This window comes from Pseudophryne corroboree, chromosome 6 (assembly GCF_028390025.1).
Source record: "Pseudophryne corroboree isolate aPseCor3 chromosome 6, aPseCor3.hap2, whole genome shotgun sequence".
NCBI classification, from domain to species: Eukaryota; Metazoa; Chordata; class Amphibia; order Anura; family Myobatrachidae; genus Pseudophryne; species Pseudophryne corroboree.
The window spans coordinates 404537814-404826171 of NC_086449.1; the positions used below are offsets into that span (position 1 = coordinate 404537814).

Here is a 288358-nt window from a genome sequence, read left to right on the forward strand (position 1 = left end):
GGAGGGCAGAGAACCTAAGAAGTGCCGGATTTGTAGGAATTGAAAGGGATTAAGTGAGTGCGAGGGGGTCGTCTGTTGGAGGTCAGGTAGGGACAACCATTGACCCTGATCGGCAAAATCAGTCAGGAATTTGAAGCCCAGCGTTATCCATGTACGGAATCTCGTAGTCGAGAATCCGGGAGGAAACATAAGGTTCTGCCAGATAGGGGTCAAGGGTGAGGGGGTAGTGGTAAGACCCATCCTCAGAGAGTGGGAGTCCCAAATTTTAAGGTTAAATTTAATAGTGGGGAGGAGGTTGGGGGTCGGGAGGTAGAGGGCAGACCCCATAAGGGGGTCAGGTCCGAAAGGTTGACGTGGGCTGCTTCGATATCCAACCAGGATACGGACCCCAGAGGAGCATAAGAGGTGATAATTTGGGAGAGATGGGAGGCTAAGTAATAGAGTTTGATATCAGGAAGACCTCTACCGCCATCGGGGGTTGGCCGTTTCAGGGTATTGCCCGCTATGCGGGGGGGGGTCTGTGGTTCCAGATAAAGCGCACGAGGGCTCGTTGGGTTGTATGAAGAAAGGAGGCCGGGACTGCCACCGGGAGGGTCTGAAAAAGGTAGAGCCATTTGGGGACTATGTTCATTTTAACTGCTATGATCCTGCCCATCCACGAAATGAAAAGACTGTTCCAGGACGTCAGGTCAGCGAGTGTTTTGGTGAGGAGGGGTGGAAAGTTTTCCCGGAAGAGAGAATCATAGCGGGAGGTCAAGTAAATCCCCAGATATTTGATCTTTGTAGGCTGCCATTTAAAATTGAAGTTGGCGCGAAGGGATTCAGCTTCTCGGTGGGGGACATGGAGCAGCATAGCCTCGGACTTGGAATAGTTAATATTGTAGCCTGATACAAGGCTATAAGAATGGAGGACTGAGAATAGATTTGGGAGCGAGATAAGGGGCTGGGTCAAGGAAAGTAGAACGTTGTCTGCGAAGAGGGAGATTTTAGGGTCGGTACGGCCTACCGGTATACCATGTATACCTTGATGAGTTCTAATTTGAGAGGCGAGCGGCTCAATAACAAGGGCGAATATCAACGGTGATAGAGGGCATCCCTGTCGCGTACCATTCGATATGTGGACCGGGGCAGACGGGACACCATTGATTAAGACTGTGGCGGGGGGGTGGAGTATAGTGCCAGGACAACAGTGAGGAAATCACCCGACAAGCCATAGGCCTCCAGGGCGGCTCTCAAAAAACTCCAGGAGATCCGGTCGAAAGCTTTTTCAGCATCCAAGGAGAGCATGATACCGGGGATCCCCTGGAGTTCGAGATGTGTATCAAATCGATAGCTCGTCTTGTGTTATCCCTCGCCTGGCGGCCCGGAATAAACCCCACTTGGTCGTAGTGGACAAGGGAAGGGAGATATGGGTTGAGGCGATTGGCTAGGATTTTAGCAAAAATTTTGAGGTCGAGGTTCAGGAGGGATATAGTGCGGTAGCTAGCGCAGTTAAGGGCGTCCTTGCCTTCCTTAAGGATCACCACAATTCTGGCCTCTAACATCTCAGGAGGAAAAGAGTCACCATGGATAATCTTATTAAACAGGGATTGGAGGTGGGGGGAGAGAAGATCGGAGAATTTTTTGTAGTAAAGAGCTGTGAACCCATCTGGGCCAGGAGATGTACCGATCTTTTGCATGAGTATAGTCTGGGCAATTTCTTCCACCGAGATCTCACTGTTAAGATGGTCAATGGCGTCTTGAGGCAATCTAGGCAGGTTAGAGGCTGAGAGAAAGTGAGAGACCAGGTCAGAGTGGGACGGGGAGGAGGGACCAGACGGGGAGGGTGGCAGATTCTACAAGTCAGCATAGTAGGATTGAAAGGCAGCCCTAATGGCGGTAGGGTCATGAACTAACTGATTGAGAGGGTCTCTTATAGAACTAATATTAGTTTTGGCTCTTGCGGAGCGGAGTCGTGCCGCCAGGATCTTGTCCGCCTTATATCCCTTCTCATAAAAAGACTGGCGAAGCCATTTGAGACGTTTAGCTACCCGTCTGGAGAGAAGGAGATCGAGTTCCGCTTTAACAGTACGGAGTTCAGACAAGATAGCCTGGTCGGAGGACGCCTTGTGCTGGGTCTCAAGGGTGTGGAGTTTCATAGAGAGTCTGTTAAACTGGGTGAGAGACTGTTTCTTGGCTTTCAAAGCTAGGCTGATGATGTACCGACGAAGGACTGCCTTGTGTGCCAGCCAGAGAGTGGACCTGGAAATGTCGGGGGAGTCGTTCAGGGTAAAATAGTCGAAAGCTTATCCCGAAGATGGGAGCGTATCTCCGGGTTGTGAAGGAGGGAGTCGTTGAGGCGCCAAGTCATGGGGCGGGGGCAAGAGAGCAGGCCCAAGAGGTTGCAAGAGATAGGGGCATGGTCAGACCAGATCAATGGGTGTATATGGGCTGCGTGGAGAGTCAAGGCAAGTTCATGGCTGAGCAGGACCATATCGATGCGGGAGTATGAATTATGAGGAGCAGAATAGAAGGTGTAGTCACACGCTGAAGGATCTTCTATCCTCCAAGAGTCATAGAGAAGCTGGGATCGCATGAGACGGAGGAGGGATTTAGAGCGGAGAGAGTCCGACAGGGAAGCAGAAGGCAGAGAGGGAGTGCGGTCTATATTTGGATTTAAAACAGAGTTAAAATCCCCGGCCAGTATGAGGTCGCCTTGCCGGACTTGAGTAAGGAGAGTATCTAGTTTTGCAAAGAACAACTCTTGTCGTTGGTTAGGGGCATAGATGTTAGCTAAAGTGCATAATTTGTTGTTAAGTTTCCCCACCAACACAAGAAACCGGCCATCCTTATCAGCGTGGGAATCTAGAAGTTCAAAGGTGAGGTGACGGGCAAATAAGATCGCGACCCCCCGTTTTTTGGCCGAATGGTCACAGGCGTGGAAAGAATCAGGGTACGGTTTACATTGTAGCGTAGGGTGGGAGTTATGTAGGTAATGAGTCTCCTGGAGGAAGACCAGGTCGCCCCTATAGAGTTTAAGGGAGGCAAAGAGCTTACCTCTCTTTTGAGGGCTATTCAGGCCCTTTACATTAAAAGAGAGTACCCGGAGACCCATGGGCAAGCAGCAAAGAGATAGGCAGAATAGAGAGAGCGTAGAGTTCTGAAAGTAGGGTAAGAGAAAAGAGAAATAGATGATAGGGATACAAAGCATAAGATAGCGTGGTCAGAAAGGAGGGAGGAAGGAAAGGAAACCGGAAGGGAGGGGAGGGTAGTTGGTCGTCCGGCGGTAGAGGCCAGGACCGGTGGTGCTGACAATGGGAAGGGGTACTAGGTGTCGGGAGGGCACCTTGGTCAGCAAGGGGGCTCGAAGCCCTAAGGGGGCGCAGCACGGCATCAAGACGATGCATCACTAACCACGCAGCAATGGGTAAGAGGCAGACCCCCCTGGAGGGACCTGAAGGGAAAACCTGGAGAGAAGACAGGAATGAGGAACAGGTGGAGCGCCAGCTCCAGAGAGAAATCGAAGAAGAAAAGAAAGAGAACAAAAAAACAAAACAAAGTATCACACTGTAACAAGGGATAACATCATAATGATTGAGAACCGACTAAGGGGTCGGGAAGTTAGAACATGGGAGATCTAAAGGTAAACAGCTCCCCGGCTAGGGAGTACGACCAGGAAAGGTCGACACAAATATAGGTATGGTACTTCAACTCAGAAAGCTAGAAGTCCATCAGGGAACCGGAGGTGGAGCCGGAGAGGCCGAAGATGCTGGAACCGTGACCCACTCCGAACGGGGGGGGTTGCGGGGGGGATTGGGGGGGCGGAGGTGGGTTCCACTGTGTCCGTGGAGGCAAGCTTGAAGCAGAAAGGTCCTGTTCGTCGGTGTGGATACCCAGCTTGGAAAGCAGCGATTGAGCCTCGGGTGGGTTTCTGGCTGTGAGTAGCTTCCCTTGATGCCAAACCAGGATACGGAATGGGAAGCCCCAGTGGTACTTAATATTGTGCTGGGAGAGCAGGGAAGTGATGGGCTTAAAGTCCCTATGTTTGGCTAGGGTGAGCGGGGATAAGTCCTGGAAGATCTGCAGGGAGACATTTTGGAAGGTCACAGACCCCATTCTCCGGGCTTCTCTCAAAACGGACTCTTTCGCAGTGAAGTAGTGCATTCGAAGAATGACGTCCCTGGGCTGGGAAGAGTCTTGGGAGCGGGATCGGAGGGCTCAGGTGCTCGGTCCAGGAGAAGATGGTCTTCGGGGGTGTCAGGTGACAGGTGGGTAAAGAGGCGTTTAAGCTAAAGATCAAGATGGGCCGCTTCAACTTCTTCAGGAATAAACCGGATCCTGAGATTATTTCTCCTTGCCCTCATGCTCCTCCCGCAGTTGGGTAACATCTTGGCAGAGTTGATGGAAGTCGGTCTCGACCGATTGTTGTAACGTCACCACCTCTTGCACTCGCCGCTCGAGTTGATCTGTTCTAGAGCCAATTTCGGCGATATCAGACTTCAGGGAGTGGAGAGCCTGGACAGAGGTCTTGACATCCCGCACCTCTTTAAGGAGGGAGAGAAAGTCCCTGCGGGTAAGGGGTGTGAGATCGTCGTCATCAGGATCGGAGTCGGAGGGACCATGGAGGTGTTCAGGAGCATTGGACCTGTTCTTGGCTGGAGTGCTCTTTTTAGTAAGGAATGGTGGGAGGTCAGATCCCTGCGATTTTTTGCCACCTCTGGGCATCTTACACAGATGAGAAGGGGGGTAGATGTCAGAGAGGGGGTAGAGAAGGCGCTCCAGCAAACTGGCTCAGGGCCAGGGGGGGTAAGGTGGGGTTACTAGAGAGATGTCATGATGCGGCCAGCAGGGCAGTGTGCCTGGGACAGGGCCGGGGAGCTTCGGCGGATAGAAAGGCCCACGTGGTCCCGGAGCAGAGTCAGACAATCCGAGGGCACAGAAGATGAGCTGGTGTATTGTGTATATCCGCCCCTATCCAGGGTCTGCTGGGGAAGGCCCGGCCACGGACCAGCCAGTGACCGGGGCAGTACCAAGCTTGGGTGGCGGGTTAGGGGTGTCTGGCCCCAGCAGTAAAAAGGGCCGTCACAGGAGCCGGGAGAAGCAGGGGCCCACAGGGGGGGGCAGGAGTGTGCGGAGCCAGAGATAGTGCAAAGGCCCTGGGGCTAGTTGAAATGCGGGCTCCGGAGGGCCACAGCCGGGGTGCTGAGGAGACACAGGCTGCCGGGGGGATGGGGATGGAAACGTTGGGCTGCGGCAGCTGAGGGCCCACGTGGAGAGGTTAGGGAAGGAGGGTAGGGATGTGCAGGCTGCTAGCAAGTAGATAGGGGAAGGCTGGTGGTACCTGCACAGAGCCTCAGTAGTCTGTGGCTATATATGCTGCTCGTCAGTGTCCCCCGTCACAGCCGCACGTCGCTCCCGGCTCCAACCTCAGAGCGTGCGGCGTCGGGCCCCGGCTTCCGGAAACAGAAGAGGCCGGAGGTCTGTAGTGCAGTGGGTGGTGTTCTCCGGGCGGGTGAGGAGGCCAAGGATGACCAGGGGATCCCGGAGGACTCGGACGGCAGACGGGGATCCAGCGGCCGAAGTGAGCACCTCCGCACCGGAACCGGAAGTAGGAGCCGTATCCCGGTGTCTGCAGGCAGGAGAGGCTCCGGCTTCACCCCAACCCGCAGGCCGCAACCCGCAAAGACACAGGAGGTGTCTGCCGGCTCCGTGCACCACACAGGTCGGAGCAGGGGGACCCCAACAGGGAGGGTGGTGGGTCGTGGGACACCCCAGGGGTGCAGAAAGGGCAAATATATGAAACCCGGCCAGGAGCTCCAGCTCCACACCACGTCCTGTCGGCTCAGCAGCCAGGCCACGCCCCCCCCTACATTACTTTTTTTTTTAATACAGAAGGAAAATACAATATTTATCCCTTAAAAAAAAGAAAGATCCAGAACTGGTAACTTCTTATAGACCAATTATACTTCTTAATCAAGACTATAAGAACGGTAATAATAATTATAATGTGCATACATTTTTGCCATAATTTTACTTACAACAACACAATTTGGATATACCAAGAAAAGACACTCAGTACAAAGTGGCAATAGCACTAGCAAACCAATAGCAAAGAATGGCAACAGCATCAGTAGTAGCAGAAAAAAATGATCAATTGAAATCTCAGTACCCAATATTAGTGAGTCTAGATACAGAAAAAGCTTTTGATTCAATATTATGGCCTCACTTAGAAGCAGTTTTTATAAAAGAGCTTTTGGAATGGAATTGAATAATATAATTAAGTTTCTATATAAAACATGTCGCTCATCATTGCAGATTAATGGAGTAAAAGGGGGTACTGTCACTTTGCAAAGAGGTACGAGACAAGGTTGTCCGGGTGGTCTTCAGTATGCCGACTGTCGGGATCCCGGTACACAGTATACCGGCGCTGGAATCCCGACAGCCGGCATACCGACAGATTTTCTCCCTCATGGGGGTCCGCGACCCCCCTGGAGGGAGACGCGCCACCGTGCCCACAGCGTGGCGAGCGCAGCAAGCCCGCAAGGGGCTCATTTGCTCTCGCCACGCTGTCGGTATGCCGGCGGTTGGGCTCCCGGTGCCGGTATGCTGGTCGCCGCGAGCCCAGCCGCCAGCATACCATACTACACCTGGTTGTCCTCTATCTGCCATATTATTTAATTTAGCTTTAGATCCTTTATTATGTATATTACAAAATCTTCAATCATTTTAAGGTATAGTTCTAGGAGGAGAAATAATAAAAGTTGACTTTCTCTTAAACATAACGGTACCTCAGAGGTCTTTACCTCAGATTTTCAAAGTACTGCAAGATTACTGTAAAATCTCTGGATTTGTAGTTAATCCAGAAAAGTCCTTGGCACTTTCACCTGGGAGCCGAGGTGAAACCAAGATGGAGCAGTTTATTCCCATTGACATGGATGAAAAAAATCTCTACCATATCTGGGTATACAAATTCCAAGATATATAGATGAATTATATTCAATTAATATGAATCCGATAATAAATAAAGTGAAATTAGAAGTTAAGAGCTGGTCTAAATTACCATTATCATTTCAAGGAAAAGCGAATCTATTGAAGATAAGTTTTCCAAGATTATTATATCCTCTTCAACAACTACCTATAGTATTAACCCAAAAAGATTAAAATGAATTAATCAAATATGTAGGGAGTTTAATTGGCATAAAAAAGACCTAAAGTCAGTCAACAAAAAATGCAACAGACTCGAGAAAATGGAGGAATCTTAAAATTATATGAGATTGGATTCATATGTCCAACATTTATACGAATAAAAACATCAATCTTTCTTATTTGGAAGAGGGCTGATACCCTTTTTACATATGTATAAATCTGATCTCTCTTATTCTATACTAAATAACCCTTTGCTTATGGCAGCATGGACAACATGGAAGGCAGTAAGGAAAAATGGGAGCTGAATAAATACTACTTATTATTTCTTTCTTTGATTCAAAATGGAGAATTGCAAAAAGGACAAGCTATATATCCATTCTCCTCATGGAGAAGTAAAGGTATTACTACTCTGAGAGATATGGTCAATTTAGAAGGGAGATAATGCCTCAAACCAATGGAAAAATAGGAAAATATAATATCACCATGACCCATATTGTTGCAATACATCAAGTAATACATTATGTTCAGGAAATAATAAGAAAATTTTCATCAAAGGATTCGTCCAATCCTCTGGATAAATTATTGAGCAAACCTCCCCCTTCCCATAAAATAATATCAAATCACTATAAATGTTTAAACATTCTGATAAATTATGATTAAATGCATATGGCTATCTGTCGTTGGAAAGAACACTTTCTGCATTTAACAACTCAACAGCATTTGCGCTCCTTGAATTATTCATCCTCCATATTAAGATCTATCTCATTTCATGAGATGTTATTAAACATAACTCATAGGAGTTATTTATCGCCAAAGCAATGTTTTAAAATTGGTATAGTATAGTGTAGTGATGCCTGCGCCAAATGTGGGCGAAATCAGGCTTCACTCTATCTTTGCATATGGGATTGTCCATGGATTCAAAACTTTTGGAAAATGGTAGCCATTTTTGGAACAACAGAGAAATCACTTAGATTTGCAAAGGGGAGTAAACGCCTATTATTAATTATTTCAGCAATAGCCAGAAAAAGTATACTGCAATGCTGTATAGGTGATAGTCCACCTACGTTGAATTTTATTTATATTAAAATTATATGGTACATTGCAGATGGACTGGGTGGAAGCCTCTCTACATTATGAAAAACCAGTGAACACATTTTTTTTGAAACATGAACAAGCTTTATTAACTACAGTATATGCCTCTTAAAATTCAAAATATATTACACATATGTTTCCAAGCCACATCTTGGTATAAAACACAGATAGTGTTGGAAGATCCACCTATAATAATATCCGTTTCTGAACCTTGCTTCAATGGGGTGGGTATGGGGAGGGAGGGGGGGGGAGGGAAGGATGAAAAACAGGGAGAAAACAATAGAATCACATTTAAGCACAGGTAAGAAAAAGAAGAGAAGATGGAGCACAGAAATAGGCACAACTATGTATTAATAAGTAAATAAAAACGAAGGGGAGGAAACACTTAATCAATAATATTCAAAATCACAATTATTAAAACAGAAGGAATGGAAGGGGGAGAGGGTCGGAGATGGGGGGAAGAGAAAAAGAGGGGGGGGGGAATGATCACACGTGCTGTTGGAAGAAGAATCGACAGCACTTATTATTAATCACAAACTTTACACATTTATAGAATAATTTTATAACAAAAAACATGGGAGGAAGGCAGGGAGATAAGAAAAGAAACGGAGTGGCAAATAGTTGGAGATAGGCAGAGAAAAGTCAAGGAGGGGAAGGAATGGGGGCAGGGGATGAAGATGGGGAGAGAATGAGTGGAAAGGAGAATTAAACACTTATTTTTCCCATTTTTTTTAGTCTATATTGGTATATATGATGAATGAGAACACGAGAGATTGGAGAGAATTGCAAAAATAGATATGATCTGTAAACTTTTTTTAACAAATAATTTTTTGTAATGCAAATTATTGAAGAATTGTATTGTAATGTTTGTATAGTGATACAATTTAATAAAGATAATTAAGTGAAAGCTTGTAAGGCTACCTTGGCAATCCCAGCTCTTAAGGACTCCTCAGGAAATCTTCAATATAGTCCCTCTAAAATCAACTCCATTTTACTAGATTACTATTCTTTTTTATACAATCTTCAGGATCATGATTCCCCCCCAATCTTCTCCCATCTCTTTACCTGACTGTTTGTCTTTGTGCGCTTTACCTCAGGTCAGTCCCTCCACTTTTGAGACACTTAATCTTCCTGTGACTGAGGTGGAGGTTTCTCAAGCTCTGAAGTCACAGAAATCCTACAAGGCACCTGGCCCAGATTGCTTCCCTTTTTCCTACTATAAAACATTTCAAAACTCGCTAGTCCCCCCACATTACTCACTCCTTTAATCAAATCCTAGAGGGCAATTTCTTCCCCACAGACACCTCTCGGGCCAAAGTAACGATTATTCCGAAACCAGGTTAAGATCCCCAATTGGTTACAAATTATCAGCTGATATCCCTCTTAAACACTGTACTTAAACTCTTTGCCAAAATTTTGGCAAATAGATTAAACCACATCTTTCTCTCTCTTATCCATCCAGACCAGGTGGGCTTTCTACCCTCCTGTCAAGCCATTCATAACACAAGACACACAGTAGACCTCATCCACCATGTAAACTCACAAGACTAATTAGTCCTCGCAGGACTAATTGGATCTCAACTAAATTAACCCTAACGTGAATGTGTGTGTGTGTGTGTGTGTACATGTGGTAGGGAATATAGATTGTAAGCTCCACTGGGGCAGGGACTGATGTGAATGGCCAAATATTTTCTGTAAAGTGCTGCGGAATATGTGTGCACTATATAAATAACTGCTAATAAATAAATAATAACTCCATTAGGCTTCCCTCCCTTCTCCTTGATGCCGAAAAGGCTTTTGATAGGGTCTCATGGCCTTTCATGCTAAACCCTCTCCTCAGTTTTGGTTTTGGCAGTAAATTTCTTCAGACCATTAAAGCCCTTTACCATAACCCTTCAACTTCAGTTCCTGCAGGGGGGGCTTCTCTTGGAGTCCTTTCCCATATCCAGTATCACAGGCATGGATGTCTCTTCTCCCTGCTCATTTTTGCCCTAATCATTGAACCCTTAGCCTGCAGGATCCGAGCAAATCCAGATATTTCTGTCATCTTGGTTGATGTCTCCTCTTATAAATGCTCTCTTTTCACAGATTATGTCCTCCTTTCACTCACTAATCCCCTGATTTCTCTTCCACATTTATTTCAAGAACTTTCCGTCTATGTTGAACTATCCGGTTATAATAAACCCCTCCGTATTCTAAAGTCCTCCCTTGCTCTCCTTCGCCTTGACTTCACTTTCACCTGCTGAACAGATTCCATTAAATATCTAGGTATCCACCTTTCAAAATCTTATGACACTTTATACAAAGCTAATTACCCTCCTCTGTTTAGAGTGATAGAACAAGATATTTCCTGTTGGCGATCTTTATTTCTTGGATTGGTCACATTAATGCGATTAAAATAAATATCCTCCTCAAACTTCTGTACCTTTTCCAGACTCTCCATATGGCAGTTCCACCCCCTCCACCACACACACTCTCCCCCCCACACAGATTCCCTCTTCTCTCCAGTCGCTGTATGGTAAATTCATCTGGGACAACAGAAAACCCGGATTGCGCAGAGACATTCTTTTCAAGAGCACTACAAGTGGAGGTCTTGATCTCTTATCGCTAGCTAAATATTTCCAAGCCTTTAGATTGAGGCAACTAGTCACTTGACACTCCCCCAAAGGTACCAAGAAATAGGTTGATCTTGAATCTGCACTTAGAAAGGTCCCTTCAGTTACAGACCTTTAATGGGCTCCCTAGGAAAACCAGACTTCCCTCAGATACACTTACTTTGTCCATGTGTACCTCTCTCGATTCTAAGCTCGCCCTCTCTAATCATCACCTGAAACACCCATATGTTTCATCCCTTGTTTCCATCAAGGAAAATTCCTATAAAGTAAACAATCGCTGGTAACTTGTGCCAGAGTGTTTACACCATATGTACCCTGATACTACTAACCTTTGCTGACAACAATGTGGCCAAGTTGGATCCTTTTTCCACATCTAGTGGACATGTCCTTCCATCAACCCCTTTTGGTCAATGGTCCAATCTATTATTTCCTCTATAGTAACCCTTGATACCCCCCTTACTCCAGCCTTGCTGCTGTGTGCCCCGGTATACCAGCTTTTCAAATACAAAAACAAATTAACGATGCACATTTCTTGTGCTGCTAAATATCAGATCGCTAGATCCTGGAAGCAACCACACTGCCCGACCCATCACCAGTTCCTCAACTGCATCTGCTTTGTAACCAAAATGGAATATATAACAAGTCTCCAAAAACACATGCTGGACAAGTTAACTGCAGTATGGTCATCATGGTATGAGTCTCAAGGTTTGACCCTTCCTAGATTTCCATAACCATGAGCTTCTAGCCCCCATCATACCCTCCTGATCTGTTTCTTACCTCCCTTTCTTATCTTTATAGCTCTTCTTTTTGTCTCCCTCAGCTCGCTTACCCTTTTATGAAGTCTTATTTTATATATATTTTCCCATTCTCACCTTTAATTTTAATTTACCTCCCCACCCTTTCTTTTTCTTCTTCTTCTCTTCTTTTTCTTCTTCTTAACTAGCCTTGCCTGTGGTCCCATCCCCTCCACCTACCTGGTCTTCTGAGGATTATTTACAATAAATTGTATGCGGCTACCGTATGTATTGTGACCATCTAATTATCTCTTTTTTATGTTATCTTCCCTAAGTGTCTGCTATGTCACATGACTCCCACTCTACCTTCTCTCTTATTATTTTATTTATCACTTTTAATTTTATGTTTATACCTAGATAAATTTTTATTGCTGACACGCTCCTCCCTGCTATGTTTCCTTATTTAGCATGTTAGTTTCTGATTATAAATAGGATGTTCATGGTTGATACTGTTATGTACTCTTATTTCATAAACAATCCTCTGTTAACTTCTGTCTGATATTTTTTTCTGATTTCTCAATAAAACTATATGATGATAAAAAAAATATTAAAGAGCCTTTCACAACAATTACATCACAAAAGATCATTTATTTTCAAGGCCCTCATACAGAGTTGAATGCAGCTGCTGCGTTTGCACACAAGCATCGCATTCAGAGGGCCTGCATGGTAAATTGACAGTTGATGGGAGTCTGGGGGTGTCAACGTGGTATTGGGAGGGAGGAGATCAGGAAATGCAGGCATGACATGGCTGTATTTGGGGTCAGCCTATGACATTGCCTTCATTCCTGCGTGTGAAACACAGCGGCAGTGCCCATGCCTACGCAGTCAGGAAGCCAATTAACCTACTAGTATTTTTTTTTTTTGGGTGCTGGGATTGTGGGAAATTACTGGAGTACCTGACTGAAAAAAAAAACACTGCAAGTCACTCATGCAGCAAATTACAGCTGCAGAATCACATATGCAGAAGGTAACACATGAAGCATTACCAGGGGTGGATAGGACCACTAGGATAATGGGACAGTTCCCACTGGGCTGGGCTCTGTGCCCCCTTGGTGAATTGCCACAACTCATGGTTCCCCCCACGCTGGGCCAGTTCACATGCCCGGCAATGGGGACATTTATGGGGACTGTGAAGACCTGTCACAGACTTCCCCTTCTGGCACTGGCAGCTGCTGTAATAACTTTTTTTTTAAAGTATTGCTGTGCATGGCGTTATGCCATGCCACACTGCTGACAGGCAGAGGAACCACAGTGCAAAAAGGAGCAGAAGTAAGAGACAGAATAAGGCAAGTGAGCTGGAGCCAGAGGAATACAGGGGGCTAGAGAGATACTGCGGAACTGGAGAGACAAAAAGTGATGGGAGAGACACTGGGGAGCTGGAAAGACAGAAGGTGTCTGGAGCTGGAGAGACACACTATTTCTCCAGCCACCTCCCCCTCCAGTGACTCTCAAGCCCAACAGTATGTCTCCAGTATCATTGTGTCTCTCCAGCTAACCCCACCCCCCAATCCCCAAGGTTTCCCCAGCCTCCCAAAAACACTGAGTGGCCCTAGAAACTGGAGTCTGGAGTTAGAGAGACAAAAAAAGGCTGTTTAGAGGCTGGGGGGATATAGAGACAAAAGGGAGCTGTAGAGAGCCTGGGGGGGGGGGGGGGGGGCTGTAGCTGGAGAAACACTGGGGGGTGGAGATACAGAAAGGGTCTGGAGAGGCACTGGGGAGCTAGAGAGACACAAGGGGTCTGGAGTTGGAGAGACAGGGGAAGAAGGCTGACGATACATGAGGGATGAGGCTGAAGAGAACTGGGGGAAGTGGCTGGAAATTATTCACACAACTGGCAGGATTAGAAGGAAAAGGCAGGGAGGATCAAATATTTCAGAGATTGCCCATTGGAGATAAACCACTATATACTGTAAGTAAGGAAGACTCAAGCTGAATGTCCTGTACCTGCTGAGAATCCAGGAATGGGTCAGAATCATCACAGCCCTATCCACAGACCCTTCCCCCTCAGAAGACGTGCCCACATTAGGACACAAAAATGTAAAAACAATGAGTCTCAAGGTGCACTTATCCTCTATGCAGCATCCTGCATAAAAGGACCACTATAATATATAATACATTAAAACCATCAAAATATAGGAATGGCTCTTGATTAAGGACCTAATTCAGATCTGATCATAGATGTGATAAATTTAGCACATCTACAATCAGTTTCTCTGACAAGCAGGGGGACGCGCAGCACAGGGCTAGTCCGCCCCGCATGTCAGTCCCTACATTCTTTCCGCCCCCCTGGAAGGGTACAAAAGCATTGCACAGCGGCTATGCTTTTGCACCAGCTGAGTAGCTCCCTGCCAGCGCAGCTCCTGTGCACTGGCAGGTGGTTACCTGCCAAGTCCTGGATTGCAGCGGCTGTGGGTAACATCACACAGCTACCGTGGCCCACCCCTGCAACGGTCCGAACTCGCCTGCATTGTCTGGACCACGCCCCGCCAACAGCGTTCTAAATCCATTAGCATGCCCCATTCCACCCCGTGACTGCAGAGGCGATCGCAGCCCTGAGATGCTTTTAGCATCTCACTGGGCTCCCGGGGTGTGCACACGCACAAAGGAATTCAGACTGTAATCCAATCTGAATTACCCCCTAAATTCCAAGCGGAAAATTCACTATATCTCTTGGAAAAGTTCTTGTTACTCCGGACTTCTTGAACAGTTATTATGAGTCCTCCAGTCTTATATGAGTTCTGCTCCTAGTGGTTTCAGACAGTAATGAATACTGAATAAAAATATCAGAAAACACGATTCATAGTGTAGTCTGTATATAATAAATGCCTTCTCATATAGACACAACAACAGAGAAGAACCAGCCTCATTTGATCATCTAGGAAAATGGAATAGTGAGTTTAAATATATATATAAAGAGGTTATAGAAGACTTCACACATGCGGAGATATAGCTTAGGAACATCCGTCCCTTTGGTCATCTGCTTGCTATACATATTTCTTTGGTACCTAATCCAATACAATCCAGAAATCCTCCAATTTTATGTGCAGAATTACACAGAATAAATATATTTTATAAGACCTAAACAGTCAGCATATAGCATAAAATATAGAAAGACACCTTCTCACAAACACAGGTGTAATAGGCAACAATCAAAAGCATTAAAATGAATCCGGGTACAAACCCTTAAATGATGTTGCAAGGAGACACCTGTGGTAATAGCGACATCTATAGCCCACTGTATCAATGTGTTCCAACTAGATAACTAGTCTTTTTCAAGGACTCTCAGTGTAATCTGCTTTGGGAAACAAGTACTATCAAACTTGTCACATTGATGATGATATTGGTTCTACTTTGGTGAAGACTGCATGATTCTCACATTTTGGACCCATGTATTGCAGGGTCACTAGCTTCTGTTCCCCTCTCTTCCCCACATTGCTATGTGGGGCACCTTATATTCTTTCCTCCTTGCTATTCGTCCTGTCTCACCCCTTTTATTATTTCCATTCTTCCCATCTCGCCCTATTTTTCCCATCTCACCCTACTCCTCCCCCCCTTTTTTCCTATCTCTCGCTATTCCTCCAGTCTAACCCTATTTCTTCAATTTCTCCCATCTCCCTCTATTCTTCCCCCTATTCCTCCTCCTTTCCCCTTCCTGTAACTGTTTCTGTGCTTTTCTTACATCATTATTCGTTGCCTTTTTATTTTTGGTCCTCCACTCCATCTCTCCTCTGCATTTCCATTTCTCATTGTGGTTGTTGAGGGTAGTGAGCCTGCACGCCAATTCGTTAACTGTTGGGGCCACCTTTTCCAAGCTAACAGAACAAATCATAAAATTTTCTCTAAATAAATTACTCCCCTGCAGTGCTTTTCTATCAAAACCTCTGTGGATCAAAATCTTGGGATGCAGGGTGTCTAATTTAAATATAAGAAGGATTCTAGTAGATGCAACTTTCCTCCTCCCTTGGTCTCCTGATAGACATCTCATGAAAAAGAGACCCTCAGGATTCTCACAATAACACTGGAAAAATGCTATACAAATATGAGTTTGCAATTTGTGCATGATGTTTCTTCCATTTTCTCAGAACCTTGATTTGATAAATTTGGTTATTGTAAACTGTAATAACAAATTCTAATAAAATAATATTTATATAAAATAAGATAGAACATAGACAGTGAGATATCAAGTTAATCACTATTTAAGTTAAAATTCCCCATTTAAACCTGCTAGCACCATTTTTATTGTATAGTTCCACTTCATCTCAGACTGTTATAACCATTTTTAAATCTCTTGTTTCCATGAATTAAAAACGTTTGTATTTCCCAAAAATGTATTATATCTAATGCTGAACATTTGTTATTGGTTTTAAAATGGGCTTAACATGTATGATTTACCATAACTTTTGGATGCCACACTTACCGTAAACTGCAATAGATAAATCTAATTTTTGGAGTTGCAAACGATGAACTGATTAATTGTATATTGTTTTACTTATACGCAAATTTCTTTACATTTATTAGATGCCAATTTAAGTATCTATAAATATAGGGCCGGATGTAATGATGCCTAAGTTTGGCCACCGTGCGGGATGCTGGCCAAACTCAAACTTTTTTAATGGGACAATGACTTACGAGGCATGGTTTTAAAAAAAACTTCCAAGTTCAGCTGGAATCCTGCACGGCCACCATACTCGGGCATCATTACATCTGGCCCATAGTATGGAAATTCAGTGGGGTCTTTTAGTAATAACCTCCAATTATTTTTAGAATATTCTCCAACCCTTTAAAATGGGGTTTATATTCAGTAATGAATGCAGACTGAAATTGATTGGATTGAGATACATTATTTTTTTGATCCCTGTCTATACTGTCATTTGTTCCTGTGTCTTTTTCTATGTTCCCTTTTAAATAACCTTTTTCTTTGAGTTCAAGATTTTCAGAACTATTTCTCTTAAGCAGTGATCTGTACCATTAGGATACCCTGAAGCCAATTTTGGTGATAGTGGCTTTCCCTGCTTATATACGAATTTGAGTCAGTGGGTTTTCTATAGCTCTTAGCCTCAATCTAGCTGGTTATTTAATATACTATAAATGGTTAGGTCTAAAAGGACTATTTAACTCTTGTACAGATTATTTTGATGTTAAAATCATTAGCATTTAATTTTCTACAAAACTAATCTAGAAGCCTTTCTTCTCCCTTCAACATTAACAATATGTCATCAACATATCTGCACCAACAGACCAGTTTTGCCCCAATGGGTTATTCCCCCATATGGTTAAATTTTCTCAATATTTCATGAACATATTGCCATAACTGGCAGCAAACTTGGTTCCTCTGGCTGACCCCTCTTCTTGTAAAAAAAAAAAAATTACTATGAAGAATAAATTAAATACTCTCCAAAATAAAACTCTTAAGATCCTGTTTTATGACACTTTTCTTTAAAAAAATAAGATTCTGCTTCTAACCCCTTGCTAGAGTCAATCACTATATAAGTAGTTCCTATGTTGCCACTGACTAAAACTGACGTAAATTTCTTTAAGTAAATCTTATTTTTTTGCAACAAGAGGATACAAAAAAGATCAATATAAAACAGTAAGTTAGATATAAGGCTATTGGTGCCTGATATTGTGGATCTATTTGGAGGGTGAACGAGGTCCTTAAGTCTTTTTTGGGAGTATATAGATTGTAGGAATACAGGTTTTTTTATGTTTGACATCTAATTCTTTTATTTCCCCTTTTCCCAAAGCTTTAGTAGTGTGTTCTAACAGTTTTGTCTTTGTTGTGGAATATGTTGGGGTTTTTTATCCTTAAAAGCTTTCTTATCATTAAGTTTCTTACTGATTTCTGCAGTATTATCCTCCTTATACATAAGAACAACCCATACCCCTTATTAGTCAGATTAGTGTTATTTTGCTTAACATTTCTTTTAGTTCATTCACTTCTACCTTGTTAAAGAAAAGATGCAGCTTCCTCTCATATGAGTAAGATATAAGGAAGATACATTTCTAAATGTAGGATTACTAGTTGGATTGGTGTTTTCCATCACTATCATTATTTTACAGGGTTTTTTTCTAAATAATCTTCCTGAGGTATTTTTGAATGTCACGGAGTACAGCAAAAGAGTTTTCCTCACTGCTTGTTGCAAACTTCAAACCTTTTTGTATAACTTTCCAAAAGATTCTGACAACATCCTATTACTTAACCACTTAGCTGACAATGTTTTTCGCTTCAAAACCGTTTATAACATTGTTTTTATTATTTAATATAGTTTAAAAAGGATTTAAAAAAATATTTAGCTATTATATTATGCACATCTGCAGAACGGATCATTTTATCAAAAAGTGGGTGACACAGTGGGGTGGCGCAGGCGTATGTGATCTGACTATGCCAGTTAAGTGGTTAAATTGAAAATGTAAAGAAATTTGTGTAAAAAGAAAAATATACAATTCATCAATTCATCACTTACAAATACAAAAATGTGATTTGTCTATTGCAGTGTAAGTGTGGTCTACACTATATAGGAAGAACATATAGAGCCTTAAGGATAAGACTGGCTGAACATAATTATAACATCCAAAAATGTTCAGTCTATTTTAAAACCAATTACAAATATTCAGGATTTGATCAAATCAATTTTTGGTGAAAATAACAAATAACTAATTCATGGAGATCAAGAAATACAATAGAACATTCCGAGATGAAATGGATCCAGAGATTAAAAAAGTTGGTGTCAGCAGGTTTAAATGGGGAATTTGAACATAAATGTTTTTTACACTAGCGTGCAAAAGTCTTTGGCCAAGGAAAATAATTGTTAATAAAAGACACAATGTACTTAAATAAAGAAAATATTTATTTATAATGTTTCACATGAAATTGTAAGTAAACATTATGAAATTTATTTAGAATTTTAGTATAATAAATTTCAGACTACATTTGTCTTTCATCAATGTGTTCTCCTATGGCATGTATCACTACTCCATATAATTTGAGCATTCAAGATACCAACTTTTCTAAAGTTTCAGAAGTTATACCATTCTAGGCCTCGTTCTGGCATTTCCATAAGTTTCTGGTATTTATTGGAGCCAATACAAAAACTTTTCTGTCTAATTCATCCCAGAGTTTCTCAATGGGATTGAGAACAGGTGACTGAGGAAGCCATATCATAATTTGTAAAACTTGCTGCTTTTCTTTACTTTTAAAATAATTGATACATAGTTTAGATGTTTGCTTAGGGTCATTACCTTGTTGCATGATGAACCCCTTTCCAATATTTTGACTTCCACTTGGTACAGCATGATGTACTGAAATACTGTGGTATTGTTTCTTATCCATAGGTAATGTTATATGAACTAATTCTCCAACCTTTCCTCTACCAAAACCACATGAATCCATTACATGACCACCAATGTCCAATACCGGTGTTCTTTGGCCCATCAAAGGTGTTTTACTTTATTTACAGATCTCAACAATGATTTTTTGCAAGCTATGCGATCATTTTAGACCTACATTACACAGGCTACTTTTAAATATATCAACTGATACTGGAGTTTGTCTAATTTTATAGATTTCTTCTTTGATTGCAATTGCTAGGAGTCTTCGGTTTTGCATACTCATTACCTTTTTAATGTACACCTGGGTCATACTGAACATTTTTTAGTTATGTTTGTACCTGTTTCTTTGTCTTAAGCTAATGTATACATTACACTATACCGTGGAAATTAACATTTTTTATAGCAATAGGTCAATGAGTAATAACAATATATTTTATATAAAAAATATAATTGAATAAAATGAATTACCATACAGTACATACCAGATTTATTAATGACCAGCTCTAAGTCACATACTTTAGCATATCAATAAACTCTTGGGACTGCAATAACAATTAAATACGCCTGTGTTTACAAATAATATGGTAAATTAAGTATAATACATTTGAAGTAAAGTCCTAAAGTATAATTTCTAATCATGATAATGAATTCAGGGAGCAATTAAAGTTAATATTCATTAAGACAGAGCAATATAAGTAAACATAATCATTGGTCAAAGACCCTAGTTGTACCTTGATATCTCAATGTCTATGTTTTATCTTATTTCATATAATTAGCATTTTTTATTAGATTATTTCATTATAATTTATTAAAACTTTGTCTTTTTTTTTGGGGGGGGGGGACGACACTGTTGATTACATTGATGCTTTAATGAAATGGATTATATAATACTCATGAGGCTTATCCATATACACATGCAGGATTTATGGTGGAATGCATGCAATGTATTATGTAATTCATAAGGAAGTAAAGGTGTAAGTGAACTTGAATTAAAAAATGTAACAGTATTACTATAGGTATAGAAGAGATAGCAGAAACTGGACTCTACACCTACTTTTAATAAAGAGGTCCGCAGGAAACACATCAAGTGCCATAGGAGGAATTAGTGCCCGGGACCTTCTTCCTATTTGACATGATTCCTTTACCTGTCAATCTGGGAGGCATCCTTAATAGACTTTGGGGGAGATGTACTAAGCAGTCATAAAAGTGGAGAAGTGAGCCAGTGGCAAGCAATCAGCATTGACGTAACATTTATAATTTGCATACTATAAAGGTATACAGAGCAGCTGATTGGTTTCCATGGGTGACTTCTCCACTGACTCACTTCTCCACTTTTATCACTGCTTAGTATATGTCCCCCTTTAACCTGTAAAGTGATTATATGCTGTATTATGCTGCACTAATATTTTATGTGTGTACTGTTATGTTATTTTTAATAATTTATTTATTGGGTGGTACAGTTACACCTAAAATACAAAAACATGGGAAGTAAAAAAGAACAGTACATCCAGGCAAAAGCATAAACATAGTGTCACACTGGACATCCCAGACAGAGACCCCCGTACTTACCCGTCCAGCCATTGCTGCTAATCCGACGTGCTGTCCCTGAGCTCTGGAAGAGCAAGGGTCCATGCTGCAGCAGTGATTTGCATCCTTGGTGCTATATAGCTCTGTTATTTTGGTTAATACCATTCCGATATTATCATCCATTGGCACCAGTCCGATAATACCACCCATTGGTTCTAGCCCAATAATACTATCCATCAGTTCCAGTCCGATAATACCATCCATTGGTTCCAGCCCAATAATACCATCTTTCAGTTCCAGCCCGATAATACCAATTATCAGTTCCAGCCTGATTATACCATCCATCAGTTCCAGACCAATAATAACATCCATTGTTCCAGTCTGATAATCACAAACATCGGTTCCAGTCAGACAACACCAACCACTGGCTTGAGAACAATAATATCGATTACTCATGGTCTCTCTTCATAAGTCTCAGTTATCTAGTGCTAGCTTTGGGAGACCCAGACAGGGGGTCGCGACTTGCCTGTCGTGCGCCGCAAAGCCCACACCTTCTTGTGGGGGTCCCTGGTGAATACCACCAGCGGGTTAGACTCTGTGCTCCTGTTGGGGGTCTTTGCCAACCACCCAGAGGTAGTTTCAATTCTCGTTACACTCCATTCACCTCTGACCTCCTGACTTCTGTTCTGGAATCCCAGTTGTCTCTCATCTACTTTGATGCACAGGAATTATATAAGACCGCCTCGCTTCCAACACTCCACCAGTCCATCTCCACAAGGGCCCGATGCTGGGTCGGAGACATCTACATCTCAGAATCTGACACATAGACATCAAAAGCATCAGGACTATAGAACTGACAATTCAAAATAGGATGTAACTTCAATAACATATGAAAAGTCAGACAAACATGTACCAATTTTGCAATAGAAATAGGCAAAAGAGGCAGAGTGACTCCCCAAACACTTGCTCCTGAGGCGGCTGGTGACTGACATCACAACTGGGCAGGCACAAGTATATGCCCACCCAGTTGTGACATCAATCACAACACATCGGGCCAACGATCGGTAAGTATGTATGCACTTACTGATCATCAGATAGATCAGCATATCGGCATAGTGTGTACCCAGCATTAGAAACTAGCTAAGAGTATGCAATTATTTAGACCCAGGACAGTTTCTGAACGATATGACTCCCAGTGCAATAATTTAAAATGTCCTCCTCCCATATAGTTTAAGAATGTATCATACCTTCCAACCTTTGTGAAGCACAGAATAGTCCTTTGTGCACAAAGAATGCTCATGCACTGCAAAATTGCAAAATGGGGCGTGGTTTGCACCTTACACCCCCCACACATTGGCCACCACAGGAAAAAAAACACACACACATTGACCCACACAGGAGAAAATAAAATATATTAACCCCAATAGAACCCCCCCCCCCCCCCCCCAATAACATTGGCCCCCACAGAAAAAAAAAGACAACACATTGGTACCCACAATAAAAAAATAAAATCCACATTTGGGGGCTGTATGGATAGTGTGATGGTTAGTATTAATGTCTCGTAACACCTGGGTTTAATTATCACCCTCGCCATATCTGTTTGGAGTTTGTATATTCTCCCTGTGCTTGCATGGAGTTTCCTCCAGGTACTCCGGTTTCCTCCCACAATCCAAAAATATGCTGGTAGGTTGACTGGATTCCAACAAAGATTAACCCTAGAGTGTAGGTGTGTGTATGTACATAGACAGACTAGATGGGCAAAGTGAGTCTTATCTGCCATCAAATTCTGTTTCTATGTTTCACTAGTTGCCCCAGCTCCCTACAGAAGGATTAGAAAGGACAGCAGCAGATGTCCAAGGGGCGCAGCAAAATACTGGAGCATGAAGGACCCACAGGGGAACAGATTCATTGCGGCCCACAAAGGAGTGTGGACAGTCAATAGAAAGGGTGTGGCCAAAAAGAGTGGGAAAAATATTGGTATAATCTATGACACTTGTATATACTAAAATATAACACTATAAAACTCAAGTTCAGATGCTGCATATATAACTATATATGAAAACCTGCACACATAATTAATAAAGAACTTCCTAGAGTAGCAATGAATACAGTAAATGTGCAAAACTGCTGACACTACCACTGATATCACCTCCATCACTTCATTTTGCCACCCTATAGTGCCCCCCAACATTATGCCACACTGTAGTGCATTCACATTATCCACGCTATAGTGCACCCCAAATTATGCCACACTGCAGTGCCCACACATTATACCACACTGTATTGCATCCACATTATGCCACACTGTAGTGCCCACACATTATACTGCATCCATATTATCCCACACTGTATTGCCCACACATTATACCACACTAGTGCATCCACCTTATACCACACTGTAGCCTGAATTCCCGGAAGCCCAGTCCGACCCTGATATGGCAGAAGCACACCTGCAGAGAAAGTTCAGCAGAACAATAAGGAATTGGATCAGCAGACAACGATGGAACCTGTGCAGCCAATGGTCTCAAGGTTAGTACATGTCTGTATGAAATGTATACGGGTTTATTCTTAATTAGATCTTACACTGTATGTATATGACACCTCAGTCTCCGCACTGCCCCCACCACCACCGCCCTCCACTCTGTCAGGTCCCTCTCCCTCACTGCTTTTCTGACCTCTCCCAGGCCACTCTGCAGTCGCCCACCCCACACCAACACTCTGGGGGAATGCCGCATAAGATTTCATAGCTTGTCCACCCCTAGAAACGTCCCTGTTCAAACCTCTTATGTGCTTGATGGACGGTGTTAGCTGCAAGGATGATTAAGAATAGAGCATATAAGTATACCAGTCAGATTTTTTTTTTTCCTTTAATGAATCAGATTTATCCTGAGTTGCCCATTCTCAAAAATAGCCTATATGCCACTGTCAAAATTGAGGTCCCGGATAAATTCTGTATGGGGAAACAAAAGAAATGCAGAAGCCTGTCTGGCTGACATATGTTCTCTGTGATATTATTTGACCTTCACAGGAATTAACGATAATTGCAAACAAGTTTGGTTAATGATCCAGTATTTTAATGCATAACAGGCCCTCCATAGTTCTAGTCCCATTTAATAAACTTCAATGAATGTCCAATCTTTGTCACATTTGTCTGTTACTCTCAAAGAACGGCATCTTAGGCACCTGCGACAACAAGCTTTCTATGGTATATATCAACAATAACCTGAAGACACTTTATAGAGTTTGTGAATCTTCCATTTATAGATGATTTCCTTAATAATGTAGGAGCTGGAAGGATCTACGTTCCTGATAAAAATTTTTTACACGATCTTAGTATTGCGATGCACAGATTGTATATTTATGCTACAAGCTTTGCATCCAAAATACATTCCAGCTGGGTGAGTCATTCATTTAAAAGCTATCAGCCCAGATTAACAACAGGCACCAATGAAGAGGAATGTTTTTGATTACTCTTGAACCAATACACATGGCAGTCATGTTTCTAAAAATGTATCTCAGAAACAATGACCAATGCTGATAAAAATCTTATAACTAAGAACATATGGATTCAAACTGGGGCATAAACCCCTATAAAAAGAAAGACATGGAATTTCATATTAACAATTACATGAGTCTGTTTAATAAGAAATGACTCAATGCCTCATTCTAGTAATTTAGTAATCACTGGGGGCTCTGTCAGGAGTCACCTACTGTACTGTATCTGCTTCAGGCATGGCTAAGGTTTGGCCTCAGGCATGTCAAAGGTTTGGCAGTCTTGCCCGATGTACATTATGGGGTGATCAGCTTAATTGCTGGGCTACTGGAACAGGCTTTCTGAGTGGTACCAAGCTTAAAACATCAGAATATCCAAATGAATTTGAAAACAATCACAGGGGCATATACAGGAATTGTATACAGAGGCATGATTCCACAATTACATTTTGAAAAATGCCTTCTCCACTTATCAGTGCATTATAAAATCCGTTTGTCCCGATTCATTAAAATTTTTTTTGCTATGGCAGCTGAGTTATAATCAGCTCCCCTTCCATACAGGCTGGCAGCACTAAGAGGCCCATTTATCGTTGTGTAGTATTTTTGCAAAGATGGGCTTAATTCAGACCTGATCGCTGCTGTGCATTTTCGCACAGCAGCCGATCAGGTCTAAACTGCGCAGCTGTTTCAGCTCTGCAATTGCCTCTGCCTGACTGACAGGCAGAGGCTGTCGCTGGGTGGGAGGGGGCGGGCCGGCGGCATTTGGTTGCAGTTTAGGGGGGCGCGGTCCGGTCAACGCAGACGTGCCCAGACCGTTGGGGGACCGCAGCGGCTGCGTGACGTCACATGCAGCCGCTGCGACCCTCACAGCAACAAGTAGCTCCTGCCAGCACGCAGGAGCTGTGCTAGCAAGGAGCTACTCCTAAAGTACAGAAGCATCGCCGCTGTGCGATGCTTTTGTACTTGTGCGGGAGGGGAGGGCCTGACATGCGGGGCGGACTAGCCCTGTGCTGTGTGTCCCCCTCGCATGTCTGTGTGACTGATCGTAGATGTGCTAAATTTAGCACATCTACGATCAGGTCTGAATTAGGCCCTGTGTCCCCGAAAACACCCGTTTTTGGGGATGGGGTTTAGCAGCAAATATTAAGTATCCCCTTCAAATGTAAGAAGGAGGGACTGCAGCAGTTATCTCCGGTACCTGCTGTGATCCCTCCATTGCCACCCGCAGTCGCATCCCCCATAGCTTTTTATGGGGGATGCCATTCTGCCAGATTTACCAATATGAGGAATGTGATGCACTCCAGATATTGGCCCTCGCAGATACCTCCAGATGGCGGTAGCCCATTACACATCGTGACTGTAGACAGCAGAGGGTTCCCCCGGAAATGAAATTACTTTCTGTTCAGCGCGGTCAGACCCCCCGGCAGCCCTTCCAGCACATCTTAGGGATGGGCTTCATTTGGAGCCCCTGTACCTGCATGTGCTGGATAATACTGTACATCCAGCCGATAGGATCGCATATTGCAATGAGATCCTGGCCAGTACGGTCCCGCCCAGATCACATTCAATATGTGATCCATGATAAATGGGCCACTAAGACTCTTCTTACTATGCAGTCAACTGGAGACACCAGACTTGGGGTTCCAATTCAGTAGTCTATAAAAATAATATAATAGAAAATATATCAAAACATTAAAAAAGTTAAAATATATGTTTTAATATATTTATCTTAAGATAAACTGTTTTTATTTAAATAATAAAGCTTTTCTTTCCTGTATTGAGCCTATTGTCAATCTGAGATGGTGATAGATGAACATTGGCAGTTTTTATACCACTACAGTCCTTATTAAATAGGCCTCCCTATACTTTACACGGTATATTCTTCGTAGGAAAAAAAACTGTGTTCCCTAATGCACACCGAGTGAATAATATTACTATATAATAATAGTCAGATAATACGGAGATCTTAGTTGCGTATATCTGCAGATATAGGGTTAAGCCCCCAGGCCGATCGACAAGGCTTCTCCGTCACTGGGGGTCCCTAATACTAGGTATGGGCCTGGGGTGTAGGACCCCACAATGTCGGCACAGGCCGGCCACCCCAGGTCAGCACACAGGTGAAAATTAATAGGGGTTAATAAGAAGCACAGAAGTGCTATGTAAGTGGTGTGATTAAAATAATATATACAAAGTGATAGGAAAAATAATAAGTGTTAATAAAGTGTTAGGGTGTGCCGACCTGCAGCAGCCCACCCATACCGACACAGGGGCCACTGCACCCCACACCCACCCCATAAATAATTACATATATATATCTGGGTTAAATTCCCAGTGTAAGGCCACATGGTAAAAGGGGAAGCCAGGGGTATCCCCAGGTAAGCTGGCTCTCAGATGCTGTAGGTGCCATTACCATGTGGCCTTACACTGGGAATTTAACCCAGATATATATATGTAATTATTTATGGGGTGGGTGTGGGGTGCAGTGGCCCCTGTGTCGGTATGGGTGGGCTGCTGCAGGTCGGCACACCCTAACACTTTATTAACACTTATTATTTTTCCTATCACTTTGTATATATTATTTTAATCACACCACTTACATAGCACTTCTGTGCTTCTTATTAACCCCTATTAATTTTCACCTGTGTGCTGACCTGGGGTGGCCGGCCTGTGCCGACATTGTGGGGTCCTACACCCCAGGCCCATACCTAGTATTAGGGACCCCCAGTGACGGAGAAGCCTTGTCGATCGGCCTGGGGGCTTAACCCTATATCTGCAGATATACGCAACTAAGATCTCCGTATTATCTGACTATTATTATATAGTAATATTATTCACTCGGTGTGCATTAGGGAACACAGTTTTTTTTCCTACACAGAATTACCCCTCCCCTTTTAGCACCTGAGTGACATTACAATCTGATTGAGCAGCTTTCCACCTTGTGTACGGTATATTCTTCTCCAGAGAGACCCAGCAAATAACATTACACTTGCCCTGTATGTAGTAAAAATTCAGGGGTGCCGTTGTTAAAAAATAAAAACACACTGCTGTATGCTGTAAAATATATGGGTGCTGCTGGCCTTGTATGTTGTAAAAATTCAGAGGTGCAGTTGTTAAAAAATAAAAGCACACTGCTCTTGTATGCTGTAAAATAGAGGGGTGCTGCTGTTCAAATAACATTACACTAGCCCTGTATGTTGTAAAAATTCAGGGGTGCGGTGAAAATCAATGTACACTGGACCTGTCTTGTATGCTGTAATTATTCTAGGGTGCCGTGAGAAATCAATGTACACTGGCCCTGTCTTGTATGTTCTAATAATTCTAGGGTGCAGTGAAAAGCAATGTACACTGGACCTGTCTTGTATGCTGTAATTATTCTAGGCTGCAGTGAAAATCAATGTACACTGGCCTGTCTTGTATGCTGTAATCCTTCTAGGGTAGAGTGAAAATGAATGTACACTGGCCCTATCTGTATGCTGTAATTATTCTAGGGTGCAGTGAAAATCAATGTACACTGTCTTGTATGCTGTACAATTACAGGGGTATTGTGAAAATACAAGAGTGCTGGCACTATCTGCGGTTGCAATGTCTAGGCCTAACCTTCACAACACTGCATGGGAAGAGGAGGCTCCTACTACCATTTGCACACCCCCTGCAAGTGCTGGTAAAAGCACAGCCAGTCCAGTTGCTAATATTGAGATTGAGGATGAGGAGGATATGGGTGTAGCTGGCGCTGCAGAGTGAGTTGACAATGAGTATTCTGATGGTGATGTGGTTTATTTGAATAAGGCACCAGTGAAGACAGTTGTTGGCCATGGGATGAAAAAGTCCATTGTCATGCATGAGCAAAATACCAAAAAAGTCACCTCTTCAGTGTGGAATTATTTCTCCTCAAATCCGGACAACAGGTGTCAAGGCATCTGTTGCCTTTGTCAATCCATAATAAGTAGGGGTAAGGACGGGAACCACCTAGGAACATCCTCCCTTATACGTCACCTGCAGCATATTCATCACAAGTCATTGTCAAGGTCAGAAACTTTGGGTAATAGCGTAAGCAGTCCACTGACACCTAAATGATGTGGTTTGAATATTATTTCTCTGTGAGGATGAGGATGTAAACACTGAAGGGGGGGGGAGGGAATCTGAGGATGAGGGCGACATATTTCCACTGTAGAGCCAGTTTGTGCAAGGAGAGATTAATTGCTTCTTTTTTGGTGGGGGCCCAAACAAAGCAATCATTTCAGCCACAGTCGTGTGGCAGACCCTGTCGCTGAAATGATTGGTTTGATAAAGTGTGCATGTCCTGTTTATACTACATAAGGGTGGGTGGGAGGGTCAAAGGACAATTCCATCTTGCACCTCTCTTTTTTTCTTTGCATTATGTGTCGCTTAGCTTAGTCATCCAGCTACCTCGTTGCACCTCTTTGTTTCACCTTTGCATTATGTGCTGTTTGGGTCCTATTTTTTAAATCTCCCATCCTGTCTAACACTGCAGTGCCACTCCTTGATGGGCCAGGTGTTTATGCCGCCCACTTGTGTTGCTTAGCTTAGTCATCCAGCTACCTCATTGCACCTCTTTTATTCTTTGCATTATGTGCTCTTTGGGGATTAGTTTTTAGAAATTGCCATCCTGTCTGACACTGCAGTGCCACTCCTAGATGGGCTAGGTGTTTGTGCTGCCAACTTGTGTTGCTTAACTTAGTCATCCAGCAACCTCGTTGCACCTCTTTTTTCTTTGCATTATGTGCTCTTTGGGGCCTAGTTTTTAAAACTGCCATCCTGTCTGACACTGCAGTGTCACTCCTAGATGGGCCAGGTGTTTGAGCCACCCACTTGGTTCGCTTAGCTTAGTCATCCAGCGACCTTGTGCACCTCTTTTTTTTCTTTGCATTATGTGCTCTTTGGGTCCTAGTTTTTAAAATGGACATCCTGTCTGACACTGCAGTGTCACTCCTAGATGGGCCAGGTGTTTGTGCCACCCACTTGTGTCGCTTAGCTTAGTCATCCAGCGACCTCGGTGCACCTCTTTTTTAATTTGCATTATGTGCTCTTTGGGGCCTAGTTTTTAAAACTGACATCCTGTCTGACACTCCTAGATGGGCCACGTGCCACTCCTAGATGGGTAACTCCTAGATGGGCCACGTGTTTGTGCCACCCACTTGTGTCGCTTAGCTTAGTCATCCAGCTACCTCTGTGCAACCTTTTGGCCTAAAAACAATATTGTGAGGTGTGAGGTGTTCAGAATAGACTGGAAATGAGTGTAAATGAATGTTATTTAGGTAAATAATACGTAGGATCAAATTACGCCCAAATTCTGTGATTTTAGCTGTTTTTATGGGTTTTTTTTTTACAAAAATCATCCAGATCCAAAAGCAAAACCAAAAGCAAAACCTGAAAGGGTAATTTTTGGCACAACCAATCCAGATCTAAAACATGAGCAGGTATCCAGATCCAAAACCAAAGCACAAAACCCAAAAAGCGTCCACTGCACATCTCTTCTAGACAGGCAGAGAAAAGCCCTGTTTTGTGGAAAACACGGCTTTCTCTGCTTTGTACAAATCACAGAGCGGGATACCGTGAAGAAGTTCCTGAGTTCTCCAGTGGCACCCCCACTCTGTGGCTGAATTGCATCAACATACTTTAGTATGCTGAATGCGATTTATGACGGAATGGAAAGGCCAGCTTTCTGCTTCTCCAGTGTCTTCAGATTCACTATCTCAGGATGGCGCAGTCTGAATATGTGTGCGAAACGAGCAGGGAAGCTTCCTTGCTCAATGCCCAGTACCCGATGCTAGCTCTACCCCTTAAAAAACTCCCATGCTCAGAATGCACCTGCCAGCTGACTCCACTCTTCGCAGAGGTCACCAGAGCTGAAGGTGGGATCACCGGAGCCGTAGATACCGGATCACATAGTCGGAAGGGTATGTATACATAAATAGCTACCTATCAAAGCTATATATCGCAGCAAAGGGATGCGAACTATAGTGATAAGTATCAATTCACTTTATTTTTCTACATGAATAGACCACATACTCAGTAGCACAAAGTCTGTAGGTGAAAGTAAATTGATTATAGATGTGATTACTTTACTTCCCAGTGATTTTTATTACTATATTTAAGCGAATAAAGGATACTTATTGCTGCGATTTGCAGTGATAAAAATTCTAAATATTCAGGAGCTTTCTGCATTTTATAATAGGCCACCCCCAAACCATTAGAATATTAACATGTCATAAACCCTATACACATAGATGTAAAACCCTACACTAATGCCAGGCACAAAGCCTTACACATAAGTTGAAATCCAACATGGGGAGAATGGGGGTGGGGGTGTACCAGATGGCAAACATCTCTGGTTATGACACTGGCCAACTGATCATTGTCTTGGTTCTTTTAATTATGTGTTACCAGGCCAAAGATATTCAGCTTTTTTTTTTTTTTTTAAGCCCGAGGTGTGTGGCTTCATCACCCAGTGAACAGTGCAAAACCGTGCTGGGAACGTAGGACTTTGGACCCTCTCCAAAAGAAGAAAGGCCCCATTACTCCCCAACCCTGCAGAGCCAAAAGGCCTACTGAGGGGAAAAAAAGGTCTTCGTGCTCTCCCTTGCCGAAGCGCAGAGGGACCCCTTGAATCCCCAACCCCTGGAGCCAAAAGGCCCCTTAGGGGGCAAGGGTCTTTAGACTTCCCTCCGCCTCACGGCTCGGGCTCATCCCTTTCTCCCCAGGGTTGGCCGTAGCTTTCCCCTGCAGAACAAAAAACCTTCAGCCCTCCCCAAAATGAGAGGGCCTCGGCAAAAAGGGGAGAGGCCCATAAGGGTCTCACCTAAACCCCACGAAAACGTGACTCGCACACAAAAAACATATAAAAGGTGTGGTGGAGTGCAAAAAAGTGCAAACACACGTGAAAAATAAATAAATAAGCCCCTGCCAGAAGGCCTCACAACCAGAAATACACCAAACTGGAATTAGAGACAGGAGAACATCTGAAGCAAGGAGACATGATAGCATCTCTCTTTCAGCTGGGAGAGACTGAGTCATGACCAGTGTGAGCTGTAATTGTTTCTTGTAGTATAATTGCTTCCTGACAGTCTATAAACTAACGCTGTCCAGCTACATATTTTGGAATTGTTCCAATTTTAATAATTGGTAACTTGTCTTAAAACCGTCATTATTCCCAAAGCTGTCTATATAGAAGTGAAGGGGACAAAGTCCAGATAATATATTTGGTTTGTGTTCATCCACTAGAGTAGACTGACATGAAACAGGATATGATCAGTACCTAAATTACAAATTCTAACTCTTTATATCTTAGAAATGTTAAATGTCATTATTGTGTCAGCCTTTTATAGTAATGCTAATGATTACAACAATATAGCAATCAAACAAACCAATAAGTTATCTGCATAACAGTTATATAAGTCAATTAATACAGAATATATTTATCTCAAGATAAACTGTTTTTATTTAAATAATAAAGCTTATTTCATTCCTGCACTGAGCCTATTGTCATTCTGAGATGGCAATAGGAGAACATTGGCAGATTTGAACGATCCTTGTTAATTTAACCTATTCTAAGTAACTTTCTAGAATAGGCGGCGGGGCGGGGGGGAGGGATAGGGGGAGGTAAGTGTCTTCACTCTCTGATGTCACCTGGCCCCATAGCCCTGCATGCTGATATTGTCCATATTGACTTGCAGGTATAAACGAGCCGACACCAACGCTGCACACATTGGCAAGTGTGTAGGGCCCTTTACTCTGGAACAGGTTTGCAGGGCCCAAGGCAAAAATATTTGCCCTTTGTAAAAAAAAAAAAATCTTGCTTACAGTATGCAGTACATGGGTTACATTCATCAACTAGCAAAACAAAACAAATCTCTTACAATGTTACATATACATGGTGCACAGGGAATTGGAAAGTGATAGGCGCAAAACACATATAAATGAGTCCTTACATCTGATATAGATGAATGTAAGAGAGTCTCCTTGTAATCCCTTTAGAGAGTGTTTGTAGATGTCCTCTGTAACGTCCTCCAAAGTGTAGTCTCTTATCTCAAGACAAAAAGCAAATCATAGGGCAGACCAATTTGGAAAGGACGGGACAACAAATTTATTTCACAGAACACTCACAGTAGGTAAAAGAATACAAGGCATAATACCACACGCAAAGGTGGGTATCAAGGTGCTGACAGCTGGAAAACGAATTACCCTCCCAAGAGGAAACACTGGAGAGTCCGGACTTCTACAGCGTATTGGAAGGAAAAAAGGTCATCCAAGGAAAACAGCTCCACTTCTCCACACCTGGTACCACTAGCTTGACGCGTTTCGGACACTGTGGTCCTTCATCAGAAGCATAGTGGTAGTCTCTTAGAGGGGCATATTTATACCCCTAAACATCCTGTATAATTAGCCACACAAATGTTTTATTTCCCCGCCAAAACGCGGCGTTTCCAGCTGCGCCGGAAGTAGTCACCCCCGGAAGCAGAAGTGCGTGTGCGTTCCAGCGGCGAAGACAGGAAGTAGTTTGTGCGTTCCATCTCCGGGAATAAGGCGGAACTTGATGTTATCAGTCAAATACTCTGATTTCTTGTCCTCCAATCATATCAAAGCATAAACCAAAAACGTCCATATATGTTCATCATAAAAATAAATAAAAACAAACTATTAAAATTCAAAAGGGATAAGAAGAATATAATTCCAGATAAAAAAATAGCAGCAAGTAACTCCATATTTTACAGCAATAAAGGATTATAAAAACATTATAAAAACCACTTCAACTCAAATTCGCCATTAAGTCCTCCTGGAGTCAGTGTTTTTAAAGTATGAATCCACTTCATTTCTGCCCTCGCCAATCTTACATCATCATCTTTGTTTTTCCAAGATGGCAGAATGGCTTGTATTCCCCAGAAGGACTTAATGGCCCCTGGGTTAGAGTTATGGGCTTTCTTGAAGTGGGCTGATACTGTGTGGGTTTCAAGTCCCTTTTTAATATTATAAGTGTGTTCAGCTAGACGAACTTTCAGGTTTCTACTGGTTTTACCAATGTAAACCAGCCCACACTTACATTCTAACCCATACACAACATTTTTCGTGTTGCACGTAAGGAATTCTTTAATCGGATAAGTAACATTTTTCACACAAAAATCCTTGATTTTACTCGGTCCCTTAACCAATCTACACATAGTGCATAAGCCACATCTATGGAACCCCAACGTTCTAACACTAGATCTTTTGACATCATCTAAAGTGCTTCTAACAAGTTTATCCTTAAGGCTGGGGGCACGTCTGTAGATAAAAACAGGTTTGTCCGGTAGTTTATCCCCTATTATTGGATCTTGTTTTAAAATCTTCCAATTAATTGGAACACACTTATAATATTATTATAGCTGAACACACTTATAATATTTGAAAGGGACTTGAAACCCACACAGTATCAGCCCACTTCAAGAAAGCCCATAACTCTAACTCAGGGGCCATTAAGTCCTTCTGGGGAATACAAGCCATCCTGCCATCTTGGAAAAACAAAGATGATGATGTAAGATTGGCGAGGGCAGAAATGAAGTGGATTCATACTTTAAAAACACTGACTCCAGGAGGACTTAATGGCGAATTTGAGTTGAAGTGGTTTTTATAATGTTTTTATAATCCTTTATTGCTGTAAAATATGGAGTTACTTGCTGCTATTTTTTTATCTGGAATTATATTCTTCTTATCCCTTTTGAATTTTAACAGTTTGTGTTTATTTATTTTTATGATGAACATATATGGACGTTTTTGGTTTATGCTTTGATATGATTGGAGGACAAGAAATCAGAGTATTTGACTGATACCATCAAGTTCCGCCTAATTCCCGGAGATGGAACGCACAAACTACTTCCTGTCTTCGCCGCTGGAACGCACAAGCACTTCCGCTTCCGGGGGCGACGACTTCCGGTCGCGGCTGGAAACGCCGCGTTTTGGCGGGGAAATAAGACATTTGTGTGGCTAATTATACAGGATGTTTAGGGGTATAAATATGCCCCTCTAAGAGACTACCACTATGCTTCTGATGAAGGACCACAGTGTCCGAAACGCGTCAAGCTAGTGGTACCAGGTGTGGAGAAGTGTAGCTGTCTTCCTTGGATGACCTTTTTTCGTTCCGATACGCTGTAGAAGTCCGGACTCTCCAGTGTTTCCTCTTGGGAGGGTAATTCGTTTTCCAGCTGTCAGCACCTTGATACCCACCTTTGCGTGTGGTTTTATGCCTTGTATTCTTTTACCTACTGTGAGTGTTCTGTGAAATAAATTTGTTGTCCCGTCCTTTCCAAATTGGTCTGCCCTATGATTTGCTTTTTGTCTTGAGATAAGAGACTACACTTTAGAGGACGTTACAGAGGACATCTACAAACACTCTCTAAAGGGATTACAAGGGGACTCTCTTACATTCATCTATATCAGATGTAAGGACTCATTTATATGTGTTTTGCGCCTATCACTTTCCAATTCCCTGTGCACCAATTATTTGTGAAAGGTTCCAGTGTTAGTGGTCGGCTGCACACACATTATTGGCAGCGCATGGTGTTTAATTTGTTTTTTTCAATGTTACATATACAGACTGAGGGCCTAATTCAAAGATTGATGCAGCCGTTGCATTTGCTTGCAGTGGCCACGTTCATAGGGTCTGCGCACATGCACCGGCCATAGTGCGCTTTCACGACCCTTCACATACCTTCCAACTTTTGGATTCCCCGAAGCAGGACCTGCGCTGCCTAAGGTGCAACCACGGATGAAAAAAGGGTGGGGTCTCATAAGAAGGAGCGGAGCATCAAGAAAAGGGGTGGGGCTTCACAGAACGAGCCCCTTTTTAGTCATTTTGGGGGCGTGCCCAGCGCTCCTCGAGAAGCTGGGCAGCCCCCGGCTCACCACCCAGCTCTGTTTAGATGCTGTGCGCATGCGCACGGCATCTCTTCAGTGATCACCTGCTGCTTTGCAAAGCAGCTGTGATCACTGGCTCTCCCAAATGCCCCCTGCCAGCGATACACTGCGTCCCGCGGGCGGGACAGCGGGTAAATGTCCAAATAGCGGGACGGTCCTGCTGAAATCAGGACAGTTGGGAGGTTTGCCTTCACCATGTGATCACATCCCGGAAGGATGCAATCGCATGATGATTGACGGGCATCCAGAAGGATGCAATCGCATGCTTATTGACGGGTGTCTGAGGGCAGCGATTCGGCATTGGGGAGGAGGAGACTGGGAAACGCAGGCGTGTCATGGCTGTTATCGGGGCTGCCCAATGACGTCGTCTGCGTTTCCTGCGATAGGCAGGAAGTATATGGCCGCACAATTTGCTGCAAGAGCAAAATCTGTGACAACTCTGAATAGCCCCCTAAGTCCATTGATTAACTTAGGTCTTAAAATGCCCTTCTTTGGCTCTTAAAAAATATATAGATATTCATTTTTCAATGAAGGGAGATTATTGCAATACCATTACATCATTTGAACAACACTGCAGAGAACAGGGGCTGCCAGGGGAAAGGGATATGTGCACCTCTACAAGTCCTGCCCCTCATCACGCTGCGCACAGCCTGTTGCCCATTGCAGTGTGAATGCATTGCCTTTACCCTGACACAAAGCACACAGCATGGAGTGCTGCTATCTCACAATACTACAGGAGGGATACAGAGCCTGTGTGACACACTCTGGGCTCAGCAATGGTAGGGCCCTCTGAGCTGCTATGCCAGTATTCCTCACATGTATTTATATGTCTGTATTTTCCAACTTTAACCCTCAGAAGAAGGAACAAAAAATAAGATTTTAAACCTACCGGTAAATCTTTTTCTCGTAGTCCGTAGAGGATGCTGGGACTCCGTAAGGACCATGGGATAGACGGTCTCCGCAGGAGACATGGGCACTTTAAGAAAGACTTTGACTCTGGGTGTGCACTGGCTCCTCCTTCTATGCCCCTCCTCCAGACCTCAGTTAGAGAAACTGTGCCCAGAGGAGACGGACAGTACAAGGAAAGGATTTTTGTAATCCAAGGGCAAGATTCATACCAGCCACACCAATCACACCGTATAACTTGTGATATACTACCCAGTTAACAGTATGAAAAACAACATAGCATCAGTCCAAGACCGTTGAGACTATAACATAACCCTTATGTAAGCAATAACTATATACAAGTCTTGCAGAAGTAGTCCGACTTGGGACGGGCGCCCAGCATCCTCTACGGACTACGAGAAAAAGATTTACCGGTAGGTTTAAAATCTTATTTTCTCTTATGTCCTAGAGGATGCTGGGACTCCGTAAGAACCATGGGGATTATACCAAAGCTCCCAAACGGGCAGGAGAGTGCGGATGACTCTGCAGCACCGATTGAGCAAACAGGAGGTCATCCTCAGCCAGGGTATCAAACTTATAGACCTTTGCAAAGGTGTTTGACCCCGACCAAGTAGCAGCTCGGCACAGCTGTAGTGCCGAGACCCCTCGGGCAGCCGCCCAAGAAGAGCCCACCTTCCTGGAATGGGCCTTAACCGATTTTGGTAGCGGCAATCCTGCCGTAGATTGTGCCTGCTGAATCATGTTACAGATCCAGCGAGCAATAGTCTGCTTTGAAGCAGGGCCGCCAACCTTGTTGGCTGCATACAGGACAAACAGTGCTTCTGTTTTTCTGATCCTAGCCGTTCTGGCGACGTAAATTTTCAAAGCCCTGACCACATCAAGGGACTCTGAATCCTCCAAGTCACATGTAGCCACAGGCACGACAATAGGTTGGTTCATATGAAAGGATGAGACCACCTTAGGCAGGAATTGAGGACGGGTCCGCAATTCCGCTCTATCCATATGGAAAACCAGATAGGGACTTTTATGTGATAAGGCCGCCAATTCCGAAACTCGCCTAGCCGAAGCCAAGGCTAACAACATGACCACCTTCCAGGTGAGATATTTCAACTCCACGGTCTTAAGTGGTTCAAACCAATGTGACTTAAGGAAACTTAACACCACGTTAAGGTCCCAAGGCGCCACCGGAGGTACAAAAGGAGGCTGAATATGCAGTACTCCCTTCACAAAAGTCTGTACTTCAGGTAATGAGGCCAATTCCTTTTGAAAGAAAATGGATAAGGCCGAAATCTGAACTTTTAATGGAGCCTAATTTTAGGCCAAAATTCACTCCAGTTTGTAGGAAGTGAAGAAAACGGCCCAGGTGGAATTCTTCCGTAGGAGCATTCCTGGCCTCACACCAAGAAACATATTTTCTCCATATTCGGTGATAATGTTTAGATGTCACGTCCTCCCTAGCCTTTATTAGCGTAGGATTGACCTCATCCGGAATACCTTTTTCCGCTAGGATTCGGCGTTCAACCGCCATGCCGTCAAACGCAGCCGTGGTAAGTCTTGGAACAGACAGGGACCTTGTTGTAACAAGTCCTGCCTTAGAGGAAGAGGCCACGGATCTTCTGTGAGCATTTCTTGCAGATCCGGATACCAGGTCCTTCGTGGCCCATCTGGAACAATGAGAATTGTTCTCACTCCTCTTTTTCTTATTATCCTCAACACCTTGGGTATGAGAGGAAGAAGAGGAAACACATATAGCGACTGAAACACCCACGGTGTCACTAGGGCGTCCACAGCTACCGCCTGAGGGTCTCTTGACCTGGCGCAATACCTTTGTAGCTTTTTGTTGAGACGGGATGCCATCATGTCTATTTGGGGTAGTCCCCACCGACTTGCAATCTGCGCGAAGACTTCCTGATGAAGTCTCCACTCTCCCGGATGCAGATCGTGTCTGCTGAGGAAGTCTGCTTCCCAGTTGTCCACTCCCGGAATGAACACTGCTGACAGAGCGCTTACATGATTCTCCGCCCAGCGAAGAACTCTGGTGGCTTCCGCCATTGCCACTGTGCTCCTTGTGCCGCCTTGGCGGTTTACATGAGCTACTGCGGTGATGTTGTCTGACTGGATCAGAACTGGTCGATTGCGAAGTAAGATCTCCGCTTGACGTAGGGCGTTGTATATGGCCCTTAGTTCCAGGATGTTGATGTGAAGACAAGTCTCTTGACTTGACCAAAGTCTTTGGAAATTTTTTCCCTGTGTGACCGCTCCCCAACCTCGGAGGCTCGCGTCCGTGGTCACCAGGATCCAGTCCTGAATGCCGAACCTGCGGCCCTCTAGAAGGTGAGCACTGTTTAGCCACCACAGGAGAGATACTCTGGCCCTGGGGGACAGGGTGATCCGCTGATGCAATTGCAGATACGACCCGGGCCATTTGTCCAATAGGTCCAATTGGAAGGCCCTTGCATGGAATCTGCCGTATGGAATGGCTTTGTATGTTGCCACCATCTTTCCCAGAACTTGAGTGCAATGATGTACTGACACCTGTTTTGGTTTCAACAAGTTCATGACTAGAGTCATGAGTTCCTGCGCTTTTTCCTTCGGAAGAAAAACCCTTTTCTGGTCTGTGTCCAGAATCATGCCCAAGAAGGGCAGACGAGTTGTAGGATTCAGCTGCGACTTTGGAATATTGAGAATCCAGCCGTGTCGCTGTAACACATTCAGTGAAAGTGATACGCTGCTCAGCAACTTCTCCCGTGATCTCGCTTTTATGAGGAGATCGTCCAAGTACTGGATAATTGTGACACCCTGCTTGCACCATCATTTCCGCCATTACCTTGGTGAAAATTCTCGGGCCGTGGAAAGCCCAAACGGCAACGTCTGAAATTGGTAATGACAATCCTGTACCGCAAATCTCAGGTACGCCTGATGAGGAGGATATATGGGGACATGCAGGTATGCATCCTTAATGTCCAGAGATACCAAAAAATCTCCCCCTTCTAGGCTGGCGATGACCGCCCTGAGTGATTCCATCTTGAACTTGAACCGTTTAAAGTAAAGGTTCAGGGATTTTAAATTTAAAATGGGTCTGACCGAACCGTCCGGTTTCGGAACCACAAACAGAGTTGAGTAGTACCCCTGCCCTCTTTGAAGCAGGGGAACCTCTACCACCACTTGTTGCAGACACAATTTGTGAATCGCATGTAACACTATCTCCCTTTCCAGGGGTTTTCGGTAGGGCCGATTTGAAAAACCCGGCGAGGAGGCACTTCTTCGAATTCCAGCCTGTAACCCTGGGAAACAATTTCTATTACCCATGAATCCACCTGTGAGTGGACCCAGACGTGGCTGAACAGTTGAAGACGTGCCCCCACAGGAGCGGACTCCCTCAGGGGAGCCCCAGCGTCATGCGGTGGATTTTGCAGAGGCCGGGGAGGACTTCTGTTCCTGGGAACTAGCTGTGTTGTGCAGCTTTTTCCCTCTGCCCTTACCTCTGGCAAGAAAGGACGATCCACGTGCTCTCTTGCTTTTATTGGAACGAAAGGACTGCATTTGATAATGAGGTGCTTTCTTAGATTGTGAGGGAATATATGGCAAAAAATTTGATTTACCTGCTGTAGCCGTGGAGACGAGATCTGAACAATTCCTCACCCTTGTAAGGCAACAACTCCATATGCCTCTTTTAGTCGGCATCACCTGTCCATTGCATGTTCCACAGGACACGTCTAGCAGAAATCGACATAGCGTTGACTCTAGAACCCAGTAGACTACCGTCTCTTTGGGCATGTCTTATATATATATATATATATATATATAAGACAACATCTTTTACATAGAAATATATATTTATATATATATATATATATATATATATATAAGACAACATCTTTTACATATAAATATATATATATATATATATATATATATATATATACATACATACATACATACTAGGGACCATAACATGGTATCCTTATCTAGGGTTTCAATCTCCGCTGATAAGGTATCGGTCTATGCTGCTACAGCGCTATAAACCCATGCCGACACAATCGCCGGTCTGAGTAGTGTACCAGAATGTGTGTAAATGGACTTCAAAGTACTTTTACTGCACGCTATCTGCAGGATCCCTGAGGATAGCTGTAAAGTCAGCGCTACCTTTTTGGGTAAACGTGTCAATGCCTTGTACACCCTAGGGGAAGATTCCCATCGTATCCTGGCCCCATTAGGGAAAGGATACTCCCTGAGAATTCTTTTTGGGACGCTGCAGCTTCTTGTCTGGAGATTCCCGCTCTTTTTCTTCATGAGAGGAGGGCCTTGACATAGACGAACTACTGATATTCTGGTGGGGGCAATACAGGATTTGGAGGAATTAATAGATGAACACAATTCATCTAATAGTCCCGTTAAGTTCACCATGAATCATAACAAAGATGAGATCTGCTTCTTGGATATCTGTATCAGACTAAGGGAGGGGATAGTGCACACCAGTCTTTACAAAAAGCCAACAGACCAAAACACGGTACTCAGACATGACAGCTTCCATCCCGTAGCCACCATAACAGGACTACCATACTCGCAATTCTCGAGAGTATGTAGGACCTGTGATGACGAACAGGTACTGACCTGACAATTAGATGAAATGGAATTGAGACTAAGTGACAGAGGCTACCCACAGCAATTGTTACGGAGAGCCAGGAAAAAAGCATTAGGTCATAAACGGGAGGATTTGCTTAGGCCCCGCACTGGCAAGGACATGACCAACGTAATCCCATGGGTCAGCGAGTTTGATGTGAAAAGCGAATCCATGAAAAAAAGCATGAGGTCTTTGTGGCCGATTGTCTCCACAGATCCTGAGTTGCAAATGTTTAAACACAAACGCATTTTACCAAGCTATGCGAGGGGGAGAAGCCTTAAGAGCATTTTAGTAAAAACTGATATGGCCAAGTTTAAAGACAACCCCAAAAATTTCATGACAAGAAAGAACGGTTGCTTTAAGTGTACCGGATGTACAACGTGTTCACATATGTCACCCGCTGATTTCATCTCACACCCCTATTCGGGTAAGAAATTCCCCATTAGATGGCCCCTCACGTGTACTACAAAATGTGTGGTCTATGTGATAATTTGTCCCTGCGGTAGGCTTTATGTGGGAAAGACAGAGTGCCAATTTAAAATCAGGATGGCCCAACATAGGTAGGCCATCAGAAGTGCACTTCTGACGGGAAGAGGCGACCAGCCGGTGGCTCGCCATTTCCTGGAAGCCAAACACACCATGGCAACTCTAAAACATCGGATTATAGACCATGTCCCGAAATCATTGAGGGGGGGCAACAGGGGAAAACAACTGTTACAGCTGGAGTCCAGATGGATTCACAAACTGAAAACCCTTAGACCAGGTGGGTTCAATGATAACTTGGGGCTGATAAACTTCCTATAGTGATCCTCTATAGATAGAGGAGGGTAAGAAAAAGTTTGGTTATATCGCCAGTTTTAAGGGAGCAATTGTTCAAACCCTGTATAGATAATTAAGTTATAGAGTAAATAGGTGGCCGGGTATGTACAGAATATAAAGGATTGGTATAAGAACCCAGTCGCAAAGCATGATTAAAGAAAGAGATCATGATCAAAGTTACAGAATTAATAAAAGGCGACGAGTGAGCACGGAGTCAGGTCATAGTTTTATAATTTTTTGGAGGTGGTAGGACCAGATTTTGCCAACGGGCCCCGATATAATATGGTAGAGCACGGGGTGATCACTAGTTGAAGCAGTTAAGAGCTTATGGTCACAGAAATAACATAAACAACACACTTCGGAACTCTTGCACAGATTCCGATTTTACAGTAAAGGAGTAAGCAAATATTTTAGGGTTTTCCATTTTTATGTATAAGTTTTATATTTGATAGTCACATACTGAAATGTTTTAGGTCGTTCACTTTAAATAAGTGTGTTGGAGATCGAATATGTAATGTTGATTACACAGTTTTTTTGCACATGAAAAGTTTGTCACAAGATATGGTTTTTTTTCATGCTAACCCGCAGTCTGATTGTTTACAGCGTCGTCATGACCACCCGCCTGGCAACCAAGATGGCAGTTCCGCGTCACAGGATGTGCGCGGGATGCCAGACAGGAAGCCAGAGCAGCATGGCCAGCGGCGTTTGCAGAGGGACAGCGCGATGGGGGGTGAGTGTGACCTATTTAAACACTGTCACTTGTTATGTTTGGTTATCCTGATGAAGGGGACGGGGGTCCCCGAAACATTGATGTACCACCACTAATACACATTTTTGATATTTGAAAAGTCACTGAGTGCCGCCTCTTATTGAGCTACATATGTTAGGCCAGCTGGCCTGTGGAGGGCACCGGCGCAAGATTATCCTGCAACGGATTGTGTGAGTGCCGGGGTTTTGGAATATACATATGTATATATATATATATATATATATATATATACTAGGGACAATAACATGGTATCCTTATCTAGGGTTTCAATCTCCGCTGATAAGGTATCTGTCTACGCTGCTACAGCGCTATAAACCCATGCCGACACAATCGCCGGTCTGAGTAGTGTACCAGAATGTGTGTAAATGGACTTCAAAGTACTTTTACTGCACGCTATCTGCAGGATCCCATCGTATCCTGGCCCCATTAGGGAAAGGATACTCCCTGAGAATTCTTTTTGGGAAGCTGCAGCTTCTTGTCTGGAGATTCCCGCGCTTTTTCTTCATGAGAGGAGGGAAATTTACCTCAGCTTTCTTCCCCTTAAACATGTGTACCCTCGTGTCAGGGACAGATGAGTCATCAGTGATATGCAAAACATCTTTTATTACAATAATCATATATTGAATACTTTTCTGCCAGTTTTGGCTGTACTTTGCATTATTGTAGTCGACACTGGAGTCAGACTCTGTGTCGATATCAGTGTCTATTATTTTGGATAGTGAGCGTTGTGAGACTCTGAAGGTCTCTGTGACATAGGGACAGACATGGGTAGATTCCCTGTTTGTTCTCTAATCTTTTGTGTAATAAAGTCATGTTAGCACTTAATTTCACATATCCAATCAGGCGTCGGCGTTGTCGACGGAGACACCACACACACACATTTGCTCCATCTCCTCCTTAGGAGAGCCTTTTACCTCAGACATGTCGACACACACATACCGACACACCACACACTCAGGGAATGCTCTTCTGAAGACAGTTCCCCCACAAGGCCCTTTGGAGAGACAGAGAGAGAGTATGCCAGCACACACCCCAGCGCAATATGACCCAGGAAAAACACAGCAATTTAATGTTTACCCCGTAGCGCTGTTATTATTATCTGCGCCGAATTATGTGCCCCCCCCCCTTCTTTAAAACCCACTCTTCTACCGTGGTATAAGCAGGGGAGAGTCCGGGGAGCTTCCTCTCAGCGGTGCTGTGGAGAAAAACACGGCGCTGGTGAGTGCTGAGGGAGAAGCCCCGCCCCCTCGGCGGCGGGCTTCAGTCCTGCTAAAAGTGCAAAATTGGTGGGGGCTCATGCATATATACAGTGTCCAGCTGTATATATGCTCTCTTTTGCCAAATAAGAGGTTTATATTGCTGCCCAGGGCGCCCCCCCCCCCCTGCGCCCTGCACCCTTACAGTGACTGCCGTTTGTGAAGTGTATGGGAGCAATGGCGCACAGCTGCAGTGCTGTGCGTTACCTCAGTGAAGATCAATTAAGTCTTCTGCCGCCTCTGAAGATCTTTTCCTCTCATACTCACCCGGCTTCTATCTTCCGGCTCTGTGAGGAGGACGGTGGCGCGGCTCCGGGACGAACTCCAGGGTGAGACCTGTGCTCTGACTCCCTCTGGAGTTAATGGTGTCCAGTAGCCTAAGAAACAGAGCCCTGAAACTCAGAGAAGTGGGTCTGTTTCTCTCTCCTCAGTCCCTCGATGCAGGGAGTCTGTTGCCAGCAGGCTCCCTGAAAATAAAAAACCTAACAAAAATGCTTTCTTACAGGAAACTCAGGAGAGCTCCTGAAATGCACCCAGCTCCTCTGGGCACAGTATCAAATTGAGGTCTGGAGGAGGGGCATAGAGGGAGGAGCCAGTGCACACCCAGAGTCAGAGACGGATTGGGAGATAAAAGTGGCCCTGGAAAAATTTCTAGAAGTGGCCTTGTGGGCGGCACCAAATCAACTGTAGGCGGGACCAATAACAAAGTAGGCGGGATTACTGCTTTAAAATGTAATGTAGGCGGAGTTACACCAACAAAAGGCAGAGCAGGTCATAGTAGCTAAACCTAACACATTAAAAAGTGTATATGGTATTGTGTTGTAGCAGAAGTAGTTAAGAAATTAAAACTAGGGTGACATTTAATCCTGCGCACACTCACTAAATACATTTTAAAGCAATTATAGCTACTTCATGGTATACTTTATTACAGTGGTTCTCAAACTCGGTCCTCAGGACCACAAACAGCTCACGTTATGCAGATAATCATGCATGTGAACAGGTACAGATGGAGCCTTCCTCATCTTGGCTTCTCTGCTGTGCCTAGGTGCACCATATTTTATTAGCATAAGCCTTTCATCTAGTGTTCTCAGCTGCAATACAATACAGAGAGAACAATACAGCGAGGGATTAAGTCATTACAGCAGGGGAATAACTCCAACTGCCCTGGCTCAATCCTGTTAAAGGCATAGATGAGGAGGGCTCCATCTGTATATTCATTACTCACTAAGTAAACACATTTCAAAAGATGAACAGGTGGAGCTAATTATTTCACTTGTGACTCTGCGAGGAGACCTGGAAAAGATGCACTGTTTGTTGTCCTGAGGACAGAGTTTGACAACCTGTGCCCTAGGGTACCATGATAGAAAGTTTGGGAACCACTGTGTTAAGGCATTTTAAAGCGAGAGAGAGACAGTCCTGATGTATAGATGGCTATACCAGCCGGGATGATTAATAGGTAACCTTTGCTGGTATCTTCTCTGCGGTGTTAGGCTTCCCTCTCCCACATTTCTGGTACGGTGTGCAGTGGTGATGGTACAGCTCCTGCTGCATTTGCTCTGCCTAACTCTGCTGCATGTTTCCTATGGAGCGCACAGTGGCTTCTTCCGGCGCTCGGGGTCTCCGCAGTCTTAATTTGCTTTTAATAATGTTGTGTACTTAATTTGCGGACCATTATTAGGTGCTGCATTACTAAAACATTATTAGGCGCTGCAGTCCTTGGTCCACTTCGAGACCCGGTACAGTTGTCTCTTTCAACCCCCATGTTGCCGGGCCTAAAAATAGATCATCCCCTCCTTTAGAAGTAAATAACTCCCCTCTCTTCAGACAGATCATCTCCTTTAGCGTAGAACAGTCCCCTAGCACAGAATAACAAGTTAGATCATCTCCGCTACAGAATATCCCTAATCATTGCAACCCTACACACACACACACACACACACACACACACACACACACACACACGTCAATGCCAGCCTACATACACACACACATTGGTTGAAGTGGAAATTTTGAAGTGGAGGTATGAAAAAGTGAAGGTTGCAATTATGCGCCCCTTCGGAAAAGGGGACGTCCTTTAGTGTAGTTTACCACACCATATACCCCTTATACACATTATGCACCCCATAATACTATCATTATGCACCTTATACTATCTAGTACTGGTGCACCTTTCACATTATACCACACAGAATGAGCCGAAATTCACATTATGCCACACAGAATGAGCCGAAATTCACATTATAGCACATGATATGAGCCAAAAATTCACATTATAGCACATGGCAAGAGCCAAAATTCACATTATATCACACAGAATGAGCCGAAATTCACATTATAGCACATGATATGAGCCAAAAATTCACATTATAGCACACGGTATGAGCAGAAATTCACATTATAGCATACAGTATGAGTAGAAATTCACATTACACCAAACGGTATGAGCCGAAATTCAAATATGCTACGTGGTATGATCCACAATTCAGGGACAGGGAGAGTGACAGCAGGGACATAGGGACAGGGAGAGTGACAGAGAGGCAGTGACAGAGACAGTGACAGAGAGTGGCAACAAGGACAGTGACAGAGAGAGTGACAGCAGGGACAGGAAGAGTGACAGGGACATAGGGAAGCAGGGTAAGAGTACATGAGCAGCGAAGGGGGGTGTAGTCTGCGGTGGTGCGGAGTTGTAGACCCTGGGAAGTGGAGGAGTACGTGGGTGGCGGCTGTGAGGAGGACATGGGCAGCGGCGGTGGTGTGCAGGTTGTGGCCGGAGGCGGCGGTGAGCAGGATGTGGCCAGAGGCGGTAAGGGGAATGGCAAGCTGCAAGCGGTGCCGGCGTGCATGATCACGTCATGAGGAGTGAAGTACATTGACCGGCTTCCTGGCTGAGAGACTGTCAGTAAGGGCCTGGCAGCGGCGGAGTCTTCCAGCAGGGGTGGAGGGGGTAGGGTGATGTTTGAGTCAGCAGGGGGGAGGGATGCGATTATAACTGTGCCGCAGCGGATGGAATCTTCTTGTAGGCGGGGGTGTATGATTTTGAGTCGGCGGGGGTGCGATCGTAACTGTAGTGCCTGGTGCCGGACAGCAAAGAGAGCACTGCAGTTATGATCGCACCCCCGCCGACTCAAAATCACACACCCCCGCCGAGAAAAAAGATTCCATCCACCGCGGCACAGTTACGATCACACCCAACCACCCCCAGCAGGTGCGAGTGCGCCGCGGCCGGGTCCATGCTGTCTGACAGCGTGGAATGCAACATGAGGGATAGGTCACATTGTAGGAATGCTGCTACAACCACCTTGTGGTTTACATTACACAATGCATACATTTAATAAGACTCCCAGATATATTACACCTCACACCTCATACTCCCAGACATATTGCACCTCACACTTTCAAATATTATATAACACCTCATACCCACAAACATATGACATCTCATACCCCCATACATAATATTACACCTCATAATCCCAGACATAATTGTACACCTCACACCCGAAAACAACACTTTACACCTCATACCTCCAGACGTAACATTACACCCCATACCTCATATCTAGAATATATCTCTCCTGACAGCGGCCGCAGCGCTCACAATCAGCCTGGTGATGTGGAGGGGTGGCGGGCTGGCTCTCCTGATAGGCCACTTGAATCTAGCATCAACCCTCCTGATAGCGGCCGCAGCTCCCACAGGCAGCCTGGTGATGCGAAGCGGAGGGGAGGGGGTGGAGAAGGGCGGGCCGGCTCTCCTGATAGCGGCCAGTGGCCACGTCTCTCACAAGGAGCAGGGTGATGCGAAGGGGGGGGGGGGGGGGGGCGGTCCGGCTCTCGTGATAGCGGCCAGCGGCCGCGGCGCTCAGAATGTAGAAGCAGGTGAAGGGGGCGGGGCCATAGAGGGCAGGTGGCCGTGCGCTCCAATCGGCCCACCGGGATATTCCCCGGTAGCGGCCGTTGCCAATCCGGGCCTGCCCAGAGTCAAAGTCTTTCTTAAAGTGCCCATGTCTCCTGCGGAGCCCGTCTATCCCCATGGTCCTTACGGAGTCCCAGCATCCTCTAGGACGTTAGAGAAAGTTTTATTAGTTAGTAAATTTTGGATTCTTCAATATTTTTGTCTCAAGGCAGTTGCGTTGGGTGACTGGGCCTAAATCCTGGCTGGGCGCAGAATAACTGAGGAAATGTGCCACATTACTTGTGGTACCCCACAGCAACACAGACCTGCTGACTAGGTTATCCTTTCATGTGCCACTACACATTCTGGTAGCATATTCAGCATTCAGGTAAGCAATATACATATTTATATATGAAAGTCTATTCTGGAGAATATTATACATAGGAGATCACAATTGTGATGGTTAGTATATGCAGCGAAGCCCATTCTGGTAAGTAATACATCCACTGGTGCTCCCATTTTTGTGTCTGCCATACCATTTGTTCACCCAACATTGCTGGTTGCAGGAACCTCTAAAACTGTCCATACACTAGACCAACTTTCATCCAGCTAGTTGGTTGGAATGAAAATCTGGTAATGTATGGAAATAAATGATAATCAGCAATTTGCTCCCAAACAGTGTCAGCTGCACCACAGACTACTTTGTACAGGGAGGGACCGCTAAGCACATATAAACATACATGTGTAAATGTATGTAATATATGTGCCGGCATGTGTCCGGGATTGGCAGTGTTGCTGTATATCACAGCCATTATGCAGAACCCGGGACTCGGCATTAGACTTCCCTCTCCCAAGCCCGCCCTCAGACTCATGAGACACTAGCCAATGAGAGTCTAGGGGCGGGATTACTAGGAAGCCTAATGCCAAGTCCCTGGTTGTGCACGACGGCTGTGCTATACAGCGCTGCTGCTGATCCCGGACCCATGCCAGCACATATATTACATACATCTACACATGTACTGTATGTTTATATGTGCTTAGCAGTCCTCTCCCCCTCCTCCTTCCCCTGCACAAGGTAGTCAGCCACCACTGTTTGGGATCAAATTGCTGATTGTCATTTGTACTCATACATTACCAGATTTTTATTCCAACCAACCAAGTAGTTGGATGAAAGTTGGTGTAGTGTATGGCCAGCTTAATAAGGAGCATGTACCCACTGAAGCACTAACTAGGGCTTTATGCCTTCATAAAGAGCATATCTCAAGTATCACTGTCTGGAGAAATGCTAACAATATTCTGACACCCTAGTGCCTATGTATGCCTATAAAGGTAGGTCCATAACTAGGTGTGTACCAGCAGTGCCTGGCAAACAGCGCATATGCACTGTGGGCGCAGAACCGCCAACAGAACCTGTGTGTGCTGCAAAGTGTTGCCGCACTAGGTAGCTGTAGCACCCTTCTACTTGTTATAGTGTTCGATAGAATTTTAGCTGGGTAACGTGGCAGCTATCACTCACTGGGGTGTCTCTCCCGGGTTCCAGCTCTGTTGTTGCAGTACCGAAACCTGTCACCTGCCCGCACGGTGTGTCCCTCCCGAACAGCATGTACCGGAAGGTAAACACACACACACACACACACACACACACACACACACACACACACACACACACACACACTGTATCAGGGGCTCTACCTGTTATAATGTGGGCTCTACCTGGCATAATGTGCGTCAGGGGCTCTACATGGCATAATGTGGGCTCTACCTGGCATAATGTGATTCAGGGGCTCTAACTGGCATAATGTGTATTGGGGCTCTATCTGGCAGAATGTGGGCTCAACTTGGCATAATGTGGACTCTACCTGGCATAATGTGTATCAGGGGTTCTACCTGGCAAAACGTAGGCTCTACCTGGCATAATATGTATTAGGGGCTCTACTCTGGTGTAATTTGTGTAAAGGGTACTACTGTATGGTGTAATGTAAATAACTACTGAGCCGTGTAATGTGAATTGGTACTATTCGGTGGCCATGCCCCTTCCCCATAAAACCATATGCCTCTATATTTTGGGCACACAATGTTCCTATTTTAAATATGGTGGGAGAGGGGGCATTAATTCTTTTTCTGGCACAGGGCACCAAAATGTCTAGTTATGGCACTGTATAAAGGGGATACATTCAATTTGCCAGCTGTCGGGATCCTGGCAGTCAGGATACAGATGCCGGAATCCCGACAGCCGACAATGCTGCCAGCCAGAATCCCGGCAAAACAGGACTATTCCCACTTGTGAGTGTCCACGACACCCATAGAGTGGGAATAGATCCTGTGGCAAGCGCAGCGATCCACCAAGCCCGCAGCATGGTGAGTGCAGCAAGCCAGCAAGGGGACTCTTTGCACTTGCCATGCTGCTGGCATTCTGGCAGGCAGGATGCTGCTGTCAGGATATGGACAGCCGGCATCCCGCTCGACAGTATATCATACTGAATCTGTACAGGCAACATCCTTATAAGAAATGTACAGATTGTACGATCTTAGATCTCTATTAAAAACAAATGTGGCTGCAATCATGGCCAATAAACTTAGCAAAGCTTTTCTTGAAACATTGTCTCATGTATAATGTGTAACATTTTCAGGAGCAGGAGTGTGCTGGGAAATCACTGCTTGTTCCAGTAATTACAGTAGATGCATTTAGCTATTTTCTTCAGGGTAGTTTTTTCTTCCCTACTTTTATTGGACAATGCAACATTTTTAAGGAACTCCAGACATGTAAGAGACAGTTATCTCACTTCACATGAATGATTCTTTTGTGAGCTTCTAAATTTCTTCTAACGCCTCTCTTGCAAGATGAATATGAATTGGCTGGTCACTTAAACCTAGAAAGGGTTAACGGACACTCAGTATATCCTCATTAATTGCAGCTGTTTAGAAGTGTGCACATGACATCTACTGTATATCTCTTCTTGCTGCTGCTTAGTCTTAAAAACTTTAATATAACAACTATAATCTGGTCGAAAAAGATATTTAACTCCACTTTTTTCTGCTGTGATTGAATCAGGCAGTCTTTGGACCATACAGTATGTGTTTCCTAATCTGTCATAACTTGTCACACCATCCTTAAGGCCCATACACACTAGCTGCTTTTGAGCTCAAAGTAGCTTACTTTTGGCAGTTTGAGCTACTTTGAACTTAAACTTGGCCAGTGTGTATGGCCGGGCGATAAGTGGTGAACGCTGCTGTGCGCTCCCGCATCATCACCAGCTGCCGCCGTTCGTTGGGCTGTTTTAACAGCCCAGTGAACCCCTTTCCACAGTTTCCTACTGTGGAAAGTGGTTCACCCCCGTGAACATCGCTGGGCACAGGGAAAATAGCTCAGTGTGTATGTACCTTTACATTCACCAATATAAATTAGATGTAACATTATACATTCATTTCTATACATTAATATGATAATTTATATAGCACCTCCAATTTACACAGTGCCGTACATAGAATATTTGTCATTCACACTGGCATCATTGGAGTTTACAGATTTTAGGGGCAGATGTATTAAGCCTGGAGAAGTGATAAAGTGGAAGGTGATAATGCATGGTTTGATTCCCACCATGACCCTCACTGTGTAACGCTTGTATTTTCTCCCTGTACTTGCGTGGCTCTCCTCCGGGTACTCCGGTTTCCTCCCACAGTCCAAAAATATACTGGTAGGTTAATTGGTTCCCAATAAATTTAACGTGTGTGTGTGTGTGTGTGTGTGTGTGTGTGTGTGTGTGTGTGTGTGTGTGTGTGTACACATGGGTAGACTAGATGGGCCAAGTGGTTCTTATCTGCCATCAAATTCTATGTTTCTAATTCAAGAGCACAGTGTGGAACCTAATCCCAAGTGCAGAGGTGGGGAACCTTTAGCCCTCCAGCTGTTATTGAACTACATATACTAGCATGCCCTGAAACAGTTTTGCTATTTGGCCATGCTAAAACTATTGCAAGGCATGCTGGGATGAGTAGAGCAACAACAGCTGGAGGGCCTAAGGTTCCCCATCCTAGCCCTTGAGGAAGAGCGGGCCCCAGGCAGTGGGGCCACCCCGGGAGTTTTCCATGTACTCCCATGGGCACCAGTCCAGCTCGGTGGTTGTGCGTGACAATAAGAGAACAAGTAGGATAATAAAAAAATATATATACTCATTATATTTAATTTAATTAGCCAGAAAAAGAAAACCAAGAGTTCATAATAAAAGGGTCAATGGAAAAGGATTTTCTAAAGAATCTTTATCCTCCTGACTTGGATTAATAATGAGATTACTGTGCAGTGTACCTAAACTCATTTCCTCTGCAGTTTTACTTTTTATAATTTTTTGGTTGAAAAACTTCTTATTGGATTTCAAAATATTCGTGGGGTAATGGAGGAACAGCATGAGTATACTTATCATAACAATGACAAATATAGACTGTTTTACTTTATGACACGCTTGAGTAAATTTACTAAGTGCAAACCATGTTGCACTGCAGGTGGGGCAGATATAACATGTGCAGAGAGAGTTAGATTTGGGTGTGGTGAGTTCAAACTGAAATCTAAATTGCAGTGTAAAAATAAAGCAGCCAGTATTTACCCTGCACAGAAACAATATAACCCACCCAAATCTAACTCTATCTGCACGTTATACAGTATCTGCCCCCCCCCCCCCCCCCCTGCAGTGCACATGGTTTTGCCTATTAGCTAACAAATTTGCTGCTGAGATCAGATCTGAATCAGGCCCTTGGTTATTTATGTTTGAGTGATGCCTGAAGCTTTAGAGCAAAAAATAGAAAATACCTGTGTACAAATTGTGTATATGAGAATGCTCTCTACACCGCTAGACGCACAGCATGATTACAACATGAAAGGCCAGCCCATACAAGGAACCAAAGGCAACAACTTGGAGCATCTAGTAATAGAAAAATATCACTGAAGTTGATGGAAAATAAAAACAAATAGGGATTTGAAGAAAGTGGGAAGTACTCACTTATATGGCTGGCAATCGTGGTTTATGGGTAAAGTCCATCGCTGAGCAATTTGTATCTGGTGGGACAGGGCACGTTGAGTGGTCTGTGTTTTTACAGGGTCTATTTTATGTGGCGTATGTACTGTAATTGATCTTTTCAAAAGATAAAAAATATTATGTTTGACATCCAAATGTTATTGAACTTCATTATATTTATTAGTAAATACTGCGTCTGATTACTTTTATCTTGTAGAGGGGTCAAGTGAGAACAAAATGAGAACAAAAACGTGGCAAATAAAAATATCCCAAAATATATTTTTAGTACCATTTAGCGTTTGCCGGTATTTTCTCATTGTTTGTCAGAACGTAAGAAGGTATGAGGTGGTAGTATGAATATTGCCAACAGTGTAGTCAGCTGTCGCACAATACCCTGGTGAAGCAATGTCTCTGTATAGTAAGCATCTTTGTCTCCATTTCCCCATATATATTAAACATTTAATGGCCAACCATATAATCACATAATACAGAACACACACATATATATATATATATATATATATGGAGTTGGAGGTGACAAGGTCATGGGTATATATATATATATATATATATATATATATATATAATATACCCATGACATTCTCATCTCCGATTCCATGAATTGCCTAGCCATTACTGTGTCAAAGTCAGAAAAATATCACGATGCACACTGCCATATTTGCACCTCATATGTGTCCCTGCTGCGCATGCGTGCGCTCTCCCGTGCGTGCGCATACTCGCTGTTGCGGGCACCCGCGGGCGCACGGTATGCGCATTTACGGTAGAGATTGTATGCGTCTAGCGGGCGACTCTTTCGTTACATATTTCTACTATGTAATGTATTTTGTAGATCATGGTCCCTTTGATAGATTCTGAAAGTTTGGTTAATGTAGAATGTTCATGAACAGAGAAATCCCCCTTTGTTTGATACGAAGGGTCAGACAGGAGTAATACTGTGGTGTTTAGTATCTATCGGAAGAGTATTTAATTAGCAATATTCCGGTGTTGGTTTGAAGCGGATTAATCGCTCGTGCGAATAGTTATGGACATAAGAAGTTTATGTCCATTTACTATTATTTGCACTTACTTATCCATGCGGCGGGAAACCCAGTTCCCCACCCACCTGAGCAGTTGGGAATCGTCACAGCCCACCTGTATGAATCAACCTATGACCTTTTGTTATGATGCGAGGAGGAATTCCTGTGTCCAATGAACAATGAGATTGTAGGGACCATTGAATTGTATTGTGTGTGGGGCATAAATAGACAAGCCGATCACATCCAGCTCACTCTTCAACGGTTATCATTGCTGAAAATCGGGAGCTGGATGTCCAGAGGCGCATGCGATCGTTCCCCTTGTGCGTAAGTTTTCTCCGCAATCATATTGTCTTTCTTGTTGTTATGGGCCATATCTCTCTCTCTCTCTCTTCTCCTCTTTCTCTCTTATTCTCTTAAACGTAATAGTATTGTATTGTATTTCCTGTGTAGTTATCTGGTTAGGTAGTCTATGTTATATTGTAGTGTATGACTTGTATTGTATTAATTCTTTTGCAAGTATAACATTCATAATATATATATTAGGCGTTGGACCCTAAGCACGGTATCTGTGTATTTCTTATAGTGTTAAGTATTCACAGAGCGTCGGTGACGCTCAAACAGCTTTTAAGTTAATAAGGTTACACTGTGTTGCATCTACACCCTATCTCTACACTAAGGTTTTACAGCATATTACATTGTTTATGGTTTAGATTTAAAGGTTTAACATTGTGAGCGTCTGCGCCGCTGGTGATCTCCTCGTGGTCTCGAGCGTTCGCATCGCTATAGCAAACCATTACGTTAGTCAACAACCTATAGTGTGCCTGCCTGTGATCTCTTGGCCGTGAGCGAACGTGACGCTTGAGCGTCTCGACCTCGGCTAAGCGATTGCTACGCAACGTGCGTACCCTTACGGTACTCCATACGTCAATAGCGTACAGTGTTCTTAGACCTCTTAAAGGGTTTTTAAATAAGATAAATATTTAGCTTTATCAACTGATACCTGGACTTCCGCCTCTGACACTTCTCCCGTACAGTTCGTCATGATGGTGGTGTTGGGGTCCTTCTATCCTCAGGTTGTTCCTACCAGCTCATACCCTCAGAACCATACCTTACATTCTCTACATTTGAGGTTCATGCTTTACGTCTCTTCCAACCTGTTTGATTTGAGTAGCTGACATATACTGTCCCAATGGCCATCTCTCCAAATTTCTTGACAAGTTTGCTTCCTGGCTCCCTCACTTCCTCTTTTCAGACCTTTCCTCTCTCATCTTAGGTGACTTCTATATCCCTATCATTATCCCCACAAAACCCTTTTCCTCTAAATTCCTGACATCCTCATATGGGCTCTTCCAATGGACCTCCTCACCCTCCCATGTGATTGGGCACTCACTTGACTGGTTTTCACTCACCATTCTGACAAGTCTTCTTTTAAATTATCATGCTTTCCTCCACTGAATTCTAGGGCTACCATCACTAAGCGTCACATTGAGGCTATAGACACTATATCCTTATACTCCCTGCTCGACTCACATCTCTCCCCTATTCTCTCTCTCCCCTGCCCTGAACAAACCACTTCCCTAAACAATGCCTCACTTACGTATTCCCTGGACTCTGTAGCTCCAGCGATTACTACTCACCCTCACGGATCCACACCTCAACCCTGGCATTCCAAATTCACCAGATATTTGCAAAAGTGTTCACAAACAGCCGAGCAACAGTGGAGGAAATCACGTTCCAAGGCAGAATTACTCCATTTTAAATGTATGCTCTTGTGTTAAGGTGTTACCCTCTCCCTCTCTAAACAGTCATAGTTTAAGAACCTAATTTTCTCTCAGTCCTTAAACCCCCAGCGTCTCCTCACCATGTTCAACTCCCTCCTATGATCACCCCCGCCCCACTTTCTGCCCCACTTCTAGGAAATCACTGTAACTTACCATTTTGTATGCAGATACAGCAACGTTTGCACACAGAATATAGTCATGCCGCACATTATTTTAATCAACATAAGCTGCTTGTGTGTCCTATTCACATCGTTTTGTGAATTAGATGCATTTTAATGGAAAAAGTCACACGTAAAGACGCTCAGCATTACCAAGTCACACCATGGCATGGCATGACGAGAAGGGCTGTTTAACATGCTAGGTGTAAATGGACACATCTGTACACCACTTGGTACTTCACCATTCTACTAAATGAATTTTCTATGTGGATACAGTAATCAATCAATCATTCTAGCTGAGACTTCTCGGTTACCAAACAAAGTGAATATATCTGTATAAAATTTCTCAGCTCAGGCAATATTGTTTTTTACTTTTTGTACCTCTGGGATATAAACGTAAGCTCATACCAGGACATCTCCTTCTGATTAGCAGCACAACCACATAGTTGACTCGTTTGAAGCTACACCCTATATAGATTCTCATTAAGGAACATTCGTTTTCATGCCAGACAGTTGCACTTTGTAAAGTTACTATGGACATTGGGCCTAATTCATTATGGATCGCTATTGAGGCTGAGATAGCGATGTTCACAAATCTGCTATTGCTAAAATTCGTATGTGAAAAGCCGCCCAGAAAGGATAAAAGACGCCCACCGATGCATTCACAAATCTGCGTAGACATTAGCAGATTCGCAATTCATATGCAAAAAAAGGACACCATCGACATTTGCGGACGACTCAAATCAATGAGAATGCAGGCGCAGTGGGCACCATGTTTTTGAACGCAGCGTTCGCATACGCAAGGTGTCGCATTTTACCCTTCGTGCATTATGCAGATAATCGCTCACTGTGTGCAAACTTCCATTTGCAGTTGGTAATTGTGACATCATTAATTGTAATATATGGATAATGAGACTCACCTGGTAACATACTACTAACATTAACAGGGATTTATCTGAAAGTACAAAACCAATTATAAAGGTTTTAATCAAAATTCCACACATTTACATGTTCCTAAATGTTAACAATTGAAGAGGAGTTGATCAATTGAGTCTAGTTTAGGACTAATGCAGTAAAATACTTGTCCTCTGTGTAGACCGTTAATTATAGTGACTACCTTGAAACTAACATTGATAATTGCTTCTCATTTCATTCTAACTACTCTCCTGAACAATTACATGAAGAGTCCAATATTGTCCAACCTATTTATATTCTGGTCCATAAATATGTGGTTGAATAAACAGACACAGAGGTTGTGTGTATACATCTCTCTACACTACTTGTGTATACTGTATATGATTTTTTTTTTCAGGAAAATCTATAAATAAGTGACTACAAGTAGTTGGTATACATAGCCAGTTCTGGTGGGTAATTCTTCAAAGAAGAGTTACTCTATGATGACTCCAAAGATAGATAAATTAATAATATATCCAATATGAATGAATATAGAACCTTGCTGGAATATGGGTATGTATTTTGGCATCCAAACCTTATACAGGTTGAGTATCCCATATCCAAATATTCCGAAATACGGAATATTCCGAAATACGGACTTTTTTGCGTGAGAGTGAGATAGTGAAACCTTTGTTTTCTGATGGCTCAATGTACACAAACTTTGTTTAATACACACAGTTATTAAAAATATTGTATTAAATGACCTTCAGGCTGTGTATATAAGGTGTATATGAAACATAAATGAATTGTGCAAATGTACACACACTTTGTTCAATGCACAAACTTACAAAAAATATTGGCTAAAATTACCTTCCAGCTATGTGTATAAGTTGTATATGTAACATAAATGCATTCTGTGCTTAGATTTAGGTCCCATCACCATGATATCTCATTATGGTATGCAATTATTCCAAAATACGGAAAAATCTGATATCCAAAATACCTCTGGTCCCAAGCATTTTGGATAAGGGATACTCAACCTGTATAATTATTTTTTTTAACTAAATTTTTTTATTTTGTTAAACTTTTTCTAGTACCCTAAAAACAAAAGGCAAAATGCACAATATACCATGCCATCCTCAGTTTCTATCCTGGCATGAAATTATGCATATTTAATTGTCTCCACTTGTGTCCAATACGATAATGTGCAAAAATCAGTGGTTCCCGAACACGGCGATCAAGGCAATCCAACAGTTCAGGTTTTAGGGATATCCCTGCTTGTACACAGATGGTATAATGAAACTGAGGCACTAATTAAGTCACCTGTGCCAAAGCATGGATATTCTTAAAACCTGGACTGTTGGGGTGCCGTGAAGGCTGCATTTGGGAACCACTGGCTTATATAGTTAGTAACATTGCTGTGCAAAACTGGCGGTCACTCTGCAATAATTGTTTCATTGAGTAGGATAATGCTGAAACATGCCAACAGTAAATACATATGTAATAAATATATAAGAGATTAGCTGTTACCTTCGGCTTCACCCACCCTGAAGCTGCAACTGTTGATATTTTTAAATTTGATCAGTAGTACAGATTGGCAGTGGCCACGCCTCCACCCAGCATGCGCCCCTCCACACACAGATTAGCACTAGTTATGCCTTTCCCCACCACTAGCCTTGACGCCGCGCACACAATTAGGTTTTCTTATTTTGTACTTACCCCCCTTGAGTTGCAATAATATATAGACTATCTTATCCCTGATACTGTATATACCAAATTGAGTGAAGGTTTTATCAAAATCGCTAAACTAGTTTTCAAAGTAACCCAGTGCAAAACAAATAAAAATTCTAAGTGGCTAAATCTCCTAAAAAGTTTACAATTATAAAATGACAATATATATATATATATATATATATATATATATATATATATATATATATGTTGTTGCTAGAATCATTCTAACTAGTTTAAGATTCAATAAGAATTTGCTGGTACCCCTTTTACACCGATCTTTTGATCCGGGTAATTGCTGGGTCTACCCAGGTCACACATGGTGCAAAGGGGTCCTTGAAAAGTAAGCCCTAAAGTTTTTGTTATAACTTTTAAAGTAATTGATGTAATTTAGTGAAAATTGACAAGAAACATGAGGAAGTCATAGCAAGCAGTGATGGCTCCATAGGTGGGGTTGCAGCACAGTCCAAAATTTAAACAGGGGAGCCACACCAACTGCCAGTGAGTCTGGCTGCGGATGTTTTGCAGCGTTTGGGATGGTAGCTGGTGTTGCTCTCCTCCCTAGTCAGTAGGTGTTCCTGCTTCTGACAGTGGTGTTGTATAATGTGGCATCCACATTTAACGTGTCTATGTGTTACAGTATGTGCTGATATGAACCAGTACACAGTTGAAGAACGCGTACTTATTGTCAAGACTAACTGAGTTGATACAGACATGCCAAAGACAATTTATTGAGCAGTTTGGAGGCTGGAAACCTGTCCTTACACCACTGGATTTCTTCCTATGGAACATCTTAATAGGGAACTTGTACCACAACAAGCCACGGATTCTCATGGCACAGAGAGAAAACATTCAGCAGGAAACGGAGACTGTGACTTCCGATATGTTGGTTAAAACCATCCATAACATGGAGCGAAACGTTCAAGCTTGCCTGCATGCCAATGGTGAACAAAACTAGCTTTGACTTCATCATGTTTCGCATAGACCAAGGTATGTACGTGTCAAATTTCACTAAATTACATCAATTACTTTAAAAGTTATAAGAAAACTCTGGGGCCAATAGCAAGTTAAACACACTGTATAAGACATTAAATTCAGCTATCAAATGTTGTATGTTCAATTTAAATGATTAATGTTCTTTAAAAGATTTTTTTTTATATATATCCAACAGCGAAAATTACTGAGTTTGAATGTGAATTTCAAGTTCACCATGCAAACACGTTAATACTATTCAATACAACCATCACAACTCAAACGTAGTAAAACTTCCTTGAACATTGGTCACATGTGTCAAAACGTGACAAAATTCTAAACTTAGAGCCAATTATACAAAGTGGTTCGAGAATAATTTTCAAACAAGTCTGAACATCTCTAATACTTTAAAGTCTTCTAATAGGTCCTCAATGTAAAAATGTTTCAACCTTTTATTCTCAGACATGCTAATCAGTCAGCTGCTAAGTGCACTGCCAGAAATTCTATGAAAGGAATCCAAGCTAATATAAGTATTATCTTTATTAATGTAAAATACAATAAAACAGTGCAAAGAAGAAAAGAAATATATAAAAAAAACATACACGTTAAAAAAGACAGACAACAGTATTTTACTGTACATTACATTTTTAGAAATAAAAATGTATTAGCACGAGCCTAAACCAGCAATCTTCATGTGTCTGAGCAGTAATCCTAGGTAAAATAACAATGACAAGGATAAATACATATGTAATGTAAATATGTTTTATAGTAAATTGTTTTAAATAAGATCTTTCTGCCACTGTGGCTTCATTCGAGGTACCACTCATCATCATCAGCACACCCACACTACTTCTCCCAACGTGGACAACTGGACAAATGGGAGTGCTAAGTGTTAATAGTGATGCTCAGATGACAAAGCAGATGCCCTATCCAATCAGCTCCTGAGCTACAGAATGACAATGTTCTTTATCTGGTTCTATGTGACCCTGTGTAAAAGTACAAATAGAATTCCCCCCCACGCCAAAAGATAAACTAGATGAGACATGCCATAATGATGATGTCTCGCATTTAAATAAACACTTCTTCATGGAATCCACGCAATAGAATATGACAGATCTAGAGAAACAAATGTTGTGGCCTCTCAATCAATATAGTATTCAGCTTAGCTGCCCTTCTTACCTTTATCGCTGCATCAGAAGCACAGCTTTATTAAAAAGCATGTGGTAGGTTAACGGAGTACATTTTGGATGGTTGCACAGTATTGTTCTTTTCCTGGTTATGAGCTTTTTTCTGCCCCCTTTTATATCTTAAGGAGCAGAATCAGAGTCGCACGCTGCTGTAACTGCTTTAGCACCTACTGACATCGCCACGTTTATGCTAAAGCTAGTAATAGCCTTCTTTGTGCCTCTTTAGAGGGAGGCACTAGATACCGTGCCTTGCTAAAGTATTCACCCCCTTGGCTTTTTACCTATTTTGTTACATTACAACCTGTAATTTATTTATTTTTTATCTGAATTTTATGTGATGAATCTGCACAAAATAGTCTAATGCTGCTTTCACATCGCAAAACCTGCTTTTGAAATGGTATTTGAAACGGTTCTTAAAACGGGTCTGAGCAGTTAAACCCCCTTCACATCGCATGTTGTAACCAGTAAATTACCATTTCATTACCGTTTTGGTACCTTTCACACTGAACCCGTTTCACCCATAGAAAACAGTGGTTGTCATTATAAATGGACTTTTCTGGCCCACACATTATTAATAATTATTAATTAATTCATTATTAATAATTTGGATAGTCGTACGATGGAACCCAGCAGCTTGAAGCATATCTATTTATATTAGATGGGATTAGGTACTTGGTTTGTCTTTTTTGGAGGCACAGGTATTATTTATATATTTTTTAAAATATTTTTTTTTTTTTTTTTAGATGGAATGGTAAAATACAGAAAAAAAATGGCGTGGGGTCCCCCCTCCAAAGCATAACCAGCCTCGGGCTCTTCGAGCTGGTCCTGGTTCTAAAAATGCGGGAAAAAAATGGACAGGGGATCCCCCGTATTTTTAAAACCAGCACCGGGCTCTGCGCCTGGTGCTGGTGCAAAAAATACGGGGGACAAAAAGAGTAGGGGTCCCCCGTATTTTTTACACCAGCATCGGGCTCCACTAGCTGGATAGATAATGCCACAGCCGGGGGTCACTTTTATACAGTGCCCTGCGGCCGTGGCATTAAATATCCAACTAGTCACCCCTGGCCGGGGTACCCTGGGGGAGTGGGGACCCCTTCAATCAAGGGGTCCCCCCCCCAGCCACCCAAGGGCCAGGGGTGAAGCCCGAGGCTGTCCCCCCCATCCATTGGCTGCGGATGGGAGGCTGATAGCCTTGAGTAAAATGACAGAATATTGTTTTTTCCAATAGTACTACAAGTCCCAGCAAGCCTCCCCCGCAAGCTGGTACTTGGAGAACCACAAGTACCAGCATGCGGGAGAAAACCGGGCCCGCTGGTACCTGTAGTACTACTGAAAAAAAAATACCCAAATAAAAACAGGAGACACACACCGTGACAAGTACAACTTTATTACACACTGCCGACACACACATACTTACCTATGTTCACACGCCGACATCGGTCCTCTTCTCCAAGTAGAATCCACGGATACCTGAAAATAAAAGATAAATATACTCACCTCATCCATGGTCCAGAGATAAATCCTCGTACTTGTCAAAAAAAGAAAACGAACACCCGACCAGCGGACTGAAAAGGGTCCCATGTTGACACATGGGACCCCTTTCCCCGAATGCAGAGAGACCCCCCCCCCCCCCCGTGACTGCTGTCACTGAAAGGTCTCGTAAGCCAATCAGCGAGCGCAACGTCCTTGCACTCTGCTGATTGGCTCTGTGCGCGTCTGAGCTGTCAGCGCATCGCACAGCTCCCTCCATTATATTCAATGGTGGGAACTTTGCGGGTAGCGGTGGGGTCACCCGCCGGTCAGCGGCTGACCGCGGGTAACCCCACCGCTGACGGCAAAGTTCCCACCATTGCAAGTAATGGAGGCAGCTGTGCGATGCGCTGTCTGAGCTTAGACGCGCACAGCCAATAAGGTGAGCGCCACGGAGTAGTTCCTGATTGGCTGAAGGGACCTCAGTGACAGGAGTCACGTGATGTCCCGGCATTCGTGGAAAGGGGTCTCATGTGTCAACATGGGACCCCTTTCAGTCCGCTGGTTCGGGTGTTCGTGTTTTTTTTTTTGCCAAGTACGAGGATTATCTCTGGACGTGGATTTATCTCTGGACACTGGCAGGTAAGTATAATTTTTTTCACAGGTACCCTCGGATCGTCGGAGACTGTGGCAGTCGGCGTGTCAACATAGGTAAGTATGTGTGTGTCGGCAGTGTGTAATAAAGTTGTACTTGTCAAGGTGTGTGTCTCCTGTTTTTATTTGGGTATTTTTTTTCCCAGTAGTACTACAGGTACCAGTGGGCCCGGTTTTCTCCCGCATGCTGGTACTTGTGGTCCTCCAAGTACCAGCTTGCGGGGGAGGCTTGCTGGGACTTGTAGTACTATTGGAAAATACAATATTCTGTCATTTTACTCAAGGCTATCAGCCTCCCATCCGCAGCCAATGGATGGGGGGGGACAGCCTCGGGCTTCACCCCTGGCCCTTGGGTGGCTGGGGGGGGGGACCCCTTGATTGAAGGGGTCCCCACTCCCCCAGGGTACCCCGGCCAGGGGTGACTAGTTGGATATTTAATGCCACGGCCGCAGGGCACTGTATAAAAGTGACCCCCGGCTGTGGCATTATCTGTCCAGCTAGTGGAGCCCGATGCTGGTGTAAAAAATACGGGGACCCCTACTCTTTTTGTCCCCCGTATTTTTTGCACCAGCACCAGGCGCAGAGCCCGGTGCTGGTTTTAAAAATACGGGGGATCCCCTGTCCATTTTTCCCCCGCATTTTTAGAACCAGGACCAGCTCGAAGAGCCCGAGGCTGGTTATGCTTTGGAGGGGGGACCCCACGCCATTTTTTTCCGTGTTTTTCCCGTCTAAACGTTTATAAAGCCACTCTCACATGTGTCTCCTGTGTTTTCCAAGCTGTTTCCTGGTTGTGGCTGCTGACATCACACATGGAGACAGCCTATGACCTGCTGGGGCTTGCAAATACCGTTTCAGACCCTTTCACACTGCACAGTGAAATGGGACTGAAACGGGTAGGACCCTTCTTTTTTACCGTTTCAAAATACCTGTATTTTGAAAACGGTAAATTGAAGGGGACCCTTTCACATCGCAGCTTGACCCGTTTAGGAAGCCAGTTAAAACGGCAAAATACCGGGTACAAGCTGCGGTGTGAAAGGGGTATAAGATGGTGAAGTGAAATGAGAAAGATGTATATAAAAATAATTTTTATAAATAAAAATCTGAAAATTGTCATGTATATATGTATTCACCCCCTTTGCTATGAAGCCCCTCAAAAGTTCTGGTGCAACCAATTACCTTCAGAAGTCACATAATTAGTGAAATTCAGTCCACCTGTGTGCAATCTAATACGCGCATTTACCCGTGTTTTTTGCAAGTGGAAAAGGGTAAACCCGGATCGAGTGACCCGTGAATCCTACCCGGCTATCTACCTGGGTAGGACACGGGAATGATCCGGGTAGGGTTGTAGTGTAAACGGGAGCCGTATCGATGCGACACGGCTCCCGTTTACACTGTATGGAAGGGCGGCGCTGGGAGATCACGATCTCCCTGCGCCGCGTCACTAGAAGCGTCACCAACCCGGCATATGCCGGGTTGTGACTGATGATGGGAAAGGGGCCGAGCACGGGTCGCAGCAGGGGGCAGCTCCCGTGTCAGGCTCCCGGCTGCGACCCGTGCTCGTAGGTGGAAAAGGGGTATTAGTGTCACATGATCTGTCAGTATAAACACACCTTTTCTGAAAGGCCACAGAGGCTGCAACACCACTAAGCAAGAGGTATCACACCATGAAGAACAAGGAGCTCTCCAAACAAGTCAGGGACAAAGTTGTTGAGAAGTACAAGTCAGGGTTGAGTTATAAAAAAATATCCAAATCTTTGCTGATCCCCGGAGCACCATCAAATCCATCACCTTCAAATGGAAAGAACATGGTACCACAACAAACCTGCCAAGAGAGGGCCGGCCACCAAAACTCACAGACTGGGCAAGGAGGGTATTAATCAGGGAGGCAGCACAGAGACCAAAGGTAACCCTGAAGGAGCTGCAGAGTTCCACAGCAGAAACTGGTGTATCTGCGCATGTGACCACAATAAGCCATACACTCCATAGAGCTGGGCTTTATGGAAGAGTGGCCAGAAAAAGCAATACTTAGTGTTAAAAATTAAGAAGGCACGTTTTGAGTTTGCCAAAAGGCATGTGGACGACTCCCCAAATGTATGGAGGAAGGTGCTCTGGTCAGATGAGACTAAAATTTAACTTTTTGTCCACCAAGGAAAACGCTATGTCTGGTGCAAACCCAACACATCCCATCACCCCAAAAACACCATCCCCAAAGTGAAACATGGTGGTGGCAGCATCATGCTGTGGGGATGTTTTTCAGCAGCAGGGACTGGGAAACTGTTTCGAGTTGAGGGAAAGATGGATGGTACTAAATACAGAGATATTCTTGAGCAAAACCTGTTTGTCTGCCTGTGATTTGAGACTGGGATGGAGGTTCACCTTCCAGCAGGACAATGACCCGAAGCATACTGCTAAAGCAACACTCGAGTGGTTTAAGGGGAAACATTTAAATGTGTTGGAATGGCCTAGTCAAAGCCCAGATCTCAATCCAGTTGAGAATCTGTGGTCAGACTTGAAGATTGCTGTTCACAAGCGGAAACCATCTAACATGAAGGAGCTGGAGCAGTTTTGCCTTGAGGAATGGGCAAAAATTGCATGCACGATGTGGCAAGCTTATAGACTTATCCAAAGCGACTTGCAGCTGTATTTTCCGCAAAAGGTGGCTCTACAAAGTACTGACTTTAAGGAGGGAATAGTTATGCACGCTGAAGATTTCTGTTATTTTGTCCTATTTGTTGTTTGCTTCACAATAGAGAAAAAAAAACATCTTCAAAGTTGTAGGCATGTTCTGTGAATGAAATGATGCAAACCTTCAAACAATCCATTTTAATTCCAGGTTGTGAGGCAACAAAACATGAAAAATATGGGGAAAGCACCCTTTAAAAGCACGGCTCATAATCCAGTATATTATACCTTACTCTTACCAAGTAGCCATATGACAACATTCTATTCCTTTTTTAGTTGATGGGTTTCCTAGCTAAGGGGGTATCCAATTGTCAACGATCTGCTTTCAGATGATGAAAACAGACGGATTTCACGATTAATGATTGATGGTCATTATCGCTGTATCTTATTACAGGCCATTTTCATCGTCCAAAAACGGACCCAAGAAGGGGAGAAAACACATGGGACGGGGATAAATCATCAATCCCATGTGTTATTGCGGGTCCGCTGGCCCGCTTATCGCGGATTATACACAATTCACGATAAGTGCCGGCATCAGGGGGAGGAGTGTGCTGCATCGGGGCCAGGGACGGACTGGGGCCACAACTTGGCGCTGGCATCTGCGGCTTAGCACTGGAGGTGTGCACAGTAGAGGGGGCGCACGGGGGCGTGCCACGATTCAGAGGCACACCCCCATTTTTATTAAAATGCACACTATGTGTGGGGAGCGGAAGCACCCAGACACAACACACAGGGCGTGCCACGAGTCAGGGAGGCATGGACTCGCGGCATGCCCCCCTATTTCTAAGAAACAGGCATGGCGCAGGGGGGAACAGAGTGGTGAAGGCATGAAGACAAACAGAGAGGCAGGGGAGGGAAGGCACAAATAGAAAGCCGGTAGCTGCACTGCACACAGGCTTCCCGGCTCTCTGTGTGACCAGACTGGCCCTCCAGCCCATCGGCCCATCTGGCATTTGCCAGAAGTGCCAGATGGGTAGTCTGGCCCTGATTGGGGCTAATAGGATAGCCCTCAGCAATAAAATTACCTGCGGAATGTAAGAAAGAAGACTGAATAATTTTGTCCATAGCCTTCTCTTATCATAGGGGAAGTGACGGTCATGAGTCAGATATGTGCAGAGGGAGCTAATGGCTTTTACTGTGGGAAGCTGTAGCTAAGTAACTTTAAGCAGTGGGACACCGTTAACTGTCAAATGCTAGGTCCAATATAACATTACACTTGTCTAAAATACACGGATCAAGATATCTATTGGACATGTAATGAGTTTTACATATGCAGGATAATCAAAAACTCAGCTACAAACTATAGTAACCATTATCCATGCGATATAAAATCTGTAACTCCATCATTCTCTGTAGCTGAAAAATACAAATAAAACAACTCTAGTAGCTATTTAAGCATATTATTGGAGATGCCCAGCAACTCCCATACAGGCCAACGGTTCCGGTATGAATGGTCGACCATGTTATGGTCGACAGTCATTAGGTCGACCACTATTGGTCGACATTGACATGGTCGACATGGACACATGGTCGACACATGAAAGGTCGACACATTAAAAGGTCGACATGAGTTTTTTAACTTTTTTTGGTGTCGTTTTTTGCGTAAAGTGACTGGGAACCCCAATTAGTGCACCGCGTCCCCTTGCATGGCTCGCTTCGCTCGCCATGCTTCGGGCATGGTGCCTTCGCTCCGCTACCGCTTCGCTCGGCACAGATTACCGTTCCAATCGTAGTCCACGTGGATCGTTAAGTATGGAAAAGTTCCCCAAAAGAAATTAAAAAAAAAAAAAACTCATGTCGACCTTTTCATGTGTCGACCTTTCACGTGTTGCCCATGTGTCCATGTCGACCATGTCAATGTCGACCAATAGTGGTCGACCTAATGACTGTCGACCATAACATGGTCGACCATGTGAACGGATACCCAGGCCAACATGTATCAAGTAATCAGAAATTATCTGAAGAACATTCTAAATGACTAGAAAGATCACAGTGAGTAACTTGTCTAAAAACTCTGTAATGTAATGCAAATCTATATAGTAGTTTAAGAAAACATCCAAAACTTATAAATGCATTTATTAAAAGGCCTCAAACTTTTTTTCTACTTCGTACCACTGCACCAGAGTTACCAGGAAGAAACCTGGGAGGTAGCAGCCAGCCAGAAATGCTTTATGTCAGTGGTCCTCAAACTGTGTGCCTAGGACCCCTGGGGTGCCTCAGGACACTTGCAGGGGTGCCTTGGATTGGTGGTCCAGGACCAATTCAAATTATTTATGGTCAATGTAATAGACAAAACCAGTGCTGGTGGCTGCCAGTCATAACTTATGTGGACAAACTGAAGCAAATCTTGTCCCTCACCATGAATGACATTTAAACACAATTTACTTCATTTAATATTTCTTTCTATGGCGCTGTGATTCAAAAAAGATTGGGAACAACTGCTTTATGTCAAAAGCATATACATGTCTAATATAAACGGTGTTAACAATAAAAAAAAATCAATTGTTCCAAAGATACATTTTTGTTACTTGACAAATCCAGCCCACAAAGCAAATTTACAAATATTTTGGGCAGTCTCTCTCTAATATGTAATACGCGTGTGGTGACTTACAGCTTAAGGTAAGTTGAATGAGAATTTTTTTGCTTGAAAGAATTTATATGTGTGATCTGTCCTGCCACAGAAGAGAGTTTCTCATTAAGTTTCCTATTTATCATTTCCACATTTCTGGTATTCTTTTTTGCTTGCCGTAAAGACTTTTTGACTTTTTTAACGCGGTCTCGCAGCTGTTTGTTACGCTTCTCAAGGGATGCGACTTTCTGCTGAAGTTTCTTCACCCTGTCCTCTTCTTCAAATAATGCACTCTGTACAGAGGAGCACATCAGCTGTGGACAGAAAAACACTGCATTAATGTGTTATATCCTGCAGAACCACAGCAAAATGACAGCTTAATCAGACTATAAGTTAAAGCTTCATAGAAACATAGAATTTGATGGCAGATAAGAACAACTTGGCCCATCTAGTCTGCCCCTTTTTTACCATAATTTTTACCTCAAACCTTATTTGATCCTTATTTCTGTCATGAGCCACCGCTGTGGCTCATTCCTGTCTGTGTAACTGCAGCCTGTCTCCTGTATGTGTGGTCTGAGCAGATTCACTTGTGAGATAATTAGGCCATTACCTTGTGTCAATCTGGTGTTCCTACTGCAGTTAATCAGTATTCATGAGGCTTGTTCTTTTCCAGCCGTCCTGATTGGGGCTTGCTTCCTTATTACCCAGCTTGCCCTTCATCTGAGGCCGTTGATAGCTTTTTGTTACTGTGTCCAGTCCCTGTCCTATGGTGGTATCTTGATCCTGTGCAGTTGGTGCTATTACATTACTTGTGATACCCAGTCCAGTTTGAATTCTGTGTACTCTGTCCTGCCAGTATCCTGAGTTCCTGGCTGTGTATGGGAGACCTAGCCTGGAAGTACATTCAGACAGCTCCAGCCTTACCTTGTCTTGTTTTGTTTGCTTTGTCATGCCTTGCTTGGAATCCAGGGGTCTCTTGCAGCTAAGTAATCTTGTTATCTGTACCTTGATCTTGATCTGCCTTGTTCCTTATTCTTTGTTTGCACTCAGTTGCTTATACCACCCTATGCATTGTTGCATTCACATACAGTTTGTGTTTAGTTGCTAATACCATCTTGTGCATTGTTGCATTCATATACAGTCTATGTTTAGTTGCTAATACCATCTTGTGCATTGTTGCATTTACATATAGTTTATACTCAGTTGCTAATACCACCCTGTGCATTGTTGCACTCACATACATTCTGTTACTTATCCCAGCTTGTGAATTGGCCAGCTTAATCAAGGTAGTATTCAGTGACTGTCTCTCTGCACCTGTGTGTTACTCTTGTCCAGCCTCCTATAGTCGCCTTGTCCATCCATAAGTCCTGGGGGCATCTGAGTACTAGGTGGACCTAATTCACCCTGGAAAGGCGGCTGCTAAAGGTGAAGTCTAGCACTACAGGAGGCTAAAAGACTGCTGAGCAAGTGTAATCACGTGAGCACCAGTTTGCACTACCTGGTTGCCTTAGTAACACAGTCATTACAGTTGTTTCACATATCAGGCCAACCCACTATAGCCATCTCATAGCCAGACTGCTGCCCAGGTATCTACTCCGAATCATAACAATTTCTTTGTAAGAATATCTTTATGTCTATCCCATGCATGTTTAAATTGCTCTACTGTCTTAGTCTCTACCACCTCTGATAGGAGGCTATTCCATTTGTCGACTACCCTCTCTGTAAAGTAATTTTTCCTCAGATTTCCCCTGAACCTATTTCCCTCCAGTTTCAGTGCATTTCCTGGTGTTCTAATACTTCATTTGAAGAATGTTTCCCTCCTGAACTTTGTTAAAACCCTTGATATATTTGAAAGTTTCTATCATGTCCCCCTTGTCTGCTCCAAACTATACATATTAAGATTTTTTAGTCTTTGTGATATAGGCCATGCACCATTTTAGTTGCCCTTCTTTGTACAGTCTATAATATATTAATATACTTCTGAAGATATGGCCTCCAGAATTGAACACAGTATTCTAGATGAGGCAGTTCCAATGACCTATAAAGTGGCATTATGACTTCTTTCTTTCTGCTGCTGATTCCTCTCTCAATGCAACCAAGCATCTGAGTAGCCTCCCTCATTGCTTTGTTACATTGCTTACCTGCATTTAAGTCACCTGAAATAGTAACTCCTAGATCCTTTTCCTCCTCCAAAGTTTCCAATATAGTGCCATTAATACTATATTTGGTCTTTGGATTTTTGTGACCCAAGTGTATGATTTTGCATTTTTTGGCATTAAACTGTAATTTCCATGCTACTGACTCTAGTCTACCTAGATCCTCAGTCATTTGTTTTACCCCTCCTGGTGTGTCTACCCTGTTGCATACCTTTGTGTCATCTGCAAAAAAGGTATACTTTCCCTTTAATGCCATCTGCAATGTCACCAATAAAGATATTAAAAAAGCACTGGTCCAAGTACAGATCCCTGTTGTACTCCACTAGTGACATTTCCCTCCTGTGAATGCACTCCATTTACTACAACTCTCTGTATTCTATCTTGCAACCAAGATATTATCCATTCAACCATCTTAGTATCCAATACCAAGCTTTCGAGCTTATATAGCAGTCTGCGATGTGGGACAGTGTCAAAAGCCTTATTAAAGTCTAGATAAGCTATATCTACAGCTTCACCTTTATCTATTACTTTAGTCACACAGACAAAAAAAGTCAAGGTTTGTTTGACATGATCTCCCCACAGTGAATTTATGCTGTTTGAGATCCTGTATATTGCTGGATTTGAGATAATATACGACTCTTTCTTTTAAGAGTGTTTCCATCAATTTCCCTACTACTGATGTAAGGATTTCTGGTCGGTAGTTGCTTGCCTCTTCCTTGCTTCCACTTTTGTGCAGTGGGACTACATTCACTCTTTTCCAGTCCTCGGAATTACTCCTGTAGCTAGTGACTGGTTGAACTGGATGAACAACTCTGGTTATAAACTAATGTTCAATTCCACCACCAAGTCACCTTAGTATACACAGTGAGTATTCTCTAAGGCAAGTCTAACAAAAGAACTTTGCAAAGGAAATATAATGGAATGCAAACCTTTTGGTTTTAAAGTGTTTATTTTTTTTGGCAATTAAAAAAATGGTGAATATATTAAAGGTAAAATCTCCAGTAAACCGCAGTTTTTAAACCAGACTTGCCCTAACTAGCCATCTCTAAATTTTCAGTGTTCTGAATATAATATATTGCATGTAATAAGCTGCAAGCTCACAAATCGCTGGCAAACACACTGGAAAATAAAGCCAAACGGAGATAGCTTTAGCCAGTAAGACCGCTAACACTACATGCAGTCTGAGCTATTTGCCCAGCAAGAACATAACAAATAGCCACCTTAAACATATGTATTTAATTATCAATAACTAACAATTTATCATTTATTTAGATTAACAAATGTAAGATTCTAATATTTGCTTCAAATTGCTAAAATTGTAAATATTGCTTATAATTTAGTTAAAGTATGAATAGAACAATAATATACAGTTGAGATGCAGGTCAATCCAAATGGTAAAAAGTATGGAAACCATACACTATACCCCTTCCATCAGTACAACTGTATCAGGCATTTGTTGGGTAATGAATTATTTAGATGTCACACATACTGTAGTGTTGGTCTGAGTGCAGAGTTAAGATGGGGCAGTTCTACACTTGGCACAACAAAGATTTTCAAAGGGATTCTGGGCTTCCAGCAAGCTGTGGGGCACCCACAACACAGATTAACACAGATTCTGTGGACCAGTAAGGACACACATCTGCTCTCCTTCGGGACACAGCAGCTCCCCCACCTCCAAAACACACAGTCATCACACACACACACACACACACACACACACACACACACACACACACACACACACACACACACACACGTGTAAGCTCATCAGTCCCCACACAGCTCTTGCCTAGTCTGGGGGTAGAGGACACCACTAGCCGCTACCAGCAGCTGTCCGGAGGCATGGCATGGCCTGCGTGGGGTGTGGGAGGGGCAAGCACAGGAGCCCGCCCCTCCACCGGTTCACAGTATATATAAGGCAGCCGGGCCGATTATCTGCCTCCTCGCCCGCATCATCTGCAGCCCCTTGCGCTGACCCCTCCTCCTACCAGTCACTGCACTGCTCACCCCACACAGGGTCTCACCCCTTCCTGCAGGACTGATTCACCTACTCCCCCCGCCAGCAAAAACTTAAATATTTTATGGCTGACCATGTCCCATTGTCTTTCAGAGGGGGAGACAATGGAAAAGAATCCAAATGGATCATAACACTTGGTACTACTAATCCGGGAGGTCTTATTGATAAGGTCAACTGGAAAAGTATATAATGAATGTATGTTTATACATGATCTGTAACATTAATGACGTCAGTTAGATATATATCTGTACAATTTATTTGATGTCTAGGTGTCCTGCATTCCAATTTACTACCTCATTCTGCTATTCACTGTTTTTAATGTTTTCATATATTTTGATAATTGCTGTATCATTGGTTTGTGTTCTGTGCCCCCAGGTCCCCGTTTGTGTTGGTGGCTGTAACATTGTTCCCGGTGCTGTAGAACGCACTCTATTGGTTTCCGATGCGGGGGTGCCTGCGTTATCCGGAAGCGCGATGGCGGCATTCTCTACACGGGGGTCCGGGGGGACGCAGCCGAGAATTGGACCTGCACATGGAGGATGGAGGTATGTCATGTCCCACAATATATGTGTTTCATGTGTCGTCATGTTTTTATTGCAGAGCTTTGCATTTTGTTGAAATTTGTCCCTCCTGATTTCCTGTAGCCAGGTTCTGATGTCATTAGTCCTGCCCTCATCCTGTCCTCAGCTCTGTGTGTGTCTGCCATTTTAGATTCTAACCAGCTCTGGTAAATCATCATCTTTTCAACTACTGCTGTTTTGTGCATAACTACAAGAATATCAGCTTGAAATAAACCCTCATCTGGATTCTTCACACGTGCCTCTGGAGTTGAGTTGACACTATCTGATAAAGGTCTCTCGGTGTGAGTACTGGTTAATGTAGACATATACCTAGAGTAACTGTCTGAAGAACACTACACTTACAGCCTAGTTATTGAGTCAGAATAGTGAAAAGATGGTTGATAAAAACTACCAGTAAGCCAGTTGCAGCTTCTGCAGATACAAATACATAACAAGCTTGCCTGTAGTGTAACAGGAAATCAGTGTTTGCATCTATAGCACAGCTCATTATAGCATAACCAGCTACAAACTTACTCTAGCTTTATTCAGATCCATTTTCCTGTGTACTATCATGGCTGAAGGAAATACAGTTCCAGCTATTCAGGATGAGCAATGTCTACAATCAGAACAAGGAGAAGTTATGGATCTCAACCTGCAGTCTTAACGCCCTGCTAAGCCTACATGGAAGGTAAAAGAGAATCTTGAAGGTAGGAAACATGAGCTTTCTTCCACTGTTCTAAACTTATGGCAAAAATTTCAAAGTCATATGTCCACCATTTTTCAGCCTGTTTGTGATGTGTCACCGCTAGAGGGTGCACTAGGACAGCTTTGTTCAGTATATGAACTTTATAAAGTGTCAAGTAAGGAATATATAAGCATTTTGAAGAAACTCAATAGCCAGGATTCTTTAGAAGAACTGCAAAACTTTAATTGTCTTAATTTGGATCGAGACAGTCTACTGCATGAGGTTACGTCTAAGACAGCAGCCAGAATTGCACAATTATTGGAAACATCATCACGCATTTTTGTGTCCACCAGGCGTTCAAAACGATCATATAAGTCACGAAGCTCAAAATATTCCATGCTCAGCGAACAACTTATAAATGCACGTGCAGAAGCAGAAACTGCTAAAATACAAGCCGATTTTGCACAACGGAAAGCAGAAATGGAATCTAAAGCAGCACGTGAAAGAGCAGAAATGGAATCTAAAGCAGCACGTGAAAGAGCAGAAATGGAAGCTCTAGAGAAACAAAGTGAGTATCCCACAGCAATGGTAAGGTTAAAGGTTTTGGAACAAGCCGGCAGTGGAAGTGAAAGGGACAGCATCAGTTCAAGTGAAGTGGATGTGGAGGATCCTCTTAAGCGCACAAGAAACTACATCCTAAGTCAAAACAGTGAACCCCTGATTGCTGCAAACATTCTTGACAGTGCGGAAATCCTTCCAGGGGACATCCTTCCAGAGCAAAAAGACTCCGGTCCCTATGCAACACGCCACATCCAAGGTCAGTACAATGCACAATCACTTGGTCATCCTGACCCATTTTCACACACCACAGTGCACCAAGGCCCAACACCTCAACAAACCCAATATACAAATGCCTGGTCACAACCCAATATGCCAGTAAGTCACCAAATCCCTGGCAACCACACAGTTCCACATACAGACTTTAAACCAGCTCTTAGGGCGGTGCATAGGCATTCAACCTATCTCCCTAGGTCTCTTACCCAGAACACCACAAATAATATGAACAGCACTACACAGCCAGCAATTCTTTACCCAAAGTCAGAGAAAACAGACACGTCAGACTTTGCAAGATTCATGGTTCGTCGTGAACTTATTAAGACCAGCCACACTAGGTTTGATGACCAGCCTGATAACTACAGAGGTTGGAAATGTGCCTTCAAATCCACAACTAATAACCTTGGTATTACTGCTGCTGAAGAACTAGATCTGCTGATCACGTGGCTGGGCCCACAGTCTACAGAACGTGTCAAGAGACTCAGATCTGTCCATATTGATAATCCTGCGGCAGGCCTCATTGCTGCTTGGGAAAGGTTAGAACGAAGCTTTGGAAGTCCTGAAGCCATAGAGAATGCTCTGTTCAAATGGCTGCGGGATTTTCCAAAAATATCCGGCAAGGACAATGAGAAATTCCAAGAACTCAGTGACCTACTATTTGAACTCCAGCTGGCCAAAATGGACGCTCACTTACCTGGGCTCAGTTACCTGGACACAGCTCATGGGGTAAACCCAATAGTTTCCAAGTTGCCATACGGTATTCAAGAAAGGTGGACTACACTTGGGTCAAAATATAAAAGAGAAAATCGAGTCTCCTTTCCCCCCTTTTCTTACTTCTGTGAGTTTGTCAAGAACATTGCAGAATCCAAGAATGACCCAAGCTTATCCTACAGTGAGTCAAGTCATCCTGGTTCACCTACCCCCAAGTTTGACAGCCCACGCTCTAACTACAAGAACCACAGAGGTCCAGTATCAGTGAAAAAGACTGAAATCCTTCCCACACCAGCATCAGCTCTAGTCAAGAGCAACCAAGGTGATAGGATCGAAAACCCCAACCGCATGTGTCCCATTCATAAGAAGCCACATCCCCTCAAGAAATGCATCGGTTTCAGAAAGAAACCCCTCCAGGAACGCAAGGAACTTCTAAAGAAATTTGGGGTATGTTTCAGATGTTGTGCTTCTACTGAACATTTTGCTAAGGACTTTAAAACTGTTATTAAGTGCATAAAGTGTGGCTGTGAGAACCACATGCAGGCACTGCACCCATCTCAAGCCAATACTACACCCCCAGCACATTTCCCCTCTGCACCAAGGCATGGCGGGGAGAATGCAGATCAAACAGCAAATCCTACCACTGTATCTTCTTCATGCACTAGAGTCTGTGGGGAAGATCTCCGGGACAAGTCTTGTGCAAAGATATGTCTAGTCAAAGTACACCCCAAGGGACAGCCAGAAAAGACTTTAAGGTTGTACACCATCTTGGACGACCAGAGCAACCAATCACTCGCAAGATCAGAACTCTTTGATCTGTTAAACTTAAAGGGAGATGCTTACCCTTACACCTTGGGTAACTGTAGTGGAATTACAGAGGAATCTGGAAGAAGAGCCAGTGGACTGGTTGTAGCTTCTCTCAAGGACAATCTTGAGATACCCTTACCCACACTTGTTGAATGTAATGAGATACCATCCAACGAAGAGGAGATTCCTACAACAGAGATCGCTCTTCATCACACTCACCTAAGGCCTATATCCAATGAAATACCAACCCTTGACAAAAATGCAAAGATCTTACTCCTGCTTCGTAGAGACATTCTCAGGGTACATAAAGTACGTCAACACATCAATGGACCAAATGATGCTCCATTTGCCCAATGTCTTGATCTAGGCTGGGTTATCATAGGCAATGTCTGTATAGACAAGATGAAGACGCCTACCAAGATTTCCTCATTCAAGACAAACATCTTGCTTAATGGTCGCAGCACCTGTTTTCAGCCATGCCCACATCATTACTAGGTGAAAGAGAAGCTGGGCAGCAGTAATTCGCAGCATAGCCATCAAGATAACATGAACATGGTCCTGTCTTGGGACAACAGTCTCGGATCGACAGTGTTCAATTCAACAAGTGAGGACAACAAGTTAGCATCTGCGAGAGAAGATAAGAATTTCTCAAGATAATGGACAAAGATTTCACTCAAGACGATTCCAACAGCTGGGTAGCACCTTTACCCTTCCGCTTTCCAAGAGTTAAACTACCTAACAATCTACAGCAAGCAGTTGCTAGATTTTCCTCTTTAAAACGAACTCTAAAGAGGAAACCAGAGATGGAAAAACATTTTGTGGATTTCATGCAAAACATATTTGACAGAGATCACGCAGAACCCGCACCACCAGTAAAGGAAGAAGAATAATGCTGGTACCTTCCATACTTTGGCATGTATCACCCATGGAAACCCAATCAAATTAGAGTGGTTTTTTATTCTAGCGCTCAGTATGATGACGTCTCCCTCAACAATCTGCTCCTTACTGGGCCAAACCTAAACAACAGCCTCATAGGAGTGCTAATTTGCTTTAGAGAAGAGCCTGTGGCAGTAGTAGCTGACATCCAGCAAATGTTCCATTGCTTCATAGTCAGGGAAGATAATCGGAACTACCTGAGGTTCCTGTGGCACAAAGACAACAATGTCAATAATGAAGTCATAGATTACCGGATGAAGGTACATGTATTTGGCAACAGCCCTTCTCCTGCTGTAGCAATCTATGGACTCAGGAGAACAGCCCAGGAAGGTGAGAAGAACTATGGATCTGACGCTCGTCATTTTGTTGAAAAGAACTTCTATGTTGATGACGGACTTAAATCCCTACCAACAAGTGAAGAGGCAATCGATCTCCTCACCAGAACACAAGAAATGCTTTCTGTAGCAAACCTTAGGCTCCACAAGATTATCTCCAACAGCCAGAAAGTAATGGAAGCATTTCCTTCTGATGATCATGCCACCAACTTGAAAGATCTTAATCTTGTTTTTGATGTTCCTCCCATACAACGCAGCCTAGGCTTGCTCTGGGACATTAAACAAGACATATTTACATTCCAAGTATCAAGCTATGACAAACCTTTCACCAAATGAGGAGTTTTATCTGTCATAAACAGTATCTATGATCCTCTTGGATTTATAGCTCCAGTCACCATTCATGGCAAGATGTTGCTGAGACAGTTAACCAAGGTGAACTTAGACTGGGACACTCCATTACCTATTGAGCAACAACAAAGTTGGGAGACGTGGAAGAAGTCGTTGAAGATATTAGAACAACTCCAAATACCACGTTGTTACACTCCCAGCTCCCTTTCAGCTGCCACCAGGAGAGAAATCCACATTTTCTCAGATGCATCGATGGAAGCCATAGCCGCAGTAGCCTACCTGAGGATCTTTGAAACCAACAACAAACTACACTGTGGATTTGTCCTGGGTAAAGCCAAATTAACCCCAAAACCTGCACACTCTGTACCAAGACTCGAGCTTTGTGCAGCTGTGCTAGCAGTAGAAATTGCTGAAGTTATAAAGGATGAACTGGACGTTCCAATTGATTCATTTGCATTCTACACAAATAGCAAAGTCGTGCTTGGTTATATACACAACCAAACAAAACAATTCTATGTTTACATCAGCAACAGAGTGGAGCGCATCAGAAGTTTCTCCACTCCTGAGCACTGGCATCACATCACCACTAGCCTTAATCCAGCTGATCGTGGATCAAGACCTTCAGCCACAAGACTTCGACTGAACTTATTTCTTGTTATCATTGTTTATTGTTACAGGTTTTCTCTTTGGTCTTACAGGTCGCAAGATTAGTTCTGGACTTCATCTAAGGACATTACTATAATGTTTGATTTATCGTGAAATCTAAAGATTTCAGACGGGGAGTGTCATGTCCCACGATATATGTGTTTCATGTGTTGTCATGTTTTTTATTGCAGAGCTTTGCATTTTGTTGAAATTTGTCCCTCCTGATTTCCTGTAGCCAGGTTCTGATGTCATTAGTCCTGCCCTCATCCTGTCCTCAGCTCTCTGCCATTTTAGATTCTAACCAGCTCTGGTAAATCATCATCTTTTCAACTACTGCTGTTTTGTGCATAACTACAAGAATATCAGCTTGAAATAAACCCTCAGCTGGATTCTTCACACATGCCTCAGAAGTTGAGTTGACATTATCTGATAAGGTCTCTCGGTGTGGGTACTGGTTAATGTAGACATATACCTAGAGTAACTGTCTGAAGAACACTACACTTACAGCCTAGTTATTGAGTCAGAATAAGGTACATAATGGGGTAAGTGTTTAATTATTCTGTTTGTCTGTGGTCCCGAGGAAGGGACAGATGCTCTGAAAACGTTTGATCCAATATACCATGTTACTGTGAATACAGTTATTTTTTTCATCACTAGCCTCGGAGTGCCATCTATTCTTTAGAGATATATTTTATACATACATACATACATACATACACACACAGGTTTATATATCATGTACATAAATATATTCATAAAGTCTTCATATAGTTAACAGACTTAGCTGATGCTGCCCGTCCATTAAGCATGTCTTTCAAATTAACGTGAAGGGATAAATGAACCATACCATGTTTTTCTGCTGGAAGTATTTGAGTGGTTCAGTGGCTCCTGCCAGAAACTACATGCAGAGAAAGGTTAAGTACAGACTTCTGGTGAGGTTAATCATTAGGTAATTTCATCAAAGAGGAGGCATGATTTGTTTGGAATTCACACTGTTAAGAGATTCCCAAATATACCATTCCAAATACAAAAACATAAAATAAAAAAAATATAATGCTAACAATTTCCTGAATTGCTAAAACTTCTATAACTTCTCCAGTACAGCTCTAAACAAGAAAACAAATACCTTTTTATGCGTTTTTGAAAAGGTTAGTTACACTTTAACAACTGAATTAGCTGTTTGAAGAACTAAAAAAACCCAGAAACGAATAAACTCAGGCCTCATACAGGAGATGTAGGGGGTCATTCCGACCCGATCGCTTGCTGTAGTTTCTCGCAGCGCAGCGATCGGGTCGGAAGTGCGCATGTGCTGGCGCTGCAGTGCGCCGGCGCATGGCAGCCGTCGGTGCCTAGCGATCACCTCTGAGACAGAGGCGGTCGCTGGGCGGGAGGGGGCTGGACGGCGGCGTTAAGCCGCCGTTTAGGGGGTGTGGTCTGGCCAATGCAGGCGTGGCTGGACCATTGGGCGGGCGGTCCGCGGCGGCTGCGTGATGTCACACGCAGACGCTGCGGGCCGGGGAGCGACGAGTAGCTCCCGGCCAGCACGCTAAAGCTGCACTGGTCGGGAGCTACTCTGGAAGTGCAAAAGCATCACCGCTGTGCGATGCCTTTGCACTTCTGCGGGGGAAGGGTGCACTGACATGCGGGGTGGAGTAGCCCTGTGCTGGACGTCCCCCCGCATGTCAGTGTGAATGATCGTAGCATGACCCCCGTAGAATGATGTAAATATATATTTTTTTTAAAAAGCATGGATAAGTTTCAAAAGATATCTTCAAAAATATATATAAAAAAATAATACCCAGGATGCTTGGGACTGGCGCTAACATTAGGCAGCTGTCTATAGTGCAGAAGTGAGCCTGCCATAAAACATAAAAATGAAACGAGACCTCCCTATATTACTTAATGTTGGTGGTAACTGTGGATTTTATAAGCCACTGTCCCACACTTGCTTTTAACCTGGTCTGGACGTTCCACTTCTCTGTCACTGAGAACTATGAAGCAGGAAGGAAGACAGGCAGCAGCCCCTCCCTTCCCAGCCAGTGAGCCAGAAGAGCTCCGCCAACCAGAGGAGATCAGTGTGGAGTTAAAGATCAAAGCACTTGGACCCTCGCTGAAAGGTAGTGCTACGTCACAATATCCATCAGTTAGGCTGAGAGTAGGTGCCATTCACTGTTTAAACTATCAGGCATCAGTATACTTGACCAAATAGTATGAATGTATTTTCTACAGTTGGCAAAGACGGAGGCGTCACTAGGGGGCGACACCAAAATGTCAGCTCATCCTCAGTGACTGGTGCTGCACTGTGGCATTATCGTGCAGCATCCAGCTGTCAATGAGGATGAGCTGGCAGAAGGGTCGGATTAAGGCTAGTGGGGGCACCAGGGAAACAAAGGTGTGGGGGCACCCACTAATAAAAGTGACTCTATACCCCGAAGAAGAGAGTATGATGGGAGAGACAACGAGTGTGTCAGGGAAACAGAAAGAGGGGGGGAGGAAGGGAGAGAGAGGGGGGAGAGAGGGAGAAGGAGAGAGAGAAGGTATCAGGGAGAGAAGAGAGAGGGTGTTAGAGGGAGAAAAGGGGTGTCAGCGAAAGAGACAGGGTGTCAGAGAGATCGAGAGTGTCAGGGAATTAGAGAGAGCAGAGAGTGAAAGAGAGAGAGGGTGTCTGGGAGAGAGGGAATGGAAAGCTAAAGAAAGAGCACAGGAAAGATGGGAGAGAGAGAGAGAAAAGGAGAAGGTGATGGAGAAAGAAAGGGATGAGATAGGATGTCAGAGAGAGAGAGAGAGAGAGAGAGAGAGAGAGAGAGAGAGAGGGTGTCCGGGAGAAAGGGTGTCAGAGAGAGAGAGAGAGAGAGAGAGAGAGAGAGAGAGAGAGAGAGAGAGAGAGAGAGAGAGAGAGGGTGTCAGGGAGAGAGGGGTAGCTAGTAGGAGATGGGGGTGCCACAGACAGAGAGAGCCTGTCAGGGAGAGAGACAGAGGGCAGCCCAGGAGATAGAGAAAGAGAGAGAAGGATGCCGGGGGAGCAAGAGAGAGGGTGTCAAGAAGAGAGTGAGAGAATGTGTTAGGGAGAGAAAGAGGATGAGACAGAGGAAGAGTGAGAGGAGCAAGAGAGGGAGAGAGTGGGCAGATAGAGGGATTGGAAGGGACACTACCTATTACAGCCTGGCTAGGCTGCAACAATCGGCACAGCTCTGATGGGGATGGGCACTTCACTGCATTAGGCCCCACCCCGTTCCCACACCCTGAATAGACTACAGCACAGGTTTCTGATGGGAGCGTGTGGTTTACGGCATTAGGTCCAAATCGCGGTACTGCAGTGACCTGCTGCCGGGGCTCAAGAGTAGGCAAGGTAGGGTAGAGTCAGCCGGAGCAATATTTTCCAAAGTGTGGGGACCCTCCAATGTGTTGTGGCCGCTGGACGACTGTCTCATCTGCCTATAATCCGGCCCTGGCTGGCAGTGCAGGAAGAGTCTCTGGGAGCTGCACAGCATCTCCGGGAATGCTGGACACACCCACGGAGCAAAAAAAATTGGGGGCATCACAACACCATGCCTCCTACCCTCAAGAACACACCCCTTTTTTGGGCATGCACAGTTGTTGCTTTGGTGCCGCAGGTGTCACTGACCCCAGTGAGGCTACTTGGCAAAGACATGACAGTCATTCCATTTAGCAGGATGCAGAGCAGACACCTTATCTTCATCTCTTTATTATTTTTGTTCAACACTGCAGGTTTCTTCATAATGGAACTAGGTTGGAATTAAGGGGTCTATGTACTAAGCTTTGAACAGAGATAAAGTTCCAGCCAATCAGCTTCTAACTGCATGCTACTGGCTGTGTTTGAAGAATGACAATTAGGAGCTGGTTGGTTGGTACAGTACTTTATCTCCGTCCACTTTATCTCTTACCAAGGCTTAGTACATAGGGGGTAATTCAGACCTGATCGTAGCAGCACATTTGTTAGCAGGTTGGGCAAAACCATGTGCACTGCAGGGTGGGCAGATATAACATGTGCAGAGGAAGTTAGATTTGGGTGGGGTGAGTTCAAACTGAAATCTAAATTGCAGTGTAAAATTAAAGAAGGCAGTATTTACGCTGCACAGAAACATAATAACCCACCCAAATCTAACTCTCTCTGAAAATGTTATATCTGCCACACCATTACATTTCCCTGGTGGGCCCTGCCCTAGTCCAACACTGAGAACTGTACATCTAAACAGTGGCGGATCCAGGGGGGGGATCAGTGGCGTAACTAGAAATTTTTCTCCCCCAAGCCAAAAAATTCTTCGGCGCCCCCCCCCCCCTTCATGCTCCATAATTGGGAGCAAGAAAGGGATAAATATGCGCGCGCCAAAAAAGGGGTGTGGTTTTGTTGGAGTGAGCGTGGTTTCGCATAAAGGGGCGTGGCATTGCAGGAAAAGACTACCTTATACCCCAGTTTTGCAACCTGCACGCCCATACGTTGGCCACCACAGGAAAGAAAAATAATCCTGATTCATGCCCCTTACATTATTTGTCATTTTTCCTCCTTATAGTAATGCCCAGTATACATTATGCCACATACTGCAATGGCCCTTAGACATTATGCCGCACACAATAATGCACGACACAATATGCACACACCGTAATGCCCCAGACACATTATGCCACACACCGTAATGCCCCAGACACATTATGCCACACACCGTAATGCCTGTGACACATTATGACAGGAATCGCAATGCCCGTTATACATTATGCTACACACTGCAATGCCCCTGATACATTATAGCACATACAATGTCTGTGACACATTATGACACACACCGCAATGTCCGTGGTACATTATGCCACACACTGCAATGCCCGATACATTATAGCACATACAATGCCTGTGACACATTATGCCACACACTGCAATGACCTTGAGACATTATACCACAATGCCCGTGATATAGTATACCATACACCGTAATGCCTGTGACACATACCGCAATGCCCTGCCCGTTATACCCTATGCCACACATCGCAATGCCCGTTATGTATTATGCCACACTGCAATGACCCTGAGACATTATACCACATACCACAATGCCCGTGATATAGTAAACCACACACCGTAATGCCTGACACATTATGACACACACCACAATGTCCGTAATACATTATGCCACACACTGCAATGACCCTGAGACATTATACCACATATCACAATGCCCGCGATATAGTATACCATACACCGTAATGCCTGTGACACATTATGACACACACCGCAATGTCCGTGATACATTATGCCACACACCGTAATGCCCATTACACATTAAGTCCTACAGTAAGGCTTCTAATTACTTTTCAATTACCTGCTCGTTGTCAGGGGTTTCATGCACTGGGTGTCATGCTCGTTGCCAGGGGTTTCATGCTCTTGGTTCCATGCACGGTGCCAGGGGTTTTCATGCTCAGGGTGTCATGCTCGTTGCCAGGGGTTTCATGCACTGGGTGTCATGCTCGTTGCCAGGTGTTTCAGGCACTGGGTGTCATGCTCGTTGCCAGGTGTTTCATGCACTGGGTGTCATGCTCGTTGCTAGGAGGTAGTCCTTGTTGCTAGGGCTGTGCTCCCAGTGCCACATATGTCCCCAGTGCCAGATATTCCCCCACGGTGCCAGGTACTTACATGCCCCAGTGCCAAATATAGTCGTCCCCCCCATGTGCCAGGTACACATATACCCCCCCAGTGCCACATATGCCCCCAGTGCCAGATATGCCCCCAGTGCCATATATTCCCCCCCAGTGCCAAATATGCCCCCAGTGCCATATATGCCCCCAGTGCCAGATATTCCCCCCCAGTGCCAGATATTCCCCTCGTGCCATATATGCCCACAGTGCCAGATATTCCCCCCCAGTGCCAGATATTCCCCCCGTGCCATATATGCCCCCAGTGCCAGATATCCCCCCCAGTGCCATATATGCCCCCAGTGCCATATATGCCCCCCCAGTACCATATATGCCCCCCCAGTACCATATATGCCCCAGTGACAGATATCCCCCCCCCAGTGCCATATATGCCCCCAGTGCCAGATATTCCCCCCCAGTGCCAGATATGACCCCAGTGCCAGATATTCCCCCCAGTGCCAGAAATGCCCCAGTGCCAGATATTCCTCCCTCCTCCTCCCCCCCCCCGTGCCATATATGCCCCCACTGCCAGATATCTACCCCCCCCCCCCCCCGCCGTCGCTTTTTGGAGGGACACGGAGGGCACAGCTCGTCTCTCCTGTGTCCCTCCTGCTGCATCATCTCCGGCGGCCGCGGGTCTAATAGGGGGAAGTGCCGGTTCGTGAGCCAATTAGAGCTCACGGACGGCACTTCACCCTATTAGACCCGCGGCCGCCGGAGATGATGCAGCAGGAGGGACACAGGGAGGCGCGCTGTGCCTCCGTGTCCCTCCAACAAGCGGCGGAGGGAAGGAGACTGCAGACTGACATGCGGACGCTCGTCCGCATGTCAGTCTGCTGTAAATCAGTGGCGCCCCCGCAGCCCCTCGCCCCCAAGCCACCGCGAGGACTGCGGGGGCAGTAGTTACGCCACTGGGGGGATCATTTGTGGCCTCTGTCCCCTCCCGGCGCCGCACAGGGAGATGGCGGGCGCCCGCTGAGATTGTGTTACCAGCAGGCGCCCGTCTCTCTGCACAGCGGCAGCCGGAGGCAGGAGCTCAGTACTGAGCTCCGGCTTTCGGCGCTGTCACTGTGCGGCGTGCGCTATGGGAGAGACGTCAGTCATGACGTCTCCCTCATAGTGTTGAGGAGCGGACGCCAAGAGGAGGACTGCAGTGGTCTGGAAGCGGGAACGGGGCTCAGTAAGTATGATGTTTTTTTCTTCCTTAGTGCAGCGGGGGCATCTACTGGGGGCAAACTATGGGGGGACATTACTACTGGGGGGGCATCAACAAGGGGCATTACTACTGGAGGGGCATTACTACTAGGGGTATTATTACTGGGGGGCATCTACTGGGGGCATTACTATTGAGGGGTCATCTATTGGGGGCATTACTACTGAGGGCAGCTACTGGGGGACATTTTTACTGGGGGCCATCTACTGGGGGCCATCTACTGGGGGCAATACTACTGGGGGTCATCTATTGGGGGCAAACTCCTAGGGGGCATTACTACTGGGGGCAAAATACTGGAGGACATTATTACTGGGGGGCATCTACTGGGGGCAAACTGCTGGGGGGCATCTACTGGGGGCAAACTACTGGGGGACATTATTACTGGGGGCCAACTACAAAGGGGCTAACTACTGGGAGCATACTACAGGAGGGCATTACTACTGGCGGCGTAACTACAGGGGCATTACTACTGGCGGCTTAACTACAGGGGCATTACTACTTGGGGGCTAAACTACAGGGGGCCAAACTACTGGGGGCATAACTACAAGGGCCAAACTACTGGGGGATAACTACAGGGGCCAAACTACTGGGGGCTAAACTACAAGGGGGGCTAAACTACAATGGGGACATAACTACAGGGGCTAAACTACAATGGGGACATAACTACAGGGGCTAAACTACAATGGGGCAAACTACAGGGGGGCATTACTACTGGTGGCTAAACTACAAGCAGGCAAACTACTGGGGGCATTACCACTGGGAGGCTAAACTAAAGGGGGTGGGGGTAAACTACTGGGGTCATAACTGCAGGGGCATTACCACTGGGGGAATAACTACTAGGGCACTAAATGACTGGGGCATTACTACAGGCAACATGGGCATTGCATAAGGGGCACCACTACTATGGGGTCTATATAAGGGGCACTACCAGTACAGTGGACATTGCATAATGAGCGCTACAACTGTGCACATTGTATAAGAAGCGCCACCTCACATGCACCGAAGCCGCACGCAAATGTACTTGCACCTTCCATGGTGCCCCCCCTATCATTTTCTTCTGGATCCGCCCCTGCATCTAAACATGTCACACAAGATAGTGACTAGGGCCCTCATTCCGAGTTGTTCGCTCGCTAGCTGCTTTTAGCAGCTTTGCACACGCTAAGCCGCCGCCTACTGGGAGTGAATCTTAGCTTATCAAAATTGCGAACGAAAGATTAGCAAAATTGCGAATAGACACTTCTTAGCAGTTTCTGAGTAGCTCCACACTTACTCGGCATCTGCGATCAGTTCAGTGCTTGTCGTTCCTGGTTTGACGTCACAAACACACCCAGCGTTCGCCCAGACACTCCTCTGTTTCTCCAAACACTCCCGCGTTTTTCCCAGAAACGGTAGCGTTTTTTCGCACACACCCATAAAACGGCCAGTTTCCGCCCAGAAACACCCACTTCCTGTCAATCACATTACGATCACCAGAACGAAGAAAAAAACTCGTAATGCCGTGAGTAAAATACCTAACTGCATAGCAAATTTACTTGGCGCAGTCGCACTGCGGGCATTGTGCATGCGCATTAGCGACAAATCGCTCCGTTGCGAGAAAAAAAAATAACGAGCGAACAACTCTGAATGACCCCCTAGGTTGCCTTGGTCTACTACAATCCCACTATAAAGGTTTAATGAACATTTGGTGGCATTAGATAAACTGTTCTTTCCTCTGAAATTCTACCTCATAGATGCCAGAAAATACAAATAGTGAAAACTGCATCGCATAGGCAGAAGAAACTGCACTGATCACGTATTTGTGCAGTACAAATAGGCAACAAAAAAAAGAACATGAGACATTTCCAATGACAAAAAAATATTCCAGAGACAATTTTTTAAAAGCTGGCATTGCCACTGGAAATTGCAGACATTTGGCAACAATGTGATTTCCAAGTAAAATAAATAAATGTTACATTATTATTTTTCTAACGCTCCAGTTTGTTTACATTTATACTGTTTGGAGATAATATCAATGTGTAATAAATCATTATGGCAGGCTGAGTGCACACATGTCATTTTTACTGATGTAACACATCATAAACAAAACATGTCACATGTCAGATGACTATTTTGAGAACACAATGGGCCAACAATATACAGTGGCGCCGAGAAGGGGGGGGGGGGAGAGAGGGTACAAATTACCCGGGCCCAGGACTGATGGAGGGGCCCCCCAGGTCCCCTTACCTGGTAGCAGCAGCTGCAGCTTTTCTCCTCAGCCCAGCACATGCTGCTGTGTACTGGGCTGCAGTGTGGCCATGGAGGTGCTTAAAATGCTATTTTTTTCAGTATTATTTTTTAAGGGTACCTAACCTTACCTTCTGTGATTAGGAAACGCCCCTTGAAAAGTACCTGGGCCCAGCCCGGCTCTCGACTGCCCTGACAATATATGGTAAGACACATGGCAAACAATACACAGTGCATTGTAAAGACGATACTAGTATCATCAGGTTGAGCTGTACATTTTTGCTTAGTCAAAGAAAATCACACGCGAGTCAAATTAACCCAAGTGGCTATTTTAGAACGGCAAAGTTTATTTTTTAATAGATTTGAATACTTTGGCAATGTCTTTTTTCCACTTTCCTGGGTGTGGATCGGAGACATTCTGGACACACAACGTACTGGCAGAACACAATTCAATTATGTTCTGCACAGAGAAATATCAGTTTTCAGCAAAACCAAGAGAGCTTATAGAGCTTCTGTATAAAAGCATCATTAAAATGGAGTGAAATTATTATGAATATGGTACAATGGTATTATTCTCTAAGAATATTTTAGAGAAGAGAAAAAGCTGTCTCATAATCTAATTTGACCATACAATATCTCAAAACGAAAAAGTCCCCCTTTCCTGCTAAGCTGCCCTCTTCTTTATCTTATATATAGGATGGTCCAAAAGTCTCCATACACAAAAAAATAAAATAAAATAAAAATTCATACATAGGGAAATGTAACACTTTTTAAACAAAATATAACTTTGTGTACCCACTAAGCTCACTTGATTTTTACATGCTGTGGTGATCCCGCAAAGCCATAGAGTACCAAGGAAAGATACGAAACATAAATCACTTAAAAGAAAGCATTCAAAATGTATATTTGCTCATACTGTAACACCTGATGTATTCATAAGAGTTCACTGTGAATGGGAGAGTGACAACCCAATGTACTCTCAAATTAATGGCTGAATATTTTTTGTTAATTTAATTTCCCCAATGAATGGAATTATCTGTATTGATATACCCCACTGGCTTAGTAGCTATGTAACACAACAAATTCCAACTAGCATATTAGCGTGTACTGTTTTTGGCATTTATAGTTGTCTAGTAAATTGTAATTTAGATTCTGTTTGTATGAGGAAGCCTGCCAATATACATGTGGTTATTATTTAGAAATGTAAAAACTTCAGGACCTGGATACAGTTGAGTCAGGCCCCAGAATTGGGCCCCTTAAGCTCTGGGCCCCATAGTAATGGTACACCCTACATCCATTATAGCTATGCCCATATATAATCCTATATAATAAAAGTCTAACACTGCTCCACACCTCTAAGGGGGGGAGGATATTCTACTTGCTGTTATTCTAAATAATTTGTACAGTGTATCAAGTTTTGATGTCTGTAAAGCGACTCTTGAGTCCTGCGGAATAAGAAAAAATAAAAATAAAAATAATAATAATAATAATTATATATATATATATATATATATATATATATACATACATATACACACACACACACACACACACACACACACACACACACACACACACACACATTGTACATATATACATACACTGCTCAAAGAAATAAAGGGAACACTTAAACAACACAATGTAACTCCAAGTCAATCACACTTCTGTGAAATCAAACTGTCCACTTAGGAAGCAACACTGATTGACAATCAATTTCACATGCTGTTGTGAAAATGGAATAGACAACAGGTGGAAATTATAGGCAATTAGCAAGACACCCCCAAAGGAGTTGTTCTGCAGGTGGTGACAACAGACCACTTCTCAGCTCCTATGCTTTCTGGCTGATGTTTTGGTCACTTTTGAAAGCTGGCAGTGCTTTCACTCTAGTGGTAGCATGAGACGGAGTCTACAACCCACACAAGTGGCTCAGGTAGCGCAGCTCATCCAGGATGGCACATCAATGCGAGCTGTGGCAAGAAGATTTGCTGCGTCTGTCAGCGTAGTGTCCAGAGCATGGAGGCGCTACCAGGAGACAGGCCAGTACATCAGGAGACGTGGAGGAGGCAGTAGGAGGGCAACAACCCAGCAGCAGGACCGCTACCTCCGCCTTTGTGCATGGAGGAACAGGAGGAGCACTGCCAGAGCCCTGCAAAATGACCTCCAGCAAGCCGCAAATGTGCATGTGTCTACTCAAACTTTCAGAAACAGACTCCATGAGGGTGGTATGAGGGCCCGACGTCCACAGGTGGGGGTTGTGCTTACAGCCCAACACCGAGCAGGACGTTTGGCATTTGCCAGAGAACACCAAGATTGGCAAATTGGCCACTGGCGCCCTGTGCTCTTCACAGATGAAAGCAGGTCCTCACTGAGCACATGTGACAGACGTGTCAGAGTCTGGAGACGCCAAGGAGAACGTTCTGCTGCCTGCAACATCCTCCAGCATGACCGGTTTGGCAGTGGGTCAGTAATGGTGTGGAGTGGCATTTCTTTGGGGGGCCGCACAGCCCTCCCTCCGTGTGCTCACCAGAGGTAGCCTGACTGCCATTAGGTACAGAGATGAGATCCTCAGACCCCTTGTGAGACCATATGCTGGTGCGCTTAGCCCTGGGTTCCTCCTAATGCAAGACAATGCTAGACCTCATGTGGCTGGAGTGTGTCAGCAGTTCCTGCAAGACGAAGGCATTGATGCTATGGACTGGCCCGCCCGTTCCCCAGTCCAATTGAGCACATCTGGGACATCATGTCTCTCTCCATCCACCAACGCCACATTGCACCACAGACTGTCCAGGAGTTGGCGGATGCTTTAGTCCAGGTCTGGGAGGAGATCCCTCAGGAGACCATCCGCCACCTCATCAGGAGCATGCCCAGGCGTTGTAGGGAGGTCACACAGGCACGTGGAGGCCACACACACTACTGAGCCTCATTTTGACTTGTTTTAATGGCATTACATCAAAGTTGGATCAGCCTGTAGTGTGTTTTTCCACTTCAATTTTGAGTGTGACTCCAAATCCAGACCTCCATGGGTTAATAAATTTGATTTCCATTGATCATTTTTGTGTGATTTTGTTGTCAGCACATTCAACTATGTAAAGAACAAAGTATTTAATAAGAATATTTCATTCATTCAGATCTAGGATGTGTTATTTTAGTGTTCCCTTTATTTTTTTGATCAGTGTATATATATAATAAGATTTTACTTACCGGTGAATCTATTTCTCGTAGTCCGTAGTGGATGCTGGGGACTCCGTAAGGACCATGGGGAATAGATGGGCTCCGCAGGAGACAGGGCACTTTAAGAAAGAATTTGGATACTGGTGTGCTCTGGCTCCTCCCTCTATGTCCCTCCTCCAGACCTCAGTTAGAGAAACTGTGCCCGCAAGAGCTGACAGTACAAGGAAAGGATTTTGGAATCCAGTGCAAGACTCATACCAGTCACACCAATCACACCGTATAACTCGTGATAAACTTACCCAGTTAACAGTATGAACAACAACAGAGCATCAGATCAACCCTGATGCAACCAACATAACCCTTATTTAAGCAATAACTATTTACAAGTATTGCAGAAGAAGTCCGCACTTGGGACGGGCGCCCAGCATCCACTACGGACTACGAGAAATAGATTTACCGGTAAGTAAAATCTTATTTTCTCTAACGTCCTAGTGGATGCTGGGGACTCCGTAAGGACCATGGGGATTATACCAAAGCTCCCAAACGGGCGGGAGAGTGCGGATGACTCTGCAGCACCGAATGAGCAAACACAAGGTCCTCCTCAGCCAGGGTATCAAACTTGTAGAACTTTGCAAAAGTGTTTGAACCTGACCAAGCAGCCGCTCGGCAAAGCTGTAAAACCGAGACCCCTCGGGCAGCCGCCCAAGAAGAGCCCACCTTCCTTGTGGATTGGGCGTTAACTGATCTAGGCAGCGGCAACCCAGCCGCAGAATGAGCCTGCTGAATCGTGTTACAGATCCAGCGAGCAATCGTTTGCTTTGAAGCAGGCGCCCCAAGCTTGTTGGAAGCATACAGGATAAACAAAGATTCTGTTTTCCTGACCCTAGCCGTTCTGGCTACATAAACCTTCAAAGCCCTGACCACATCTAGTAACTCGGAATCCTCCAAGTCACGAGTAGCCACAGGCACCACAATAGGTTGGTTCATATGAAAGGATGACACCACTTTTTGCAGAAATTGTGGATGGGTCCGCAATTCTGCCCTGTCCATATGGAAAACCAGATAGGGGCTTTTATGCGACAAAGCCGCTAATTCTGACACACGTCTAGCTGAAGCCAAGGCTAATAGCATGACCACCTTCCACGTGAGAAATTTTAACTCCACGGTTTTGAGTGGCTCAAACCAGTGTGACTTCAGGAAACTCAACACCACGTTAAGATCCCAAGGTGCCACTGGAGGCACAAAAGGGGGCTGAATATGTAGCACTCTCTTTACAAACGTCTGAACTTCAGGAAGAGAAGCCAGTTCTTTTTGAAAGAAAATGGATAGAGACGAAATCTGGACCTTAATGGAACCCAATTTCAGGCCCAAAGTCACTCCCGACTGTATGAAGTGAAGGAAACGGCCCAGCTGGAATTCCTCCGTAGGGGCATTCCTGGCCTCACACCATGCAACATATTTTCGCCATATACAGTGATAATGTTTAGCCGTCACGTCCTTCCTAGCCTTTATCAGCGTAGGAATAACCTCATCCGGAATGCCTTTTTCTGCTAGGATCCGGCGTTCAACCGCCATGCCGTCAAACGCAGCCGCGGTAAGTCTTGGAACAGACAGGGCCCCTGTTGCAACAAGTCCTGTCTTAGAGGCAGAGGCCATGGGTCCTCTGTGAGCATTTCTTGCAGATCCGGATACCAAGTCCTTCTTGGCCAATCCGGAACAATGAGTATTGTTCTCACTGTTCTTTTTCTTATGATTCTCAGCACCTTTGGTATGAGTGGAAGAGGAGGAAATACATAAATCGACTGGAACACCCACGGTGTCACTAGTGCGTCTACAGCTATCGCCTGGGGGTCTCTTGACCTGGCGCAATATCTCTGTAGCTTTTTGTTGAGGTGGGATGCCATCATGTCCACCTGTGGCAGTTCCCACCGCCTTGCAATCTGCGTGAAGGCTTCTTGATGTAGTCCCCACTCTCCCGGGTGGAGGTCGTGCCTGCTGAGGAAGTCTGCTTTCCAGTTGTCCACTCCCGGAATGAACACTGCTGACAGTGCTCTTACATGATTCTCCGCCCAGTGAAGAATTCTGGTGGCTTCTACCATCGCCACCCTGCTCCTTGTGCTGCCTTGGCGGTTTACATGAGCCACTGCGGTGATATTGTCTGACTGAATCAGAACCGGTTGGTCGCGAAGCAGGGACTCCGCTTGACGTAGGGCGTTGTATATGGCCCTTAGTTCCAGGATGTTGATGTGAAGGCAAGTCTCCTGACTTGACCACAGCCCTTGGAAATCTCTTCTCTGTGTGACTGCCCCCCACCCTCGGAGGCTTGCATCAGTGGTCACCAGGACCCAGTCCTGAATGCCGAATCTGCGACCTTCGAGAAGGTGAGCACTCTGCAGCCACCACAGGAGAGACACCCTGGCCCTGGGGGATAGGGTGATTAACCAATGCATCTGAAGATGTGATCCGGACCACTTGTCCAGTAAGTCCCATTGGAAGGTCCTCGCATGGAACTTGCCGAAGGGAATGGCCTCGTATAATGCCACCATCCTTCCCAGGACTCGAGTGCAGTGATGCACTGACACCTGTTTTGGTTTTAATAGATTCCTGACCAGTGTCACGAGCTCCTGAGCTATCTCTATCGGGAGATAAACCCTTTTCTGGTCTGTGTCTAGGATCATGTCTAGGAGAGGCAGATGAGCTGTAGGAACCAACTGCGACTTTGGAATATATAGAATCCAGCCGTGTTGCCGTTACACTTCCAGAGAAAGTGATACGCTGTTCAGCCACTGCTCTCTTGATCTCGCTTTTATGAGATCGTCCAAGTACGTGATAATAGTGACACCTTGCTTCCGCAGGAGCACCATCATTTCCGCCATTACCTTGGGGAACATTCTCGGGGCCGTGGAGAGACCAAACGGCAACGTCTGAAATTGGTAATGACAATCCCGTACCGCAATTCTGAGGTACGCCTGATGAGGTGGATAAATGGGGACATGAAGGTATGCATCCTTTATGTCCCGAGTCACCATAAAATCTCCCCCTTTCAGGCTTGCAATGACCGCTCTTAGCGATTCCATCTTGAACTTGAACCTTTTCAGGTATATGTTCAGGGATTTTAAATTCAATATGGGTCTGACCGAACTGTCCGGTTTCGGGACTACCACATGGTCGAATAATAACCCCCCTCCTTGTTGAAGGAGGGGAACCTTGACCACCACCTGTTGAAGATACAATTTGTGAATTGCAGTTAACACTGTTTCCCTCTCGTGGGGGGAAGCCGGCAGGGCCGTCGGTGAGGGGGCATCTTCTCAAAGTCCAGCTTGTATCCCTGAGACACAATATCTATTGCCCAGGGATCTAACAGGGAGTGAACCCACTTGTGGCTGAACTTACGAAGGCGTGCCCCCACCGGGCCTGTGGAGCCCCAGCGACATGCGGTGGATTTTTGTAGAGGCCGGGGAGGACTTCTGTTCCTGGGAACTAGCTGTGTTGTGTAGCTTCTTTCCTCTGCCCCGCCTCTGGCAAGAAAGGACGCACCTCAGACTTTCTTGTTTCTTTCTTCGAAAGGCTGCATTTGATAATGTCGTGCTTTCCTAGGCTGTGTAGGAATATAAGGCAAAATATCAGTATTACCAGCTATAGCTGTGGAGACCAGGTCCGAGAACCCTTCTCCACACAATCCTCAGCCTTCCATATGCCTCTTAAGTCGGCATCATCTGTCCATTGCATATTCTACAGGACACGTCAAGCAGAAATCGACATAACTTTGACTCTAGGACCCAGTAAACTCATGTCTCTTTGGGCATGTTTTATATATATATATATATATATATATATATATATATATATCTTAAGACAGCATCTTTAATATATATATCTCTATATATACACATATATATATCTACATACTAGGGTCTCAGTCTCTGCTGATAAGGTACCTGTCCACACTGCCACAGCGCTATAAACCCATGCCGACACAATCGCCGGTCTGAGCAGTGTACCAGAATGTGCACGCTATCTGCAGGATCCCTGAGAATAGCTGTTACGTCAGGGCTACCTTTTGGGCAAACGTGACACCCTAGGGGAAGATTCCCATCCTATCCTGGCCCTAGTGGGGAAACGATACTGCCTGAGAATTCTTTGTGGGAAACTGCAGTCTCTTGTCTGGAGATTCCCGCTCTTTTTCATCATGAGAGGAGGGAAATTTACCTCAGCTTTCTTCCCCTTAAACATGTGTACCCTTGTGTCAGGGACAGATGAGTCATCAGTGATATGCAAATCATCTTTTATTACAATAATCATATATTGAATACTTTTCTGCCATTTTGGCTGTAACTGCATTATCGTAGTCGACACTGGAGTCAACCTCCGTGTCGATATCAGTGTTTATTATTTTGGATAGTGAGCATTGAGTAACTCTGAAGGTCTCCGCGACATAGGGACAGACATGGGTAGATTTCCTGTCTGTTCTCTAATCTTTTGTGCAATAAATTCACCTTAGCACTTAATTACACATATCCAAACAGGTGTCGGCGTTGTCGACGGAGACACCCTCACACACATATTTGCTCTATCTCCTCCTTAGGGGAGCCTTTTACCTCAGACATGTCGACACACACACGTACCGACACACCACACACTCAGGGAATGCTCATCTGAAGACAATTCCCCCATAAGGCCCTTTGGAGAGACAGAGAGAGAGTATGCCAGCACACACCCCAGCGCTATTAACCCAGGAAAAACACAGTAACTTAATGTTAACCCAGTAGCTGCTGTTTATATTGATTTTTGTGCCTAATTATGTGCCCCCCCTCTCTTTTTACCCTCTTCTACCGTGTAACTGCAGGGGAGAGACTGGGGAGCTTCCTCTCAGCGGTGCTGTGGAGAAAAAACATGGCGCTGGTGAGTGCTGAGGAAGAAGCCCCGCCCCCTCGACGGCGGGCTTCTGTCTCGCTTTCATGTACAATTTTGGCGGGGGCTCATACATATATACAGTGCCCAACTGTATATTATGCAAACTTTTGCCAAAGAGGTCTCTAATTGCTGCCCAGGGCGCCCCCCCCCTGCACCCTACAGTGACCGGAGTATGTGGGTTTAATGTGGGAGCACTGCAGCTGTGCGCTACCTCAGTGAAGACTGGAGTCTTCTGCCGCCGATTTTGAAGTCTTCTTGCTTCTTTCACCGGCTTCTGTCTACCGGCTCTGCGAGGGGGACGGCGGCGCGGCTCCGGGATCGGACGACAAAGGGTGAGATCCTGTGTACGATCCCTCTGGAGCTAATGGTGTCCAGTAGCCTAAGAAGCAGGACCTATCTTCAGTGAGTAGGGCTGCTTCTCTCCCCTCAGTCCCACGCTGCAGAGAGTCTGTTGCCAGCAGATCTCTCTGAAAATAAAAAAACCTAACAAAATACTTTCTTATAGCAAGCTCAGGAGAGCTCACTAAGTAGCACCCAGCTCGTCCGGGCACAGATTCAAACTGAGGTCTGGAGGAGGGACATAGAGGGAGGAGCCAGAGCACACCAGTATCCAAATTCTTTCTTAAAGTGCCCTGTCTCCTGCGGAGCCCGTCTATTCCCCATGGTCCTTATGGAGTCCCCAGCATCCACTAGGACGTTAGAGAAATATATATATATATATATATATATATATATATATGTGGAACAATAGAGGATAGCGCCTAAGTACACCCGGTAGGACACTTAAATAAGTAAAAATATCTAAATTATTAAGTATCCTTTTTAGTAGAATATAACACACCTCATATGTGAATGAGTGGCAGCTCTCACACAGTATAAGAATAAAGATTAAAAAATGAAGTAAATAAGAGCGCCTAATAGTGTTAATGTGGAAATTTATATATAAAAGATAACTTAGCTCATTAAAACTTTCCGCCTGATGATTCTCAGAAGTAAAACATATAAAAGAGAGATAAAAACAACATAGTGTGTACTGTTTTCAAACGTTTTTCAAAGATACAAGCATTAGGAACTTTGCTGGTTCCAATAATTTGATGTAGTTGTAACAGTGAAACAGTAACAATTTATTAAACAACAATCCTGTCACAACCACAGGTGGCAGGTAAAAACAATTAAAAAACAGCTCGTCTGATCATAAATGTAGGTAGCGCACGTACAGAATTAAATATTAGGATTGAAATTAAAAACAGCTTATCTGTCCGCAAATGGGAAGTCCAAGGGGTAAGCATCAAGTCCCTGTCCCAACGCGTTTCGTCCTAGCATGAGGACTTCATCCCCTTGCAAAGTTCCTAATGCTTGTATCTTTGAAAAACGTTTGAAAACAGTACACACTATGTTGTTTTTATCTCTCTTTTATATGTTTTACTTCTGAGAATCATCAGGCGGAAAGTTTTAATGAGCTAAGTTATCTTTTATATATAAATTACCACATTAACACTACTAGGCGCTCTTATTTACTTCATTTTTTAATATATATATATATATATATATATATATATATATTATAGAAAAAGAGGAAAAATGGCGCCCAAGGGGTTTACAAATACCCTTATACAAAGACTATTGCTTAACAGGATTTGCAATCAATATTTATACAGGTTTTTAAAACACATAACGGACTGTACTTTTCATAAAAATTTATTAAAACAATTATACAGAAACATGAAGTATATCCATCATTATTACATGTACATTATGATGTAGTTTCTCCTACAGAAATCCATCAATGGGATATGGAGGAAAGAAGGCAACCTTTCTGTTGTATCCTTATTCTTCCTCATTAAATATTCTGAGATAACATCAACAAGAAATACATTAACCCAACGCGTTTCGTCTAGAAACTAGACTTCATCAGGGGTGCGTCTTAGATAATAATGTCTATCCAAAAGAGTGATAGGCCTAGATCATTGGCCGAATAGGTTCATACGTGGGCTTCCAAACATCAATGAGGCGTGAAATAAGGGCATAAAGTCAGCCTCGTGAATCTGGTAACTCAGATTACGAAGAGCTCAAAAGGGAAGCATTCGTATGAAAAAAAGAGGAATCGGTAACTTCATGCACACATGGAGGACCTCAGAAGTAACAATACAGGTGAAAAATGCAGAAATCTATACAGAGTCCTTATGGTATCCTATGGATATGATAGCTTCCAAATAGTGATCAGCAGTGAGCCAGTGATCATGCAATCTATCTATATATCTATATCTATATCTATATATATATATATATATATATATACACACACATACACACACACACACATATATATATACATATATACATATACACACACACACATACATATACATATGTATATATTTATATTTATATAATTATTAATTCAAGTGTGTTGAATTAATAATATAGTGTTTGTATGAAAAAAAAGTCTTTAATTAAACAGGATTTTAATAACGTACTGGTAAATCCTTTTCTCGTACTCCGTAGATGATGCTGGGGTCCCACATTAGTACCATGGGGTATAGACGGGTCCCTTGGGAGCCATGGGCACTTTAAGAGTTTAATAGTGTGGGCTGGCCCCTCCCTCTATGCTCCTCCTACCAGACTCAGTCTAGAAACTGTGCCCAAAGAGACAGACATACTTCGAGAGAGGGAAATACACAGATAGTGGCGAGATTCACACCAGCTCACACATAACAGAAATCCAAGCTAACCAGCTTGAAACAAGGCAGCAACAGCTGAACAACAGTACTTAACCAAGTAACATTGCAGTACTTAACCAAGTAACAAGGCAGTACTGAACCAAGTAACAACTACAGGAAAACGAAGCACTGGGCGGGCGCCCAGCATCCTCTACGGACTACGAGAAAAGGATTTACCGGTAGGTAATTAAAATCCTATTTTCTCTTACGTCCTAGAGGATGCTGGGGTCCACATTCGTACCATGGGGATGTACCAAAGCACCCAGTACGGGAGGGAGAGTGCTGAGGTTCCTGCAGAACAGATTGACCAAACTTTAGGTCCTCAGAGGCCAAAGTATCGAACTTGTAGAACTTATGCTGGATAGTACACCTGATCCAGCGAGAAATCGTCTGCTTAGAAGCAGGACACCCAATCTTGTTGGGATCATAAAGGACAAACAGAGCATCCGACTTTCTGTGACGAGAAGTTCTCTTCACATAAATCTTCAAAGCTCTCACAACATCCAAGGACTTTGAGGTAATTGAGGAGTCAGTAGCCACTGGCACCACAATAGGTTGGTTGATATGAAAAGCAGACACAACCTTCGGATGAAATTGCTGACACGTCCTGAGCTCAGCTCTATCTTCATGGAAAATCAAGTAGGGGCTCTAGCAGATGCCAATGCCAATAGTTTGACCACCTTCCAAGTAAGAAACTTGACCTCAACCTCCTGTAAAGGCTCGAACCAATCCGACTGCAGGAACTGCAGTACCACGTTAAGATCCCAAGATCCCAAGGTGCCGTAGGAGGCACAAAGGGAGGATGGATGTGTAGAACCCCTTTCAAGAAAGTCTGAACCTCAGGGAGGACAGCCAATTGTTTCTGGAAGAAAATGGATAAGGCCAAAATCTGGACTTTTATGGAGCCCAGGCGTAGGCCCACATCCACTCCTGCTTGCAGGAAGAGGAGAAACCGTCCAAGTTGAAACTCCACCGTAGGAAACTTCTTGGATTCACACCAAGACACGTACTTTTTCCAAATCCTTTCCTAGCCTGTATCAGGGTAGGAATAATTTTGTTCGGAATGCCCTTCCGAGCTAAGATCTGACGTTCAACCTCCATGCCGTCAAACGTAGCCGCGGTAAGTCTTGATAAGTGAACAGCCCCTGTTGCAGAAGGCCCTCTCGAAGAGGAAGAGGCCTCGGATCTTCCAGCAGTAACTCCAGAAGATCCGCGTACCAAGCCTGTCTTGGCCAGTCCAGAGCAATAAGGATCGCCTGAACTCTTGTTCTCTTTATCAGTTTGAGAATCCTTGGGATGAATGGAAGTGGAGGGAACACATACACTGACTTGAACACCCATGGAGTTACCAGGGCGTCCACTGCCACTGCCTGTGGGTCCCTCGACCTGGTACAGTACCTCCGAAGCTTCTTGTTGAGGCGGGAGGCCATCATGTCTATTTGAGGTATGCCCCAAAGACTTGTCACCTCTGAAGCTTCTTGTTGAGGCGGGAGGCCATCATGTCTATTTGAGGTACGCCCCAAAGACTTGTCACCTCTGCAAACACCTCTGGGTGTAGGCACCTCTCTCCCATATGGAGATTGTGTCTGCTGAGGAAGTGTGCTCCCCAGTTGTCCACTCCCGGAATGAAGATTGCTGACAGCGCCACCACGCGCTTTTCCGCCCATATTTGTTACCTCTGACATTGCAACTCTGCTCTTTTTTCCGCCTTGTTGGTTTATGTAGGCCACTGTCGTTACATTGTCTGACTGAACCTGAATGGCCTGATCTTTTAGAAGATGTGCCACTTGTAGAAGACCGTTGTACACGGCCCTTAGTTCAAGAATGTTTATCGGAAGGATGGATTCCAGACTTAACCACCTTCCTTGGAAGTTTTCCCCTTGGGTGACTGCTCCCCAACCTTTAAGACTTGCATCCGTGCTTAGGAGGATCCAATTCCGAATCCCGAAACTGCGGCCCTCTAGGAGGTCAGAAGTTTGCAGCCACCAGAGGAGTGATAGTCTGGCTTCCGGTGACAGACGTATTCTCTGGTGCATGTGAAGCTGAGATCCCGACCATTTGTCCAGGAGATCCAGTTGGAAAGATCGTTCATAAAATCTTTCATGCTGTAGAGCTTCGTAGGAGGCAACCATCTTCCCCAGAAGGTGAATGCACTGATGAACCGATACCCGGGCTGGCTTCAGGACATCCCGGACCATTGTTTGTATCACCAACGCCTACTCTTCCGGCAGAAACACCCTCTGAACTTCCTTGTCGAGGATCATCCCCAGGAAGGACAGCCTCCTTGTCAGCTCCAAGTGCGACTTTGGAATGTTCAGTATCCATCCATGATCCCGGAGCAGCTGAGTTGAGAGAGCAATACTCTGTAACATCTTCTTCCTGGAAGATGCTTTTATTAGTAGATTGTTCGAATGTGGAATTATGTTCACACCCTGCTTGCGGAGGAGTAGCATCATCTCCGCGATTACCTTGGTGAACACTCTTGGTGCCGTGGAGAGGCCAAACGGCAGCGCTTGGAACTGATAGTGACAGTCCAGCAGTGCTAATCGGAGATAAGCCTGGTGAGGTGGCCAGGTCGGGATGTGAAGGTAGACATCCTTGATATCCAGAGATACCAGGAATTCCCCCTCCTCCAGACCTGAGATCACTGCTCTCAGAGATTCCATCTTGAATTTGAATTCCCTCAAGTAGGGGTTCAGTGACTTTAGATTTAATATCGGTCTTACCGAACCGTTTCGGTACCACAAACAGGTTTGAGTAATAACCCTTGTGTTGCAGGTGAGGTGGAACTGGGACAATGACATTTGACCTTAATAACTTTTGAATGGCTTCCTGTAGGATAGCACTTCCTGTCAGCGAAGCTGGCAAGCCTGATTTGAAGAATTTGTGAGGTGGGAGTTCTTGAAACTCCAGTCTGTACCCCTGGGTAACAATATCCTGTACCCAGGGATCCAGGCATGAGAACGCCCAAACATGACTGAAATTTCGTAGCCATGCTCCCACCTGCCCGATCTCCAGGCTGGGAGGTCCACCGTCATGCCGAGGATTTTGAGAAAACCGAACCAGGTTTCTGATCCTGGGAACTTGCGGGTGCAGGTTTTCTGGATTTCCCCCAACCACCTCTAAAGAAAGTGGAGGGGGATTTGGACTTTTTAACTTTAGCAGTCCGAAAGGACTGTATTGCAGATGTAGGATATGATTTCCTAGTCGGTGGTGCAGCAGAGGGAAGAAAAGTTGACTGACCCGCAGTTGCCGTGGAGATCCACACATCGAACTCTTCCCCAAACAGGGCCTAACCTGTGAAGGGTAGGTTCTCCACACTCTTCTTGGATTCCGCATCTGCAGACCATTGGTGCAGCCAGAGTCCTTTGCGTACCGAGACAGCCATGGAAGAAGCCCCCGCGTTCAGATATCCAATGTCTTTCATGGCTTCCACGATGAAACCTGCAGTATCCTGTATGTGACGTAAAAACAATTCAATGTCACTTCTATCCATAGAATCTAACTCCTCTAGTAAAGTGCCTGACCACTTTACTATGGCCTTAGAAATCCATGCACAAGCAATAGTGGGTCTTAAAGCTACGCCATTTGCTGTGTGTAAAGATTTGAGTGTAGTCTCAATCTTGCGGTTGGCCGGCTCTTTTAAAGAGGTGGATCCAGGGACTGGCAAAACCACTTTTTTAGACTACCTAGAAACAGAAGCGTCTACTACCGGCGGGTTTTTCCACTTTTTCCTATTATCCTCAGGTAAAGGAAAAGCAATGAGAACCCTTTTAGGGATCTGGAACTTTTTCTCTGGGTTTTCCCAGGATTTTTCAAACAATGCGTTTAATTCCTTAGACGCAGGGAATGTAAGGGAGGATTTGTTATTGTCAGTAAAGTAAGCCTCCTCTACTTGCTCAGGTACCTTATCAGTAATATGTAAAATGTCCCTAATAGCCTCAATCATGAGTTACACCCCCTTAGCAAGGGATGCCTCCCCCCCCCCCCCCATTATATCCACCTCACCGTCTCCTGTATCAGAGTCGGTATCCGCGTCGACTTGCATTATTTGGGCAAGAGTACGCTTTTTAGGATATATATCAGGGGTTTTGGATGAGGTAGCGGGAGCTACAAAACCTCTACAGATCTTTACAAAACCTGTGTCTCAGTCTCATTATGAGCTATCCTAGATGAAATCTGGGATATCATTCCCTTAAGAGAAGCCCTTAAGAGAAGCCACTCATGGGGGTTCAGATTCAGAAGGCTGAGACAGTACATTGCATTCTTGATACACGGAATAGACTCTTCTGGAGAGGACACACACTCTGCAGCACAAGATACAGATGTCCCTAGACATGGTAATGTGAGATATATAACACACACACACACACACACACACACACACACACACACACACACACACACACACAGGAAAATGTCAGACACAGTTTCCCCCAAGTACCTTCAGAGAGACACAGTATTAGGAGCCAGCACATACAGCGCCCCAGTAGGCAGTTATTATGATAATTGCCTGGCGCTGACTGAGTAACCTTAATAGATTAAACAGTGAATAACAGTGAATAACACTCCCCCCCTTCTATAACACCCTGGTACCGCAGAGGATGACTGGAGTTAAGTGGAGGGCAGCGCTCCCTGTCAGCGTCTCTGTAGTGTGATCTGCAGGGAGAAAATGGCGCTGGTGAGTGCTGGATCCGCTCTGAGGAGAAGCTCCGCCCCCTGTAATGGCGCATCTTCCCACATTTATTATTTTAAACTGGCCTGAGGTGTGTTTGTTGCTAACAGTGGGATTAGCGCCTGTTAGCTCAGATGACCAGTGTTAGGGTATTGCGCTGGCCCAGTGCGCCCCTCACAGCGCCGCACAACTGTACCTCTGAGCGCTCCGGAGCGCAGCATCAGTGCTGCGCTCCCACCCTTGTGCCGCCATTCCCGCCCGGTGAGCGGGGTGCCGGTGTCATACTCACCACCGCATCTTCTGGCTCTGTTAGGGGGTGGCGGCAGTGCTGCGGGAGCGAGCAGTCGCCTCGGGGGCTTGTGATCATCACCCTCAGGAGCTCAGTGCAGATAGGAGCCATTAACCTAATGGGTTGGATCCTACTCCCCCCCTCCACCCCCAAGTCCCACGTAGCAGGGAAGCTGTTGCCAGCAGCCTCCTTGTACCTAACAGCTCTCCTAGCTGTGACCAGCTCCAGCGGGCACATTTTCTAAACTGAGTTTGGTAGGAGGGGCATAGAGGGAGGAGCAAGCCCACACTATTAAACTCTTAAAGTGCCCATGGCTCCCAAGGGACCCATCTATACCCCATGGTAGTGATGTGGACCCCAGCATCCTCTAGGACGTAAGAGAAATTGGGGGGGGGGGGTGTTCAATTGTTCATGATAAATTTTAACGTGAAAAAAATAACAACAAACGCTGTAATTTTGTGTCTTTACCTGTAGTTCCGCATTTGGCTATTCAATTATACCCATTTTTTTCGTGCTGAAATATTCTCATTTTCTTGCAAAACCACATAGGTTCCAGGATGGAAAAAACAGGGTTGATTAGGGCTGGTTTTCATGTAATTTTTTTTAATGTGACTAATAACTGCGGATAATTGATTATCACCCTAAATCTTAAATTGCACTATGAGTTTGCAGATTGGCACGGTTGTAATTTAGGAACTCAGCATGGAACGTTGCAGCGTTCGCATTCTGATGCCTTGTGAAGTGTGCAGACGCGCACAAGCTGAACTGCGCGTCTGCACAATGTGAGATGTGACGACATCCACATCTGCGAATGCCTCTGCCTGATTGACAGGCAGAGGTGTTCACGGGGCGGGAGGTGGCGTCGAGATGGCATTTTACGGGGCGGCGTGTCTGGACCGTTTAAGGGGCAGGCCTCAGTTGCTGCGACCCAAAACATGCCGGGTAGCACCTAGGCAGGGCCGGCTCAGAGTCTTTTTGCGCCCCGGGCGGCCATAGGGGGCGTGGCTTCATACAGGGGGCGTGGTCAGTTACGCCCCCTGTACAGTAGTAGCGGCGCTAAAATGATGTGCGGTGCGCGATGACGTCATCACGCACCGCACAGCAAGGTCCTCTCCACGAAGGAAAACTAGACGCTACGCGTCTAGTTCCCTTCGTGGAGAGGACCTTTGCTGTGCGCGATGACGTCAACACGCACCGCGCATCATTACAGAAAAGGTCCTCTCCATGTGTCTAGTTTCCCTTCACAGCGGGACAGCGGGCAGCGGGACAGCGGGCAGCGGGGGGCACAGCAGCAGCGGATCTTGCCGTGGTGCGGCGCCCTCCGGATGGCGCCGGCACCCTCCGAAAGGCGGCGCCCCGGGCAAAAGTCCTGCTTGCCCGTGGCAAGATCCGCTACTGCACCTGGGCTGCGTAGGCAGAGGGTTTTCTTAAACATGCAAAAGCACTGCCACCATGCGATGCTTTCGCATGTGTGCGGGGGAGGTGGAATTGTCCTGTGCTGGGCGTCCCCCGCATGTCAGTGTAATGGATCGTAGATGTGCGATTTTTCGCACATAGACAATCCATGCTGAATTAGGTCCTTGGACTGTACATTGACAATCTGCTCAGAGACACTCACATACCACTACACAAGTCCCAACTAACAGTGCTACCAGCTATTATGCTTTTAGTGGCCTGAACCCAGTGGGAGAAACTATGGAAGAGGGTCATTAACTGCACATACTTGCATCAGATATGATTCTGTATGTTAGCGGTTCTAGCTGTACTCGGATCTGATAACCTATCATCTGTACAAATAATTAGGACAATAGTTCTGCTACAAATAGAACTATTGACTTTGCTAAGCTTTTCTGGAGGAGTGAAGCTTATATTATTTTTCTAGCTAGATAAAACAGAGGAAGCTAAAAATATGGGGTTATTGTGACTTTGGGAGTTAACCCTCGGTCCTTCAAAATAAACTTGTGAAGCTAGACTTGTGAGCACTGCACGTTTATTTTGAAATTGTTCTACTATAGTTTATTAATTCTATAGGGGATGTAGTCAAAAGGTTGACAATTATAGTGTTGACATTGTTAAAATGTTGACAGGCAATGAATGTTGACATGTGAGATGTCGGTACTGTCAGAATGTCGAGATTAGAGTTAGGCTGATAGCGGGAGGTTTATTCTGCCAGGTGGATGTTAAGTTGTGTACACACGGTGCGATATATCCTTGCGATTTTGACTATATATTCAAAATCGCAAGTAAAGTTAGCGCAAATCGCGCCATGTGTACACAGCTTGCGATACAGATGCGCGGCCCCGCGGGCCGGTGTCGCAAGAAGTGGTAGACCGCGCAGGCAAGTCAATTTTGACTATCTAGTACAAAGTATAGTCAAAATCGGCCATAGCCAAAATCGCACATAGCCAAAGTCGCAAGCACACATAGACAATATCGCATATTATTATTATTATTACATTTTATTTATAGGGCGCCACAAGTGTTTCGCAGCGCCGTACAAAGGACAGTACAGGGAGACAAAACTTAGCATAACAGTAAATAAATAACAAAAATGGAGTGCAGGTAACAAAGAGCAACACAATTCTCAAAACATAATACAGCTTAGATGCAAGTAGCGAAGGAGTAATCATTGTACTACTTGGGGCTGGCGGCCATAGATAGAGATGAGCCTTAACCAGCAGGACAGAAAGCAGGTAAAGATGGTCGCTGAGTGAAATGTGTCAAGAAGAGGGTTTAGACAAGAGGAAAGAGGGCCCTGCTCTGAAGAGCTAACAATCTAGTGGGGAGGGGCAACAGACAGATGACATGAGGTGCAAGCAGGTAGAAGCCTGATGGTGGTATGCGAGCAAAGCAGAGATGTCCAAGGCATGGGGCAGGGGGATGGAGGAGCAGCCAAAATAGTCAAAATCGCACATAAATCAGTATCACACCGTATGTTTGCACCTTTAGAGTTAGGCATCTGGGGGAGAAGGGAAGGGATTGGGGATAGGGGAGAAAAACTCACCGGAAAGCTGTAGGCAGGGGCGGATCCAGAAGAAAATGATAGGAGGGGCACCATGGAAGGGGCAAGTACATTTGAGTGCGGCTTCGGTGCATGTGAGGTGGCGCTTCTTATACAGTGCCCACAGTTGTAGCGCTCATTATGCAATGTCCACTGTACTGGTAGTGCCCCTTATATAGACCCCATAGTAGTGGTGCCCCTTATGCAATGCCCGTATTGCCCCCAGCAGTAATGTTGCCTGTAGTAATGCCCCCAGTCATTTAGCGCCCTAGTAGTTATGCCCCCAGTGGTAATGCCCCTGCAGTTATGACCCCAGTAGTTTACCCCCCCCCCCCTTTAGTTTAGCCTCCCAGTGGTAATGCCCCCAGTAGTTTGCCTGGTTGTAGTTTAGCCACCAGTAGTAATGCCCCCCTGTAGTTTGCCCCATTGTAGTTTAGCCCCTGTAGTTATGCCCCCCTTGTAGTTTAGCCCCCAGTAGTAATGCCCCCAGTAGTTTGGCCCCTGTAGTTATGCCCCCCTGTAGTTTAGCCCCCAAATAGTAATGCCCCTGTAGTTACGCCACCAGTAGTAATGCCCCTGTAGTTACGCCGCCAGTGGTAATGCCCTCCTGTAGTTTGCCCCCAGTAGTTAGCCCCTTTGTAGTTGGCCCCCAGTAATAATGTCCCCCAGTAGTGTGCCCCCAGTAGATGCCCCCCAGTAATAATGTCCCCCAGTAGTAATGCCCCTAATAGATGACCCCCCAGTAGTAATGCCCCCAGTAGATGCCCCCCAGTAATAATGTCCTCCAGTAGTTTGCCCCCAGTAGTAATGCCCCCCCAGTAGTAATGCCCCTTTTTGATGCCCCCCAGTAGTAATGCCCCCAGTAGTAATGCCCCTTGTTGATGCCCCCCAGTAGTAATGCCCCCAGTAGATGCCCCCCAGTAATAATGCCCCCAGTAGTTTGCCCCCAGTAGTAATGCCCCCCCAGTAGTAATGCCCCTTGTTGATGCCCCCCAGTAGTAATGACCCTTGTTGATGCCCCCAGTAGTAATGCCTCCCCCCCACCCGGTAGTAATGTCCCTTGCTGATGCCCCTCAGTAGTAATGTACCCCCCGTAGTTTGCCCCCAGTAGATGCCCCCGCTGCACTGAGGAAGAGAAAACAGAACATACTTACCATGCCCCGTTCCCGCTTCCAGACCGCTGCAGTCCTCCTCCTCCCTGGGCGTCCGCTCCTCAGTCAGTACTATGAGAGAGACGTCATCACTGACGTCTCTCCCATAGCGCACGCCGCACAGTGACAGCGCCGGAAGCCGGAGCTCAGTACTGAGCTCCTGCCTCCGGCTGCCGCTGTACAGGGAGACGGGCGCCCGCTGGTAACACAATCTCAGCGGGCGCCCGTCATCTCCCTGTGCGGCGCCGGCGCTGGGGGGGACGGAGGCCACAAATGACAGGGGGGGGCACGGGCCCGAGTGCCCCCCCCCTGGATCCGCCACTGGCTGTAAGAACACAGCTCTGATGCGTAAGTCACAGTCACATGACCGATGGGACCCACAAGCCGCTGTAGGCTGAAAGGAGCAGGTAAGTCACTGCTGGGTCACCAGGGATGATGTGTTGGCATTCTAACATGTCATTATTTGATCACTATCTACATGGTCATCGTCAACATAATAACCATGTTGACATGATGACTGTATATAACATATATACTACACCCACTTTAATAGTTAATATAATCTATATAATACCCAGGGACTAGTCTTTGCAATTTGATTTTGTTTGCTATAGCAGCATTGTTAAATGTGGGTCACTTTGTGGATAAGCACCAGCATAAACCACACAAATCCAGAATAGCTGTCCTGGGTATATTATTGTGGGGACAATATCGACAAGAGTTGTAACAGCAGCTAAGAACCCAGATGATTTTGTTAATATCCAGATAATCATTAATATGCATGTTTCTGGCTACAAAAAAATCACAGTATATGATGTGTACGTTTCAGAGAACTGCACCAACATATGTTTAGTTTTGATAGACATTTACCATAAGTAGCACAAGGATTATGTGTAGATTAAAATGGGTGTGGTATAGGAGATCTACAGTGTCTAGGTAGACAGTCGTAGGCAGACCTCATATGATCATCATGCATTAGGTTACCAAGGTCAAAAGGCAGACAATAAGGTTGACAGGTACAAAAGGTCAACAGGTCGACATGACAATGGTCATCACAGAAATGGTCGACACTAGTTTTTGTTTTACTTTTTTAGGTGTCATGTTGTATGTTTCATCAGATGTGAGCACAATCAGTGATAACGTGACAGGTTACTATTCCCAATCATAATCCAAGTGAATAGTAAATCAAGCAAATGTTGGGAAAACATGTAACCTCACAAAAAAACGGTGTCAACCATTGTCATGTTGACCTTTTGAACCGTTCGACCTTGTGAACCATTAAAACAGCATGTGCTGTAATGTAAATCAGGTTTACACTGTACAGTAAATGCCAGTACTTCTTTTTACTAACATTTTATGTTTAAAGGAATTCATCAGATGCTTGGACTATCCAATCATCTCTAAATCACGGGTGATCTGAGAAATGTAGCTACAAATGGCTGTAGTCAGTCAGGTTTTCTTTTTTTAGTGACTGAAGTGGTGATAGAGAAAATATATATGAATTGGAATATGTATTAATATATATTTTGCTCTGTTTTTGTAGCAGTACCTAATGTTACACACTCTGGTGAACTAGGTAGCAGGCACTTATTTATGTTCTTTTTCAATCTTTGAATTTGAGTGTATCTGAGAGACACTGGTTCTTGTGTGATGTTTTCTATAATAACACTTATCATTAGGAAAGTTGTAATATTGTATATCCCGCAGCGTTAAAAGTGAGAATAAGCAGAACTCAGTGGCCATACTGACTGGCAGCACTATGTGAACTCCCCATTTGATTCTGTCACCCGCATGAGAGACCAGAGCCCTCCATTGCCTGCTTATTATCTAATTCCTCAGATGCCTGCCTCTGGTTTCACGGGTCATGGCCTATCTCCTTGTAAATACTAGCTCCCTCTACTCCCACAGCTTAACCGTGGGAGTTGGACCTTCAGACCCACACTGGGCTGCGGCTTCTGGCCCATGGTCTCACCCTTTTCCCTGCAGGATGGTGGAACAAGTTTCTCATCTGCTCCAGTCCCTGGGAGTTCCGTAAACCAATGATGAGCATCACTCCATGTTGGCGTTAGGTGTTCGAGCTCTGCTCACTCCCCCCTGCTGCACAGTTGTCTGGCACATCGATAATTAAACTGTCTGACTGCTGCGATGGGCTCTGCATTTTTCCACTTCACAATAGGCTTAGGCTTTCGCAACTTTCCCGTACACCCCCATTTACAGCTTGTGCATACAGTATATCCCTTTCACCCAATTGTCTGTCCTACATTGCAGGGTGATCATATCATACAGCCCATTAAGAACCTTTGCAATCTGGTGGACCATTATGCAATAATAAGAATTTACTCACCGGTAATTCTATTTCTCGTAGTCCGTAGTGGATGCTGGGTACTCCGTAAGGACCATGGGGAATAGACGGTCTCCTGCGGAGCCCGTCTATTCCCCATGGTCCTTACGGAGTACCCAGCATCCACTAGGACGTCAGAGAAAGGTCTTTCTATCCTTGTGTATCAATGCCTATTTCCCTATAGATTGTAAGCTTGTGAGCAGGGCCCTCCTACCTCTATGTCTGTCTGTTTTTGCCCAGTTTTGTTCTACTACTGTTGTTCTAATTGTAAAGCGCAACAGATTATGCTGAGCTATATACAGTAAGAAACTGTTGCTCATGCTGTTCTCTGGACAACTTTGTGCTGTCTACATTTATTGCCTACATATTGTACAGTTTCTCCTTGAAACTAGCTAAACTGCCATCTCCAGTCCCACTCTCTGACTGCAACTACTTTTTCTTCACCTACTGATCGTAATCTCACCATACAGCTGAGTATAGAACATTTATTAATTTTCTCCAGGATGCTTTCTCTTTTTTTCTATAACATTGTTATACAGTAAATTACATACAGACAGGGGGAGGAGACGGGCAGTGCTTATGTCATAGTATATTTACAAGTACTCTCAAATGAAGTCGGTTTATACTTTTGTTCATATTTTCTTATCACACAGTTACGGGCTCGCCATCTTTTTCTGCTAGCCTATTCGAGGTTGCTTGCCTTGTTCCACCATAACTAAGGGTAAGATATGAAACTCCAAAGGCCTCCAGCCTCTATGGTAGTTTCTTAAACTCCATATACTGAGCCCAGAAGCTAGTCACAAGAGGGAGTGCGAGAGTGATCTCGGGCCATCCAAGGAGAAGAAATATTGTGATAAAATCAGAGACGTGATAGCTTCTAGCTCCATATTGCCCATTGATATTAGCTGCTAGTCATGGTGAGTAATTGAATAGCCCCCGGGGACTTAGCAGCTAGTCGCAGAGAGTAATTGAATAGCTTCCGTTGAAAATAACTGAATGGCTCCTGAATACTTTGCATCTAGTTGTGGATAGTAAATGAATAGCTCCCGGGCGCTTTGCAGCTAGTCACGGTGAGTAATTGAATAACTTCCAGGCACTTAGCAGCTAGTCATGGAGCATAACTGAATACCTCCTGAATACTTTGCATCTAGTTGTGTATAGTAACTAAATAGCTCCCAGGCTAGTCACAGAAAGTAATTGAATAGCTCCCGGGCACTTAGCAGCTAGTTGCAGAAAGTAATTGACTAGCTCCCGGGCACTTAGTCACAGAGAATACTTGAATAGCTCCCAGGAACTTAGCAAGTAGCTTATTTACTGAGAGTACTTGAATAGCTTCCCAAGGCACTTAGCTACTCAGGGTCGGCTCCAGGCCTACTAGCACCCCGAGCAAGAACATTTCAAAGCGCGTGCGCTCCTGGGAAAGTGGGCGTGGCCTTGCAACTTCATATTACCAAACTATAAATAAATATCTTTTCACACCCCCTCTACACTCACAATTAGCAGACTTACACATAATAGCCACAGTAGTGTTCCTTACACATAATGTCTTGAGTATAGTGCCAGATACACATAATGACCACAGTAGTGCAGTCCCAGATACACATAATGACCCCAGTAATGCAGTGCCAATAGACACGGCATGCCCCCCAGCAGTGCCAATAAACATAGCATGCCCCCCAGCAGTGCCAGATAGACACGGCATGCCCCCCAGCCGTGCCAGATAGACACGGCATGCCCCCCAGCAGTGCCAGATAGACACGGCATGCCCCCCAGCAGTGCAAGATAGACACGGCAATGCCCCCCAGCACTGCCAGATAGACACAACATGCCCCCCAGCACTGCCAGATAGACACGACATGCCCCCCAGCACTGCCAGATAGACACAACATGCCCCCCAGCACTGCCAGATAGACACGACATGCCCCCCAGCACTGCCAGATAGACACAACATGCCCCCCAGCACTGCCAGATAGACACGACATGCACCCCAGCACTGCCAGATAGACACGACATGCACCCCAGCACTGCCAGATAGACACGACATGCACCCCAGCATGGCCAGATAGACACAACATACACCCCAGCACTGCCAGATAGACAGCATGCACCCCAGCACTGCCAGATACACATCATATGCCCGCCAGCAGTGCCAGATACACATGATATGCCCGGCAGAAGTGCCAGATACACACGATATGCCTCCCAGATACACATGATATGCCCCCAGATACAGATATGCCCCACAGTGCCAGATACATATATGCCCCACACAGTGCCAGATATGCCCCCAGTGCCAGATACACATGTCCCCACAGTGCCAGATATGCCCCCAGTGCCAGATACACATGTCCCCCCAGTGCCAGATATGCCCCCAGTACCAGATACACATATCCCCATAATGCCAGATATGCCCCCAATGCCAGATACACATCCCCCCAGTGCCAGATATGCCCCCAATGCCAGATACACATGTCCCCACAGTGCCAAATATGCCCCCAGTGCCAGATACACATGTCCCCCCAGTGCCAAATATGCCCCCAGTGCCAGATACACATATCCCCATAGTGCCAGATATGCCCCCAATGCCAGATACACATGTCCCCCCAGTACAAGATATGACCCCAATGCCAGATACACATGTCCCCACACTGCCAGATATGCCCCCTGTGACAGACATGTCCCCAGTGCCATATACACATGCCCCTATAGTGCCAGATATGCCCCCAGTGCCAGACATGTCCCCAGTGCCAGATACACACATCATTACACCGTGCCAGATACCTCCCCCCCCATGCTGCTCACCGCATGTCTGTTGTTGTGAAGGGCGGGGAGGCTGAGGCTGCTGCTCTTTAGTTGAGGACAGAGAGGAGAGCTCAGCGTGCGCCTCTCCTAGCCCTCAGTCTCCGGCAGCCGCGGCGGTGTGTAGCTCCAACTAGGCGCCGGTCCGCAAGCCAATCAGGAGCCTCAGCTGCCGGACTGCGAGCTCTGATTGGCTCATGGGCTGGCACCGGTTCACGGGAAGGGGGGTTTACACAGGGCTGTGCATGCAGTGCACGTCTCTGCTAGGAGACGGACACTGCAGTGCTGCTGCTGTAGGGACGGTTCCAGGTTCCAATATGGCAGCCAGAGCTAGCGCCGCTCATAAAGTGCGGCACCCTGTTTGGCCGCTCTATTGGAACGTGCCTGGAGCTGTGCATGCAGTGCACGGCTCTGCTAGGATACGGACACTGCAGTGCTGCTGCTGTAGGGACGGTTCTAGGCTCCAATATGGCGGCCAGAGAAAGCGGCGCTCATAAAGTGCGGCACCCTGTTCGGCCGCTCTTGGAACGTGCCTGGAGCCGGCCCTGTAGCTACTAGTCACAGTGAGTAACTGAATAGCTCCGGGGCACTTAGCATCTAGTCGCAGAGAGTAATTGAAAAGCTCCCATGCACTTAGCAGCTGGTTGTGGAGAGTTAATAAATAGCTCCAAGGCACTAACTTAGCAGCTAGCCACAGAGAGTAATTAAACAGCTTCCAGGCACTTAGCAGCTAGTCAGCGTGAGTAACTGAATAGCCCCCAGGTATTTAGCAGCTAGTCGCAGAGAGTAAGTGAATAGCTCCCATGCACTTAGCAGCTAGTTGTGGATAGTTACTAAATAGCTCCAAGGCACTTAGCAGCTAGACACGGTGAGTAATTGAATAGCTCCCAGGCACTTAGCAAGCAGCTTAGTCACAGAGAGTACTTGAAAAGCTGCAAGGCACTTAGCAGCTAGACACGGTGAGTAATTGAATAGCTCCCAGGCACTTAGCAAGCAGCTTAGTCACAGAGAGTACTTGAAAAGCTGCAAGGCACTTACTTAGCTGTTAGTCATGGTGAGAAATTGAATAGCCCCCGGGCACTTAGCAGCTAGTCGTAGAGAGTAATTGAATAGCTCCCAGGCGCTTAGCAGCTAGTCACGAAAAGTAAATAAGGCGTAGAGAGTAACTGAATAGGTCCCAGACACTTAGCAGCTACTTGCAGAAAGTAATTGAATAGCTCCCAGGCACTTAACAGCTAGTCACGGAGTTTCTGAGCACTTAGCAGCTAGTTGTGGAGAATAACGGAATATCTCCTGAGTACTTAGCAGCTAGTTGTGGAGAGTAACTGAATAGCTCCCATGAACTTTGCAAGCAGCTTAGACAGAGAGTACTTGAATAGCTTCCAGGCACTTAACAGCTAGTTTCGGAGCTACCTAGCATCTAGTTGTGGATAATAATACAGGTTGAGTATCCCATATCCAAATATTCCGAAATACGGAATATTCCAAATACAGACTTTTTTGGGTGAGAGTGAGATAGTGAAACCTTTGTTTTTTGATGGCTCAATGTACACAAACTTTGTTTAATACACAAAGTTATTAATAATATTGTATTAAATGACCTTCAGGCTGTGTATATAAGGTGTATATGAAACATAAATGAAATGTGTGAATGTAGACACACTTTGTTTAATGCACAAAGTTATAAAAAATATTGGCTAAAATTACCTTCAGGCTGTGTGTGTTAGGGTGTATATGTAACATAAATGCATTCTGTGCTTAGATTTAAGTCCCATCATCATAAGATCTCATTATGGTATGCAATTATTCCAAAATACGGAAAAATCCGATATCCAAAATACCTCTGGTCCCAAGCATTTTGGATAAGGGATACTCAACCTGTACCTCTTTACACCGTCTGAAATATCCCATGATTTTGCACGTGAAAAATCCCAGGACTTTAGGTGGTGTAAAAGGGTCCTTCTCCTAAACCCCGGGTCCATTTTCCCGGGAATTCAACCCGGCTTGCAAGCAGGGTTGTATACGGGTAAGACCCGGGGTAAAATGCGGTGTAAATCAGTAAACAGGGTCATCCGACATGGCACCCATTTACAGCATGGCAGACCTCCCATACTGCAGAGTCCGGCGGGCGGCTGGAAGGCTGGGGGTCATGGCACACGCTGTCTATGCAGACAGCAGCACTGTGCTGGTTGCCATGCAGCGGCTGAGCCTGGGGACACAGCACATGCTGTCTATGCAGAGAGCAGTGCCGTGTCTGGTGCCTGGAAGCGACGGAGGATGGGGGCAGCACAGCAGCTTCCAGATTGCTGAACTTGCCCACAGCGTGACGCTCCAGAGCACCGTTCTGCAGGGTTTCCAGGCGCTTGGAGATGACGTCATCTCTAAGCACCGGCCCACAAGGCACTGCACCCGTGTGCCGATCCAGCAATATCCCGGATCAGCACCACGGTATAAAAGTGGGGAGTCCTGGGTCTGATCCGGCTTGGAACTGTGGTCCAAGTCATGGGTCAGACTCGGGAATTTGGTGTAAAAGGGGTATAACTGAATAGCTCCCAGGAACTTAACAGCTAGTCGTGGAGAGTAAATGAATAGCTCCTGGACACTTACAAGCTACTCGTGGAGAGTCACTGAATAGCTCCTAGGCACTTAGCAGCTAATCACAGAGAGTTACTGAATAGCTCACACTTAGCAGCTTGTCACAGAAAGTACCTGAGCGAGATATTTTGAAGCGCCCCCTACCCCCTAATGTGAGCACGCTCCTGGGAAAGTGGCCATGGCCTTGCTATAAATATAACTATAAATATATTTTCACCCCTCCTCAACACACACATAATAAGCAGTCTTACACATAATGCCAACAATAGGTTTCCTTACATATAATGTCCCCAGATGCCACAGTGCCAGATACACATAATGACCCCAGTAGTGTAGTGCCAGATACACATACTACACGCCCCCAATAGTGTAGTGCCAGAAACACGTGCCCCCAATAGTGCCAGATACACATATGCCCCAATAGTGCCACATAGACATATGCCCCCAATAGTGCAGTGTCAGATGCACATATGCCCCCAATAGTGCCAGATACACATATGCCCCCAGTACTGCGGGTGCAGATACACATATGCCCCCAGCAGTGCCAGATACACATACAGTTGTGCTCATAAGTTTACATACCCTAGCAGAATTTGTGATTTTCTGGCCATTTGTCAGAGAATATGAATGATAACTCACAAACTTTTCTTTCACTCATGGTTAGTGGTTGGGTGAAGCCATTTATTGTCAAACAACTGTGTTTACTCTTTTTAAATCATAATGACAACAGAAACTACCCAAATGACCCTGATCAAAAGTTTACATACCCCAGTTCTTAATACCGTGTATTACCCCATTTAACATCAATGACAGCTTGAAGTATTTTGTAGTAGTTGTGGATGAGGCTCTTTATTTTCTCAGATGGTAGAGCTGCCCATTCTTCTTGGCAAAAAGCCTCCAGTTCCTGTAAATTCTTGGGCTGTCTTGCATGAACTGCACATTTGAGATCTCCCCAGAGTGGCTCAATGATATTGAGGTCAGGAGACTGAGATGGCCACTCCAGAACCTTCACTTTATTCTGCTGTAGCCAATGACAGGTCGACTTGGCCTTGTGTTTTGGATCATTGTCATGTTGGAACGTCGAAGTACGTCCCATGCGCAGCTTCTGGGATGATGGATGCAAATTTTCCTCAAGTATTTTCTGATAACATGCTGCATTCATCTTGCCATCAATTTTGACCAACTTTGTAGCTCACACATCCCCAAAACATCAGCGATCCACCTCCGTGTTTCACAGTAGGAATGGTGTACCTTTCATCATAGGCCTTGTTGACTCCTCTCCAATGTAACGTTTATGGCTGTGGCCAAAAAGTTCAATTTTGGTCTCATCACTCCAAATGACTTTGTTCCAGAAGTTTTGAGGCTTGTCTCTGTGCTGCTTGGAGTATTGTAAGCGGGATGCTTTGTGGCATTTGCGTAGTAATGGCTTTCTTCTGGCGACTCGACCATGCAGCCCATTTTTCTTCAAATGCCTCTTTATTGTGCATCTTGAAACAACCACACCACTTTTTTTTCCCAGAGTCATGTATTTCAGCTGAAGTTATTTGTGGATTTTTCTTTGAAACCCGAACAATTTTTCCGGCAGTTGTGGCTGAATTTTTTGTTGGTCTACCTGACCGTGATGTGGTTTCCACAGAATCCCTCATTTTCCACTTCTTAATTAGAGTTTGGCATTCTCAATTGCTTGGATATCTTTTTATATCCCTTTCCAGTTTTATACAGTTCAACTACCTTTTCCCGCAGATCCTTTGACAATTCTTTTGCTTTCCCCATGACTCAGAATCCAGACACGTCAGTACAGCACTGGATGAAAGATGCAAGGGTCTTTCAGGAGTCCAGAAACTCACTGGCCTTTCACACACACACACACACACTGATTACAAGCAAACAGATCACAGGTGAGGATGGTTACCTTTAGTAGCCATTCAAACCCGTTTGTGTCAACTTGTGTGAATGTTATCAGGCCAAAATTTCCAGGGTATGTAAACTTTTGATCAGGGTCATTTGGGTAGTTTCTGTTGTCATTATGATTTAAAAAGAGTAAACACAGTTGTTTGACAATAAATGGCTTCACCTAACCACTAACCATGAGTGAAAGAAAAGTTTGTGAGTTATCATTCATATTCTCTGTCAAATGGCCATAAAATCACAAATTCTGCTAGGGTATGTAAACTTATGAGCACAACTGTATGCCCCCAGCAGTGCCAGATACATATATGCCCCCATTAGTGCAATGCCAGATACACATAATATGCCTCCACAGTGCAATGCCAGATACACATAATATGCCCCCACAGTGCAATGCCAGATACACATAACATGCCCCAAGCAGTGCCAGATACACATGTGCCCCAGTAGTGCAATGTCAGATACACATGTCAAAGTCGAAAAATATCATAATGCATATGCCTTGTACTAACCCCATGCACATGGCCGCTGCTCGTGCACTCAGTCCGCCATGCGTGCACATATCCGCAATTTGCGTAGGATCGCTCCGGCGATCATGCGCATGATATGGGTATTTACGGCGGAGTTTGTGAGCGTGTAGCGTGTTATTAGAACATTGCATATTTAACCCAAATAGCGTATATTGTAGATATAGTTCCCTTAGACCATGTCAGCGAGTATTATTAGTTTAAACAGTTCCTGGACAGAGAAATTCCTCTTTGCATGATAGGAAGGGTCAGATAAAGGTTGGAAGGTGATGTCTAGTATCCAGCTGTAGGGTATTTTGAGGGTAACATTCCGGTGTTAGTTAGAGAAAGATCGCTTGCTCCTGCGTATAGTTATGTACAAAAGTAGATTATGAACATTAACTGTATTTACTGTAAATTACATATGCAGCGGGAATCCAGAGGATACCACCCACAAGAGCAGTTGGAAAAGACATCGCCTACCTTTTCAAATCCACCTATGACCTTTGCTGTAATGTGGAGACATATCTATGTGTCTAATGAACAATGAGATTACAGTGTCCATTGTATTGTGTATGCATGTTGTGTATAAAAGGACCATTGTTGCCTGGCCGGTCAGAAGACTCTAAACGCTATCTGTATGACCAGCGGAGGGCCGAGCTCTGGTTGCGCTTGCGAAACATTCTCACGTATGTATATTCTCTGTAGCCATTATTCTGTTTAGATTTACTTGTTAGCCTGTAGTGTATAAATTGTATTGTTTTACCTTTTTGGAATCAATCCACGGAGGCCTTAGAAACCTGTGGTTTCAACTACAAACGGTGTTGTGTTTTCACTTTCCTGCCTGGGCTTTAAAGTAGATTAACCTGTTTAAGGTGTATAAGCATTGCTAAGGTATACGCACTGCGGATACTTTGTATCGCCAGCGCTACTTAAGGTTTAAAGGTATAACATCATTGCAGTACTTTACTGTTAAAGGTTTAAAGTGTAAGCATTTCATTACATTATATAATTAACAAGGTTTAAAAGGTTATCAATTGTGTGTGCGCTAGCTGTGTGTACTCCGTACACTCAGCGCAGCGTGCGTATGCCAAGAGCGTACCACGTGCAGGACTCTGTACGCAAATAGCGTACAAAGTGCGTAGCACGTGCACGTAGTCTAGCGGCCATAGCGGCTCAACGGTAATAGTGTACAAAAGTGTTAGGGTCTCCTGCCCTGTGCTGCCACGTCGTCATGGCAACCGGGAGACAAGTGCTAGCAGAGTAACCTGAGCGCAGCTGATACTCCGGTTCGGGTCTTTTGCTGTGCAGTGGTTACAGGCTCTGTGCACGGTAGGGGATCCGGTGCTGGTTTTTGTGCTCACAGTCTGTGAGGTCTGAGTGGGGCGTGGACAGCACCTGCTTTATAAGGCCTCTTCTTAGGGTAAGCAGATGCTGCTGAATCTTTGTTGGTTAGTCAGTTCCTGAAAGTTAGCCAGTACTGTGTAGCTTTGTATTTGTTTGTTGCTTACTGCAAATAGGCCTGGGGATTTGGTATTACACTCTGCCAATCCAGACCTAGCAGTAAGACTGGAGTCAGTCGTTTAGCTTGCTGGGGTTCTGTTACTACTCTGTGAACTTAGCAAGTTTGCGGCTGTATTCTAAGACTTGCCTGTCTAATCCTGTCTCACTGTGCTAGGTGTCAGGGGTCAGTTTAGTGGCAGTAAGCTGAACCTGTGCACTGCAAGTGAGAATTAGGATTGTGGAGACTCTCCTTGTGTCTATCATTCCATCTCTGACCAAGGAGTTTACTGCCACACCCGTTGGTAACCCTTTAGGGTTTTGCTGTTGCCCTTAGCAACAGCATTTCGGGTTCTCTACGTATTAAAACACAACATCTTGCTTTTCTCATCTGAGCATTACTAATACAAGGGAGACACCCAGTTCCTTAGCCTCTGGGCTTCTCTGTTCACTTTGTGTGTATTTTGTTACCCTATCACCTTCTGTGTACGTTATGTCATATACCCCAGTCTGTCTGTGAGTCCATTTGTTTTGCATAACAGTTCAAACACCAGTACATTCCTGCAGGCACTGGTGTGCATAACATATTCAGCAGCCTAATACTCCTGTTGAAATTTTGTGGGAATATGGAGCATACCCCTCAAAATACGTTGCAACAGGTGGTCGATCAGGTGCAGGTCCTGACTCGACAATTTAATGATTTGTCCATTAAAATGCACACCTCCCAGGCTGCTGGCGGAGCTCCCGCAGCAGCAGCACCTGCAGGGGTTAAGGAGCCGAAAGTAAATCTCCCGGATCGTTTTTCTGGAGATCGCTCGCAGTTCTTTTGTTTCAAGGAGAGCTGCAAGCTATACTTCCGGCTTAGGCCTCAGTCTTCTGGGTCGGAGATTCAGCGGGTGGGCATAGTGATTTCCTTGCTACAAGGAGACCCACAGGTCTGGGCATATGGGTTGCAGCCTGACTGTCCGTCGCTTAAAAGTGTTGATGCTTTTTTTACGGCACTGGGCATGTTGTATGATGACCCTGACAAGACGGCCTCAGCCGAGGCTCAGATTTCGATCCTTAAGCAAGGGCGAAGGCCAGTTGAGGTTTACTGTACGGAGTTTCGGAGGTTGGCCCATGATACCCAGTGGAATGACCCAGCCCTGAGACACCAGTACCGAAGAGGTCTTTCTAACCAGATAAAGGACCAACTGGTACAATATCCCTTGCCTGATAGCTTGGATCAGCTCATGCAGTTATCCATCCGGGTGGATAGACGGCTGAGAGAGCGTAGGCTTGAAAGGGAGACTGAGATTTCCTTCCTTCCCAAGGGAACCTCAGACTCTGAGGAATTTTCCGAGGAGCCTATGCAGATTGGGGCTACCCGCCTCTCCTCGCGTGAGAAGACGCGGAGGAGACAGCAGGGGTTGTGTTTGTACTGTGGGAATAAAGGTCATGTGGTAGTATCATGCCCAGAAAAGCCGGAAAACTTCAGGGCCTGAGGGTGATGGGAAATATCCTGTCAGGCCAGAAGTCAGAATTTCCCAAGAAGACTTTTATCATTCCGGTGACCTTGAAGATCCTCGGTCAAACTGTCAAGACTGAGGCCTTTGTGGACAGTGGGGCCGACGGGGTTTTTATGGACCGCCAATTCGCCCTGAAACACTCTGTTCCCTTAGTACCCTTGGCATCGGAAATTGAGATTTGTGGGTTAAACGGGGAACCATTATCCCAAGGTAAAATTACCTCTTGCACTAGCCAGATTTCTTTGTTTATTGGAGCCACACACTCTGAAAAATTGTCCTTTTATGTGACTGTCTGTACTTTTGCCCCATTGGTGTTGGGGTTACCCTGGTTAAGGGCCCACAATCCTCAATTTGACTGGGTCTCTGGGGAGATTCTTAGTTGGGGTACTGATTGTTTCAGGAGTTGCTTGAGCCTTCCAGTCAGGCTCTCGCAGCTAAGTTTGCCAGGATTGCCAGGGTGTTATGCAGATTTTGCGGACGTGTTCTCCAAAAAAGTTGCAGAGGTACTACCTCCCCATCGCCCCTATGACTGTGCCATTGATTTGTTGCCAAATGCTAAGCTTCCCAAGAGCAGGTTGTACTCCCTGTCACGTCCTGAGACTCAGGCTATGGCAGAGTACATTCAGGAGAACTTGGCTAAGGGATTTATCAGACCTTCACAGTCTCCAGTTGGGTCGGGGTTCTTCTTCGTGGGTAAAAAGGACGGTTCGTTGCGACCCTGCATCGACTTCAGGGAATTGAACCGTATCACGATTAAAAACTCATACCCACTGCCTCTCATTTCGGTCTTGTTTGACCAGCTTCGTACTGCCACCATTTTTTCTAAGATTGACCTACGCGGTGCGTACAATCTAATCCGAATAAGAGAGGGGGATGAATGGAAGACTGCCTTTAATACCCACTCAGGGCATTATGAATATTTGGTGATGCCTTTTGGGCTCTGTAATGCCCCGGCAGTCTTCCAGGATTTCATGAATGATGTGCTCAGGGAATATTTGGATAGATTCTTAGTTGTATACTTAGATGACATCCTAATCTTCTCCCATTCCCTGGAGGAACATCGGAAGCATGTACGCTTAGTCCTCCAGAAACTCAGAGACCACCGGCTTGGGGCGAAGCTGGAGAAGTGCGAATTTGAAGTTCAGCAAATCGCATTTCTAGGATATATTATCTCCCCAGAAGGTTTCCAAATGGAGGGTTCCAAGGTACAGGCAGTCCTGGATTGGGTGCAGCCCACTAGTTTGAAGGCGCTTCAGCGTTTCCTGGGCTTTGCGAATTTTTATAGACGATTTATCGCTGGATTTTCGTCTATAGTGGCGCCCTTGGTGGCACTCACTAAGAAAGGGGCGGATGTTGCTCACTGGTCTTGTGAGGCTAAAGCGGCTTTTGCCCGTCTCAAAAGGGCATTTGTTTCGGCCAAGGTGCTGCGACACCCAGATCCAGAGCGTCCTTTTGTGGTGGAGGTGGATGCCTCTGAGATGGGTATTGGGGCAGTGCTTTCTCAGATGGGAGTGTCTGATAATCGCCTTCATCCCTGTGCTTACTTTTCCCGTAAATTTTCGCCTGCCGAGATGAATTATGACGTGGGTAACCGGGAATTGTTGGCTATTAAGGATGCACTCGAGGAGTGGAGACACTGGCTTGAGGGGGCTAAGTTTGTGGTCTCAATTCTCACTGACCATAAGAATCTGGCATATTTAGAGTCAGCGAAGCGTCTCAATGCCAGGCAGGCACGATGGGCTTTGTTTTTTGCTCGCTTTAATTTTTTGATAACATATCGCCCTGGGTCAAAAAACATCAAGGCTGATGCGCTCTCGCGGAGTTTTGCTCCAATCCAGGAGACCACCGAGGAGCCGTTGCCCATTGTTTCCCCATCATGTATTAAAGTGGGCATTACCCAGGACCTCTTATCATTAGTCCTTAGAGCACAGGAGCAGGCTCCTCCAGACCTTCCGGTAGGTCTTTTGTTTGTGCCTCCTAGGTTAAGACAGCGAGTGTTCCTGGAATTCCAGGCCAAGAAGTCGGCAGGTCACCCGGGTATTGCCAGAACTCGGGAGTTGCTATCTAGGGCGGTGTGGTGGCCCTCGGTGGCTAAGGATGTGGATCAGTGGGTTCGGGCATGTGACATCTGTGCCCGAAATAAGACTCCTAGAGGGGTTCCTGTTGGCCCATTACATCCACTCTCTATCCCATCTAAGCCATGGACCCACATTTCAATGGATTTTGTGGTGGACTTGCCCAAATCCTCGGGGATGACAGCCATCTGGGTTGTCGTTGACAGGTTTTCGAAGATGGCGCACTTCGTTCCACTGGTTGGGCTGCCATCGGCCAGACGCCTGTCTGAATTATTTATGCTGCATGTTGTGCGTCTCCACGGGTTGCCACTTGATGTGGTCTCTGACCGCGGATCCCAGTTTGTAGCCAAATTCTGGAGGGCATTTTGTTCCGATCTCCAGATTTCTGTCAGCTTGTCGTCAGGCTACCATCCGCAGTCTAATGGGCAGACTGAAAGGGTGAACCAGTCCTTGGAGCAGTTCCTCAGGTGTTATGTCTCCAAGTGTCAGACTGACTGGGTTGCTCATCTGTCCATGGCGGAGTTTGCCTATAACAACGCGGCTCACTCTGCTACAGGGATCTCTCCCTTCCTTTGTGTGTATGGGCATCATCCTAAGGCCAATTCTTTTGACCCCCTGGACTCCACGCCTGGTGGTTCCTCTGTGGTTTCGGTCCTTAGAGGTATTTGGCGGAAAGTGAAGAAAGCCCTTGTGTCTGTGTCATTAGTGACCAAAAGGGTTTTTGATAAGCGGAAAAGACCCTGCAGCTTCAAATTAGGAGACTTTGTCTGGTTGTCTACCAAGAATTTGAAGTTGAGACAGCCATCTCATAAGTTAGGCCCCCGGTTCATCGGCCCTTATAAGATCACCAGGGTTATCAATCCGGTGGCATTTCAGTTAGATCTGCCCCGTTCTTTGGGTATCAATAAAACATTTCATTGTTCCCTTTTAAAACGGGCGATTAGTAATCCTTCTTCCAGTGGAAGACCTTCCCCTCTTCTGATACGTGGCCAGAGGGAGTTTGTTGTTGAAAGGATTCTTGACTCCAAGGTGGTTCGGGGTCGGCTGTCATTTTTGGTGCACTGGAAGGGGTATGGCCCGGAGGAGCGGTCGTGGGTGCGCAGTTGTGATCTTCATGCCCCCAGACTGATACGCTCTTTCTTCTCGCAGTTCCCCGATAAACCCGGTGGTAGGGGTTCTTTGACCCCTCGTCAGAGGGGGGGTACTGTTAGGGTCTCCTGCCCTGTGCTGCCACATCGTCATGGCAACCGGGAGACAAGTGCTAGCAGAGTAACCTGAGCGCAGCTGATACTCCGGTTCGGGTCTTTTGCTGTGCAGTGGTTACAGGCTCTGTGCACGGTAGGGGATCCGGTGCTGGTTTTTGTGCTCACAGTCTGAGGTCTGAGTGGGGCGTGGACAGCACCTGCTTTATAAGGCCTCTTCTTAGGGTAAGCAGATGCTGCTGAATCTTTGTTGGTTAGTCAGTTCCTGAAAGTTAGCCAGTACTGTGTAGCTTTGTATTTGTTTGTTGCTTACTGCAAATAGGCCTGGGGATTTGGTATTACACTCTGCCAATCCAGACCTAGCAGTAAGACTGGAGTCAGTCGTTTAGCTTGCTGGGGTTCTGTTACTACTCTGTGAACTTAGCAAGTTTGCGGCTGTATTCTAAGACTTGCCTGTCTAATCCTGTCTCACTGTGCTAGGTGTCAGGGGTCAGTTTAGTGGCAGTAAGCTGAACCTGTGCACTGCAAGTGAGAATTAGGATTGTGGAGACTCTCCTTGTGTCTATCATTCCATCTCTGACCAAGGAGTTTACTGCCACACCCGTTGGTAACCCTTTAGGGTTTTGCTGTTGCCCTTAGCAACAGCATTTCGGGTTCTCTACGTATTAAAACACAACATCTTGCTTTTCTCATCTGAGCATTACTAATACAAGGGAGACACCCAGTTCCTTAGCCTCTGGGCTTCTCTGTTCACTTTGTGTGTATTTTGTTACCCTATCACCTTCTGTGTACGTTATGTCATATACCCCAGTCTGTCTGTGAGTCCATTTGTTTTGCATAACAGTTCAAACACCAGTACATTCCTGCAGGCACTGGTGTGCATAACAAAAAGATAATATCGACATTATCAATTAAGGGCTTGTCCGGTTCCTTCTCATACCCGAAGCCTAGCAGAGTTTTCGCAGACTTTATCTATCAGCAAAGGGCGGAGAAGTATCCCCTGTACACCTTCTCTTGGTCGGGGGATACAATAAGTGCTGATTAGATGAGCGTCTGCCCTGCATGGTTTGAAGGGATGCTGGAGGGACCCGTAAGGTAAGAACGCAAAAGCTATTTTTCTTTTTAAAATCTGTAAATTTCTGTTTTGGCGCCAAATGCGCACGCAACACACGCACACACCTGTATTTTGTACTTTGCATATCTACTCACATGATTGCCATAATTACTGATTACTAGATTTATTTTGACCTGTACTGGAAAATTTGTTGCTATTTAGTTAACATATAGAGTTAATAGTTAAAGAAGTAAGTGTAAGACGCACACACAGCCTGGCCTAGTTGTAAAGGTTTATACAGTAGAAACTGTGGTGTGTTAAGTAAGCGATTATAGTTAAATATCGCCTACATTTATAGAAGTGTGGGATTTGTAGTACTGCGGATGTACGGCCTTTGTACACGTGTGTTAGGCGCCGGGGTTCGCATGTCAGCGCGGCCCGGCGCCTAGCAACTAGGGACGCCGTGCGCGTTCAGCCGCCGGCTCCCTAGCAACGCTAGACACCGGGCGCGCTGAGCCGCATGGACCCTAGCAACGGGGACGCCACGGGCGGACCGCGTTCCCCGTTGCAGGGCCTAATTAACAAGCACGCACACTTGTCCTCTGGCCGTGCAGCAAGGTAGCTGCACGGCATTTATTCCCAATCAGGCTCTAAGCAGCTTATTGGAGGACTCTCTGTTAAATACCTTCCCAGTACTTCTCACAGACGCCGGTAATAGCTTCCTGCATGCTGCTTTGGTTTGTTGAGAGTCTGTTCCAGTCCTGCTGTATCCGGTCATTCCTGTCCTCAGAAGTCCTGTATTCGGGAGTTGTCATCTCATCCCAGGAAGTCGTTTGGTCCCCAGTTGTCCTGACTGATCACCTTTGTATATCGAGTGGTGTTCCGTGAGTTGTGGCTCTGCCGTGTGTTGCGGTTCAGCCGCTTTATCTTTATATTTTCTGTTTTTGGAGCATTTGCGGAGGGTTCCGCTTCCACAAGTCCTCTCTGGAACTCGGCGGTGCTGGGTAGGAGAAGTGGACAAGTGGATATTTTGGTTGTCCTTTTCCCTGGCGGTGTTTCCGCACATATTCTAGTTTTAAGTTAGCTTGTAGCTCCTGGCCTAGTTGTTTAGTCAGAGGGCCCCTTGTTATCACCCTGTCTCGGATTTCCCTTTGTCTCTCATTAAGACCTGGGGGGGCATCGGAGTTGGGCAGACATAATCCACCCTTCAAATGCGGCTGCCATGGGCTCAAGCAACCATAGTCTCGCAGGGGATTTCCAACAGCACGGGTGAGACAACGGAGTTAGGGCGCCAGGGGCTATTTTCCATTCCCGCTCCCTTCCCCAGCATTTAGTTCCAGTGCTCCGGTCCTCGCAAAAGATCTCCTCAGACCAGAGCGCTGGAATCATAACATTATTACCGGCCATACCAAAAAATTTAAATTAAACAGGGCTTTAATTTTTTCCTCTCATTCAGTTTTTGTTAAAAATTTTTGGCCTCATGAATCCGACAGGTTTAGGGCCAAACCCTGGCCAGCTCTTAGTCAATCAGATTCAAGAATTTACTCAGATGGTTCAGGATCTTTCTCTTCGGGTGAGGTCGCAGGAAGATCTTTTGCGAGCCTCCCCAAAGGTAGTCCCTGAACCAAAGATGCATTTGCCTGACCGTTTTTCTGGCGATAGAAAATAATTTTTTCGTTTTAAAGAATCCTGTAAACTTTATTTCCGTTTAAGACCACCTTCCTCTGGTTCTGAATCTCAGCGGGTTGGGATTATTATTTCTTTACTCCAGGGGGATCCTCAGACCTGGGCGTTCGGTTTAAGGGCAGAATATCCTGCGTTGTTGTCAGTAGACGCTTTTTTTAAGTCTTTAGGGCTTTTGTATGATGACCCAGATAGAGAGGCGTCCGCTGAAAGTCAGCTGCGCGCTCTCAAACAAGGAAGAAATCCTGCAGAGGTTTATTGTACTGAGTTTCGCCGTTGGTCGAACGACTGTGGCTGGAATGACCCAGCCCTGCGCAGTCAGTTTCGCCTCGGCTTATCAGAGTCTATTAAAGACAGTCTCCTCCAGTACCCCGCTCCTGAGACTCTCGATAAACTCATGGAGCTTTCTATTAAGATTGATCGTCGTCTCAGAGAGCGGAGGGCTGAAAGAGGAACACCTGTAAGGTCAAGTCCTTGTGTTTATTCCATTCCAGAAGACGTAGAGGAGCCCATGCAGATGGGTCTCTCCCGGCTGTCTCCTGAGGAAAGGGCCAGAAGGCAAAATTCCGGTCTTTGTTTGTACTGTGGTGGTAAGGGACATTTTGCTCGTAACTGTCCGAACAAGTCGGGAAACGCTTTGACCAGGTGAATTGTGAGGGGGTTCACCTAGGTCTGCAGCTTATCTCCTCGAATAACTCTCTTTTAGTCCCAGTTAAGGTTTCCTTTGGCAGCCTCAGTTCTTTGGTGTCGGCTTTTGTTGACAGTGGAGCTGCAGGAAACTTTATGGATTTAACTTGGGCTAAGGCCTTAGGCATTCCTCAGTTACCATTGGGTAGGTGTGTCACCATGCATGGCTTAGATGGGAGTCCGCTTTCCAACGGGGTTATTACTCACCGTACACCTCCCGTAGTACTTACAGTAGGAGCTTTACATTCCGAAAAGATCGAGTTCTATCTAACACATTGCCCAGCAGTTCCAGTTGTTCTGGGTCACCCTTGGCTGGCCTTTCATAATCCCACCATTGATTGGCGGTCCGGGGAGATTTCACAATGGGGTACTTTTTGTGCTAAGGAATGTATTTCGTTTCCAGTTAGAGTAGCAGCTATCATTCCAGAACTCATTCCTGTGGAATACCAGGAGTTTGCCGATGTATTCTCCAAAGGCAATGCGGACATTCTGCCTCCCCATCGGCCTTATGATTGTGCTATTTAGCTAATCCCTGGTGCCGCATTGCCAAAGGGGAGATTATATGCATTGTCCGGGCCAGAAACTTCGGCTATGAATGACTATGTTCAGGAGAGCTTACAGAAAGGTTTTATTAGACCATCAAAATCCCCTTTAAGTGCTGTTTTTTTCTTTGTGGAGAAAAAGGATGGCTCGCTTAGACCATGCATAGATTTTAGAGCCTTGAATAAAATCTCAGTCAAAAACACCTATCCTTTGCCGTAGATTTCTGTACTCTTTGATCAGTTACGTTCTGCTGTGATTTTTTCTAAAATTGACCTGAGAGGAGCTTACAACCTCATCCGAATTAAATCTGGAGATGAGTGGAAGACGGCTTTCAGCACTCAGTCGGGTCACTACGAACACCTGGTGATGCCGTTCGGCCTGTCTAATGCTCCAGCAGTTTTTCAAGACCTCATTAACGATGTGCTCCGTGACTTCCTAGGGAAATTTGTGGTCGTTTATTTAGACGACATCTTGATTTTTTCTGAATCGATGGAACAACATATCACCCAGGTGCGTCTGGTTCTTCAAAAGTTACGTGAGAATCATTTATATGCCAAGCTGGAGAAGTGTGAATTTCACGTCACGAAAGTATCTTTTTTAGGGTACATAATTTCCCCTCAGGGATTTTCCATGGAACCTAAGAAGCTTCAAGCCATCCTTAATTGGGCGCAACCCACCAATTTAAAAGCAATTCAGCGCTTTTTAGGGTTTGCGAATTATTATAGGAGGTTCATTCATTCTTTTTCTGACCTGGTTGCTCCCATTGTGGCTCTGACAAAGAAAGGAGCGGATCCTACCAACTGGTCGCATGAAGCTGAGTTGTCCTTCCGGGCTCTGAAGCAAGCCTTTGTCTCAGCTCCAGTCCTCCGACATCCTAATCCGGAATTGCCCTTTGTTGTGGAGGTTGATGCCTCAGAGGTTGGAGTGGGGGCTGTCCTTTCTCAAAAGGATCCGGTGTCTTTGGACTTACATCCTTGTGCCTTTATGTCCAGGAGGTTCTCCTCCGCTGAATCCAATTATGACGTTGGTAATCGGGAGTTACTGGTGGTAAAGTGGGCTTTTGAGGAGTGGAGGCATTGGCTGGAAGGAGCAAAGCATACTATTTCGGTATTGACTGACCATAAGAACCTGCAATACATTGAATCAGCTAAACGGCTTAATGCCCGGCAGGCACGTTGGGCATTATTTTTTACTCGTTTCAAATTTATAATCACTTTCAGGCCTGGTTCCAAGAATACTAAAGCTGATGCCCTGTCACATAGTTTTCTTCCGGTTCACAATAACAATCCTGTTGTTACCCCAATACTTCCATCTTCGGTCATCCGGGCAGGCCTCACACAGGATTTATTTACCCAGTTAAACCAGCTTCAACACCAAGCTCCTAGATTTACTCCTGCTGGTCGTCTTTACGTTCCTGAATTTTTGAGAGCTACTGTTTTAACTGAATTCCATGACAACAAGGTTTCAGGGCATCCGGGAATCACTAAGACTTTGGAGTTAGTCTCTCGCTCAGTATGGTGGCCTAGTATGTCTAAAGACGTTAGGGAATTTGTTTTTTCATGTCAGGTTTGTGCACAGCATAAGGTTCCCCGTTCCTTGCCTATCGGGCAACTTATGCCCTTAAGTGTCCCTCTCAGGCCATGGTCTCATATTTCCATGGATTTTGTGGTTGACCTTCCCCTTTCAGCCGGATTCCGAGTCATATGGGTGGTAGTGGACCGTTTTAGTAAAATGGCTCATTTTATTGCTCTTCCCCGATTGCCTTCTGCTCAAGGGTTGGCAGTTTTGTTCCTCCGCCATGTGTTTAGGCTTCATGGGTTACCCACTGATATTGTTTCTGATCGGGGTCCACAATTCATCGCACAATTCTGGAGATGTTTTTGTGCTTCATTAAAGATGAAACTGTCATTAACATCCGGTTATCACCCACAATCCAACGGGCAAACCGAACGAGTTAACCAGTCATTAAAACAATATCTGCGCTTGTATTCAGCCAAACTCCAGAATGATTGGTCCGAGTTTCTTCCTTTGGCTGAATTTGCTTACAATAATTCCTGTCATTCCTCCACTAAAGAGTCTCCATTCTTTTCAGTTTTTGGTTTTCACCCCAGAGCTAATTATTTTTTTCATCATTCTCCAGTCTCCTCGCTGGCATTGACCTCCCATCTCAGAGCAATTTGGAAAAAAGTGCACCTTGCTCTCAGAAAAGCGGCCTTTCGAGAAAAGAAATTTTCTGACAGGCTCCGACGTCCTTGCACTTTTAAGGTGGGAGACAAGGTGTGGTTGTCAACTCGCAACATCAGGCTTCGACAATCCTCAGCTAGACTGGGACCCAAATTTATTGGACCATTTCTTATTATTAAAAGAGTCAACCCAGTTGCCTTTCGGCTACGTTTACCAAGATCTCTCAAGATTGGAAATACGTTTCATTGTTCCCTGTTGAAACAATACGTTTCTTCCAGTAGATTTCCTCGGAGGATCTCTCAAGGTAGATCTCCAGTGGATGTACAGGGACAACAGGAGTTCTTGGTAGAGAAAGTTCTTGATTCCAAATTGTCCCGGGGTCGGCTTTATTTTTTAGTTCACTGGAAAGGCTATGGTCCGGAGGAAAGGTCTTGGGTCCTAGATAAGGATCTTCATGCCCCTAGGCTCAAGAGGGCATTTTTTCGGGAATTTCCTTAAAAGCCTGGCTTTAGGGGTTCCTTGACCCCTCCTCAAGGGGGGGGTACTGTTAGGCGCCGGGGTCCGCATGGCCCGGCGCCTAGCAACTAGGGACGCCGTGCGCGTTCAGCCGCCGGCTCCCTAGCAATGCTAGACGCCGGGCGCGCTGAGCCGCACGGACCCTAGCAATGGGGACGCCACGGGCGGACCGCGTTCCCCGTTGCAGGGCCTAATTAACAAGCACACACACTTGTCCTCTGGCCGTGCAGCAAGGCAGCTGCACGGCATTTATTCCCAATCAGGCTCTAAGCAGCTGATTGGAGGACTCTCTGTTAAATACCTTCCCAGTACTTCTCACAGACGCCGGTAATAGCTTCCTGCATGCTGCTTTGGTTTGTTGAGAGTCTGTTCCAGTCCTGCTGTATACGGTCATTCCTGTCCTCAGAAGTCCTGTATTCGGGAGTTGTCATCTCATCCCAGGAAGTCGTTTGGTCCCCAGTTGTCCTGACTGATCACCTTTGTATATCGAGTGATGTTCCGTGAGTTGCGGCTCTGCCGTGTGTTGCGGTTCAGCCGCTTTATCTTTATATTTTCTGTTTTTGGAGCATTTGCGGAGGGTTCCGCTTCCACAAGTCCTCTCTGGAACTCGGCGGTGCTGGGTAGGAGAAGTGGACAAGTGGATATTTTGGTTGTCCTTTCCCTTGTTATCACCCTGTCTCGGATTTCCCTTTGTCTCTCATTAAGACCTGGGGGGGCATCGGTGTTGGGCAGACATAATCCGCCCTTCAAACGCGGCTGCCATGGGCTCAAGCAACCATAGTCTCGCAGGGGATTTCCGACAGCACGGGTGAGACAACGGAGTTAGGGCGCCAGGGGCTATTTTCCATTCCTGCTCCCTTCCCCAGCATTTCGTTCCAGTGCTCCGGTCCTCGCAAAAGATCTCCTCAGACCAGAGTGCTGGAATCATAATTACTGATTACTAGATTTATTTTGACCTGTACTGGAAAATTTGTTGCTATTTAGTTAACATATAGAGTTAATAGTTAAAGAAGTAAGTGTAAGACGCACACACAGCCTGGCCTAGTTGTAAAGGTTTATACAGTAGAAACTGTGGTGTGTTAAGTAAGCGATTATAGTTAAATATCGCCTACATTTATAGAAGTGTGGGATTTGTAGTACTGCGGATGTACGGCCTTTGTACACGTGTGTTAGGCGCCGGGGTTCGCATGTCAGCGCGGCCCGGCGCCTAGCAACTAGGGACGCCGTGCGCGTTCAGCCGCCGGCTCCCTAGCAACGCTAGACACCGGGCGCGCTGAGCCGCATGGACCCTAGCAACGGGGACGCCACGGGCGGACCGCGTTCCCCGTTGCAGGGCCTAATTAACAAGCACGCACACTTGTCCTCTGGCCGTGCAGCAAGGTAGCTGCACGGCATTTATTCCCAATCAGGCTCTAAGCAGCTTATTGGAGGACTCTCTGTTAAATACCTTCCCAGTACTTCTCACAGACGCCGGTAATAGCTTCCTGCATGCTGCTTTGGTTTGTTGAGAGTCTGTTCCAGTCCTGCTGTATCCGGTCATTCCTGTCCTCAGAAGTCCTGTATTCGGGAGTTGTCATCTCATCCCAGGAAGTCGTTTGGTCCCCAGTTGTCCTGACTGATCACCTTTGTATATCGAGTGGTGTTCCGTGAGTTGTGGCTCTGCCGTGTGTTGCGGTTCAGCCGCTTTATCTTTATATTTTCTGTTTTTGGAGCATTTGCGGAGGGTTCCGCTTCCACAAGTCCTCTCTGGAACTCGGCGGTGCTGGGTAGGAGAAGTGGACAAGTGGATATTTTGGTTGTCCTTTTCCCTGGCGGTGTTTCCGCACATATTCTAGTTTTAAGTTAGCTTGTAGCTCCTGGCCTAGTTGTTTAGTCAGAGGGCCCCTTGTTATCACCCTGTCTCGGATTTCCCTTTGTCTCTCATTAAGACCTGGGGGGGCATCGGAGTTGGGCAGACATAATCCACCCTTCAAATGCGGCTGCCATGGGCTCAAGCAACCATAGTCTCGCAGGGGATTTCCAACAGCACGGGTGAGACAACGGAGTTAGGGCGCCAGGGGCTATTTTCCATTCCCGCTCCCTTCCCCAGCATTTAGTTCCAGTGCTCCGGTCCTCGCAAAAGATCTCCTCAGACCAGAGCGCTGGAATCATAACATTATTACCGGCCATACCAAAAAATTTAAATTAAACAGGGCTTTAATTTTTTCCTCTCATTCAGTTTTTGTTAAAATTTTTTGGCCTCATGAATCCGACAGGTTTAGGGCCAAACCCTGGCCAGCTCTTAGTCAATCAGATTCAAGAATTTACTCAGATGGTTCAGGATCTTTCTCTTCGGGTGAGGTCGCAGGAAGATCTTTTGCGAGCCTCCCCAAAGGTAGTCCCTGAACCAAAGATGCATTTGCCTGACCGTTTTTCTGGCGATAGAAAATAATTTTTTCGTTTTAAAGAATCCTGTAAACTTTATTTCCGTTTAAGACCACCTTCCTCTGGTTCTGAATCTCAGCGGGTTGGGATTATTATTTCTTTACTCCAGGGGGATCCTCAGACCTGGGCGTTCGGTTTAAGGGCAGAATATCCTGCGTTGTTGTCAGTAGACGCTTTTTTTAAGTCTTTAGGGCTTTTGTATGATGACCCAGATAGAGAGGCGTCCGCTGAAAGTCAGCTGCGCGCTCTCAAACAAGGAAGAAATCCTGCAGAGGTTTATTGTACTGAGTTTCGCCGTTGGTCGAACGACTGTGGCTGGAATGACCCAGCCCTGCGCAGTCAGTTTCGCCTCGGCTTATCAGAGTCTATTAAAGACAGTCTCCTCCAGTACCCCGCTCCTGAGACTCTCGATAAACTCATGGAGCTTTCTATTAAGATTGATCGTCGTCTCAGAGAGCGGAGGGCTGAAAGAGGAACACCTGTAAGGTCAAGTCCTTGTGTTTATTCCATTCCAGAAGACGTAGAGGAGCCCATGCAGATGGGTCTCTCCCGGCTGTCTCCTGAGGAAAGGGCCAGAAGGCAAAATTCCGGTCTTTGTTTGTACTGTGGTGGTAAGGGACATTTTGCTCGTAACTGTCCGAACAAGTCGGGAAACGCTTTGACCAGGTGAATTGTGAGGGGGTTCACCTAGGTCTGCAGCTTATCTCCTCGAATAACTCTCTTTTAGTCCCAGTTAAGGTTTCCTTTGGCAGCCTCAGTTCTTTGGTGTCGGCTTTTGTTGACAGTGGAGCTGCAGGAAACTTTATGGATTTAACTTGGGCTAAGGCCTTAGGCATTCCTCAGTTACCATTGGGTAGGTGTGTCACCATGCATGGCTTAGATGGGAGTCCGCTTTCCAACGGGGTTATTACTCACCGTACACCTCCCGTAGTACTTACAGTAGGAGCTTTACATTCCGAAAAGATCGAGTTCTATCTAACACATTGCCCAGCAGTTCCAGTTGTTCTGGGTCACCCTTGGCTGGCCTTTCATAATCCCACCATTGATTGGCGGTCCGGGGAGATTTCACAATGGGGTACTTTTTGTGCTAAGGAATGTATTTCGTTTCCAGTTAGAGTAGCAGCTATCATTCCAGAACTCATTCCTGTGGAATACCAGGAGTTTGCCGATGTATTCTCCAAAGGCAATGCGGACATTCTGCCTCCCCATCGGCCTTATGATTGTGCTATTTAGCTAATCCCTGGTGCCGCATTGCCAAAGGGGAGATTATATGCATTGTCCGGGCCAGAAACTTCGGCTATGAATGACTATGTTCAGGAGAGCTTACAGAAAGGTTTTATTAGACCATCAAAATCCCCTTTAAGTGCTGTTTTTTTCTTTGTGGAGAAAAAGGATGGCTCGCTTAGACCATGCATAGATTTTAGAGCCTTGAATAAAATCTCAGTCAAAAACACCTATCCTTTGCCGTAGATTTCTGTACTCTTTGATCAGTTACGTTCTGCTGTGATTTTTTCTAAAATTGACCTGAGAGGAGCTTACAACCTCATCCGAATTAAATCTGGAGATGAGTGGAAGACGGCTTTCAGCACTCAGTCGGGTCACTACGAACACCTGGTGATGCCGTTCGGCCTGTCTAATGCTCCAGCAGTTTTTCAAGACCTCATTAACGATGTGCTCCGTGACTTCCTAGGGAAATTTGTGGTCGTTTATTTAGACGACATCTTGATTTTTTCTGAATCGATGGAACAACATATCACCCAGGTGCGTCTGGTTCTTCAAAAGTTACGTGAGAATCATTTATATGCCAAGCTGGAGAAGTGTGAATTTCACGTCACGAAAGTATCTTTTTTAGGGTACATAATTTCCCCTCAGGGATTTTCCATGGAACCTAAGAAGCTTCAAGCCATCCTTAATTGGGCGCAACCCACCAATTTAAAAGCAATTCAGCGCTTTTTAGGGTTTGCGAATTATTATAGGAGGTTCATTCATTCTTTTTCTGACCTGGTTGCTCCCATTGTGGCTCTGACAAAGAAAGGAGCGGATCCTACCAACTGGTCGCATGAAGCTGAGTTGTCCTTCCGGGCTCTGAAGCAAGCCTTTGTCTCAGCTCCAGTCCTCCGACATCCTAATCCGGAATTGCCCTTTGTTGTGGAGGTTGATGCCTCAGAGGTTGGAGTGGGGGCTGTCCTTTCTCAAAAGGATCCGGTGTCTTTGGACTTACATCCTTGTGCCTTTATGTCCAGGAGGTTCTCCTCCGCTGAATCCAATTATGACGTTGGTAATCGGGAGTTACTGGTGGTAAAGTGGGCTTTTGAGGAGTGGAGGCATTGGCTGGAAGGAGCAAAGCATACTATTTCGGTATTGACTGACCATAAGAACCTGCAATACATTGAATCAGCTAAACGGCTTAATGCCCGGCAGGCACGTTGGGCATTATTTTTTACTCGTTTCAAATTTATAATCACTTTCAGGCCTGGTTCCAAGAATACTAAAGCTGATGCCCTGTCACATAGTTTTCTTCCGGTTCACAATAACAATCCTGTTGTTACCCCAATACTTCCATCTTCGGTCATCCGGGCAGGCCTCACACAGGATTTATTTACCCAGTTAAACCAGCTTCAACACCAAGCTCCTAGATTTACTCCTGCTGGTCGTCTTTACGTTCCTGAATTTTTGAGAGCTACTGTTTTAACTGAATTCCATGACAACAAGGTTTCAGGGCATCCGGGAATCACTAAGACTTTGGAGTTAGTCTCTCGCTCAGTATGGTGGCCTAGTATGTCTAAAGACGTTAGGGAATTTGTTTTTTCATGTCAGGTTTGTGCACAGCATAAGGTTCCCCGTTCCTTGCCTATCGGGCAACTTATGCCCTTAAGTGTCCCTCTCAGGCCATGGTCTCATATTTCCATGGATTTTGTGGTTGACCTTCCCCTTTCAGCCGGATTCCGAGTCATATGGGTGGTAGTGGACCGTTTTAGTAAAATGGCTCATTTTATTGCTCTTCCCCGATTGCCTTCTGCTCAAGGGTTGGCAGTTTTGTTCCTCCGCCATGTGTTTAGGCTTCATGGGTTACCCACTGATATTGTTTCTGATCGGGGTCCACAATTCATCGCACAATTCTGGAGATGTTTTTGTGCTTCATTAAAGATGAAACTGTCATTAACATCCGGTTATCACCCACAATCCAACGGGCAAACCGAACGAGTTAACCAGTCATTAAAACAATATCTGCGCTTGTATTCAGCCAAACTCCAGAATGATTGGTCCGAGTTTCTTCCTTTGGCTGAATTTGCTTACAATAATTCCTGTCATTCCTCCACTAAAGAGTCTCCATTCTTTTCAGTTTTTGGTTTTCACCCCAGAGCTAATTATTTTTTTCATCATTCTCCAGTCTCCTCGCTGGCATTGACCTCCCATCTCAGAGCAATTTGGAAAAAAGTGCACCTTGCTCTCAGAAAAGCGGCCTTTCGAGAAAAGAAATTTTCTGACAGGCTCCGACGTCCTTGCACTTTTAAGGTGGGAGACAAGGTGTGGTTGTCAACTCGCAACATCAGGCTTCGACAATCCTCAGCTAGACTGGGACCCAAATTTATTGGACCATTTCTTATTATTAAAAGAGTCAACCCAGTTGCCTTTCGGCTACGTTTACCAAGATCTCTCAAGATTGGAAATACGTTTCATTGTTCCCTGTTGAAACAATACGTTTCTTCCAGTAGATTTCCTCGGAGGATCTCTCAGGGTAGATCTCCAGTGGATGTACAGGGACAACAGGAGTTCTTGGTAGAGAAAGTTCTTGATTCCAAATTGTCCCGGGGTCGGCTTTATTTTTTAGTTCACTGGAAAGGCTATGGTCCGGAGGAAAGGTCTTGGGTCCTAGATAAGGATCTTCATGCCCCTAGGCTCAAGAGGGCATTTTTTCGGGAATTTCCTTAAAAGCCTGGCTTTAGGGGTTCCTTGACCCCTCCTCAAGGGGGGGGTACTGTTAGGCGCCGGGGTCCGCATGGCCCGGCGCCTAGCAACTAGGGACGCCGTGCGCGTTCAGCCGCCGGCTCCCTAGCAATGCTAGACGCCGGGCGCGCTGAGCCGCACGGACCCTAGCAATGGGGACGCCACGGGCGGACCGCGTTCCCCGTTGCAGGGCCTAATTAACAAGCACACACACTTGTCCTCTGGCCGTGCAGCAAGGCAGCTGCACGGCATTTATTCCCAATCAGGCTCTAAGCAGCTGATTGGAGGACTCTCTGTTAAATACCTTCCCAGTACTTCTCACAGACGCCGGTAATAGCTTCCTGCATGCTGCTTTGGTTTGTTGAGAGTCTGTTCCAGTCCTGCTGTATACGGTCATTCCTGTCCTCAGAAGTCCTGTATTCGGGAGTTGTCATCTCATCCCAGGAAGTCGTTTGGTCCCCAGTTGTCCTGACTGATCACCTTTGTATATCGAGTGATGTTCCGTGAGTTGCGGCTCTGCCGTGTGTTGCGGTTCAGCCGCTTTATCTTTATATTTTCTGTTTTTGGAGCATTTGCGGAGGGTTCCGCTTCCACAAGTCCTCTCTGGAACTCGGCGGTGCTGGGTAGGAGAAGTGGACAAGTGGATATTTTGGTTGTCCTTTCCCTTGTTATCACCCTGTCTCGGATTTCCCTTTGTCTCTCATTAAGACCTGGGGGGGCATCGGTGTTGGGCAGACATAATCCGCCCTTCAAACGCGGCTGCCATGGGCTCAAGCAACCATAGTCTCGCAGGGGATTTCCGACAGCACGGGTGAGACAACGGAGTTAGGGCGCCAGGGGCTATTTTCCATTCCTGCTCCCTTCCCCAGCATTTCGTTCCAGTGCTCCGGTCCTCGCAAAAGATCTCCTCAGACCAGAGTGCTGGAATCATAACAACGTGTCTCGGACAGCGTGCGGGACTGCGTATGCAACGTAAAGGCCTACGCACGTGGCGTGTTTACGCAACATGCGTAACAGTACGACCGCTAAAATACAAATCACACAATAACATTGTTTTAGTTTAAGCGCGAGACGGTAGCCACGCGATAATAGCACAAATTTGTTCAGTTTCCAAAATTTAGTTAAAAAAACCTTTTTTACTGTAGTACCTCTGGGGAAAGCTATCAGTTAACAGGAAAGGATATTTTCTGATAAGAAAACTATAGAATGTTAGTGTGGGCTGAATAAGGTGTGAGTATATTGAACCTCACTTGGTGGTCTTGGTGAAGCTTGGTGAAACTTGGTGAAGCACGGTCTAGGTGAAAACGGGGTGAGCACGGTCCAGGTGTACATGTGCAACGGAGTGTGATAAAGTTTTCGTGGTATTACGCTCTGGCTGTTTGGGAGCACAGTGTGGAGACTCCAGTGATCCTACCACTTATAGATAGCAAGTGTCTATAAGCGGTACGATTGGACCGCACGGTTGTATGGGCAACACGTGACGCAACGTGATATGAAGTTTTGCATATTTGTGCGTAAATCTCGTCATCATACGCGTTATAGGAAGCACATGCAAGCGTGATGTGTAAAGTAAAGGTTTAGGGAGTTTTCGCTGGTCTCTCAGGAAAATCTCTAGAGGTAGGGCCTGCAACGGCTACACGTGTCTGCTAAAGAAGGCGGATCCGTGGTACTCGGAGCAGAAGAAGTTAGTGGAAGAACTTTGAGGACTACCACCGGTAGACTACTGTGTTTGGTGCATTTTAGGAAGTTTTCCCGTGTTAAAAAGGTCCACAATGGAAGCCAAGTGCACAACACAGGGACGTTCAGCAGTCAGGGTTCAGACTGCAGATTTCAGACCCAGGGGGTCAGCTCGGTTAGTAATGTGGGGGAAGTATGGTCCCCACACTGAGACCTTTTGTGATGAATGGACACGAATGACTGTGGGGGATAAAGCACCATTTCCTGGGATAGGTAGTTTTGACTCAGAGGTATTGCATAATCTAAGGCTTAGGATCTGTCTGATAAAGTCCCAAAAACAGAGGATCAGACACACAAACTGTTTACATTTATGGCAACGAGAGAGTGATATGCAGAGGGAACTAGCTTACACAGCTGGTTCCAACCCTAGCAGGAAACTGATAACAACTGCACCACCACCGTACATTACAGGAGAGAAAATGGCTACAGAGAATGGCATACTGATATATGATAAGAGTAAAGTTGATAAATGTATTAATGACGATAAGAGTAAAACTGATAAATGTATTAATTCTAACCCGTGCAAGTTGCACCCCATTTTAAACTTCCCTCGGGATTACAAGCAGGAAGATGAACCCAGCACGATGTCGGCACTTTCCCTAGCAGCCACTATACAGAACACCCAGGTGGGCACGGCCCAACCGGTAAGAGCAGTAGTAAAGCCCCATAGCGGAGGGATAGGTGAGGTCGTGTCCACAGGTAAGTATGAAAGGTTGCTGACTCGGAGAGAACATCGTATCACTGGAGTGTCTGTTCCAGGAAGACTGAGAGGCAGCACTGTTGTGACGGCACCTGAGCACGGAGAACAACAAGACTAGAGGCGGTTGTCGTACCAGCTTTCTTTTTCCTTTTTATTATTTTCTCCATCTCCCATTATCCTCCTTTCCCCCTTCCTTGCTCCTTTTTCTCTCCCCTTAGCAAGATGGACTTACCCCAAGAGACTGCATTCCGGGTTTTCCTGTTGACCCTGTTGTTGACCAGAGCAGTCTGTTTCGGTGAGAGTACCAGAGAGGTCGAGAAAGGATCTGGAATGGGTTCTGATGGCAAGGACGGATTTGTAGAATTCCAAGAGCAACACATTCACCGAGCAAAGGCGAGTATCAGAAAACGATCTGATAGTCACGAAACTAGGAGGCACTGTGAAGGGTTATTGGCTGAGGAAAATTGTATTTGTAGAAACTGTGAAAACATAGTTGAGGACGGGTGCATCCAGAGATGTCAGTCCAGCCTTAATATCAACATGGACCGTCATCCATTGAGTGACTATCACTCATTACTGGGTAAGGTTTTAAACCAAACAGAATGCTGGGTGTGCTCACAAGTACCTCAAGGTCAGAGCAAGTCAGGACTAGTACCGTATCCCTTAACAATAGATGAGGTACTTGAATTAAGGGGTGGGAGACCGGTGGACAAGAAATTTAATATTTCTAGGCCCCCTAGTTTAAAGCTCCACCAATATCATGTGGATAGATCCTTAGTATGTTTCAACATTTCCAATCCCCGAAAGCCGGGAAATTGGGAAGTGACATGGAATAACCAAACCATGGCATTTTCACACAGAGCCGATAGAATGCCCGTAGACTCAGAACTTATACGCCAAATAGCCGACAGTGGAAGATATTTTCGGTACAGGTATACTCTAGGAAGTAGGACCATGCGGGTTGGAGAAGTATCTCCAGGGTACTGTGCGGATATCATACAGCCTGATACGTGTACTGAACAGATGAGAGAGTTAGGGATAGGATTTTTTCACTTGGAAGGTTTGCAATATGATAATGTCATATTCTGTCCCATATGTTCTCCCCGATGATGCATATTTCATATGCGGGAGGAAGGCGTATAAGTGGCTTGCCCCAAACTCAGAGGGATTGTGTTACATTGGAAGAGTGTTGCCAGAAGTAATGACCATAACCCATAATAAGATGAAAGACGTCCACCGGAATGCTCAAGCTCCTTACACTCACACTCATTATGAACACATCGTTAAGAGACACCTTATAGATAGGACAGAGCACGCAGCCTCTGATTTGATCCACGAATCCACCGGGATTCAATTCCTACTCGCGTTAGATATCACCCGTACCGCCAGACGAATTATAAATTTTAGGTATATTCATGCGCTAGCGAACCTGATAGATAATATCACCGAGATGTATGATGACACCTTCAGGTAAACTGGGAGGGAGTTGCAAGCTTACTAAACGGAACTGATCCAGCACAGGATGGTTCTCAATTACATCACAGCGGTGACAGGCAGGTACTGTGTCACCCTAGCAACTCAGTATGGTGTGAAGTGCTGCACGTATATTACAAACAGCACTGATGACCCAACCGAGGTCATAGATCAAAAGATGGACGATATCTTGCAGTTGAAATGGGAGTTCTGAAGGAGACACAACCTTACCCTAACTGCTGTGAGTAATGAACTGACCGGCTGGGTCTCATGGTTAAACCCACGCAATTGGTTCTCTGGTTTAGGAGAATGGGCTCAAAATGTTATTGTGAGTGTAGGAAAGTTTCTCCTTTGCAACCTGGGAGTCGTCGTAATGATTGGTTTGATATTTAGATGTGTTTGATTTTTAACGCAGTGCAAGCGCAGTACCAAAGTGATAAGTTTGAGGAGCGGGGGCATTGTTACACAAACTGGTTTAATTTATGACCCATCAATTGAGACAATGTTGTGATAAGACGTGATTCCACGGTCCGTTTCTTTCACCCGTTTCTCCTTTGTTTTTCTCCCAAGCAAAAATACATCCATTCGGAAGAAGACTTTGATGGACATTCTACAGACGTTGATGGACATTCTACAGGCTTTGATGGACATTCTACAGGCTTTGATAGACACTTTAAAGACTTTTAAAGACTTTTTATGGACACTTGAAAGACTTTGATTACCACCCACAGCAATACACCAATCCGGACAAGACTTCAACCAACACCCAAGGATGATTGCACAATTGTTATGTGAATGTATTTGTGATACGTGTCTTATCTTCATCTCTACAATCTTCAGATAGTATCACACATAGTCGACAGGTGATATCCACATATTAGCATTCACATATGTTCCCCCTCCATGTATCATCAACTAAACGTGCACCCCATTTGTTGGAACAAGAAGCCGAAAAGAGCTCGGTAGTGTTTGTGTACAGACCCTTAATACGGGATAGGAAGGATTTAATGTATACTTCGCAATACCTCGAAGCTTATCTAGAACATGCACGGCAATGATGATACATGCCCCTCAGACATGAATTTCATACATACATGCTTTTACTATCCCACTAGGTCATACATTTCCTGCCTACTCCTCTCCTCCTACCACCCAATCATTTATAGGTATTGTATTGTATATTTTTCTGTTTAATGTTTAGATAGTGGCAGTTATTGTTGACTGCCAAAGGGTGGACTGTCAAAGTCGAAAAATATCATAATGCATATGCCTTGTACTAACCCCATGCACATGCCTGCTGCTCATGCACTCAGTCCGCCGTGCATGCACATATCCGCAATTTGCGTAGGATCGCTCCGGCGATCATGCGCATGATATGGGTATTTACGGTGGAGTTTGTGAGCATGTAGCGTGTTATTAGAACATTGCATATTTAACCCAAATAGCGTATATTGTAGATATAGTTCCCTTAGACCATGTCAGCGAGTATTATTAGTTTAAACAGTTCCTGGACAGAGAGATTCCTCTTTGCATGATAGGAAGGGTCAGATAAAGGTTGGAAGGTGATGTCTAGTATCCAGCTGTAGGGTATTTTGAGGGTAACATTCCGGTGTTAGTTAGAGAAAGATCGCTTGCTCCTGCGTATAGTTATGTACAAAAGTAGATTATGAACATTAACTGTATTTACTGTAAATTACATATGCGGCGGGAATCCAGAGGATACCACCCACAAGAGCAGTTGGAAAAGACATCGCCTACCTTTTCAAAGCCACCTATGACCTTTGCTGTAATGTGGAGACATATCTCTGTGTCCAATGAACAATGAGATTACAGTGACCATTGTATTGTGTATGCATGTTGTGTATAAAAGGACCATTGTTGCCTGGCCGGTCAGAAGACTCTAAACGCTATCTGTATGACCAGCGGAGGGCCGAGCTCGGGTTGCGCTTGCGAAACATTCTCACGTATGTATATTCTCTGTAGCCATTATTCTGTTTAGATTTACTTGTTAGCCTGTAGTGTATAAATTGTATTGTTTTACCTTTTTGGAATCAATCCACGGAGGCCTTAGAACCCTGTGGTTTCAACTACAAACGGTGTTGTGTTTTCACTTTCCTGCCTGGGCTTTAAAGTAGATTAACCTGTTTAAGGTGTATAAGCATTGTTAAGGTGTACGCACTGCAGATACTTTGTATCGCCAGCGCTACTTAAAGTTTAAAGGTATAACATCATTGCAGTACTTTACTGTTAAAGGTTTAAAGTGTAAGCATATCATTACATTATATCACTAACAAGGTTTAAAGGTTATCAATTGTGTGTGCGCTAGCTGTGTGTACTCCGTACACTCAGCGCAGCGTGCATACGCCAAGTGCGTACCACGTGCAGGACTCTGTACGCAAAAAGCGTACAAAGTGCGTAGCACGTGCACGTAGTCTAGCGGCCATAGCGGCTCAACGGTAATAGTGTACAAAAGGGCATAGCTATGCGGTCTAAGATAATATCGACATTATCACACATAATATGCCCCCACAGTACCAGATACACATAATATGCCCCACAGTGCCAGATATACATAATATGCCCCCACAGTGCCAGATACACATTATGTGCCCCCAGTGCCAGTTACACATATGCCCCAGTAGTGCAATGCCAGATACACATATGCCCCCAGTGCCAGATACACATATGCCCCCAGTGCCAGATACACATATGCCCCCAGTGCCAGATACCCATTGCTCACAGTGCCAATTACACATGTGCTCCTAGTGCCAGATACACATATACCCCCAGTGCCAATTACACATACGCTCTCAGTGCCAGATAGACATATACCCCCAGTGCCAGTTACACATACGCTCCCAGTGCCAGATACACATACGCTCCCAGTGCCAGATACACATACGCTCCCAGTGGCAGAAACACATACGCTCCCAGTGCCAGAAACACATACGCTCCCAGTGCCAGAAACACATACGCTCCCACAGTGCCAGATACACATATACCCTCAGTGCCAGATAAACGTATGCTCCCAGCGCCAGACACACGTATGCTGACATGCGCCAGATACACGTATGCTCCCAGCACCAGATACACGTATGCCCCCAGCGCCAGATACACGTATGCCCCCAGCGCCAGATACACGTATGCCCCCAGCGCCAGATACACGTATGCCCCCAGCGTGCCAGTTACACGTATGATCCCAGTGCCAGATACATATATGCCCCCAGCACCAGATACATATATACCCCCAGTGCCAATGACACATATGCTACTAGTGTCAGATACACATACACCCCCAGTGCCAGATACACATACGCCCCCAGTGCCAGATACACATACGCCCCCAGTGCCAGATACACGTATGCCTCCAGTGCCATGTACACATATATCCCCAGAGCCAGATACTCACCGCCGCTGCCTCTGATGGTCCCATCCACCGCTGCCCCTGATGGTCCCAGCACGCTGGTAGGGTCTGGGCGGTCTCCGTTGGGTAAGTCAAGTAAGGCAACAGTTCGTGAGCAAATCATAGCTCCGGCAGCCAATCAGGAGCCGCCGCCGTACCTACTGCAAGCTGATTGGCTGACGAACCGGCACCATTTTTGACTTAGCTGATGGGACGGCTGATGGCCGGCCTTAGGAGTCGGGCGCCCTGCGTGGCCGCTCCTAAGGAATGTGCCTCAAGCAGGCCTTGGCCCATGGGCAAGGAAAATGCCTAGAAAAAAGGTATTCTTCAGGTGGTATTATACCACTGATAGACTTTCAAATATGTACAACTCTGCTATTCCCTGTTGTTGGCAAGGATGTGGCAAATTTTTCCATATTTGATGCTCTTGTTCAGTGATCTCCTTCTGTGATGGGGCCCAGGATCTTATGTTGTCTTTACTACCATGTCCTGTCATTAAGGATCCCTGGTCCTTCTTAGGGGTTGGGTATGGGATCCCAGCAGTCAAAATACCGACACCAGCATCCCAACAGCCTTAAATCCTGACAGGGGCGCTAGAGCTAAGGTTCCCTAATCCTAACCCACCCGCAGCCTAAACCTAACTCTCCCTTCACCCCAGCCTAATCCTACCCCCCGCAGCCTAACCCTAACCCTCCCGGCATACTTACTTTCGGGAATCTGGCTGTCGGGATTCTGGTGTTAGCATTCTGACAGCTGTCAGGATTCCGACACCAGTCTTTTGACCGCTGGGATGTCAACTACATCCCCTTCTTATATGCTAAATCATCAACAAGCCTGATAGTCACTAACTTCCCATATTTTTGCGCAAAATTTATAGGAAAAGTATTGGAAGTGTTCAGAATTCAGATGCACCCCACACTTCTCTCATTTCCTATGTCTGGTTTATTGCCTGCATGGAGAAAATTACATAGCCCCCTCATGATAAATACTACACTTTCAACGAAGTCTGGGCCCCATGATCAGGCCCGGCGACGGGGAGGGGACTAAGTGCTGAAACACACTACCCGGGTTTTGCCGGCCGGGAAAAAGCCGGACGGCTTTTTCCCGTGCCGGCATTGTAGTTAACAGTGTGAGGGCTAGGGTCCCTTCACACGGCACGGCCCCGGCCCGGCTGTCGGGTTGCAGCCGGGTCTCACCACTGGAAGGTCCGGCGGCCGGGCGGCCGCCGGGCCGTCTTTGGAGCCAGTAAACCATGTGTGTGAAGGGGAGCTTTCACACACAACGGTTTTTTCTGAAGCCGTGTCTGATGCTGCGCATGCGCACAGCATCACACACGGCTCAAAGCCGTCCTGTGTGAGCGACTCTGCCGGTTTCTCCCGGATGGCAAAAAGCCGGACAAAGTTTGTCCGGCTTTTTGCCATCCGGGAGAAACCGGCCAGTGTGTTACAGCCCAAAGGGGACACTTGTAACGGGCCCTGGACCCTTAGGAGTCTTGGTGGTCCAGTTACTGTGTCCTCCTTTCTGTGCCACGCTGTAGTGATTGACGATGGTTGGTGCACTTCCTGGCTGCCCGAGCAGGCAGAGCTCAGCTTGTTAGCTGCGCTAGGGGGAGGACTGTGTGGCTTGCATCAGCGCTCCGTTCCTCAGCAGCCCCATGGTGCTACAAATTGTCGGCATCACAATGGAGTCTAGAGAGGGGGCGCAGTCACTGCCCGGCGACGGGGACACCTACAAGAGCCTGCCGGACAGGGTGTCCCGGCTGACGGACATGGCAGCTGGAGCCATGGCGGGGACCTTGCTGGAGCACTCAGTCATGTACACTGTGGACTCCGGCAAGGTAAGAAGGGGTGTGCTGAAATATGTAAGCTCTCTAGCGCACGCAGGGGGGGTTTCTGAGTACCTAGATTCATTCATACCTAGAATGCTGCCGATTCATTTCCAAAATTGACCATATTTTTCTTTTTTGGGGGGAGGAGTGCGTGCCGCTGCAGCTGCTTCCTCATATACAGACGGTTGAGCTTGCAACATGTTGACACTAGGGGGAGCTGCAGTGCATAGCTCCTCCAAGGCAGTGACCACGGGCTTTCAGAGCTGCCCGGCAGATGCACGCCTTCTCCATTGTGATAGCCGTCAGTAATGCGCCCTGCATCAAACGGTATTGTGTGTATGCGTGGAGGGAAGGGGAGCTGTTGCTGCATTGTGTGTATGCGAGGGGAGGGGAGGAGAGCTGTACTATGTATGCGCGGGTGGGGAGGGAAGCTCTAGTCTACTGTGTATATGTGCGGGGAGGGGAGACGACCTGAGAGCTGTACTGCGTGTATGCACAGGGGTAAGCTGTACTATATGTATGGTGGGGGTTTAGTGGAAGGGGGCTAGTGATATGATAGGGAAGATATAATGTATATAAGTTAGAATATGTTTCTGGATACCTTGGCTGTTTGGGATTTAAAGAGGCAGTGGGGTTCTTAGGAAGGATTAAGATGCTGGGACTATAAATTGTGTAAAGGGGGTTCACACGGAGAGATCCGTGCTTAATTTCTAAGCAATCTGAGTAGATTGCTTAGAAATTAAGCACGGATCTCTCCATATGTATGCCCCATATCGATAGCGATGTGCGGCCTCGCGCGTCGCTATCGCCAGTGATAGTTTGGCCTAGATTGGCCCACAATCTAGTAGATCGCTCACACACACGCTGTGTGCTGAGCGGGGTGGGAGATGTGTGCTGAGCGTTCTGTGATAGATCGCTCAGCACACATCTCCCCTTGTGTACGGGCCTTAAGTCTGTCTATGCACATATGTATTTATATTTACAGAGTGCATAATACACTATGTAGATATAGGTCTCCGCTGCACCCCGCTTACCCCATCTATGCTAGTCTCCAATCCACATAGGCAAGCTCAGGGAGGACAGAAACCCCCCTTCACAGATCCTGCGTTTGCCCCTGGAGATGGCGCTCTTCTTGGGGAGTAGCGTGGCTGCAGCAGGGCATTAGCACATATGCAGGTATATGTATGTGTGAATACAGCTATAGCACAAATTAGATCTTTTTTTTTTGCAATTTGTATAATAATAACAACTCTGTATGGATTGTCTGTGCTGACCTGTAGCTATCCATTGCTGATATATAGGGGATAACAGTTACCCTACTTGCTGTATTAGTAGTAAGTGAGCAGATATGGCATTTAAAGGCAGAGCGCTTATATACAGGTTACAGAACTGAGGGGCATGCTGATATCTTAATAAGCTTAAAGGTGCATACACTCGGTGAGATATTGACTAGTGCAGATTTTGACTTTGTGACATGTGCGATTTCCCTTGAACTCCCCGGAGCCCAGAACCACCGATATTGACTATCTTTACTTGCGATTTTGACTATGTACAATTTTGACTATACTATACACTAGATTGTACACAATATAGTCAAAATTGCCATGCCTGCAGTGTCTATATCGAACCCGCATTGGTATCGCAAGCTGTATACACATGGTGCTATATGTTCTAACTTTTCTTACGATTTTGACTATATAGTCAAAATCATAAGCAAACATCGCACCGTGTGCATGCACCTTAAATGGGATGAAGCACTAACCCTTCTCATATGCAGATGACAGTACCCAGAGGTGAGGGGGCCAACCAATGATGGGATGTGCCCGCATCCACCTGAAGCACCCACTCTGCTATCAAAAGAACAGAGCAGAGGTGTATTCTGGGAGATGGTGTAGGGCAGGGTGATAGGATTTATTTTTTTTTGACGGCATCATCCAGCCTGTACCTACGTCGGAGGATAGAGAGCCCCAAAAATATGTTTACCGGGTCCCAAGATTTCTGTTGTCGGCCCTGCCCATGATTACTCACTTAAAATTGCTTATTAAACTTCTGAACCGCCTTATAATCTGATTCTGTGACATCCTCCTTAAATCCCAATTCATGGTTTCAGCACATCGCACTTAAGCACTTTCTCTCTACCTTTACTGAACTCATGCTGTTACCTCACTCCCCTCCATTTTTCCTCTTTTCCATTCTTTACTCCTTTGTTTTTCATTTATAACATGTTACAATTTGCTTTTCATGCACAAAACTTGACTATAGATTTTGTATTATTGTCTTTTTTTTAAAGTATTTTATTAAAGTATCTCACAAATGTAAAATACAGGGAGGTTATGTTCCATTTTATTATTTTTACTCCTCTGACAAGGATCTCACCGTGTGAACACACCTTTAGGCAGCTTGCAATACAGATTCGATTCCGATGCGCGTTCCCATGGGGTCAGTATCGTAAGGCTAGATAGACAGTGCAGGCAAGGCAATCTTGACTATCTAGTACGCTGATGGCTAACCTTGACACTCCAGCTGTTGAACTACACATCCCAGCATGCCCTGGATCAGTTTTAGCATGGCCAAATGGCAAAACTGTAGCAGGGCATGCTGGGATGTGTAGTTCAACAACAGCTGGAGTGTCAAGGTTAGCCATCACTGATCTAATACAAAGTATAGTTAAAATTGGCATTTAATCAAAATCGTACATATACAAAATCTCAAGCACAGATAGCACAAATTTTGACTATCTGTGCTTGAGATTTTGTATATGTACGATTTTGATTAAATGCCAATTTTAACTATACTTTGTACTAGATCAGTGATGGCTAACCTTGACACTCCAGCTGTTGTTGAACTACACATCCCAGCATGCCCTGAATCAGTTTTAGCATGGCCAAATGGCAAAACTGTAGCAGGGCATGCTGGGATGTGTAGTTCAACAACAGCTGGAGTGACAAGGTTAGCCATCACTGATCTAGTACAAAGTATAGTTAAAATTGGCATTTAATCAAAATCGTACATATACAAAATCTCAAGCACAGATAGTCAAAATTTGTGCTATCTTGGCTCTGGGGGAGTTCAAGGGAAATCGCATAGTCAAAATGGGGCATAGCAAGGATCTCACCGGGTGTACATAACTTTAGAGATCAGATAGAATGTACTACCAAAAGAAAATTAAATTTGCCACTCAAAAGTCTCTTGTGTAGAGCAAAATTTTTTAATTATTCTCTGTATGCATCATGCACGGTCATGTACATAATTTATTTATTTAGTAACAGTTTCTTATAAAGCGCAGCAGATTCCGTTGCGCTTTACAACTGGACACAATGATAAAACAAAACTGGGTAACAACAAACAGTTATAGAGGTAGGAAGGCCCTGCTCGCAAGCTTACAACCTATGGCATCATTTGTGGGGTTTTGCTTTTTGAATCTACCGGCTATTATGTTATAAATGTTAGTTTTTCCAGCCTAAAAACAATCAAAGGTCTCTGCAGAAATATAGACTAGACTCACCAGTGCTAGTAACAACCTGTGATTCACTCCCACCTATATGAAACAATGAGACATCAAACTGTAAAGCTGCTACACAGGAAAGATAAAAATTAAATATATGCATTCCTAGAGCATAAATGAATAAATCAGCATTTGTACTTCAACTTCAATTGAACACAAGAAATAGGAAATGTCAGTGTCCAGCAACACCCAAATCAGTGAAATATGCAGACAGACAGCTGGGGGAGTGCGCCTCATTGAGAAAGAGGCATTTTTTTACATCACAGCTGCAAGTCCTTTCTAGTCACACTGCTTCTCACTGTCACAGGCCCATCAATTTCCCTTGCTCAAACAACTGCAGTACAATGTTGTTTTTTTTTAAAGAAAGACAATGTATGCCAAAACAATGGCCCTCATTCCGAGTTGATCGGTCGGTATTTTTCATCGCATCGCAATGAAAATCCGCTTAGTACGCATGCGCAATATTCGCACTGCGACTGCGCCAAGTAATTTAACAATGAAGATAGTATTTTTACTCACGGCTTTTTCATCGCTCCGGCGATCGTAATGTGATTGACAGGAAATGGGTGTTACTGGGCGGAAACACGGCGTTTTAGGGGCGTGTGGAAGAAAACGCTACCGTTTCCGGAAAAAACGCAGGAGTGGCTGGAGAAACGGAGGAGTGTCTGGGCGAACGCTGGGTGTGTTTGTGACGTCAAACCAGGAACGACAAGCACTGAACTGATCGCACAGGCAGAGTAAGTCTGAAGCTACTCTGAAACTGCTAAGTAGTTTGTAATCGCAATATTGCGAATACATCGGTCGCAATTTTAAGAAGCTAAGATACACTCCCAGTAGGCGTAGGCTTAGCGTGTGTAACTCTGCTAAATTCGCCTTGCGACCGATCAACTCGGAATGAGGGCCAATATACAATGTATACATTTGTTAATTTTACTCTCAAGTAGAACATGTATCTAAATGGCCCTACAAACTCGGTGACCTGCGGCCGAGGTGCCAGTCGGTCGATACGGCAGACGGGCGACCAGCCGCAGGTGCTGGTGATGAGGGGAGTGAAAGTTTTATTCAATCTCCACGTCACCTGGTCCCATTCCCGAACATGCAGGTCATCCATAGCGACCTGCATGTACAAACGACTGTAGACCAACGATGAACGAGCGCGGTGATGCGCATAGTTCATCGTTGAAGCATCCACACTGAAAGATATGAACGATTTATCGTTCATTTATGAACGATACAGTATCGTTCATATCTTTCAGAGAAATCGACCAGCGTGTAGGACCCTTAAGGTTTAGCCCAGTAAACTGGACTGGTTAACAGAAGTTACTTTTAGAAGAACAAATCTGAATCTTTATTATTTATTTATTTTTTGAGCTAGAACCAGCCAGTACATTTTCTCTCTCATTGGAATTGAAAGTCACAATCAAATATTGGGCCTGATTCAGGTATGGCTGGAGGGTGCATTGAGGCAGCAGCGATGCACAGATATGGTAATGCAGCAAGAGACATATGATATAAGTAGACGCTTTCTGCATGCATTTGTGATCCAGTGCTGCGCCCCAGGATGCAGCATCTGATCACTTGCGGCCCCATTAGCCGGCTGCATGACCCAAGTTGGTCAGCTGTCGCAGCTCCTGCAAGGATGCCAGGAATGTCCGTCGGAAGATGTATATCCTGGCCATCAGCACTCCTCCAAAGCTGAGGCGACATGCCTCTGTTTTTTTGTTTTTTTTATGGAGGCCATCGTTGCACCCACCCTGCCCCCAAATGGCTTCAGGTTGTCAATCAACTGACATCTACAGTTGTTATGCTTCTGGTAACGCAGGACCAGTACTGCATATGTGAAGTACAGGTCCTACACATACACAAAGCACCAAACATCGGTATTTTGCAACAATTGTCAACACTTACAACAAGATCTGAATTAGGCCCTTGTTCTAGCTTTAGGCCTCTCACAGCCTGCAGCTTGTAGATCAGGTGTCAGTGTAATAGATATAATAAGGTATTAAGCAAAACTGTGCACCTGCATCACCTAATGCACCATCTGTCCCACAGTAAAAAAAACCTAATACAGAATTATGGACAGATGAGAGTCATGTTACTTACTTTGGCCAAAAGTCATAAACAAGAAACTTAAATTTTACAGACAAGATATTTCAGCTGGTAAGACTGGGACGAGGAAGGACCGGACCACCAAGGAGGAACCTTGGGATGCTACGGGTGACTCAAAGCAAATTCTTGTGCCCCATAGGAGCAGTGGTACCGCCCCCTATGCCCTGTTTGTGTACCACTAATTACAGCTCTGAGGCTATACATAATAAACTAGAATTAGCACTACTGTGGTGGTAAATACTCGATGCAGCTCCAGGTAAGGTGGATTAAACCGTTTTCTCCATGCACAGAGTTGGAAACTCCCCTCAGAAAATCCTGCATTGCCCTGATGAAGGTCCCATTACTTATTATTACAGAATAGGGATGATTATTTTAAGACTCTGTTCTAGGGGGTAAGGAAGGGATTCCAATAATTGCATATCTTGTGCAGAGCTGTCAGTCCATCCATATTGGTGCCATAGAGGGCTCCAGTCGTCAGTAGTTCCCAAATCTTCGGTTGCTCTAGCCAACCAAGTGCCATAAAAATGAGAGAAGCAAGCGGATGGGAAGATACAGTAGGCATATATTGTACAGCTGCCAAACTCAGCCAAAAGCTACTGCTATCCATGCTTCTCCTTAGCCATATACATCGTCATCTTCAAGCATGCATGGTGCAACAGGGTACAAGCACTCTTGGTATGCAGTCAAGCTGTCGATATGTTCTGAATGATGGACAAAATGTTGACATTCACAATCTTGACATGGATATAATGTATTGTGAATGTCGACAGACAATTTTAGTGTTAGGATTTGGCTGCAGAAATGTCGGCATCACGGGGGTAATTCAGACCTGATCGAAGCAGCAAATTTGTTAGCAGTTGGGCAAAACCATGTGCACTGCAGGGGGGGGGGGGATATAACATGTACAGAGAGAGTTAGATTTGGTTGGGGTGTGTTCATACTGAAATCTAAATTGCAATGTAAAAATAAAGCAGCCAGTATTTACCCTGCATAGAAACAAAATAACCAACCCAAATCTAACTCTCTCTACACGTTATATCTGCCTCCCCCCCCTGCAGCGCACATGGGGGTAATTCCAAGTTGATCGCAGCAGGATTTTTTTTAGCAATTGGGCAAAACCATGGGGGTCATTCCGAGTTGTTCGTTCGTTATATTTTTCTCGCAACTGAGCGATTAGTCGCTAATGCGCATGTGCAATGTCCGCAGTGCGACTGCGCCAAGTAAATTTGCTATGCAGTTAGGTATTTTACTCACGGCATTACAAGGTTTTTTCTTCGTTCTGGTGATCGTAATGTGATTGACAGGAAGTGGGTGTTTCTGGGCAGAAACTGGCCGTTTTATGGGTGTGTGCGAAAAAACGCTACCGTTTCTGGGAAAAACGCGGGAGTGTCTGGAGAAACGGGGGAGTGTCTGGCCGAACGCTGGGAGTGTTTGTAACGTCAAACCAGGAACGAAACTGACTGAACTGATCGCAGTTGCCGAGTAAGTGTGGAGCTACTCAGAAACTGCTAAGAAGTGTCTATTCGCAATTTTGCTAATCTTTCGTTTGCAATTTTGATAAACTAAGATTCACTCCCAGTAGGCGGCGGCTTAGCGTGTGCAATGCTGCTAAAAGCAGCTTGCGAGCGAACAACTCGGAATGAGGGCCCATGTGCACTGCAGGGGAGGCAGATATAACATGTGCAGAGAGAGATAGATTTGGGTGTGGTGAGTTCAATCTGCAATCTAAATTGCAGTGTAAAAATATTAAAGCAGCCAGTATTTACCCTGCACAGAAACAAAATAACCCACCCAAATCTAACTCTCTCTCTGCAAATGTTATATCTGCCCCCCCCCCCCCCCCCTTGCAGTGCACATGGTTTTGCCCAACTGCTAAAAAATTTCCTGCTGCGATCAACTTGGAATTACCCCCATGATTCTGCCCAACTGCTAACAAATTTGCTGCCACGATCAGGTCTGAATTAGCCACTATGTCAACATTCTGGTATCAACATTTTATACCAAGTCCACAGCCCTGTGTATGTGTGTAAGTTGTGCACCCAATACCTCCGACAAGTGATGACCGCTTTGTGCGAAGTGCAACCCCCGTCATCCATTAAGATTGCTTATGGTCATGCCTCCTTTAAAATTAGGCTATTGTCGTCATTTCTATTGATTATTTTTTTTTTCTCTGCTATTTCACTTACATTACACTGTATTGCAGTGTCTGATATTATTGCTGTGTATTATTAGTAACTGTTCTAGACAGGTTTAGGCAGTTAATGCATACATATAGCCTCACTGGTTCAGTTGTGCTGACATCAGTTCAGTTAGTTTGTTGCACGCCTGTGTATTCTAGTGGTTATAGAGACTACTGGGGGTGGCACAATCTGATGAGAATTAGGACAGATTGTTTTGCGTAACACCTGTCTGTCTCCCCCGTAGGCCAAGTCTGTCTGATGCATGTTCATTCTAAGAGACTGAAGGCATTTCCCGAAGGACAGCTAGGTTGTCTGATGGGCACTACCCAACCCTCCTACTGAATATGCAATTTCTCTCTGTGCCCCTGCATTCCAGGACCATCTGCTACATCTCAACAGTCTGATGATGAGGGCTAGTGAGTAAGGCAAGTGGTTATCTACACCTGCTGTACACCTCTTCTTACAACAGAGCTGGAGGAGGGCTGGCAGAGACCAAGGTCAGCCATGGAAAGAACACACTTGTCTGTGCACAATCTTCTTAATGGATGTTTTACGGATGTGCATGACTATTCTCCCTCTCCACCAGTGGTGCCTGCCAGATGTCATTGCAGCTCTGTGTCTAGATGAGACTGATGAAAAGTCTTGATGAACACAAAAGTCAGCTAGAAATATATTTGAATTATATAGCAATTTATGTATTTCAAAATTAGAAGAGTGCAAGTGCAAACCAGTGGCGGAACTAGCGAGTGGTGGCCCAGGTGCAGCAATATGCCTGCTCCCCTAACACACACAAAAGCATACCTCCCAACATTGGGGAGGACAGGGTTAGGAATCTTGTGCGCACCCTGAAAATGGGCATGGTCTCATGATGCGTGAGGCTATGCCGCCTGGTGCACACACGTAGGGGGCTTGGCTGTGCATCATACCCCCATGCTCATCATGATGGGGGCTTGGCAAGCAGCCTCCAGCATCTCCCGGCACAGTGCGTCATCCAAAATAATATATATTCATTTACCAGAAGCAGGCATGGCAGGTCACAGGACTGGCTCTGCTGTGCTGGCATGCAATGCACAGGCTACATGCCGCTCGTTCCGCCACTATGTGTTCTGCTAGGTTACTACTAGTGTCCAAGGGGGATGCAGTTAAGTTGCCGGCAGTCGGGATTGCGGCGGTCAGCATTCCAATACCGGAATCCCGACTGCTGACAGTACTGACAGCCGGAATCCCGACTCACAGGTACTGTTCCCACTCATGGGTGTCTAAGACCACAAGGGGACTCTTTTGCTCTCGCCCCGCTGCCGGCATAGTGACGGCCAGGATGCCGTTGGCAGTATACTGATGGCCAACATCCCAACCTTTGGTAAAACATATTGAAACTGTCCTAGGGGTATATTTACTAAAGTGTGAGCTTTAAGAATTAGAGAGGTTGCCCATAGCAACCAGATTCTAGCCATTATCTTCCAGAAGGTGCTAGATAAATGATAAGTAAAATCTGATTGGCAGCTTTGGGCAACCTCTCCAGTTCCAAAAACCCACCCTTTAGAAAATATACCCCCCAGCCTCTGATCTGCAACTCTAAAGCCACATATCTAAATTTACTGTCCCCCTCCCCGCCCATACCTAGCCCCAACCAATATGATGCCCTAGGCAAGATTTTGGATGGTGCCCCCTAGCACCGCTACTAGTTTCGCCGCTGACCCTGCACCATCACCCCTCAGCCCAAAAGGGGCATGTTTTTGCTGGGAATGGGCATGGCTACACAATAATACCCCCAGTTCAAATTACACCACACAGTAGTGCAACTTTATTCACATTTTATCATGCAATAGTGTACCTTCTTTATGTTACATCACACAGTAGTATCACTTTACCTTATATTCATTACTCCTCACAGTAGTGCCCCTTATTCACATTACATCACGCAGTATTGCTCCTTATTCACATTAGACCACACCATATTGCTCTTTAATGCCCTTATACACATAATGTTCCTTACACATATGCCGCACATTATTAGTGCCCTTATACACATAATGACACACATAGTGCCCCTTACACATATGCCGCACATTATTAGTACCCTTATATACATGACACACACAGTGCCCCTTACACATATGGTGCACATTATTAATGCATTTATACACATGACACAAATAATGCCCCTTACACATATGCCGAACACTATTGCCCAACCAACCCACCCGCACAGAGCACTCACACGGCCACATACATCCTGATACGCGATGCAGCAGGAGATGCCTGGTGCGAGTCAGATGGCAGTCCTAGGCCAGCTCTGCTAACGTCAGGCACCTTTTTTGCATTGCTATGTGACTAGCACGCACAAGCAGCTGCTTTTGATTAAAATATGTGGCATGCCTATATTCTGTGTGCGACTATGGCTGTATCTGCATACGAAATGTTATGTTACAGTCATTTCCAGGAATACATTGTAACGTAGCATTCCGTATGCAGATACAGCCAGTGTCATACACAGAATATAGGCATGCTGCATATCAGTTTAATCAGCAGAAGCTGGTTGTGCCCCTAGACATGCCAAATGCCCTAGGCATTTGCCTAGTTTGCCTATGCCTAGGGCCGGCTCTGACCCCGCCTCACAGAACTTTCCCTTCTTTCCTTCCGTTTTTTGTGTGCTATCTTTAGTGGTCTTGTTTGCCCTCCCCCGTTTCACCTTATTCTGTTACATACCCAAGTTATGCCTGATAATTTGGCTTCCTTGGCTGATTGCCATACATAAACATCCATCTGTTTTTTTTAATTGCTCATTTCTACTACTAATGCTTTAATAATATTTTCCATTTCATTTATATAACTCACAAATTCACAGTGAATATTGATTTAAGTGGTTGATAGCTTCCTAGCTTTATGTATATTTGTCACTATTATTGATGTGATTGTTCTTTCCTAATTTGAAATCTGTCTGTCTGTATTACTAAAATATAGGGGTATATGCAATTGCGGTCGAATGAAAAAAATGATTCGACAATGCAATACAGTACTTTTCGACAAAAAAATGGCCGTTTCAAATTCGACTTTTTGCAATTCGACAGTAGTCAAATTCGACATGTCTGCAATGGTAAAAATGCGGCTTTTCGACAAAAGTATATTCAATTGAAGAATGTCGATTCGACAACAATGCTTTTCGACAGTCATTTCGTCAATTTCAGTCCGCCTCATTTTGCTGGCGGGATCTAATAAAAAAAATTAAAAACATGTTTTTTTGTGTGTTTTTTTTTTTATTGCTAATAGCATATCTATTTACCGGTATATTAGAAGGGATTATGTACTTGGTTTGTCTATTAGGAGCCACAAGTATTATTTATATATTTTTTAAAAGAATATATATTTTTTTTACTGACTAAAATAATATGGAGAGATCAGAGCATGTTTTCCAGTGGGAAGGGTTGGGAATGGGTTAAAAATCCTGCAAAAAAAATGCGTGGGGTCCCCCCTCATAAGCATAACTAGCCTCGGGCTCTTTGAGCCGCTCCTGGTTGTAAAAATACGGGGAAAACAATGACAGGGGATCCCCCGTATTTTCACAACCAGCACCAGGCTCTGCGTCCGGTCCTGGTGCCAAAAATATGGGGGACAAAAAACGTAGGGGTCCCCCGTACTTTTAACACCAGTACTGGATTTTGGTGAGTATAATTTTATTTTCAGGTACCCCGTGTATTCTACTTGGAGAAGGGGACCGAGTCGGCGTGTCAACATAGGTAAGTATGTGTGTGTCGGCGTGCATGTATGTAATAAAGTTTTACTATCACGGTGTCTGTGTACTGTTTTTATTTGGGTATTTTTTTTGCAGTAGAACTACAGGTACCAGCGGACCCGTTTCCCCCCCCCCCGCATGCTGGTACTTGTGGTTCTCCAAGTACCAGCTTGCGGGGGAGGCTTGCTGGGACTTGTAGTTCTGCTACAAAAAACAATATTCTTTATTTTTGTCACTTGGCTATCAGCCTCCCATCCGCAGCCCTTGGATGGGGAGGGGACAGCCTCGGGCTTCACCCCTGGCCCTTGGGTGGCTGGAGGGGGGGACCCCTTGATTTAAGGGGTCCCCACTCCTCCAGGGTACCCCGGCCAGGGGTGACTAGTTAGTGATTTAATGCCACGGCCGCAGGGACCGATATAAAAGTGTCCCCCAGTTGTGGCATTATCTCTCTGACTAGTGGAGCCCGGTGCTGGTGTTAAAAGTACGAGAGACCCCTACGTTTTTTGTCCCCCGTATTTTTGGCACCAGGACCGAACGCAGAGCCCGGTGCTGGTTGTGAAAATACGGGGGATCCCCTGTCATTTTTCCCCCGTATTTTCACAACCAGGACCGGCTCAGAGAGCCCGAGGCTGGTTATGCTTAAGAGGGGGGACCCCACGCATTTTTTGCAGGATTTTTTACACACTTTTGTGCCGTCCATGAAGTCGAATCCAGGACGCACACTATCGTCAATTGGTCCGTTTTTCAACAGCGGGACTGTCGAATCCGTTTTTTTTATTGAATATGTCGAATTTCGGGTCCCGGCGGGAGGGTATGTGACTGTCGAATTGTGTCGAATTTAAAAACGATAATTGCATATACCCAATAATGTTTTAAAATAACTGAATACCTTTAATATCAATGAGTGTAATAATAAAATCTAATATAAATGTTCTTATCATAATGACAGTTGCAGGAGATTTAATATTTGTATATCTACTAAATCAGAATTTAAGCTCATTCATTTCCTCTCAAAAGAAAGATTCCAATAGTACTTCATTAGGAATTGTATAATAATAAAACAAACCTAAGAGGAAAAACAAATACATTGTAATAAGAAATAGAACTGTATAACACAGTGTCTAGAAATGAATTTAAAAAGCCTTCACAACTATTCAAATTCCTCCGTTTGCTGCAAAACACATTCACGTTTCAGAGGTAAAGTGCCCCAGAGCAAATATGGCAGAAAATATACACAAGCATAAACTGTACTTAATCGGCAGGTAACAACATGTAGCTGTGAAGATACAGACTACACAAGAAGCACACTTGCACCTATTCATCAGAGCTTTTAAATTCTTCAACCCATATGCAGCTACAAAAAAATTTACAGTAGAGAATGGCTTTTGTGAAGACTCATTTGGACAAACTATAGAAAAAATGTGATAGAGCCATACATACATACATACATACATATATATATATATATATATATATATATATATATATACACACACATACACACATACATACATGCATACATACATACACACACACACACACACACACACACACACACAGGCTATCCATTTAGCCCAATGGTGGTACTTATCAGGGATTTTGTTTAGTCTGCCTCAGGCTGGCTAATTCAAATCCCCAATAAGCATGCATTTTTTCCCAGATCGCGGCCATGAAAACACAAAGTCACGGATCCTATGTGTTTTTCCCGGAAAAAAAAACCTGGATAGCCCCACCCCATTTTCCGCATTTAATAAACTTTTTGTCTCTAATTGGATACCCCCTAATTCTTTAACAAAATGAGTTGTAGCCCTACTCTTCCCTGAGCTTTACCGCTTTCTTGTCATAAGTGACACCATGGACCTATATATAATGACATTTACTACAGTTGTACTCCACACTTTTCTAGCCAATCTTTGCCAAACCTGGAGGTGTTAAAGGTTAGTTCTTACTAATTTATGTATGGAATACTCTGTTTTATTTTGTAAATTCCTATTTGGGTATTTCAGAACAGAAGCAATAATTACTGAATATTTATGAAGCATTACAGGATATGGCCATTTAAATATTGTAGACTAGTGAATTTTTCTGTGAGAAAGATATTTCCAGATAGATCACTGGAGGACACACATTTGTGAAGAGGTTATGGGAAAAACACATTATTTCACTGTATCTCTTAAACATAGGGGTTCTCAGAGGCACAGTACAATTAAAACAGTGTTTAGAAGAATAAGGCATATACAAGGCATAGGAGTAGGTTAGAGCAAACAGCACAAGAGGATACATATTTTCATGTTTATTAATTAATTGAATGCCTTTGTTAAAGAGTAAAGGGCCTAATTCAGAGCTGATCGCAGCAGAAGATTTGTTAGCAAATGAGCAAAACCATGTGCACTCACTGCAGGGGGGGCGGGAAGATGTAACATGCAGAGAGAGTTAGATTTGGGTGGGGTGTATTTAAACTGAAATCTAAATTCCAGTGTAAAAATAAAGCAGCCAGTATTTACCCTGCACAGAACAAAATAACTCACCCTAATCGAACGCTCTCTGCACATGTTACATCTGCCCCCCCACTTCTTGCAGTGAACATGGCTTTGCCCATTAGCTATAAAATTTGCTGCTGTGATCAGATCTGAATTAGGCCCAAAATACATTTGCTTGTCAGAAGGTAAAATGCACAACCCTTTTCCCCAACTAATAGAGCAACTTGGTCCTTCACCCAGATATGCATGAGATACTGCATTCCACACCAGGCATCTTGCATTCTCTTTTAAGAGCCCGTAGAGATAATTATGAATGCAGGACCTAATGTCGGATGGCTTGTGTTGTTTGGCCCTACATATGTTGTAAAATTAACCACAAATCTACATTGGATAACTAGGTCTGCTTGCACGTGGGCAGATTAAAAGGTATGGATGGCAAAGTGGTTAGCGCTGGCTGGGTGATTCTGGCCAGGCCATATTGCTGCAGAGTTTGTATGTTCTCTCTGGTGTTTGTATACGTTTCCTCCAGGTAATCTAGTTTCCTCCTACAGTCCAAAAACTAAATGGCTTCTGGATAATTTAATAATAATAATAATAATTTTATTTATATAGCGCTCTTTCTCCAACAGGACTCAAGGCGCTTTACAGACATCAAAAACAATGCACATAATACAGAAGATTTAAGTAGTACAGCAATAGATCAGCCACACAGATATAAAAGAAAATCTTAAGCACACAGAAGCATAATGCATGATTGGTGTAGGCATTTTGGGTAATAACTTCCAAGGGTAGTGTATTCCACCCTCACAAGGTACCAGGTGCGGCAGCCATCTTGGGCGCACAGCATAGGATTACCCAGGGTGGAATAGTCTCCCCCTAGAAGAGATGACACAAAATGGAGGTGATTTCAGAGTCCTACAGTTCAGAGTAGGGTTTCAACAAAACCACCATGTCCATGTATTTTTCATCCCATCCACAAGCGTACCAGATGAGGCAGCCATGTTGGGCGCACTTCGAAGGTTACACTGAGGGAGGTGAGCCATAAAAGGGCCCAGTGCATATATGGGAAAACTGACACTTGTGTAGTAGTATGATGTACCCTGTATGTAGGGCGCAATGGCAGGGTGTGCAATCAGTGGAGATGGAAGAGAAAAAAACAAAACACATGGGCAGTGGTAGTGAATTTACAGTTTGTCACCAGCACAGAGACGGACATGAATGATTCAATGTTCTCTGAAGTGCTTCACAATACTGTATATATTACTGTATTAAATTCTATAAAGGTTAATAAATGTGCAAACAAATGAATGTTAATGAATGTTGGTTGGTGATTGAAGTAAACTGTCACAAACCACTGGACAGCAGCTCCTACTTGCAGAGTCTCATTGGTCACTGACACCTCCTTCCCTCGAAACAGTTGATACATAACTGCGATTCATGGATGCCAATATTCTGCTTTCATATGCATGTGCAACTGACCAATACTATCATCTACTGTATGACCGGACAGCTAAGCAACAAAAACCAATCCTGGCCAGGCATATTAGAGGCAGCCTATTTAAACAGCTCTTATGCACTTACGCATTGCCTGAACTTCATCTAATCTAAATGGTCAGCTCCTAGTTACTGAATATTTTTGAACTTCAGTTTTCTCGCCTTTTCCTTTTGGAATCCTCATGGAAAGACTCAGAGTTTTGAAGCAGTATTCTATTCCTGGCTTCCCTGTGTTTCAAGATCCATTTGGGTTTCCTTCTGGAAATCTTGTGCATCTTCCCAGTGTCAGCTCCAGCAGCAATCAGTCTCTCTCACTGCTCCTGCAGTCCAGCAATTACACCGATGCTTTAACCCTAGCAGCATCTACAGTGCAGTATTTCACTTTTCCTTCAGTCCAGCAGCTAGAAATGTTTTAACCCTTGCATGTACAGTTCATAGTCTCACTACTACTTTAGTCCTTCAGCTATACCCCATTTTTAATCCTTGATCTGCTCTACTGTGCCTCTCCAACATCTTCAGTGTATCTTCAGTGGCTCTCACAAGTGATCTATTTGTGGTGGCTCTTGTGAACACCAGGGAGATTATTAGACTCTGTACTTTCAGACAGTGCTAATTAGGGTAGACTGGGACAAGGGTCCACTTGAAATCCCTATTTTGTGATACAGATTGGTTGTATACTGTGGTGAATACTAAATGTACACCCAGCCAAAGTACAAGAAGTGTAATAGCCCCAAACCCTTTATTCCAATACAAATAATGGTTCACCTGACCTGCCTCCATATGTGAAGTTTAATGGCAGATAAATTGTGAATTGTAAAAGGGAGTGTTCATCTATAATATGGAAGTGTTCTGCACTATATGTTGTCACTGGCTACCAATTTCCATAGTACAGGTACACAACCAATAAAACAACACCATTGGTTCCAGCACTGTGCCGGATTATCTGTTTTGCCAGATTATCGGTGGTATTAGCGGCAGTGGTATTGGTGGCATCCTGACTCCTCCCACAGCCTAATTGTATCCTGCAGCCGAACTCGCAGCACCTAAATCTCTTGCAGCCGACTCCCGGAGATGAACGCAGATCTGGCTGCATATGCAGCGATCTGCGTTCATCTCTGAATAAGTTCCAATAACATGGAAATCATACAGCTCTATGGGGGTCATTCCGAGTTGTTTGCTTGTTGCCGATTTTCGCTATACTGTGATTAGTCGCTTACTGCGCATGCGCAAGGTTCACAGAGCGCATGCGCTTAGTTATTTTACACAAAAGTTAGGTATTTTACTCACGGCATAACAAAGCTTTTTCATCGCTGTGCTGATCGGAGTGTGATTGACAGGAAGTGGGTGTTTCTGGGCGGAAACTGGCCGTTTTATGGGAGTGTGCGGAAAACGCAGGCGTTCGAGTTGCAAAACGCAGGAGTGGCTGGAGAAACGGGGGAGTGGTTGGGCAAACGCTGGGTGTGTTTGTGACGTCAAACCAGGAACGAAAAGGACTGAGCTGGTCGCAATGGCTGAGTAAGTCTGGAGCTACTCAGAAACTGCTAAGAAATTTCTATTCGCAATTCTGCTAATCTTTCGTTCGCACTGCTGCTAAGCTAAGATACACTCCCAGAGGGCGGCGGCTTAGCGTGTGCAATGCTGCTAAAAGCAGCTAGCGAGCGAACAACTCGGAATCACCCCCTATGTTTACTGCATACTTGCCTACTTTTGAAAAAGCATGTCAGGGAGATTGTGAAAGTAACACCTATCAGTGAGGACATGTACTGCTGCATCTGAGAGGAGTGTCATAAAATGGCTTACATCCAAATGTAAAGGAGTTTTAAAGCAGTTAGTAAAATCTAATTGTTAATGAAAAGACAGTGATATTTTTCAGGGCTTGCTCATTTATTGTGTCTTACAAGAGGTTCCATATATATATATATATATATATATATATATATAAACAATGAAAAAGAGGCGGCACTCGGAGACTTAAAAGTTCAAATAGTGTATTCAGCAAATCAACCAACGTTTCGGGGTCAGATGCACCCCTTTGTCAAGGTGAATAACAATGTGCAATGTGTTTGACATACCTTAAATAGAGAGACATCCCTCCGTGAATTACGCCCGCCCGGCCACGCTGTTTCCCGCATCATTTCCGGCTGCCCAAGTCTGACGTCAGTGCTGTCGCATATGGTCGCCATAGCAACCAAAGAGACAGCCCGTATATATATATATAGGCTTACCATACTATTAGTGGCATATTTTACCCCAGGTAAAATCCACCACCCTGATCTGTCAAACCATGACTGCATTGGCTTTACCGTGACTGGCTGTGACTTCCTATTGGAAGTTCTACCTGTCAGTCACAGACACACAAGGCTTTCCCATTTGGAGGCGTTTCCTCCCTCCGGGACTGCCAGTCTGCAATAGGCAGAGAGCTGGCTTCCTGAAGGAAGCCACTCCCTACTGTTGGCGCAGCCCAATCCTGTCTGGCTTCTATGAGCTTCAGCCAATGCAGTACATAGAAGTCAGGAGTTTGCGCATGACCAGTCGCACCGCAGCATCTGGGCATGTGCTGATCCCGGAGGTAGTGGCAGGCCCCCTACTTAAAGTAAGTAGGAGCCACCGTTGCTTGCAATCCCTTTAAACCGGGACACTCATTAATTACACAGGTTCCCTAGCTGAGTAAAACCTGTTGACATGCGGCCTTGAAGTCAGCCAGCCACAGAACATGGGAAAGGAATAGTATGGTAAGCTTACATATATGGCCACTACCAACTAGGGAGGCCAATCCCGGGCCATTTTTTCCATCCCGGGTATCGGGATTGAAAAATGGTCAATCCCGGGATACCCGGGATTGGCATTTCACTATGTGGCCACCCCCTTGCCCCGCCTGCATAACTCACCATACATCAGGGGCGGGTGGGTGGGAAACAACTCTTCTCTCTCAGCAGCCCCCAGTGGTGGGTGATGGCACAGCACGACCTGTGATTGTACGTCACGCTGCGCTGGGGAGCCGGGCAGCATCTGAGCATCCTGAGGACGCTCAACGCTGATCCCTCAATCCCCGGACTGGGGCTTCCAATCACGGGGTTGAATCCTGGCCGTTTCTGGGCCTAAATCCCCGGATCCCGCCGATCCCAATCCTGGGATTGGCTTCCCTACTATCAACCTTATTTTAAAATGCATATAGCTATAGGGATCATTGGGGCAGAAGTATTAAGCCTGGAGAAGTGATAAAGCAGTGAAAAGTGCAAGGTGATAACGCAGCAGCCAATCACCTGCAACATGTACATTTACAGTTAAGAGCTGATTGACCTGTTTGCTATCACCTTCCACTTATAACTGCTTTATCACTTTTCCAGGCTTAATACATATGCCCCCATTGTGCCTTATATCCAATGCAGGGAAAGGGCACTGATCATCCCATCTGAATTATTATTATTATTATTATTATTATTATTATTATTATTATTATTTTTTTATTTTTTATTTTTTTTTTTTCTTCAGAAGAATACAACAACTACAAAATGTGGGAAAGGTACAATCAGGGAGAATGCTAGACTCTTCAGGGAGTCCTGGAGATTGCTACTATTTCAGGCATTCTCCCAGGCAATCAGGGAGAGTTATGGTGTACTGTAATAATACACATTAAAATAGTCAATAAAAAGTGTCCACAAGTAGATTGTCATGCTTGGCTCTTACTGATAACTAGAATTGGATATACACACAAGTTGTTCTCAGCAAGCACTGATGTCTTTACTACCTACAAAAAAAAAAAAAAAAGGTAAAAACTTTGAGGAATCTGAGGATTTTCATTGTAAAGTCAGTGATTAGGTAATTCTCCCCTGTGACTGTAACAACCATAAAAAGTGGCATTCTAAAGCTATGTCTCTTTTTTCTTTTGAGAGTAAAATTAGATACCATCTGGTAGTAATAAAACACAGAAAAAGTGCTCTTTTTTTCACCCATAAAATGAGTAAATGTGGATATGTTAAATAACTGATAGATCCCACTAGTTACCATATATGGCCTCTACAATTGCTGTGTTGCTAAAATACACACTATACGATTCTGCGAGACTGAGTGATCTTGTTTAAATATAATTACAACAAAGTTTATATACTTGCAGCTATTAAACAAACTTTTACCCTCAAGAAAGCATCCTATAGCTCATTAGTAAAAGTGCAAGAGATGTTTTGTGACATTACTGTTGGAATGTAATAAAGCACTATTTTCTAGCCATGTTGCCCGCTGGACATAACATCCAATGTATTGGAGTGTGAAAAATTAAGTTGCTGCCGATTTGAAGAGGTTTTAAAAGTCATGTGTTAGTAGCTGCATGGGCATTGGTCAATGCATCCATAAACAAGGAGAAAATAAATATAACGTTCTCCCCCATTCACCAATAGGCAAGTGCTGGGAGGAGTTGGGGCAAAATCGGGGGAATTCCTTTCCTCCTGTGTCTTATTATAAATTTACATTCCTGTTAAATCAGGATTAGATTCTGAAATGATATGAAACAAAGGGTAGGATACGCTCGGGAGTTCCCCATTTTCCGGAAGAGGGGAGGCTGCTTTATTTTTCTAACTTCGAAGGGACAGAATTTTCCCAGTGAGATGCTGTCAGTGTACTACAAGAGAAACCAAACTTTCAAACACCCAAAGGAGAAATATGTTTTAGAAACTGCATGGATGTCCCCATATGGGGATCCGTTCAATTTGCCAGGTGTCGGGATCCCGGCGGTCAGGATACAGATGCCGGAATCCCGAGAACCGGCAGTGCCACCAGCCATAATGCCGGCAAAACAGGTCTATTCCCACTAGTGGATGTCCACGACACCCATAGAGTGGGAATAGATCCTGTGGTGAGCGCAGCGAGCCACAGAGCTTGAAGCATGGTGAACGCAGTGAGCCCGCAAAGGGGACTCTTTGCGCTCACCCCGCTGCTGGCATTCCGGCGGGCGGGATGCTGCTGTCGGGACATGGACAGCCAGCATCCCGCCTGTCGGTAAATCGTATGTATTCACCCCATACAGTATATGCCTTTTTAAATTTGGACCAAGTTATAAATAGCTTTCCCAATGATCCCATAAATGAATGCCTGTTATAAAGATGGCAGCACACCGGATCTCTTAGTAGCTTGCTGACCCTGTCATTAGATTCAGCTGACACTGGATGCAGAAGTGCTGGTTATAGTAGAAACAAATTGGAGTTTGTAGGTACCCATTGTGTAATAAAAAAAAAAAACAACAACAACAAACTTAACCAAAAAAAAACCCATACCCTTATCTAGTTATATGTTAGAGGTTTGTATTATTCTTGTTGTTCATTTGTAAGGAGCCACAGTGCTTTGTATATCTGACTGCATGCATAGAACAGGGACAAATAAATGCAGACATGAACATAGAGTGGAGTGACTTTTGCTCATATGAAAGCTTACACTCAAATTATAACACAATCAGAGGAAAGTGTGGCTCAGTTTGGAGATTGGGACTTCTTGGAGAGGGCATTAGTGTTGGTAGTATAGTTGGGTGTAAGCTGCAATATAGACTTTTCAGAGTATTTAAAGATTTGCAGGTTGTAGGAAAGTCTCATCTGGATTGTTAGAGAATTTCAGAAGCGTGTTTAAGAAAGACAGAAGTTTAGTAGTAGGAGGAGGCAAGGTGAAGGTCAGAGGTTGATCTAAAAGTGAGTGGTGGAAAGTATTGCCAGATTTGCCGTTTATGAAAGGATGCAAACAACTGATTAGTCAGTACCACTTTTTCGAAACAAATAGGTCTATTGAAGATTCATAGTATGGCATCAACTTTTAAAAATCCCCAGCACAGAACAAACTAGACACTGACACTCTGCAAGGATAGAAAATTTGATTATTCTGATAACCGGAATAGGATCATCAGAAAAAAATAGGCATAAACAGTCTGAAGAAATGGGCAGCAGCCCCATGAAACACATACATAGGTGTTTCTATAATGGGTGCCCACACTGCACACCCTGCACACATATATTATAATTACCATTCCAGAGTCACGCAGCTGACATTTCTGAGTGATTTGCGCATGCGCACTGGAGATGTTCCCGGGAACAGGGCGCGGATACCATATTCCCGGAGAGCTCAGTAGACTCTGTCATTATGCCGGAGAGTACTAGCTGCTGGAGAGGAGGGGCCAATAACGGAGTCTGCACACAGGTCCCCTTCTCACTTAAAAAGCCCCTGAACACATAACAAAGTTTATGCAATTTATCACATGCTGAACCAGATGATCAAGATACGTTTGTATTGTATTGCCATACTACAAGAATTCAATAAACTATTTAGAAGATGTGGTACTGGCTATTCAATTTGGGGAACCTGCGCCAGAAAGGACATAGAGCCTAATTCAGCATGGATCGCTATTCAGAGAAATCACAAATTGAGCGATTATTGAATGACTGCACATGCATAGCATTCGCACTGCGCAAGCACGAGGGGTAATAGTGACAGAAATTGCATACAGATCATAATCGCAATGTAGCCGCTGTTTGACAGGAAGATGGCGTTTCTGAGTGGAAACCTGCCATTTTATGGGTGTATCAGAAAAAACGCAGGCATGCCCAGGCATTTTTGGAGAGGGTCTCTGATGTCAGCACAGACCACTTCCAGGGCGTCTCAGTCACAAATAAGTGGCAGCCTCAGACCTACTTTCATTTGCTTAGATGGCAAAAACTCATCGATGAAATTGCATATGCATCTGCGAATGGATAGCAGTTTGTGATGCAGCCGCAAACTTGCATGGGGCATTTTTTCTTTTTGTCGGAGCAGCGCCTTTCTACTCGCAGACAACTGCAATTTCTCTAAATAGCGATCCTTGCTGAATTAGACCAATAGATTGAATCTGGATTCTGTTGGTGAATGTCTGGAATTTTCTTCTCCTTTCAAAGCAGCAAAAACCACCAATTGTTTTGACCCAATTCCCCAAGCGTTTAGGATGCTGGTCTACATATTTCTACTCAATTCATGAAAGGTGCCAATATTCAGAGCTTTGTAGGAAAGTACCAGCAATTTGAATTGTATTTTGGAGGACCTGTTGCAACCGATAAGGAACGTCATATTTACATATTCTCTCTCTCTCTCTCATATATATATATATATATATATAAACCAGATAAATAAGAGGCGGCACTCGGAGACTTGTAGCAAGAAGTGTATTCACTGTGAATACACTTCTTGCTACAAGTCTCCGAGTGCCGCCTCTTATTTATCTGGTTTATCTACACCGGATAAATATCTGGTTTATCTACACCGGAGGGGAACCTGCGGATGGGGAAGGCACAGGAGCAAGCTATATCCCGCTGTGGATAAAGTGAGTGCCGGGGTTAAAGCACAAGTATATATATATATATATATATATATATATATATATATATATATATATCTATCTATCTATCTATCTATCTATATATATATAGATCCAACAGCAGCCGGCTGTGTCTGTTGTGTCCTGACGACGGGGGTCCGTCCCCCGAAACGTTGACCTTGGAATACAAATCTTTTTGCATTATTTCGTCTCTGAGTGCCGTTCATTGTTGGACAGTTATCTATATATATATATATATATATATATATATATATATATATATACATATTTCTCAGGAAACAGATATATACTGTATGTTTCTCAGGAAACAGATGTTTTCTTCCTATTTTTGCCTGTTTCAATACAAGGGACATTATAAAGTGCATGTTATCCCACTGCCCTGAAAAAAAAAAAAAAGTACTTGGACAAAGCATTGTACATATGAGACAGTAGTGAGTGGGTATTGTCCTTTATGCATAAAATACGTCTGGTCTAAAAGAGATTAATTTAATACCTAAATGAAGATAAACCGAGTATTTTAGGATAAACATAAAAGTGGTTACTAATAAAGGTGGTGTTATTACCAGGGATGAGCAAAATGATGAATATTCTCCTCATTCCACTTCTGGCCATAACATTTTCCATGTTTTGTTGGCACAATTTTGCCCTAAGTGTTCCCAGTCCTTCCTGAACCACACCACACAGCAGACTTCACAATCGTCATCCTAGCTCTATTCATAGAACTATAAATTCTGCAAAATATGAAATAAAAACACAGTGAGGACTCTCAGTTCCCAGAATGGTAATGACAAATGTTAACTCAGAGGCTGTGTTGCCTGAAATCTCTATCTGTTCTGGCATAAAATTCTATCCATGTGATATTTCACTTCAACCTCACTCATCTCTACATAGTTTGTAAGACTTTGCAGTTTTGTGTTGGCTCTCTCCACTATATACTGTAACTGTACTTTTAAAGAGAATCAACAAACCTGCAAAGTGCCAGGGGCATAATTCCCAGAGGCAATGGAGACGCCTGCCTCCGGGCTCCAGGCCTTGAATGGGTACCTGCATATACAACAGAACCTGTGTGGTTCACAGTGGGATCCAAGTGTGACCGTTGTTCTTCCAATGGAGCTCTGTGGGGCTGCTGTAGAATTAATCAGCTCTATCCCAGGAGCCCTGCTAACACCTGCAATAGGAGACAGGACAGCTCTCGCCTGGTACCGCTGAGCCTGCACTGCAGAAAGCAACGGTCCACCCGCCGCTGCTGCTGGACTGCGAGATGGGACCCCACCTGTGAATGCTGATTTTGCATACTGCAGATGACTGAATTATCGTCTAGCTGTAGCCCTATCAATTCACTGCGGGCTCTGGTCCCCTATATATACACACACCCCATATTTATTTTCCCTTATTTTAGGGGGTTGAGGGGCACCAAACTCCAACTTGCCTCTGGGCGACTGGGATGAACTTACGTCCCAGACAAGTACAGACTGATTTTTTTGGGACGGTTCTAATGACCATAACTAGGCATGCACCTTGAAATGCACTTTGAGTAAATGTAATTTTTATTTTTATAAAGTAGCCAGTTTATTTATTGATCCAATGTAAAACTTGAAACATATGAAACGTCTTCTTTTAGGACTAATAATAGTATATACAGTATGGGAAAAGCGCTAAGAGATAAATAAAACATTGCCTATGTGGTCTTATAAATGTCATGCATGAATTGCATTCTATAACACAAATGAAAAGATACATTATATACAGTTTTTCTGTAGAAAGGGCATCACTTTGGCATGGCAGCCTATACCCAGCACAGCAGAGGAGACAGGACTCGTGATATACTGATGTAATCAAATCTCCCAAGACCTCTTCAATGAATGGCATAGGAATGGCTTGAGTTCTTCAGGGCAGTGTAGCATAATTTGGCCATAATTATCTAATGTGGAAGGTGACTTGTCCAGTGGACAGCTCATTTAATAAAACATAATACAATAAACCAAAGCAAATAATTAAATAAAAATTTTTAAAAAATAAATAGATGCATCCAACAGTCCACAATAGAACTTTATTTATTAATTTTATTAATCAAAAACTGAAGCTGCATAAATCCAGTAACAAGAAAAAGCTCCTGTCACTAGCTATTCACACGGGTTGTTGAAGGAATCATGTGATCTCCAAGCGCCGCCCCCACCGTCTCACCGGGCGACGTCACTAACCCGAAAATATGCCGGATTGAGGACAGCGGCAAGAACGGGGCCTGAGGCAGGTCGCACACTGGAAGCACCCGTGTCAGGCTCCCGACTGCGACCCGCCTCAGGCGGTCTGAATGAGGTATTAGCCTATCATGTGCTCACTAAAAAATCTCTAGGATGCTGGACACTGGGCCTCATTCAGCATCAATTGTAAATGAGAAAAATCACGCAATGAGCGATTATCGGCACACTGTACATGCATACACAACCATAAACAAGGCAGTGCGCATCCGCCAAGTCTGCTTCTCGTGATTGTACATAGGTATCTGTGAACACAGTAGCAATCGCATTTAGCAATGAGAAAAAGGAGTAGCAGAGGTGTGTCAGTGGGATGGGTACGCAATTTCTGAGATGGGCGTGTAGTGGGAGTGTTGTGGGTGTTTCAATCGCAATATATGCAAAACAGCTTGCAGAAATTGCAAACACATTAAGAGAACAAGTTGAGTAGCCAGATAGCTTTCCAGATTGTGGAAGTGCTGATGGCAGTAGCAAAAGTTAAGATGGTCAAACTAATAACTGCAAAATCACATGCAGCTGATGGTGTTTACAGTGATGCAAGGAATGCTGTTAAGTGTGCTGCATGCCTAATTAAACAAATTAGGTTTTTAAATTGATAAAATAATACTTTTCCATTAGGAAGTAATGGAGCGATCACCAGCTGTGAATAGACGCTTCGCGGCATGCCATGCAGCAAGCAGTGTTGCAGCATGCTGCATCGCAGCAAAGAGGAGTACGGCTTCATCTGTATGGATGTTGTCATTTGGATGCTCATTTTAGCACAGTGTTGTTATTACTATTGTAAGCAACAATTTTAACATTTTACATGTATGTATTGTGTTTATACCATTACCCTTAATACTTGCCTAACATTATTCTGACAAAATATAACAAGATACAAGCCATCCCAATTTTGTGCTGACATTGATGTATAACGTATATACAGTATATATATTGCTGTATACAGTATAAGAGCTGCATTGATTCTCGTAAATTTGAATGAATTTACACAATGTTGCCTTGTAGCTATGCATGAAAAGGGGGTGGGCTATATTTGCGATGGGGTTGTATAATTGCAGATGAGATTCTGGGTTTGGATAGAGGGCTCCACAGATTTGCAATCACAATCAGTGTGCGTTCAGTCGTAATTACAATCCGTGAGGAATGAAGCCCACTATCCTTAAGCTTCTGATATTTTTGTCACAATGAGCTGCAAATCCTGAAACGTGAAGATATGCACAGACAAGTCACATTATCACTTGCTTTGATACATTGGAGATAGGAATGCAGACCATGGACCGCATACAGTAAGGATTGCAAATTTTGCTTATTAGGAGATTTTCAATCCTTTTGTTTGCATGCTGGGGGCCGCCCATCACAGGGCAAGGCCGCCCAGCATGCTAACGGCCGCCTCCCCTCTGCGACCACGCTGAAATTGCAGTCGCTCCGCTCCAGTCGGCCTCCTGCTGGCGCAACCTGGCTGCATCTGCAGGAGGCCCGTCGCCATCTTTGTGATCGGAGCGGCTGCGTGTGACATCACACAGCCACCCTGATTACTCCCACGCCATGCCCCCCATTCGTCTGCCGCCTCCTCCATTTGCCTGTCGTTGCCCCCGCAATGCTCTGTCTCCGCCTAGGAAACGGAGCGTTGCTGCCCCCTCCCCGTCCTGCGCCCGCATCATCTTTGTAGTTTAACATGCCATGTTATAATGATGTGGCATAATTTAAAAGAAATGATAATACGCTGTTGAAACTTGAAAGTCATCTAGATGACGGAATTCATTGCCATAACAGAGCTGTTGGTGTACTATTGAAGATAGATCATGAATTATGGTAAATGGTTAAACAAATTCTTTGACATATCAACATACAACCATCTTCTAGTCTGCAGTCAGGTGACCAACAGAGTATTTTGGTTATTTGGATTATTACAATTTACTGTACTTTTTTTTTTCTTTTTTTAAAAAGGACCTCCAAATGGACTTACACTAACTTTGACTATAGATCAATGCTTGAAACACTGGCTCCCCTAGTAATTATCCCTTCTTGTGAGGATCCAGGATGTACCAGTTCTGAATGTGTATAATTATTTAAACATTCTAGATAGGGGAGACTTCCCATCTGTCGCCTGTCTCTTTTTAATCTTTTGGGAAACATTCCAACATGTGACAGAAAAAAAAATAAGATTTTACTTACCGATAAATCTATTTCTCGTAGTCCGTAGTGGATGCTGGGGACTCCGTCAGGACCATGGGGATTAGCGGCTCCGCAGGAGACAGGGCACAAAAATAAAGCTTTAGGATCAGGTGGTGTGCACTGGCTCCTCCCCCTATGACCCTCCTCCAAGCCTCAGTTAGGATACTGTGCCCGGACGAGCGTACACAATAAGGAAGGATTTTGAATCCCGGGTAAGACTCATACCAGCCACACCAATCACACCGTACAACTTGTGATCTGAACCCAGTTAACAGTATGACAACGTAGGAGCCTCTGAACAGACGGCTCACAACAATAACAACCCGATTTCTTTGTAACAATAACTATGTACAAGTATTGCAGACAATCCGCACTTGGGATGGGCGCCCAGCATCCACTACGGACTACGAGAAATAGATTTATCGGTAAGTAAAATCTTATTTTCTCTAACGTCCTAGTGGATGCTGGGGACTCCGTCAGGACCATGGGGATTATACCAAAGCTCCCAAACGGGCGGGAGAGTGCGGATGACTCTGCAGCATCGAATGAGAACTCCAGGTCCTCTTTAGCCAGGGTATCAAATTTGTAGAATTTTACAAACGTGTTCTCCCCCGACCACGTAGCTGCTCGGCAGAGTTGTAATGCCGAGACCCCTCGGGCAGCCGCCCAGGATGAGCCCACCTTCCTTGTGGAATGGGCCTTGACAGATTTAGGCTGTGGCAGGCCTGCCACAGAATGTGCAAGTTGAATTGTGCTACAAATCCAACGAGCAATCGTCTGCTTAGAAGCAGGAGCACCCAGCTTGTTGGGTGCATACAGTATAAACAGCGAGTCAGATTTTCTGACTCCAGCCGTCCTTGAAATATATATTTTCAATGCCCTGACAACGTCCAGCAACTTGGAATCCTCCAAATCGCTAGTAGCCGCAGGCACCACAATAGGCTGGTTCAGGTGAAACGCTGACACCACCTTAGGCAGAAAATGAGGACGCGTCCGCAGTTCTGCCCTGTCCGAATGGAAAATCAGATATGGGCTTTTATACGATAAAGCCGCCAATTCTGACACTCTCCTGGCTGAAGCCAGGGCCAGTAGCATGGTTACTTTCCATGTAAGATATTTCAAATCCGCCGATTTGAGTGGCTCAAACCAATGGGATTTGAGAAAATCCAAAACTACATTAAGGTCCCACGGAGCCACTGGGGGCACAACCGGGGGCTGTATATGTAGTACTCCTTTTACAAAAGTCTGGACTTCAGGAACTGAAGCCAATTCTTTCTGGAAGAAAATCGACAGGGCCGAAATTTGAACCTTAATGGACCCCAACTTGAGGCCCATAGACAATCCTGTTTGCAGGAAATGTAGGAATCGACCCAATTGAAATTCCTCCGTGGGGGCCTTCCTGGCCTCACACCACGCAACATATTTTCTCCAAATGCGGTGATAATGTTGTGCAGTCACCTCCTTCCTGGCTTTTACCAGTGGAGGAATGACCTCTTCCGGAATGCCTTTTTCCCTTAGAATTCGGCGTTCAACCGCCATGCCGTCAAACGCAGCTGCGGTAAGTCTTGGAATAGACACGGTCCCTGCTGAAGCAGGTCCCGTCTTAGAGGTAGAGGCCACGGATCTTCCGTGAGCATCTCCTGAAGTTCCGGGTACCAAGTTCTTCTTGGCCAATCCGGAGCCACGAGTATCGTTCTTACTCCCCTTTGCCGTATAATTCTCAGTACTTTTGGTATGAGAGGCAGAGGAGGAAACACATACACTGACTGGAACACCCACGGCGTTACCAGAGCGTCCACAGCTATTGCCTGAGGGTCTCTTGACCTGGCGCAATACCTGTCCAGTTTTTTGTTGAGGCGAGACGCCATCATGTCCACCTTTGGTTTTTCCCAACGGTTCACAATCATGTGGAAGACTTCTGGATGAAGTCCCCACTCTCCCGGGTGTAGATCGTGTCTGCTGAGGAAGTCTGCTTCCCAGTTGTCCACTCCCGGAATGAACACTGCTGACAGTGCTATCACATGATCTTCCGCCCAGCGAAGAATCCTTGCAGCTTCTGCCATTGCTCTCCTGCTTCTTGTGCCGCCCTGTCTGTTTACGTGGGCGACTGCCGTGATGTTGTCCGACTGGATCAACACCGGCTGACCCTGAAGCAGGGGTTTTGCCAGGCTTAGAGCATTGTAAATCGCTCTTAGCTCCAGTATATTTATGTGAAGAGACATCTCCAGGTTTGACCATACTCCCTGGAAGTTTCTTCCCTGTGTGACCGCTCCCCAGCCTCTCAGACTGGCATCCGTGGTCACCAGGACCCAGTCCTGTATGCCGAATCTGCGGCCCTCTAACAGATGAGCACTCTGCAACCACCAGAGAAGAGACACCCTTGTCCGTGGCGACAAGGTTATCCGCTGATGCATCTGCAGATGCGATCCGGACCATTTGTCCAGCAGATCCCACTGAAAAGTTCGTGCGTGGAATCTGCCGAATGGAATCGCTTCGTAAGAAGCCACCATCTTTCCCAGGACTCTTGTGCATTGATGCACAGACACTTTCCCTGGTTTTAGGAGGTTCCTGACAAGTTCGGATAACTCCTTGGCTTTCTCCTCCGGAAGAAACACCTTTTTCTGAACCGTGTCCAGAATCATTCCCAGGAACAGCAGACGTGTCGTCGGGGTCAATTGAGATTTTGGAAAATTCAGAATCCACCCGTGCTGTTGCAGCACTATTTGGGTTAGTGCTACTACGTCCCCCAGCTGTTCCCTGGACCTTGCCCTTATCAGGAGATCGTCCAAGTAAGGGATAATTAATACGCCTTTTCTTCGTAGAAGAAACATCATTTCGGCCATTACCGTGGTAAAGACCCGAGGTGCCGTGGACAATCCAAACGGCAGCGTCTGAAACTGATAATGACAGTTTTGCACCACGAACCTGAGGTACCCTTGATGTGAAGGGCAAATTGGGACATGCAGGTAAGCATCCTTGATGTCCAGGGACACCATAAAGTCCCCTTCTTCCAGATTCGCTATCACTGCTCTGAGTGACTCCATCTTGAACTTGAATTTTTGTATGTACAGGTTCAAAGATTTCAGATTTAGAATAGGTCTTACCGAGCCGTCCGGCTTCGGTACCACAAATAGTGTGGAATAATACCCCTTTCCCTGTTGTAGGAGGGGTACCTTGACTATCACCTGCTGAGAATACAGCTTGTGAATGGCTTCCAATACCGTCGCCCTGTCTGAGGGAGACGTTGGCAGAGCAGACTTTAGGAACCGGCGAGGGGGAGACTTCTCGAATTCCAACCTGTAACCCTGAGATATTATCTGCAGGATCCAGGGGTCCACCTGTGAGTGAGCCCACTGTGCGCTGAAATTCTTGAGTCGACCCACCACCGCCCCTGAGTCCGCTTGTAAAGCCCCAACGTCATGCTGAGGGCTTTGCAGAAGCCGGGGGGGGGGCTTCTGCTCCTGGGAAGAAGCTGCTTGGTGCACTCTCTTACCCTTTCATTTGCCTCGGGGCAAATATGACTGTCCTTTCGCCCGCTTGTTCCTATAGGAACGAAAGGACTGCGGCTGAAAAGACGGTGTCTTTTTCTGTTGGGAGGGGACCTGAGGTAAAAAGGTGGATTTCCCGGCTGTTGCCGTGGCCACCAAATCCGATAGACCGACCCCAAATAATTCCTCCCCCTTATACGGCAATACTTCCATATGCCGTTTGGAATCCGCATCACCTGACCATTGTCGCGTCCATAAACTTCTTCTGGCAGATATGGACATCGCACTTACTCTCGATGCCAGAGTGCAAATATCCCTCTGTGCATCTCGCATATATAGAAATGCATCCTTTAAATGCTCTATAGTCAGTAAAATACTGTCCCTATCCAGGGTATCAATATTTTCAGTCAGGGAATCCGACCAAACCACCCCAGCACTGCACATCCATGCAGAGGCGATGGCTGGTCGCAGTATAACACCAGTATGAGTGTATATACTTTTCAGGGTAGTTTCCAGCCTCCTATCTGCTGGATCCTTGAGGGCGGCCGTTTCAGGAGACGGTAACGCCACTTGTTTTGATAAGCGTGTGAGCGCCTTATCCACCCTAGGGGGTGTTTCCCAGCGCGCCCTAACCTCTGGCGGGAAAGGATATAATGCCAATAACTTCTTTGAAATTAGCAGTTTTCTATCGGGGTTAACCCACGCTTCATTCAATTCGTCTGATTCAGGAAAAACTACAGGTAGTTTTTTCAGACCGCACATAATACCCCTTTTTGTGGTACATGCAGTATCAGAGATATGTAAAGCCTCCTTCATTGCCGTGATCATATAACGTGTGGCCCTACTGGAAAATACGTTTGTTTCTTCACCGTCGACACTATCTGGGTCTGTGTCGACCGACTGAGGTAAAGGGCGTTTTACAGCCCCTGACGTTGTCTGAGACGCCTGTACAGGTACTAACTGGTTTTCCGGCCGTCTCATGTCGTCAACTGATTTTTGTAATGTGCTGACATTATCACGTAATTCCATAAATAAAGCCATCCATTCCGGTGTCGACTCCCTAGGGGGTGACATCACCATTACCGGCAATTGCTCCGCCTCCACACCAACATCGTCCTCATACATGTCGACACACACGTACCGACACACAGCAGACACACAGGGAATGCTCTTATCGAAGACAGGACCCCACTAGCCCTTTGGGGAGACAGAGGGAGAGTTTGCCAGCACACACCCAAGCGCTATAAATATATAGGAACAACCCTATAGAAGTGTTGTCTCCCTTATAGCAGCTTAATATATATCAAAAACGCCAAAAAAAGTGCCCCCCCCCTCTCTTTTTTACCCTGTTTCTGTAGTGCAGTGCAGGGGAGAGTCCTGGGAGCCTTCCTCGCAGCGGAGCTGAGCAGGAAAATGGCGCTGTGTGCTGAGGAGATAGGCCCCGCCCCCTATTTCGGCGGGCTCTTCTCCGGAGTTTGTGAGACCTGGCAGGGGTTAAATACATCCATATAGCCCCAAGGGCTATATGTGATGTATTTTTTAGCCAGAACAAGGTATTCTCATTGCTGCCCAGGGCGCCCCCTGCAGCGCCCTGCACCCTCCGTGACCGCTGGTGTGAAGTGTGTGACAACAATGGCGCACAGCTGCAGTGCTGTGCGCTACCTCATGAAGACTGAAAAGTCTTCTGCCGCCGGTTTCTGGACCTCTTCGCTTTTCGGCATCTGTAAGGGGGTCGGCGGCGCGGCTCCGGGACCGGACTCCATGGCTGGGCCTGTGTTCGATCCCTCTGGAGCTAATGGTGTCCAGTAGCCTAAGAAGCCAATCCATCCTGCACGCAGGTGAGTTCACTTCTTCTCCCCTAAGTCCCTCGTTGCAGTGAGCCTGTTGCCAGCAGGACTCACTGAAAATAAAAAACCTAAAAACTTTTTCTAAGCAGCTCTTTAGGAGAGCCACCTAGATTGCACCCTGCTCGGACGGGCACAAAAACCTAACTGGGGCTTGGAGGAGGGTCATAGGGGGAGGAGCCAGTGCACACCACCTGATCCTAAAGCTTTATTTTTGTGCCCTGTCTCCTGCGGAGCCGCTAATCCCCATGGTCCTGACGGAGTCCCCAGCATCCACTAGGACGTTAGAGAAATGAACATAAAAGCTTTACTAAAAGATGTGTTGTCAGCACACCATTTCCTACGTTACACATCCCAAATAAACCAGATGCTCCTAATCAGCATAATTAATAAGCAATGTATATACTGTATTTATTATGAGACACAGTATTATATTCCCCTAAATCTCCTTTCAGGAAATAAGTCTGAAACATTTGGCATGTGTCAACGTGCGTGTGTGTGTGTGTGTGTGTGTGTGTGTGTGTGTGTGTGTGTGTGTGTGTGTGTGTGTGTGTGTGTACTGCAGTTCTGAATTTGATACATCAAAAAGAGTTTTTCAACATCATTAATACATAACATTGTTTTAAACATTGCACATTGTAAAATAATAGATGGTCAGCAATAGTTTACATAGGTGCCATAAAAGAAAATGTCTGCAAACAAGGAACTAGGGTTTATTTACTAAGCATTGGATGGAGATAAAGGCCCTCATTCAGAGTTGTTCGCTCGGTAAAAATCTTCGCATCGCAGCGATTTTTCGCTTAATGCGCATGCGCAATGTCCGCACTGCGACTGCGCCAAGTAAATTTGCTATGCAGTTTGGAATTTTACTCACGGCTTTTTCATCGTTCTGGCGATCGTAATGTGATTGACAGGAAATGGGTGTTACTGGGCGGAAACAGGCCGTTTTATGGGCGTGTGGGAAAAAACGCTACCGTTTCCGGAAAAAACCCAGGAGTGGCCGGAGAAACGGGGGAGTGTCTGGGCGAACGCTGGGTGTGTTTGTGACGTCAAACCAGGGACGACAAGCACTGAACTGATCGCAGAAGCCGAGTAAGTCTGGAGCTACTCAGAAACTGCTACGAGGTGTGTAATCGCAATATTGCGAATACATCGTTCGCAATTTTAAGATGCTAAGATTCACTCCCAGTAGGCGGCGGCTTAGCATGAGCAAATCTGCTAAAATTCACTTGCGAGCGAACAACTCGGAATGAGGGCCAAAGTGCACGGAGATAAAGTACCAGCCAATCAGCAACTACCTGTCATGTCACAGACTGGATTTTAAAAATGGCAGTTAGGAGCTGATTGGTTGGTACTTTATCTCTGTGCACTTTATCTCCATCCAAGGCTTAGTAAATAGACCCTAGTTCTAGGGAGGCTAATCCCGGGATCGGGATCGGCGGGATCCCGGATTTAGGCCCAAAAATGCCGGGATTTGAATCCCGGGATTGGAGCCTCCAATCCCGGGATTCACGGGATTGCATTGCGCATGTGCAACGCAACAGCGAGGGAGGGTTGGTGTAAGTAACTTACTATTAGGCGGGCGACAGTGTTAGGCGGGCGGCAGCCATGTACACAGACCGCGGCGGCATTTCAAATGTAGCGCCGGCCGCCAGCCAAGCACAGCTGGTGGACCGGCGGCCAATCAGGGAAGCGGCCGCAGCGGCTCCTGATTGGCTGCCGGACTGCCCGTTCTGACTGGCTGATGGCCAGCACTACAATTTGAAAGGCCTCCGGCGTGCTCAGCGCGTCTTATCCATGGCTGCCGCCTGCCGCCCGTCTAATAGTAAGTGTAGTTTTACTGACACCAACCCTCCCTCACTGTGGTGCTCGCTTCAGCCTCCCTCCCGCTCAGCTTCCTACACCCTCCAGCGCTGCTCCCTAGTCCCTACACTACACCCACCCTCCAGCGCTGCTCCCTAGTCCCTACACTACACCCACCCTCCAGCGCTGCTCCCTACAGCCTCCGTGCTCCCTACACTCTTTTCCACTGCCCTCCACTCCCACTCTCCCTGCTCCCTACTGCAGTCCCGGGATCCCGGGATTGAGCGTTTTTCAATCCCGAATCCCGGGATTGAAAAAACTGCCCGGGATTGGCCTCCCTACCTAGTTCCTTATTTTGCAGACATTTCCTTTTATGGCACCTATGTATCTAGCACAGTACGCTCAGAACACATCTCTCCTCCGCACAGCACAGAGCGCAAAGTGTGCTGAGCAAGGTGGGGGGACGGGGGAACGCTCATTTCACCCGGCGGTGAAATGACAGATCTACTTGATTTGGCATGCATGCATGCCAAATCTAGAGCCGACAATAGCGATGCGCGGCTGTAGCCGGCACCCCTACATACAAAGCAATGTGTTCTTAATTTCTAAGCAATCTAGTCTAATTGCTTAGAAATTATGTGAACATCGCTCCGTGTGTACCTCCCTTTAGTAAATAGACCCCTAAATCAGTTTATTGATCAAATCGCTTTAAATTCTTAACTGCCAGTTACAACATACAGTAGATCCTAATAACCGTTTCATGGTTTCTTAAACCAAAACAGATTACAATGTAATATATTTTTTTAACCGGTGATGATCTACCCATCATTTGCAAGCATACAACCCAACATACTTTCAATTAGTACATGCAAGTGTACAATACAATGTATACATTTTTGGAATCACAGGATACATATTTTATCACACAAAACACAGCAGCCGCTTTTTGTTATTATTGTTTAGTCATATAGGTCGGTCACATCGAATGTTATTTTCTTTAATCTTATTGCAGTGAGTTTCAGGTATTAAATGTGTGCTTGACAGGCAATTTTGGAAGCTCAACCAGTGCACAGAATTTAAAAGCTAAACATTAAACACCAGTTGTTGTTTTTTCACTTTTACGGTTAAAGGCCAAATATCTCTAATTTTATGACAACCTCTGACCAATTTAAATCACGTGACTGTACAGTATGACCCATAATAGGGGATCTATCTGCTTTGCATTAGGACCACCTTTGCACAGGTGCCCTGACATAGCAGGTGGCTTATCATATATTTACAAATGCTTTTTGATCTTCTCCTGTCTAGATAACCCCCCTCCCCTCCCCCTTCACCCCTATAGGCACCTGTGTAAGCCAACAACTGATTGAGCTGTGTGCATTTTAAATATCCCTGACCATAACCAGGTATATCCATGCCGCAGCTTCATAATTATTATTTTTTATTATATGTGCGATAGAATCAGGCCACCCTTGGAGCTCTGAGCATGCTGTGAATAGGGGCTCCTTGTAATCACAGAGATTGCAGAGTTCAGGGGAGCTGCTGCGGGCACATATCCTCCCAGGCAGCTCCACTTGACTCACTGGGGCCGATTCAATTGTTTTAACCAGCAGCTACCAGTAGGGGGCAAAATGGTGAAATTCAAAAGATGCTCCATTTAGATGTCCGGTAACTGCAGGGATGACATTTCTTCTCGCAGCCACCTGAGATGTGAGAAGAAATGTGCGCTAAGTCCACATTTTGGGCGTCCCAAAGCCATGTTATGCAGCTAAACCCCATCTGTTTGGGTGTGACATGCACGATATGCATGTGCATCCAAACATCAATTGAATAGTGACAATTGATTGGGTGTCTAAACAGTCCCTTGTAGACGGGGAAAACTGGACAACCAAAACAACTGAATTCTTCCAACTGTGGCTGCACTCCTCATCCCCAGGTGACCTGAAACCATCCTTCCCAAGGCAGAACAAAACCTTCTGTCCGGCAGCGTGAAATCCTCCTCCCTGGCAGCCTGAAATCTTCTCTCCCCCTGTGCAAAATGAAATCCTCCCTTAATTAGTCCTTGGGGGTGTCACCAGAGTCCCAGAGCAGGTTCCGGTGATTTTTCCTAAAAATAAAGATTTTAGGAAAAAAAAAAATCAGACTTGCTCTGGGGGTGCATGAGAAATCACCCGGCAGCTTAAAAACCCTGCACCAAGTGATTGTTTTAATTTCTAGCCCTCGATTGAACCCCCCCCCCCCTTCCCATACTCTTCTTTATCTTTGGTTTAATGCCATCGGTGTCACATTGTCCTCAATATACAGCGCTAATAGTATGTTGTCACTTTATAAGGAAGAGGATAATAAACTACTAGAATGACTGCTACATATTATTTCTGCCACATTTATATAGTATGTCACTGGCAGCCTGCTGACAGTAACTGAGATGGTGGATTCAGAAGAACAAAATCTGAATAACTAGAAAGAAAGAAGTTCTAATACAAATGATATGAGGGTATATGCAGGTTGGTTTTGTTGAGCTTTTGCATCTAAAAGATGATAATTTACTGTAACAGGTCACTTCTACAAAAAACTATAATCCGGGGATTATGACAAAGGGATCATAATAGCGTTTCAAGTACTGAAGAGATAATGTCACAAGCGCGCAAATCATAAATAATGGCGCATCTAATCCCCAATTGTAATGTTAGAAATGACACTTTAAGTAAGTCCAACCTATAAAATATGCTCCTTCTTTCTCTAGCCCAGCATTCTTCTTGCCATTCAGAGACCTCTAAAGGAGTTTATATTAGAGTAAGATAGATACCTGTTGAGGGAAATGCCCCAGTTGCCAGATCCTTGTGTGTTTGTTCCCCCTCCCAACTAGAAACATAATATAATTATCATGGCATTAGTGACAGCAACTGTGCAAGAACCTGGTGGCCATAAAAGCACAGCTGTGAATAGCAAGTAAAGCCTTCAAACAGACAGTGAAATGGGAGAGTCATTGTGTTCATTGCAGGATATAAGGAATACAAGGGGAAATGCACACAATAACTGCTTTAACAGCAAAGCCCATAAAACTTAGTGTAAAAGGCACGGAACAATAGGCTAGATTCTACCACTACATCCTACAAGGTACTAGATCAAATTTGTAGAATGTACTTGAAAACGTAACAGTCACTACAGACAAAATAGCAGAGATATAAACATACATTTATTTATTTATTATTTATTTATTAACAGTTTCTTATATAGCGCAGCAATTTCCGTTGCGCTTTACAATTTGAAATAACAATAACAAACTGGGTGATAACAAACAGTCATAGATGTAGGAAGGCCCTGTTCGCAAGCTTACAATCTTTGAGCCCGATTCAGACATGATCGCTACTGTGTGTACATAGCGGGCGACAGGGCTGTAACTACGTGTGTGCCTGGCACACAGCGCAGTTGCCCTGGGGGCGCAAGTTACACCAGTACCTCCCGCCAGTAGTGTCAGCTAATTCACCCGCTGCCCGCCCGCCTGCCTCCGCTGGTGATCAGACTCCTGTCAGATGTGCGCTCTGCGGTGTCTGACACTTTATGGCTGCAGCCGGCAGGCACAAGGACCCAGTGCAGCTCTGTAGTGAACCGTGACCTTTAATCCGGCACTTCACCAAGGCATCATCTGCCCATCCCACTCCCTGTCGTCGGGCTCCGGGCTTACCGCGGCACATGCACAATCTGGAGCTAGACCGAGTCCCCCCCCCTTCCTTCCCCTCCGCAGTGCCGGGCACCTGCGCACCTCATCCATGCCGCAGCCCCGCACCAACTCATTCCTGCTACCCGTAACTCGGCAGCCAGTTCAGCGCGATCTGCGCTGCCACTGCCTGGGGACCACGATGTCCTGGAAGCAGTGAGGCAGGCACTTCCCCATCGCACTTCCCCGCCATCACGTCCCTCCCAGCGCTCTATTCTGGAGGGTCTCTTCTATTCAGGCTGGCCGGCAACCAGGTGATTTTATGTCTTATAACCTTTCTAAAAACTAGCTCAGTTTATTACAGTACAGTACCGCTTACCATAAGACTAATGAGGCATTATTCCACACATTCATAAAAATCCCTATCTTTGGCTCGGACCTACTTGCCTCCCACCTATTAATAAGTGGAAAAATGTGACTGTCTTTATTCCTGAACGTAGGTTCGTCCACATCTGTGATATTTTTCAATTATTGTATTCCGTACTACATAGGGTACTGACTATTCACGAGTGGAGACTGTCCTCTGGAAGTTTTTAAACATAAAATGGTCTGCCATAATGTGTAAAAAAGGGACGCTTTCTGCCGTAATGTGTAAAAAGGGGACGCTGTCTGCCGTAATGTGTAAAAAGGGGACGCTGTCTGCTGTAATGTGTAAAACGGGGGGGGGGTGCTGTCTGCTGTAATTTGTAAAAAGGGACGCTGTTTGCCGTAATATGTAAAAAGGGGGACGCTGTCTGCCGTAATGTGTAAAAAGGGGGACGCTGTCTGCCGTAATGTGTAAAAAGGGGGACGCTGTCTGCCGTAATGTGTAAAAAGGGAGACTGGCTGCCGTAATGTGTAAAATGGGGACGCTGTCTGCCGTAATGTGTAAAAAGGGAGACTGTCTGCCGTAATGTGTAAAAGGGGGACGCTGTCTGCCGTAATGTGTAAAAAGGGGGCGCTGTCTGCCGTAATGTGTAAAAAGGGAGACTGTCTGCCGTAATGTGTAAAAGGGGCTCTACCTGGTGTAGTGGTGCTACTGTGCAGCGTAATTTAAATAATGGAGACTACTGTGCACCGAAGTATGAATTGGTATTATTTTGTGGCCACGCCCCTTCCCGTGAAGCCATGCCCCTATATATTTTTTGCACGCCTGCAGCGCGTACTGCCCCCGTCTTGCATGGTGGGGCGCCAATGCCGTTTCTTGCACACAGCGCTAAAATGCCTAGTTACGGCACTGGCGGGCGATTATCAATTGACTGCATAAGCGTATGCACCGCAATGCACACCCCTGTCACCAAACAACAGGCCTCACCAAACAGCGACAAGCTGGTGCCATTCGCATACAGGAAGAGGCCGTTAGTGGGTGATAACTGACCGTTTTCTGGGAGTGTCAGGGAAAACGCAGGCATTCCCAAGCGTTTTCTGGGAAGGGTGTATAACGTCAGCTCTGGCCCCCGATCAGCCGGTTCTTTCGCACTGTAGGAGTAAGTCCTGGGCTGTGCAAAGACTGCACAAAATAAGATTTTAAACCTACTGGTAAATCTATTTCTCCTAGTCCGTAGAGGATGCTGGGGACTCCGTAAGGATCATGGGGTATAGACGGGCTCCGCAAGAGATAGGGCACCTAAAAAGAACTTTGACTATGGGTGTGCACTGGCTCCTCCCTCTATGCCCCTCCTCCAGACCTCAGTTAGAGAACTGTGCCCAGAGGAGATGGACAATACAAGGCAGGATTTAGCAATCCAAGGGCAAGATTCATACCAGCCCACACCAATCATACCATGTAACCTGGAACATACATAACCAATAACAGTATGAACAACTACAGTAACGGTCCAAGACCGATGTCAACTGTAACATAACCCTTATGTAAGCAACAACTATATACAAGTCTTGCAGAGTTTCCGAACTAGGACGGGCGCCCAGCATCCTCTACGGACTAGGAGAAATAGATTTACCGGTAGGTTTAAAATCTTATTTTCTCTTACGTACTAGAGGATGCTGGGGACTCCGTAAGGACCATGGGGTTTATACCAAAGCATCCAATCGGGCGGGAGAGTGCGTATGACTCTGCAGCACCGACTGAGCAAACGCTAGGTCCTCATCAGCCAGGGTATCAAATTTGTAGAATTTAGCAAAAGTGTTTGACCCCGACCAAGTCGCCGCTCGGCAAAGTTGTAAAGCCGAGACGCCTCGGGCAGCCGCCCAAGAAGAGCCCACCTTCCAAGTGGAATGGGCCTTAACCGAATTTGGTACCGGCAATCCAGCCGTAGAGTGAGCCTGCTGAATCGTATTACAGATCCAGCGAGCAATAGTCTGCTTCGAAGCAGGAGCGCCAATCTTATTGGCCGCATACAGGATAAACAGAGCCTCTGTTGTCCTAATTCTAGCCGTCCTGGCTACATAAATTTTTAAGGCCCTGACTACGTCCAGGGATCTGGAATCCTCCAGGTCACTTGTAGCCACAGGCACCACAATAGGTTGATTCATATGGAACGAGGAAACCACTTTAGGCAAAAATTGCGGACGTGTCCTCAATTCAGCTCGATCCACATGAAAAATCAAGTAGGGGCTCTTGTGTGACAAAGCCGCCAATTCTGACACTCGCCTTGCTGATGCTAAGGCCAACAACATGACCACCTTCCAGGTAAGAAATTTCAACTCAACCTTGTTAAGCGGTTCAAACCAGTGTGATTTTAGGAACTGCAACACCACATTCAGGTCCCATGGTGCCACTGGAGGCACAAAAGGGGGCTGGATGTGCAGCACTCCCTTTACAAACGTCTGGACTTCTGGAAGAGAAGCCAATTCCTTCTGAAAGAAAATCGAGAGGGCCGAAATCTGTACCTTAACAGAGCCTAATTTCAGGCCCATATCCACTCCTGTCTGTAGGAAGTGGAGAAGATGACCCAGATGAAAATCTTCCGTAGGTGCATTCTTGGTCTCACACCAAGACACATACTTTCGCCAGACACGGTGATAATGGTTTATCGTCACCTCCTTCCTAGCCTTTATTAACGTTGGGATGACCTCTTCCGGAATCCCCTTTTTTGCTAGGATTCGGCGTTCAACCGCCATGCCATCAAACGTAACCGCGGTAAGTCTTGAAATACACAGGGCCCCTGCTGCAACAGGTCTTCCCTCAGAGGAAGAGGCCAGGGGTCTCCTGTGAGCATCTCTTGTAGATCAGAGTACCAAGCCCTTCGAGGCCAGTCTGGGACAACGAGTATCGTCTGTACTCTTCTTCGTCTTATGATCCTCAACACTTTTGTGATGAGAGGAAGAGGAGGAAACACGTAGACCGATTTGAACACCCACGGTGTTACCAGAGCGTCCACTGCTATTGCCTGAGGGTCCCGAGACCTCGCGCAGTACCTCTGAAGTTTTTTGTTGAGGCGTGACGTCATCATGTCTATTTGAGGAGTTCCCCAAAGACGTGTTACGTCTGCAAAGACTTCTTGATGAAGTCCCCACTCTCCTGGATGGAGATCGTGTCTGCTGAGGAAGTCTGCTTCCCAGTTGTCCACTCCCGGAATGAAGACAGCTGACAGAGCGCTTACATGATTTTCCACCCAGCAAAGGATCCTTGTGGCTTCCGCCATCGCGACTCTGATTTTTGTCCCGCCTTGGCGGTTCACATGAGCCACTGCTGTGACATTGTCTGATTGAATCAGAACCGGTAGGTTTCGAAGAAAATTCTCCGCTTGTCGAAGGCCGTTGTAAATGGCCCTGAGTTCCAACACATTGATGTGTAGACAGGACTCCTGGTCTGACCAAAGACCCTGAAAATGTTTTCCCTGTGTGACCGCTCCCCATCCTCGGAGGCTCGCGTCCGTGGTAACCAGGATCCAATCCTGAATTCCGAACCTGCGACCCTCCAGGAGGTGAGCACTTTGCAACCACCACAGGAGGGACACTCTGGTCCCTGGGGACAGAGTTATTTTCCGATGTAAGTGCAGATGGGACCCGGACCACTTGTCCAGAAGGTCCCATTGAAAAGTCCTTGCATGGGGGCGTGGCCTGGCTGGCATAGAGGGAGGTCAGGATTGTGCAGAGCTCCAGCCAGCAACTTTTTAAGAGGGACCCCCTGGCCCAAATCTGAGGGCTTCTGTATAATTACACAGACCCCTAAGCCCTGCTGAACCACCCTGCATCCAGAGGTCGAGGCTGCGGAATCGGGGGGGCCCTGCGCTGCCCCCTGCGGATTGCGGCCTACCTCTGTCCCTGAAGCCGGGGCCTCGATTTTGGGGTGAGGACGGGGGACCGCCGGTTGCACAGACTTTCCCCTCCACCTAATCAGCTCTCCGGAGGTCGGACACCCTGCCCAGCAAACCCCTAAAGCCCCAGAGAGGACCGGAGACCGGGCGGCCTGCGGGAGACAGTGGCCGGGACACACAGAACGGCCGGCCGGCGGCCATCTTGTGGTTGGCGCCGCCTAAAACCCCATCATCTGCGCTGCCTTGCCGACCCCCGGCCACCGCGGACGCCTGACACCCGCCCCCCGCCTCACATACCCTCGTTTGACAGCTCCCCCACCCCGCTGACGGTGGATGGCGACCAGGAGAGCTCCGGAGGGACCTGCTCTCATCGACTGGCGGTGGCCATCTTGAGGTTGGCAAGGCACCCATCCTGCTTCATAGCTGGAGATAGGCTGTAATAGGAGCTCCCTCTGGTGGTTGCTTCTGGATTTACAGCTGCTACACATTTATCCCTATAATCCTGCCTGCCCACAGGTCTCCTATCTGACAACCGGAGGGGAATCATCATCATCATTGTATATCATCTTGAAATAACCAATGTGGAGGGGCGTGGCTTGGCAGCAGACCCGAGCGGATGTGTTGAGCTGGAGCTCCTGCCTTGGGATCAAATTTTATATTAATCACACTGTGTCACAACTGAGGGCCTGAGCTGACGGAAGGCAGCCTCAGTTGTAGGGGCTGAGATGTACCGGAACCTGGGAGGTTGCATCAGACCCCTGGACATGTAAGTAACATGAAGAGAAACCGCCCGAAGGCGTGACCACGACAACTTGAGTAAAAGTCAATGATATTTATTTATGACAAACTCCATGCATCACAGTAGCAGTAAAAAGTAACATAAAAATCAGCAGAGAAATAATAATACAGTTCCTGGGTACTACAGGGTGGCAGGGACCACAGAGCTCTGGTGGTATGAGACAGTTCTTATTATCTGCAAGTTGGAAAGTCCTTACCAGGCTCAACTGTAGCAATGAGGAAAGCCCAGGGTCGTACCAGCTGGTGTTCCAGGGAAAGCTGGACTGCTGTAGATAAAATGCTGCTGTGGGTACTGGTTAGAACCAGACAGGTGTTGGCACGGAGTGGATACTGGCTGGAACCAGTTAAATAATAAATAAAGCTTGAGAGCGATGCAATGTAGATGAAATGTAGAATTTGAGAGCGGAGAAATAATAATACCGGTGGAGAGTGGTAAACTGCAGAAAGGACACCGGCCCTTTAAGAGAAGCTGTACACTGCTGGAAGCTAAGCTGGAAGCAGGTGATGTTGTAGCTGGAAACAGGTGAGTCCAGAATGGATCGGAGAGTCAGGCTACACCGCAGATGGAATGCTGGTGCGGGTCTCTATAGCAGAAGTCTGGAGACAGGAGCTGGAACCTGGAAGACATTCACAGAAGAGAGACAAACTGGAACTAGGTTTGACAACCAAAGCACTGACGCCTTCCTTGCTCAGGCACAACCTATTTATACCTGCAGCAAGGAAGGCATTGGCTAGGCAATAATGCAAATTAATAATACTGACAACGGATTGGTAGGAATGATCAGCTGACAGAATCCAAGATGGCTGCGCCTATGCAGACACTTGGAGGGAAGTTTGGATTGTAATCCATGTGGTCTGGAAAACAGTAATGGCGGCGCCGGCCACCGGAGACAGGAGACGCCAGGCTGACAGATGCACATCCGACCACGCGGACACAGCGGAGGCCGCGGCTGACGTAATCGCCACTCTGAATGCAGAAGCTCAGGGACGGCGGCGGAGGCCGCGGGAGACGCCATGCCAGATGTATAAGGCGTTACTGTGACTGCGTCCAGAGAGACAGGAGAGGATGCGGGAATGTGCACATCAGGATAACAGATGGGATCCGGTCCTGGAGCGCTGAGCCAGCCTTAGGAGGCATCTGATAGGTAAGAAATGGCGTCCAGATACCCGGATCGTGACACACTGCCCCCTGGCGACCTGGGGTATATTCTCCTGTATAACAGAGACCCCCTGCAACAGCTGGTGAGGTTTGTGGAACCGACGGGTGTACCCTGCAGATATAAGAAGTGAGGCCTGGGGGGCGTGGCCTGGCACAGGAGAAGAGCAGTCGCAGCCTGGAGGAGCTCCTGCTTTAAAACATCAAAAATCCCCTCCAGGACCGTCAAGACCCGCTCCTATCCAATACCCCCACTCACTAACCCTCCCCTCAACACCCCGCTCTCATCAGACCAGGACCGCGGAATCGGGGAGCAACGTGGACGCTCCCGCAGATTGCGGCCCAGTCACAGAGCAAAAGCCGGGGCCTCAATTTCGGCGGCTCCCGCGCCGGAAGCCTGAGGACTCAGCCGACACCTGTCTCCCTGTCAGATCTCCCTCAACACCCCGCTCTCACCAGACCCGGACTGCGGAATCGGGGCGGCGGCTGCTGATAGCGAAAATCAAGCCTATTGCAACTCTTATCCATACCTCTGACAACCTCCTCAACATCGGTCAAGAGATACCCATACCCCCCTCACCCTGATCTCTGCTTTAGTGAGCTAGATGCCATATTTGATGAGCACCTGCAACGCACTAAATGAAGACCAGCAATAAATAACCACCTAGCACATGAGACCCACTACATCATTTACTACCTAAGCACCTAGTGTTTCTAGCCTTAACCTCCCCCTCTGGGCGACCCTGCATGGAAAAATTCTTGATACCTCTATCCGTAATGCCCGCAGGGACTGACCAACAAACCCGAGAGGACACCCCGGAAATAGACTCATCGGACTCTGATCACTCTACTACACGCTCACTTTCCAGAAGCTCCCGCAAATCTAAACCGCCTGCCAAACAACCCAAGATGAAGCACAAAGACCTACTGGCGGTACTAGGCCCTCTTCTCGACGAAAAACTAGCGGGCATAAAGGAAGCTATCGAATCATCATCAACTCTATTAACCCAACACTCCACTCGCCTGGATGAGGCAGAGCAAAGGATCTCGGCCCTAGAGGATGACCTGACTGAAGCTCAAAGATCCTTACAGGCGAAACAACTCGAAGTCGTGGATCTCTCGGATAAGCTCGATGACTTGGAAAATCGTAGCAGAAGAAATAACCTACGAGTCATCGGTATCCCCGAATCCGTAAAAGGCCACGAGCTCTTAGATCTCCTCTCGCTAGCCATCCCAGAACAACTGTCCATGAACCTCAAGGGATCTCCCCTGATCATTGAAAGAGCACACAGATTAGGCCCGGAACGGAAAAACCCATCAGGCCGCCCACGTCCGGTCATCATGAGGATCTTAAATTACGCAGATAAAATGAGACTCCTAGACCAATACCGAAAAACAGCCAATCTGACGATCAACGGAGAACGCCTTCTCATCTTTCAGGACTTCTCAGCTGTGGTGGCGGCGAAACGCAAAGAGTTTGCCCCCATATGCAGACACCTCTTTGAGGCAAAGATCAAATTCGCACTACTATACCCAGCGCGCCTCAGAGTTTTTGAAGACGGACGTCCGAAGTTCTTTGAAGATCCAGACGAAGCTAGGCTACACTTCGCCGTTCCTTCCACTTGATCACCATGTGACTCTTTTTGATTATGGCTAAACACTATCCGAACCTTCTTTTCGGGTCTCAAATGCAGAATATAAGGAGTGCGAATATCCCGCACTCATGTATATTTTCTGTTGTTTAGGTTTCCATAGTTGGAAACTACTTATGTTATTGTTTTTATGTTTTGTCAGTTGTGCCTGCCTGAGTCGGAGCCCCCTCCCCCCACTGGGAAACTCCCCCCCCCGTTCGCTGGGTCGGGGTGGGACCCCATCTTATCCTTCCAACCTTTCTAATGATATTTTTCCCGATGGGAGTGGGATAATATGCCCTCCGACTCCCACTCACAAACTCCCATAGACGTAGATCCAGTGGCCACACTACTCCACATGGTATCTTGGAACGTAGAGGGCCTTAATCACCCGGTCAAACGGAAAAAAGTGCTGGCTCATTTGAAACGTATGTCTCCTCAGATTGTATTTCTACAAGAGACACACTGGTTGGATGATCCTAGACACACCCTCCGTGCCCCGTGGATAGGGAGTTGCATATCTTCTCCCTATCACGCGAAATCTAGGGGTGTGGCGATTTTAATCCATGCCAACCTACAACACTCAATCCTCAGAAAACAGCTTGACCCAGAGGGCAGATTTTTATTATTAGATATAAACATACAAAACACGACATACACTCTCCTTAACGTATATGCACCAAATACTTCACCAGATTCTTTTTTTGCAGATCTGCTATCGACCCTTATAACCTGGGGAGGCCAAAACTTGATAGTTGGCGGAGATTTTAACACGGTCGTCGACCCATCCATGGACAGATCCAGGGTAAGTGCTACTACCTCTACTCCCCACACCCACTTGCTCTCCTCCTTCTGTACCCAACTAAACCTCCTAGACCCGTGGAGAATACTCCACCCCACCCAAAAAGACTATTCCTTATATTCCCACCCCCATTCATCCCACTCCAGAATCGACTACATCTTTACCGGCACCAATCTCCTACCCAAAATCACTTATACATCTATCGAGAATATTATCATCTCGGACCACGCCCCTATATCTCTCCGTCTCCAACTAGGATTACCACAACGCACCGCCTTGACATGGCGATTTCCAGCCTACCTCCGCCAGTCTACTGATTTTATGCTTCACCTCAAACAGTCCTGGCATAACTACACCTCAGACAATAGCGATCAACAATTAGATTCACCAATCTTTTGGGGGGCGGCAAAGGCCGTCCTTAGGGGACACATCATGTCCTATACACACGCCAAACGGAAAAAATTCTCCTCCCAACTACACGCCCTGAGCTCCACTCTCACCTCAACATACCGCAGCTACACACAACACGACACCCCCGCCCACAAAGAGGCGTACCTCTCAGCCAAGCTTGTATATGATACATTTCTCACGGAACGGGCTCAGCTCTCCTACGACTATAAGCGGAATAGACTCCACAGATGGGGTAACAACTCAGGCAAATTATTAGCAAATTTAATCAAAGGACCCAAATCCCGTAACTGGGTCAACGCGATCATGCATGCGGACAAACTGACCACCACTCCTGACCTCATTTGTTCAGAATTTAGAAATTTCTACCAATCTTTATATACCAAAGGCCCTGATGATCCTGCTGCCAACCACTCATTTTTGAAGGAAGCAGACCTCCCCATTTTGACCCAAGAGGAGAGGGACTCCCTAGATAAACCGATAACAGTGGAGGAGGTGGTGGAGGTCATTAAGACCCTACCAAACAACAAAAGCCCCGGCCCAGATGGATACGGAGCGGAATTTTACAAAATATTAAGAGACGAACTCGCCCCTACCCTCACATCACTCTATAACCATATTCTCACCTCTAAACAAATCCCCATTAGATTTAACGAAGCCACAATTATTGTCATACCAAAACCAGGCAAAGACCCCTCCCTGCCTGGGTCCTACAGACCGATCTCACTCCTTAATCAAGACTTTAAAGTCCTCACCAAACTGATGGCCAATCGACTACAGCTATGCCTTTCCCGTATTATATCGCCAGCGCAGATGGGATTTCTTAAACACAGACAATCAGTGCGAGGCATCAGAGTGGCGCTGGCAGCCATTACTCACTCCCACACCAATAATATCACAGACAACATCCTAATCAACCTGGACGCTGAAAAAGCTTTCGACAAGATCGCCTGGCCTCACTTAACAAGAGTTCTACTCTACCAGCGATTTGGCGAGACGTTTCGGGGACTGGTTGACTCTCTCTACATTAATCCATCTGCGCAGGTGATAGTTAACAATACCCCCTCCCCACCCTTTCTCCTAGAGAGAGGAACTAGACAGAGTTGCCCCCTTTCCCCCCTCCTCTTCAACATCGCCCTAGAACCCCTTATACGATATATCACCAACTTACCCACCTTTCGTGGTATAAAAATTGGCAACAGGGAAATTAAACTTATGGCGTTTGCAGACGACATCCTTATACTTACCTCCAACCCACGACAGTCGATAACAGCACTACAAGAGGCTATTGACCGCTTTTCCTCTTTTGCAGGCTTCACCGTCAATTTCGACAAGTCGGAAGCATTGGCCATATTTCCCCAGATTACTAAAGGCTGGGATACCCCCTTCCCATTCCGATGGGCTAGCACCCACATTACATATCTAGGCATCATACTACCCACTGACCCCACCCATCTATACACCGACAACATCCACCCAATTCTCATTAAGATCCAGACAGAACTTACGCTATGGCAAACACTACCCTTAAATCTCTTGGGGCGCTGTAATCTGGTCAAGATGGTTAGTTTCCCCAGACTGCTCTACGTTCTGCAGATGTTGCCCTTCATACTCTCAAAAGCTGATGTATCTCATCTCAATTCCTCGATCTCGAAATTTATCTGGGCCAATGAACGACCCAGGATAAGTCTTTTTAAGTTAACCCAAACAATACAAAACGGAGGGGTGAATCTGCCGAGCGTGGAGCAGTACAACCATGCTGGTCTCCTCCGATTCGCTGTGGACTGGATCCATGGAACGTCTACCTTTACCGACTCACTAGTCGACTCCCAATTCTGTGCCCCCCTATCCCTCAGCTACATCCTCCATGCAAACAAATCTGAAATATCTAACCTTCGTTTGGATAACCCTCTATTAACCTCTACTATTGTAGCGTGGAGACTCTCCCGCAGATCTCTTAAGCTACACCACACCTACTCACTCTTTCTCCCTTTGGTCGGAAATACACAATTCCAAAATGGTCAGGCCCACATCCCCTTTACCAATTGGCACACCTCAGGTATCACATGTATAGGAAACCTCCTCGACTCCAACAAAAGAATACTCACCTTCACGGAGGTGTCAACCAAATATGGAATTAGCCTCCGCCATCGCTTTTATTTCTACCAAATACAGGTCGAGTATCCCATATCCAAATATTCCGAAATACGGAATATTCCGAAATATGGACTTTTTTGAGTGATAGTGAGATAGTGAAACCTTTGTTTTTTGATGGCTTAATATACACAAACTTTGTTTAATACACAAAGTTATTAAAAATATTGTATTAAATGACCTTCAGACTGTGTGTATAAGGTGTATATGAAACATAAATGAATTGTGTGAATGTAGACACACTTTGTTTAATGCACAAAGTTATAAAAAATATTGGCTAAAATGACCTTCAGGCTGCGTGTATAAGGTGTATATGTAACATAAATGCATTCTGTGCTTAGATTTAGGTCCCATCACCGTGATATCTCATTATGGTATGCAATTATTCCAAAATACGGAAAAATCCCATATCCAAAATACCTCTGGTCCCAAGCATTTTGGATAAGGGATACTCAACCTGTATCACACTACATACGATCGATCCTCTCACATCTTACTGCCCCAGACCTGGTTAACTCTCTGGACGCACTTCTGCGCTCAGGGACCTGCTCCATCTCAGCAATATATACCCGCATATGCACGGAACACATACCCACTACAGACCTCCCACAAATACAAACATGGTCCACCCAAATCCCGTCAATGTCCCCGGAAAACATAGTGGATAGCTTTGCGAGCTCCCTCAAACTTATCCCTGCCAGCCTCTATCAAGAAATGGCATACAAAATACTACACAGAGCCTACATATCACCAAGGAGGAGCCATTTGATGGGCTTGTCCGACTCGGCTAAATGCTTAAAATGCTCTTCATTAATAGCAGATCTTATACACTGCTTCTGGCACTGCAGCCACATCCAAAAATTTTGGACAGAACTACACACCTACGGAACTGCCGAGCTGGGCTTGCGCTTCCGATGTACCGCCTCTTGGGCGCTATTCGGGTATGTCCGTGACCAAAACGATATTCCCTCTCGAGACACGAAACTAATTATGATCCTCTCAGCGGTGGGCAGGAAGGCCATATTACAACAATGGATATCCAATACCCCTCCCACACTACCTTTAGCTACCTCTAGACTACTATTCCTATTCACGATGGACTGGCTGGAGACTTCCCTTAACAAAGAAATATTAACCCGCACCCTGTTTCACTGCTGGAGACGATTTATCAACACACTACCCACTCCGACAAAAACAGCCATCAAACAAAGCTTTCACTGCACCACCTGGTACGGACACCAAGTTCTAGCAGATGACCCCCCCATCGCTCTTCCATAACTACACCCTAGCCCCCTCTCCTCTTCCCTACCTTCTACTCTTCTCTTGTTTTCTTGCTTTCTATTCCCTCTCATCGTCTCAACTCTGATTGCCCGCACCTGACCCTTAAGTTCTTACATCTACCTCCTCCTACTCCCTAACACTGGATATCTATCGTCTATCTCTTTTTATCACACTGTTGATGTCTCCGTGGATGGGTCGGCGGCCCCCGGGTCCTGGCAGGTACGATTAATAATGTTAATAATGTTGTTAATACGGTTAGTGTTTTTATTGTTTTAGGATTTAGCGATCCCCAAAGGGGGAGACGCATTAATATGCTTTACTGCTAGGCAAAGAATCTGCTAATTAGCAGGAACACATTAGCTGTTCCATCATATTTTATGTTTACTAATTTTGCTATTTGGTTACACAATACTATGATATAACATATATCTAAACGTATCGATGTAAAAAGTGAAAATGTGAGGTTCTCTGTTCTGGGCTTCGGATTCTATTTTCTCTTTCTTTTCATACACGACGGTTCCGGGTGGCTAATGTGGCCCCAGGTACAGTTGAATTATATGTCATCATCTGTTATGATTCAACATGCCTTTTTGACCTCAATAAAAATATTTTGGAAAAAAAGAAAAGTCCTTGCATGGAACCTGCCGAAGGGAATGGCCTCGTAGGCCGCCACCATTTTCCCCAGAACTCGAGTGCATTGGTGAACTGACACCCTTTTCGGTTTTAGCAGTTCTCTGACCATGTTCTGGATGTCTTGGGCTTTCTCTATTGGGAGAAAGACCTTCATTTGTTCCGTATCCAGTATCATGCCTAAGAACGGCAGTCGAGTTGTCGGAATCAACTGTGACTTTGGTAGATTTAGAATCCAACCGTGTTGCTGGAGCACTCTCAGAGAGAGCGCCACACTGCTCAGCAATTTCTCTCTTGATCTTGCTTTTATCAGGAGATCGTCCAAGTATGGGATAATTGTGACACCATGCTTGCGCAGGACCACCATCATTTCCGCCATTATCTTGGTGAAAATCCTCGGGGCCCTGGAAAGTCCAAACAGCAACGTCTGAAATTGGTAATGACAATCCTGTACAGCGAATCTCAGGTATTCCTGATGGGGGGCATATATGGGGACATGAAGGTACGCATCCTTTATGTCCAGAGACACCATAAACTCCCCCCTCCTCCATGTTGGCTATTATCGCTCTGAGTGATTCCATTTTGAATTTGAATCTTTTTATGTACAGGTTTAGGGATTTCAGATTCAAAATCGGTCTGACCGAACCGTCCGGTTTCGGGACCACAAATAGGGTTGAGTAGTAACCTCTTCCCTGCTGGTGCAGGGGAACCTTGATTATCACTTGCTGTATACACAGTGTTTGAATTGCAGCTAACACTACATCCCTTTCCGATGTGGAAGCTGGTAGGGCCGATTTGAAAAATCGGCGCGGGGGCACCTCCTCGAATTCCAGTTTGTAACCCTGGGAAACTATTTCCAACACCCAGGGATTCAGGTCCGAACTGACCCAGGCCTGACTGAAAAGTCGAAGACGTGCCCCCACCGGTGCGGACTCCCTCAGGGGAGCCCCAGCGTCATGCTGTGGGTTTTGGAGCAGCCGGGGAGGACTTTTGTTCCTGGGCACCTGCCGCAGCAGGTGCTCTCTTGCCTCTGCCCTTACCTCTGGCAAGGAAAGAGGATCCCCGACCTCTTTTGGACTTGTGCGACCGAAAGGACTGCATCTGATAGGGTGTTACTTTCTTTTGCTGTTGGGGAATATATGGTAAAAAATTTGATTTACCTGCTGTAGCTGTGGAAACCAGGTCCGTCAGCCCATCCCCAAACAATACATCCCCCTTATAGGGTAGTACTTCCATATGTTTTTTGGAATCCGCATCACCCGTCCATTGGCGAGTCCATAAGGATCTTCTCGCTGAGATAGCTATGGCATTGGCCCTAGAAGCTAGCAATCCAATGTCCCTTTGAGCATCCCTCATAAATAAGACTGTGTCTTTTATATGGGCTAGAGTTAGGAATATAGTGTCCTTATCCATAGTATCAAATTGATCTGTCAGCTCATCTGTCCAAGCTGCAATTGCGCTACACACCCATGCAGACGCAATCGTCGGTCTTAGCACAGCACCCGTATGAGAATAAATACCCTTTAAGGTAGTTTCTTGCCTGCGATCTGCTGGGTCTTTAAGGGCCGCTGTGTCAGGAGACGGTAGCGCCACTTTCTTGGATAAGCGCGTCAGGGCCTTGTCCACAGTGGGGGGTAATTCCCAAATCTCCCTGTTCTGCTTATGGAAAGGGTATGCCATAAAAATTCTTTTGGGGGTCTGCGGTCTCTTATCCGGAGTCTCCCAAGCTTTTCCAAAGAACTCATTTAATTCATGAGATGTGGGAAAATTAATAATCTGTTTCTTTTCCTTAAACATGTGTACCCTTGTGTCGGGGACTGAGGGTTCATCCACAATATGCAACACATCCCTTATTGCCACAATCATACACTGAATAGTTTTAGTCACCCTAGGGTGCAATTTTACTTCGTCATAGTCGACACTGGAATCAGAATCAGTGTCGGTAGTAGTGTCTTGTGTTAAGGGACACTTTTGAGACCCCGACGGGCCCTGTGAGTCGGTCCAATCTGAGGATTGACCGCCTGATGTCCCCCCTAAACCAGCCTTATCAAGCCTTTTATGTAAAGATGTCACACTTGCATGCAACGTATGCCACATGTCCATCCAATCAGGAGTCGGCACAACCGACGGGGAAACACCACTCATTTGCTCCACCTCCTCCTTGGAGAAGCCTTCCGCCTCAGACATGTCGACACACACGTACCGACACCCCACACACACAGGGATTTACCTATAAGGGGACAAAACCCCAACCAGGTCCTTAGGAGAGACAGAGAGAGAGTATGCCAGCACACACCCAGCGCTTAAAAACACTGGAATATACAACCAGATAGCGCTTTTATATGTTTATAATCGTAATCTCCACTCACTGCGTCGCCAAAGTGCCCCCCTCCTCCTTTTTCCAACCTGTGAAGCTCAGCAGGGGAGAGAACAGGGAGCCAGCGTTTTCTCACGCAGCCTCTGTGGAGAAAATGGCGCTGGTTAGTGCTGAGGATCAAGCCCCGCCCACCCGACAGCGGGCTTCGGTCCCTTCATCATATATTAATAAAATGGCGGGGGTCCGCGGATTTACTGTCCCCCAGCCTAATCCACCTTATTTATGGCCAAATCGAGGTTTATTGCTGCCCAGGGCGCCCCCCCCCTGCGCCCTGCACCCTTCAGTGCCTGCTTTGTGTGTGTGACTGGGAGCAATGGCTTACCTCATGAAGATCTGATGTCTTCTGCCGCCTGAAGTCTTTTCCTCAATACTCACCCGGCTTCTATCTTCGGCATCTGTGAGGAGGACGGTGGCGGCGCGGCTCCGGGACGAACCTCAGGTGAGACCTGTGTTCCGACTCCCTCTGGAGCTAATGGTGTCCAGTAGCCTAGAAGCAGTGCCCAACTTTACAAGCCAGCTCTGCTTCTCTCTCCTCGGTCCCACGATGCAGGGAGCCTGTTGCCAACAGGACTCCCTGAAAATAAAAAACCTAACAAAATTCTTTTTCCACAGAAACTCTGGAGAGCTCTCTGCAGTGCACCCATTCTCCTCTGGGCACAAGATCTAACTGAGGTCTGGAGGAGGGGCATAGAGGGAGGAGCCAGTGCACACCCATAGTCAAAGTTCCTTTTAGGTGCCCTATCTCCTGCGGGGCCCGTCTATACCCCATGGTCCTTACGGAGTCCCCAGCATCCTCTAGGACGTAAGAGAAAGTGGAAAAATCATTAGATTGTGAGTGAGGTGCGAACGGATTAACAGCTGTCTACTGACAGAGGGACATTTTTTTCGCATTTTGTACACATGCGTTTGCACACTTGCACGGGCTAATTTACACTCTCCTTGGGCGGTGACTATCTGATCGCAGGACAGCAAAATTAGCAGCACAGCGATCAGGTCTGAATTAGACCCAATATACACACATTTTACTGTATTTCATGTGTGTTGTGGACATATAATTTCTTCAATATTCACCTTTTTACATGTCTGCATCTATCTGCCCATTTTCCTGGTAGGTATGAAATTAATTATATTAAATAGGGCAGTATAGATGGAGTAATGGTTAGCATTACTGCCTCACAGCACTGGGGTCATGGGTAAGATTTCCACCCTAACTGTTTGGAGTTTGTATATTCTCCTCTATGCTTGTGTGGGTCCTCCCACAATCCAATAATATACTGGTAGGTAAATTGGCTCCTGACAAAAAAATAAATACAATAAAAATGAACCCTAGTGTATACATGTACATCGACAGACCAGATGGGCCACATGGTTCTTACCTGCCAACAAATTCTATGTCTCTCTCTCTATAATTATATATATATATATATATATATATATATATTATATATATATATATATATTATGTTTTTACCATATATTTAATAATGTATATACATACAATCAGGGCCATTTTTCAGACAGAACGGTATGGAACACCCTTCCTGAAGCTCTTTTGAAAAAATGACATAATCAGGAACAGCGTTCTGGATCCGCTCACCACCAGAGATGGCCACATACCGCATCCACAGCCCCGTCCCTGCCTGCCCAGCCACACTCTGCCCCCTGCCACAGGTACTCACGCAAGCAGAGGCCTCCAGGTTCCCAGCGCAGCAGCCAAGGCAGCAAGTAGGAGAGAGCAGAGGTGGGCTTGCAGGGAAGGGGGAAAAGACAAATTCCTGGGATCGCAGCACACATGGAGCCCTAGCCGGACACCGCCAGTCCCCAGCTCCAACAAGGTGTGTAGTACGATGGTAAGGTAGGACCGAGGTCAGAAGTCAGCAGCTGCATTTCAAATTCGGGGGCGTGAGCCAATGAGAAATCGTGAACCAGCAGCCAGTAAGTATTGCATTGAATTGCAGGACTGAAATGGGATGCACTGACTTTTATAGAAATCACTGGGTCTTTTTTCTCACACCCTGAGAGCAAGTCTGATTCTTTCTAAAATCATTATGTTTCAGAAAACTCACAAGGACTTGCTCTGGAACCCCAGCAGCACCCATAATGAAGAGCTCCTGAAGAAAGAAGACGCCGGAAGTCCTGGATGGGCGGCGGCTATGCAAAAGAGCTTAACAGCCGCCGCCCACCAGGTGAAGACACTGGAAGCCCTGGGGAGGCGGCGGCCATGAAAAAGAGCTTAAAGGCCGCCGCCCACCAGGTGAAGACGCTGGAAGCCCTGGGGAGGCGGCGGCCATGCAAAAGAGCTTAAAGGCCGCTGCTTAAAGGCCGCCACTCACCAGGTGAAGATGCCGGAAACTCTGGGGAGGCGGCGGCCATGCAAAAGAGCTTAAAGGCCGCCGCCTTCCAGGTGAAGACGCCGGAGGAAGATGTCGAAAGCCCTGGGGAGGCGGTGCCCCCCCCAGGTGAAGACGCTTGAAGCCCTAGGGAGGTGGCGCCCCCCAGGTGAAGACGCCGGAAGCCCTGGGAAGGCGGCGGCCATGCAAAAGAGCTTAAAGGTCGCCGCCCCCAGGCGAAGACCCTGTCTAATAAACTTTTTTTTTTGAGACAGTGTGGTGTTTTATTTTAATATTTTCTTTACAAGTGGACTACAGGTGCCAACGGGCCCTTTATGTCTGGGCATGCTGGCACTTGTGGTTCTCCAAGTGCCAGCATGCTGGGGCAGGCTTGCTGGAACCTGTAGGCCACCTGTAAAGAACAATATTAACATACAATGAACCCCGCACCCACCGCCACCAGGGGTGCGGGGCATAGCACTGGGCTATCAGCCCAGTGCTGGTTGTTGCTCGGGAGGGGGGACCCAATTTTTATTTTATGGGGTCCCCACTTTCCGAGGAATTCCAGCCCTGTGCTGACTAGCTTGGGGACTAATTAATGTTATGGCAGGGGGACCTCACACTAGTTTTGTCCCCAGCACTATATTATGCATCCCACACAGTAATGCCCCACACAGTAATGCCCCAATACCTGCTCATTGGGGTACTGCTTGTTGTCAGATGTTCTGCTCATCCTAGTCATCCCCCTCTGCAGCCGCTGCCACTGCTGCAGACTGTTCGTCAGCCTGCTTCAGGTAAAACTATTGAAAATGTCCCTTCCGAAATGGGCCGCCGCATCGAAGGAGACGGTTATTAAAGATACTAGAGCCTCCTCTACCATCTTTAATAACTGTCTCCTCACAGGCGGCGGCCATCTTGAGAGGGACATTTTCAATAGCCTGCGGGAGCCGGGCAAACAATGGCGGCGGCAGGAGGACGGATGGCGCGGGAGGGGGGGGGGGGGCGGACAGCGGCAGGCGCGCGCCCGATTTTAGGGGGCGTGTCCTAACGGAAAGGGGGCGTGGTCTCGCGGCAAGTGCCGCGATCGCAAGCCACGCCCCCGTTTTCGTCATTATGGGGGCATGAACAGCGCTGTGAGAGCTGCTGGTCATGCCCCCTCTCCCTCCCTGCCGTGAATAGACGCTGTGCGCATGCGCACAGCATCTATTCACCGCTGCTCTGCTCAGAGCAGCGAGTGACAGGGGGGCATCTCCCAACTGCCCCCCCACCCGCGGGACACTGCGACCCGCGGGTGGGACAGCGGGACAGACCGTGAAAAACGGGACTGTCCCGCCGAAATCGGGACAGTTGGGAGGTATGCCTTACGGCATGCACACAGGCTTCCACTGCGTGTGCACAGAGGACACGGCACAAACTGTCCGAAATTTGATTTATATACAGTATAATATATATATATATATATATATATATATATATATATATATATATATATGTGTGTGTGTGTGTGTGTGTGTGTGTGTGTGTGTGTGTGTGTGTGTGTGTGTGTGTGTGTGTGTGTGTGTGTGTGTGTGTATATATATATATATATATATATATATATATATATATATATATATATATATATATATATATATATATATATATATATATAGTAGCATAGGGCCGGCACTCCTCGGTAAAATGATTGCTGCGCTGGTGCCTTCACATGTACAGCTGTACAATAATATAGAATCCAACGTGCGGCACTCAGCTATAAAGAAAGAACACTGGAAACCAGTAGCGTATAACAACGTTTCAGTGCCCACAAGCTACCGTTATAACTACCGTTATTTGAACTATAATAGTGTCAGATTGCTAGAACTAGAGACCGGACAAGTTTATATCCAATGGTACATCAGTCCCCATTTAACCCATTATGGCGGAGGGGGGCGATATTGAAGCTGATTATCCCTTTAATCCAGCACTCTTTTCTGGAAGTGATGTCTTTGGATTCTCAGACGCAGAGGCAGAGATAATCTTAGAGACACAATGTTTGAATGCACAACCAGAATCTGCAATGGGCGATATCCTCTACAAAGAATTGTGGAAAATGAAAAGGAAAGAAATTGACTATCATTTCCATGCCATTTCATTAAGCGATCACTATAGAGCAAAAATTATACCAAGGGGATTACGTATGAGAAATGGCCCTACAGTGGGTAGACAGGATCCCCAGTTCTGTAGGAAATGGATAGGCATAATGAACCGCTGTTCGTTTGATTTAATGCTACTAATTATAGAATTTGCTAAGAAGGAACAAGGTCTACTGCAGGAAAAGATCAAATTATTTGAAACGCAACATGCATCCAGGTTGAGTACGGATCCGAATGGAGACTGGATGGCTAAATTAGAGACTCAAGTGGCTACATATAGACGGGAATTATTGAAGTTCAAAAAAGAAAAATACTCTAAAGTTCAACAGGACTATGAATTACATACTGTGTATCAATGGACATCAGGAGATAGGGTTAATACCAATAGACGTCCATTTTTCCGGGAGATCTGGGGGTTTCTCCTCACAGGAGAATAGTAGTACTAACAGTGATTCAGAACCGACAACTTCTGGATCAGCCCCTTCGGGTGTGCAAACCCGGGCAAAATTCTTGTCAAAAAACGGAAAACAACCAGGAGGGGGGGCCAAAACAAAAGGATCAGACCCAGCAAAGAAACCGCCGGTATCAAGGAAGAAATAATATTGAATTTATCTTCTTATGATTTGTCTCAATCAGAACGATCTTTACTAAGTAAGGGCCTCTCCTATATCCCGACTTCCTATTTCGACGACTTTAAGTGGCAACAAGAAAAACATCAATTATTTAGAAAATTAAAAATTAAAGAGTTTTTTAATAAATCTACAAAGCCAGAGGTAGCTGTTTCAGCAAACCCTATCCCTGAACAACTAAGGAAGATTATCCCGAAGTCGACATTCGATCCAAATACTAACAATTCCAGTCTCAAGACATTCATGCGTCTAGTGGATAAAGAAGTTCAAAGTGTTACAGTACGGCCTAAAGAGGTACATCCCAATTTAACTCCGGATGAAAGGAGAGCCATACAAACCCTCACTAAGAACTCTAATTTAATTATAAGACCGGCTGACAAAGGCGGGGCGATCGTCCTACAGGACCTTCAAGATTACCGCAAGGAAATTTTACATCAGCTAAATGATGGGGAGACCTATAAAGAACTACCTGGGGATCCAGTAGATATGTTCCAAAAAGAATTGGGGGTAATCTTGACAACAGCGGTACAAAATGGCATTATAGAGCAAAAATTGGCTGATGCACTGTTGCCGAAGCATCCTATAGCCCCACTTTTATACACACTCCCCAAGATACACAAGGGGGTAACCCCCCACCGGGACGCCCCATTGTCTCGGCAAGAGGATCCTTGTCACAGCCAGTATCCACTTATTTGGATTCAATTCTTCAGCCATTGGTGCAACAGCACAAGAATTTTCTTTTGGACACAACTATGTTCCTGAACAAGCTGGCCACACTGCACGAGATTCCGGAGGGTTCCTGGATGATCTGTGCAGATGTGGTCAGCTTGTACACGGTTATACCTCATAACACCTGCTTACAGGCTGTAAAGTGTTTCTTAATTGACAGTGGGATTTATGATTTGTCATTTGTTGATTTCTGTTTGACTCTTTTGGAGTTTACTCTCAAAAATAATTATTTTTTGTTCGACAAGAAATATTATATACAATTGAGCGGCTGCTCTATGGGCTCTGCTGTAGCCCCGGCAATCGCGAACATTTTTATGTTCAGTGTCGAACAACAACTATTCTTTTCTGATGAGGATGTGTCGTCAAAGATTGCTTTATATACCCGTTTTATAGACGACTTATTTATTGTTTGGTCAGGATCAAAAGACATCTTTTGCAATTTAATGGAAGTTAATAATGCAGGTGAAGGTCCAATTAAATTAACTTTTCGCATGAGCCAGGAGTTCATAGATTATTTGGATGTAGATATCAAATTGATTGGTAATCAATTTGAAACATCGGTACATGTGAAGGGGACAGACAGGAATACATTATTACAATATAATAGCTGTCACCCGGCAAAACTAAAAAATACTGGGGGTAATTCCAAGTTGATCGCAGCAGGATTTTTGATAGCAATTGGGCAAAACCATGTGCAGTGCAGGGGAGGCAGATATAACATGTGCAGAGAGAGTTAGCTTTGGGTGGGGTGTGTTCAATCTGCAATCTAATTTGCAGTGTAAAAATAAAGCATCCAGTGTTTACCCTGCACAGAAATAAAATAACCCACCCAAATCTAACTCTTTCTGCACATGTTATATCTGCCTCCCCTGCAGTGCACATGGTTTTGCCCAATTGCTATCAAAAATCCTGCTGCGATCAACTTGGAATTACCCCCTCTCTTCCATACTCACAAATGCTGCGTATTTGGAGGATTAATTCTGATAGGGGTAATGCTATTAAACAGATTGACTTGTTAATCGAGAAATTATGTGTAAGAGGGTATTCTATGAACTTACTTGTTCATACTAAGGAGCGAGTGTTGCAAATGAATCGCAACACACTGCTACAAAAAATTAATTTGAAAGCACAGAATGAACGCATGCCCATAATTACTCAGTTTAATACACAATCCAGTGAAGTAAGCACAGTAATTAAAAAACATTGGCATGTAATAAAATCAGACCACCAATTGCCATTTCAGAATGTGAATCCTATGCCGTGCTATACACGTGGACAGAACCTTAGGGACCTCCTAGTACGTGCTGATATCAGTAATTGTGAAAATGTTGGACCCTCACACTTTCTCTCTAAGAAAGGTTTGGGGTGTTTTAGATGTGGGTGTACTACCTGCAGCTTTTTAATTTCAGGGGATTCCTTTTACCATTCCCACACCGGAAAAAAAAATCTAATTCGTCATCATCTGATATGTAATTCCAGCTATGTTATTTATCAAATAATCTGCCCGTGTGGTCTTTCCTATATAGGAAAGACTCAGGGGAGATTTAAGGACCGCATGGCGATGCATCGGTCAGCGATTAGGGCCGCATTAAATAGTGATAAAAAATCATAGCAATCAGTTGCTCGTCATTTTGCAGAATTCAAGCATAGCGTGGCTAGCATCAGATACCGTATGATTGACTGGGTTAAAAGACCTGCGAGAGGTGGGGATCGTAATCGGCTACTAATTCAGAGGGAGGTTCAGTGGATACATCGGTTAGATGTATTGTCCCCACGACAATGAATGAATACCTGAGCTATAGTTGCTTTTGATAGTAAAACTATTCTTAATTATAAAGTATTAGAACTAACGATTGGTGTTAAATGACCGGTGGTATTTACTATTACAGCTATTACATCTTTTAGAACCGCTGCCATTTGTTTATATGTTTCTATGGTGATGGGAATCACTTTTTGATGATGTCATCAGCCGCAGCCGGAAAGGAGGAGGGGCCGTTGGGACTCCCGGCGTGGCAGTGTTCACGGGTGATTATGTATAAAAGGTATGTAACTTGTTCGTTTATGCTTTATAAACCTGACGATAGTGCTTGCGGGCACTGAAACGTTGTTATACGCTACTGGTTTCCAGTGTTCTTTCTTTATAGCTGAGTGCCGCACGTTGGATTCTATATATATATATATATATATATATATATATATATATATCTCAGATCGGATGAAGTGGCACTCACTGTGTATTCAATGTCATCTGCTGGGGTGCCAAAATTCCAGGGAGAGGCTCGTATCCACAAGGTCCCGTAATATATTCAATTTAATAAAGAAGGCACTCACCAGACTTGTATTGAAAATGCAAAAAAGTTGTTTATCAAATCTCACATCAGACCTTTTTCCAGACCAGTGTGTACAATCGTCAGAATCACGTGATTCTGACGATTGTACACACTGGTCTGGAAAAAGGTCCGGCTTGGGACCGAAACGTCGACCAACCATGATTAAGCTGCTGATGTGAGATTTGATAAACAACTTTTTTGCATTTTCAATACAAGTCTGGTGAGTGCCTTCTTTATTAAATTGAATATATATATATATATATATATATATATATATATATATATATATATATATATATATTTATTTATTTTAAAGAATGCACTCACCAGTCTATGTCCATGGTGAAAAAGGGTGAATTTAATACAACCTCACATCATTTACAGGGTCAAGGTCAAAGTTTCGGTCCTTACCAGGACCTTTGTCAAGACCAAAGTCACAAGCTGCCACCTCCGCTGCACCAGTCATACATTGTGGAACTATAAATACCATAGATGCGGTCGCACCCACCACTTAATTAATAACTTATAAACCCCAAAACGCATGTATCAGGCACAATATGTAATCCAATGGTTTATCACCTTAAACAATGTAAGTGTATGGCTCACCCACAACAGTAGAGATTATCCCACTTTTACTATCACATACTTCTCTAGTTAACAAACCCATCGGCGAGCGCAGTGGAATGCACGCTGCCGGGTTGAAACGCACGGCGCTTCCTGCTGACAGCCACGTGCTTCCTGTCCAGCCAGTAATCACTCTGCAGTAAGCGGCGTTCACAGTGGAACGCACAACTCTGCGGTGGAGGCTATAGCCCTTCCTGTTGACACTCGTGCACTTCCTGTATCGCGAGTGCAACAGTGAAACTTCCAATGCTTGCCACTGAGTTCATTATCTTTATATATGTATCCACTTTAGATGATCAGGAGCACATTATGTATGGGTACATAGAAGTTAACAAATTACCCTGTCAACATGTGTGCTAATGCGCCTAAGCAAAACGTAGGTCATACTTGCCTACCTGATCCTCTCCATGAGGGAGAAAATGCTCTGTTCCTGGACTTTCCTGGTAATGTATGATTGCCATCACCTGTTGTGAAACACCTTTCTTATCAATTAACTAGCTCACCACAGGTGATGGCAATCATACATTACCAGGAGAGTCCAGGAACAGAGCATTTTCTCCCTCATGGAGAGGGTCAGGTAGGCAAGTATGACGTAGGTGCCTGTTCTCAATGGTCTTAAATCTTGGGTCAGAACTGATAATTGGCCAGTTCTTCTTAATGGACCTCTCTACTGTATGTAGCTTAGTATTGCAACTTGTTTTAAAGATTATGCGATTAGACCCATTGGATTGTCTGGAATTGGTCATAAGTTCATGATGTAGCTTATGGCCAATTATCAGTTCTGACCCAAGATTTAAGACCATTGGCCAAACACCTCCCTTAATGAGTATACATCGAGGCAGCAACTTGAAGGATATGTTAATAAGACCTTTTATGAAGCCTAGTCCTACATGAGAAAATATGTGGCTTCAAAAACGCCATGGCTGTTTAAAGTGTCTACAATGCACCACTTGTAGATCGATGGTGACGGAACAATACTTTTGTCATCCACTGCATGATACTAAGATCAAATTATGGCATCACCTCACCTGTTTATTGGACCATGTAATCTATTATCTGGTCTGCCTGTGTGGTAAGATGTATGTGGGGAAGACGGTTCGGACCTTCAGAGAGAGGATGAACCAGCATAGGTCTTCGATCCATTTGGCTTATACTACAGGAAAAATTGATAAGCCTGTAGCAGCACACTTCCTACAGCAGAGACACCAACTGTCAACACGAAGGTGTATGGTTATCGACTGTATCCCTCCTCCGCCACGTGGCGGTGATAGAAGTAAACTCTTGCTAAAGAAGGAAGCATATTGGATTCACTTCTTGGGAACTCTGACGCCAAAAGGACTAAATTAACAGAATTCTTTGACTATGTTTTTGTGAGGGAATTTTTTGGACAGTGCGGGCTGATCCACTATCCATTGAGCATATCAATCTCTATAACACCCTCTGATTCCTTTTGATTTTTGATGTATATGTACCATATGCATTTGTATATATTTATATTTAATTATATTGTATGTCTTTTAACTAATTTTTATTCTATTATGAGGACCTCAATCTAGAGATGTTTCTATATCACTGTGGACCTGTATTTACCTGGAGCGCGGTCAGCCCTATTTTCCTGCTTATATAGAGGCAATATGTTTTGGTGACTGCCTATATTGTGGCAGGTAGTGCAATATAGAGGAAGTGCCTTGTGCTTTGTTAGTGTTTGTTGCTAGGCAACGGGCACCCACGTTTTGCTTAGGCGCATTAGCACACATGTTGACAGGGTAATTTGTTAACTTCTATGTACCCATACATAATGTGCTCCTGATCATCTAAAGTGGATACATATATAAAGATAATGAACTCAGTGGCAAGCATTGGAAGTTTCACTGTTGCACTCGCAATACAGGAAGTGCGCAAGTGTTAACAGGAAGGGCAATGCGCTCCACTGCAGAGTTGTGCATTCCACTGTGAACGTCGCTGACTGCAGAGTGATTGCTGGCTGGACAGGAAGCACGCGGCTGTCAGCAGGAAGCGCCGTGCGTTTCAACCCGGCAGTGTGCATTCCACTGCGCTCGCCGATGGGTTTGTTGACTAGAGAAGTATGTGATAGTAAAAGTGGGATAATCTCTACTGTTGTGGGTGAGCCATATACTTACATTGTGTAAGGTGATAAGCCATTGGATTACATATTGTGCCTGTGACATGCGTATTGGGGTTAGTAAATTATTAAATGTTTAATTGGTGGATGTGACCGCATCTATGGTATTTATAGTTCCACAGTGTTTGACTGGTGCAGGGGAGGTGGCAGCCTGTGACTTTGGTCTTGACAAAGGTCCTGGTAAGGACCAAAAAGTTGACCTTGACCCTGTAAATGATGTGAGGTTGTATTAAATTCACCCTTTTTCACCATGGACAAAGACTGGTGAGTGCATTCTTTGAAGAATATTTCTATTTCTATTATTGGGACTTTGCCTGATTGGAGGGCCTCTGGATTATGCACCCCAGCAGCTGCGGATGATGGAATTGTGAGTGCAACTCTTTGTACAAAAGGATATACATATATATACACATTTATATAAAAATGTCAGTCTATCATTATTGATGTTTATAATACGTGTGTATAATAAATATATATATATATATATATATATATATATATATATATATATATATATATATATACATACATACATACATACATACATACATACACACACACTAAAGTAAATAAGTATAAATATCGGTGCCCTAGAGCCCTGCAGTTAAGCAAGTCCTGAGATGGCAGCTTGACACATTTCCACATTAGAAGGCACTCACAATAGGGACACATAGGGCCCGATTCTGAGTGTGATGCAGTCAGCAATGTTTTTCATCTGTGCATGCATTCCTAATTCAGACCTGATCGCTCCCCTGCAAATTTGCAGAGGTCTGCGATAAGATAGTTGCCGCTCATAGAGAGTGAAAACCCACCCCGCGCAAGTGTGCGAATGCATGCGTATGCCGTGCAAAAACTTTGCCAGACAGCGGACATCTGCAAATCCATTCACAGCTCACCATTGAATTATTTTTCCACTCTGTGCAGTCTGTGCGTAGTCCAGGACTTACTCTTACAGTACGATATAATCAAGCTGTTTGGGGCCGGAGCTGACGTCACACACCCTCCCAGGAAACGCTTGGGAACTCCTGCGTTTTTCCTGACACTCCCAGAAAATGGCCAGTTACTACCCGCAAACATCCGCTTCCTGTCAATCACCTTGCGTACACCTAGCGATCAGGTTTGAATTAGGCCCTTTGTTTATACAGAGTCACAGTACAAATTTAGGTTTATGCCATCGGAATTGTATTGGAAATGTAAGGAGTGGCTAATCAGTTGTATCTAATAGGAGTTTTGCAGGCTTGTATCACCAATAGTGGTTGCTGAGATGCAGATTCATTCATATTGTGTAAGTCATATTCAGATGGAAAATTTACACCTTCCATATGGCTGGTGCAAGTTTTGATGCTGCAGCCGATGGTGAGTCTGGAGGAACCAGGCGTTATTTCAGCATCTAAAGACACTGAAAATGGGTGTCTCAGTGCCTGCAGATTGGTACACCAGGGAAGAGTTTTGTAGCAGCATTAGAATAAAGACACAGATGCAACTGCGCAAGGATAGCAGCAACTGCATGTAACTCAGAATCAGGCCCCTAATAGCGGTTGGTATCAGGTGACTGGAGTGCAGGATCCCAGGGGTCACTATACCGACCCCGGGATCCCGGTCCCCATCTTGCCAGGGGGGTGAGCGCAAGGAAGCTCTTTGCGGGCTCACTGCACTTGCCATGCGTTCTATTCCTCCTACGAGTGGGAAGAGTCCCTCTTAGTAGGCATGCCGACTGTTGGACTTTGCAGAGATCGGGATTCCGGTGTCAGTATAGTGATAGGCGGTCTCCCGACCGCTGGTCACATAAAGTAACTACATCTCCCTAATAGGGAAAACATACAAAAATGCAATATTTTAGTGTATTCAAACAACTTTTGGTCAGCGCGCATGTAGGGTGCCGCCTACAAATCCATTGCATTTGCTGGTAGATAAGGCGGGCCACTTGCTTGCACCTGCCACCCAAGATGAAAGTTGACAAACAGCCCCTGGTAAAGGATGTATAGGCCAAATACAGTGATGGACAAGCGGAAAAAAAAGGGAGAATATTTACATGGAGAAGCGTCAGTTTACCCGAGAGTATGCATTAAGCCACCGGAGTTGGTTTAATTATGCACACCCCCAGAGGCGGCCCTATTTTGGTGTACAGTCACAAGAATGGCCGAAGGTGCATAAGCCCTGCACTTTTGGTCAAACCAGGCCCTGTCAAATCAGCTGAATATTAAACTTTACATAAAATTTGATCCTTGCTTGCTTTAATACTTGCTCAATATCGACCAAATGGTTAAGAGTCGCAACAACTGGATGACGATTGTATAGGTGTGCTTTACATATTACAGGTTGTGTTTGAAAAATGACAATTAGGAGACGAATGGCTGGGATTGATAATACCACCCATTACATGATTTTTAGTACTGATTTCACTTGTCTAAATGTTGAGAGGGGTGTGAAGACCACCTGCGGCACTCTAACAGACAGAATCCTGTTAGGGGCTAGGTATGTTCACCCTCCCCCACTACCACTCTAACCCTCCTTCCAGCAGCCTAACCTTACACCCCCCCCCCCCCTCCTTCCCACCATCGCAGCCTAACCCTAACCCTCGGCGGTGATGCCCAAACCTAACCCCCCCTCCGGCAGCCTAACCCCAACCCTTCTTCTGGGCTGGCCTAAAGATGCAAGAGACTCATGGATAACAAAAGAAATGGTTAAATAAATAATCTGAAGAAAAGACTGTCAACCATTTATCTATTCTACCTTTATCTATTGAGCCTTGGGGTTGTGTGGCAGTGAGCTACACAAAAGTAATTTCAACAAAGCCTAAACTAAAAACTAAATATGAGAAGTTGATGAATATTTCAGCAAGACGAACTTAAACATAACTGAAAACCAAACATGAATTTCTCACAAGACATTAAAGAAAAAGGAAGGACTCTAAAGGGGGGTAAACATGGAGAGATCCATGCTTAATTTCTATAGGCCAGTACTGACGGGAAAGTTGTGTGCAGAACGATCTTTACACAGACCGCTCAGCACATGTCTCTCCTCAGCTCAGCACAGCGCAATGTGCGCTGAGCGAGGGGGACGGATGAGGGGGGGACCCCTGGAATGAACACTGCCGATAGGGCTGGCAGATGGCGTTCCGCCCAACAAAGAATCTTTGACACTTCCGTCATGGCTTTGCAGCTTCGGGTGCCATCTTGATGATTTATGTATGCCACTGTGGTGGCGTTGTCCGACTGTACTTGAAAAGGCCTGTTCTGTACCAGAGGCAGGGCTAGTGTCAAGGCATTGAACACTGCCCGCAATTCCAGAATGTTTATCGGGAGGAGAGATTCCTCCATGGTCCACCGACCCTGAAAAGAGTGTTGTTCTAACACCGCGCCCCAACCCCGCAGACTGGCGTCTGTCATCAGAAGAACCCAGTTGGAGATCCAGAATGGACGACCCCTGCTCAGTTGTTGGTCCTGCAGCCACCAAGTCAGTGACAGATGGACCTCCGGAGTCAAGGATATCATGTGAGACCTGATCCGGTGAGGCAAGCCATCCTACTCGGAGAGAATAAACCTCTGTAGAGGGCGGGAATGAAATTGAGCGTACTTCACCATGTCGAAAGCCGACACAATGAGGCCCAGTACTTGCATCGCCGAGTGTATCGACACACGTGGGCGAGAGAGGAAGCATCTTATCTTGTCCTGAAGTTTCAGGATCTTTTCCGGAGACAAAAACAACCGCTAGTTGTGGGTGTCCAACAGTGCTCCCAGGTGCACCATGCTCTGAGCAGGGACCAGGGAAGATTTCTTCCAGTGGATGAGCCACCCGTGGGCTTGCAGGAATTGGACCGTCAATTCCAGATGACAAAGGAGAACCTCTTGAGAATTTGCCAGGAACAACAAGTCATTGAGATATGGCAGGATCCTGATACCCTGACGGCGGAGTAGGGCCGTCATGACCGCCATGACCTTGGTGAAAACTCGAGGAGCCGAGGTCAGACCAAACGGCAAGGCCTGGAATTGAAAATGTAGGTTGCCAATAGCAAACCGCAGGTATTGCTGATGCGACACTGCAATAGGTATATACAGGTAAGCATCCTGTATGTCCAGGGATACCATGTAGTCCTTGGGCTCCAAGGCCAGAACAATAGAGCGAAGAGTTTCCATACGGAATTTGGAGACTTTCACAAACAGGTTCAAAGACTTGAGGTTGAGAATGGGCCGAGAAGATCCATTCGGTTTCGGGACTAGTAAACAGCGTTGAATAGTACCCCCTGCCTCTCTGAGCCAGAGGCACCGGCACTACCACTCCCGTGTCCAGGAGGGATTGTACCACCAGATGGAGAGTCCTTCCTTTCACCGAATCCGAAGGGACGTTTGTTAAGCAAAACTGGTGAGGGGGACGTTTCTTGAAAGAGATGGTGTATCCATGAGTGACGACTTCCCTTACCCAGGCGTCCGAAGTGGTCTGTTGCCATACCTGAGCAAACCATAGAAGTTAGCCTCCCATCCCGGGATCCCCCCGAGGGAGGCCCGCCTCGTCATGCAGCAGGCTTGTCTGTTTTGGCAGCAGGCTGACGGGCAGCCCAGGCATGTTTAGGTTTGGGCTTAGTGGATTTGGAAGTGCGAGCCTGTTTTGGGTACGCCTGACCCTTTGCTTTACCTGGAGGTCGAAATGAACAAAATGATGTGCTCTTAGCCTTCGGGGCCGAAGGAGTAGCACTAAGCAGATGCTAAGTCAGTGACAATCTTGTTGAGATCTTCCCCAAAGAGAATGTTTCCCTTAAAAGGGATGACCTCCAAGGTCTTTTTCGAGTCCAGATCTACCGACCAGGACTGCAACCAGAGGATCCGGCGAGCCAAAATAGACGTGGTAGACGCTTTGGCTGCTAGGATACCTGCATCTGATGCCGCCTCCTGAATATAATGAGAGGTTGTAGCAATGTATGAAAGACACTGTTTTGCATTATCAGGAAAATTAGACTGTAGTTCCGCTTCTACTTCCTGAACCCAGGCCTCTATAGCTTTAGCAGTCCAAGAGGCCACAATAGTAGGCCTATGCACAGCTCCAGACAGAGTGTAAAGGGACTTCAAGCAACCCTCCACACGCTTATCCGTCGGTTTCTTCAGAGAGGTGACGGTAGTGACAGGCAGAACAGATGATACAACCAGACGTGCGACTTGTGAGTCCACCGGCTTAACTCTGCAGCGAGGGGATAATGAGCCAGCATTTTCTTAGACAGAGAGAATTTCTTTCCTGGATATTCTCAGGATTCCTGACGTATGTCAACTAAATGGTCATAATGTGGTAAAACTAATTTAGTAATCTTCTGACGCTTAAACTTATCTGGTTTCTTAGAGGTAGCTGGGGGTTCTTCATCATCATCAATTTTAAGAATCAGCCGTATAGCCTCAAGAGGTCAGGAACATCCACTTGGGTCAGGGATTCCCCATCAGAAGCATCTTCGTCAGTGTCTGAGGGATCAATGTATGCACCATCTTCCTCCGCTGGAGTATCTGTAACATGAGTGGACTGTGAGGATGTAAGGGCCCGCTTAGAGGACACTGTGAGGATGTAAGGGCCCGCTTAGAGGACACTTTGGTCTTAGGCGGACGAGGGTTAGGATTTTGCTTTGCCAAAGACTGATTTAATTGCTTTAACTGAGAGGACAGAGCATCTGCCCATGGTGGATTAACAGCAGGGACAATATCTGGCTGTAATGGCACAGGAGGTCCCATGGGGGCACAAGTCTAGTTACCAGCGTAGTCAGTAAACTAGAGAATGTAGCCCACGGTGGATCAGTAGTTACCCCCAACGTAGGAAACTGACTAAGGGGTACACAGCACCCAACACCTGAACCCTCAGCTGCAATATTTTCTTCAGAGACATCCGGGGCCACCGAACGCTCACCCTGACGAGCTGAGATTATATGAAAGCTTTACCGTAGGGTGGAATAGTACAATAAAAGCAGACAGATTACCTAACAAAAATCCCCCCGGATAGTGTGACTACAGACAGAGCACACACGGAGGATTTAAGAAGTAAATGGTGACTGTAAAACACAGAGAAAATACCAAAAAAAGTATATCCTGTGAAACACTATATTATATGAAAACCCTTACGCACATAGCCCCCCTCAGGGTACAGAATATAGGGATAGCAGTATATGTGAGATACACGGAATGGAAATCACACAGCAGCTATTGGCACACACACAGTCACATGTACAATGCAGAAATTATCACAGATAACAATAAAACTGCACTGGAGTAGCAATACTGCAGTAACTGTACTACACAAGTAATGCTAATTAGGTATATAGATATAGCAATACACAGTAAACACTGGATGTATATCACAGGGTACTTGTACTAAAAATAACCCTGACAAAGTGCATTTGTTCTTAACTAACACTGTCTAAAGACATGTAGAATATTTAAGTGTCCTGTAAATGCACAGTGCTGATGATGCAGGCGGCTTTACAGGGGAGACATTGCCCAGCAGTCCCAGATCAGCGCAGCTTTGTGTGTCAGGGCGCCCAAACGCTGACAGGGAGTGAGGGAGAGAGAGAGATGCAGCTCCAGAGCGGGAATATTAGCAGTAAATGACGCCCTGGGGCTGGGGGAGGGGCTACAGGTCAGAGCCAGATCCCTTTGCTGGACTTCACCACCGGTACTGCGGGCCTTAAAGAAACAGAGTTATGCAAAAATCCGACCTGTGCCAATGCCCTGGTGGCCTAGTGGGGTCCCTGCACGGCCAGTGTCCACGCCAGCGCGCACGGTCCGCCTCCCAAGGACCATGCCGGATCGCGGTTTGCAGTGGGTCCCACCTGGGGGACCCTCTTACCTCCTCCTTTCAGCGGCCACACGATCCCGGAGAGCAGCGGTGGTGTGTGTGTGCCCTTATGAGAGAACCGGAGCCCCCCTGTAGTTACCCAGCAAGCAGGGCACGGGAGTGTACAGCGCTGCGGGGAGGTGAGGGAGCCGCAGCATGATGTGTCAGAATGACACATAGCACTTTTAAGAAGACTTTCTGAAGTCTTCTTTCTTCACTTGAAAGCTCTTTTTAGGGCTGCCCAGCGCAGCCCTCCCTGTTGTTAGCCTGCACTGCAGGCACCAACTTACAAACTGAGCTCCTGTGCAGGGAGGCGGGGTTATAGAGGAGGCGCTGTGCATCTTGGTAACAGTCAAAGCTTTTAACCTGTTGGTGCCTCGGGTCAAGATCCAACTCTACACCCCGATGTTATCCCTGTGGAACCCCAGTGTAACCCACTGCAGAAATCAAGAATATTTCTGAGCCAGAAACTTTTGAAAAGAAGATGAGCAGATCCACAGCCCTCTACAGGAAATGTTTTCAACCAATTATTTCTACAGAAGTAGAGTTATAAAGCATTGACTGGAAGGGGTGAACAAACTTTGGGGTCTATTCATGAAGCAGTGAAAGGAGTGGAGAAGTGAGCCAGTGGAGAAGTTGCCCATGGAAAACAAGTGGAGTTAACATTTAGAAAGTGCATCCCTGAGTTTGCAGGAAGTGAGGCTGCTCTAATGAGCGCCGGACTGCTGATAAACCACTCCACACAGGTAATGGGAGCACATTTAAGGGTGGCCACCTGAACAGCTGGCACGAATAAGTACAAATATCTATCGGCACCACTAATTTATTGATGAATAATTAAGCGACTGCTTTGAACTGTTTCATGTCAAAAATACCTTTTCTACTAATTATCAGACACGCTGTTTGATCTCCTGCCTGGCTTATTTTACAGAGTTGAGAGTTTAAACAAGCATTAGGAGAACCTAATCTATTACTGATTAATACTCCAGTGACAATAATAGACTCTATTTATTCCTTTCTAGCTCTACTGACATGGTATAAAGGATAGTTCATTATCATTGATAGCACCACCTATCAGGATTATGAACAGTCTTTTTATAATTTTGCATTGTTGTATGTTTCAAGTACACACACACACACACACACACACACACACACACACACACACACACACACTAGTAGAGGTCTCTATCATCAGGGTCATCTTAGCTTGCTCCCGACTTTGACGTTTGTTTTTCCCGTCCTCCCCACCCCACCACCCGCTCCACTTATTGTAACCACCCACCCCAACTTCTCTGCCTCTCATCCCCCAACCCCTGCAGTGTGAGCTGCTGGAGGAGCAAAGTGGACCCTGGCTTTCATTGCGCACGCATTGTAGAGATGGGACAGACCTTAGGAAATCATTATATTGATTTTTTTTTTCTTCAAAATGACAATACATTTTACATTTTATTGATTTTTATTGATTTGTTGTTATGGAAAGTTGAAATGGAAGCTTGGGGTGAACTAGAATTTCCAACATATTAGTATATCCGCATAATAGTAAATAGAGGCCGTAGATGGCCCCTGTTTACTACGGAAGATGAAAAAGAGTTATTCGTTTTTTTTCTGAAGCAACAAAATACATACACAATCTTGCCAGTTCCTTGCATCTTTAAGGTTCTATCATATACAAGCAAATAGACAACCATTTGAAAAGGCAGACTTACTATATAATGGCTTTTGTTGTCAAGAAAATTATAATGCATAAACTAATACAAGCAAGAAAATATCAGCACTAACTGATTCCAGTTCTTGGACAAGTAATATTTATAGCTTAATATTTCACGATAAGTGACAGATCAGGCTACAGTGCAAAGGAAGCAAGAACAAAATTGCAATAGATTAGGATGTGGTTTAGGGGGCAGGGTCAGAAGGGGACAGAATTTGGCTTTATTTCAGGAAAGAATTCCTACAGTTAAAAGCCTATAACAATTAAAATCTTAGTTTCTCTTTCCACCAGTAAAGGACTCATCATGTTATGCGATATATAGCAAATTACAAGTATATGTAAACTTTAATAAAAATTTGTAAAGGATTATTATGTAGTGCAGTATGCGGATATAACTTATTGCTTACCGAAAGAGTAACTGGAAAGTTGAAGCTCAATATCAGAGTCCGTAATGGCCAAACCTTGCACTACAAATTTATGATATATTATATTACAGTACATGAATAACTTCCTGGCCCCTATGGACACTTTCACACAGGCCTTTTATTTAGGGCATTTTATTCCATCCTGAAAGGTGCAACATTTTGAAGCTTCCACAGCACAGAGTAGTGTATTAAATGCCTCACTTGTAAGAACACTGCACATGAAGAACTGAATGAGAGATTATTGAAGATCCTGTAGTACCATTTTCAGTGATTGTAAAGTCTCCTTGTCAATGGGTTGCTTTCAAGATGAATAGGAGGGCTCCGCGTACACGTTTTTAGGGGGGGATTCAATTGCTGTCTATGTGCCATTTACATACATATAAGCCAATTACAAAAGCCCCTAAATCACCACTTATTTTCTTACACATCCCTATGGAACCAAAGGCCAACTTGTGATGTAGATAGAAGCAATTTTCTGTTCCAGAACATTGTATGGAATTGAACTGTTTCTTATTTGCAATTTGACATTAAATATACTGTACTAAACCCCCAACATCTCCGTCCGGAAATCACCGGCAGTTGGTGTGGCTCTCCTATCTGAATTTTGGACTGTGCTGCAGCCTTACCTCTGGAGCCGCCACTGATCCTCAGCATTAAATAACACAATACATTAAATAAATAAGTACGTACTGTATTTCTGTATAAGGTGGAGTATGAGATCTTTTTTCATCTTTCCACCCGACAGATATTTGAAACAGACAATAGGGGTAATTCCAAGTTGATCGCAGCAGGAAATTTTTTAGCAGTTGGGCAAAACCATGTGCACTGCAGGGGAGGGGGGGGGGCAGATATAACATGTGCAGAGAGAGTTAGATTTGGGTGGGGTGAGTTCAATCTGCAATGTAAATTGCAGTGTAAAAATAAAGCAGCCAGTGTTTACCCTGCACAGAAACAATATAACCCACCCAAATCTAACTGTCTCTGCACGTGTTATATCTGCCCCCCCCTGCAGTGCACATGGTTTTGCCCAACTGCTAAAAAATTTCCTGCTGCGATCAACTTGGAATTACCCCCAATGACATCTCCAAGAACAGTACTCAGAGACAAAATCTACAACTTGTGAGTGTTTGTGATTCCAAATCAACCTTACCCTACTGTCTTCTTGGCTTTCCAGCTCATACATAACTTGCTGTCCTTGAGAACAGTTGGAATACTGGAAAAGACTGGAAAACAGTCTCCAATTGTCTTGGGTATCTGCAAATATTGCATCCTGGAAATTCACTCCATGTGGAAGCAAACTGTAATTGTCATCCATTCTACAAGAAGAAAAAGCAGTTTGGCTCATATACATCATTTTCAGTTCATAGGTATGATGAATAAATATGATTGATAACACTCAATTTTCCAAAGCAAACAAATGGAGACAATCATTTTATGAGCTGAACCATATTTGGGTTAAAAATAATAATAAAAGAAATGAGTATATAACAATAAAACCTTTAGTGATTTATCAAACCTTCTAAAAAGGAAGTGGAGGTATTGCCAAGTACAATATTACGTACAAGTTAAATGATAGTCAGAATCTGATTGGTAGCTATGGGCAACACCTCCACTAGTTCTTTTCATAAGGTTTGATAAAATGTAATTAGTTCTTGGTGAAGAGACTAAGGCGGTCATTCAGATCTGATTGCTGGGCTGCGATTTTTGCTGTCCTGCGTTCAGATAGTTGCCACCTACAGGGGAAATGTATTTTCGCTGTGAAAGTGTGCGATCCTATGTGTACGCCGAGCTGCTAAAATTTAGTGTGTGCAGTCTGTGCGCAGCCCAGGACTTACTCCTCCAGTGCGATAGAATCAGGCTGACATCAGACACCCTCCCTGAAAATGGGTGGTCTTCTGTTTGCCGGCGGTTGGGCTCCCGGCGCTCAGTATACCGGCGCCGGGAGCCCGACAGCCGGCATACCGACACTTATTTTCCCTCGTGGGGGTCCACGACCCCCATAGAGGGAGAATAAAATAGTGTGGCGCGCGTAGCGCGCCACCGTGCCCGTAGCGTGGCGAGCGCAGCGAGCCCGCAAGGGGCTCATTTGCGCTCGCCAAGCTGTCGGTAAGCCGGCGGTCGGGCTCCCGGCGCCGGGATGCTGGTTGCCGGGAGCCCGACCGCCGGCCAGCCGTAGTGAACCCCTGAAAATGCTTGGCCACGCCTGCGTTTTCCCGAACACTCCCAGTAAACAGTTAGTTACCACCCACAAACGGCTTCTTCCTGTCAATCACCTTGCGAACGAACGTGCAAATGGATTTTCCGCACCATCCCAACGCTGACCGGCGATGCCTGCTGTTGTTATCCGACGCGCGTGCGCATTGATGCGCTGTTATGACCTGATCGCTCGCTGTGCAAAAACGCACAGCAGAGATCAGATCTGAATGACCCCTTACACATTGCACAAATAACCCGGTATCGACCTGGCATATTGCCGGGTAGACACGGGTCAGTGTGCGGTGTGAAAGCGCCAAGTCCGAATTCCTGGGTCGCCTGACCCGGTAATTCAACCCGGGTTATAAGCTTTGTTATTCCCGGATTGAATACCGGGTCAGTGGCTGCGTAAACGGATTCCCGAGTCGATGCGACCCATTTACTAGATAGGGAGAGGAGAGCTCATCTCCCAGCGCCGCCTCTGCCCCCGCTGCCAGCTCCGCCCCCCGCCACTATAGCAACCGACTCGACATATTGCCGGGTCGGACAGCCAGCGAAAGGGGTAGGAGAGCCTCCGATGCCGGATCCCACCCGGGAAGGACCCGTTTCCAATTCTCGGGTGGGATCCGGCATTGGAGATGTGAAAGGGGTATAACACCGCTTTCACACTGCATCCATAATCCATGTTATTGCCGGGTTGTTGACGGACCGATCTGGGTCGAGGTGCAGTGTGAAAGCACCAAAGTGAATATCCCGGGTCGAGCAGCCCGGTCAACCCAGCTTAAAAGAAGGGTTAAACATGTCGGATCCAGCTCGTTGCGCAGTGTGAAAGCCTCGGACCCAGGATATTCAACCCTGGTCTCAGAAAAATGGGCTGATTGGCTGTTTATGTGTCTGCTCTAAGCAGTCCCCAGCACCTCCTTATATTTTCTTTGAAACCTCATCAATGTGAGCCAGAAAAGTCCATTTAAAATCACATCACAGTGTTTAACATGGGTGACCCGAGTTCAGTGTGAAAGGCACCTACCTAGGAATAACCCAGGTTGGAACTGCAATGTGAAAGGGTCTGAGCCTGCTCGGACCCGGGCTCAAATGCCAGGTACGACCTGGGTTTGCGATCTGAAAGCGGTATAAGAATTAAGGGTATAAACTGACTGTGTGTAGGGGACGGGTCCATATTAACATATTAAGCATACAAATAAGTAACCATTACATTAATGTAATACTATTGTGATTTTTCATGACCGCCACACTGAAAGTGAGCATAATAATGGATGCAAGCTGGCTAGAACAATTACAAAAACAGCAACTGTCATTTATTATTATTCAACAATTATACACTTAACATTATACTATACAGAAAACAACACAATTGATTCTCTATCTTTTTACTTTCGATGCTATAAGTGGGAACAGAATTTATTTTGTAAAAGGATATCTACAACTGTACAATATGTGCAGTGAGGCATTCTACAGGGAGAGTAGAAAACCCTCCTGATCCATTTGAGAAATGCAGGGGATGTGGTGCAGCAAATCACATCTTAACAGATTGCCATTAATTCCTGCATGATTGCTGGAGGTGGAAGGTCCACAATGATGAGTTTCATGGCAACCAGGTCATCCCCAATCCCACCTGAACAAGCCCTACTCTGACAGCACCATAAAAGAGGATAAGTATGATTAGTGATGAGCGGGTTCGGATCCTCGGGATCCGAACCCCCCCGAACTTCACCCATTTTACACGTGTCCGAGGCAGACTCGGATCCTCCCGCCTTGCTCGGTTAACCCGAGTGCACCCGAACGTCATCATCCCGCGGTCGGATTCTCACGAGATTCGTATTCTATATAAGGAGCCGCGCGTCGCCGCCATTTTTCACTCGTGCATTGGAGATGATCGTGAGAGGACGTGGGTAGCGTCCTTTCAGTTTCTATGTTCAGTGGGCTGCAAATTGTGCTGCAAATATCTGTGCTCAGTGTGCTGCTAATATCTGTGCTCAGTGTGCTGCAAGTGCAAATATCTACGTTCTCTGCCTGAAAAACGCTCCATATCTGACTGTGCTCAGTGTGCTGCAAATACCTGTGCTCAGTGTGCTAATTGCTTTATTGTGGGGACTGGGGACCAGCAGTATTATATAGTAGGAGGACAGTGCAGAGTTTTGCTGACCAGTGACCACCAGTATTATACGTTCTCTGCCTGAAAAACGCTCCATATCTGTGCTGCATTGTAGTATATAGTAGGAAGACAGTTCAGAATTTTGCTGACCACCAGTATAACTATATATATAGCAGTACGGTACAGAAGGCCACTGCTCTACCTACCTCTGTGTCGTCAAGTATACTATCCATCCATACCTGTGGTGCATTTCAGTATTGCACAGTTTGCCGACCACCAGTATATAATATATAGCAGTACGGTACAGTAGGCCACTGCTCTACCTACCTCTGTGTCGTCAAGTATACTATCCATCCATACCTGTGGTGCATTTCAGTTGTGCACAGTATATATAGTAGTAGGCCATTGGTATTGATACTGGCATATAATTCCACACATTAAAAAATGGAGAACAAAAATGTGGAGGGTAAAATAGGGAAAGATCAAGATCCACTTCCACCTCGTGCTGAAGCTGCTGCCACTAGTCATGGCCGAGACGATGAAATGCCATCAACGTCGTCTGCCAAGGCCGATGCCCAATGTCATAGTAGAGAGCATGTAAAATCCAAAAAAATAAAGCTCAGTAAAATGACCCAAAAATCTAAATAAAAATTGTCTGAGAAGCGTAAACTTGCCAATGTGCCATTTACGACACGGAGTGGCAAGGAACGGCTGAGGGCCTGGCCTATGTTCAAGGCTAGTGGTTCAGCTTCACATGAGGATGGAAGCACTCATCCTCCTGCTAGAAAAAACTTAAGAGTTAAGATGGCAAAAGCACAGCAAAGAACTGTGCGTTCTTCTAAATCACAAATCCCCAAGGAGAGTCCAATTGTGTCGGTTGCGATGCCTGCACCTCTTTTTTCTTTCATTTTTCTTTGCATCATGTGCTGTTTGGGGACTATTTTTTAAATCTGCCATCCTGTCAGACACTGCAGTGCCACTCCTAGATGGGCCAGTGTTTGTGTCGGCCACTTGGGTCGCTTAGCTTAGTCATCCAGCGACCTCGGTGCAAATTTTAGGACTAAAAATAATATTGTGAGGTGTGAGGTGTTCAGAATGGACTGAAAATGAATGGAAATTATGGTTATTGAGGTTAATAATACTATGGGATCAAAATGACCCCCAAATTCTATGATTTAAGCTGTTTTTGAGGGTTTTTGTAAAAAAACACCCGAATCCAAAACACACCCGAATCCGACAAAAAAATTTCAGGGAGGTTTTGCCAAAACGCGTCCGAATCCAAAACACGGCCGCGGAACCGAAACCAAAACCCGAAAAAATTCCGGTGCACATCACGAAGTATGATGCATGGTATGCAAAGCTAGTTACTGCATATTTACCACGGACCATAACAGTAGCGGACTGCCAGCTGTCCTCCCATGCTATCACTATCTCAGTATTGCAACAGCATATATGATAAACAAGAACAATGAACATTCAAATAAAGCATTTATTCTTATTACAACTATATAAAAATATGTATCTGTAAAAAAATTTAAAAAAATACTTGGCACCAGGTATAGGTCATATGTGGAACCAGACAATGCTGGTGATGAGGGAAATCTATGCTCTTGGCTGCTGGTAAGTCATTTTATTTGTTAAAAAACTTGTGATGAAAGAAAGTCTGTCTTTTGTGAACGACTTAAATACGTCCCAGAGACTACAGTATACCAGCCCACCTCTGGCTTATGTTATCAGATAAAGGGAGTGATTCACACCTGATCGTAGACGTGTTAAATTTAGCACATCTACCATCAGTTTCTCTGACACGCAGGGGGATGCCTAGCACAGGGCTAGTCCGCCTCACATGTCAGGCCCTGCCCTCCCCCCGCACGGGTGTGATAGCACTGCACGGTGGCGATGCTTTCACGCTCGTCAAGTAGCTCCCTACCTGCGCTGGCAGATGGCTACACGCAGCGTCCTGGCTGGCGTAACGCAGCCGCTGCAGCCTGCCCCCGCTGCAGTCCGGACACGCCTGCATTGTCCGGACCATGCCCCACCAACGGCATTCAACCGCCGTTGGCACGCCCCCTCCCGCCCTGCAACCGCCTCTGCCTGTCAATCAGGCATAGGCGATTGCACCAGTGAGATGCTTTTGCGTGCGCACTCTCCAAAGGACTTCAGACTGCGATCGCTGCCGTTGCAGTGATCGGGTCTGAATTAAGCCAAAAGGGTAATGCTGAAAATCCACAGCATTACAGGTAGTAATTAACCCATACTTCCCTATAGCATTATCATGGTCACCCCTACCGCCACCCCTCTGTTATGCAAAGTCACAAATTGTGGCATTGTAAATTGGGGGGTGGGGCTATGATGACACAATACAATAAAGTAGTAGGAGGTTGGATTGTGATGGGCGGTTTATATGTTTTCAGCGAGTTCCATCACATTTTTCCACCTGCCATAAAATCAAGGTGCACTTGGTTTCTGTAAAGATAGAAATGGAGGTCTGCACCTTAAGCATGCTAGGAGGACCACATACAGTATGTGCACAACCAAAGTGATATGCAGTGCACACTCAGTGGCTTCATACCGTAACTGCAGGTGCAGGCTTTTGTTCATACCTCAATTAACCGTACACCTGACTCCTGCACTGCAGAGCTCTTTGCAATGTGCATTATTTAATAACCATGGTAATATATGAGCTAATAACAAGCAGATATGTTTCCATTATCTAAACTACACTAGATCAATGGTTATGGATCAATGGGTTGACCTTAAAAAGGTCGACAGTGTCTAGGTCAACCCCAAAAGATTGACATGCACATGGGTGACATGGGAAAAATGTCGACATAGTAAAAAAATAGACACATAAAAGGTTGACGTGAGTTATTTTGGGGGGGAGGGGTGTAGTTTTCTCTGTAACATGACCGGGAACCCCAATTAGTGCTTAGCATCCCCTTGCATGGCTCGCTGCTGCAGGCAAGGGGCCTCACTCTGCTACCGCTGCTCTCTGCACAGGTTACTAGTCCCAGTTGTAGTCCATGTGGATGGTAAAGTATGAAAAAGTTGAAAATATTTCTTTCTTTTTAAATCAATGTTGGCATTTTCCTGTGTCAAACTATTGTCATGTCGTCATTTTAACAATGTCGACCTTTTGTCCATGTCGACCAATATTGGTCGACCTATTGACTGTTGACCTAAATAATGTCGACCTAAATAACGTCGACCAAACATCTGGATACCAGATCAATTATGTGCAACCAGTTATACTTCATGGGCCACACATGCTCCAATCATCAAAGAGTTGCACATTATGTTTAAGTTTGGATATTAAATAAAAAATAAACAAAATGATCTTGGGCATTTCATATCGCTGTTCCCTAAACATCCCAACATGCTGTTCATTCTCTACAAAACTCCCTACATGCCCTCTGACCTATACTTACATATGCACTGCCCTTCAAATGCCCACTTGTCATAAAATGCCACCACTAGCTATAAAACACCACTCACAGCACACACTTGTCATAAAATTACACATGCCTGCAAACCACCAGGGTAGATGCTAGAATCAAGTTGCCTAAAGGACTTATGACATCAGGGGAGGAGCCACATCACCAGGGGTAGGAGCTAGGCCAGTGGGATAGTTCTTCTACTATCCACGATACCAACTACTACCTTTAGTAACCCGAAGCGTGGCGAGCGAAGCAAGCCCGCGAGGGTACATTTCAGGTACCCTGTTCGGGCATGGCTCTTCCCCCTGGTGACGTGGCTCCTCCCCCTGGTGACATCAGAGGTCTCTTACCCAACTTGGATTTAGGACTAACCAAACCACCAGCGGCCATGAAATGCCACTCAACTCACATGGGTCTGGGGTTGAAAATGTTCAAGGTCCTATTTTATATGGTGCCCTGAAGCTGTAGCTCCATCCACCACATTGTTAATCTGGCCCCAGAGCTCACACTTGACATGCCCTTAAGTGCCCTCAGATACCCACTAGCCATAAAATAACACTCAGACCTCCCAACTACTATAAATACACCCACGTGGCTTCAGATCGCACATGTACTCAAAACTCCCACAGGTACAACTCATATTCCCCACCTGTTATGTAATACCCCCCAACATGCCTCTTGACCCCCCTCCCCACAGACACCATGTAACTCAGAACTCACATACCCTTCTGTATCATGCCACTCAAACTCCCACTTGCTGCCTAATCTAGTAACCTAACTATTGCCTAATAAGTACTTATGTTTAGTCATGAACTGATAAAGAATGGATGTAGACCATGTGGCCACTCACCCCGCAAACTGTCCCGACAGTGAACATGCCATCCCTAGTGTCATCTTAGCGTATAGACACACTGGGCAGCTGCCCAGGGCCCCAGGATTCTTGGCGCCTTCCAGCAGGACATGCTGATGCCTCCAGAGCTTCTTTGGAGGCAGTCAGAGAATGCTGCCTAGCTGCTGTGATTATGAATTATACGCAGAGTGGCCATACAGCATTCTCTACCTGCCTCCCAGCCTGCAGTCGGATAGTAAATGGCTGTCAACATGCTGACTGGTGGAAGCTTGGAGCTATCCACCAATTAGAGTGTTGACAGACATTCGCTGTATGGAAGCATGTGAAAAGTTGGTGCGGGGCCGCAGAGTGGATAAGTTATGATTTTTTTGTTTTTATTTATTCCCATGAATAGGTGAATAGGGGCCCCAGTGTATTGCTTTTGCACAGGGCCTACACTGCTGTTAAGATGACCCTTGCCACCCCCCAGCCTAGCACCTAGGGAGAAGTAGTACACCCCTTACAGTAATGTCATTAGAGAATACATTGTAACTCCCCTTCATTCTCTGGTGGGCTATTCTCTGCTATATGATATAGCAATATGGGTAACATACATAATTAGTGTAAATACACAGTAAGCAGACATGCTTTCATTGTCTATTACAGTAGTTCTCAAACTGTGTGCCATGGCACCCTGGGGTGCCTCAGGACACTTGCAGGGGTGCCCTGGGTTGGTTGTCCAGAACCAATTCAAAATATTTATGGTCAATGTAATAGGCAAAACCAGTGCTGGTGGCTGCCAGTCATAACATATGTGGCCAAACAGAAGCAAATCTTGTCCCTCACCACACAACTGACCCCAACGATGATATATAATAAAACAATGTTCTTAATATAATATTTATTTTTACATTTCTAATTAAGAAGTTTTTGGCCTAGGGGTGCCGTGAAAGAAATTCTGATACTCTAGGGTGCTGTGATTCAAAAAAATGTGGAACCACTGGTCTATTACATTTGATCAGTGATAAGAGATATACTTCAAGGGCTACATGTGTGTCCCTCAAACCTTCAAAAGAGCTTCACATTGCCCTTAATTTTAGCGACATCCAGTACAGCAGAGAATGAGGATGAGAATGAGCTGGGGACCAGAGAGGAAAGCTTGTCGCACAGCCTTTTACCCATCACTGCAAAAGATCAATTCATGCTATGGGGTGACAGCACTTTGCAATGTAACATTAATTACTAGAGCCCACTACAACTTGTTTATCATTTTATATTACTCTAAATAAATGAAAGCTTGGATATTACCGTACTTACCTGAGAAAGAAGAAATAGGAGTGATTCTGTACTACGGTATATGAGTAACAGTCAAAGTATCCAAGTCCAGTAATATTCAGCCTGGACCCTGCGGGTACCTCCAGCATACTGCCCCATCCCTGGTCGCAGAGCAATTCAATCTCAGCTGAATAGAAGAAGACGCTGTCTCCCGATTCATACTGCCAGGGCAGGTAGTTGTACATACTGCTAAACAGGCTGCTGTGCGTTTCTTGGTGGACAGCCAGCACCTTTGCATATAGGATAATCTGAGCCAGCTCTGATCTGCATCCCTCACTCAGGTGTCTCCAGTCAGAGGACAGCTGACAGCCCCGAGCACCGCTTCCCAACAGCACTGCAATGAACACAAGACGAAGCATGGTGGACTGACACAAGTAGAGGCTTGTCACTTTCCTGACACCTAAATGTGGGGAACAATGTTTTCCTTAACGCTAAAAAGTTTACACAAAACTTTTAAGTTCCATTGTTCCTGGCTGCATGCAGTGATGACGGATTGGTCTGTGTTTCCTCATATGCCGGCTATATGGCGCATAGCGCTGCCTAATAACATCAGTGCACTGCAAGGAAGCGCTCAGCCGCCCGGCTCAGCTGCAGCACAAGCTCTGGTTGCCGGTTACAGAACAGATCGGGTATAAGATGCCATCTCTGCTGCCCACGCCCCTTTCCTTATGACATCACAGAATACGTTCTGGGGCGTGGCCAGAAAGCTTCCCCATTCCCTAACTGCAAGCACTACAGTGCTTATAAATACACAAAGTGGCCATACAGACGACAGTATTTATAAAGATATGTACTAGTATTATACAACGATTATCATTATCCAGATGACCATTATCATTTTTTAACCTGAATATTTCATTCATTTGATTGTAATTATGTTCAGCAATATTGACAGTTATTATTGTGTTGATATGGCTAATATGTCGACATGCCAACAACTGGAAAACGTCAATGGACAGAATGTTGATATATGCAATGTCAGCATGGTGAAAATTTCGACATGTTTGTTACATACTTGCCTACCTGACCCTCTCCATGAGGGAGAAAATGCTCTGTTCCTGGACTTTCCTGGTAATGTATGATTGCCATCACCTGTGGTGAAACACCTTTCTTATCAATTAACTAGCTCCCCACAGGTGATGGCAATCATACATTACCAGGAAAGTCCAGGAACAGAGCATTTTCTCCCTCATGGAGAGGGTCAGGTAGGCAAGTATGGTTTGTTATGGTTAGCCTTAGGGTTACAGAGAAACTGACAGTAATAAGGTGGTAGCTTACTAGCCCGTTGCTCTTTCTTCCGCTAACACCGGACAGATATCGCAATGTTTAACCGACGGTCATTATCGCAGTATCCAATTAAAGGCCGTTTTTATAGGGCGAAATGCCCTCACAGTGCCAAATACAAATATGACCACAGTGCCAGATACACATATGCCCCACAGTGCCAGATACGCATATGCCCCCCCAACAGTGCCAGATACACATATGCCCCACAGTGCCAGATACACATATGCCTCATGGTGCCAGATACACACAGAGTCAGACTGGCGCATGTAGGGCCCACCGGGAGAATACAGTGGTAGAGGCCCATGTTTAGGGGTGTGACCAGTCTCTCGAGGGGGTGTGCCCAGCCACCACATTGGTTTGCCTAACCATTTTGCATGGATTGGTCCCCTAGATAAATATGTACAGTAAATACTGTAGTGCATGCATGATAATGTACTAGATTAGTAACAGCACAGTCTGAAATCTGATCCCTAGAGGAGGGGGTGGCCCCCCAGGCAGTAGGGCCCACCGGTGGTTTCCCCCATACCCCTGTGGGCCAGTCCAACCCTGGATACACATATGCCCCACAGTGCCAGATACACATATGCCCCACAGTGCCAGATACACAACTACACCCACACTGCCAGATACACATATGCCTCATAGTGCCCGATACACACATGCTCCCACAGTGCCAGATACGCATATGCCCCCCAGCAGTGCCAAATACACATATGCCCCACAGTGCCAGATACACAAATACCCCCACATTGCCAGATACACATATGCCTCATAGTGCAAGATACACAAATGCCCCCACAGTGCCAGATACACATATGATAACAGTTTTAATGCCTGTTCATGTATGAATATCAGGCTCGTGTTGCCCTAAGGGGGCATACATGAACAGGCATTAAAACTGTTATCTGGACACATGAGGAAGAAATAACATAGCAGCATTTTAGTCTGTTTTAAATTTAATTAAAGTGTGGAAAGTATATAGATATGTATACTGGCACCATTCTTGAGCAAATATAGCTGGAATAGTCCAACAATAGAGGCAAAGTAGCCCAATTGATAGCTGGAATTATCAAATATCCAGAAAGGAGTTACGGGCCCTACACACTCAGCGATGTGCCGCCGAGCTGCCCGACCACCGATACGGCAGATTAAGAAGTGCAGGCAAATATGGACGATCTCATCCATATTGGCCTGCATGCATAGCCGACAGGGCACCAGCGATGAACGAGCGCGGGGCCGCGCATCGTTCATCGCTGGTGCCTCCAGTCTGACAGATATGAACGTTATCTCGTTCATTAATGAACGAGATCGTTCATATCTTGCAGTGTAATCGCCCAGTGTGTAGGGCGCTTAAAATATATCATCACCCAGCTATTTGGAAAACAAGAATATATTCCACATTGCTATGTTGTTCTAAACAACCCTGCTATGCCACTATAAAGCAACAAATGTTACAATGTGATCACTGAATGAAGAATCAGTAAATTTTATACAAATACTGCTACATTTGTAACCCTCTATACATATCACTGGCAAAACAGTCAGTGGATACTGTATTTGAAGAATCACTAAGGGCTATAATACACACTCCGGTTTTTCCCGGATGGCAAAAAGCCGGACAAACTTTGTCCGGCTTTTTGCCATCCGGCAGAGTCTTTCACACACAACGGCTTTGAGCCGTGTGTAATGCTGTGCGCATGCGCAGCATTAGATACGGCTTGAAAAAAAAAACATGTGTGAAAGCTCCCCTTCACACACACAGTCCACTGCCCACAAAGGCGGCACAGGCGACGGCACGGTAGCCGGACCTTCCAGTGGATATTTCTGGCTGCAACCCGGCAGCCGGGCCGGGGCCGTTCAGTGTGAAAGGCCCCTACCCCTCACACTGATAACTACAATACCGGCACGGGAAAAAGCCAGATGGCTTTTTCCCGGCCGGTAAAAGCCGGCGCGTGTGTTTCAGCCCTAATAGATCTGTTATATCACAGGTATTTATCAATGTACAGAATAAAGACAGCGTACCAGCATTTTCTTTTAAACCACTTTTATCCACAAATATTTAATTTGTTTTCTACACGTTATTCTGCCTCTATTAATTTTATACTTCACTCTACATGACCCCTGGAAACTAGGGGGACATATAATACATCATATGTGATGACAATAAAGAACTCTACATCACATATGGGTAATGAAATTTCTTCTTGATTTTATAAGATTATCAATAAAGCATGAATTATGTTATTTCTAAGAAAGAATAATTAATTTTATTGTGAAAGGGAAAGAGTGCTGCTATTAAAAGTTGATTTTCTTTTCTTTTCTGTAAGTTTGTGTATGTATACTTAATCAACAAGCAGCTCCACTTACATGCACTTTATGTTGAAATATTTGCCTTATCAACATATATTATTATGCCATTAATATTCCCTGTATAATACTGACTATCAAATTCTGGTGCGGGAGTATCTCTAACTCAAAATTGAATGCTATCCTCTCCAAACAATACATTCGCCCCTGACTGCGTATGCACAGGTCTAAGTGCCATTTTCCTTAGGATCGCTCCCTGCGGCTGGCTGCTGTTTTTTAGTGTTTTTAAATGGGTTTTTTTTAACTATTAATGTTTTAAAAAAATATCAAAATTGTTGATTTTTCTAAAGAATTGAATTATGGGCCTAATTCAGAGATGTTTGCAAACCTGATAGTTTTATATCTGTGTTTGAGATCTGCGCACACTCATAACAAGGCCGAAAACCTGCCCTGGATGCAAGTGTATCTTACACTCAACTGTAGTCATGAGTCTCTCGGTCTGTAGGCATCAGTGACGTGCGGTGGGGTGAGGCAGAGCCTTTCCTGCCATACTAACGTATGTGCCAATGTTTTGACTGTATAAAGTATATGGAAAATACAAATAATTTGCTTGAAATATCTTCTTTGCATTATTCTAATAATTTTTATAGCCAAAACTCTGGAGTGATAAGTCTATGGCAGGTGAGGCAGTGCCTCAACTGCTTATCTTTTCCGCACATCTCTGATCAACACTAACCAAATTTCCATGAGTTTATACTGCTGCACCTGTGTATAATGCCCAGATGTACCCTTTGGCTAACATAATGCATGCATATCTGGCTCTGGTGCTAGCCAGTGGCTCCTAAGACATTTAACTCACCGCACGTCCCTGGTAGGCATGTCATTTGGGTTGGCTTACCATGCTATCTCTTTAAACCGGGACACTCATGAATTCTCCAGCTAATTAAAGCCAGGTGAAATGGAGGATTGCAGTCAGTTAGCCACAGAACCTGTGTAATTCATCAGTGTCCCTGCTTAAGAGGATAGTATGGTAAGCCTTCATTTGGTGGCAAAGGAAGGGAGGAGGCAGGGAGGGTAGAATGTCATAGTGTGGGGTGGAGCTTAGGAGTGTTTCAGGGCATCTATGCTCTTTACATACTGTACAGTAGTGAGCTGTGTGATTGTTGCCATGGTAGGCTGTAATATCTGTGGAACTGTCGGTCATTGGTGGTGGTGTAAGGACCCAACAAGGAGCATGGGGTAGTTGGTAGACAGCTCCTTGTGGCCTGTCGCAATAATTTATGTTATGTTTTTAATGTGATTATTGCTTTAAATTTCATGAACAGATAAAAAGGAATTGGATGAAAGGGAAAAATTGAATCTGTCATTAAGAACTGACATATTATATTGCATTACATTTTTAACCACTTAACTGACTAATATTTTCTTTTCCAAAAATGTTTATCTATAAAAAGGGCTATTAACACCTGATCCAGTATAATTTTTTTAACAAAAATGTAAAATCAAATTTAAATAGCTATTTTTAAAATAATCTGAAAACTTAAAAAAAATCTACATATTTTGGACATTTTTAAAATTGTTTTATAGTTTAAGAGAAAACTTTACTGTGTTAGCAGGGGTGTGGGGGGGGGGGGGGTGGATGGGATGGAGCTATGGGAATGGGACAAAGCAGCAAGGACATAGTCATGACAGATCATGGGGCAGGCCAGGCAGAGTGGAGGACAGGTTGGGGGCGAACAGAGAGCAGAGATTGAGGTGGCCAGTTACAAAATCAGTTACAATATACCAGTGTGTGTGGTGTGATTCCCTTGTTTGAATTTTGGACTGTGCTACAACCCCACCTCTGCAACTGTCACTGGCAAGGAAATCCAGGAACAGAGCATTTTGGTACATAATGGAATGGGTCATGTTGGGGGTATGAAAGGCTATAACATTAGATATCAGCCAATGGAGTAAGTAAACATGAAGGGAAATAGCTCTGCAGATAAGGCAATATAAGACATATCCAACTCAGCCAAGAATGGACACTTAGCATCTGGAATCCAGACTGGAAACAGGAACATGGATGGCTAGCCACAAGCTGGACTGGAGTACTGGCTAAGCCCTACCTATGCTAGTAAGTTGTAGCCAAGAACAGGACCAAGAATGGTAGCGGCTGTATCGGAATACTCAGGGCAGGCTCCAGGCCTACTAACACCTTGAGCGAGAAAATTTCCAAGCGACCTCTCCCCCCCCCCCCCCCCCCCCCATTGCGCGCGTCAAAGACGCAAGTGCTCCTGGAAAAATGGGCGTGACCTCACAACTTTATATTATCAGACTATGAATAAATATATTTTAACACCCCCTCTACACACACAATTAGAAGCCTTACACATAATGCCCACAGATACACATAATGACCCCAGTAGTGCAGTGCCAAATCTATATACAACCCCAGTAGTGCCAGATACACATTATATGCCCCCAGCAGTGACAGATACACATATGCCCCCAGCAGTGCAGTGCCAGATATACAGTATATGCCCCCACAGTGCCAGATACATATTATATGCCCCCACAGTGTCAGATACATATAATATGCCCCCACAGTGCCAGATATATATGATATGCCCCCACAGTGCCAGATACACATTATGTGCCCCCACAGTGCCAGATACACATTATATGCCCCCACATTGCCATATACACATAATATGTACCCAGCAGTGCCAGATACACATAATATGCCCCCAGTAGTGCAGTGCCAGATACACATTATATGCCCCCACAGTGCCAGATACACATATGCCCCTAGCATTGGAGTGTCAGATACACATTATATGCCCCCACAGTGCCAGATACATATTATGTGCACCCACAGTGCCAGATACACATTATATGCCCCCACAGTGCCAGATACATATATATCCCCACAGTGCCGGATACACATAATATGCACCCAGCAGTGCCAGATACACATAATATGTCCCCAGTAGTGCAGTGCCAGATACACATTATATGCCCCCACAGTGCCAGATACACATATGTCCCCAGCAGTGCAGTGCCAGATACACAATATATGCCCCCATAGTGCCAAATGCACATATTATGTCCCCACAGTGCCAGATACATATAATATGCTCCCCACATTGTCAGATACACATAATATGCCCCCACATTGTCAGATACACATAATATGCCCCCACATTGTCAGATACACGTACCCCCAGAGTGCAAGATACACGTGCCCCCAGAGTGCCAGATACACGTGCCCCCCAGAGTGCCAGATACACATGCCCCCACAGTGCCAGATATACGTGCTCCCAGAGTGCCAGATACACGTGCCCCATGTAACATTGCTCACCACAGCGGGCCACTCCTGCTGCTCCTGCTGCTGCTTCTGTGTGAGGGGAGGAGAGCACCTATCCTTGTGTATCAATGCCTATTTCCCCATAGATTGTAAGCTTGCGAGCAGGGCCCTCCTCCCTCTATGTCTGTTTGTTTTTACCCAGTTTTGTCTTATAATTGTGTCCAGTTGTAAAGCGCAATGGAATTTGTTGTGCTATATAAGAAACTGTTAATAAATAAATAACCTAATTTATAGACTCTTTAATGTCTGGGGCCCATGAGCAGGAATCCTCCCTTGTTTTCATACGATATCTGTAGTTGCACCATTGAAACCATTGAAGATGGGGACACAAGGGCATAGCTACCATAGGTGTAGGCAGTGCAGCTGCTATAGGCCCAGAGCTAAGAGGGGCCTGCCTTCCCTGTCACAGTTACATATGTTATATTCATTTTTCGCCATTCGGTGGTACGTAGGGGTCCTTGTAAACTTTTTCCTTGCCTGCAATATATTTGGGTATGTCCCTAGACTTGCTCATTGTAGTGTGGTATAAAATGAACTGGAGAGCATTTTAATGTTATATAATATGAACCAGGATACTGTAATGAGACACAATATGAATGAGGAGCACTATATATCATAATGTGAATTGGGGGTACTGTGAGGCATAATGTGTACTGGCAGCTCTGAAAAGTGACATAGGGTGAACTTAAGCACTACTGTGATTCATAAAAGAAACTAGGGCACTACTATGGGGCATAACATTAAATAAGGCTCTACTATGGTTCAGAAAATGAACTAGGGCACTATTATAGGGCATAAAATTAAAAACTGCTGCAGAGAAGTGTCTCTCTAGAAGCATTGGGACTGAGGCCCCTTCAAAATGTTGCTATGGGGCCCACAAAGTTCTGGCTACGCCCCTGTGGGGACAGGAGGACAAAAAATAAAAAGCTGCTTTAGCGTTTCAAATTCGTGGTGAGAATGAACTATGTTTTCTATAACCTCCACAGGTGGGATTACAGATGTGCCAATGGCGTGCTATTAATATTTTTGTTGTAATGAGAATGTGACTCATAATATACCTGTCATTACATGATATGTCCCTGCAGTATAAATGGAGTAAAGCTAGTTTTCGATGAAGGGCTACATAAAATTCGGGTGGTATTCAGTTTACCAGCTGTTGGGATTCCGGCGCCGGAATCCCGACACCCGGCATACTGACAACTTTTCTCCCTCTTGCGGGTTCACGACCCCCCGGGAGGGAGAATAAATAGCGTGGCGCACGTAGCATGCCACCGTGCCCGCAGCATGGCGAGCGCAGCAAACCCGCAAGGGGCACATTTGCGCTTGCCCAGCTGCCGGTTTGCTGGCGGTCGGGATCCCGGCGCCGGCATGCTGGCCGCTGGGAGCCCGGCTTCTGGCATACCATACTACACCCATAAAATCCTAATACTCTAGAGCAGGGATGGGGAACCTTCAGCCCTCCAGCTGTTGTTAAACTACACATCCCAGCATGCCCTGCAACAGTTTTAGCATGGCCAAATAGCAAAACTGTAGCAAGGCATGCTGGTATGTGCAGTTCAACAACAGCTGGAGCGCCGAAGGTTCCCCATCCCTGCTCTAGAGATAAGAGAAAATACAGATATCCAAAGATTAACAATTACTGGACAGGTCCAAAAAATATGAAATAAAGTTCCCACACTGCCACAGTTACACCAACATAAATCGGTGATGAGTGGTTTCATTGAATATAATCGAACCGGTGTGAAATTAAGTTGGTGCAGTAGTTTATAAAATGCTTCTAGTGAGACATGCACTTAGATAGATGGAAAAAGACTGATAGACTGCCTTCCATTCCACATCCAAAATGGTGCATGCAAGGTCCACTTTCCATTTGACCTGAAAGGGGAATTTCTTTTGGGTCTGAGAATTATTAATGAGGTTATACCATCTAGTTATGCCCTCTGTGCTATCTTTTGTACAGTATTTGGGGATAGAGAGAATTTTAGGTGGGGGTGGTGTGGTCTGCGACCACCAATGTCTTAGTTGTAGAAATTTAAAAACGTCTTTATTAGATATGGAGAATTGAGAATGTATTCTGGCGAAACGGAGGAGAAAGCCAATCTCAGCAATCTCGTTAAAAGTGACAATTCCTCCGGATATCCACGCGTCGAGTATTCATATCCGGTTTAAAAGACCCGCTAGTTAAATCTGAAGAAGGGAGGGGGGGGGAGATTTTGTCTAATTTGGACCCTAAATCTAACCATGTTTTCCGAGTGGCCTGCACTATATATGATTTAGTGGTGAATGATTTGCCCTCGCTTGCTGGTAACCATAACAGATATGTTAATAGGAACGGATACACCATGCCCCGTTTCAAACAAACCCAAGGTTTGGGATCATTCAGGTTGAACCATGCTCCAATTTGAGAAAGGATACTTGCAGATCGATAGAAATGCAAATCCGGATATGCCAAACCCCCTTCTGATTTAGGAAGAGACATCTTTCTGGTTAATCTCGGTTTCTTATCATGCCAAACATATCTAGTGAAGACAGAGCTACATTTTGCTAGTAAGTAACTAGAAAGAGTAATAGGGATAGTAATGAACAGGTAGGCTTAGGAAGTATCATCATTTTTAAAGCTGCTATACAGCCTAACCAAGGCACGTGATGTATTAACCAATCCGATAACAATTGTGAAATCTTTTGTAAGAAAGGGAGATAATTTACCAATATTAGATCTGTCACTTTTGGGATGATCTGCACTCCTAAATATTTAAGGCTTTATCCTGCCAGTCAAACGAATAAAGTACTTTTAAAGTATGCAGAAGATTCGGAGGAAAATTAATGGGTAGGCAATTGTTTTAGTGTTATTCAATTTATAAAAGGACACTTTAGAGAATTCTTCCAGGAGTACATGAAGATGTTGTAATGATAATAGTGGATCTACTAATGTGAGTAGGACATTGTCTGCAAATAGGCATACCTTATATATGTTTCCATAAAGGTCCAGGCCTTTTATCAAATCACATGATCTGATTTTTTCTGCAAGGGGTTCAATCACGAGGACAAAGACTAGGGGACATCTGGGACAGCCTTGGCGGGTGCCATTTGTGAGTTAAAAGTTCGGTGAAGCATCCCATTCACGAATACCTGCACCGTGGGATTAGAAAACAAAACTCGTATAGAAGTCAATCTACCACTAAATACGTATTTGTGTAGTGCTGCTTGAAGATAGCCGCAATGAATTCGATCGAATGCCTTCTCCGCATCCAATGAAAGCAAAAGGAGCAGAAGATCTGAAGCGGAGAAGTCATCTATGACATTAATAATACTTCTTGTATTATCAGGTGATTGTCTACCCGACACAAACCCTACCTGGTGTTGATGTAATAGAAATGGGAGTAAAGGGCTTATTCTCTTTGCAGTAAGTTTCACAATTATTTTAATATCCGTATTTAAGAGTGCAATTGGATGATAGTTGGACATGAGGATTGGGTTTTTACCAGGCTTTGGGAAGGAATTTCTTCTGGAAGATTTCTGTACTCGGAGGCATGATTAAAAACCCACACTAGAGTAGGGATTAAATAATCTTGAAAGCATTTGTAAAATTTATTGGAATAACCATCGGGACCTGGGGCTTTATCTAAGGATAGAGAGTCGATAACTAACCAGTGGCATAACTACTGCTCCCGCAGCCCTCGCGGTGGCTTGGGGGCGAGGGGCTGCGGGGGCGCCACTGATTTAGCGCAGATTGACATGCGGACGAGCGTCCACATGTCAATCTGCGGTCTCCTTCCCTCCGCTGCTGTAAGGAGGGACACGGAGGGCACAGCGCGCGCCTCTCCCATGTCCCTCCTGGGTCTCTGGCAGGTCTAATAAAGGAAGTGCCGTTTGTGAGCTCTTATTGGCTCACGAACCGGCACTTCCTTTAACAGACCCGCCGGAGACCCAGGAGGGACACAGGAGAGGCGCGCGCTGTGCCCTCCGTGTCCCTCCAACACAAAGGAGCGGGGGGGGAGAGCGGGGGAGCGCGGCACTGGGGGAGCATATGTGGCAGGCACTGAGGGGATATATTTAGCACTGGGGCACGTGAGTACCTGGCACTGTGGGGGAATATCTGGCACTGGGGGCATATGTGGCACTGGGGGGGTATATTTGGCACTGGGGGCACGTGAGTACCTGGCACTGTGGGGGAATATCTGGCACTGGGGGCATATGTGGCACTGGGGGGTATATTTAGCACTGGGGGCACGTGAGTACCTGGCACTGTGGAGGAATATCTGGCACTGGGGGCATATGTGGCACTGGGGGGGTATATTTGGCACTGGGGGCACGTGAGTACCTGGCACTGTGGGGGAATATCTGGCACTGGGGGCATATGTGGCACTGGGGGGTATATTTAGCACTGGGGGCACGTGAGTACCTGGCACTGTGGAGGAATATCTGGCACTGGGGGCATATGTGGCACTGGGGGGGTATATTTGGCACTGGGGGCACGTGAGTACCTGGCACTGTGGGGGAATATCTGGCACTGGGGGCATATGTGGCACTGGGGGGGGTATATGTGTACCTGTCACATGGGGGGGGGGCTATATTTGGCACTGGGGGGCATGTGATTACCTGGCACTGTGGGGGACTATCTGGCACTGGGGGCATATGTGGCACAGGGGGGGGGGTATATGTGTACCTGGCACATTGGGGGGGGCTATATTTGGCACTGGGGGCATGTGAGTACCTGGCACTGTGGGGGAATACCTGGCACTGGGGGCATATGTGACACTGGGAGCACGGCCCTAGCAACAAGCACTACCCCCTAGCAACGAGCATGACACCCAGTGCATGAAACCCCTGGCAACGAGCATGACACCCAGAGCATGAAAATCCCTGGCACCGTGCATGGAACCAAGAGCATGAAACCCCTGGCAACGAGCAGGTAATTTAAAAGTAATTAGAAGCCTTACTGTAGAACTTAATGTGTAATGGGCATTACGGTGTGTGGCATAATGTATCACAGACATTGCGGTGTGTGTCATAATGTGTCACAGGCATTACGGTGTGTGGCATACTATATCACGGGCATTGTGGTACAGTATGTGGTATAATGTATCAGGGGCATTGCAGTGTGGCATAATGTATAACGGGCATTGCGGTGTGTGGCATAGGGTATAACGGGCATTGCGGTATGTGTCATAGGCATTACGGTGTATGGTATACTATATCACGGGCATTGTGGTATGTGGTATAATGTCTCAGGGTCATTGCAGTGTGTGGCATAATGTATCACGGACATTGCGGTGTGTGTCATAATGTGTCAGGCATTACGGTGTGTTGTATACTATATCACGGGCATTGTGGTATGTGGTATAATGTCTCAGGGTCATTGCGGTGTGTGTCAATGTGTCACAGGCATTGTATGTGCTATAATGTATCAGGGGCATTGCAGTGTGTAGCATAATGTATAACGGGCATTGCGATTCCTGTCATAATGTGTCACAGGCATTACGGTGTGTGGTATAATGTGTCTGGGGCATTACGGTGTGTGCATATTGTGTCATGTGCATTATTGTGTGTGGCATAATGTCTAAGGGCCATTGCAGTATGTGGCATAATGTATACTAGGCATTACTATAAGGAGGAAAAATGACAAATAATGTAAGGGGCATGAATCAGGATTATTTTTCTTTCCTGTGGTGGCTAACGTCTGGGCGTGCAGGTTGCAAAACTGGGGTATAAGGTAGTCTTTTCCTGCAATACCACGCCCCTTTATGCGAAGCCACGCTCATTTCAACGAAGCCACGCCCCCTGTTTGTCCCTCTACTAGTGCCAATTATGGGGGATATGGAGGGGGGGGGGCGCCGAAGACTTTTTTGGCTTGGGGGAGAAACATTTCTAGTTACGCCACTGTAACTAACCCTATTTCCACGTGGGACCATGGTCTCTCTAATGTCAGGAGGGTTTCGGAGTTTATTGACAGTAGCTGAATTTCTTTTAAAAAGGACTTGATAACCTCTGTAGAAGGCTGAGGTATCGAAGCTTTTCCTTTTAGATTATAAAGGGTGGAGTAATAGCCAGCGAAAGCATTAGCTATATTAATTGGGTCTGTAACTTTAATGGATGTTAGGTTGTTAATTATTTTCACTCGATCACTAGCTTGTTTCCCTCTTAATTTCCTCGCTAGCATCCTGCCCACCCTATCTCCTTATACATAGAATTTCTGTTTTAATTTAAAAAGTTTTTTTTGTACTTCTTTAATAGACAGTTTGTTCCATTCCTCTCGGGTATTAAGGAGATCGCAATAGATTTTTTTATTAGTTGGAGATGATTTCAGCTGGCTTTCTAAATCTGCGAGTCTCGCTTCTAATTCCACCTGATGCCTACGGGATGCCTTGCTAATGTGTGCTGCTGTTTGTATTGTAGCCCCCCTGATGACTGCTTTAAGGGCACACCAATTTGTAAATTGAGACATATCATCTGGATTATTTGTGTCTGAAAATAGGGTAAGTGTCTGTGAAATGGCTTGTTTTGCTTCTAAATCAGTAAGAAGGTGATCACCCAGATGTCAGGGTCTAGGAGGAATTCTAATTGAGGTAATTTCCCATCGTAGGAAAATAGTTGAATGATCTGTCCAGACTACTGGCAGGATAGAAGCCTTTTTTATTTGTTGCAATGTCCACTTACAGTATCTGATAAGGCTATCTTATCTTGAATAAGAACCATGGACTTGGGAGACAAGGGTATAATACCTACTAGCAGGGTTCTTAGCTCTCTATATATCATATAGTTCATATTTATATAGTGTATGCCTAAAAGATATGGAATGGTCACATGTCTGAAGAGAGCGAACAGAACGTTGGGTTGATGATGTATCCACTGAAGGATCAAGGACCATATTAAAATCACCTAATATCAAAACTGAACATGCGCTGCATTTTTGGAGAACTTTACAAAACTTCCTTAAAAATGGGATTTGTTTGGAGTTGGAAGCATAGAGCACCGCCAGAGTGATAGGTTTATCTTCTAATTTCCCTACTAAGATTAGGTACCTGCCCTCCTGGTCTAAGACCTGCTTGTCTAAATGAAATCACATGAATTAGAAATTAGTACAGCGCAGTTTACAGTGGACCACTTGGTGAATTTTCTAACATTGACCCCAGAATGGCCCATACTTGGGTTTTTACCAAACACCCCAAAAATTTCAGTAGGGTGCAAAAAACTACTACTATTTATTTCCTCTGTAGCCAAAAAATGTATATTACAACAATGGATTTGTTCCACAACTCCATCACTTAAGATGTTTAAAGAAAAATTATTTCAAATGTTTAAACTTGAATGGACTGACACTACGCTTCACAAGGACTCCCAAACTGAAAAATTATTTTCAATATGGGAAAGTTTTACCTTACCGATAGAAACCAGACAGCAAATACATAAATGTTTCCATATGACCCTTTAGTATGAAACTAGAATATTCATACAAGATCCACCTATCTCTTTAAATTATGGAGGAAGTCTCGGACATGCATGGCTTTTACCCTTATACCTGCCCTACCTTTCCCTTCACCCTCTCTTTCTTTTTCTCTTTATTCTCTATAGCCTCTATCTTCTTTTCTAAACCCTACTTATACTCTTCTTTTTCTTTCTTAGCTTCACCTTACAATTAGTCTTCTCTTTTTCTCTAATTTTTGTGTATTTAACCAAAGTCTCATAATATCTGGTATCTCCGAATTTATACTATCCAAACTTGTAATGTGGATTGAATCACACTTAAGAGATTTCTCATTAATCAATATTTAGGCATATGATAACTATGATCAAAAGAAGTCTCCAGATGTATTATTGTTTCAAATATACGCTGTTTATTCGCAACAAATCACCAAGAGACTTTATTTGGATGCATGATATTGTTGTTTATTGGATATCGCAATGCTAATCTTCACTGTATTCTTGCAACACAAGAACCAACATATGTATCTATTTCGTTATATCTGGAAGAAAATGTATGCATTAATTCTTTACTGTATGGTTCAATGGTTGGAACTTATTGTGAAATTTGCAATAAAAACACTTTAAAAGAAATTAGTACAGCTACTAGTGATTTTTTCGCAGGGCCATTGATCATGTAGCAGTGTGGGAATCTACTATTAGTAAACGGCGTTGGAGACGTGCATATGAAATAAGTTTCCTGTAGAGCAACCAAATGGGCCTTACATTTAGCAAAACGATTCAGAGCTAATCTGCGTTTATTAGGAGACTTCAGGCCCTTGACATTTAATGAAAGAATATTAACCATAAAGTAATAGAGAAAAAAGATTGCTATGAAATGTGAATCTTAATGTCAAAATTTTGTATACGACCTCACTTGTGTCTACCAAAACTAGTAAACAACATAACACAAAGAGAACATTTCTAGGGAAAGTCAGGATAAATGGGAAATAGAAAAAAAGAAGAGAAAAGGCACCACATGGATGCCTTCTGAGGATGCCTAGAGAGGCAACACAAGAGGGTCATGGCAAGCAATTCACCCTCCTTTGCTCCCTAAAAGTACTATATTATACTAAAACATGTTAACATTTCTAACTACTTATTGAGGTGCCTCAAACAACAGAGCAAAGTGGTAGTCAAATAAAGTTACATCCTTCATATGGAACATACTAAACCCTAGCCAATCACTGTTAATTCAAAGCTCTAATCTATAATGATGGATATAGTCAAACCAATGGATATAAAGCATTCCGTAAGACCAGCATGACTATATCCATACCGATGATATGCTTTAAAGAGTAACACTGTAGAACTATTGAGAAAGGTAGAAGTGGCTCAAAATATTGATAATGTCCATACAGAAAACTGAATACACGCAATATATATTGAAATGATCTCCAGAAGAGCATAACAAAAAAGGTGCATTTAAGTCGATGTCAGTGGACTTAGTACTATATACTCCTAAAATACTTTTGTGAATACTATAAAAGTCCGATCAAATAACAATTACCATCTAATGCCAGTATACTCATATGACCTGTTTTAACAGAGTTGGCATCAGGTCGAACTTTTTTAGGGAAGTCCCACTTGTACAGAATATCAGCTTTTTGCAACGCTTTAGTGATTGGGTAAAAGGACCTCCGCAGAGCTAATGTTGCAACTGAAAGGTCACCGAATACCTGGAGATCACCCAGAATAGGAGATGAAATATCCGAGGGCAAAGCCTCCCAAAGAATTTGCTCTTTTATGTGATAGTAGTGTAAACGCATCAGAGTGTCTTTAGGAACATCTTTCGGTGCATTCCTTGCATTTGGGAGACTGTGAAAACGACGGTCTAGAAGAAAATTATTAATGGAGATTGTAGGCAGAAGTTTCATGAATAGATCCGTCACAGAATGTTTTAGATCAGAATTGCAGACAGATTCGGGAAATCACAAATTTTGATATTGTGACTTGACCTGTCCTCCAGGTCACATGTTTTTCTTCTCAGGTCCGAGACTTCAGACTGTATTTCCTCACACCATGTAATCAAGTCATTATGGGATTTGACAACTTCCTCCAATTTGTTATGAAGATGTTCTGTGCGCTGACCCAGAGCATCTTCTGACTGTTGGCATGTCTACAGTGACGCTGTAAAGTCAGCTGCTCTATCAGCCTTAAAGGAGGCTAAAAGCTGTTTCATAGTGCCCAGTGTAAGGGGGCATCATCACCTAGGTCGTGTTTCTTAGTGAAGTCTGGGGGAATACGGTCTGAGGTTGTTCCTTGACCTTGAGACTGTATCTGCCATTCCTGAACTCATAAAAAATTCTGAGCAGGAGGGAAATGTTTGAAAAAATTAACTGTTGGTACAATCTTGCATGAGAACTGGAAATCGGCAATACTTTCAGTTTAATTTTTACTCTGAAACCTGAAGTCAAATCTTTCTGATGTTTAGGCGGCATGACCTTAACACACAAGAGTCAGCTCACATATATTTAGAGAGGATAATTAGGAAAAATGACAAAAGGAACCACCAGTCCAAGTTTCCATACTATTAAAAATAATTCACAGCACATAGGAGCGAAGGAGGGGCATAAACCCGACTCACCGTGGATACATCTCTTAGCTCTCAACACTCTCGACTCTTAAGGGCTCTCTTTACATCCCTGGGATAATGGCAGCCCCAGTGGTTTCCCTAGTGAGTTATGAAATAGGAGGGTAGATTAGTATGTTACCAGGGGTCCTACTATATCAGGCTGTTTTGTGTTGAGAAAAAAACAGGATCTGGTATCTTGTAATTTCTGAAGTACTGATATTGTACTGTGAGGTGAAAAAGACAAAAGCAGCACTTTAATTACATACAGCTGTCCTTGCCCTCCGAGCCTAATTTCACTCACTTAGGCTATTTTAAAGATGGGAATCTGTCCCCCTTGTAAAGAGGGTAATATCATTTACTATGGAAGCCTGGTATTAAATTTAAAATGGTAACTGCTTCCAGAATGTAAGACTGCCTGGCGTGTCTCCCTTCTCCAGGGTACAGCTCTCAGCCCACCATGCTTTGATCTCTTAGATTGTAGGGGACAGGGACTCACCACCCAGCCGCTGACCTCTTATCCCCCTCCCTCTCCTTGTCCCTGCAGCCACGAGCAGGTGCGTGCGATCTCTGTCATGTACTTCCGGCTCCAGCTTCCCACGCAATGTCCCAGCTTACAGCGGGAGTCAGTCCACAGCCCGCGGGAAGGTATGGTACCCTCCCCGACTCCGTAACCAACACCCCTGTCTTCAGGGGAGCTACCCACAGACACTGGAGCGGTCAGAAGGTGTTTTGGGTGCTGGGAACAGGTGGCTTTATGCCGTGATACGGGAGAGCTCACACTAAGTGCAAATCATCCACTATGGCTGCTAAGCCACGCCCCCGTGTCCAATCACTTTTGTCTATAGTGTACATTCACACCAAGCGCTGTTTGTTTTTATCTGTCTCAAATTATAAATGGAGCTTTAAACTATACTCACAGAACCAGAGAAACAGAATTTGTCAGCAGATAAGAACCACTTGGCCCGTCTAGTCTGCTCCTTATTTAACCATATTGTTGCTTGAAACCCAATCTGAGGCAACAATATGGTTTAGTCCAATTGTAAACAGCAGTTTAAGAAAATATAAATACAAATATCAATAAATAATAAGATTGGGAGATTTTATATATGTAGCACTTGAACATAATAGTTTTAACTTTTAGAATAGTTTCTAAAGTTTTTGTAAAATGTTTAGGTTTATCAATTTTGCATGAGTACTGGAAATCGACAATACTTTCAGTTTCATTTTTACTGTGAAACCTGAAGATGAGAGAAAAAAAACATGTTTTACATTTTAATAACATACTTCTTGCTCATTGTATTCCAATTTGAAATATTAACTAATAGGCCCAAATGTATTAAGCTTTAATGAGTGATAAAGTAGAGATGGATAAAGAGTGATAAATGACCAGCCAATTATCTTCCGAATTGCCATGTTACAGCCTGTGTTTGAAAAACTACAGTTAGGAGCTTGGATAAATGTTTCATACTTACATGGCCAGTGAGACCGTAGGCAAATGCAAGGAGGAGGGGGTTTAAATGTCCAGAAACCCACCCTTCCTCACAGGGGCGTAGCCAGAACTTTCTGGGCCCCATAGCAACATTTTGAAGGGCCCCTGTCCAATGCTTCTAGAGAGACACCTCTCCACAGCAGCTGTTAATGTTATGCCCCATAATAGTACCCTAGTTTATTTTTATTAATTATAGTAGTACCCTAGTTCACGTTATGTCACATTGTAGAGCTGCCAGTTTACATTATGCCAGACAGCACCCCCAATTGACATTATGACATACAGTGCCCCAGTTAATATTATGCCACACTATAGTGTCCCCAGTTCATACTGTGCCACATTATGGTGCCCTAGTTCTATTTTGTAACATTACAGTGCCACCTGTTCAGAATATGCTACATTATGGTGCCCCAGTTCATATTATGGTGCCCTCCAGTTCATTACAATGAGCAGGTCCAGGTGTTTAACTAGTTATATTGCAGGACCCAAGGCAAAAGTTTGTAAGGACCACTATGTACAATACTTACCTATGTTGAAAAATGTATAACACATGCAGGGCCAGTGCTGGGGTGTACTGCGCCCCCCTGCAAACTATAAATGTGCACCCTCCCTCCCATAACTTGTCAAAGAAACACCGCACGCCGGAGGCACATGACACAAAAAAGGGGTGTGGTTTCACAAAGAATGGAAGTGGCCACACAATAGAACCACCCAATTCAAATTATGCCACAAAGTAGCAATCTTATTCACATTACACTGCATGTAGTGCTCCTGAATCACATTACACCACATAGTAATGTCCCTTATTCACGTTACGACACACATTGTAGAGCCCTTTATTCATGTTACTTCAGACAGTAGTACCCCTTATACACAGTACACCACACATTAGTGCCCCTTATACGCATAATGCCCACAGTATAAGCGCATCTTACACTTAATGCCCACAGTAATGCTACTTTCATGCAATGCCCAGTTATACCGCTTACACATAATGCCCAGAGTAATGCAGATTACACATAATGCCAACAGTAGTGCCCCTTACACATAATGCCCAAAGTAATGCCACTCACACACAATGCTCATAGTAGTGCCACCTACACACAATGCCCACAGTAGTGCCTCTTGCACATGATGCCTATAGCAGTGACCCTTACACATAATGAGTCTCACCTACACTCCCATCACTGGTGAGGCAGTGAATGACATATGGGGTAGTAATGAGGCAGCATGGCAGTCAGAGCTGGCCAGTACCGGTATTAATAGTCTGCTTAGACGCAGGACACCTAATTTTCTTGGGACCATACAGGATAAACAGAGAGTCTGATTTTCTGTGACGAGCAGTCCTCTTCACATAGATTTTCAGAGCCCTTACAACATCCAAGGACTTTGATGAAATTGAGGAGTCAGTAGCAACTGGCACCACAATAGGTTGGTTGATATGAAAAGAAGACACAACCTTTGGAAGGAACTGCTGATGTGTCCGGAGCTCACCTCTATCTTCATGGAAGATTAAGTAGGGGCTTTGACAAGACAAAGCCCCCAACTCCGACACACGTCTAGCAGAAACTAAGGCCAACAATGTGACAGCCTTCCATGTGAGAAACTTGACCTCAACCTCCTGTAGAGGCTCAAACCAATCCAATTAGAGGAACTGTAACACCACATTAAGATCCCAGGGTGCCATAGGCGGCACAAAGGGAGGCTGGATGTGCAGAACCCCTTTCAAGAAAGTCTGAACCTCAGGGAGGGAAGCCAGCTGTTTCTGGAAGAAAATGGATAAGGCCAAAATCTGGACCTTTATGGATCCCAAACTCAGACCCATATCCACACCTGCTTGCAGGAAGAGGAGAAACCGTCCCAGTTGAAACTCCACCATAGGAAACTTCTAGGATTCACACCAAGATACATACTTTTTCCAAATGCGATGGTAATATTTAGACGTTACTCCTTTCCTAGCCTGTATCAGGGTAGGAATAACCTTGTTCGGAATGCCCTTCATGGCCGTCAAACATAGCCATGGTAAGTCTTGATAAGCGAATGGCCCCTGTTGCAGAAGGACCTCCCGAAGAGGAAGAAGCCTCGGCTCTTCCAGCAGTAGATCCAGAAGATCAGCGTACCAAGCCCTTCTTGGCCAGTCCGGAGCAATGAGGATTGCCTGAAATCTTGTTCTCTTTATGAGTTTTAGATTCCTTGGAATGAGTGGAACTGGAGGAAACACGTACACTGACTGGAACACCCACGGAGTTACCAGGGCATCCACCGCCACTGCTTGTGGGTCTCTTGATCTGGAACAGTACCTCTGATGTTTCTTGTTGAGATGGGAGGTCATCATATCTATTTGAGGTACACCCCAAAGATTTGTCACCTCCGTGAACACCTCCAGATGGAGGCCCCACTCTCCTGGATGGAGATCATGTCTGCTGAGGAAGTCCACTTCCCAGTTGTCCACTCCCGGAATGAAGATTGCTGACAGCGCCAATGCGTGCCTTTCTGCCCAGAGGAGGAATCTTTTTACCTGTGACATTGCAGCACTGCTCTTCGTTCCGCCCTGTCGGTTTATGTAGCCCACCGTCGTTACATTGACCGACTGCACCTAAATGGCCTAATCTTGTAGAAGATGTTCCGCTTGTAGAAGACCGTTGTATACGGCCCTTAGTACCAGAATGTTGATTGGAAGAATGGATTCCAGACTTGACCACCTTCCTTGGAAGGTTTCCCCTTGGGTGACTGTGTCCCAAGCTCTGAGACTTGCATCCGTGGTTAGAAGGATCCAGTTCTGAATCCCGAACCTTCGGCCCTCTAGAAGGTGAGGCAATTGTAGCCACCACAGGAGTGAAATCCTGGCTTTTGGCTACAGACGTATCCTCTGGTGCATGCGCAGATGAGTCCCCGACCACTTGTCCAGGAGATCCAGTTGGAAGGACTGTGCATGAAATCTTCCATACTGAAGAGCCTCGTAGGAGGCAACCATCTTCCCCAAAAGGCAAATGCACTGGTGAACCGATACCCGGGAAGGCTTCAAGACATCCTGGACCATAGTTTGCATCACCAATGCTTTCTCCACTGGTAGAAATACCCTCTGCACTTCCGTGTCAAGGATCATCCCCAGGAAAGACAATCTCCTTGTCAGCTCCAAATGTGACTTGGGAAGATTCAGGATCCATCCATGTTTCCTGAGCAGTCAAGTCGTGAGAGCAATGGACTGCAACAACCTCTCCCTGGAAGATCAAAAAAGGAGTTACCAAGAAATGGGGAATTGGGCGCTGTTGGGTACTGTGGCTCTAATGCTGCTGCTAAAACGTTTGGGATAGTCACGCCCAAACCATACAATACAGAAAAAACAACAACAAGTAGCAGCGCTAGTGTAGTGGTGAATTAATAAATGGTAATAGGAAGGATTGAGTGATAAATATTTCACATTTAATGGGGTATAAAATTAGAACAAAATAAAACCATATATATGTAGAGAATTCATAACAATAAGCATTAAAAAATTAGAATAGGGTCAAAGTGGTTACTGCCAATGTCAATGTATCACATTCCTGTTGATAATGAACTGGATAGCAGAAAGTAGAGACAGACTGACAGCGCAGTCTCACCAATCAACTTTACCAAAGCCACTAGAGGTGTAGTCCCTTAAGAATGTCTCTTGAATCAGGTCAAAACCAGGCAAGTTCTGGGGATCCTCAATTAGCGCGGTGTCCTCCTTAGGTCTAAAGGGTTGGTGATGCTCCAAAAAGATTAATCGTCTCACTTGTATTCTGCACGGTTCAAACTCCAGTATTGGTCCGGATACAGTTCGGCAGTGAAATTGGAGTAAATAGTGACCCAAAGTAGCCTGCTGACGCGTTTCGCTGCAGGCACTGCAGCTTTATCATTTTATTTTATTTATTTTGATAAAGCTGCAGTGCCTACAAGTGAGATGATTAATCTTTTGGGAGCATCACCAACCCTTTAGACCTAAGGAGGACACCGCGCTAATTGAGGATCTCCAGAACTTTCCTGGCTTTGACCTGATTCAAGAGACATTCTTAAGGGACTACACCTCTAGTGGCTTTGGTAAAGTTGATTGGTGAGACTGTGCTGTCAGTCTGTCTCTACTTTCTGCTATCCAGTTCATTATCAACAGGAACGTGATACATTGACATTGGCAGTAACCACTTTGACCCTATTCTAATTTTTTAATGCTTATTGTTATGAATTCTCTACATATATATGGTTTTATTTTGTTCTAATTTTATACCCCATTAAATGTGAAATATTTATCACTCAATGCTTCCTATTACCATTTATTAATTCACCACTACACTAGCGCTGCTATTTGTTGTTGTTCTTTCTCCCTGGAAGATGCCTTTATCAGCAGATCGTCCAGATAAGGAATTATATTCACCCCCTGCCTGCGGAGGAGAATCATCATCTCTGCCATTACCTTGGTGAATACCCTTGGTGCTGTGGAGAGGCCGAACGGTAGTGCCTGGAACTGATAGTGACAGTCCAACAGCACAAATCTGAGATAAGCCTGGCGTGGCGGCCAAATCAGAATGTGGAGGTATGCATCCTTGATGTATAAGGACACCAGAAACTGTCCCTCCACCAGCCCTGAGATCACTGCTCTCAGAGACTCCATTTTGAACTTGAATTCCCTCAGATAAGGGTTTAGCGACTTCAGGTTCAAAATTTGCCTGAACGAACCATCCGGTTTCGGTACCACAAATAGGTTTGAATAGTAACCCTGGTTTACCAGATGAGGTGGAAGTGGAAAAATTACATCTGACCTTTCCAATTTTTGAATGGCTTCCTGAAGGATAGCCCTTTCTGTCAGCAAAGCTGGCAAGCCCGATTTGAAGAACCTGTGGAGTGGGAGCTCTTGAAACTCCAGTTTGTACCCCTGGGACACAATATTCTGTACCCAGGGATCCAGACTGGACGACACCCAGACGTGACTGAAACGTCTGAGCATCGCTCCCACCTGCCCTTTCTCTAGGCAGGGAGGTACACCGTCATGCTGAGGATTTTGAGGAAACAGAGGCAGGTTTCTGGTCTTGGGAACCTGCAGGTGCCGTTTTTTGGGATTTTGCTCACCCACCTCTGAAGAAAGTGGTAGGAGTCTTGAACTTTTTAGCTTTTGCAGACCGAAAGGACTGCATAGAGGACGTAGAAAACAGTGGCGTGCGGTGAGGTCAGTGGCTGGTGAGGCACTACAGCCATAATGTCCGCCGAATCCTGCCGATGACCCATACCGCCACCGAGCCAATGGCCGCTACTGCCGCCAATGGCTTACAAACTCGCCCACCATCAACTGACCCAGCCATCCGCCACTAATTTGCATCTCAGTCCGATGCCGCCAATGCCTGCTGCCTGCCTGCTCATCATACTAGTTGTATATTGTACATTTTTATAGAAAAAATAATAATAATTAGTGTTTGGGACTGGGAAGGGAGTGGAAGGAGGACATGAATGCAATTTTGTTGTCCAGGGCTTCCATTAACTTAATGGAGAATGGTCTGAATGGGTTAAAAAAATGAAGAAAAAAAATGCGTGAGGTCCCCCCTCCTAAGTATAACCAGCACTGGGCTCTTAGTCCGGTCCTGGTTCCAAAAATACGGGGGACAAAAGATGTAGGGGTCTCCCATATTTTTAAAACCAGCACCGGGCTCCACTAGCCAGGGACTTAATGCCACAGCCAGGGGACACATTTATGTAGGTCCCTGTGGCCGTGGCATTACCCCCCCAACTAGTCACCACTTGGCCGGGGTTCCCTGGAGGAGTGGGGACCCCTTAAATCAAGGAGTCAACCCCCCTCCAGGCACCCAAGGGCCAGGGGTGAAGCCCGAGGCTGTCCCCAGCACCCCTGGGTGGTGGGTGCCGGGCTGATAGCCATGTGTGTAAAAAAAAGAATATTGTTTTTGTTGTGGAACTACAAGGCCCAGCAAGACTCCCCCGCTTGCTGGTACTTGGAGAACCTCAAGTACCAGCATGCGGGGAAATAACAGGCCTGCTTGTACCTGTAGTTGTACAACAACAAAAATACCCAAATAAAAACACAACTTACATACCGTGAAAGTAAAAATGTATTAAAACACACTTACACACTCACACATACTTACCTACATCCCAAGCCGGTCACGTCCACTTGTCCAGTAGAATCCAATAGGGGTACCTGTAAAAATGAGAGACAGATTACTTACCAACATCCCACTCCGATCACGTCCACTTGTCCAGTAGAATCCAATAGGGTGGGGGGAACCTGTAAAAATGAACATTATACTTACAAACTGAGAGAGTGAGAGAGAGAGAGAGAGAGAGAGAGAGGAAGGGAGAGAGAGGGCGGGATGTACTAAGCAGTAATATAGCTGTAAAACCTGTTACCGGCCCGATGTCTTTTCCCCGTATGTTCTATTAATCCTCAGCCTACTGCGCTGTCAGTTGTTTCCGCATCTCCTGTTCCACGTGACTTCTTCGGCACGGTACCTGCTCTCATAGGTAGCCTATTGTTCCACCACGGGCACCGTATGTACGAACGTACAGGACCCGTCACCTCCAGGCATATGTGCCATTGTTTAATGATCGGAGGTGATGGGTCCCATATATTCATACATACGGTGCCAGCAGTGGACCAATAGGCTGCCTATGAGAGCAGGTATCGTGCAGAAGTCACGTGTAACAGGTGCAACTGACAGCGTGGCAGGCTGAGGGTTAATTAAATACGTGGAAAAGATATTGAGCTGGTAAGACACACACACACACTCACACACACACACACACTAACCTGCTGCTGCTGGGGAGAGCCGCTCCGGGTACTGGGAGGACGGAGGAGGGGGAGAGCCGCACACCGCCGCTCCGGCCACTGGGAGGACGGAGGAGGGGGAGAGCCGCACACCGCCGCTCGGCTCAGCGGGAGGACGGAGCCAGCGGAGATCAGGAGAGAGCAGCATACACTGCTCCTCCCGGCTACCTCCAGCGACACTCACTGCCGGGACCCGCCGCCTCCAGCGCCGCATGTGGGTGACTGGACAGCGGATCCAGCACTGGATCCGCAGTCCAATCACAGGTGCCTCGCTGACATGGGGGTGGTGTCCCAGTCAGCGAGGCACTTGTAAAAGTGCCGCTTTCCCTATCTTTTTGAATGGGCTTTTACAGCCCAATGCTTGGCCCCACCCCCCGCTCTGTCCCATTTCTATTATGTTTGGGAGGCACTGCTATCAGGGCCTCCCAAACACATTTAAAGCAGGAAAATTATTAGAATTACATAAAGAAGATACTTATGACAGAATATGTGTCATAAGTATCTTCTTTATATTAGTTTAATAATTAATCACAGGGGAGGCACTGCCTCCCCTGCCTCCCCTGACTGCACGTCCCTGGTAGAAAAAGGTTTCTTCATCGTCTGAGAGGCTAAGGGAAGAAAGGTTAACTTACCAGCGGTTGCTGTGGAAATCCACGCATCCAATGCTTCCCCAAATAGAGCCTGACCTGTGAAGGGTAGGTTCTCCACACTTCTCCTGAATTCCGCGTCTGCAGACCATTGGCGTAGCCATACTCCCCTGCGTGCTGAGACAGCCATGGACGATGTCCTTGCAGTCAGATTACCCAGGTCCTTCATGGCCTCCACCATGAAACCCGCTGAATCCTGTATGTTACGTAAAAACAATTCAATGTCACTTCTATCCATAGAATCTAAGTCCTCTAGTGATGTGCCTGACCACTTTACTATGGCTTTAGAAATCCATGCACAGGCAATAGTGGGCCTTAACAGCACTCCTGAAGCAGTGTATATGGATTTGAGCTTAGTTTTAATCTTGCGGTCTGCCAGTTCCTTCAAAGCGGTAGATCCTGGGACAGGTAAAACCACCCTTTTAGACAGTCTAGATACTGAAGCGTCTACTATAGGTGGGGTTTCCCACTTTTTTCTATCATCCTCAGGAAAAAGGAAAAGCCACAAGAACCCTCTTTGGGATCTGAAATTTTTTCTCTGGCTTTTCCCAGGATTTTTCAAATAATGTGTTTAATTCCTTAGACGCAGGAAAGATCAGGGAGGTTTTCTTATTGTCTGTAAAGTGGGCATCCTCTACCTGTTCAGGTGGTTTGTCAATAATGTGTAACACATCCCTAATAGCCTCAATCATGAGTTGCACCCCTCTTGCCAGGGAAGCCCCCCCCCCCCCGCATATCCGCATCACCCTCTGCCGTGTCAGAGTCGGTGTCCGTGTCAACTTGCATAATCTGAGCAGGCGCACGTTTCTTGGATACACCAGGGGATTTTGAGATAGTGAGGACAGAACCAGACAAAACCTCCACAGATTGTTTTAAAATCTGTAATTCCGTCTCATAATGTGCAATCCTAGTAGAAATCCGGGATATCATTCCGTTAATAGAAGCTACCCACTGGGGCTCAGATTCGGAAGGCTGAGACAAAATATTACATTCCTGTGTTCATGGAATGGATTTCTCTGGAGAAGATACATATTCTGCCGCACAAGACACAGAGTCTCTGGACATGGTTATGTGAGAAAGTTGCATACACACACACACGCACACACACAGGAAAGTGTCAGACACAATGTCCCCAAGTACCTTCAGAGAAACACAGAGCTTGGAGCCAGCACATACAGCGCCTCAGTAGGCAGTTATAGAATAATTGCCTGGCGCTGACTGTGTACCCTTAATAGGACTACACACTTAATAGACAGTCTCCGCTTCCCCCCCTTCTACAGCCCCCTTGGTACCGCACAGGATAGCTGGAGTCGTGGAGGGTCAGCGCTCCCTGTCAGCGTCTCAGAGTGTGGATCTGCAGGGAGGAAATGGTGCTGGCGAGCTGCTGGGAGAAGCTCCACCCCTAAACAAGGCTCGTCTTCCCGCACTTTGAATATTTATACTGGCCTGAGGTAACGGCGCTAGCAGCATTACCGAAGCCCCTGATAGCGTGAGTGACCAGTTGTAATGGTATTGCGCTGGCCCAGGGTGCTCCTCACAGCGCCGTACCTGTACCGCTGAGCCTTCCGGAGCACAGTGTTAGTACTGCGCTCCAACCCTGTAGCCGCCATACACACTGGCTCCCCACTTGTCGGGTCACCGGTGACACACTCACCACCTCGATCTTCTGGCTCTGTTAGGGGGTGGCGGCATGCTGCGGGAGTGAGCGGTCTCCTCGGGGGCTAACGATCATCACCCTCAGGAGCTCAGTGTCCTGTCAGTGGAGATACTGGCCACTAACCTCAGAGGGTTGGACACTACTCCCCCCTAAGTCCCATGAAGCAAGGAGGCTCTTGCCAGCAGCCTCCCTGTGCCTAATTACTCTTAAAAAAACAAAAACAAAGAGGCTCTAGGACAGTGGTTCTCAAACTCGGTCCTCAGGAGCCCACACAGTGCATGTTTTGCAGGTAACCCAGCAGGTGCACAGGTGTATTAATTACTCACAGACACATTTTAAAAGGTCCGCAGGTGGAGCTAATTATTTCACTTGCGATTCTGTGAGGAGACCTGCAAAACATTCACTGTGTGGGCTCCTGAGGACCGAGTTTGAGAACCACTGCTCTAGGAGCTCCCCTAGCTGTGACCGGCTCCTCCGAGCACATTTTCTAAACTGAGTCTGGTAGGAGGGGAATAGAGGGAGGAGCCAGCACACACTATTAAAGTCTTAAAATTGCCCATGGCTCCTGGTGGACCCGTCTATACCCCCATGATACTAATATGGACCCCAGCATCCTCTAGGATGTAAGAGAAACATTAATCTATCACAAAAGGGAACCGTGCAGTGCCGATTTTAGTAACGCAAGTCAGCCCCATGCAAAGCCATGGTGGGTTGCTAGTGCAGTATAAAGGGCAGAATGGAGCTATTGTATATACATGGTGGCAGCGGATTTTCCTACCAAGTCAGCTGTGTGTGTTTCTTTTTGGATCTGAGTGCTCAATCACAGCACTAGAGAGGGAATATGTAAGTGGCTTACTGAGATCATTGGGCCCTGGGGCGGAAATACAGTGGTTAGTAGGTGCATTGCACCAGGGCCCCTAAGGACTAATGGGCCCACTGTTGCACAGACCAGCAATGTGTTACCACCCCTCCCCCCAGTGGGGAGAGCAGAGTGGGCTCCACTGTCTGATGGAGTCAGGACTGACCTTGTGTGTGCTGGACTGATAAAGGAGTTCTACCACATACCAGTGCTGATGATCACAGCCACATACAGCCTCTAATTAACAGACAGCTGTACATTTTTTCTGATGACTCTGTGAAATTAAGGCAATTTACAACCGGTGCATCTGGAACTGTCAGAGTCTTCCTGACTGAGTGCCAAAGTGAAGAAAGGACAAGAGGCTGGGGCCCCGAATAGGGACAGTGCAGAGACCACTGTGTTCCTACCCCCACCAAGGTACATGCCCCCGTTCTCTGCACCACGCAGGACATTGTGCTTGTACCCCTGTCACCCCCTGCCTCTGCCTGTCACTCACTGCATCCCCCTGTAACTCACTGCCACTCTCTGTCACCCTCTGTCTCTGCTGTCACCAACTTCCTCCCCTTGCCTTCCGTTGTTACCCTTTGCCTCTCTATGTCAACCTTTGCCTTACTCTGTCCCCTTCCGCCTCTCCCTGTTACCCATTGCCATGTGGCATATTGTGAATGTGGGTTGGGGTGGAGGAGAGGAGGCCCAAATTATATTTTGGCACCTGGGCCCACCACTCACAAGATCTGCCACTGATTGGGCCTGCATATGTCTGAAGTACTGTATTACATAAACTGCACTTTGTTTGGGGCAGACTATAGTTTGTTACATGCTAATTACGCATCCTTCATAGGCTGGCGACAATTGCTCTAAAATCAAAAACATTTGTAAACATCCCTCCAGAAATCCTGCATTTGCCCCTGGAGAGTCATTGCTAGTGAAGTAATCTAAACTGAATCTGCAGATCATGAATCTTCTTACAACACCATTAAACTGGCCGCCTGATAGACAGGATTAATTGGATTTTCAGTTTAGAAATGAAAAATACCTTTCCTAACTGGTGTACAACTGTAAAAGTAAATATACACTTATTAGAATATTGCCTTTTTCTGCCTGCCTTAGAGCTGACTAGTTGGACAGTTTAAACAATGTGCTGTTATCCAGCCTGGCATCAGATGTCTGCACTGACACAGTTTTGCAAAAAATGCCAAGTTGGTATGGCAATATAGCTTCTAGAACAATCAGTTTAAATGTCCCTGAACTTCTCATAGATGTCTTTAAACAAGTCCATTGTACTCTGCAATTGCCTGGACCTGTGCCTGTATTTCATTAATTCACTAATTAATTTATTTTGACACGGATACGTCCTATATCGACATTTAACCCTCACCCACCACAACCAGGGGTGCGGGGAATAAGTCTGGGCTGTGGTTACTTAAGAAGGGGCACCCTATTTTATTGTTGGGGCCCCCACTTTCAGAGGAATACCAGCCCTTGGCTGACCAGTTTGGGACTGGTTAATGTGGTGGAAGAAGGACCCCTCTACTATGGGATTATCCCCCCGGCTGGTTTAGGCTTGTGCTGGTTACCAATAGCAAACCAGGCAGAAAGGTCTGAGGTTGGTTACTGGGGTGGGGATCTTTCTTTTTTTATTAGCCAGTGCCTCCCCAGCCATTGACCTCACCGTGCGTCACTTACCTAAGTTGCATAACTACCAGTCTCCAGTCCATATACCAAGCATAATATGTGGTGTGTGGTGTGGGGGGATGGAGATGAATATCTGATCACTACTCCATAGTCCATCACTCATCATTTCTTGGAATACTTAATGGGCGGTATTCAATTATTTTCACCCCCTTCCACACCAGTTCTGTTTCTGCTGACTGGTGTGGTATAATCATTTCAGCTCACTACCCCTGCGGTAGCGAGGGCACCAACCCTTTACGCAGCTAAACCTGATTACTATGGGCGCAATATGTGCGATAACGGGGATCACTTTAGAAAGGAGATTGGGTGTGATATATCATTTGAATACCGCCCACTGTGTCTATGTCTATGAAACTAGTTTTGTATTTGATATGATGTATTATTTTTAACTGTTCTACTAGGTTTTTAGATTATCATTTTTCTTGTTTTGCCTTTATTTAGGTTCTTGCAGTGTGGCCTGCATACTGTAGATTAAATGGGCATTTCTTACATTACATTGGTGGATTTGCATCATACTTACCTACTCTCCTGGAAGCTGCGGGAGGCTCCCGTTTTTTGGGGTAGCCCCCCGCACCCCCTGGAAGAGTGGGCATGTCTCCCGCATCCTGCTCGCACCCTAGTGATGCGAGCAGGATGGAGAGATTACCTCCCGCATTCGCGGGTCCGTTGGGTGGAGAAGGGGTTAAAATGATGCAAATCGCATCATTTTAGCCCCGCCCCCTTCCCACGGACCCGCGAATCGCGGCATTTCCCTATGCTGGGGGCGGGGCTTAGTGATGTCACAGTCCGCCCCCGCCCCCGAAGACACTTGCAGCGTCTCCTCTCCGGGCTTCTCCCGGAGAGAAGAAATCAAATGTAGGTAAGTATGATTTGCATGTAATAGTTAAGTGTATTGTAATCGGTGTCAGACTGGAGCATGAAGGGCCCACCGAGGAATCCAGTGTTAGGGGTCCATGTTTAGGGGTGTGGCCAGTCTCCAGAAGCGGTGTGGCCAGACACCACATTGGTTTGCCTAGCCATCTGAGAGTGCATGGGCTGGGCCCTTGATAAATATATACAGTAAATACTGCTAGTGCATGCATGATAATGTACTACAGTAGGTTAATAATAGCAATGCACTATAGAAAATACACAATAGTCCTGTGCTGTATAAGATAACATGTGTATAATGTACAAATAAAGTGCATAGTCTGTAACCTGATACTTAGAGGAGGAGGTGGGGCCCTGGGCAGTGGGGCCCACCGGGGATTTCCCCTGTGAGCCATTCCAACCCTGATTGCAATTTCTTTTCCTGTTTTGGTGAGTGTAAAAATAAATAAAATCACACTGCCATGAAACACTGCATTGAGCTTGATACGTGTACCTATCAGGTCTATCAGCATATGCGTGCGCATGGTGGGATGCCTTGTGTACATAGGCACACCCTAATATCATGCCAGAGCTGGCTGCCAGCAGCATATGTGGCTGATTAATGTTGTTTCCCCACAGCGCCCAGTCAGGAATGGATTACTGACCGGGGCTGTCTTCCAACTTCGACTCCCAGTGTCTTCAACCAGTTGGTGCCCGGCCAGCCGCCCCTTGTGTGTGCGCTGCAACACTGCGTGTCGCCCACTCTCTTCACCTGTGCCAGGCAATACTAGGATCTGCGCACAAACGTCAGCGCTCCTCCTTGGATGATACAGGCAGCAGCATTGTCAGGCAGCGGCTGTCAGCCTGCCAGTCACTGTGTCAGTGACTTTGTGGACAGTGGAGGAGAAAGAGGCCAGCAGTCAGTAGCCAGATCAGAGCAGCTACACACAACACAGCTGCCTGTAAGTTAACTGCTGATGCTGCATACTGCAGGGGAAAGAGAGGGAGGGGAGGGGAGGGGAAGGGAGGGGAAGGAGGGGGGGGGGGGCTTTTGACCCTGACTGATTCTACACACCACATAACCGGAGCTACAAATATTTTTCAAGGAGTGCACACCCTAATGTAATGTGCTGCGCATGCCTATGTCTGTCAGCAGTTTTGTGAAGTGTAAAACAGTACTGTATATGCAGGGGTTAAAGTGAGCCCGAACGGGGCGGTACGGCGTTCCGTCAGTTCTACTTGGAGACAGAATGCAGTTCCGCCTCCTCCGGCTCACCTAATCCGATGTGTGCCCGGCGCCGCAGGGAGATGCCGGGCGCGAGCTGAGATTGTGTTACCAGCGGGCGCCCAGCTCTCTCTCCACAGCGGAAGCCGGCGGCAGGAGCTCACTACTGAGCTCCGGAATGGCCGGTCTGTGCTATGGGAGAGACATCATGATGTTTCTCCCATAGTGCAGAGGAGCGGACGCCGGAAGGATCACAGCGGTCGGATGCGGGAGCGGGGCTTGACGAGTATGGTGTTTTTGGGTTTTGTTTTCATTTGTGTGTGTATTAGCGACACAAACTACAGGGGGCAAACTACAAGGGGGCTAACTACTGGGGGCTAACTACAGCGGGTATTACGACAGGGGGCTAACTACAGGGGGCATTACTACAGGGGCTAAACTACTGGGGGCAAACTACAAAGGGGCTAACTACTGGGGGCAAACTACAAAGGGGCTAACTACTGGGGACAAGCTACTGGGGGCAAACTACAAGAGGGCTAACCACTGGGGGCAAACTACAAGGGGGAAAGATACTAGGGGTAAACTACAAAGGGGATGACATCTACTGGGGGCAAACTACAAGGGGGCATACTGGGGGCTAACTACAGGGGGCATTACTACTGAGGGCATTACTACTGGGGGCATTACTACTTGGGGCATAACTACAGGGGCATTACTACTTGGTGGCATTACTACTTGGAGGCATTACTACTGGGGGCAAACTACAGGGGGGCTAGACTACTGGGGGCATAACTACAGGGGCTAAACTACTGGGGGCATTACTACTTGGGGGCTAAACTACAGGGGGGCTAAACTACAAGGGGGAAACTACAAGGGGGCTAACTACTGGGAGGCAAACTACAAGGGGGCAATCTACTGGGGCAAACTACAAGGGGGCATTACTACTGGGGGCATTACTACAGGGGGTACACTACAAGGTGACTAAACTACTGGAGCTAAACTACAGGGGGGCATTACTACTGGGGGCAAACTACAGGGGGGCATAACTACTGGGGGCAAACTACAAGCGGGCTAAACTACAGGGGGCATTACTAATGGGGTTAAACTACATGGGGTCATTACTACTGGGGTTCTAAACTACAGGGGGCATAACTGCAGGGGCTAAACTACAGGGGGCATTTCCGCTGGGGGCTAACCTACATGGGGCAAACTAAATGAGGGCTAAGCTACAGGGGGCATTACCACTGTGAGGGTAAATTACTGGGGTCATAACTGCAGGGGGATAAACTACTGGGGGCATAACTACTGGGGCTAAACTACAGGGGGCTAAACGACTGGGGGCATTACTACAGGTGACAGTACTACTGGGGGCAATACTACACAGGGGCATTACCATTAAGGGCATTACTAATGGGGGCACTACTAGTGAACTTATTGTAAAGGGGGCACTTCACTTCATAAGGGACATCACTCCTGGGGACATAAGGGGCACCACTACTATGGGCTCTGTATAAGGGACACTACCACTGTTGGCATTGTACAAGGGGCACTACCGCTGTGGGCATTATATGTATTACGGGGTGCTACTACTGTGGGCATTATGTGTATTAGGGGTGCTACTACTGTGGGCATTGTGTGAACACGCCCCTTTCTTTTTGAGACCACATCAGTTTTTTGGGGGGCACGCGCAATACCTTTATTACATGGGCACCGTGAGGAGGGAGGGTGAGTTCCACCACCTCTCTAGGACCATTTTAACCACTGTGTATATGTAATCTCCTCTAATAGTAAGTGGCCCATGTATTTGTCTGTTTTATCAATGTTACTGTGTTTCTGAAGGAATTTCTTGTTTTGTATCTCCTGTGTATTGTGTTATAAATCTGATACATTTTGATTTAGGCTAAATTACTAGGATTAAATGTTGCATAGTGATTATTGTTGCTGTATTATCTACTCTGAATTCTGCCTCTGTTAACTTGGGAAGGCTGTATCCTCTCTAATTATGATGCTTCGGCAGTGTGTTAAGGGGTTGCACCCTAGGGTTTTGGATACACAAAGCCTTGTGAATACTGGGCAGGATTTTCTGATTTTCCAGTGCACTCTGCAAAAGACAAAAAGTTCCTTCTAATAGACCACTGTAGGTTTTTCTTCAATTTCATATAGACATTACATAGGCAAACGCAGGTGGGTCTCTGGTTGCCTGGAAACCCCCCTCTTCTTGGCAAGTGGCTCAAATTATGACAATAGCAATGGTATATAATATGATTACTAGAACTACCGCCACATCATGGAGTTTAAGGGACAGAGCAGAGCTGCGGCACATGCCCAGTGGTAGCAGCTTCTCCTACCAAGTTTGCTGTGTGTGTTCAATCACTGGAACAGAGAGTAGCTTCCAGGGATGAAGAGACAGGAGCAGTACTAGTTCTATTATGTTTGTGCATTTATTTATTTTGGTATGTTTAACCTTTTCCTGGTCACTTAAATGATTTCTATTAAAAAGACCAATGTTCAGGGTTGTTACTAAGTTCTTCTACCCAGGGCTGTTTCTAGCCAATTGGCTCCCAGTGCGAGATTTAAAAATGCGCCCCCTCCCCCCCACACACACACCTAGATAAAAAAAAATGGTGTGCACCCGGCAATTGAGCGTGGCCTCATCTAAATGGGTGTGGCCTCATTTAAATGGGCATGGCCTCATCTGAAAAGACTACCTCACAATCCAGTTTTTGACCCTGCTCCAACAGATCACGACCACCACAGGAAAAAAAAATTCTACCATATTAAGCCCCACACAGTAATGCCCCCTGCACCATATTATACCACACACCGCAATGCCCTTGATACATTAAATCCCCACACTATGGCAGACAAGAGTCCCCATTTCACACATTACGGCAGGTGTCCCCATTTTACACATTGAGAGAGAGAGAGAATACTTACAGAGGCGATTACCGCTCTTCGTCCGCCTCACCAGTCGCTCCTCTCCCCGGCCTTTCCCTCTTCCTAACTTGGATCCCCCTCTGTACTCCGCTCGGGGGGGGGGGGGGGAGTTTCACGGAGTGACGGGGTTGCGTCGTGACGTAACGACGCAAACGCGTCTTTCCGTGAAACTCCGCCCCCCGAGCGGGTTACTCGGGGAGTAATAGGAGGGGGAAGCAGGGAGCCACAGTTAGTGCCGAGGCGGGCGCCCAGTGCGGTTGCACTACTCGCCTGCCCCAAGAAACGGCCCTGCTTCTACCACTCTCCCAGACTTCCGAACTTGCTCCAGTGTTCTGTAGAGTGGGAGATTGCGGATTGCATTTCGAAACCCCTCTCTAGAAATCCTGCGTTTGCCACTGACATTAAGATCTGCAAATTGGACCTATATCTCTGACCATTAATCTGCAATGACCTGGATTATGATGGTACCACTTTTATCGGAGGGCCAAATGATGATGACTTTGTATGTTTCCAGGTCCTATAGTGCTTGTGTCTGCCTTAGATAACTTATGGTGTACTATGCCCGGAGCCACAGTAAATTTGCATACTGCATCATCAAGCAGGCGTCCAGAAGGTTTTAATTAAGCATTATTAGAGATTTCTTGATTAAAAAAAAAAAAGTCAAATATATTGGATTCAGTTGCCACTTGTGTTTAAAAAAAAGTTCTTTAAGCATTAGTTTTCTGGCAAATCTATGAGAATCACGCTTCCAGTTAAATTCATTACAGTTGTTTGTAGGGAAAAATCTAAATCCTTTATTAAGGACCGCTACCTCAAGTGACTTGAGGTTACGCTTGGAGAGTTTAAATAGTAGGTCTTTTTCTTCTCCATGGATTTTTTTTATCCCTACGGGTGGGAGGTTGACTTGAGAGTATCTGTCATTCCTTTGGTACCCATACCTACACATACCTATACCTATACAGCTTTTGACTGATCATCAGATTCGGAGACCATGAAATCACTGTCGTTGTTAGACCTTTTGAGTAGTAGTAAAGGGAACCACTTTCCGTCAAACTCATTTTTGACAGGTGGGAACGCCCCTAATTATGCAAACCACGCCCAGATCCTCCCCTAACCCCGCCCAGATCCTCCCCTAACCCCGCCCAGATCCACCCTTAACCACTCCCCTAACCAAGCCTCCTGATACGCCCACTTTTCATTCCCTTCTACTGGTATTTTATATGAAATAAGCCTACAAAATCAGTTATAAGCGCTTTTTATACATTGTGCATTATCACTGATGATGCAACGTTGTATATTATTTCCAAATGATTTATAAAATAAACTTGCGAGCTAGGAGTTAATATTAATAATATTATATGAAGAAATCATTCTGTGTTTAAAGTATTTTCTTCTTCATACATTCACTGTGGTTCTGGGATCCTCTTACACGCTGAAAGTCCGGAGGGGGGATTATGAGTGGCCTGTTGTTTAAGATAAATGCTAGTAATGAGGGCTACCAGCACCCAACATCACTTGTGTAATTAGATAAGAAATTGCTAACTTTAAAAAAAAAAAAAAAATGCATATTACAAATACTCAGCAAAACACAGTACACGTTTTTTTTTTTTTTTATCAGAGTGCTGATGCTAATAATAATAATACGTTTTACACGTCTATTTGTAATATGCTGGTGCTTCATCTTTTTGACTTCGCCCTTGATATTTTAGGAACAATAGTATATATTGTATATGAATCAATGTTTTGGCTCATAGAACCGTTATCATGAGGTATATTGCAAATATGGCTTGTTTATAATCATTCTGATGTATAAGTGTATACTATTCCCAATTGATTTATCACTGATGATGGAGCGTTGTATATTATTACCAATTGATTTATAAAATAAACGTGCTGATTCGATCATGATATAATTTTGCATTCTAAAATGATTTTTAAAATGAGTCATTGCTGGAGGACGTATTTTTCTTTCTTCATACAGTCACTGATCTAAATATCTCACAGAAAATGGGTTGTATGATCTAACCATCATTTCAAAAAATATATACTTTATTCATGCTGGACATGCTCAGACATGTATATATATGTATTGTTTAAAAAAATATTTGCATTATTTTTGCAAACATATGTAGAAACCGCATATTTGTGCTTAAGTCGTAGAATTTTTTTTAAATATGTGCATTTTTGTTACATCAATAATGTAAGTTTATTAAATGTTAATGATATATTAAAGAAGCCTTGTTATCCATCACAAGAAGCAAATCAAAAAAAAAATTCACTGATTCTGTAATTTTAACCAATTTAAATAAAGGTTATATTTTATTTTAACTCATTGTTTAAAATACCTTTTTTTCCCACCAAGTAATTGCTGGTGGGTTGCTCTAATGAAAGACCCTTACAAGACATGTACTGTGCCAGATAAGACTTTACTTACAATTCTGTTACAGGACATCTCTATCCTACAAAGTGATAACAACTGTTTAATATCACATTCATGTCTTTCCTTGAAATGTAAGTGTACATTGTACTTATTGTATCCTCTTTTCATTTTCTGAACATGCTCTGCAAAATGATCTTTCACAGATTGCTGCAAGTGCTGTTCACTAATTGTGTACTGCAACTCTAGTAGTAGTATAACATCTTGTTCACTGCTGGTTAATACAGTATGTGTATTTTCGTAATAAAAAAAGTATATTTGCATTTTTGTTACATCAACAATACACGTTTATTAAAGGTTTATGATATATTAAAGAAGCCTCCTTGTTATTCATCACAAGAAGCAAATCAAATAAGTTATTTACACATATATTATATTACATTTTTACTATGCCAGCACTGCTATTATATATTTGGTGCCACAGTAACTAAACAGGATGGGAGAACAGTGTTATTGTGAGGCTGGACATGACAGGACAGGAAGCAGGCAGTGGTGATACAGTATGAAGTAGAGATGGTTCAATCTGCTGAAAAGCTCTTTGAGGTATGAATTTCAGAAGGCTGTGTATTTGGAATGGATGCATGTTTTTATGTAAAATGTGTGGTGTTATTGAGTGTAGATTGTGTTAGAAAGTGTTCAGTGAATGTACATGAACATTAATGTATCCACAGCAAGAAATCCACAGTTCCTAACATGTTGCTGCTTTGATGTAGCATATAGATAATCATTGATATATTTTTGTTACAGTACATATGATATAAAAAAAAACTAAAAAAAAATTCTAAAGTAAAAAATGAGGCTCCATTCAGAAACAGTAAAATGTAAAAATAAACAGTATGTAGGTTTGGTGCTTTTATTTTTGTAGATGTTGGATTGCCAGAAATAGGTGAACTTTTCTCAGGTGTCTGTTCATTGTAACATGTTTAACTTTTTTGTGTGGAGTCTATTTTATAAATATAGTACAATATTCTTGTATTAGAAAATAGCAGAACAGTGAACAAGGAGCAGCCAAGTTGTAAAAACAAAAGATTTCACTTTTGCATCTTTAAATGCTGCAAAAACAATGAGTATAATTCCACTTAATTCAGGAACAAATCATATTTTGCAGTTCTCTTTAAGGATACGTAAAAAAGACCAAAGCAAATGCAACAGGACAACACAGTGTGACCAAGTATGTGGAAACCTACTCACATGTATTAAAGCCATTTAAAACATAATATAATAAGCCACCATACAGCAAGTTACCCCCTTTTTGTGTAACATTTCTACTTGATGTAAAGATGGCAATGAGCACTTCAAACCTACAATGCCCCTATCAAATTAGGTGCAGCTGGAAAATCCTACAGTCAGCAAAAATGACAAATACTTTTGATCCAAGGGAGCTGGTGCCGGTAGTAAACGTGATGTGTAAACAACTCTGCTAATTATCTAAAATATATGTGGAGTTTTCAGAAAACCAGAAGTAACATGGCCGCCAAACCAGAACTGCAAGTATTCCAGTAAGCATTCCAAGTGCTCCAAACAGAAAGTAATGTGCCCATTCTTACACTGCATTCTAAAGACTTCAACAGGAAGTATATGTGTCCATTCATGCGGTCCACACCATTACTAGTGCAGGAGTTGCAGAGCACACGATATGATAATCATTAGGAATCTTCATTTTAAAGCTTTGAGTTCCATTGGCACCATGAGTTTTTCAAAGGATATTTGTTGCATTCAAAAAAAGATTTAAAAATATACAGTACATTAAAATAAACATAATACATAAATAGGTTTTTTTTCTCCAAGTCATAGGGCGATCACAAAAGTCTCTTACACGACATGTGTTGTTTTAGATAAGAGCTTAGATACAACACCACACCTTTGTGCAAAATTAACCCTTGGATGGTGCAATTTAGAGGAAGATTGATAAAGTCCCCATTTACATTATCCCAATATGGTATATTACTACTCTATACCAATATTCTTTACAAGCCAGCATACAACTAATATGGAATGGATCATGTTGTGCAGTAACTTAGAGGAAGAATTATGTATTTTATACCCAGAGAGGCACTGGTTACAGATACTCAATGCAGAGGAATGGCACATTAGGTGTAAAATTTAATATTTGTTTCTACACAGGGCAGTGGTATCTGCAGCTCCCACACACCGCTGTGATTTAGCCTTCTGGGATATTACATGATGATAGACCCATTTGAATTTGCTATTAGTATTACCATTGGAAGACCTGAAAAAATACCAATTGTCGCAGTAACAGGCTTATCTATATATCTGGCATTGGAAAGGTATAGCGGATGAAATGTAGTTCATAGGGGTTGTATTCTAATTCTACCTTTTCAGATTTTATACAGCATTAGTGGTTTATCTGAATGGGCATAAAAAAATATCTCCTTGTTATACAAGGCATTGGGACTGTATAAGAGTTGAAATGACTCCAAGAAAAAAGGGGTTGATACTGCGTCCCACTGAGTGCCATCAGAAACAACAATGCTGTAGCAATTCCTGTCATTTGTAATAGTGGTTAAATAGACTTTAATCTGTGTTATCCATGGATATTTACATATGTATACATATGTATGGTTAATATTATTTAAAGCACATTAATTGCCAGTTATTGATTTATAATTATTTGTATCTCTACATCTACTGTAATTTATATATGATAAATCCATGTTATCCATCTGGAAATAGTAAACTTTTCTTACAGTTGTTATCAAAGGATATATAATGTAAAGTTCCTATCAAATTTTCCCTTAATATTTGCTTTTAGTAATAATACTGGACTTTGCTGTGGCAGTTTGCTAATATATCACCACTGGACTATGAAAGCGGTGTTGAAACGTTTATAAAATGAGATTACTTACATTTAAGAAGAAATAATTTGTGAATGAATCCTCTCAATCATGGACATATTGTGTTTAATTTTTGCATAATGTTATTTTACAGATTTTTCCAGCAAACTTAATGTTAGCATTGTAAACGTGTGCTGTCCAATAGGCACACAGACATTTGCCCTCAAGGTTTACAGTCCCTGAGGCCCTCCACAGAGGGTTGTATGACTTTTTTTTCATTATACTGTGTGTATTTAGTACTTATTTTGACTGTGCTTGTATAGACTGTTATTATATTAATGTGTGTGTTAACGTCAGGTTCTACTTAATCACAGTCGCAGCATGGACAAAGTTGATGACGGCTTCCCTCCTGTTTTTTAAAATGGTACTGAAGAGCTTGGTGCAGACAGACACTTTTTGTAGCTGTTTATGGTCGAGAGAGAAGAAAACCCACTACCACACTACCACCTAGAAAATAATTTTACTATGGGGCCTCTACCTTAACCAGAGGTTTTTGTTTACATTGCAAGTACCAGATACACACCATCAGACGCTCTAAGGTTTTGAAGGGGCTGTGCAGACCCAGATTGGTATATAAAAACATTATTTACAGAATATAGTACTACCAATCACATTAAAGGTAAACATCTTACTACGTATGTTGTTAATTGCTTCATTAAAGCAATCATATCAAATGTAATTTTATTGCATAGTGCAAAAGTACCCAACAAGGCAGAAAACTGTAATGTTTATTTCACATAGCTCAACATAGTGCTCAGTGCACCGCTGTAACCAAACCATGATAGCACAATAGGTGAGAAAGCAGCTGTAAGCATGACACACTTAGTTTGCAAGTATACAAACCTGGCAACAGAAACTGTTCACACATAAACTCCTATCAGACATTTATACTATTACCTGTGAATCACATGGCTTCCAGCAGGGGCGTAGCCAGAACTTTGTGGGGCCCATAACAACATTTTGAAGAGGCCACTGTCCCAATGGTTCTAGAGAGACACCTCACCACAGAAGTTGTTCATTTTATGCCCATATAATAGTGCCCTACAGTATTATCTAATCCATAGTAGTGCCTTAGTTAATGTATTCCCTATGCAAAAGTTTGTAAAGCCCCTATGTATCATCCAATGGCGAAAAATGGTTATAACACATGTAACTGTGACAGGGAAGTTGAGCCCCTCTCAGCTCTGGTCACCATAGCAGCTGCACTCCCTGCACCGATGGTAGCTATGCCCTTGGCTTCCAGCTTCCGTTAGAATGAGCATGACTGTCACATGTGACTCTGTATTAAAAACTGGCAGATCCCTGGAAATGATGATTGCAAGCACTATTTCAATGCTCTGTAGTTGGTTTTGTCTGAATTGTACTCACTAGTAAAGTGGTACCCAAACGCGGGCCTCAAGGCACCCTACAGTCCAGGTTTTAGGGATTTCCATATGTGGATTTCATTTATTTATTTATTTATTTATTTATTTTGACATATATTGTGCCTGAGGAGGAGGGTAGCTATATGTTTCTGCAGGCAATGGCATAGTTTAACTTGTGGAATAGGCAGGCCTCCCAGCTCGTATAGAACTACAAGGCACAGCAAGCACTTCTAGTCATAGGGCTTGCAGTTCCATAAAAGTTGTAGAGCCACAAGTCTACACTGTATTGACGGGGCCTTAGTATTAATATTGTTATCATTTATATGGTGCCACATGGGTTCCGCAGCGCCTAATAAAGTACATAAACAAGTGAGCACAAGAAAACAAGACTAACAGTACAAGAGACTGTAGGGCAAATACAGGGTATATAATAATTGCGGCATCAGGGGACAGGACGCTGAAATTATTTATTTGTATCTCAGATGTTATAAATAGCTTTTGTGACTTATGTTATTACATTGTCAGATTTACATGTAGCTAGTATTTTACATAGTTGTCAACAATGTGTGGGGGTAGCCCGCTGTATGTCAGCCATTTGTAGAATTGGTCAAGGATTGTTGACCTGTGTGGTGGTGTTTTGTTTATTTTGTTTTTTTGTAATGGCCAAACCAGGTGGTTGTTGTTTTTTTTAAAATATATTTTATTATTTGTTAGATTTTTTATTTATTTATTAAATGCAAAAAATACATTGTAACTTCTGCAATCATATGATGGGGGACCGCTGTCTGTCTCATGTAACATCTTGTCTTGCATATACTGTACAGCAGTAAATTTAAAATGTTGTTCAATAGTTAACAGTTGTGTACTATTAGTATATCGTGGCAGCTGTTTACACTGAAAAAGCTAGAAGTTTCTCAACGCATGTTGCCATATCAGTGTGAAAGCTGGTCCCACAGGCCTAGTTTATGGTCTTCTGTTCTTTGGGATTTGTAAATGAATATTTCAACAAAAAATGTCAAATGAAACTTAAACCGAAATGATGAAGATTGCCAGGAAAAAATACACACGTTCCCATCGGTAACCATGACTGTAATAGGAAAAAAACAAATGACATCAAATTTAGATCAAATTTATATCAGATAATAATTGTTTTGATATTAAGAAGTACAGTGGGTTGTAAAAAGCATTGTGTAAGCTAAATGTAACACGCATTTAAAATACTTTTTTCATGCACTGTACTTCTTAATATCAAAACAATTATTATCTGATATAAATTTGATCTAAATTTGATGTCATTTGTTTTTTTCCTATTACAGTCATGGTTACCGATGGGAACGTGTGTATTTTTTCCTGGCAATCTTCATCATTTCGGTTTAAGTTTCATTTGACATTTTTTGTTGAAATATTCATTTACAAATCCCAAAGAACAGAAGACCATAAACTAGGCCTGTGGGACCAGCTTTCACACTGATATGGCAACATGCGTTGAGAAACTTCTAGCTTTTTCAGTGTAAACAGCTGCCACGATATACTAATAGTACACAACTGTTAACTATTGAACAACATTTTAAATTTACTGCTGTACAGTATATGCAAGACAAGATGTTACATGAGACAGACAGCGGTCCCCCATCATATGATTGCAGAAGTCACAATGTATTTTTTGCATTTAATAAATAAATAAAAAATCTAACAAATAATAAAATATATTTTTAAAAAAACAACAACCACCTGGTTTGGCCATTACAAAAAAACAAAATAAACAAAACACCACCACACAGGTCAACAATCCTTGACCAATTCTACAAATGGCTGACATACAGCGGGCTACCCCCACACATTGTTGACAACTATGTAAAATACTAGCTACATGTAAATCTGACAATGTAATAACATAAGTCACAAAAGCTATTTATAACATCTGAGATACAAATAAATAATTTCAGCGTCCTGTCCCCTGATGCCGCAATTATTATATACCCTGTATTTGCCCTACAGTCTCTTGTACTGTTAGTCTTGTTTTCTTGTGCTCACTTGTTTATGTACTTTATTAGGCGCTGCGGAACCCATGTGGCACCATATAAATGATAACAATATTAATACTAAGGCCCCGTCAATACAGTGTAGACTTGTGGCTCTACAACTTTTATGGAACTGCAAGCCCTATGACTAGAAGTGCTTGCTGTGCCTTGTAGTTCTATACGAGCTGGGAGGCCTGCCTATTCCACAAGTTAAACTATGCCATTGCCTGCAGAAACATATAGCTACCCTCCTCCTCAGGCACAATATATGTCAAAATAAATAAATAAATAAATAAATAAATGAAATCCACATATGGAAATCCCTAAAACCTGGACTGTAGGGTGCCTTGAGGCCCGCGTTTGGGTACCACTTTACTAGTGAGTACAATTCAGACAAAACCAACTACAGAGCATTGAAATAGTGCTTGCAATCATCATTTCCAGGGATCTGCCAGTTTTTAATACAGAGTCACATGTGACAGTCATGCTCATTCTAACGGAAGCTGGAAGCCAAGGGCATAGCTACCATCGGTGCAGGGAGTGCAGCTGCTATGGTGACCAGAGCTGAGAGGGGCTCAACTTCCCTGTCACAGTTACATGTGTTATAACCATTTTTCGCCATTGGATGATACATAGGGGCTTTACAAACTTTTGCATAGGGAATACATTAACTAAGGCACTACTATGGATTAGATAATACTGTAGGGCACTATTATATGGGCATAAAATGAACAACTTCTGTGGTGAGGTGTCTCTCTAGAACCATTGGGACAGTGGCCTCTTCAAAATGTTGTTATGGGCCCCACAAAGTTCTGGCTACGCCCCTGCTGGAAGCCATGTGATTCACAGGTAATAGTATAAATGTCTGATAGGAGTTTATGTGTGAACAGTTTCTGTTGCCAGGTTTGTATACTTGCAAACTAAGTGTGTCATGCTTACAGCTGCTTTCTCACCTATTGTGCTATCATGGTTTGGTTACAGCGGTGCACTGAGCACTATGTTGAGCTATGTGAAATAAACATTACAGTTTTCTGCCTTGTTGGGTACTTTTGCACTATGCAATAAAATTACATTTGATATGATTGCTTTAATGAAGCAATTAACAACATACGTAGTAAGATGTTTACCTTTAATGTGATTGGTAGTACTATATTCTGTAAATAATGTTTTTATATACCAATCTGGGTCTGCACAGCCCCTTCAAAACCTTAGAGCGTCTGATGGTGTGTATCTGGTACTTGCAATGTAAACAAAAACCTCTGGTTAAGGTAGAGGCCCCATAGTAAAATTATTTTCTAGGTGGTAGTGTGGTAGTGGGTTTTCTTCTCTCTCGACCATAAACAGCTACAAAAAGTGTCTGTCTGCACCAAGCTCTTCAGTACCATTTTAAAAAACAGGAGGGAAGCCGTCATCAACTTTGTCCATGCTGCGACTGTGATTAAGTAGAACCTGACGTTAACACACACATTAATATAATAACAGTCTATACAAGCACAGTCAAAATAAGTACTAAATACACACAGTATAATGAAAAAAAAGTCATACAACCCTCTGTGGAGGGCCTCAGGGACTGTAAACCTTGAGGGCAAATGTCTGTGTGCCTATTGGACAGCACACGTTTACAATGCTAACATTAAGTTTGCTGGAAAAATCTGTAAAATAACATTATGCAAAAATTAAACACAATATGTCCATGATTGAGAGGATTCATTCACAAATTATTTCTTCTTAAATGTAAGTAATCTCATTTTATAAACGTTTCAACACCGCTTTCATAGTCCAGTGGTGATATATTAGCAAACTGCCACAGCAAAGTCCAGTATTATTACTAAAAGCAAATATTAAGGGAAAATTTGATAGGAACTTTACATTATATATCCTTTGATAACAACTGTAAGAAAAGTTTACTATTTCCAGATGGATAACATGGATTTATCATATATAAATTACAGTAGATGTAGAGATACAAATAATTATAAATCAATAACTGGCAATTAATGTGCTTTAAATAATATTAACCATACATATGTATACATATGTAAATATCCATGGATAACACAGATTAAAGTCTATTTAACCACTATTACAAATGACAGGAATTGCTACAGCATTGTTGTTTCTGATGGCACTCAGTGGGACGCAGTATCAACCCCTTTTTTCTTGGAGTCATTTCAACTCTTATACAGTCCCAATGCCTTGTATAACAAGGAGATATTTTTTTATGCCCATTCAGATAAACCACTAATGCTGTATAAAATCTGAAAAGGTAGAATTAGAATACAACCCCTATGAACTACATTTCATCCGCTATACCTTTCCAATGCCAGATATATAGATAAGCCTGTTACTGCGACAATTGGTATTTTTTCAGGTCTTCCAATGGTAATACTAATAGCAAATTCAAATGGGTCTATCATCATGTAATATCCCAGAAGGCTAAATCACAGCGGTGTGTGGGAGCTGCAGATACCACTGCCCTGTGTAGAAACAAATATTAAATTTTACACCTAATGTGCCATTCCTCTGCATTGAGTATCTGTAACCAGTGCCTCTCTGGGTATAAAATACATAATTCTTCCTCTAAGTTACTGCACAACATGATCCATTCCATATTAGTTGTATGCTGGCTTGTAAAGAATATTGGTATAGAGTAGTAATATACCATATTGGGATAATGTAAATGGGGACTTTATCAATCTTCCTCTAAATTGCACCATCCAAGGGTTAATTTTGCACAAAGGTGTGGTGTTGTATCTAAGCTCTTATCTAAAACAACACATGTCGTGTAAGAGACTTTTGTGATCGCCCTATGACTTGGAGAAAAAAAACCTATTTATGTATTATGTTTATTTTAATGTACTGTATATTTTTAAATCTTTTTTTGAATGCAACAAATATCCTTTGAAAAACTCATGGTGCCAATGGAACTCAAAGCTTTAAAATGAAGATTCCTAATGATTATCATATCGTGTGCTCTGCAACTCCTGCACTAGTAATGGTGTGGACCGCATGAATGGACACATATACTTCCTGTTGAAGTCTTTAGAATGCAGTGTAAGAATGGGCACATTACTTTCTGTTTGGAGCACTTGGAATGCTTACTGGAATACTTGCAGTTCTGGTTTGGCGGCCATGTTACTTCTGGTTTTCTGAAAACTCCACATATATTTTAGATAATTAGCAGAGTTGTTTACACATCACGTTTACTACCGGCACCAGCTCCCTTGGATCAAAAGTATTTGTCATTTTTGCTGACTGTAGGATTTTCCAGCTGCACCTAATTTGATAGGGGCATTGTAGGTTTGAAGTGCTCATTGCCATCTTTACATCAAGTAGAAATGTTACACAAAAAGGGGGTAACTTGCTGTATGGTGGCTTATTATATTATGTTTTAAATGGCTTTAATACATGTGAGTAGGTTTCCACATACTTGGTCACACTGTGTTGTCCTGTTGCATTTGCTTTGGTCTTTTTTACGTATCCTTAAAGAGAACTGCAAAATATGATTTGTTCCTGAATTAAGTGGAATTATACTCATTGTTTTTGCAGCATTTAAAGATGCAAAAGTGAAATCTTTTGTTTTTACAACTTGGCTGCTCCTTGTTCACTGTTCTGCTATTTTCTAATACAAGAATATTGTACTATATTTATAAAATAGACTCCACACAAAAAAGTTAAACATGTTACAATGAACAGACACCTGAGAAAAGTTCACCTATTTCTGGCAATCCAACATCTACAAAAATAAAAGCACCAAACCTACATACTGTTTATTTTTACATTTTACTGTTTCTGAATGGAGCCTCATTTTTTACTTTAGAATTTTTTTTTAGTTTTTTTTTATATCATATGTACTGTAACAAAAATATATCAATGATTATCTATATGCTACATCAAAGCAGCAACATGTTAGGAACTGTGGATTTCTTGCTGTGGATACATTAATGTTCATGTACATTCACTGAACACTTTCTAACACAATCTACACTCAATAACACCACACATTTTACATAAAAACATGCATCCATTCCAAATACACAGCCTTCTGAAATTCATACCTCAAAGAGCTTTTCAGCAGATTGAACCATCTCTACTTCATACTGTATCACCACTGCCTGCTTCCTGTCCTGTCATGTCCAGCCTCACAATAACACTGTTCTCCCATCCTGTTTAGTTACTGTGGCACCAAATATATAATAGCAGTGCTGGCATAGTAAAAATGTAATATAATATATGTGTAAATAACTTATTTGATTTGCTTCTTGTGATGAATAACAAGGAGGCTTCTTTAATATATCATAAACCTTTAATAAACGTGTATTGTTGATGTAACAAAAATGCAAATATACTTTTTTTATTACGAAAATACACATACTGTATTAACCAGCAGTGAACAAGATGTTATACTACTACTAGAGTTGCAGTACACAATTAGTGAACAGCACTTGCAGCAATCTGTGAAAGATCATTTTGCAGAGCATGTTCAGAAAATGAAAAGAGGATACAATAAGTACAATGTACACTTACATTTCAAGGAAAGACATGAATGTGATATTAAACAGTTGTTATCACTTTGTAGGATAGAGATGTCCTGTAACAGAATTGTAAGTAAAGTCTTATCTGGCACAGTACATGTCTTGTAAGGGTCTTTCATTAGAGCAACCCACCAGCAATTACTTGGTGGGAAAAAAAGGTATTTTAAACAATGAGTTAAAATAAAATATAACCTTTATTTAAATTGGTTAAAATTACAGAATCAGTGAATTTTTTTTTTGATTTGCTTCTTGTGATGGATAACAAGGCTTCTTTAATATATCATTAACATTTAATAAACTTACATTATTGATGTAACAAAAATGCACATATTTAAAAAAAATTCTACGACTTAAGCACAAATATGCGGTTTCTACATATGTTTGCAAAAATAATGCAAATATTTTTTTAAACAATACATATATATACATGTCTGAGCATGTCCAGCATGAATAAAGTATATATTTTTTGAAATGATGGTTAGATCATACAACCCATTTTCTGTGAGATATTTAGATCAGTGACTGTATGAAGAAAGAAAAATACGTCCTCCAGCAATGACTCATTTTAAAAATCATTTTAGAATGCAAAATTATATCATGATCGAATCAGCACGTTTATTTTATAAATCAATTGGTAATAATATACAACGCTCCATCATCAGTGATAAATCAATTGGGAATAGTATACACTTATACATCAGAATGATTATAAACAAGCCATATTTGCAATATACCTCATGATAACGGTTCTATGAGCCAAAACATTGATTCATATACAATATATACTATTGTTCCTAAAATATCAAGGGCGAAGTCAAAAAGATGAAGCACCAGCATATTACAAATAGACGTGTAAAACGTATTATTATTATTAGCATCAGCACTCTGATAAAAAAAAAAAAAAACGTGTACTGTGTTTTGCTGAGTATTTGTAATATGCATTTTTTTTTTTTTTTTAAAGTTAGCAATTTCTTATCTAATTACACAAGTGATGTTGGGTGCTGGTAGCCCTCATTACTAGCATTTATCTTAAACAACAGGCCACTCATAATCCCCCCTCCGGACTTTCAGCGTGTAAGAGGATCCCAGAACCACAGTGAATGTATGAAGAAGAAAATACTTTAAACACAGAATGATTTCTTCATATAATATTATTAATATTAACTCCTAGCTCGCAAGTTTATTTTATAAATCATTTGGAAATAATATACAACGTTGCATCATCAGTGATAATGCACAATGTATAAAAAGCGCTTATAACTGATTTTGTAGGCTTATTTCATATAAAATACCAGTAGAAGGGAATGAAAAGTGGGCGTATCAGGAGGCTTGGTTAGGGGAGTGGTTAAGGGTGGATCTGGGCGGGGTTAGGGGAGGATCTGGGCGGGGTTAGGGGAGGATCTGGGCGTGGTTTGCATAATTAGGGGCGTTCCCACCTGTCAAAAATGAGTTTGACGGAAAGTGGTTCCCTTTACTACTCTTTTGCTATCTCCCCTCGCACCGCGGGCTTCTCTTTTGCCATGTTCTACACACGATACTCCTTGTGATCGTTATCAACCGCATACTTCTAGTTTTTTTTTAAATGTAACCAAATTTCATTTATATAATTCACATTGCGCTTCTAGCTTGCATATCCAATTTTGGCTAGTTTCAACCTTAAGTGTTTGTTTGTAATCCTTCTCAAAATTCATGATTTTTGCTTGCTAATCTGTAGTTCCCGTTTGGACTCCTTGATCACTGCTACCATCAAATCAAATGCAGTGTGGCCACAGGTGAGCATGATTTTTTTTGGGGGGGTGTGAGTATTTAATGAATTTTTTTGTTAGTTACACCTGCTGGTCCATTGTCCTAATGAAGGGGCTGTGTCCCCGAAAAAATGTTTGACATACACCACGTCTTGATATTGAATATAGCCATTCTGCTGATATGAGAAGTCTCCTGAGTGCTGTTTTTTGTATGGACATCTATAGATTTTACTATATGTGCACCTGGAGCCTGTACTTTGGAATTTTTAGTGGGCCGACTGAAACAGGAGTATACGCAGTATATATATATATAATATATATATATATTTATTTATTATTGTGACAAGACATCGCTCTTTATTACCAGCACAGGCAGGCCACAGCGTCAAACACCAGGCTTGCAGTTCAGATGTTAAGGCAGTTCTCCACACAGCATATGTTATAGCAGTACAGGTTCACATCAGCTCATAATAGCACAGGATCATATCAGCACATCAGCATTGCAGCACAGGATCATGTCACATGATCAGTGGCCCTGACATCCCCACAACCCCTTCTGGGTGCTAATCACCATCAGAAGCCCCATTCTGTGCTCTGAACACATTCTTAAAGAATAATAAACAATACTGTACATGCCCAGGTGCCTCCAAATTATGTATACACAGTTGCAAAGTGCAGCAGCACTCACAGGATTTACTTGACCATGTAGTTGTACAGACGTGGGTCATCATATAACTTGTCAAGGTTTCTTTTTTATTTAGAAATATACTTATATGAGATACATTTTTGCATAATAGCTTTTAGAATTCATTCTGCAGACTTCCGGTGGGTGGCGCATCGAAGATGGCCACATTTTAGAAGAGCTCCGCTCTACCAGGCCTTATCCATTGCCATCCACCCGCTCCTGTGTTGCCTGGCTTGACATCTTGCCTGGCCCTTGCTCCCTGGAGGCTGCTGAACCCGGTGGTACCCTGCTCGGACGTGTGGCATGGCTGGAGGCCCTATTCTCCGAAGTCAGGCCCGTGATCGGACCGCCGCATGGTGGGTGCTGGCGCTGCTTCCCTCTCTGCCTGGCTGGATCTCCCCCCGACGCTGCCTTACCTCGGGGGTCGCTGCCTTTCCCCGCTGCCCTGGGACCATTTGCTGTGCCTCCTGTGACCGGGCTCGTTGTGGCTGTTCACCCGTCTCGTTCCGGTGCCTCTGTGAGGTGAAGCTCCCTGGCGTCTCTGGCTGACCGGACCCTCTTCTGCCGCTGCGCTGTGGGGTCACCTTCGCTGGGATGACGGCACTGTTCTCCTCTTCTTCCCCCGGCTCACACCCTCTGCACCCCCGCCTGCCTGCGTTGCTGCCGCGGGGGAACTTCCTGATGTGGCGCGCTGGCCGCTGGATGCCCGGGCGGTTGCGTGACCTGTGCTGCCGCTGTCCATGATCCATCGGGCTGGGTGGTCTGGAGCACCTACGTGTGCGGAGTCATCCTGGCCGCTGCCCCGTGTGGATGCCCGTCTCCCCCCCTACCCCCCCAAGGGCTGACTGTATGCGCCCGCTGTGTATATAGGGGCTGCATTGTGTGCTGCAGGGATCATCTGGCGGTGTGCTGTGGGAGTTGCGTAACCCACATTCCCGCTGTGCTTGTGTGCTGTTTGGGGGGTCCTGACTGGTGGGGATACTGCAAGAGGGTCAAGCTGGAGACCCCTATACTACTATTATATGCCTGAGGGTCCTGTGTGGCTCCCACTCTCCCCGTTGCTGACTTCCAGATAGACTTGCTGTCTGAGGCTGCATTCCCCCAGAGGGGACACATTGATGCTGCAGCCTCCCTGATATCCTATCTGTACAGTGCTACCCCTATGCCTGCTGTGCTGTGAGGAGGGCTGCCCTGTATGACGTGCTGTATCTGACTAATTGCATAGCCCATAACTCCTGCTGTGACTGTATGCTACCTGGAGGGACCTTGCTCTCGGGGCTGTTGCTGGGGGGGTGGAGCTGGAGACCCCTATACTCCCACCATGCACATGTGGGTCATATATGGTTCTTAAAATCCCCGCTGCTGATATCCCTATATGCCTGCTGTCTGGCCTGAGGCTGTGTTCCTCCCTGGTCCTCCGCCTCTATTGAATTACCTCTGCATAACTTACAGCCGTGGTGGACTTTTGGGTGGCCGACCACACTGCATCTCTGGCTCTCCTGTGGCGCCCTGACTTGTGGTGCTGCCATCTGGGTGCTGTGATCCTGAACCCCTTGCAGTCGCTGCCGCGGACCTTGGACACTGCCGAGCTTCCAGGACATTGCTGAACTGCTCTCCACTGGGGTCCTGCTTGGTATAATAGTTGTGCCCCCCCTTTTTTTTGTTGTTGATTATCCCAATTTTTTTTTCTTTCTTCCTACTCTTTACTCCTTTCTTTTTTCTGTTTCCTTCTATTGCTTTGCCCTCTTCCCTTCTGTAGCTCTATCTCCCATTTCCATTCATTTGTTCTCACTTGTTTTCACCTGTTTCACCATACTCCCTTTATATAGGCTGTAATCATATAGATTTATATACTGAAAGTGCCTGTATATTTTTTCGTATATATCTTTATATTTTTTATTTTTTTTCCTGCCTCAGTCGTTCTGTTCACAACTGTCCCTTTGTGATATTCACCACTTCGGTGTCAACGTTATTTCCCCTACACTGTCTGAGTCTGTTCCTCATTAGTTACTCTGTAGGTAGGGGGTGTGATACTCATATATTGTAATGTGAAATTTTACTTATCCCTTTGGGGCGTTATACTTAACGATTTCAGATGTGTCTCATCTGATACTTCTATTTACTGGTGAACCATGTTTGATCCTTCTGCATCTTCCCTTTTAGGCACTTAATAATTGATGGAGAGGTTTCTAAATAGGACTGTTTCTGACAATATGGTCAAAAAGAAGTCACAAAAGACCGGTGGCTCTTCCCCTTCTCATTCGCAACCCGCAACGAATATGGCTGGGAATCTAGACCCCACACCCCAACCTGACACGATGCCCCCGGTGTCCCAAACTGCTAAAGAGATTCTTTCGGTACTCATGCCCCATATTGATAGGAAATTAGACGAATTTAGGGATTCGTTTCAGTCCACCCTACGAGAAGTGGCCTCAAATACTTCAAGAATATCGGAGGTGGAGCAGAGAGTTAGTGACTTGGAGGACACGGTCCACAATGTGGAGTCCTCGGCTGACTCGTCCATTGGCATGATTCGGGAGCTCCAAGAAAAACTAGACGATCTAGAGAATAGAAACCAACGTTTTAGAATAGGAACAACCTACGTTTGATAGGCATCCCGAAACATGTCAAACCCTCCCTCCTGGGAGACTACCTGGCATCTCAGTTGGTCCCTGCTCTTTGTATCTCTGACAAGATAGAGTTTCCCCAGGTTGAGAGAGTTCATAGGGTGGGAATTGAGAGGGATGGTCCTAATCCTCCTCCCAGACCGGTGGTGGCCCGCTATTTTGATTATAGGATGAAGGAAATCATATTACGAGCATATAAGAAATTGGGCAAATTGGTCATTGACGGTACCCGCATCTTGATTTTTCAGGATTTTTCAGTGGTAGTTACCCAAAAACGCAGGGCATTCTCACCAGTTTGCAAATTCCTAGTGGAATCGCAAAAACGTTTTGCCCTTCTTTACGCTGCCAAGTTGAGGGTCACTGGTAATGGCTGTACCTTATTTTTTGATGACCCGGACGAGGCCCGTAGACATTTTTTGCCCTCTCCCTCCCCACTGAGTTCACCAGTAGCATCCCTGAGGTCTCCCAATCGCTGAATGTTTGTACTGATCTATTATCCATTTAGAGATGGAGGACAGGGTTTTGCTTTTCTTATGTCCCTCTTAGGATAATGGTTATTATGTTATCAATTAGGAAACTGGCTTTCCTTTTTCTCTTTACTGTTTGTTTTTTTGTTGATTCTAATGGTCGGTCGCAGTGCCATTACTGTGACCCTCCAAGACAATTTTTGGTTTGTGAAAATTCAGAAAAGGTTATTGAAGCATGATTCTTTGTCTTTTGGAAATTGTGATATGTTCAAACTGATACATTTTCAATTTTTTGTATTTTGTTTTGGTGCGTTGGGGGTGGAGAGATGGGAACACGTAGCCGCAACTGTGTTGTTTGGGTTGCCTCCTACTCGCTGGGATAGGGGACCCCACCATATATCAATGAGATTATACTACAGACATAGTACAGTAAAGATTGGGATTGGATGATGGCGAATAATACCTGTACTTTACCGTACTCACCTCCCCACGACTCAATCAGATTTCTTTTATGGAATGTTGGAGGGCTCAGTTTTCCCACTAAGCGTCAAAGGGTTTTATCCCACCTTAAGAAATTTAGCCCAGACATCATTTTTCTGCAGGAGACCCACTGGAGGGAGGGTGATGGCTCTTCCCTTCGAGCTGGTTGGTTGTGTGATTGTTTTTCGGCATCATGTGCCGATAAGACTAGAGGGGTGGCTATCCTCTTTGCACGGCACCTCCCATACACCATCTTAAACACTGTCCCGGACCCTAATGGTCGATATTTACTGATCGATGTTAAGATTGGAGACGTCACATACAGACTTTTAAACATATACGTTCCCAATACTCAGGTATCGGAATTTTTGATACAGATTACTTTCTTGATACAACAGCGGGAGGCTTTTCCACTGATAATCGGAGGTGACTTCAATACGGTGCATGATCCGACTTTGGACAAAACTCCAATTCCGTCCAATCGACATTCTACAATCTGGTCTACACTTGTGAAATTCATGTTAGGACTCCAAGTGACTGATGTTTGGAGACTTTTCAATCCATCAGATAAATCTTTTACTTTCCATTCGGGGGTTCACCACACGGTCTCCCGCATAGATTATTTTTTAGTAGCAGACTCTTTGGTATCCGAGGTGACCTCCGCAAATATTGCTGAAATATTGGTCTCGGATCATGCACCGATTGAATTCTCATTTAGACTGCCACATACAGGTCTCACACACCGCACTTGGAAGTTCCCTACATATTTATTCCAATCAGAAAAATTTCGGGACTATTTAAAACGTACCTGGCTGGACTATGTAGATAATAACATTGCCCACTGGGATGACCCGGTTCTTTTCTGGAAGCATCGAAGTCTGTGAAGCGAGGTAGTATTATCTCATATGTATCCGGTCGCAATGAGATTCAAAAAGACCAGTATCGTTCCCTCTCCTATACACTGCAGACTACGTTTGCTGAATATGTGGCTGACCCCTTGGAAGAAAAATTCACTATATATAATCAAGCTAAATCTCTATTGGAAAATTTTCTACTCTCCCAAGCCCAATCGCGCTTAGACTTCACTAAAAATAGATATTATAGGTGGGGTGCCAGGACGGGACGTTTATTGGCCTCACTAACTAAAGGATATAAACGAAGAAACCATATTGTCTCTATTAAAGAGACTGGGACTTCCTCTTGTCTGACGAGAACGTCTGACATTTCGAGGGCCTACCATGACTATTATTGTAATCTATATTCCGCTAGACCATCGACCCCTGAGTCTTTAGACGATATCATCAGAGAGGCTAATTTACCTAGTCTAGATCCAGACCAAATAGATCTTCTAGACTCGGAAATTACTGAAGAGGAAATAAGGTCGGCAATATCTTCCCTACATACCTGTAAAGCCCCGGGACCGGATGGTTTCTCGGGAGAATATTTTAAAATCCTATCTACTGACATTGTACCGACTTTATTGGAACTTTATTGCACTATTCATAAAAAAGGCCCATCCTATCCCTCTTTTAATGCTGCCTTTACTACCCTTATTCCAAAGCCCGACCGCGACCCTACACAGTTGAGTTCCTATCATCCCATTACTCTGCTAAACGTGGACTTTAAAATTCTGTCCAAAATCATGTCTTCTCGATTACAAATATTCTCCTCCTCTCTTTGCTCATCTCACCAACTAGGTTTCACCCGGGGCAGACAATTGGTTAAGGGTATTCGCACAGCAATCGCCTCCATAATTGCTTCCAACAACAATCCCACTGTTCCCAAAATGCTTCTGAGCCTTGACGCTCAGAAAGCTTTTGATACAGTATCCTGGCCCTTTTTATTTAAAGTCTTATTGGCTCGAAATTTCGGCCCAGATTTCATTAATCTTATAAAGTTCTTTTACAGCTCCCCCACGACATTCCTTTTAATCAATGGCACAAGAAGTGATCCTATTATTATGTCTAGAGGCACCTGTCAAGGGTGCCCTTTATCTCCCCTACTTTTTAATTTGTCCCTTGACTCCTTACTTTGCATACTTGATTCTTGGCCGACTTTGAAAGGTATATCGGTTGGTACGATGGAAGTGAAACTCACTGGATTTGCGGACGATGTTCTGATTTACATTTCCAATCCCAAACACTCCCTTAGACCGCTGCTAGAATTGCTTGATAGGGTGGGGTCTCTTTCTGGCTTTTTTATTAATTTTGAAAAATCTAGTGCACTTTATCCGAAACAAGGCTTTTATAGACCCTTGTGGGCGGCACACTTACCTTTGAACTGGGCGAGAAAGAGACTCCCGTATTTAGGTATTCTTCTTCCCAAAAATATCGCAAATCTCTATGATATTAATATCAAGAAAACGCTTTCTAAAATTATGGGGGATCTTGGAGCGATGGCCCATGTACAACTCTCTTTTTTGGGAAGGACAAATATAATTAAAATTATATATTTTCCGAAACTCCTTTACCCATTAGAAGTTCTCCCCCTTTTGCTTTCTAGACAAGACCTCTTACAGATAACATCGGCCTTTAGGAAATTTATTTGGAACAATAAGCGCGCGAAAATTGGTCTAGTTAAATTAGGTCAGCCTAAAACAAATGGGGGGGTTAACTTTCCAGACATTCTGACGTATAGCTATGCTTCTCATATTCGCTATATTAAGGACTGGTTGTCTAGTACCCAAATTTATACAGACTCACTTCTCGAACAAAATTTAATTCCTCATGTGTCCCTGATAGCTTTCCTGCACTTAACCGATGCTGAGATCTCTACGGATCTAACTACTAATCCCCTCCTAATGACTACGAGGAAAGTTTGGCTATCCCTGAGACATAAATATAAATTACACAAACACATATCTATCCATTTGCCTTTCTTGCAGAATCCGGGTTTTCAAACTGGAGAGGCCTTTGTAATATAGGACAACTAATCAACCCTGAATCCCATAAACCATTATCTTATACGGAGGCCCTGTCTAAATACCCATATATTAGCCCCCAAAACTTTGCTTTTTTTCAAGCCCAACATTATGTCAGCACGGTTTCCAGACTATTACCTGCGACTGATTGGGATAATCAACTGGACCGAATATTATTGCGACCGGAACTATCCAAAGGTGCTATTTCCTTTTACTACAAACACCTCCACACTATAATAGACCATTCTACATATAAAACTGGGATAGCCCAATGGTTACTGACACAATCACCACTTACTGACAGACACTATTTACTAACACACACACTCACAACACAAAACTTACCGACACAGACACTTACTGATAGATATTACTGACTGACACACACGCACAACACAGATAAACTTACTGACACAGACATTACTTACTGACACACATACAACACAATACTTATACCGCTCTCCCATCACAATGCCGGGTCCCACCTGGGAATTGGAAATGGGTCCATTCCTGGGTGGGACCCGGCATTTGACCCTACACACCGCCAACCCGACCCGGCAATTTGCCGGTTCAGGTTGCCATCTGTGGGCGGAGATGGAGTCGGCATCAGGTGCAGAGGCGATGCTGGGAGATGAGATCATCCCTATGCAGTGAACGGGTCGAGGGTTGCATCGACCTGGGTGACCCGTTCACACTGCACCGGACCTGGTATTTAACCAGAGAATAACCCTTCTTTATTCCCGGGTTGAATTACTGGGTCAGGCAATCCAGAATTCGCCCATGACCACTTTCACAACACACATCGGAACGTGTCGACCCAGCAATATACCCAGTCTATACCAGGTTATTTTTGCGGTGTGAAAGGGGTATTACTGACACAGACACCCACCACTTACTGACAGACACTACTTACTGACACACACACACACACACACACACACACACACACACACACTACAAAACCTACTGACAAACACTACTTACTGACATACACAAAACTTACTGACACAGACACCATGCAAAATGTACTGACACAAACACTACTTACTGACAGACACTTCTTACTGACACCTGTGGTGCACACAGCATTTTTTTCTCAGTGGTATTGTGCCTGTGTGCCGTGAGCGTGGTCACATGTCATTAAGGGATGTAACCATGTGACACTAGGTGAAGTGGTTATATATTATGTGAATCCATGGCACAGACACCCCCTGTCCCTGCGGACTACAGAGACAAGGACAGCAGGATGTGACACTTGTTATAGAATAAAAAATATTATATATAAGATGTGTACCCAGCACTCATCCTGTTATGATGTGAATATTTGCTCCAGTGCCCTCCTTCGGTTTTTCAAGCTGTGGACAGAGTACAATGAGGCAGCACTCCCGAGTCTTGCTGGTGCAGTAAGATTTATTTGGTACGATTCTGGATCAATAAATCTTACTGCACCAGCAAAACTTGGTAGTGCCGCCTCATTGTACTTGTGGGGAGGGGTCCCGACCATTAGAGTTACTCACCGGGGTGTAGTATGAGTTGCCGGGGCCCAGGTCCCCGGCGGCCAGCATACCGGCGCCGGGATCCAGACTGCCGGCTTCCCGACAGCAAAGTGAGCGCAAATGAGCCCCTTGCGGGCTCAGTGGCGCGCGTAAGCGCCACGCTATCCTCCCTCCAGGGGGTTCGTGGACCCCCAAAAGGGAGAAACGGTGTCTGTATGCCGGTTGTCGGGATTCCGGCGCCGGTATACTGTGCGCTGGGATCCCAACAACTGGTATACTGAATACCACCCACACACCGGTGGCCCGGCACCCCATCGTCACTTTTTCTCTGCCAGTCTGCCAGGTGCGGGAAGGTGATGACATCACCTTCATGCTCCCAGCAGTCCTTTTACTGAAAAAGGAAGAAGGTGCTGGCGGCGCCTCCGAGCAAGATCTAGGAGCTTGGTGGTGGTGTTTTACAGTGTGGCGGGGGTATGGCGTACTGGCGGACACATTCTTAATGGTACGCCATACCGGAGCGTACTGCCACACTTGCAGGACTGACTAACACACACACACAACGCAAAACATATTGACACACACGACACAACACAAAACTTACACAGACAAAATGCAAAACTTACTGACACAGACACAATGCAAAACTTACTGACACACACACACACACACACACACACGCAAAACCTACTGACACTGACACTACTTACTGACAGACACTACTTACTTAGCGACACACACACATCCCCCCCCCTCCCCCTTCAAAACTTACTGACATAGACACCACTTACATAGCAGACCTCGGGGCCTGGTGTGGGCTGCTACTCACATGGTTTGCATGCCCCCTCAGCTCTGACATCCAGGGACCCAGCTCTCCTAAAAGACAGCAGCCTCCTGTCAAGACCCTTTCCCTCTTTCAATGTTATTGTTGGGAAGCTGCAGCAGGAAAGGTATGCTGCAGCAAAAACATTTAGGTTTTGATGGACAAGGGGTCGCGGCTTCTGATGGGTTCGGGGGCAGAGCCTTGGAGATATCTCCGAGGCTCTGCCCCATGCCCATCCGAAGCCCCGCCCCCTCACCCATCAAAACATAATTGCTTTTGCTGCAGCATACCTTTCCTGCTGCAGCTTTCCAACAATAACATGCCTCATGAAAGAGGGGCAGGGTCTTGACAGGAGGCTGCTGTCTCGTAACTATTTATGTGGCTCCGCCCCCTTGCCTGTCCGAAGCCCCGCCCCTTGCCCGTCCGGAGCCCTGCCCCCTTGCCCGTCCGGAGCCCCGCCCCCTCGCCCATCAAAACATAATTGCTTTTGCTGCAGCATACCTTTCCTGCTGC

General features: G+C 44.9%; 1 protein-coding gene across 1 annotated transcript; it reads right to left on the reverse strand.

Annotated features, from left to right (window-relative positions):
• Nucleotides 1–66593: 66593 nt before the first annotated feature.
• Nucleotides 66594–228943, reverse strand: CCDC3 (coiled-coil domain containing 3). Its single transcript, XM_063930464.1, has 3 exons — nt 228249–228943; nt 219510–219675; nt 66594–67603 (listed from the first exon to the last, which is right to left on the reverse strand). The coding sequence occupies exons 1-3, from the start codon at nt 228623–228625 to the stop codon at nt 67328–67330; spliced, it is 819 nt and encodes a 272-aa protein (XP_063786534.1). The 5' UTR covers nt 228626–228943; the 3' UTR covers nt 66594–67327.
• Nucleotides 228944–288358: the final 59415 nt, after the last annotated feature.

Coding starts and splice junctions, on each gene's coding strand:
- CCDC3 (XM_063930464.1), bottom strand. CDS start 228,625: ATGCTTCGTCTTGTGTTCATTGCAGTGCTGTTGGGAAGCGGTGCTCGG. Junction 219,676..228,248: donor TCCTATTTCTTCTTTCTCAG/GTAAGTACGGTA, acceptor TTCTTCTTGTAG/AATGGATGACAATTACAGTT. Junction 67,604..219,509: donor AAAGCCAAGAAGACAGTAGG/GTAAGGTTGATT, acceptor TTCTGTCCACAG/CTGATGTGCTCCTCTGTACA.